The sequence below is a fragment of the Eulemur rufifrons genome, chromosome 7, assembly GCF_041146395.1.
Source record: "Eulemur rufifrons isolate Redbay chromosome 7, OSU_ERuf_1, whole genome shotgun sequence".
In the NCBI taxonomy this organism is placed as follows: Eukaryota; Metazoa; Chordata; class Mammalia; order Primates; family Lemuridae; genus Eulemur; species Eulemur rufifrons.
The window spans coordinates 943,560-1,229,377 of record NC_090989.1 but is presented as its reverse complement, the minus strand read 5'-3'; the positions used below and the strand labels follow the sequence as shown (position 1 = coordinate 1,229,377).

Sequence of the window (285,818 nt, the reverse complement as noted above, 5' to 3'; positions counted from 1 at the left end):
ACAGCTTTATTTTTCTTCATTTCTTTTATATTCTGTTACCCTTGAGCGACATGTAGGCCTGGGCCGGGACACGCAGTTCCAGAGATGGGTTCTCAGGTGCCAGTCTCGGGGCAGGCGTCGGGGGTGCTTGTCCTAGGGCCCGGCTACCAGATTCCCTGCCCGGCCCTCTCAGGGGCCGCTGGAACCGCCAGCCCTGCGCTGGGAGGGAGAACTTCCCCGACATCTGCGTTTCTAGGGGGCTGTGCCTGACAGGAAGCAGTTGTGCAAACACGTGGACGGTGAATTTACACAGCCGGGGACGTCAGCAGCCCATGCTCCTGGCAGGTGGGGGCCACGGCTCCCCTCCCCCCTCCGGGTGACCGAGATCGCAACGGACCCGGCGCGGGTGACCACAGCACACTGTGCTGGAGCCAAGTGCAGGAAGCCCGTGATCCAGCTGAGGGTGCTGCAAAAATATACCAAGTTACTTGTTAAACTTGTGGGTTAATGTCATAAAAATGAAATATGGTTAAATTACAATACTAACGAGTTTGAATTTATCGGGAAGTTTCCTCAGAAGATATCGCCACTTACGTCACCGCTCAATTCTATTTGTTCTGGTAATGCATCTTTTATTCCCCTGCTGGGTAGATTTTATGCCGCACGCACTCATTCGTGTCTCTCCCCTGCACGCCTGTCTCAGGCTAAGCATGGGCAAATTTTCTACTTTGCCCCCTCTGACTGTGAGGCGGAGAAACAGACCCACCTCTTGATGAGCGTGTAGCAAGGTCACAGGAAGAACATGGGCTGGGAAAGTTTGCTGTGGCCACTTCAGAAAAATTCCATAATGCCACAGTCTCTCTGCCTGCAAGTATTCTCGTCCCTCGGAACAGACCCATCCCCTCCACCGAGCCCCATCTCAGCCATCCCGGCATCAGCGCGAAGTCCAGGCCGTCATCATCCCAGTCGGCCCATAAAGTGCCCCTGGTGCGTTCTGGAGGATGTTTCGTGGAGTGCGGCTCCCCCCAAACTGGGGGGTCAAGTTCTCCGTCCCACACACCCAGAGTGCAATGGGGTGGAGCGTAACCTGGATCGACCTTTCTGACAAAAAGGCGGGGAAGTAGAGGCGCATGGCTGTCACGGCCCACATGGCCGAGCCCCTCTGCCTCGTTGCCACCCCGCTCTGGAGGCAGGAAAGGGACCTCAGGGGACTGAGGGACGGTCCTGTCTTCTCGCCTCTCCCTCTGGGCTCGTGGTTCCGTCCTCCGAGTCACCCTCCCTTTTCCAGGAGAAATGGTCCATATTTTCACCTGGGTGGTTCTCTTAGTCTGCTTCCCGGACACGGAACACTGTCGTCCCTGAGACTCTTCATTTTGCTCTGTCCCCTCCATCCCAAGCTGACGAGGCTCCCACCACCGCAGTGCTGTTGACAGCGTGTGTGTTTCCTGGGCTCTCACGGGGCTCACTCCATTAGGCAAAAGACGTCCTTACAAATCCCTTAGTCTCGTTGAAAAAGCCCATGAGACACACTTGAAATCCTTCTGAAGTCTCAATAAAAGCCACGAAAGCCACACTCTGAACTTTACCCCAAGGCTGTGGCTCCTTGACACACCCTGAACTTGACCTTTGCCACTGGACATTTTCTTACCTTGAGAACATTTTGTTGTTGTCTGAAGGACTCTGATGAGAAACGGCTTTGAAACCAGCCAAGTCCTGACTCTTTTTTATTTTCTTTAAGTTTTGCTTGAGATCTGAAAATTCCTTCCCTATTCTATCGACACGACACACAGCTAAAAGAAGCCAGTGGACAATCGTGACCTTCTGCCTGGAAGTCTCTTTGGTCAAATCCCCCAGCCCCGTAGTGCGTTTCCTGCCTTCCGGATTTCCCCAGGGGACGTCCTAATTAACTTTTCCGCGGCCACTCGGCAGGCTCCACTGTTTCCTCCATCCTCCAATGCCCGCCTCGCCGACCTTCAAGGCTTTGCCAGCAAGTCTCCTTAGTGCCCTGCCTGACCCCAAAGGTGACTTTGTAGGTTTAGGCTTGTGTTTCAGCAACATGTCCTCTCAAAGGTGGCGTCCCCTTGCCAAGTAGGGCTCCTGGGGCACCAGGCAGTACAGAGGAGGTCCCCATCCCCGTTGGTGAACTTCTCCACAGCTTTCACCTGTCCAGTGCCCACCGTTCAAAACCACCCAGGGTCCTCTTCCTCCAGGAAGCCAACCTTGACTGCTCCTTGCCCCTAAACTCCTTCCTGTTTCCTCTCACCCTTCTGTTCTTGCAGACTTTGTGCGGAGCTTCTGGTTTATGTACCTCATTATTCTCATCTTGGCAAATTCCGGGTTGCACAGCGTGGGGTTTTACTCAGAATTCTCAGCACCCATTTGATCAGTGGGTAAGTGAGTCAGTGCATGAGATTATACCCCCTCTTGCTCCAAACTTCATCCCTGAAATGAAAAATAAAGTACCGACTACATCCTAAAGGAAACAAATAAATCCCAGGAGCGATATGACAGATGCTATTGCCACAGTTACAGTTCACCAGAATTTCGGGCAGCACCAATCTGAGGACGCGCCACCAGGGAGGACAGGAGCGCGTCGCCGCTCGGCGCGAAGGGGGAGACCCGCTGGGTGCTCGTGCGCCTTCCTGCGCCTGCGCAAGCTGGTTCAGGCCGTTTCGGTTCGTTCACGCCAGTTCCGTTTCCTGTGTCTTCTCTGGGCTTGTTCCTGTCAACTGAACTTTGGGCCTGGTCGCGACGTCCTTTCCTGCTCTGTGCGTGGCGGTTCTGGACGCCGTGCCGGGCCCCGCGGGATGCACGTTGCCGGCGCCGGGCGGCTGGTGTGACCGTGAGTGTCGGCTCTGCTGGACCTTCCGGGCCGGTCCCCGCCCCTCCCCAGCGGGCCCGGGGCCTGGGGCTGCCTTGGCCCCAGCACCGAGGCAGCGTCTTTCCGGAGAGTCCGCCGGTCCTTACGCGCTGGGTCTTTCCCCCCTGGCTCCCGGGACACACGCGTCCCCGCCCGGCGACGGTTCCGCGCGCTCCTTCCCGCGGCTCCTTCGCAGGCGCGTAGGTTGGGGCTCGCTGCGGGCTGTGGCGCCGCCTGGCTCTGCGCCCCTCTGTGTCTCTCAGTCTCTGCGTCTCCCTCTCTCAGTCTGTGTCTCTGTGTGTGTCTCTCTCTCCTCCTCTCGGATTATCCCTGCGCATTCCGGCGGCCCCGGCCTCCCCAAACTTCTGACTCTGTCCCCACCGCAGCGAGACCCCGTCCTGTCCTGTCCGGGTCCCCTCCTTGTGCTTCGGCCTGGAGATCCTGCCCAGGCGGGAGGCGGGGACCCCAGGGCCACCTGGTCCGCGTCCCTCCTCCCAGCTCATGCCGGTCCCGCCTGGCGCCCAGTTCTAAACGCGTCTTTCTGTGTTTGTCCCCCTTTCTGGTTCTTCCGGGCGGCAGCGTGAACCCGGGCCGGGACCCCGCGGCAGCTGGAAGTGCGCGTCCCAGTTTCTGTTCAACGGCACATGTTTCGTGTCACCCTCGCTCTTGAGAGACGGTTTCACGGATGGACAACTCCTGGTTGAAAGACGTTTTCCCCCCAGGCCTGCGCAGCACGGCTGCCCTGTGGCCCGCGGGCGTCCGCGTGGTACTGGCTGATGGAGCCACTTACCGGCTTTTCCCTCCAGCTGCTTCCACGTCCCTGCCTTGAAGGTTTCTGGTCACAGCCGGAGGCGTCTGGGTGTGGGACCACGCTCACCCGCTTAGGTCCCCAAGAGCTTTAGGCTCGTTCCATTCGCACCTCCTCACCCTCACCTCCTGCTCTGTCCACTTGCTTCCCGGCTGCGGGGCTGTGCGGGGGCTTCCCTCCCCCACAGCGCCGGCCACGGAGAGAAGCCACTTCTCCCCCCCCACCCCCGTCTCTGCCTCGTGTCCTGGGCGACCTCCTCAAGTGCATCTTCCAGTCTGCTGATTCCAGGTGCGTTTGCGTCTAATTTGTGGCTTAATCCAGCCATTGCTTTCAAATTTGTTCATCCTTTTTTATTCTTAACTTTTTTCATATCTGCCTCCTCAGTTCCGATAGAGTCCTCCCCACCTGTGTTCAACATCCTTTTTCTTTAAGCACATTCGTTAGTCCCAACACTACCAGCCCAGTTTCTTCCCAGCCTTCCCGGTGGAGGCCTCCCACTGGGAGCGCACAGAGCAGGCGTCTCCTCTCTTTCCTTTTCTTCCTTTTCCTTTTCAGTTTCCTGTTCCACCCGGATCCTTCCGAGGCTCAGGGCTCTTCCCTTGAGGGCGTGGGCCTCTCTAACCTGGGCCAGCCCTCACCGTGGCCTGGAGAAATCGGGGCTCTGGCCACAAACGCTCTCGCCCCAGCGAGCTCCGTCTCCCTAGTTGCTGCCAGATCCCGCTGTTTCCCTCGCTCCTGGGGGAACAGACACAGGTGTGTTTGTCAAGATGTTGCAGGTGTCTCTAGGGGAAGGCTGTGTCTTCAGATCCAACCTGCCCCGTGGGAAGGGCAGAAACTGCTTTTCTTGAAAGTGTCCTTGTTCCTCAAGGACAAGGACGCAGCAAGAGCAGAAGGCTGGGCCCGGGTGCCCCTCCTACGTAAGTGCTCTCAGCCCGTTTTACATGCGGGAAACTGAGGCTCCTGCAGTCTGAGGGCAAGCGTGGGTTGGCCCACACCCTGCAGGAGGGCTCCACGTCTGCTCTTCTGCTCTTGAGAGGACAGCCACCAGCTGAGCGGGCAGGGCAGGGGTGGGGACGGGGCGGGTCCTGGGGTGGGGAGACGGTGGAGCGTGGACAGGCTTCAAAGACGAGAGGTTGGATGCTGAGAGGCCGGGTGCAGGGAGGAGAGGGGCGCGGCCGGGGCAGGTGGAGAGGGCGCAGCGTGCAGGAAGGAGGGCGGCCAGGCCACGTGGAGACGCAGGTGGCCAGTGAGGCTTTTTCATCTCTGCCCCTGCAGTGGCCAGACCAGAGGCCACCGCAGCGTCCTGCCCTTCCATTTGTGGGCTCTAGTGTGGCAGGGTGGGCGCCCGCAGGGCAGGTCCCACAGGCTCTGACCACCACACTGATGGGGAGACCCCAGAGCAGACACAATTTCACACACAAACACACACACACACACACACACACACTCGAGGATGTCCATTATCTCAGTGCTTGAAATAGAAACAAAAAGATGCGTCTATATTTCCATCCATGTTTCAGTCAACCTTGGTACATGGTTGATGGGCCCGTCAGGCCTGGATGAAGCCACACACTCTATCATACATGGGGCACAGCTGTCAGCCGACAAGTCGGAGAGCAGGCACTCCCAGTTAGAGGAATCGCGGTGAGATTCGTTCTGTGCCAAGTCTGAGAACTCGCGCCGGGACAGACTCACAGCCCGCGTGTGCTCGGAAGGGGCTCCGCGAGGCCTGGCAGCAAGACGCGGGCGGCACAGAGGCGGGGAAGGGCAGGGAATCGAAGGCCACGTCCTTGCCTCTGGCTGAGCTCAGCAAGGCCACACACTGGTGAGGGGGAGGGGAGAGCAGGTGACTTAGGTCTGGGGGGGCTGCTCCCCCGCCCCCCGCCGTCCTGCGTCGTCTGCACCTGAGGCAGGTGTACAGGCAGCACCTGCTGGCGGCGTATCTAACAGCTCCAGGGACACAGGCGAGAGGCCGGCGGCAGGTCACAGGCCCGGTTGCTGCCCATGTGCCCAACGGCAGGTCACAGGCCCGGTTGCTGCCCATGTGCCCAACGGCAGCCATCGTGGGCCACTGTTAAAATCTTCTTTTGAATTTTCCTTTTTATGACACATTCAATAGCAAAAGAAAATCATCAGCCAATTTTACTTGTGAACAAGGGTGCAAAAATCTAAACTTAAAAATAATCACTACATGAATCTGACACCGATTTTAAAAATAACACCCTGTGCTCACATAGGGTCGTCCCAGGAGTACAGGGACAGCCAACGCCAGGAGATCTCGTGTGACCCGCGAGTCCATGGCCGGCGGCAGCGCCCCATCTTTGGGTGCCAGCTGGCGGCTGCGCCAGGGGTGCGGATGTCGGTGGCAGAGATTACATGTCCATGAGGTCATCGAGGGACCCAAAGCCCGTCTGCCTTGCTGATGTTTCATTTGCACACACTGTCAGTTACGAAGAGGCACCTTAAATTTTTGTACGTGATGTGGATTTGTCTGTTTCTCCCTCAGACTCTGCAGCTTTTGCGTTCTGTATTGGAGACGAAGGCATCGGAGCACCGGCTCGCACTGGCACCTCCCTGCGGATGGCGCAGTGTCACCAGGACACCCCTCGCTCCCGCGGAGCCCCTCGCCGCGGTTTCTCTGGGCAGCGTGGGCATGGGTCGCCAAGTCTCCTCTGCACTGGCCCCGAGCCTGCTGTGATCGGGTCTGACGGTCTCCACCTTGTCCCTGAAACACTCGGTTCTCCTGTACTCGATCAGTTACCTGGCTGAGCCTGCCACGTTGCGGAGTTCCCTTTCCCACCTTGTTCGCTGCTGCTCCTCTCGGCTCCCGGCCCCCTCAGGTCGGTTGTTTCCTACCCGGGCGCTCAGTAGATGCCCTCCGCAGTGCCACGCACTTTCTCCTCGTTGGGGTCTGGCGCGAGCTCTCCCTGTCATCCCGTCCAGGCTGCTGAGGGCTGGAGCTCTGCAATTCTGCCCACCCCGCCCCCTGTCTCTGGCCCTCGCGTGTTTCATCCTGCGCACGCTGCAACCCGGGAAGGCGCCCCTGCTGCCTCGTTCCCAGCCCCGCGTCCTTCCTTCATGCCTGCGGCCACCGTCTCCAAGGCGGGTCTCCCTGCACTGCCCTGCCTTGCCTTGTGGGTGGACTTTGGTCCTGCACCCTTGGCTTTTGGGGTTGAGGGACAGACGACCCTCATGACAGGCCTCAGAGGCCGTCACAGGCACTGACAGAGTTGTCCCCACAGAGCAGGGTGGCGTCAACTCCTGGTGGGCACTTAGGGAGGCAGATCCTTGGAACTGGGCTCCCGACTCTGGGAGGGGCGATGGGGCTGATTCCTTGCAGGGCTCCTACCAAGAGCCTCGGGCTTCACAGGCCTTCCTTCCTGTCCCTCGGCCCCAGGAGTGCTGAGAGCTGAGTCCTTCCTGTCCCTCGGCCCTGGGAGTGCTGAGAGCGGAGTCCTTCCTGTCCTTCAGCCCCAGGAGTGCTGAGAGCTGAGTCCTTCCTGTCCCTCAGCCCCGGGAGTGCTGAGAGCTGAGTCCTTCCTGTCCCTCAGCCCCGGGAGTGCTGAGAGCTGAGTCCTTCCTGTCCCTCAGCCCCGGGAGTGCTGAGAGCTGAGTCCCTATCCCTTAGCCCAGCAGTACTGAGAGCTGAGTCCTTCCTGTCCCTCGGCCCCAGGAGTGCTGAGAGCTGAGTCCTTCCTGTCCCTCAGCCCCGGGAGTGCTGAGAGCTGAGTCCCTCCTATCCCTTAGCCCAGCAGTGCTGAGAGCTGAGTCCTTCCTGTCCCTTGGCCCAGCAGTGCTGAGAGCTGAGTTGAGCCCCCCGTGGCTCACCCTCGGGGTTTGGCTTCCCGAGCTAGTTGTCTGTCTGGGACACAAGCTGTCCCAGTCGTCAGCGCACTGTCCCTGGCCCTCCTCTTTTCAGACCTTGGCCCTAAAAAGTCTCACTGCTTTAGGAATTCTCCATTGCTTTCAAACAGACAATTTAAAATAGTTTTTCCAGCTTTTCTGGTTGTTTTCAATGGGAGAGTTGGTCACTGTCTGCTGGAACAGAGCTACGTCTGTGGAACCTTAAATTTGTTTATGGTTTATTGTAAATTTCAGCCATCTCTGTGTGCATGTGTCTGTGTGTACACATGTATGCATTTATATGCATGTGTGTACATGCATGCACATGTATCTGTATATGTGTGCATATACTTGTGTGCATGTGTGCACATGTACATGTGTACATATATGTCTGTGCGTGCATGTGGGTGTACATGTGTGTAGTGTGTGCATGAGCATGTGCATGTGTATGCATGCATATGTATCTGTGTATACATATACATGTACATGTGTGTGCATGTGTATGCCTGTGGGTATATATGCATGCATGTGTGTCTGTGTGCATGTGTGTACATGTATGCATCATGCATGTGTGTGCATGTGGGCACGTGTGTGCCCATGTGTGTGCATGTGTGCCCATGTGTGCAGGTATGCATGCTTGCGTCTGCTGCTTTCTGCTCCATTTGCTTCTGGCCGAGCCCTCAGTGGGTCTTCCCCTCAGCACCCGGATGCTGCTTCAGAGACTTCCGAGCGGAGGCGGGGAGTGCAATGGTGGGCTTGGTCTCGCCTCTCGTGCAGGCCACGGCGGCTGGACTGTCCAGCTGTCTTCTCCCGAGGTGCTGGATCTCCCAGGGCCCAGCAGGTCTCCCCTTTAGCCACAGGGCTTGGGGGCACTCCTGCCACCTGGGCAGATGCTGTCCAGGCCGTGGGGACCAGCAGGCTCCCCCAGGTCCTCCCAGGGCCAGACTCGGCAACGGGGCTGTTGAGCCCCAGTCTGGGAAGACCCTGCTGTTGCTGGCCAAGACCGAGGGACAAGCAAGGGGTCTTTGTGTGGACCTGAGACAGCACCCCTGCTCCGTCCTCGATGTTGTCGCAGAACCCACATGTGAGGGGCCGGGGCAAGACCCTCTGGACCTTCCTTCCTACTACACAGCATTTATTTAATTTTATTTTTTCAGGCGACACTTTAAAAAGTGTCTACCCAAAGCCTACCCACAGCTTCTGCTTGAGAGGACAGGTCATTGCAGCTCGAGTGGAAGCCCCGGCAGCTGGCGAGGACGGCCATGTGCTTCCCCTCCCGAGTGTTCTCTGCGGCCCTGGGGGAGGAGGACCCATGAAATATTCAAAACACAAGTGAATGGAAGATCCGGGTGCTCGACACGGGCCAGGGGGAGCCCTCCATCCTGCACGGCCCACAAGGTGGCGAGAACCTGCTGGAAGAGACGAGAACTGTCCTTGGTTCATTCCTGGATGTCTGTTCGGCTGATCTGCTTTGGCTGCTGCAGGGACGTGCTGACAGGGGACGGTGGCCTGGGCTCTGGGGCACTGCGATGTCCCCACGATGTCCCCTGTGTCCTTGCACTGCTGCTCCACACCACCACCTGCTGTCACACCTGTGCACTGCATCCAGCTCTCAGGAGGCCAGAATGAAAACCAGCGTCAGAAGCGAGGACATGGGGCCTGTCCTGAAGCCCCGGAGTCTTTCTGAGTCTTCCAAGCAGACGCCGAAGACTGGTTTGCTATCAGAGCTGCCTCCATGAATCGTGGTTCTGTATGGAGGAACAAATCCCAACTGGGGAAAGTGAACACATTTTGGAAGACGAAATGGTGTGGTGTTTTGTTTCTCAACGCTGCGGCCGATGGCCTTTTGCCAGCAAGCGCACAGCCACACGGGACGAGCACGGCACGTGTCCCTGCAGTGTGGGTCTTGCTCGCAGTACGTAAGCACAGGCAGTGTTTTGATGCGAGCAAACAGGCATATGCCACGGAGCTGCGTGAGATTTCAGGACAGAGCAAGGACGTCAGGGAGCCGCACGCTCATGCCGACAGGTCCCTGCAGGACGCCCCAGCACAGCGGGCAGATCAGGGCAGCCCTGGGCTTGACCTGCCGCCACTAGGCCTGCCGTGGCTCCAGCCTAAGGACAAGGCGGCTCCGCTAGCGTAGAAGAAGGTCCAAACAGCCAGCATCACCACAGTCCCCCGACTGCCAGGTCTTCCTCCCCAAACGTCCCTGCCTGGCCAGGGCAGCCGTCCTCCAACGGCCGAAGGGTCCTCCTGCCCCAGCCTCCAGCCCAGGGCTCTGGTGACTCCTTTCCTCTGCTGTTTCCAGTAAGGTCCCTTCTCCATATCTGGCGTCCTGGGAGTGAGCGCCCTAAACTTCACCCCACGGACCCCGAATGCAGCCGTGGGGGTGGCAGGAAAGGGCAGGCGTCAGGTTGCTGGTGCCATGCACACAGCACCCAGGGCGGGTTGCTGCTGCCTGGGCCCTCACCGGGTGGTGGCACCTTCGCTGATTAGGATTCGCTGCAGAGGGGTGATGCGCACGTCCCCACGGAAGGCGTGGGGGGTCCGTCTACTGACTGTGGCTGTCCCCCGTTCAACCCCAGGACGTCAGCAAGAGGACATGCGTTGCCTGCGGGGCAGTGCCCGGCAGGGCAGTGATGGTGGCCACGCCAGGAAGCGAATCCCGTCAGGGACCGACACCCAGGGCAGGAGCAGCTGAGAACGCTCTCGGCCTTCCCAGCCCCCAGTGGGGCCTACTTGCGTCTCCTGGTGGAGTCCTCACTCCCTCGGCTGAAACTTCTAGAACCAGCAGGGCCAGGCTCCCAGGGCTGGGGACCCTGGGGACAGACCCGTCCTGAGTGGGTTGTTAGGTGTGCCACTCGCCCAGCCGGGCACGCCCAGGGCTGTCCCCAGGAGGCTCCAGCTGGGTTTGGGTTCTGAATCCCGTCGGCCCAGGCAGGTGGGTCAGAACCTACGTGTGGACGATCCTGTCGCCATGAAACGGCTCTGGGAGCCCGTGGCGGGGTGAGGCAGGCAGAGCAGACCACAGCTGGGGGAGGGCAACTCCAGCCCCTCCGAGATGGCAGGGCCTGGCGCCATCTGCATGGCCCTGAGGTGGCTCAGGAGGTGCTCGAGGGCTTTCTCTGTGGCAGCCAGGCCCGCCTTGCAGGGCAGAGTGTGCCTTGCTGGTGCAGGCGTGGTTCTGTCCCCACCACCACTCATGACGCCTGGAACAAGGCCTGGGCGGGCCGGGGCGGAGGCTGACCGCACCGTGGAGTGGCCACGTACGGCCCGTCCAGGTGCACCACGCGCCTCTTCCGCAAAGAGGGCAGTTTCAGCGTCTGGCTGCCCCAGCCCACCTGCAGACCACTCCCGTCTGATGCGGGGACCAGCAGGTCGCTAGGTGGCAGAGTGCGCGTCCCCCGGACATGCTCCTGGAGACCCTCCCCAGCCTGGCCTCCTCCTGACCACAAGGCTGCCGTGAGGCGCTTGTGACACCTGCTGCGATGGGCCAATGTCTCACTCGCCCGGTGTCCCCGGAACAGCTCCTTGGTCCACCTCAGACTCAGGACCAGTCCAGACTGTCTCCTGGAAGGGAGAAGGAAGGGCTGTTGTTGGGGAGGACGTGGCTCTGCCCTAGATCTGAGCCTTCCGCTCGGATTCCCCATTCTCCCGTGAGCCTGCGGCGGCCCCGAGGGCGTCTTGTCCCCCGCAGACGCCTGGAGCGTGGCTGGGCGCAGACGCCAGGTCAGAGGCAGTGGCTGAGCCTGGTCGGTCCCTCCTCAGACCCCAGAATTGCAAAGACTGGAGTCCCCCACGAATACCCCACAGAGCAGCTTTGCTGCAAGCTTTTGCACAACTAAATATGTGGGTATCTTAAGGAAGGGCCTAAAATCCTCCAGCACTGCCTGCCCCGTGCAGGGCCGGCTGGGTGTCCTGTCACGGACCTGGGAACTCCCCGCACGGCAAAGCCTAGATGGAGCTGCAGGGTCTCCACCGGAGCTTAGCGGGCAGAAACGGGCGGCTGACAGGGAGCCTCCGACTGGGTCGGACTCGAAGGCTGGCACGAACTGGCCTCTCCTGGAAGCGGATGCCCTGGAGCCGGGGTCTCTCGTGGCCCCCAAAGGCAGCCTGACCTTGACACTGCGAGCAAAGCACACACTCAGCTGCTCGGCTGAGTCCGGATTTGCCCAGTTTGCTCAGCGCTGTGCTGCGAAGTTGCACAGGGCGGCAGCTGCCCCCTCCTCCCAGCCCCCTGCTCCTTTAGTCTTCTCTGGCGCAGAGCGGCCTCGCCACCCCCCACCCCGGGACCTGGTGGAGGACGGGCGTGAGTGGCCCCACAGGAGGGTCCTCAGCGCCCCCCTCCTCAGGGAGTGACGTGCACCTGCCTGCCCAGCAAAGTCCCCCCCAGAAATGTCCCCTCCATCCTCTTGTAACCCATCGGGTGTAGCCCGGAAGCCGCTGGTCAGCCAGGGGCGAGGAGGGGCCCCCCATGTCCCACGGGACTGCAGCTGGACACGGCAGCCTTTGCGTGCGGAGGCCCCGAGGTGGCTCTGAACGGGACAGCAATTCAGCTCGCAGGTTCAGCTCTTGCCTCAACTGGAACTTGTCTCCCTATTCTGTTCCCCTCCCAGCTTCCCCATTTTTCCAGGGGTCGGCAATGAGACCAAAGGTCAGTGCAGACGCTCAGCATCACTCGTCATAACAGAAATGTGGACTGAAGGCACAGTGAGGTACCGCGACACTCACACCGCGGCTGCAATTAGAGTCTGACCACATCAAGTGGGGCAGGGACACAGAGAGACTGGGACTGTCACCGTGCGGGCAGGAACGTAGACGGCGCATCCCTCGGAAGAAGCCTCTTGATTGCGGTGCGTGATCTCCTCAACGTGCTGCCAGGATTTTGGCCCCGTGAGGGGTCGCTGCTCTTCCTCGTCCGTGTCGGTGGCCGGCCCCGCTGCCTCTTCCCCCTAGATGACTGGAGGCTGCAGCCATGTTCTCTCGAGGCTGGAAGACGCCTATGTCACCCCAGGGCAAAGAGGAGGCTGGTGTTAGCGAGAAACCTCTCTCTGAGTGACAGGCATGTCCCGTGGTGTTGGGGACAACAGCTGCTGGTGGCCCCAGATGCGCGTCTGTGTCCAGAGCCACCTCAGCAGCGGGCAACGAATGCGCTTCTGGGTAAGGTGGGGGGCGGCCTGCCGACGCCCCACGGTTGCCATTTCAGGTGACCGGGCGGAAACCTGGAGTTGGCGTGGACCAGGAAGACGTTTCAGCTCTTCTCAGATGGTCACTACTGGGGACGCCTCACACGAGGAGCGTCACACTCCGAATAGGCCTGGCAGTGACTGGCCCCGAAACCCCCAGGGCAGAGGCCACAGGTGAGTCGGAAGCCTTCAAAGCGCCACGAAGCTCTGGGTTTGGGGACGTGGTTTGGTGTCCGGGGAGTGGCACTGTGGGACTGTGGCCCTCCCAGACGTGGTCTGAGGAGCAGCAGAGAGAAGGCGTCTCATTCGCCTGACGGACGTCCCTGGGCACCGACGTGGCGCTGGCCTGAGACCACCGTCACGGACGTGGGGCAGGTCCAGGTGCTGCGGAAGCACAGCCTGTGAGCACAGTCGAGCTCCCACATTGACATGTTCAGTCTCCAGCCACGAGAAAGAAACAACCTTCACCAACAGTCGAGAGTGGCCCAGGCCAGAGGGCCCCGCGCCACACGAGGCGCACGGCGCACCTGCCCAGGTGAGCGGACCCCACGGGCAGGGCCCCCTTGGCGCTTCCCTTCCGGCTCAGCCTGTGTGCCCGTGTGGCGCGGGGCCCTCGGACTGCGGCCTGCCTGGGCCTGGCCAGGGCGTTCATGGACGTGCGGTGGAACTGTCACCGAGTGCTGTCCACACAGCGGCGGGCACTGTGGGACGCCATAGTGAAGTGTGGAGAAGCTTCGCGGCGGAGAGGAGAGACGGCACCCGTGACACAGCGGGAGGCGGGATGTGTGTGGTGTGAGCCCGGGAGGGAGGGAACAGAGGAAATATGTAAACAGATAATGGCTGGTAATTTTCCAAAACCGATGAAAGATCTGCAGTCCCAGGTTCAGAAGCTCCACCCCCCCGCCCCCGCCACACACACACCAGGCAGGATAAGTGGACATGAAACCTCGCCTGGGAGTATCAGAGGGAGAGCGTGGACACCAGGGGTAAGGGGAAAAATGAGAGTAAAATAAGGATTTTCACCCCCTTCCCGCAGGCGACACCCGGCACACCCTCACCTGCGCTTCAGTGCCGAGCACACAGGGGTAGGGGCGTCCCCACGGGGTCAGGAGGGAAGGAGACAGTGAAGGGAAGACCGGAGGGCGAACCTAAATGACGGTGACAGCACAATACTGAGAGCTTCCCGTGGGATTCACATACGTGGAACTGGCGGACGGCGATGCCCAGGTGAGGGGATGTGCTCCGAGACCCCGAGAGTCGGCAGAGACCAGCTGCGCCCACCAAGGCCAGGAGAGCCGCCGCCCAACCCCAGGCTGCGAGCGGAACGGCAGCTGCTCAGGTTTGAGCTTGTTTGTTACGTGGCATGGCTGACTGATACGACCGGTACAGAAGCAGCAGCTGGCAGGGGGTGCGGCCGTGACAAAACCCAAGTCCTCTGGCGCAGGGGCTGGGAGGGTGGCGAGGCCTGTGCTGCAGAGACGAGAGGGAAGACGGTCGGCCTGAATGAGCAGCCTGCGGCCTCCGGAAGGTTCTCCCCGGGAGGGTGTCGGAAGTGTCGCGGCCCCCTGTCACTGCCTGGCGTGTCTCACAGGAAGAGACGATGAGCTGGAGAGCTGCTCGGTCTGGGAGTAGAACTTGGAGACCTGCTGGGTTTTACAACTCGCGTCTCCGAGATCTCAACGACGACTGCCTCAGTGTGAGTCCAGTCAAGCCCTGAGGCCCCGAGAGATCGGAGGCCGGGCCCTGCGGACCCCACGGGGTCCGACACTCCCACAGAGGAGGGAGCTGCCAGGGGAGACGTGCCACTCGGGGCAGATGCTGTCCCTTTAGCTCGTCTGTCTTGGAACGAGGAGCCCTCCCCAGGCCTGACGCAGGACACCGGGACTCTGAGCCTGACACCGTAAAGGAGCCGGGGTCCCGGCGGGGCCCTGAGCGTGTTCTACACGTGGCCAGAGGACGAGCTACTGTGGGCTGCAGAACCAGCCACGGACGTCCCTCCCTGTCTCCACACCACGGCCTGGTGCCTTCCGGCGCCTCCCTCGGCCCGACACGCAGGGCCCAGCCTGAGACCTGCCTGAGGCCTGCAGGAGCGTGGCTGCCAGGACACAAGCACATGTGAAGACATCTGTCCCCAGCCTGCTGTCCTGCTGCTCTCGGCCCTGCAGCACCAGCCAGATGTGCGGGGAGGCCCGGGGCCACCCAGCCGACAGCCGGCCCAGCCCAGAACCACCACGCCAAGCACAGTCAGGAGCAAAACAGGTCCCTGGAGAACCGTCCGCCACGGCATTGCTAAGGTTGAACACGCACGGCAGTCCTGACCCTGTGCCCACAGCAGCAACGTGTGTTGCTCAAAGACAGGGACAGAAACGGGTGATGGCCCCTGAGAATGGACAAACAGGGAGGGAACAGCGGGAGAAAAGATGGAGCCACAGCTGCGTGTGGTGCCGTACGCAGCTGTACGCGGCGGCTACGCACTGGGAACCACTGCGGAGCACGCGTGTCCATGCTCCCTGCCACCCCGCACAGGCTCCGGCTGGGGTCCTCCACCGCCAGCAGCCCGGCCACTGACCCCACACTCGCCGGCCGCCGAGCCCCCTCCTGCACCTGCAGCTGGCACTGCTGGGTCTGTCCCGGGCCAGGCCGGAGCGTGGCGGGCACACGCTGCAGCTCGGCCCTGGCCGGCACGGCCCCCTTGCCCCGGTGGGCAGCTCCAGCGGCATGACAGGCTCGCACGGCAGCCCTGCTCGCCGCGCCCTCCGGAGAAGTCGACTCTGCTGAAAGTGCCACCTCGTCACTTTCCTCCACGGGATCCCGGTTTCCTGCCAGCCTCTCTCCCCCCAGCTGCTTGCTCATGGGCCCATGGGCCCAGCTTCAAAACTCTGCAGACGCGTCCTTGGCCTGGAGGTGGCTGCTCCCGCCTGTCCCGTCTCCCCTGTCCTCTCTTCCATCCCCCTGCACCCCTCTATGCCCCCCTCTTCTCTGAAGTTATTTCTCGAGTTGCCGCAGGACACCAGGCACCGCGGTGTGGCCGCGTTGCAGAGACCGAGTCAGGAAGACACGTCTGAATTCCGTGGAGGAAGCTTGCAGACCAGGGAGGTGCCCAGGGCTGGCGTCCCACGGTACCCCTGGCAGCTCTGGGGGGCAGCGCCCTGCCCGGCTTAGCGCCTCTGACACCTCGAGATGCCGTTCGGTTCCCACAGTGACCCCGGGGTCAAGTCAGGACATAGATGTCTCCCACGCAGGGAGGGAAACTGAGGCTCAGGGGGCTGAGTGCCTGAGTCAGGCAGCCAGAGGTGGTGACGCAAGGGTCTGTTCACCCCGTGGACCTGAACGCTGTCTCCGGAGAGTGCGGGCAGGAGGGCGGGGCCTGGGCCTGGCCTCCACGTGACAATCACTGGACTTGGCGATATCACCTGACTCAGGGTGTTGATCTATAACCCTAAACAGAAACGGCGCCCTTGTCTGGGGAAGGTGACAGCCTCCACAGCGTGGGCCACACGGAGACTCGGCATCAGCCCGGGTGGAGTCGGGGCCGCGCCGGGGCTTCCGCTGCCTCCGCCCCGCCGGGCGCTCGGTTCTCCGCCTTACCCCTAAGCAGGTCACCCGCAGGGAGCAGAGTCTCCACAGCTCGGGAAGGAGCTGTCTCTGCTTCGTGAAGCCACTCTCGGGGCAGAGTGTATGCGGGCAGCTTAGGGAGAGGAAATAGGCTTAAGCCAGATGCTTGGCTTCCAAGCGACAGCGGCAGGAAGCACGTCGCAGTCTCCAGGACGGAGGGTGTTTAATCCGCAGCCCTCCCCGCGCTGAGACAGAAACTCCAGGAGGATCAGTCACTTCATCCCGTCAGCATCATCCTTGGATTTCTCTCCCTTGAACATTTAAGCCGAGTCTCATCCCAAATGAGTGTCGTTTGTTATCACAGAGACGCACGGCGTGGCGGGAGCCGGGGGGTTCACGGGCTCTGACGACTGAGACCTTCGCGGCCTGGGAGGGTGTCGCGGACGGCGCAGAGCTCGAGCCCGCGCAGCTGTGACACTGAGCCGTTAATCCCGGGACTTGCGGGGGCCGTCCTCGCTGTGCACTGACCAGAATTCCGCTTTCAAGTGCGCTGACAGCAGGGCCCCGTGGTGACGGTGCCGGGTGTTGCTGCTGCTTCTCTTTGGCTTTTGTGGTAAGTAAAATGCAGTGCGGTGCTGCCCACCTCGTGGCCGTGCCCGGGACGATGCCCTCGGCGAGGTGGCAGGTGATCGGGAGGTGAGCAGAGGTCCGTGCAAGGGGCAGGGGTGTGGGTGGGAGCCTGCAGCCTCCTCTCGGCAGAAACCAGTGTCACCAACCTCACAGATGTGACCGTCCGACTCCTGCAGCGCTCAGAGGACCGTTGACCCCGGCGGCTGGCCGCGTAGCAGGTGCTGCAGGGTGTGTGCTGCGTCTGTGTGAGGCAGCACCCTCGCTCACCTCCCCGCCTACCTGCGGGAACCAGGGCTGAGACCGGGACACGCTGGGCCCACTGAGTCACCAGCAGCCGTGCTCTTGCCAGGCAGGCGGCAGGTGTGGTGGCCGAGTCGTTAAGTCCCGACTGCACCATCTCCAAGCACCGAGACTTAGCACAGCCATGAGTTCCAGTTTCCTGAGGGCCGGGTAGCCACCCCCCGACGGCACTTGTCTGTGTTCTGGGCTGGCGGCTCTCGTGGGCTGGGGAGCCACCTGCGGGCTCGCTGGTGTCTGGCACCGGCCGGGCTGGGCGGGCTCAGCCGCAGGGGCGGAACAGCGGGTTCCGGGAGCTCCCTCCGCCTCCCCTCTGGCCTCTGCAGCACACGGGCTCCAGGCTGGCGGGCACTTTACGCTCGGGGCTCCAGAGGGATGGGCCCAGAGAGACCGAGTTGGGCAGAAGCTGAGCCGTGCCCTCCAGCCTGGCCTGGGCATTCACGGGGCATCACCCACACCGTCGTCTGAATTGAGGCGTCCACGGAAGGTCACCTGGGGTCAAGGGTCTTGCCTCTTTGTGGGCAAATAACAAGCTCTGAAAGAACATATGGACAGGAAATATGGTGCCACTTTTAGGAAATACAGGCTGCCGCGTCACTTCGACATCCCCACACTGCGTTTCCCTCCTCCCTGCCGTCGGGAGAGAGACGGGCAGTGATCTGCTGTCGGCGCAGCTGGACCTGGACCTCGCGCAAGCAGCCACCCCTGCGGAGCCGTCGCTGTGCTGGGCTCCAACTCCACTCGCCCCCTGCCCGGGAGGGGCAACCATCCTCGTTTTACAGCCAAGGGGCTGGTCCACGTCACACCTGTGTCAAAATTGTGGCCAACCGCACTTTTTTCTACACTGCTTCCAATTTTCCCTTGGTATTTTGTGTATTTTTAACTCTTCAAAAAAAATTTGAAAACTCTTTAGCTTAATGAGCAGTCTTTAGATGTTTGGACCACCCAGCCCATCAGTAAAAAGCATCTGAGCAAATTTCCCCAAATACATATAATTTATTTAATTAAAAATATTAAATAAGTCAGGCACGGTGGCTTAAGCCTGTCGTCCCAGCTACTGGGGAGGCTGAGGCAGGAGGATCGCTGGAGTCCAGGGATGGAGGCTGCAGTGAGCTGTGATGACGCCGCTGTTCTCCAGCCTGGGTGACAGAGTGAGACTCCATCTCTAAAAATAAATAAATTAATTAATATATACATTATAAAACATACACAAAAAGAAAAAATGAGATAAAATGAAATAAACAATATTTCAAAATGTTTAATTTATAAAAAAACATTGTGCACTCAACATTATTGCTAATTTAAAATTAATAATTGTAATACCATTTAGAGAGATTAGTGAAGAAACATGCCTCATTATTTAAACACCTTGGTTTAGCACGTTGTAAAACAGATTTCAAGGGACTAGTCTGAGGTGCTTATTTCAATAGTTGGCTGTCATAGCTAAAAAGAACACTTCAAAAATATGCAAATTCAAGTTTCAAAGGTGCATCGTCGGCTGCACTCACGAAATCATAATGTGCCCTTTTTCAGTCCATCCGCCCATTACGCAGAGGCTTTGGGAAGTTCGGCCGTGGGTTTCCCTCTCCCTGACGCGGCGGCTGTTCCGCAAACGTCGCAGAGAGGCGCGTTAGCGATAGCCTATTCTTAACAGATGGGCTCCAAACTCACTGAAGCCTTCTATTTAGAAGACTTTTTAAAAGAAGATTAGAAAAACATTCATATTTCAAAGATGTCTAAAAATACTCTATGTTTTAAAGATGAGCACACGTGAGGGCTGCTGCCTGCAAGTGACAGGTGCAGGGGGTTTTGGCGGCGAGGTCACGGGACGGTGAGGCCGGTCCCCGCGAGTGTCCCGAGCACCCTCCCACGGCGCCCGCCTCCTGGAAGGGCAGGTATTTTCTCTCTGATTGCTAAGGGCTGCACTGTTACCTAGACGGGAGGGATGCTGTGAGCTCTTTCGCTTTTTGTTAAAAGTGCGGGTAGCGTTCCCCTCTCAGGCTGAAGGGAGGGTCGGGGACATGGTGCGGTTCCCTGGTGGGGCTCTGGGCAGCTGGAGCACAGAGGACCAGCCACGGCTGCCCCTGCTGGACCCAGGGCTCTCGGCAGCCGTGGCCGGCGCTGGACCCCTCGCTCTGCCCACCCCTGCAGCACCCATGCCGGGACCAGCACAGAGATGGGGGAAGGGCAGGGCCGTGCCGGCTAGGTTTGCGGTGAGCACAGTTGCTGCTCACCACTCTCCTCGGCAGTGACACATCCCCCGTCTGTGAGCGATGGGGGGTCCTGTCGTCATCTGGAAATCAAGTGGGGAGGAAGGGAAGCTGCCTCTGTAACCCGCCTGCTGGCACCACCTGCCCTGGGGGTGGTCTAGCGCATCTAGGCAGGTGCACCTGAGACCTTCTGACAGTCGGCCTCGTTGTCTGCCTTGTTCCTGGGTTTGCAAACTCACAAGCTCCCTGTTGGCCCAGCAGGTACCCTAAACACCCGGACTGGCCTGGTCCCGGATGGGGGCAGGGGAGAGAGGGAGCCACTGGATTCAGCTCCTGGGCTCCCTGTCTCTGACCCCTGCTAGAGCGGAGCATCCCATGAATTTACGTTTTGATGGCATAGTTCTCACCATTAGCCTTGTTGAATTTTCGCCCTACAACGCTTACCAGAGGTCTTGGCTGCAAGGAGACTAAGTGCACGTGCATTTGCTTTACAGTTCAGCGACGCAGGAGCGCAGGGACTGGCTAACCCATGGCACAGGTGCAACACTAAGAACACCGGGGTCCCGAGTCAATAGCAGCTTGGAGGGCTGGGCCAGGCCTGTCCCACCTTCTTTCTGTCCTGTGAATATTCTATTCAACAGCCCTGCATGTTTAAATCCTTCTCTACAAATACTGTTGATGATTATTTATGTCAATAGAGAGGTTTCAGGTGACCCTAATTTTTAAAAAGCAGCAACTGAGTATAAAAGCCAGTCTGTTGTTGTTTTTAGAGACGGGGGTCTCGCTCTGCTGCTCGGGCTGCAGTGCAGTGGCGCAAACACAGCTCTCTGCAGCCTGGGACTCCTGGCCTCAAGCCATCCTCCCACCTCCGCCCCTCGGAGTGCTGGGGTCCCAGGCAAGCACCGCTGCGCCTGGCTGAAAGTTGGAGTTGGTTTTAAAATATGAGGTGTCCTAGGGGAGCGAGGGCCCCTGCAGCGCACCCCCATCCCGTCCCACAGATCAGTGCTGGGGCTTTCCTCTCGGGGTTTGGAAGCTTCCAGGCCCCCTGGTCTCCACCTGATAACCCAGCAGAGGTTTGGAGGGAGGGTGGGAGAGACGAGCCTCACCACGAAAGCAGCCCTTCCAACTGTGGAGCCTGAATGGAGCCCAGCGGGGCACATGGAGAACGGGTGGATTTTGGCTGCGGCTGAAAGTCTTCCTGAACTAACAGGACAGTCCAGATGACCCACGATGTTTCTGCTGCACACGTGAGGTCCGAGCAGATGTGTTTTTCTTTTCTCTTGTTCATGCAACATATTAGAAATCTTTCATATAAAAAAGATAAAAGGCAAGCTCTGCCTGCAGTGGGGGAAGGACCCAGAGGCAGAGGGAGAACTGGAGGGTGTGGGGCGGTCTCCTCCCCGACCCTGCCTCTGTCTCCTGTCTCTGTCTCTTTCTGTGCCTCTTGCTCTCCCTCCCTCTCTGTCTGTCGCTATCTCTGTCTGTCTGCCTCTATGTCTCTCTGTCTCTCCCTCTGCCTCTGTCTCTCCCTCTTCCTCTGCCTCTGTGTCTGTCTCTCCCTCTGCCTCTGTCTCTGGCTCTCTTTTCCCTGTCTGTCTCCGTCTCTTCCTTTCCCTCTGTCTCTGCATCTGTCTCTCCCTCTGTTTTCTCTGTCTCTGTCTCTCCTTGTCTCTGTCTCCCTGTCCCTCTCTCTCTGCCGGCAGTGACTCATCCACTCTGGCGCCCGAGGTGTCTGGGTTGCGGATGCCAGTTCAGGGCAGGCCAATGACTCACGGGCTCTTGCGTGTGAAGGGCTGCGAGGACACAGGCAGCCCACCCCTAGTCTACGGGGATGATGAGGCACCTGGGGGAGTTCCGGGCCTTTCTCCACACCAGCTGTGGGAGACCCGTGCTCACGTTCTGCTGAGGCCCGGCGCCCACCAGAGGAGCTGACGGCTGCCTGTGCGGGGCTCCTGCTCTCCCCCCGGGAGCCTCATCCCTGGGGTCCAGCGCCGCCTGCCTCGTGCGCAGTGTGAATCCCAGTCACCAGCACTGGGCTAACTCCCAGCGTCTGTGGTGCGGACAAACACCTCTGCCGGCCCTCCCAACCTTGCAGCACCGCAGACTGGCAGACTGCGAGGCGGGCTCCCCATGTCTGCACTCACTCTGCACTCAAGCCGTGGGGGCAGGGGAGTGCCGGATGCCTGGAGACAAGGTTGCCCGGGGCTCCTGGGGCTGCAGAACCCTGGCCCTGGGAGAGGCTGAGGATGCCGGGTGGCCGCCAGGTGCAGGTCGCCTGGCCGGCCCCAGAGAGCAGTGTCGGAGTGCCTCTGGGTGCTGCCCCACCCGCACGGGCACTGCTCTCTCTCTGCCTTTGCCGTGTCTCCTCTGGACACGCCATCCGTGCTCACCGCCCTCCCGGGGCACTTTTCTGGGGCTGCTCTGACTGCTGCAGCTGTCACCATCACCTGCGCTGGGGCACTTCAGATGCCTGGTTGGCCACAGCTTTGCTGTCTCCAGGCAGGTGTGCCCTGGTCACAGGGCCAGGGGCTAGTCAGGTGCCGCAGTGTGTGGCTGCTGCTTGGTGAGGAGCTGCCACTTCAGCAGGGGGCTGGGGAGAGGGCACGGAGAGAGCCCCCTTCATTGCCCTGCCCAGTGAAAGTACAAACACAACTGCAACCAGGTAAGTTAGGTCAGGTGCGTTTATTACAATTCTGATGTCAAAAAGGAGCAACTGGGGTCTGAGCATTTTTTGTTTTTCTGTATTTCCCTCACCAGGGCAGCTAGCACAGGGGCTGGCTGCTTTCTGATTTCCACGCCATTGCTCTGGCTGTCGGGGAACCTTCTCTGAGCTCAGCAGACCCAGCCCTGCCCCGCAGGCCGCTTTTCACAAGCAGGGACCACTGTGCAGGGGGGGTGTGGTCCTTGGAACAGGGACTTCTGCTGTGTCCTGTGAAGAGGACATTAGTGGCAATGTGCCCTTTCCCCAAGCTGCTAGTTTACCCCCAAATAAAACGTGTTCCGTGGTGGGCTGAGATAAGGGTGGCACAAAGGCTGGGCGTGGGGGTGGAGTCCAGCAGAAGGTCACTGCACCCCAGACGCACGTCCAGCGCACTGGGTCTCCCTCCCTGCAGCGGGGGTGCTGGTGCCGTGTGCAGGGCTGAGCTTCGCAAGGGCGCCTGCGGAGGCATGAACGTCTGAGAGGACTTTGACATTAATTACCACTGAGACTGCTTTCTGCGTGTAACTATTTTCCAAGCACTCTCAGCCATCTAATATGGAGCTGAAGGAGGCTCCCCGCCCCCACCCCTCCAGATGTCCCAGCCTGCGATAACGCAGCTGCCTCCAACTCTCTGGTGGCAGGGATGTGTGTGACAATCAGAAGGCCGGGCACTGGGAGACTTCCTAGGGCTCCATCTGACATCATTCCAGGGGGTTAATCACCAGGCTCCTTCCTCCCCACTCTGCATGCCCCCAACAAGACACCCTGGAGTTATTTATAACTGTGAGCCCAGGGTACACTTTGCCAGGAAGGACACACTGAGAGGGCAGTGGCAGGGCACTGGGTGCCCGTGTGCCGCAGGGAGCTCTGCACTTGGGAGTCCTGTGCAGGGAGAGGGAGGGCCCTGCTGCGGGGCCTGGGCGGGGCTGCCCTGCAGCAGCCTGGCTGTCCCTAGCAGGCCTGGCTCCTCTGTGTGTCCGGGGCGGGGCGGTGAGAGGAGCTGCTTTATTCCTTCCCAGAGTTGGCAGGAACTGGTGATAATTGAGAGTTGTTAGGGTCCAACGCACTGCCCTGAAAACACTATCATTACTTTCCTAATGACTAAGTGTGTCTTTCAAGCTGCGATGAAGGCGGCGGAGGCCGCAGGCTCCCGGAGAGGACCAGGATGTGGGCGGCTGGCAGCCTGTCATCCCGGGGGGCACCGAGAGGGCTCTGCCCAGACCCTGCCGCAGCTCTGCTCTCCAGAGCAGAGCCCCCAGGTCCCTCGTCCCCTCTGCCTGCAAAGTCAAGGTGAGGCTGGCAGCAGGGCCATGCAGTCCAGGTGCTGCGAACCTCACAACCTTGGTCTCTGGGCCTCCCTCCCTGGTCCAAGTCTTGTGGGGTGGCCTGCCACATCCCTTCCTGTGCGATCCCAGTAAGGTCCCTGCCATGGTGTTGTCTCCCAGCATTCCGACCGGGATGACCGGTGAACCAGGCGCCGTGCCCCGCCTCCCTCTCCTGCTTCACTCCCCGCCTCCTGCCAGAGTGGCCCTTCCACACACAGCCAGAGTCAGCTGTGCATCCCTGCTCCAACGCGCCACCTGTCACCCACATTCCTGAGGCAGGTCCCGTGGCCCCTGCCACGGGACCTCCCTTTGGAAGGACTCTGGGCCCAGCTGTTGCTGGGATTCCCAGCCTCCGCAGAAGGGCTCCTGACATCCCCTTCCCACCCCGGCCCAGGTCTATTCTTTTTTTAAGGTGTCTGAATTACACAAGTGGCATGTGAAGACAAAAGAGGACACATGTCTTCCCTACCCACCAGCCCAGCTGGCCGTGGCCCTGCCTCTGGTGTGGACAGCCCAGAACACTGAGTGGAAGCCATGGTGCCTGTTCCTTGCCGCTGCACGTCCCTCTGGGGGCCCTGCCCTAATGCGGGCGCGGGAGGCTCTGGAACCAGGGAGGACTCCAGACCTCCACAGAGAGGTCATGACTGTGACCCCAGGGTGTGCCAGAGCGGGGAGAGGGTCTTCAGGTGGCCCTCCTGCCCCTCAGGGAGGCAGGGAGCTGGGTGTGGACCCCACTCTCTCTAAGGTACATTTTTATCGTGGCTGGGTCACGGGGCACAGTGAACCACTGGTGGGTGGGCGGTTCTTGAGGTCTCCCGGCAGGGTGGGGAGAGTTAGCTCCCACCTGCAGCCTTCTCTGCACACCGCGCACCGCCCACAGAGGAGGGCGGCCTGCCCTGGGCAGGGACGCCTGGGTGGCAGGCGGGCTGCGCTGCTGTGCGCGCGGCCGAGAGCTGGCGAGGAGGGCGCGGTCCGCCCCGGCGTCCAGGGCCACGTCCCGGCTCCTTCTGTGGGTGCCGAGCGCGTGCAGCCCTCCCGGCCACGGTCCTCGCGCGGGACGCGGAGGAGCTCCGCTCCACGAAAATGACCGAATAGAAACAAAACAAAGCAAAACTCAGCCTGGGAAGTACGGAGAGAACGGAGCACAAACAACCCCGGGGTTCCCGTCTCGGTCGCCGTGCCTGCGTCACCTGCGGGCAGGTGTGCGGAGAGGTGTGCGGACAGGTGTGCGGACACAGACACTTGCGCAGGCTCACCGCAGGGGGTCGGCTGGGCGGGAACGACACGGGTGGGGCCGGGGCCTGGCCGGGGGTCTTGGGACCAGGCCTCGCAGGGCGCGGGGAGCACGCGTTTAACTGAGCTCCCCAGTGCGCTCTGGCCGCGGACTCCGGGCCAGTTGAGCGCCCGGGACTGGCCAGAACGTGCGCCGGCGACAGAGCGGAGTGGGCTGGCCTGCGGGTCCCGGCTTCTGGCCCGGGTTCGGGCCCGCCTGGCCCGCCCGAGCCCCGCCCCTGCCCCTCCCTACCATACCCCGCCCCTACCTGCCCCTCCCGGCCGGAGTCCCGCCCCCTGCCCCGCCAGAGCCCCGCCCCTGCCCCGCCCTTCCCGGTCAGAGTCCCGCCCCCTGCTCCGCCCCGCCCGGCTATAGTCCCGCCCCGCCATAGCCCCGCCCCCGCCCCGCCCGACCAGGACCTGAGCCCCGCCCCGGTCAGGGCCCCGCCCCCAGCCGTGAGACCCGCTGCATCAGGGCCGCTACCCAACTCCCGCCCTGGGACCCCCGCCTCTTCACGTGACTGACCCCGCCTCCCGTCCCGCGCTTGCCCACGGCCCGCCCACCGTCGATGCCTCCCTTCCGCGGCCACGCCTCCTCCTCGCCCTAATGTGTGGCCCCGCCCCCGCCCATCAGGGGCCCGATTTCCCCCGTCCCGCCCCCGCCCCTTCGGGGCTAATTGGCTTCCCCCAGTCCCCCGACCCCGGAAGCTTCCCGCGCTCGGATTGGCCACGCCGGTTGCCGTATCACCGTGCGATTGGCCCCCGGCGCCCGCTTTCTCGGGCCCTGCCCTCGGGCAGGGGCGGGGCCAGGGAGGCGCGCGGCGCGGGATTGGCCGGCGACGCAAAGGGGGCGGGCCCGCGCCGCGCGCAGCGCTTGAGCAGGAGCGCCCGGAGCCGCCGCGGCCGCCTCAGCCGCCTCAGCCGCCTCAGGAGCGGTGGCCGCCGCCTCGCGCCCGCCCGCACGGCTCCTTCCGCGGCGCGGGCTCGCCGTCCGCGCGGTACAGGTGAGTGAGCGGCGGGGCCGGCGCCGCACCCGGTGTCTGGGCGGACGGAGCCGGGGAGGCGGAACGGGGCGCCTCGCGGGCCCCGCGAACTTCGTCCGAGCGGCGGGCGCGGTCCCGCCGTCCGCCCCGGCCCCGGCCCCCAGGCGCCGTCGGGCGTCCGCGCCACCGCGGGTGGGGAGTTGTCCGCGGCCGCCGCAGCCCCCCCGCGCTGCGGGTTGGGAGCGGACTTCACGACGCTTCGCTTTCGGGAGAAAGGCACAAATTTCCCCTCACGATTGAGAAGAGCTTCTGGGGGAACAAACCGAAACAGCCGCGGCGGCGGGAGCAGCGGGGTGCGGGACGCGGGGCGGGTGCGGGACGCGGGGCGGCGGGGCGGCGAGGAGCCCAGGGTGCGGGTGCGGGACGCGGGGCGGGTGCAGGTGAGGGCCACGGCCTGGGCTGCGGGCAGCGTGCTCGGGCGGCCTCCTGGACCCGGCCCGCCGCCCGGGGAGCGCGAAGGCCTCGCGGTGACCCTGGCCCGAGCGAGCGCGGCCGGACGGCGGGCGCAGCTCCCTCTTCTCGGGCCACCGTGTCTTCCTTCATGATGCTGGCGTGGGGGGCTGGACCGTGTTTTGCCGTCCCACAAGTGTTCGTTGGTAAGTACTGTTGAGTGACGGCGATCGTTTCCTTTCTGCCGGGTGGCGTTTTCCAGTGTTTTCCCACTCTGAGCGTGTTGCCTGCACGAGGCATTGCAAAGTTAGCTCACAGTCAGGTCCCAAATTGAGGCTCGGGGCCGGCCGTCTTCCTGCTGCCGCCTTCCGGGCCACGTGCGCCGCGGGTCTCGCTGGGCGGTGGGCGGTGAGGTTTGTGGCGTGCGACGGGCCGAGGGGAGCGGGCGGCAGCGGGGCCTGGCAGAGCGACGACACAGACGCGACTGGGGACACAGACGCGACTGGGCGGCGCGCAGGCCCTCGCCCCCGCCTCCGGATCTCCTTCAGGGCCGATGCTGCCCCTTTCTGTGCTTCGGGCCACTCAGGTGGGGGTCCCAAGGACGTGCACGGGACGCGGACCCCCAGTCGCCCCATATTCAGCAGTTCCTCGTCCTCAGCTGTCTCGGGGACACCCGTCTTGCTCGCAGGGAGTATTTGCAGAGCAGGGACACTCGGGGGTCGCCGGCAGGATCTGAAGACGCCACCGACCCTCGCGCGAGAGGAGCTGGAGCAGTCCCGGGCGGCGTTTTCAGACTTGGGGGTCCGCCAGCAAGCCGGGGTCTTCGCGTGCAAGGGCGGCCGCTGACCCACCGGTGACGTTCGCTTTTGAGCAGTGCTGTTTTTCACTTTATTGAGATGATGGTGTTTACACCGGGCAAGTTCGTTACAGATGTTTTAGAAATTATATGACTTCATGCATTTTTTTAGCTGATACCCGATATTAAAAGGATTTTAAAAAGTTTTGGTGGTAAATGGGGTCTCTGTAACTGAAAAGTTTGAACAACTTGTCAACCTGAATTCAAGGCTTTATGGCTGGTGGTGCTGATTGGTGGTGATGTTGGACCTTAACCAGTTTTCCAGATATCTCTATTAATACTCAGAGTCGGGGAAAATCCACACAGCATTATGGTTACATTTTTAGCTATTTGTGAGAAAAAAATTCAACACATAGGTACATTTTGTTAGCTGTTTTAGAGAAGCTGTCTTTTTCCCTCTTGTTCAGGAGAGGCTGAGAGCAGGCTGCATTTATAAATTTGAAAAGTCCCACGAGGTCCGTAAAACAATCTAGCCATTCAAATTTGGATTTTGTGTATCAGTTTCAATGACTTCAGGTCCTGGATCTTTAGCCACCTGTCAATGGCAGTCATTCCCCTTTTCACAGAAATCTTCAGGCTGTGTTGTAAAGGCGATCACTGAAGCAGATTTTGGTAGATGGAAATTGTGTATCCCCTTGGTGAAGAAAGCTGGTGCTTTGGGCCATAACCAAGAAAAATACTTGCTCATATATTGGAATTGCCCCAACTTAAACATTAGAATGAATACTGCAGATTTTCGGGCAGCTCTGGTGTTTCTCAGCTCTCAGCCCTGGTAGCAAGGACTCCTGCAGGCGAGTGGAGGGCCCACTGTCCATGGTGCTGAACCAGTGGCCTCTGTTGTCATTTTTTGTTTTTGCCTCAAACTTCCTTTCCAGTGTGAGAGTACTTTTTTGGAGTATGTTGTAAAATTAAGTTTAGAATTCACATTATTAAAGAAGATTTGAACAAGGAGTTCTCTTGAACCCGAATGGGAGCATACCTTTAAAACAGTCAAGCCATGTTGTTGTCTCTTTTTAAAAAGTGAGTAATTGTGCTGACAGCTCTGCCTTTCCTATGCATAGTCTTTTAGAAAATTTTTTTTTAAATTTTATTTTTAGTTATTATGGGTACATAATAGTCATATATCTCTATATGGTACATGTGATGTTTTGATACAGGCATACAATGTGAATTAATCAAATCAGGGTATCCATCATCTCAGGCATTTATCATTTCTTTGTGTTAACATTCCAATTCCACTTTTTTATTTATTTTAAAGTATATGCTAACTTAGTGCTGATTATAGTCACTTTGTTGTGCTAGCAAATATTGTTCATTGCAGCCCTTTGCATAGTCTGTCTTCTCTCCAGGTGAGAGTTTTGTTGCTGGAGTGTGGACATCAAGTAATCACTGAAATTAAATTAGACTCTGTTTTCTTAACAAACACCCTTTTAAAAAAGTACCCCTTTCTCTTAGTCCATTTTCTGTTGCTTATAACAGAATACCTAAATCTGGGTAATTTATAAAGAAAAGGAATTTATTTCTTACATTTATAGAGGCTGAGAAGTTCGAGGTCCAGGAGTACATCTGGTGAGGGCCTTCCTGCTGGTGGGACTCTGCAGAGCCCCAAGGCAGTTCAGGGCATCAGATGGCAAGGGGGCTGAATGTCCTAGCTCAGATCAGTCTTCTTATAAAGCCACCAGGGTGGGCACAGTGGCTCATGCTGGTAGTCCTAGCACTTCGGGAGGACAAGGCTGGAGGATCACTTGAGGCCAGGAGTTCAAGAACAGCCTGGGCAACATAGAGAGACTTCATTTCTACGAACAAACAAACAAACAAAAAAAAACAAAAAACAGCCACCAGTTCCCATCCCGTAATAATACATTAATCCATTAACCCATGATCTGATCACTTCTTAAAGGCCTCACCTCTCAATAACTGACACATTGGAGATTAAATTTCAACATGAGTTTTGGAGGTGACATTCAAACCATAGCACCTTTATTACAATATATTAGGTTATTAAGTATGGAATGTCTAATTTCCTTAAGTACTAAGTTTGACAGTTTATATCTCTGACATTTCACTTTGACAGTTTTTTTTTTATTGTGAAGGTACATCCTTATTTTTTCAAATTGCGTATTTTGGCTTGTGATTATCTTTGAAAAATTTTTTTAGAACAATTTTTGTGAAACCATGGATAAGTCAAAAATTTGTGTTATTTTTGAATATGAGTTCTGTCATGGAACCAATGCAGTGCAGACAGCTTGAAATATCAATGAAGTGTTTGGGAAGGATGTGGCTAATGAATGCACAGTACGTCAATGGTTTGAGAAGTTTCATTCTGTTGATTTTAATCTTGAAAATGAGCCACATGGGTGACCTGAGACCAAGGTGGATTATGATGGACTGAAAGCTATAGTGGAAGCGAATCCATCTCAACCTGCGCGTAAATTAGCAGCAAGGTTTGACGTTACTATTCCAACACTATTGGACCATTTGGAACAAATGGGCAAGGTAAAGAAGCTGGATAGATGTGTACCGCATGAATTAAATGAGCATCAGAAGAGAAATCACCTCGAAGAGCTTGCAAGCCTTTGCTGTCACAACATAAAGGTGAACCATTTCTACACCGTATTGTTACATATGATGAAAAATGGATTCTTTTTGATAATTGCAAGCATTCGGCACAATGGTTGGATAAAGATCAAGTGCCAAAACACAGTCCAAAACCAAATATTCATCAAAAAAGCTAATGGTGTCTGTTTGGTGGTTCAGTGCTGTTATTATCCACTACAGCTTCATGGAACCCAGTCAGTCGATTACAGCAGATGTCTACTGCAACCAATTGGATGAAATGATGAGGATGCTGGCGATTAAGTGGCCGAGACTGGTCAACAGAGACAGGCCAATTCTCTTACAAGACAACGTTCAACCACATGTCACACAAACAACGCTGCTGAAACTACAGAGGCTGGACTTGGAAACTCTATCATCCACCATGTTCATTAGACCTTGCGCCAACTGACTACCACTTCCTCCAGGCTTTGGACCACTTCTTGCAAGGAAAAATATTCCCTTCTCGACAAGCTGTGGAAAACACCTTTCACAATTTCATCACCACTCGCTCTCTAGGCTTCTTTGCTGCTGGCATAAACAAGCTACCCTTAAGATGGCAAAACTGTGTCAATAGTTTAGGCACATACTTTGATTAATCGTACTGCTTTTTATTTGAGATATAAGAAACTACACGTTTTATTCAAAATCAGACATTTCATATTTAATGGCCTATGGTCATATATCTATTTAGGGGCAACTTGTCCCTAAACAGAGTTGATTATAGCACCCTTCATATCCTCCCACATGGTGTTTCCCAGCCTTTCCTGGAGAGGGGTCTGAGTATGTGGAGCTATTGAGTGGTTGCCAGGCATTCCTGTTGTGTTGGAGTAACATCTCTCTTTTCTACAATTTTGAGGACATGTTTGTAAATCATTTTGGATTAATCCTTTGTTTTTCTTGAAGTTAATTTTGTCAGTTACTTTGTAATTGCCCCACAGGTTAGCAATAAGAAACAATGATAGGTATCACTTGTGGCACAGAGGTTCTTCCAGGTGATAGTAAATTGTACGTCAGGCTAAGCTATTGATTGTTATGATCATCTGCACATGTTCTTTGGCCCCATTTGCTTAACCCAGGTTCCTCTTTGACAACTCTTTTGTTGAGAGAGACTCAGGGATGCTTCCTCCTGCCTCATCCAAGTTTCAGAAATACTCTCTGAGTGCCTACTCTGTGCCAGTTCCCATGCTATGATCTGGGAACCCACAGGGGGATGAGGGTTCTTGCTGAAGGGCTTGCCAGTTTGGACTGAGGAAAGGACATGCAAACAGGGAGTTATAGGGGCCCATGTTCAGTGCTGCAGTTGGAATATATAGAAAGCTGGGTCAATGTGTTGAGGAGGGGTAATTCATTGGGCTGGGAATCAGAGAAAGCTTCAGAAAGGAGGTAGTCTTTGGATTGAGCCCTAGGGTATGAGTTGTGATTGTTTGGACACGTATGAGCATAAATTGATTAGGAAAAGGCTAGGAGGTTTGTATAACTGGAGAACAGAGTGTGTGGTGGTGCAGAGGCTGGAGGTATGGGGAAGCACAGGGAAGGAGCCGGGGCCCCACTGGAAATGTGGGTGGGGACATTGTGAAATGGCTGGAGTCTGCTGTAGATGTCGGGGAGAGTGCAGGAGGGTTGTCTGGTAGGTAGAAAAAGCTGTCCAAGTCCTAATCCCCAGAACCTGTGAATATGTTGTGTGGCAGGGAGAGTTAAGGTAGCAGATGGAATGAAGGTTGCTAATCAGCTGATTTTAAAATAGGGAGATTATCCTGGATTATCTAGGTAGGCTCAGAATAATCACAAGGGCCTTAAATCTGGAAGAGGGAGGCAGAAGACTCGGTGTCAGAGTGACATGGGGTGAGAAGGACTCTAGTCAGCATTGCTGGCTTTGAGTATGGAAGAAGGTCACGAGCCAGGGAATGCAGGCAGCTTCTGGGAAAGGCAAGAACAGGGATTCTCCCCTAGAGCTTCTAGAAAAGAACACAGTTCTCTATTCTAGCCCAGTGAGACCCATGAATGGCTTCTGACCTCCAGAACTGTGATAATAAACGTTTGTTGTGTTAAGCCCCTAAGTTTTGTGGATATTTGTTAAAGCAGCAATAGGAAACTGATACAAGTTGGGGAACTCCGCTCTCGTCAGTCTTAGGTGGCAAAGTCAAGGAGGAAGTAACATAAATTGGCTTTAGAAGATAAAATGACTCCAGGTAAACTTGGTTCTAACCCCAGTTTCACCTCCTGGGTGGGACTGGCACCTGAGGCTGTCTTACCTGGCCTGAATCCCACTCTGCTCTTCTTCCCAGCAGCCTGCTCAGCCTCTACCCCCGCTGACTGCCTTGTCCCACTGGCTCATCCTTGTTCCGTGCTGGGCACTCAGGGAAGAGTGGACCAGGTATACACCTACATCTGGGATTTGGGGGTCACCTCTAGGCCTGATTCCAGCCTCTTAGCTGTGGTCAAATTCCCAAAGGTTTGCTTCTTTACGTCCTCACTAATCCTTTGGATTTTCAGCGGTTTTATTTGTTCAGTCAGGTAGGTATGAAATATTTCACTGTTTTAATTTGCATTTCCTTGAGTAGTGAGACTGAGGATTTTTCATCCATTTTTTGGCCTCTTGGTTTCTTCTCCTATGAAATGTATTCTTATATTGTTTGTCCATTTATTGTTTGGGTTGTCCTTTTTATAGCTTTTGAGAAGTTCTTTATATATTCTGAATGCTATTTGTGTCCTGTTCTTTATCCTTTTAAAAATACTGTTTTGAGGAACAGATGTTTAATTTTAATATGGTCAAATTTATCAGTCTTTTCCTATGGTTTGTGGTTATTGAGTCTTATTTAAGAAATCTTATGCTACTCCAAGGTCATAAGATATATTCCTCTTTAAAAAAATTATTTGCTTTTTATAGTCTACTTGGAAATTATTTTTGTGTGGGGTGTGAGGTAGAGATCCAATTTTAGAGTTTTTCCAAGTGCATGACCAGTTGTACCAGCACTGTTTATTGAGTACTGTCATTTCCCCAGTTATCTGCAAGGCCACCTTTGGAACATAGCAAATTTAAAAAATGTATGCATCAATTTCTGGTTTTTCCATGTGCATAATGATAATTTCTTTCTTTATTTCTGGTCCTTAAATCTTTTACTTATTTTTTTGTCTTATCTCCCTTTCTTGGAATACTAGACAAAGTTGCATAGAAATTGTGATAAGATTATCCTTATATTATTTTTCAGTTTAAAAGGAATGCTGTTAAAGCCTTAACTGTGAACTTTGCTATTGTTTTTTGGTAGATTGCTTTTATTAGGTTAAGGATAAGCTCATCTGCTAGTAGTTAGAGATAGGGTCTCAGGCTGGAGTGCAGTGGCATGATCATGGCTCACTGCAGCCTTGAACTCCAGGGCTCAAGCCATCCTCCTTTTCAGCCTCCTGAATAGCTGGGACTGTAGGCATGCGCCATCATGTCTGGCTAATTTTTGTAGAGACAGGGTCTCGTTGTGGTGCTCAGGCTGGTCTCGAACTCCTGGCCTCAAGTGATCCTCCCATCTTAGCCTCCCAAAGTGTTGGGATTATAGGCATGAGCCATTGCACCCGGCAGATAACAGCTTTTAAAAAAAAATCATAAACAGAGTTTGAATTTTATCAAATGGTTTTCTATACAGTATATTTATTTATTTAGATAATTTTATGTTTTTTCATTTTTAATTTGTGACTGAGATGAAATAGTTTAAACCATCATTGATTGCCCAGGAGAAACTGTACGTTGTCATGATGTACTACATTAAAAATATCAGTGGATCCAATATTCTAATATTTCATTTAGGATTTTGAAATACGTGTTCATAAGAGGTATTGACCAATGATAATCTTTTCTTGTATTATCCTTATTCAGATTTGGCATCAAGGTGATACTTCATTATCTCTGTAATAGTTTCTGAAAGGGAGGGGTTTTTGTTCCCCAGAAATTTGGCACAGTTGCTTCTTAGATGGTCTGCATCTGGACTGTTTAGAATGTGGGGACTCTTACACTAGCAGTTAATTGCTTTGGAAGGGTTGCGGGTCATTCTGTTAACATTTCGTTGGTTAGTAGGAGTTATTCTGGCCATACCTAATTTCAGATGGAGCAGGGAGGTGGAATCTTCCATTTCCTGGAAGTATAGGAAAACGGAATACTGGTAAATATTAGTGGTATTTTCCACACTGGGGAGGCTGATTGATGTCAGTGCTGCAGAATTAGCCAAAACCTGTACCGTGTTCCCCTCTAGATCTTGTTCATAGGTTTGCAAGTGTGTTGGTCATCAAGGGGCCAATCAGAATGTGAAGCTAGATGTCATCTGTGGTTTGTATTGTGAACAAACTGTCCTACCTACTCTCTCCAGAACCTGCCTTGGGAATTCCTGCCTGACTACTTCTCCGTATGTCAGAGGAAAAGTCTCCCTTTCTCATTCCTCCCCATTGATCTAAATCTTAAGCATCCTTCAGGGCTGGTGCAGGTCCCATCTTGATGCTGAAATTCTCTGTGTTAACTCCGACCCGTGGTGAATTGTCTCTTCTCTGCTTCCTGCAGGACCATCCTGCCTCAGTGGTACAGAGAACAGGGTTCAGTTTTATTTATAGGTGGTTAGTGGATCAGCAGTCTTCAGATTCAAGTACAGGCTTTCCTCCTTGGCCCAGGCTCTGTGCTGGGAGGCTCGATACAGTGGACAGACTATGCAGGCAGCCGTGTTTTGATCCCCACCTCCTAGCGTTCATGCCCACGTATAATCCCCTCCCACTGAGTGCGGGTGCAACCTGTGTCTTGCTTCTAAACAATAGAATGTAGCAAATGTGATAGGTTGTTGCTTCCATGATTATGTTACATTATGTAAAATTCTGTCTTGCTAGAAGGCTTGATTTAGAGATGCTGTCTGTTAGCTTGATGAAGTAAGTGGCTATGCTGGGGAAGCCTACATGGCAAGGAGCTGTGGGTGGCTTGTAGGAGTGGAGGGTGGCTGCAAGAGGCAGCAAATAGGAAGCAGGGGGCCCTCAGTGCTAGAAGGAAACAAATTCTTTCAATAACCTGAATTAGCTTGGAAGCAGATTCTTCCCCAGTCAAGCCCTCAGGTGAGAACTGAGCCTGGTTAACACCTCGATTGCAGCTTTGTGAGACCCTAAGCAGAGGACCCAGTTAAGCCTGCTCAGACTCCTGACTCACAGAAACTGTGAGATAATAAATGTATATTGTTGTAAGATGTTAAGTTTGTGATAGTTTGTTATGCAGCAGTAACAACTGATGTACTAGATCTCTACTGACTTTCCAGTTACCCTCAGTAGAAGTGGATTTGGGTTGATGAAGGGTGTTTGAATCTTTTTGAGGTAATCAGCTTATTATTTATTTCCTTTTTTAAAACTTTTTTCTATTTATCAAAGTAGTACAAAGTTTTGTGTAGAAAAATTGCAGTAAACAGAAATGTATAAAGTATAAGATAAATATTATCCATATCTTACCACATAAGGATATTCAGTGTTTTTTCCTGTTTACATAGATGTATGATATATACATGTCCTGAATCAGTGATTCATTCCATAATATGTTGTATGAACAAAATTTTTGCTTCTAATGGCTCACGAGCATTTCCTTAATTAAGAATATTAATTTTTAATTCAAAAATATTTTTGTGTCATGATATGTTCTGTGTCATGTATTCTTCTAAAATATGATTTTTAATGTCTGCATACTATTCCAAAGGGTATCTCAATTTATTGAACCATTTCCCTATAGCTGGACATTTATATTGCTTTAAAATATTATCATCATCAATAGTGCTCTGATAAGTATCCTATACAAAAATCATTGTGTGTATGGCTGATTACTTCTGAAGGATAAATATCTAAAGGTGGAACTATTATGTCAAAGCTTGTAAATGTTTTTAAACCTTTTGATACTTAACCTTCTAGCCTCCAACATTTCTAGAAAATAATATAAAACTTAGACATCTGTTTCTGTAACTCACCAGGTTGGGATAGGACAGAACTATTGATTTTTGAGCATTTAGGTTCCTGTTTTTTTAACCCTGTTTGCAAAGTGCTTTTAAATTATTCATTAAAGTGCAATATGGATTCTATTTATAGACACATTTGTGTATAAGATTGCTCCCTTAATGTTTGGGGAAAAGCCTACAAATTACTGTTATCACATCCCTATCTTTGTAAATCCTTTTCTACTCCTATCCACCCTTCTTTGTTCTCAGTCAACCAAATAGAGACACCGAGACATATAAGGTCTCGTATCCTTATTTTACTCAGACAAAATGTCTGTTCTGAGCCAGCCCTTTTCTTCTTGCCATTTATTTACTAGTTGACCTCATAAAGATGAGAGATCAGCAGAATATCAATTATTAATTCAAAAATATTTTTCCTGATTCCTAAAGTAATGGTTGTTTGTTTAGAAAATTTCTAAAATAAAAATTAGCATCAAAAGCAGAATAAAAATCTTGATGATTCTACCACCCACAGATGACCACTATATAAATATAACTTGGTCATGCTAGCTTATTATAATACATAGATGGATTCTGGCGACTAATTTTTTTCAGGATTTTTGCATCCATGTCTATAATTTTCCTTTCTTGTGGCTGTTTTCTTTCTAATCTGAGATGAATATTTAATTTATTATTATAATTTACAGCTTTTCTATTTTTCTAATATGTGCATATAAGGTGATATATTTTCTTATACATAATATTTCAATGGTATCATATAAAGTGTGATTTAAGGTATTTTAATTATTGCTTAATATGTTTTCTAATTTCTACTATGTTTTTTTCTTTGATTTATAGGTAACTTAGAAGAATATTTTAAAATTTCCAAACATATGCATACTTTCTTATCACTTTATTGTTCTCCATCAGAATTATATTGCCCAAAGATTTTGCTTTCTATGATGTAAATCCTTTGAAATTTGCTGATAAGCCTTATAGCCCATAATGTGGTATATAAGTTTTCTCAGAAAGTCCTATGTACTTGAAAAGGATTGGGGTCAATGTACTGTACTATATATGCTATTTAGCTGAGTAGATAGTGTGTTATATCTGTTTTCTCACTGGATTTTAGTCTGGTTGTTATATCCATTACTAAGATAATTACACAGTTTCATTATGATTATGGATTTGTCTTATTTTCCTTGTAGTTCTGTCAATTTCTATTTATATATTTTGAGAGTGTATTATTAGGAGCATGCAAATTTAAAATTACTATGTCTTCCTGATGAATTGAGTCTTTCTTATTAGTGGTCCTGTTTATCTCTAGTAATGAATCTTTGCATTTATGGTATGATGTGTCTGAGGTTAATATAGCCATGCCAGAATTTTCAGGCTCATATTTGCATGATATCTTTGTGTTTTATCATTTTATTTTCGGCGTTACTATAGTCTTATACTTAAGTATGTCTCTTATAAAGGGTATGCTTAGATTTTTTTCATCCGCTATGACAATCCTTGTCTTTTAATTGGAACGTTCAGTTCCAATTAAATTTAATGTACATTAAGTGCAATTACTGATCTATTTGAGTTTAAATCCACAATCCTATTATGTATTTCTCTTGTCCCACATTTGCTTGTGCTTATTTTTCTCTCTTTTCTTATGTTATTTTAAACTGATAATATGACTTAAAAAAGCAATTCCATTTTTCCACCCTCTCCGTAGATTGGAGGTTATATCCTATTTTTCTTTTTTAGTGGTTATGTGAATTAGGTAATGTGTTACTAACTTATCCAGATAACACAGTTATACTTTTGTCTTCTTCCCAGACAATGCAGAAATCATAGTTTCTTGAAACTTGAACTTCATCACCCCTTCCAGATACCTATGCGCTTGTTATTGTGTATTTTAATTCCATATGTTCTTTTTAAACTCAGTGAAATAATATTAACAGTATTATTATATTAACAATATTAACAGCATTATATTAACAGTAATATTAATAGTCAATGTTCATTTAGATTTTTCACATATTTATCCTTTCTTTGCTCTGCATTGCTCTTTGATGTTTCTTTTTTTTCCCAGTGTCCCATTTATTTATTTTTATTTTTTTAATATAAAATTATTTATTCTTTTTTTTATTTTAGCATATTATGGGGGTACAAAAGTTTAGGTTATGTATACTGCCCTTGGCGCCCCACCCCCCAACTCAGAGCCTCAAGTGTGTCCATTCCCCAGACAGTGCGCATCGCACTCATTATGTAGGTATACACCCATCCCATCCCCCCCGCATCTGCCTGACATCTGATTAGTGTTATTCCCAAATGTGCTCTTAGGTGATGATCAGTGAAACCAATTTGATGGTGAGTACATGTGGAGCTTATTTTTCCATTCTTGGGATACTTCACTTAGTAGAATGGGTTCCAACTCTATCCAGGAGAACATAAGAGATTCTATATCACCATTATTTCTTATAGCTGAGTAATACTCCATGGTATACATGTACCGCATTTTATTAATCCACTCATGTATTGGTGGGCACTTGGGTTGTTTCCACATCTTTGCAGTTGTGAGTAGTGCTGCTATAAACATTTGGGTGCAGGTGTCTTTTTTATAGAATGACTTTTGTTCTTTTGGGTAGATGCCCAATAATGGGATTGCTGGATCGAATGGTAGGTCTACTTGAATCTGTTTGAGGTATCTTCATATTGCTTTCCACAGAGGTTGAACTAATTTGCAGGTCCCATTTTAGTCCAGTGTTCATTTATTTTCTGCTTTGATGATCTTCCAGCTCTGATAGTGGGGTGTTGAAGTCCCCAGAAATCATGATGCTATTATTCATTTCCTTGCTTAGCTCTAGTAGAATTTGTTTTATGTATCTGGGAGCTCCTGGGTTAGATGCGTATGTATTAGAATTGTTATGTCTTCTGACGTTCATTCTGGGGTTGTTTCACTTCTGCCCAAAGAGCCTTCTTTAGAAATTCCTTTATTGCAGGTCAGCTGGTAGTAAATACTCCATATTTTTTTTGCAAATATTTTTATTTCACCTTTTTTTTTTTTTTTTGAGACAGAGTCTCACTCTGTTGCCCAGGCTAGAGTGAGTGCCGTGGCATCAGCCTAGCTCACAGCAACCTCAAACTCCTGAGCTCAAGGGATCCTCCTGTCTCAGCCTCCCGAGTAGCTGGGACTACAGGCATGCACCACCATGCCCGGCTAATATTTTTTATATATATTTTTAGCTGTCCATATAATTTCTTTCTATTTTTTAGTAGAGATGGGGTCTCGCTCTTGCTCAGGCTGGTCTCGAACTCCTGAGCTCAAACGATCCGCCCACCTCGGCCTCCCAGAGTGCTAGGATTACAGGCGTGAGCCACCGCGCCCGGCCTATTTCACCTTTTAAAAATTATTTCAATTCATTAAAAAATTTTGGAGGATATAATTTACATACCATAAAATTCACCCTTTAAAGTTTACTATTCAGTGTTTTCTTGTGTATTTTCAAGGTTGTGCAACCATTATCACTATGTAATTCTAGAACATTTCTTCACCTTACAAGGAAACCTCATACACATTAACAGTAACTTCCTGTTCTTTCGTCTCCCCAGTTCTTGGCAACTGTTAATCTAGTTTCTGTTTCTAAGGATTTGCTCATTGTGGACATTTTTTATGACTGAACCCATATAATATGTGGCTTTCTGTATCTGGCTTCTTTCAGTTAGCATAATATTTTCAAGCTTCATCCATTGTCAGTACTTCATTCCTTTTTTATGGCTGAATACTCTGTTGTATAGATATATGACATTTTGTTTATCAGTGGGTAGACATTTGGGTTGTTTCCACTTTTTTGGCTGTTATAAACAATGTGCTATGAACGGTCATGTACACATTTTTGTATGACTATATGTTTTCAGTTCTCTTGGGTTTATACCCAAGGTAGAATTGCTGGGTTATACAGTAACTCTATGTTTAACTTTTCGAGTAACTGCCAAACTGTTTTCGAAAGATGCTGAACCATTTCACATTCCCACCAGCACTGGATGAGGGTTCCAATTTCTACACATCCTCTCTACCACTTGTTATTTTCCAGTTTTTTGATTATAGTCACAGTAGGTGGAAAGTGGTATCTCACTGTGGTATTGATTAGTATTTCTCTAATGATTGGTGATATTGAGTACCTTTTTATGCCCTTATTGGCCATTTGTATTTCTTCTGTGGAGAAATGGCTATTCAAATACTTTTACCATTTAAAAATTGGATTGTTTATCTTTTTATTGTTGAGTTTTAGGAGTTCTTTGTATATTCTATATACTAGTTCCTTATCAAATGTATTATTTGCAAATATTTCCCCTCCAAATGTAAGTAGTCTTTTTACTTTCTTGATAGTATCGTTTGATGCTCAAAAGTTGTGATAATGTACAGTTTATCTACTTTTTCTTTTGTTGCTTGTGTTTTGTGTCATATTAAAAGCATTGCTTAATCCCAGGTCACAAAGATTTATAGCTCTTTTATATTCTAAGAGTTTTATAGTTTTAGCTCTTAAATTTAGGTCTTTGATGCATTTTGAGTTTATTTTTATGTATGGTATGAGGGAGTTTAACTTCATTCTTCTGCATGTGGCTATTGGTTGTCGTAGTGCCATTTGTTGAAAAGACTATTTCTCCATTGAATGGTCTTAGCACCTTTGTCAAAAATCAGTTGACCATAAAATCTGGGTTTAATTCTGGACTCTCAATTCTATTCCATTGACCTTATGTCTGTGTTTATGCCAGCACCACACAGTCTTAGTTACTGAAGCTTTGTATTCATGGTAAGTTTTAAAATTGGGAAGTGTGAATCCTCCAGCTTTGTTCTATTTATTTAAGTTTCTTTTGGCTATTCCTGGTCTGTTGCATTTCCGTATGATTTAACAGATTAGTTTGTCAATTTCTGTAAAAAAAGGCAGCTGGAATTTTTATAGGAATTCATGGAGTATGTAGATGAGTTTGGGGAGTATTGCCAACTTAACAATATTAAGTTTTCCATGAGCATGGGACTTATTAGCTGTAATAGTTTTTTAGTGAATTCCTAAGGATTTTCTATATATAAGATTATATCATCTACAGATATAGATACTTTTAATTCTTCCTTTCTCATGAGGATGCCTTTTTCTTCCTTTTTCTTGTGTACTTGCCCTGGTTATAACCTTCAGCACAATGTCAAATCGTGCCTGATCCGGCAGTGGGGGGGAGGGGGGGGGCGGGGGATGCCTTCAGCTTTGCAGCATTCAGCATGTAGTTAGCTGTGGGTTTTGGTTAGGTTGAGGAAATTCCCTTCTGTTCTATTTTGTTGTGTGTTTTTGTCAGGAAAAGGTGTTGGATGTTGTCAGAAGCTTTTTCTGCATCTATTGCCATACTATATGGTTGTTGTGTTTTATTCTATGAATGTCACATATCACGTTGATTGATTTTTTGTGTGTTGAACTGACCTTGTATTCCTTGGGTAAATCTCACTTGGTCATGGCATATAATCCTCTTTATGTATGAATGGATTTAGTTTGGTAGTATTTTGTTGAGGATCTTTTTTCCTTCTTCACCTTGCCACATCTCCTATTGAAGCAAAACAACATGCTGCCACTTCACCCAAAAGTGACTTTCTTGATGGCTCAATGGGCCATTAGCAAAAGGCCCCTTGAGTGCTTTTAAAAGGGGGATTTGAGGATTTTTATGTATGCATTCTTAAAGCATGTTAATCTGTAGTGTTCTTTTCTCATGATATCTTTGTCTGCTTTTGGTATTAGGGCAGTACTGGCCTTATAGATTGAGTTGGGAAGTGTCTTTTTCTCTTTGTGAAGGATAGGCATTAATTCTTCTTTAAACATTTGGTAGAATTTGATACTGAAGCCATCTGTTCCTAGACTTTTCCTTATGGGAAGACTGTCAAATACTAACTCAATGTTTTTTACTTGTTTTAGGTTTATTCAGATTTACTATTTTTTCTTGAGTTAGTTTCAGTACTTTGTGTCTTTCTAGGAATTTGTCTGTTTCACCTAGGCTATTGAATTTGTTGGCAAACAATTGCTTATAGTATTTTTTTATAATCCTTTTATTTCTGTAAGGTTGGTAGTTTCATTTCTGAATTTAGTAAATTGTGTGTCTTCTGTTTTTTTCTTAGTCACCCTTGATACAGGTTTGTCAATTTTGTTGGTTTTTTCAAAAACCAGTTTTTGTTTCATTTTTTTTCTGTTTTCTATTTTATTTATTTTTTTCCAACCTTTGTTCTTTCCTTCTTCTGCTTGCTTTGGGTTTAGTTGGCTCATTTCCAATTTCTTAAGTAGAAGGTTATGTTATTAATTTGAGTTATTTCTTTTTCTAACATAGATATTTATAGCTATAACTTTCTAAAAACTGCCTTCAGTACCTTCTCTAAGTTTTGGTATGTTGTATTTTCATGATCAATGATCTCAAAGTATTTTATAATTTCTTTATGATTTCTTCTTTGACTCTTTGGTTATTTAGAAGTGTGTTGTTTAATTTCCACAAACTTGGAATTTCTTAAATTTCTGTTACTGATTTATAATGTCTTTCCTTTGTGGTTGGACAACATATTTTGTATGATTTCAATCTTTTAAATTTTGAAGCTTGTTTTCTGGCCTAACATCTGGTCCATCTTGGAGAATGTTCCAGGTGTACTTGAGGATAATATAGTTTATGTTTTTCAATGGATCATTCTATGTAAAATGTTTAAATCTTCTATTTCTTTGCTGATCTTCTCACTTGTGTTGCATCCAAAATTGAAAATGGAGTATTGAGGTCTCCAACTATTACTGCTGAAATGTGTAATTTTCCTTTCATTTCTGTTAACTTTTTGTTTCTTGTATTCTGTGGGTATTTTTAGACACATATGTACATAATTGTTATATCTTCTTGATGAATTGACCTTTTTATTGTGAAATATTCTTTGTCTCTAATAACAATTTTTGACTTAAAGATCATTTTGTCTGATGTTAGCATAGCCATTCAAGCTCTTCTTTGGTTATTGTTCATATTATGTATATTTTCTATGCTTTCAACCTATTTATGTCTTTGAATTTGAGGTGTGTCTCATTCTTCACCCCCTGAAAAATATACATAAAATGTGTCTCTTTTATACTACATATAATTGGATACTTTTTAAAAAGGCCATTTAGATAATTTCTGCCTTTAAATTGGAATGTTTAATCCATATACATGTATGCAATTCTCATAAGGTGGGATTTATGCCAGCTATTTTGCTACTTGTTTTCTCTATTCAATGTCTTTTTTGTTTTCTATCACTCCATTACTGACTTTATGTTAAATACATATTTTCTAATGTGCTATTTCAATTCCCTTGTAACTACTTTTTTTTTTTTTGAGACAGAGTCTCCTCGCTCTGTTCCCCGGGCTAGAGTGAGTGCCGTGGCGTCAACCTAGCTCACAGCAACCTCAAACTCCTGGGCTTAAGCGATCCTACTGCCTCAGCCTCCCAGGGACTACAGGCATGCGCCACCATGCCCGGCTAATTTATATATATATATATATATATATATATTTTAGTTGGCCAGATAATTTCTTTCTATTTTTAGGAGAGACGGGGGTCTCGCTTTTGCTCAGGCTGGTCTCGAACTGCTGACCTCAAGTGATCCACCCGCCTCGGCCTCCCAGAGTGCTAGTATTACAGGCATGAGCCACCGCGCCAGGCCCCTTGTAACTTCTTTTACTGTTTTTTGTTGGTTATTTTCTTAGGGGCCGCCTGGGCCTTACTGTTGACAACTTATAACAGTTGTCAGTTAGTTTGGGTTAGTACCAGTTAATTTCAGTAGTATACAAACACTTTGTTTCTATATATATGCATTTCCTCCCTTCTCCTTTGTGCTGTTATTGTACTTCCTTATACATTCTGCGTACTTCAATTACTGAATTTTGTAATTACCTTTTAAATGAGATGAGAGAAAAAGGTTGCAAACAAAAATTACATTTATACCATCTTTTATATTTGCATTTATGGTTACCTTTGCTGTTGCTCTTTATTTCTTCACCTGGATTTGAGGTACTGTGTAGTATCCTTTTATTTCAGCCTGAAGGACTCCTTTTAGTATTTCTTGTAGGGCAGGTTTTCCAGTGACATATTCTCTCAGTTTTTGTTATCTAAGAATGTCTTAATTTCTCCTTTGTTTTTGAAGTATAATTTTGCTGGACATAGAATTCTTGTTTGACAGCTTTTGTGATTTTCAATATGTCATCTTATAGCCTGCTATTAAATAGTCTCCATGGTTTCTGATGAGAAATTAGCTATTACCCTTATTGAGAATCCCTTTTACATTATGAGTTGCTTTCTTGCCACTTTCAAGATTCCCTCTTTGTCTTTGGATAGTTTGATTATATGTTTAGGTGTGGATATCTTTGAGTTTAATCTTGGAGTTTCAAGGTTCTTGGATATGTAGTGTTTTTCATCAAATCTGGGAGGTTTTAGCTGTTATGCATTATGTCTTCAAATATTCTTTGTCCCTCTTTCTCTCTGTTCTCTCCTTCTGAGAATTTCATTATGCATATGTTGGTATTCTTGATGGTTTCCCACAAGTCTCTGAGGCTCTGTTCATTTTTCTTTTCATTACTTCTTTTTACTTTCTGTTCCTTGGGCCGGATAATCTTCAAGCTCACTGATTCTTCTGCCTGCTCAAATACACTATTGAGCCCCTCTAATGACTCTGCCATTTCAATTATTGTGCTTTTTAACTCTAAACTTTTTATTTGGTTCCTTTTTATAATTTCTATTTCTTTATTGATGTCTGTTTGGTGAGACACCGTTGTCATCCTTTTCTGTAATCCTTGAGACATGGTTTCCTTTAATTTTTCAAACATATTTAAAATAGGCCACTTAAAGTCTTCATCTAGTAAGTCCAACATTGGGGCTTCCTCAGCGACAAGTTCTATTGATTGCCTTTTGTCCCGTATGTATAGGCCATACTCTCCTGTTTCTTTGTATGTGTCATAATGATTTTTTTGAAAACTGTACATTTTAAATAATGCAATGTGGGAATTCTGGGAATCTGATTCTCCTCTCTTCCCTGGATTTTTTTTGTTGGTGGTGGTGGTGGCGATACTTGTTTTAGTGGTTTCTGTTTATTTAGTGACTTTCCCGATCTAACTCTGTAAGGTCTATTCTTTGTCATGTATCTACACTGAAGTTTCTGCTTGGCTAGTTTAGTAGTTAGCTAACAATCTGGCAGAGATTTCTTTAAATGCCTGGAATGAGTAAATCTTTCCCAAAGGGCTCTGTGTATGTGCTGGGACATGTGTCAACCATTAACTTGTCAGTTTACAGCTCTGCCTTAGTCTTCACTTCCTGATTGCACAAAGTGTCAAAGTCAGCCCAGTGTGAGGGCTGAGGACTGTCTCAGGGCATTCTGACTTCTTGCCTGGACATTCATACAGCCTTGAGTAGGTGCACAGCTCTATCTCTGTATGTGGCCTTCTAGATTTCCAGGAATGTCTTAGAATTTTCAAATACCCTATGGGCATCTGATTCCCCAGCTTTTCCTTTTTTTTTTTTTTTTTTTTTTTTTTTTATTTCAGCTTCTTATGGGGGTACAAAAATTCAGGTTATATATATTGCCCATGTACCACCCATCCCCCAAGTCAGAGCTTCAAGCGTGTCCATTCCCCAGACAGGGCGTATTGGACTCATCATGTAATTATACCCCCATCCCCTCTCCCACCCCCCATCCCCCTGAGTCAGAACATTCAAGCGTGACCATTGCCCAGACGGTGCGCAATGCACTCATCATGTAGGTATACACCCTAACCCAACTCTACAGTAGTCTTGAAAATGAACAGACTGCAATTATGGTGTATATTGAATTTAATATTGGTATCATTTTCTTGCAGCACATTGGAGATATATTTCCACAGCATCTGGCTTTTCTTATTCCTGTTCAGAAGTCGGTAGTCAATGTAACTGCTACCTCTGGAGGTAATCTGTGAGTCTGCTATTGTTTTTAAAGGATTTTCTCATCACTCTTAGGTTTCTTTAGTTTCGTTAAGTTCTACACATCTCTGCCTGAGGTGTGTTGGCTTCTTGTGTCTATGGCATAATGTCTTTCACAGATCTGGAAAGTTCACTGCCATTATCCTCAGACATTGCTTCTGTATCGTCTTCTTTCTTCTTTCCTTTTGGGACTTGAATTAAATGTGTATTAGATTTCTCACCGTATATTCTCATGCCTTCTCTTTTGTATTCTAAGATTTTGGCCTCTCATCTTTAATTTGAATATTTATTTCTGACCTAGTTTCCAGTTCACCAATTCTTTCTTCAGCAGCTCTCAATTTGCTTTAAAACCCATCCTTGGCTTTTTTGCTTTTTGGTTTTAGATTTAAAGGAATTAAAACTATGTTACTTTTTATAACTTCTAATTTCTTGTTTATGTTTTTAACCATAGCAAGTATAGTTTTTTAAAAATTGTAGTCCAATATATATAACATGAAATTTACCATTTTAAATGTACATTTTTAAAGGCTGTTCTGTGACATTAAGTACATTCATGTTTTTCTGCAACCATCCATCTCCAGGACTTTTTTCGTCTTGTAAAACTGAAACTCTGTATTGATTGAACAATAAGTTCCTTCCCCAAATTCCTGGCAGCCACCATTCTGCTTTTTGTCTCTATGAATTTGACTACTATAGGTACCTCATATAAGTGGAATCATACAATATTTTTTCTTTTTTGACTAGTTGTCTCACTTAGCATAATGTCTTCAAGGTTTATCCATATTGTAGCATGTGTCAGAATTTCTTTCCTTTTTAAGGCTGAATAATATTCCATTGCATATGTATACTGGGTTATGTTTATCCATTCATTCTTTGATGGACACTGGGTTGCTTCTACCTTTTGGCTATAGTGTATAATTCTACTATGAACATGGGTGTACAATATCTAAGTCTTTGCTTTCACTTTATTTGTGCATATACCCAGAAGTGGAATTGCTAGATTATATGCTAATTATTTAACTTTTTGAGGAACCACCATATCATTTCCCCAGTAGCTCCACCATTTTACATTCTCACCAGCAGTGCATGAGGGTTCCAGTTTTTCTACATCCTTGTGAACACTTGTTATTTTCCTTTTTTTGATAATAATTATCCTAATGGGCGTGAGGTAGTATCTCACTGAGGTTCTGATTTGCATTTCTCTGATGATTAGTAATGTTAAGTTTCTTTTCATGTGCTTATTGCCCATTGCTATACCTTCTCAAGAGAAATGTCTATTTAAGTCTTTTGCCCAATTTTTAATTGGGTTGTTTAGATTTTTGTTACAATTGCAGGATTTTTGATAGTCTATATTGGGTAATTCCAACTTCTTGTGTCTTTGTGCATCTGTTTTTGTGTTCTGTGATTTCTACTGTTTCTTCCTCAGTGTGTCACTAACTTCTTTGTGTATGCTAGACATTTGTATTTGCAGAATTATTTTGAGGAATAATTTGAGACCTGGGATGATAATTATTTTTGGAGAGGTTTTCATCAGGTACTTCTAAGGTATTTTATTCTTAAAGGAGCCACCTTAATCCCAGTGTAGTCCTGAGGCCAGCCAGATGAGCAGAACAAAGCTGCAGCACGGAGGGGGGTGGGGAGGGTGGCGGCTAGCTTGCTTCTCAGGACTTCTCTACCTGTAGGGTTTGGCCCTTTGTGTTCCTGGTGCCAATCGAGGGCTGGTTTCAGCATCTGATTCATGCTTTTACTCTGTATTTATTGCCCCCAGTTTTTGGATTATTTAGGGTAATAATCCAAAACCCTCAAATTTCAGGGCCTTATACAGTAAAATTTACTTCTTATTCATGGCACAAAGTGCCGTGGATGTTCCTGGTCAGTGATCAGCTTTCCTCTGTGTGGTGAGCTGGCCCAGCTCCTAGCAGTGTGGTCCTGCTGTCTGCTGGGTGAGTGGCGTGCTCTAGGCCCAGCTTCCTTTCTGTGCCACTGGCAGATGGGGGCATGTGCACGGAGGAGGCACACATGCTTCTCAGTCATGTTGGTCCGGAAGTGGCATGGACCAGGACCACAAACATTCCGCTGGTGAGATCTAGTCACAGGGCCTTGCCTAGATGCAAGTGTGAAATCTGCAAGGTATTGCTCCTGGTTGGCAGTTGCTCCCCAGCTGTGACACTGTCCTGGGAAAGGGGAGTGTGGCCCTTTGTGGCCTGTGGTCTCTGCCTCAGTCCATCCGCTTGGCACACCTGTCTTCCACAGCCATCATGCACTCGTCTCTCAGGGACACAATCCAGGGTTGCTTCTAGTTACTGCATCTTGCTCAAAGGAAGGATTTCCAGTGTTGTATAGTCTTAATCAAATCCAGATGTGACTCTTGTGGTCTGCTGACTGAACAGGCACACAGGTTATCTGCTGCTCACAGTACATAATAGTGGGGCTGAGCTAGGACAATTGTAATTTAAAAAATGTCCATTTTGGAAGGAGAAGAAAGAAAGATAAACATCAGTCCTTGGTCCAAAGCATGAGTGACACCCCGTGGGCAGGTATTATGAAGGCGTCTATCAATGTCTTCTAAGCAAAGACCACTAGGAACTCGCCTAGCACCTGTGGTGAAACAGTTGGTACCACATACCGTGGGTAACGGGTGTTGTGGTAAGAGGATATTTGAAAGATCCTGTTAACAGGATTTGGGCTTTTGTCAGGTGATTGGGGGGAGGGTCCAGGAAAGTGGGGTGCTGTAAGTAAGTTGGGACAGTTTTATGGTCGGGTGTCTCATTAGATCTTATCTGTAGGGAAGATGGACTAGAGTGAGACTAAAGCTATGACTGGTAAAGAAGCAGTCGTCTTTCACGTTAGTGGGGAGAGGGGTTGTGGTACAGCCTCGTTTTTCTCCTGATCTATCATGATCCCCTACCCTAGGAGTAGGGGCAGGAAGAACTGGTCAGTTGTCCTTTGGGCCTCTTTGTTCCACTCCTGGGAGGGTCATCGTTGTCCTTTGTTCTCCGTGGACACATCTGGCTGGGGCCCTGGGGAGTGCTACGGTTTGATTATTGGTTCCTCTAAAACTCACGTGGAAACTCAATCCCCAGTGTGGCAGTTTTGAAAGGTGGGGCCTTTAAGAGGTGATTGGACCATGAGTACTTTGCCCTCATGCATGGATTAACCCATTCGTGGATTAAAGGGTGAATGGATTAATGGGTTATTGTGGGTGTGGGATTGGTGGCTTTATAATAGGAGGGAGAGAGACCTGAGCTGGCACGTTGCCATGCTTCGCCCTCACCGTAGATGTCTTGTGCCGCCTGTGCCACCGAGGACTCTTCAGAGAGTCCCACCAGCAAGAAGGTCCTCACCAGACACAGCCCCTTGACCTTGGACTTCACAGCTTTCATAACTAGAAATAAATTCTGTTATTAATGTAATAAATTATCCAGTTTTAGGTTTTCTATTATAAGCAACAGAAAATCAACTAGATAGGGAGATTTGGGGCATTGGGGCTGCAAAATCCCACAGCTTGCTTATGGAAGTTTGGAGGCCTGAGGTTGTTTTGACAGTTACTAACTCTATTTTAGGCTCTTGTTATTTGAGGAATGCAATTTCACCCCAATTCTAGTAGCTTCTGAACTATTTGCCTCTGGCAGTTCCATGTGCCAGTCAGTAACTATACCCAAAGTTCTTTCCTAGCCACGACCCTCCAGCCTGCTTCACACCTTTACCTTCTCATGCTGTGTCTTTCCGTGCTCAGGGTATCTTGATGCGTGATGTAGTGCAGTGGGTATGGTGTGGGTGGGAGAACTGTGATCTCATCTGTGCGCACAGCTCCCCGTCTTCTCGAGGAGTCTTCCTGGGCCTTTGCTGCTCAGAACACATTCAGCCCCACATTTTACTCTTGGGGTGAGGCTTGTACTTGTGGACCCCCTCTAGACGCTTTCCTATCTTTCTCAAGTCAAACAGTTTGTGCCTACGCTTGTTTCTTTCTGTGATGCTCGACTAAGCAAAGTAGGTAACAGTCACCTAGATGACTGGCATTCCCTTTTCTCCTCCCTCTAAGCTGGAGGCTGGATGTGCGTATGGCCTGTCTTCAGGTGATGGGGGAAGGTTTCACCAAATACCGCACAGTGCATAAAGTAGGTCTTTCACGTCACCAGCTGCCTGACAGTGGTTTTTATCGTGGCATAACCCTCCTCAAAGAATCCAGTTCTGTATTAATTCATCTCTGTTGAAATATGTATTTAATGATAGAGAATTTAAAAGAGGAAAATTTCTGATTAGAATCTTTCTTTGGCAATTTTTTGACCCATTTCCTGTTTCTGCCTCTTCATTGCTTGGAAATGAAACTGTACATTTGTGGCAGTTTTCTAAGCAGACATTACAGAGATGTGGCAGGGCAGTCTGTCTTTTTTGTTTTTAACTTTATTCACATGGCACAATCAAGCCTTTTCTGATATCTCACAAGAAGAAAAAATGACAGTTCAGTTGTTTTTAATAAGGTGCTGTGTAAATAAGATAAATTTGATGAAGAAAAGAGTTTTGCATTCAAGATGAGGTGCTGTGGATGACTCCCTGAGGGACCCTCCCTGCCTGCAGGGGCCTGGTGCCTGGGCCCTCTGCCTTGAGTCTGTTTCTGCTTTGAGGAAAGGCAGATGCGAGTACCTGGCCTGAGCGTCTCCTGGGGCCATTGTGGAAGCAAAGTGAGATGACTGACCTGCAAACTCATTCAATAGTGAATCTCTCTGGGTGGAGAAGGCATTATTATTTCATCCTGAAGTACTTTTCAGGGGACTAAATAATTTATTTAGTAACTAAGTTCACCTCCAAGGCCAAGTGTTTCTTCTAAAAGGAACCCAAACCAAGTCGGGAAATTTACAGCATTGCAGAGAGAAGAGGTCCAGTGATCACATCTCTCTGTGAGCTTTATGAGTCAGGTGCTTTTCTGTGGAGTCCTGAGTCTATTCCTAATTTTCCTTAAGCAAATAAGACACAGTCCAAAGTGGTGACTCTTCCTAGAGATGCAGCTTATAGTTACCTGTGGTATGACACGGTTAATAATCATCGATTATACTTAGGGCCCTAGTATAATCAAACCTACTTAGGGTGGTTTGATTTTCATGGAATCTTGAACATGCAAGATTTTGTAATAGAACAATGTTTCTTAGTGATGTCTTCTGTAACCTCTTTTGATTAAAGTGTTACTGGATTGTCTTGACTTGATTAATTATCTCATTAATTAAACAGATAATAATGAAGTAGATTATTCTTCTTACTGATAAACTGTTAATCTTGAGGTAACCGTACTTCTCTAGGTCCACTTAGGGAGCTGAAAGTTTTGGTTTAATGGTCTTTTTAAAGGTAACCCATGTGTTATCCATATGATCAGTGTGGAGGCTGATATTGAGAGAGGGTATAATAGCTTGCTTTTATATGAGGGCAGGGGAATGAAATGTGGACTGTTGATTTCCATAGTGGTTTGTGACCCAGGCTTGGCTGGCTCTTGTCCTCACCTTCTGAGCTGGGCTCCCGTCCCAACATGCTGTCAGCCTTCCCCTGGCTCATTTGTATATCCACGGGGCCTCTTGCTCTAGGTGCCACTTCTTCTCTGTGTCCCTGGACACAGCTTCTCCTGGGCAGATAGGGATGCCCTGGGGCCTGTGGGGTTCCTCTGCTGTCTGAGGCTTAGTAGTAAGCTTCCAAGAAACTCTCCCATCTGGAGAACAGAGCATGGTTGAGGTGAGGCCCTGTGGTTTACAGGACTTGCTGAAGAGTGTCTGACTCTCTGGCCTGCCTTCCTTTAGGCCCAGAAGGAAGTGCATGGGGCAGTGGGGGACTAGTTCAGCGAGCACATGCGTGGGGAGGCAGAGCCCTCTACCTCTGGGGCAGCTGAGCTGACGTCCTGGGCTGGGCCTGTCTGCCCAGGTGCTTAATGCAGGGACAGATCTTGTTTAGGTGAGCATGTCCCTACAGACAGGTGGGCACCACCAAGGGAACCCACAGGTGAAGCCCACGCGCTGTTACTTGTGGTGTTCGTTAGGCAAAGAACCAGGTTTGAATACTGAGCTGGAAGGGAGCTTATGAGTTCCTGCTGAACAGAGGATTAAATGCGACCCAGTGAGGACAGTAATATCTATAAGTGGTCGGGTGGCTCTTGCCTGGTGCGTGAGTCATGCTGCAGTGCCAGTGAAGGCAGAGCCGGGCTCAAACCCTCTCCTCACCCGGTGACACCACAGTCAGTCTGTGAGATCTCTTGTGATCTGTGCAGCCTCAGGGCTCCCTGGAAACCTTGCAGGGGCTCGTGAGGTAAAAACAGTGTTTATGATGGTGCCGAGTCATTCTTCCCTTTGTCACTGTGTGGACATCTGCACTGGTGGTGCAAAAGCGGTGGCAAGTGCTTTGGCACAAATCACGACTGTGGCACCAAACTCTCCTGACAGTCATGCTGTTCTTCACTGCCACCCACTTGCATACAAAAGCTATCACCGTTTAGCAATGTCCTTGAGGCAGCAGTAAAAATTATTAAGTTTATCAAATTTTGACCCATGAGTGCATGTCTTTTTAATATTCTGTGAGATGGAGTTGAAAGTTTGTGTGATGTACTTCTGCAGGTGGATGTACAATGATTATTTCGAGGAAGAGCACTTGTGCTTTTTTGGGGGTAGGACCTAAACTAGCTCCTCTTTTCATGGAACACTGTTTTATACGCTAAATAACAACTGACAGAAAAACCATGGTTATTCAGACTTGTGTTTTGGCAGACATTGTCTGAAAATTGAACTAAGTCTGTTACTTCAAAGGAAGTAACTGTCTGTATTTGTTGCAAGTGACAAAATTGAGTTTTCAGTCAAAAATTAGAATTTTGGAAAACTGTATCCACTATGGTGAGCTTGATAGCTTCCCAAGGCAGGGATACCTCGTTTTATCATGGTTGGCAGATATTATGTTTTTTTGCAAATTGAAGGTTTGTGGCAACCCTGCAGTGAGCAGTCTGTCAGCGTCATTTCTCTAACAGCATGTGCTCTCTTCGTGTCTCTGCGTCACACTTGGTAATTCTCGTAATATTTCTAACTTTTTCATTGTTACGATATCTGTTCTGGTGATCTGTGATCAGTGATCTTGGATGTTACCGCTGCCAGTATTTGGGGTGCCTGTATAAGATGGTGAAGTTAACTGGTAAACATTGTGTGTTCTGACGGTGCACTGAGTGGCTGTTCCCCCATCTCTCTCCTCCTCCTGGGCCTCCCTATTCCCTGAGACACAACAATATTGAAATTAGGCCAATTAATAACCTGAAGTGGCCTGAAAGTGTTCAAGTGAAAGAAACAATTGCACGTCTCTCACTTTAAATCAAAAGCTAGAAACTATTAAGCTTAGTGAGGAAGGCATGTCAAAAGCTGAGACAGGCCAAAAGCTCCGCCTCTTATGCCAAACAGCTGAGTTGTGAATGCAAAGGAAAGGTTCTTGAAGGAAATTGAAAGTGCTACTCCAATGAACACATGAATGATAAGAAAGCAAAACAGCCTTATTGCCGACATGGAGAAAGTTTTAGTGGTCTGGACAGAAGATCAAACCAGCCACAACATTCCCTTAAGCCAAAGTCTAATGCAGAGCAAGGCCCTGGATTTCTCTGCAATTCTGTGGAGGCTACGAGAGGTGAGGAAGCTGCAGAAGAAAAGTTTGAAGCCAGCAGATGTTGCTTCATGAGGTTTAAGAAAAAAGTCATCTCCATAACATAAAAGTACAAGGTGAAGCAGCAAGTGCTGATGGAGAAGCTGCAGCAAATTATCCAGAAGATCTAGCTGAGAGAATTGGTGAAGGTGGCTACACTGAGCAACAGGTTTTCAGTGTAGGTGAAGCAGCCTTCCACTGGAAGAAGGTGCCATCTAGGACTTTCATAGCTGGAGGGGAGATGTCAGTGCCTGGCTTCAAATCTTCAAAGGACAGGCTGACTCTCTTGTTAGGGGCTAATGCAGCTGGTGACCTGAGGCTGAAGCCAATGCTCATTTACCATTCTGAAAATCCTAGGGCCCCTGTAAGAGAAGTATAGGAAATCTACTCAGCCTGTGCTCTGTAACTGGAACAACAAAGCCTGGCTGACAGCACATCTATTTACAGAATGGTGTACTGAATGTTTGCAGCTCACCATTGAGACCTACTGCTTAGACAAAAAGATTCCTTTCAAAATGTTACTGCTCACTGACAATGCACCCAGTCACCCAGGAGCTCGGATGGAGATGTATGAGGAGATCAGTGTTATTTTCGTGTCTGTTAACACAACATCCATCCTGCAGTCGACAGGTCACAGAGTAATTTCAACTTTCAAGTCTAATTATCTAAGAAATACTTTGCATGAGGCTGTAGATGCCATAGAGAGTGATTCCTTTGGTCAGTCTGAGCAAAGTAAACTGAAAACCTTCTGAAAGGGATTCACCATCCTAGATGCCATTCAGATCATTTGTGATTCGTAGGCTGAGGTGAGAATATCAACATTACCAGGAGCTTGAGAGAATTTGATTCTAACCCTCCTGGATGACTTTGAGGGGTTCAAAACTTCAGTGGAGGAAGTAACTGCAGATGTGGTGGAAGTAGCAAGACACTAGCCTAGAAGTAGAGCCTGAGATGTGACTGAATTCCTGCAATTTCATGATGAAACTTGAGTGGATGAGGAGTTGCTGCTTATGGGTGAGCAAAGAAAGTGCTTTTTTGAGGTGGAATCTACTCCTGGTGAAGATGCTGTGAATACTGTTGAAATGACAATACAGGATCTAGAATATCACATAAACTTAGTTTGATAAAGCAGCAGCAGGGTTTGAGAGGACTGACTCCAATTTTGAAAGAAGTTCTGTGGATAAAATGCTACCAAACAGCAGCATGTGCCACGGAGACGTCTTTGTGAAAGGAAGAGTCAGGAGATGTGACAGGCTTCATCACTGTCTCATTTTCACAAATTGCCACAGCCACCACGGTCTTCAGCAACTGCTACCCCGGTCACTCAGCCGTCATCAACATTGAGGCAAGACCCTCCACCGGTGAAAAGATTATGACTCCCTGAAAGCTCAGATGGTCATTAGCATTTTTAGCAATAAAGTATTTTTAGTTAAGGTATGTATATACATTTTTTTTTAGACATAATGCTGTTGCACACTTAACAGACTAGAAAATTGTGTAAACATACCTTTTATATGCCCTGGGAAACCCAAAAGTTCATGTGACTGACTTTACTGAGAGATTTGCTTTATTGCAGTGGCCTGGAACAAACCCACAGTATCTCCCAGGTATGCCTATATTCCAGTACCAGCCGTTTCTCAGTGTGTAACTTGCAAATATGTTCCCAGTTTGTAGCTGCTCTTTTCATATTCTTAAGAGTCTTCTGCAGATAAAAAGTTTTTGATTTTGATGCAGTCCAGTTTATCAGTGTTTCACTTACACAAGGTTTGGTGTCAAGTATAATCCTAAGAGCACAAAATTTTTTCCTATTTTTTTCTACATTTTATGGTTTTGCATTTTAGATTTGAGTCTGCAATGCATTTTGAGTTAATTTTTGCATAAGGTACAAGATTCAGGTTGAGTTTCATATTTTTTGCCTATGGATATTTGATTGCTCTAGCACCATTTGTTGGAAAGGCTATCCTGCCTCCATTGAATTGCCTTTGCAATTATCAAAATGATTTGAGAAACTAACTTCTCAAAAATCACTTAACTTTCAGGGACTGAGGTGGTAAGGACCTGCAGAGGTCTCAGTCAGGGCCCTAGGAAGGCCACTCTCAGAATCAAGGACAAACTAGAGATTTCTCGACATTGGTCTTAGAAAGCGAGGAAAAGAACAGCAAAATAAATCCAAAGAAAGTTAAAGGAAAAAAAAATAAGAGAAATCAACAAAATTTAAAACAGGAAAAATTAAGCCAAAAGCCGGTTCTTTGAAAACATCAACAAAATCTGTGAACTAAAATGATCAAGATTTTAAAAAAGAAGGCACAAAACAGAAATATCAAGCATGAATGAGGAGTTGTCTTTACAGATCCTACAGTGAAAGGATAAGAGAATACCTTGAACAACTTTGGCCAGCATATTCGGCAACTCAGAGGAATTGGTCAAATTCCTTGAAAGACAACTGCTAATAAAGTTCATTCAAGAAGAAATAGATAACCTGAATAGGCCCATATCTATTATGTAAACTGAATTCCTACTTAAAACTCTAGGTTTAGAAGGCTACCCTGGTTAATTCTACCAGATATTTTAAAATATCATTGATATTGATTCTACTCAAACTGTTCCAGAAAACAGAAGAGAGGGAAACACCTCTGAACTCAGTTTATAAGGCCAATATTATTATACTGATACCAAAACCAGAAGAAAATATTACAAGAAAACAAACCTATAGACCAATATTCCTCATGTAAATAGACACTAAAATCCTTACAACATTATCAAATCAATTCTAAGACTATTTTAAAAGGGTAAAAGATAGCAACCAAGGTTGGTTTTATAGTCATCATCATTCAGTGTCATTTACCATATTAACAGACTAAGGAGAAAAACCGACGGTTATCTGAATACATGCACAAGAACATTTTACAAAATTCAAAACACCTGCTGATGATAAAAATTCTCAGTAAATTAGGTACATACAGGAATTTTCTCAACCCGATAAAGAACATCTACAGAAAATGTACAGCTAACTTGATACTGAAAAGTAAAATATCAAACACTTGTCTTGTAAGGCTAGCAACAAGGCAAGGATGTCTACTCTCTCCACTTTCATTTAACATCGTACTAATGACATGATGAATCTCACAGTTATTATGTTAAGTGAAAGAAGCCAGACAGAAAAAGAGTACATAGTGCATGACTCCATTAATATGAAATGAAAACTAATCTAAAATGACAGAAAGTGTGTCTGTGTTTTCCTTAGTCCCAGAAGCAGAGGAAGGAATGGTCTATAAAGGAACATGAGGAATCTTTCGGGGGTGATGGAAATGCTTTGTCATATGGCTATACATAACCGTCAAAACTCATCACATTGTACCCCTTAAAGGAAAGTAGTTTTTTTTATGTAACTGATTCCTCAGTAAATTTGATAAGAAAAATATTATTAATATGTTTAAAAACTAGAAAAGAGGAACAAATGGGTAAAAAGATGAATTTCAATAGTCTTGGAATCTATAGAAAAGTAATCAAGTGGACATTCTATATCTGTAAAGATATAATATCTTTAATTAAGAACTTATTAGATGTCTCAAACAATAAAGTAGCTAGAAATGAAGACCTAATTAGAGAAACTCAAACAAGTCCAAGTGAAAATATCCAAACTTAAGTTCAGAGAGAAAAAATGTAAAACACAATGAAAACACCAGTGCAGAGTGTAGAATATGTGAGACACAGTCAGAAAGTTTAATGTGTAATCAGAAAAAGGAGGAGAAGAATGGAGCAAGAGCAACATTTGAATGGGTAGTGGCTGAGAATTCTTCAAACCTGATTAAAGGCTCAGTGTGCCCAGGTAGGATAACTACAACACACATGCACAGTCACAAAGACAGAAAATCTTAGAATTGGGCAAAGAAAAAAAGCATGTTACTGTTACAGGAACAACAATAAAACAAAGGCTGACTCTTCAGGGGGCACTAAAAAAGCCAGAAGATGGAGACCATGTTGAAACATTTAAAATGCTGAAAGAAAACCACTGTCAACCTAGAATTCTATACTCAATGAAAATATTTTTCAACATAAATGTGTTCGCAGACAAAGATGGAGAGAATCTGTCATCAACAGACCTGCATCATAATACTTTTAGGAAGTTCTTTAGGCTTAAAGGAAATATTCTCAAATGGAGGCACAGAACTACAGGAGGAATGAAGAACATAAGAAAGAAGAAAGGATAAATACAATATATGAACAAGTATTTTAAAATATTGACTTCTTAAAACATAAATAATGTCATGTTGAATCTGTAACATACATAGATGTAAAAATGTATGACTATCAGAGTGCAGGAGGAGATAAATGGAGTTAAAATATTCTGATAATCTTAAAACAGTCTGTAATAAGTTACAACGTAAGTGAAATCTCTTAGATAACTATTAAAAAGATACTATAAGAATAAGCTAAGAGATTAAACCAATGAAATACAAAATAATCCACATGAAGGCAGGAAAGAGGGAATAGAGTAACAAATAGCAAGATGGTAGAATTAAACCCAACACTTTAGAAATCAGACAAACTGTAAATATATTACTCCAATTAAAATGTAAAGGTTGTCAGACTGAATAAAAATTACTATATTCTGTTTAAAAGAAGCATATTTTAAAAGAAAAGATGTAGTTAGGTTGAAAGTAGAATAGAAAAAGCTGTATCACTTGAACACTAACCAAAACAAACTGGAGTAGCTTCATTACGTCAAACAAAACTGACCTTAAGGCAAAATATATTACCAGAGAAAAAGAAGGACATTTTATAATTATAAAAGAGTCAGTTCAATGGGAAGACATAAAACTCTGAATTGATATTCATCTAATATTATCTCCTTAAAATATTAAAAGCAAAAACAGAACTGAAAAAAGGAATAGGTAAATCCACAGTCATAGTTAAAGATTGTAATATACAATTACACTGAAACTTGTAAGTAAATTTAGGAAGGTTGCTGGATAGAAGGTTGATAAACAACACTCAGTTATATTTCTATATAGCAGCAACAATAGCATCAAAAGCCTTTCTGGAAATAAACCTAACAAAACCTGTGCAAAACTTCTATACTAAAAACAGCAAACGTCATTGAGAAAAATGAAAGAAGACTTAAGTGGAGAAATAAAACCATGTTCTTTGATTTGAAAGACTCAATATTGTAAAAATGTCAATTCTCCACCAAATTAACTTACGAAATCGAAACACCCTAATCAAAATTCCAGCAGGTTTTTTTTGTATATAAATTGGCATGCTTATTCTAAAATGTATAAAGATATGCAAAAGACAGAATCATGCAGACAATCTTGATGCAGAACACAGGTGGAAGACTTCCACCACCCATTACCAGGATTTACTGCAAAGCTGCAGTGACCAGCACAGTAGCCTTGATACGAGATGGAGAAATTGACAGACAAATAAAAAGAGAAACAGCATCAAGACACAGACCCACCCCACAAGGTGTGCCAGTCGTCTGTTTATTACCTCTTATCCCCAAACCCACCCTTCTCGGCCCTTTTTGTTGCTGCTGGTGCTGGGCCCTGAGGACACTTCTTGACCAGCTGGCACCATGATGGGCTTGTCAGAAGAAGGCACTGGAGAGACCCTGCAAGAGGACGGGTCTTCTCTTCCAGGTTCCAGGGCTTTTTTAAATTTTTCTGTGTCATGGCAGCCAGTGAACAGTAGCTAGTAGGTGACTTCCCAGCACATCTCACAGGTACCTCCTCAGCCTGTGTCCTCTCCAGCGATCCTTGAATCTCAGACTTGCTGGGAAGACCCTCTTCCCAGTTTGTTCCACTTCTGGGCACTCCCCTTTAGCTGCTTTGACATCTGTGATTCCCATATTCTTTACAGTGGCCTTCACCCTTACCTCTCTCCACGGTCAATCCCTTTTACTAGTTAACAAGTCTTTATATTAAATTTTCCCTATTGAAATTATTGTCTCCTCACTAGACCCTGGCACCTAAGGTCACTTGATTTTTAGCAAAGGCACCACCTGCAATTGAGCAGGAAAGAATGGTCTGTTCGATAAATGGGACTAGATTAACTGGATATGCATGTGGAAAATACGAACTTGGGCTCCCTTCTCACACCAGACACAATTGGATTGGACCTAAATGCTAAAGGAATACATAAAGATCCTACAGAAAAACATGGAAGAATATCTTCATGGCCCTGGGGTAAACAAATTTTTCTTAAGCCAGGCGAAATAAGCACTGCTTATGAAAGGAAAGATCGAGAAACTGGACTTTATTAAAAATAAGAATTTCTGTTTATCAAAAGACCATTAGAGGCTGGGCGTGGTGGCTCACGCCTGTAATCCTAGCACTCTGGGAGGCCGAGGCGGGTGGATCGCTCAAGGTCAGGAGTTAAAGACCAGCCTGAGCAAGAGCGAGACCCCATCTCTACCAAAAATAGAAAGAAATTATCTGGCCAACTAAAATATATATAGAAAAAATTAGCTGGGCATGGTGGCGCATGCCTGTAGTCCCAGCTACTCGGGAGGCTGAGGCAGTAGGATTGCTTAAGCCCAGGAGTTTGAGGTTGCTGTGAGCTAGGCTGACGCCATGGCACTCACTCTAGCCAGGGCAACAAAGCGACACTCTGTCTCAAAAAAAAAAAAAAAAAAAAACCATTAGAGAGTAAAAAGTGAAAAGACAGGGCACACACCGGGAAAAGATGTTTGCAGTACATATATCAAACAAAGTATTTGTCTCAAGAATGTATAAAAACCATTGCAAGTCAATTAAAAAAAAGGTGACCAACAAAAAATGAGCAAGAGACTTGAGCAGGCACTTCAGAAGAGAGGACATCCAAATGGATGTCCTCTTATAAAGTAACTTATAAAGAAGTGCTCAATACTGTGAGTGATCAGAAAAGCACAGATTAAGACCACAATGAGATAACACCTCACAACGTCCAGAAAGGCAAGCGTGAAAATGACGGAAAACAGCAAGTGCTAGGGAGGATGTGAAGCAACTGAATCTTTTTTTTTTTTTTTTTTTTTGAGACAGAGTCTCACTCTGTTGCCCAGGCTAGAGTGAGTGCCGTGGCATCAGCCTAGCTCACAGCAACCTCAAACTCCTGAGCTCAAGCGATCCTCCTGTCTCAGCCTCCCGAGTAGCTGGGACTACAGGCATGCACCACCATGCCCGGCTAATTTTTTCTATATATATTTTTAGCTGTCCATATAATTTCTTTCTATTTTTAGTAGAGATGGGGTCTCGCTCTTGCTCAGGCTGGTCTCGAACTCCTGAGCTCAAACGATCCGCCCACCTCGGCCTCCCAGAGTGCTAGGATTACAGGCGTGAGCCACCGCGCCCGGCCGCAACTGAATCTTTATACGTTGCTGGTTGATTGCAAACTGGTTCAACCACTTTGAAAAACTGACAGTTATCTACTCAAATAAACACACACCAACACTGTGACATACCAGTTCTACTTCTGGAGATATATGCAAGAGAAATGTGCATGTATGTTGGCCAAAAGAAATCTACGAGAATGCTCACAGAAAGCTTTATTCTTAAACTGACCTCAAGCGATCCTCCTGCCTTGGCCTCCCAGAGTGCCAGGATTACAGGTGTGAGCCACTGTGCCCGGCCAGAAGCTTTATTCTTAATAGCCAAACAGTGGAAACGTCCGAAATGCCCATGAGAGCAGTGGAACAGGTGAACCAACAGGCAGATTGTGGAACGTCTGCGCATTGGAATACTCAGGCACCATAAAAAATTCCTCTCAGCATCTTTCTAAACTTGTGCTGTGGCACAAACTTGTGGAGAATATGCTTTCTAATGATTTAATTTTTTTTTTTTACTTTTTCCTGTTACCACACTAACTACTTTAAGAAAACCATGAAGGGATTATTTCCCTACTTACAGTATCTTATTAGTGAGACACAGACAGATCATGTGGCCATGGCTCATTTTTGATTCAGACGCGTCCTACTAATTTTCACAAAGTCTAGAAGGCTTCTCCTCTGTTCTGTGAGTTCCAGAAGTGACATCATGTGGCTCAAGCACATTGGCCGTCGTGCACCAGAAGCTGCACCCACCTGGCCTTGGCTGCCTTCCCCATACCCTCCTCCCCAAGCATCTTATCCTGTTGTCTCACCTGGGCCTCACCATTTAATCCCTGGGAGTTGTGAAAGACAACTTTTTTCTATTTTATGTGTTAGAAAAAAGAAATCTGGGCAATGAAGTAACATTAGCTCTCCCTTATTGCACCTTGCTATTCACAGACTCCCCACCATCAAGCTGAAATGCCTGTCCTCGCAGGCCTTCTTCCATCCTCCAAAGTGCCTGCCTCTCCCAAGCTCCATGTCACTCTGTTGCCCTCCTCTGACTACACGTACTTGACAGCACACGGCATTGCAGACATGTGTGTTCATGCATTATCCCCCACTGATTATGCATTCCTGGAGGGTGGGGGCCATCGCCCACCTGAGCAGCCACCAGGATAGAGCTTTTCGATAAGCAATTTGTTGGGCTGGATTCCCGGCATCACATCTCAGCCTCAGCCTGGGAAGGCTTTCTGGGGAGAAGGGGTCCCGGATCATCTGATGAAAGCAAGGACCAGCAAGTGACATGGAGGAAAAGGAAGCGCCATCTTCGTGAGGCCTCTGGTCTGATGCAGTGACAGCACTGATTCCAGCAGAGCTCCTGGCCGGGAATGTGGCGCCAAAAGGCTGATTAGCTCATTGCTGCAGTGCTGGCCAGCACGCCGGCTCCTTGGCCCAGCCCCAAAGAGTGTGATGTGAACACTACACGCCATTAAGCTGACTCAGAGAACAAATGACTAAGTTTCCGATAATCCAGGAGATTTTGGCTTGGCCATTCTTCATTTCGATGCAACCTGAGTTTAACGCATCCTGGCAGATGACTCTGGCCCACCCTAAAGGAGGTGTCTCTGCTGTGGGGTGTGTGTTCTCAGCCAGGCTTGTCTCACGGCAGTTGTGGGGTGGGGGGCATTTTACTGCCTTTCTAATGTTCTGCCCACCATTCGGAATCCTCTGTGAACACTATTCTCCAATATCAGGCTATAAAACGGGTGATTCTGTTTATAGGAGCTGTGCTATTTAAAGACCAGCTAGCTCATTAATGTCACCTGCCACCACCTGGAGGTTTATGTAGCAACTCAAAATGGCCCACAAACAGAGGAAAATCTTCATACCCCAAGGAAATGAAAGATGTTAGCGGGAAATAAAAGGAATAAAACAACACAGACAACCTAATCCACACCCCAGCCACGAGTGACCCATGGCTCTCCCAAGTGGCCAAAAGACAAGCAATTCCACATCCCTTTCTGCACTTTCATTTTTCTTCCATTCTGGAGACCTTTGTGGAGGGCGCAGGCTTCTGTGATGCCTCTTCAACAACAAGAGGTTACAGAGGTTAGAGGATAAACCGAAGCTCTGTCTACCTTCCCTCCACCGCACCCTGGCAGAGATTTCAGCCAACACCCGACTTCCTGTTGGTCTCTAACACCAACCTCACTGCCATCCAGTTGAGAGGAAGAGATTCAGGAGGTGAGAGAGTCCAGAGTCACACGTAGCCACATCTGGGACTCCCATCCTTGTGGAGGTTGTCTGCCTTCATTTCTGCTGTCAGGAAGCTGAGGGGCAGGACTCGTTCAGCCGGTGACAGGGCTCGCTGCAGTGCTGCAAGGCAGAACCACAGCAGAGGAGGCCGCCCAGGCATTTCTGCTCTGAGGTGGGACGTCTAAACCAGATGATTTCTCAGGGCCCTTTCATTAATATTCTATGGTCAGCGATGCCCTAAGGCCCTGAAAAATCATCTGTTTTAGAAAGAGTCAATCATGTTTAACATATTCTAGGGAATAAGTCAGAAACCTAATCTTACGGTTTAAGAAATTTTCTAACGATAGTTTGGAAACTGAAAGGGAAATGCAATTAACCAGAATTCCCTACTCTCTGGATCCTCTTGAGAAGAGGTTTTCCTGTATTTCCACAAGGAACAACGGAGGCAGCCACAGCGGGAGAGGGCTGAGCCTGAGCAAGGACGAGCACCTAGTACCCTTGCACCCTGGACTTGGGGCCATGTCCCGGCACTCTCCACAGGGACAGCTACTTTTGCAAGCGGCTCACCCAGTGACAGCACCATCCCTGGTGCCGAGAGACGGGCTTCTTTACCTTTGTTTTTCCACTGCACAGTACATGGCAGGCACCCAGCGTACGCAAGGGAGCCAGCCCGTGAGCTCCGCCTCAATACCGGGCAGTGAAAGTGAATTTCTGTCCAGGGCTCCAACCTGCCAGGCAGCCCAGGCTTAGACAAAGGCTGGGCACTCCCTCCTCCTCGGCCACAGCTTCCCTAGTGCAGACCCTTCCGCAGAGCAGCTGCTGGGGTCCACACCAGCTTCCCCGTCTCCTCCTCTGTCTTACGCCTTCTTAGGCAGTTTTTCAGTTGAGAGCTTGTCCTACCAACCATCTCTCCCTCCTAAAGAAAACCTGTAAGATCAGAAAAACCATCTACAAAAGTATCCTGATCCCCTTCTCAGCACTTGGCACAGACACCGGTACCCCACAAGTACTAACAAATGTTGTTGAATAACAGAATGATTTGGGTTTTCCCATCACAGCAAAATCACCTGGAGGGCTTTTGTCTTGAAAATCAAGTGCTGACATCAATTTCTAAAATTATTTACAATATTAAAGTTGAAATGAATCCCTCAGACAATTTCTTTCTAATGTCAGGCTTTCAGTTGAGCCTGCTTTCCTATTAGCACTCCCCGGAAAACACAGAAACAAACAACTCAGTGCTCTCTCTGACTCGGTGTGAGGAAGGAGACAGGCAGCGTTTGGTGACAGCTCATCATCTCGGTGGGGCTCTGTGGCCTTCACCAAAACCACCTGTATTTCCTCCCAAGCAACACAGTACCCTATCACACTGGGCCAGTGGGCTCTCAAACTTTTGGACTCAGAACCCCTATTCTCTCAACCTTTAAAAGTGGGTTCTACCTGTAATACTTAAAATTAACCCAGATTTTAAAATTATTTATTCAGAAATTCATTTGCAATGAATAATAAATCCCTTACATAACAAGAATAAACTAGAAGAATTTCTAGAACACTTTAATGTCAAAATTAATACAAGACAACTTGATTCTCATATCTGCTTCTGCATCATCTGTTGGGATACATTGTTTTGACTGAATTATTTGAAGGAAACCCAGCATCACACAAACACGTGGCCAGATGGGAGCAGTATTTCAATAGCCCAAACCCATCATTGCAGATATTCTTGTTTGATACGATAGCAAAACTTGACAAGTGGTAGTTTCTTAAAGGTTAGTTGCAAGATGGAATCTGAAACACTATTAATAAACTTTGAGGACTCTATTAAAACCCGTTATCTATCAGTCTTGCCCTTTGAACGAATATTTTATGTATGCTTGATTTTTGTAACATCATCCATTAATGATTTGGAAAATATGAGTTTACTGAGTTATGCAGATCTTCCAAGTATTAACACATTTCAATATGCAATGTCAGAAAAATCACATTTGTTAATATCGCCACTTAAGGTTATTAATTGGCCTAATTTCAATATTTCCAAGCACAATAAAACGAGATGTGCCTGCATTGGGAAGCTATCAAGCTCACCATAGTAGATACAGTTTTCCAAAATTCTAATTTTTGCCTGAAAACTCAATTTTGCCACTTGCAACAAATATAGGCAGTTACTTCCTTTGGAGTAACAGACTCAGTGCAATTTTCAGACCAAAACACCCTTATTATCTGCAAAGTACAATAAAACAGGGTATGCCTGTATGTGAAGGACTCTGAAACCTCGTCATTAAGAAAATAAACAATTCAAATAGAATCTACAGAAAAGATAAGGGGATATACCAATGGCAGATGAGGACATGAAGAGCTGTTCAGCACTGGTAGCTACTCAAGGGGAAACGCAGGTTGACGCCGTGATGAGATCTCACTGCGCACCTAGCGAGTGGCCGGGACACAGAGCTGTGGCGACAGCATGTGGTGGTGGAGACGCTGAGGAGCTGCGTCCCTCCTGCAGTGCCAGTGGGAGTGTACAGTAGTGCAGGCACCCTGCAGAGCCGTTCAGCAGGTTCTTGTAGGACTAAACTTGCATCTACAATATAAACTCCTCGGTGTGTATTCCAGAGAAACGAAAACTGTATTCACACGAAAATCTATTCACAAATGTTCACAGTAGGTTTATTTGAGATAGCCCCATACTGGAAACAAGCTGGGTGTTCTTGATGGATAACTGGTTAAACAAACCATGGCACGTTGCGGTGTGGAATACCACCCAGTGATAAGAAGGACTGAGCTACCCATGCATACAGCAACCTGGGTGAAGCTCCAGAGAATTATGCTGAGTGGAAAAAGCCACCCCAAAAGGTTGCGTACTGTGAGTCCTTGTGAATGGCACAGTCGACATGAGACAGTGGCAGAAATGGGGAGCAGAGCAGTGGTCGCCAGGGTTAAGGGGGTGGGGGTGGGAGGGCCTTGGCTGTGGCTGATAGGGACAGCGATCCTTGTCATGGCAGAAATGTTCTTTATCTTGACCGTGTCGATGTTGATATTCTGGTTGTGGTATTGTACTACAAGTTTGCGTGACGTCACTATCGGGGGAAACTGGTTAAGGGAACATGGAGTATCTGTTATTTCTACAACTGCACATGAATCTATAGTTATCTCAAAATCAAAAGTTTGATTTAAAAATAGGGGTGATATCATGCCATCCCTCTTTCCAGAACTCTCTGGAGTTTCCCTGTGTCCCTCATGGTGTAAGGCAAAGGCTTCCGAGCTTCCCTGGCCTGGGTTCTCCCTGCCTCCCAGCCTCCCTTCCTGCCATTGGGCCCCGAGCGCTTTGTTTAACCCTGTCAGCAGCCTTGCCATCCCTCAGATACCAGCACACAGTCCCCTCTAACTCACTGTATTTCTTTTTATTTTGGTTTCAAAAACATCAGGTTTGGAGACCAACAATTCTTTAATTTGAATTTATGGAGTGCCTACCAAGTGCCCGCCCCCGTCATGGGTCCTTGGGCAATGCCAGTGAGCAGATCAGAAACCCCTGCCCCCAAGGAGCCTTATGTGCTGTTGGGGGACAGATGCAGTGACCAGGAGATCACTCTGATCAGTGATCAGAGACATCACTTGCACGTGGTAACAGAAGCAGCACAGGGTGAGGGAGGACAGTGTACCTTCTCAAAAGGGGGACAGAGCTGCCCTCAGGGAGAAGGGGACATCTGAGGAGAGATCTGGACCAGGTGAGGGACTTAGACACCGGCATTTCAGGGGAGGGAATGCTGGGAGCAGGTGCCCAGGACAGGGAGGACAGGCTGGTGTTGCTGGAGCAGAGTGCAGGGAGGTAGAGGGTGGCTGGGAGCTAACTGTAGCTGGAGGGGCGTGAGCAGGTCTTTAGGGCCTCATAGGCTGATGGCAGATTTGGCTTTTACTCTGTGGAAAATAGGGAGCCATTACAGGGTTTTGAGCAGAGCAGTGACCTGAACACACCCAGGCTCTAAAGGGGTGACTCTAGCTGCTGTTTCCCATGAAGAGATCACTTCCTTAACCCAGGGAGGCTGATGGTGGTTTTCACCGGGGTAGTAGCCATGGAGGTGTGCGATGGTGGGGTTGTGGGTAGGATTTGGTGGCAGAGCTCCCAGGGCTTGCTCGCAAACCTGGATGTGTGGCATGAAAAGGAGAAGCATCAAGAGTGACTCGGCCTAAAGGCCTGGAAAGCCAGCTTCGCGGTTGTCATACCTGGAAGCCCGCGAGGTTGCAGCTTGGACACTTCCCGTTGGAAATAGGAGCCGGATACTGCGTGTGAGTCGGGTTTGGGAGAAAGGACTGCTGGGACGTGGAGATGAGGTCTGGGTATGGTGTGCGTTGCGAGGGGTGGGTGGGATTACTAAGTGGGGGAACAGAGAGACACAAGGACCCAGGACTGAGGCTGGGCCCTGCGATGTCAGGAGGTCAGAGGGAAGACACGCTTCCATGGGGGGGGCAGGAGGAACAGCTGGTCAGCTGGAGGAAGGCCGAGGGGCACTGTCCAGATGGTGGTGATGGCCACATCCGACACAGAGGATGGCTCTAGGGGACATTGGCAGCAACCCTGGGCAGTGTGGAGTCACTGGTGGCCAGGAGGACAGGTTTGGTTTGGGGTGGAGCAGAGCCCACCAGGAGTGAGGGAGTTGATGTACTTTTCCTGCAGAGAAGAGTAAGGAAGCGTGGTGGGTTGGCAGGGGAAGTGGGACCTCAAGCAGGAATTTCTAAATGCAAGACCCGCAGCTTGTGTGTGCTGTGGTCGGCGAGCTGGCTGCAACGGGAGGTTGCAGGGCCCATCCTCGCCCCACACCCCGACACAGGCGCCCCGAGGGGCTCCCAGGGAGTGCTTTCTGCAGCTGGGGAGGTGCTTGGATGTGGACAGGAGGTAGACATGGAGACATAAAACACTGTCTAAGTGAAGGGCAATTGTATTTGAAGTAATTTGAAGATTGACAGGAAATTCATAAAGGGAATATGGAGTTCCATTTACAACAGCAAGAGATTGCCTTGTCCATAGCTTCCTGACCTCTGGAAGAACAGAAGTTGCTGCTGGCAGAGTTCCAAAACATGAAAATGTAAAATGGAATTGAATAATCTCTCCTAAATCAATTTTGTGAGCCAAATGACCTACAGAGTGATGTGATATAGCGCAGGTATAGGACACAGAGCGCCACTGTCTGCTGAATGCATCGTGGCAATTGATCTCGAAGATAACCAGATACCGGCTTTCTCTTGGCTTCTGGGAGCCTGTTCTCCAGTTAACTTGCACAGAGCCCGTCTTAGGGAAGTGTGCCTCTTTTTCTGGCTTTGGTGTGCTGATTCCAGAGTCCACCTTGAGGATTGCTTCGCTGGGTGTGAGGAGCTCTCTCAGGCCTGGCGGGAAGGCCCCTGCTGGCCCCTTCTCGGGAGCACTTGGTTGCTGCTGTCTGTGCAGCCTGGTGCTGGGGCGTGGCCATGGTCCCAGGCTGCTTCCGCAGAGCATGGCTCCTTCACCTGTCTGATTTCCCCGTGATCAGCCAGGCTGTGGCGAACCATGGAGACTGGCTGCGCCCACTGCAGGGCCAAGCAAGGGGTGCTGCCGTCTGTGTTCATCCTCCGCACACCTTCAGCTCGAGGCTGTACCCTTGTGAGCAGGGGCCTCGGTGTTGGGTCACAGCAGGACCCAGACAGGAGATGCGGGCACAGTGGGTAAGTGACCGCCGGGGCTGGGACACAGGCAGGGCCTCACCTGCTGAGGGGCCTTGCAGAGACTCCCGTTGTCTCCTCGTGTCCACTGGCCACGTGGTCCCTGCACACATGGGGACAGGAGCCCCTGCTGCTTGCTGGGGGCCTTGTCGTTGGTGGCTATGTTTTTTCTTGCGATTGTTTCCGACTGAGAGTGTACTTCCACCTGGCTTCACCCTTTCGAGGCATTTCAGGGCTTTCCTGTCTGTGAAGAGACAGGGGAGGTACTGCCAGTGTGGACTTGTATCTGGGCCCCTGTGGTTGCCCCGAGCCATAGTTTTGCAGATGTTTTCTGTAAAGACCCAGGTAGTAAATATTTTAGGTATGTGGGTCACACATGGTCTCTTAAATTCTTTTTTTCCCCTAAACCTTTTAAAATTGTGAAAAACATTTTTAGTTCAGAGGCTGTACAAAAAGGGTCTGTGAGCCATGACTTACTGCCCCCTCGGGGAACCCAGGAGGCAGAAACAAAATGCTGACATGGCTGTGTGTTCCCTCCCTCGGTCCACGTAGGGTGAGGGAGGTGCAGGGCACGCCCGGTGTTGGGATGCCATTCTTTTGTACCTGCGCTTTTGTGTCACTGCGAAAATCCGTCTTGAAAAGGACCCTCCACCTGTCTTATAGATGTCCCCCGTTCAGGACACGCAGTTGGCAAACAGTTACTTCCACTTTTACATTAGCAGTGTCATATTTTAGAAATGTGAGATATAATGAACTTGAACCCACCCTCTCTCTCCTGGAGCAGGCTCCTCCACCTGACTGTCCTTTGGAGTCTCCTGGAAGCTTGTGTAAAATAGCAGTGCACAGGCCCCTAAACGGGAGAGTCAGAACCTCTGGGGGGCTGTCCTCACCATGCAGCCAGGGATCACCCCCTGCCCCAGGCTCACAGCATCTGGCAACAGGTTCACTTACTGTGTGGGCGTTGCCTGGGCACCTGGTCTGGCTGGATTGCGGTGGTCAGAGCCTCTGATATGTGGGCGTGTGGCAGGAGCTCGCTGGTGCTGCCAGGGCAGGCTGTCTCTCCCCTGCCCCTCCTCCCCATCCCACTCCAGCCCCCTCCTCCCACCTCTCTCTCTATTTCTCTCTCTCTGTCCCCCACCCCATATACTGAAAATGCTCTAGAAGGAGGAAAGGTTTTTGGCTTGATCAGCAAGTGCTGGTTCAATTAGCACAAATCCCAAATGGCAGTTTACATTAAGACGCCCTGGGCAGGCGGAGGGCGGTGCTGAGGCACAGCCGCGGCAGCGCTCCTCTTTGGGGATGAGCTCACTGCCTTCCAGATGCCAGGAGACCCCAGTGAGTCCCTGCTCCCTTCCTGCTTCATGTTGATGCTGTTCTCCTTCCCGGTAGGACTTACATCTAGGACTTGGGTGTCTGTTTATTAAAGAAGTCAATAATTATCTCTGCACCTTTGATCAGAGTTCAAGAAAGTGCTTAGAAGGGGTTGGTAAGAAGACGACACAAAGCCTCCTGGCTGTGAGACCTGTCAGCACCTGCTTTGTGTCTCTGGGCCCTCAAGGCCAGCCCTGCCAACTGAACGTGCCCATGTGCTGCGGATGGCAGGGACGGGGAAGGAGGAAGGCTTTCTGCTTCGGAACATTCCCCGACAGAAACCTTGCAATTGGAATACTTTTCTTACTAGGCCAGTGCTTCCGAAACATCAGTGTGCATGAGTCACCTGTTTTTTGGTTTTTGTTTTTTCTTTTTTTTAAAGAAGTCACCTGGGTTTTTAAAATGCAGATTCTGATCCCGTAGGTGTGAGGCATGGGAATCTGTGTTTGCATTGAGCTCTCCTTCCACATTGGTGAGGGTGTGGGCCATTGCGCATGACCTTCCCCTGAGGCATAATTAGACCGATTCCAGAGGACAGTGGCCAAATACAGGTGGTATTATTAGGAGCATGGCATCCAAGTGATGGAGGTGGTCCTGCTTGCCTGTGTGCTGCCTGCCTGTTCTTAGGCCTTTGGGAGAGGGAGAGAGAACGGGGCTGTTGCCGGCGTGGACAGGTGTGGGAAGTGTCAGGACTGTGCGCTGAACCATCTGCTCGGCTGCAGAGCTGAACACTCACGTGTCAACCTGTGACTGCCCACGCAGCCCTGGGCAGCTGGCCCTCTCACACGCAGGTGAAGACACTGAGATCTGGAAGCATCGAGAAGCTTGCTCAAGGTCATGCCACTGGTGTCAGGATTCAGCCCAGGCTTCTCCAGTGGCAAAGCTCATGTCCTGCTTCATCGGTGAATAAAGCGACAAGGCTGAGGAAGTTTATGCCGAATGAGAGAGCCTAACTCAGTTCACTCTCCTTTTCCCTCTTCCTAGGGGGTTACACACACATGTTGTTTGGAGGGCTGAAATTTGGAAAAAGATTTAGATTGGTTCTATGTGAAAGGAGCATGCTTAGGAACAGTGTCAGGGCAGCAGCCCATGTCCCCTGGGGCAGAGGACACTGTAGGAGGGGGCACCGCAGGAGGCCAGGAGGGAGTCTGTGAACCAGGACAGCTAGGTTAGATGACTTCTAAAAATCCCATTCAATTCTAAGATTAAATTGCTTCTGGGAGATTTTTTTGGGACCCTCCAGACCCCGCTGGTCTCTGCCTTCCTGAACCCTTGAGGGACACTAACACCAGCATGTTTGCTGCTTGAGGTTTAGAATCCACAGAACTTTTGGAAGCTGAAAGGAGATCCTGCTAATATTCAGGAAACAAACTGAAAGGGATCACTTGTAAAACATAGCTTTATATAAGTAAACTTAATGAGATAGAAAAATAAAAACCAATGTCTCATTTAAGTAGAAAAAGAGAAGCCAGCAACTGTAGCTTGGGAGGGGGGTTTAATACAGTAAGGGGTTAATCCCTTCAAAGGTTCAGAATACTTTTAGGGAATTAATGTCCAGGATCTAATGGCATATTGATGACTGTGATTCATGTGGGTTCCGTGAAAGCTTTTAGACCTTGGCTCTGTTTCAAGGGCACAGATTCAAGATGACTCCTGATCTTTCTCCGCGTAGGAAGAATCCTTTGTTCCCTGTGGGAGCATTTGCACTGTTCGCAAAAACGTCCACTTATCCAGAAAGCCCTGCACATGGCTGGGTGAGGCCCCTGCTGGCAGGCCCACGTGTGTGCATGTCCCTGGCTCTGTGCAGAGGCAAAGGGGCCTCTGGCAGGAGCCAGCATGGGGAAAGAGGCTGGCCCCTTGCTTCTGTGCCTGGGAGACAGGATTTCAAGGACTGGCTCCCTTACTTACTTGTCCAAAAAGAACTTTTGGACAAACCATGTAGTTTTTCTGGGCCTCAGTTTCTACATCTGTAAAATGGAAACAATAGTCCCTGTCTTGCTGAGCTGGAGTGAGGAGACCAGCAGTGTGCAGAAAGCAGCCTGCACGCTGTACATTCTCAACAGAAGGGGCTGCCGTTATGGCAGGGGCCGGGATTTATGCCCTGTCTTCTGCAACATTTGGTGTCCTGAGGTGAACATTCAATGTGAGAATTAAGAAATATTTTTGAGGCAAAGCTGACACTTTGTTCTGCTTCAGTTATGACCGAGCACATCATATACCTTAGTCAGAGGGAAGACACTGTGCATCTTAGATGTGTTATGAGTATTAGGATACCCTAAATGATAAAATCTTGAATATCCTCTATAAACTTGGACCTTCTAGGTTCTTCTTCTAAAGACACCTTCATCCCAACTCCTGCAGTATCGATGCCTAAAGATTTGTGACAATTTTAGAATTTGACAAGGTGCTGTTTTCCCACCATGAACAGACTAATGGTGACCTAGGTTTTTTTTTCTTTAATTGTTGTTTTATTAAAATCAATTTTCTATTACAGAACAGTTTTAGATTTACAGAATTATTGTGAACACAGTGCAGAGAGAATCCCCATCTGATGTCTTACATTAGTAAGGTGCGTGTGTCCTAACTAATGGACCCACCTTAAGACAGTGTGATTAGCCACAGACCATACTTCACATTTCCTCAGTTTTCCACAAATCTTTTCTGTCTCAGGATCCCACATGACATTCAGTCGTCATGACTCCAGAAGCTTCTTTTGGCTGTGACAGTTTCTCAGACTTGCCTTGTTTTTGATGACCTTCACAGTTTAGAAGAGTACTGGCCAGGTATTTTGTAGAATGTCCCTCAGCTGGGGTCTGCTGGGGTCTGATGTTTTCTTGTGACCGGACTGGGGTTATGGGTTTTTGGAATGAAGACCACTGAAGTAAACTGCCATTGTTATCACGTACCAAGGAAGCACACTATCAATGTGACTTGCAACTGTTCCTGTTGGCCTTGATCGCCTGGCTGAGGTGGTGGTTGTCAGATTTCTCCACTGTGAAGTGACTCTTTTTTCCCTTCTCTTTCCATACTGTACTGTTGGAAGAAAGTCACTTTGTGCAATACACACTTTAAGGTAGAGGGTTATGCTCTACCTTATTGAGAATGGAGTGTTCATATGCACCATCTGGAATTATCTTTGGAGATTTATCTTTTCTCCTATTCATTTTTTATTTATATCAGTATGAAGTCATGGATATTTATTTTATACTTTGGTTTATTGTCCTATGCTACATTTTTGTTGTTGCTCAAATGGTTCCAGCTTTGGCCATTGGCAGCTCTTTCAGTTGGCTCCTGTGTCCCTTTGACGTACCCCCATCACTGTGTGTGTGTGTGTGTGTTGTTTTTTAAGAACCTCTTTCCTTTCTGGTACTACTGAAAGTGATGATGCTACAGCCTCATTTTGTGTATTTCCTGCCATATCCTAGGATCAGCCATCACTCCAAGGAGTCCTGGTTTGTTTTGTTGGAGAAGAGTATAAGAAACAAGTATCTGGGTGTTGAATGTGCTTGCTGCTACTGGGGTTTTGTTGCTTTCAGACTATCTTAGTTGACAGAGCTAAGGACGTGCTAATTGATGCCATGTGTGTATACTCACCTGTGTATATACACATATCTATAAATATTTCTATATGTAATAATCTGTATCTATATTAAGCTAAACATCAGTTCACACTGACATTTCTAACTCTAATCCATTGTCACATGGATCATTCTGGCCCTCTCCCCTTGCTTGTCTGGGACCTCCCACCATAACCTGAAAAGCCTGGCTCCCACCATCCACCACCATCCATTTACTTATTGTTCATTTTCAGTGTACATTTATAGAAACATCAGAATTATTAACTTGTCCTTCATGGGAAACGACTTTGTCAACTAGAGCGCAGTGCTTATGCACATTCCTTTTGCCGTTTTACAGACGCCACTCAGTTCTAAAACTGCTCGGGTCAGTGCTTCATTCCTCATCTCCTTTGGTGAGATCGTTTCATATTATTAGTTAGATTGTTTTGTCACATTTCACATCTTGTCTTGGGATTGGACCTCCTAAATGACTTTTTAAAAGCTTACATACATTAGGGTTTATTTTTTGTGTTGTAAAGTTCCATGGTTTTTGACAACTACTGAATGTCTTGTAGTTACCATTAGAGTGTCATGCAGAATAGTTTCACTGCCCTAAAAATCCCTTGTGCTCCACCTATTCGTCCCTCGCCTGAACCCCTGGTAGCCACTGATCTCTTTACCATCTCTATAGTTTTACCTTTTCCAGAATGTTGTATAGTTGGACTCCTACAGTATAGAGCTTTTTTTTGACTTATTTATTTCACTTAGCATATACATTTAAGATTCACCTATGTCTTCATAATTTGATAGCTCATTTCTTTTTGTCACTGAATAACATTCCATTGTATGAGTGTGTCACAGTTTGTTCATCCAGTCACCTATTGAAAGATTCCTTGGTTGTTTCCAGTTGTTGGCAGTTAGGAATAAAGTTGCTATAAACATTTATGTGCAGGTTTTCGTGTGGATATAAGTTTTTAATTCATTTGGGCAAGTACTAGAGAGCACAATTGCTGGATTGTATGGTAAAAATATGTTTAGTTTTGTAAGAAACTGCCAGACTATCTTCCAAAGTGGTTGTACTATTTTGCATTCCCACTAGCAATGAGTGAGAATTCTTGCTCCACTTCCTTGCCAGCATTTGGAATTATATTTTCAGTTTTTTGGATTTTTACAATTCTAATAGGTGTGAGGTAGTATCTTATGTTAAGTTTCAGTTCCCTAATTTTTTTTTTTTTTTTTTTTTGAGACAGAGTCTCACTCTGTTGCCCAGGCTAGAGTGAGTGCCGTGGCGTCAGCCTAGCTCACAGCAACCTCAAACTCCTGAGCTCAAGCGATCCTCCTGTCTCAGCCTCCCGAGTAGCTGGGACTACAGGCATGCGCCACCATGCCCGGCTAATTTTTTCTCTATATATTTTTAGCTGTCCATATAATTTCTTTCTATTTTTAGTAGAGGTGGGGTCTCGCTCTTGCTCAGGCTGGTCTTGAACTCCTCAGCTCAAACGATCCGCCTACCTCAGCCTCCCAGAGTGCTAGGATTACAGGCGTGAGCCACCGCGCCCGGGCTGAGTTCCCTAATTTTGCTATGTTTTTTTATTCGGTGAGCCAGTTTGAAAATTGACTCTCTTTTATCTCTTTCAGGTAAATGTTTTCTTTTCCAAATGATTTGTCTCTGAGTCTTCATTGACAATATAAACTATTGGTTTGTGGGCAGCATCTTATTAGCTTGAGCTGTTACACACAGTCTTAGTCCGTTTGTGTTGCTGTAAGGGAATACTCGAGGCTGGGTAACCTGTAAAGAGAGGAGCCTTATTTGGCTCAGGGCTCTGCAGCATGTACAAGAGGCATGGCGCCAGCGTCTGCTTCTGGTGAGGGCTTTGGGCTACTGGCATTCCCGGCAGAAGGCAGAGGGGACTTTGTGTGTGCCGAGATCACATGGTGAGAAAGGGGGCAAAGAGGAGGGGAGAGAGGTGCCAGGCTCTTTTTAACAACCAGCTCTGAGAGAACTCTATCAGGGACTAAAAGAATGAGAACTTACCCCATTCGTGAGGGTTCTGCCCCCATGACCTAGACGCCTCCCACTAGGCCCCACCTCCAACACTGGGAACCAAATTTCAACATGAGCTTTGGAGAGTCAAATATCCAAACTATGGCATATACTAATTATGATTATACATTTTTAGTGAGGATTGCTCCTTCTATATAATTTACCTTAAACTACTACTGCCTTTGCAGTGAACTACCAGGTCATCTCCTAGGACCACATGGGAGTTTTGGGATAAATGTATTATCTAGACTTTAGGGAATGACTTCCAGTAGTAATAAATTCCAACATGCCACCATTGCTCAGAAGTTGTCCTTGGCATCCTGTTGTTTTCCAGGTAAAGTGCAGCCAGCAACCCCCTGAGCTGCCCGTTGACCTACCACTTCTCCCTTTTTGTTGGTTTATGCTCCAGCTTCCCATCTGCCGGGATGTCCCGTCTGCAGACTGCATTTGCAGTCCCGCCCACGCGGCCTGCACAAACACCACCTTGTCCCTTCGTGCAGTTTTCCTTCTCTGCCCAGGAGGAAGCAGTGTCTCCTTTCCAATGTGGTAGCTCACTGATGATTACCTTAGGAAGGCAGAAGGAGATTTCTACCTTACTTGCACCATGGTTGTTCATGTACCCATCTCCTCTCTCTCAAAACAGTGTGGGCTCCCCAGAGTCGTGCCTGTACCTGCTGACGGCCTGCTCTGCTGCCTGCGTGGTGCTGCAGGGAGTGCAGGACAGGCAGGACTCTTCTGAGCACCCACCATTCCAGTGCCTCTGGGTGCTGATGAGAATGACAATGAGGATGTGCTGTGAGCGGTCCGCTTCAGCCAGAGCCTCTCCTGTGTGCACAGGTTACACCACCCTTTCCTCACATGCAGGCCTTTCCTCAGCATCTCCTCCTTCATCTGCTTCAGTGGCTCCCCAAGGAGCCGGCGCTGTTGTCTTGGCTCTGCTTCTGATGTCCGTTTCCTTCATTTGCATGTGGTGTTTTCACTGTGGGCTTCAGGGAGGGGCCTGTACCAGGACAGCAGGCGTGCTTCCTTTGCCTCGGTTTTGGGGATGGGAAAATGTGGACGTTTCATACCTCTGCCCTTTCAGTTTATCTTTTCCTCGTAGGGCTGGCAGTCTCCACGCACCGTCCTGATGTGCTGCCCTCGCCCTTTGTGTCTCCGCTGTCTTTGGCAGGACTGGCTGCACCTCCGCGGCAGCCCTCACTCCTTTGGGGGTCTCATCCGCTCTCGGTGTGGTGCCGGCTGTGCTCTGATTACTCCCACTCTGCGTGCTCCCTTTGGCTCTAGACTTGTTTGTCCCGTGGCCTATTCAACATTTTCATTTGCAAGTCTAATGAGCCTCTCAGTATTGTCCAGAATGAACTCTTGAGCTTTCCATAACAGTTCTGTTTTCCAGTTGCTTAAGCCCAAAGTCTTGGAGCCACGTGGGATGCCACTTCTCTGAAACCCTTCGTCTAGTCCTCTATGAAGTGTTTCAGGGCACTAGGCGAGCTCATGGAGACATGCAGCTCTTAACACTGGATTTGGAGTACATTACAAAATTCACTCAGGTGCTTTTAATGATATTGTCTGGGAAAAAGTTTGATAATATGTATAGAAAAAGTGGATTTTTAGGCAGTTAACACCTACAACAAAATTGATGTAGCTCTGTTAATATCAAATGCATATAGAGACAAAAAGCTTTTTCTTATACAGTTTCTATATGATGATAAAAGAAAATAACTGTGGTAAAGATACTTATGACAAAACCTCAGAATACATAGAAAACTTTGCTGACTTAAAAGGAAAAACTCATAAATCTGCAATCATATGGACTATTTTAATGTTCCTTCGTCAGTAACTGATAGATCAAATATGTACACATAAATGAAAGCATTAAGTTTTTTTCTTTTCTTTTCTTTTTTTTTTTTTGAGACAGAGTCTTGCTGTGTTGCCCTGGCTACAGTGCAGTGGCATTATCATAGCTCACTGCACCCTCAAATTCCTGGGCTCAAGTGATCCTCCTGCCTCAGCCTCCAAGTAGCTGGGACTATAGGCACATGTCACCAAGCCCAGCTAATTTTTTCTGTTTTTAGTAGAGATGGGGTCTTGCTTTTTTGCAGGCTGGTCTCAGACTCCTGAGCTCAAAGGATCTTCCCACCTCAGCCTCCCAGAGTGCTGGGATTACAGGCATGAGCCACCGTGCCTGGCCAGGATTTTAATAACACAAATATCAAGCTCTGTCTCTTGGTCATAAAAAAAAAAAATACTGCAGCCAATTAGAGAATACATATTCTCTTGAAACGTGAAACATTTTCAAAATCTGACCTTGTATTTGGTCACAAAGTAAATCTGACATTTTTTTCAGACCATGTTTTCTGGCCAAAGTGTTAAGTCAAAAATCAGTAATAAAAACACAAAGAAGGAAAGCTTACATATTTGATATTTTAAAAACACTAAAAATCATTCAAATTAAAGAGGAAGTCAAATGGATATATCTAGAATTGAATTATTCTAACAATGTAAATTAAGACTTGTAGAATGTGTACTACTTGGAGGCAAATTTATATCTTTAGAGTTATGAATTTGAAAAGAATAAAGACTGAAAATTGATCGACTGTCCAAGTTAAGAAGGTAGGAGAACAAAAGAAAGTAGAAGAAAGGAAATGGTAAAGGTAAGGACAGAAAGTTGTGACGTGGAAAGCAAAGAAAATTAGAATCAACAGAAAGTTGGTTGTTTTTAAGAAAAACAATTTTCAAATCCTTTGTAAGATTGATCAAGAAATAAAAAGAGAATGTGTAAATGAACAATATTAGCCATATCTTATTAATGATGTGGAGATTCAATATTTAAAGATGACATTTGTCATTTAAGTGCAAAACCAAATCCTAGCAGGGTTTCTCATGGGTTTGGAAAAGCTTATCCCAAAATACATGACATAGCAAGTAAAGAACCAAAGTAAAAAGTAGTTTTAAAAAAAAATAAGAGGAGATTTGCCCTTTCAGATGTCAAAGCTCATAAAGGTGTAAGGATTCGTAGCATTAACCCAAGGATTGACAAATATGCCAGTGAAACAGAGTTAGGGAACACACACACACACACACACACACACGTGTGTTTGTGCAGATTCATGATAGGGTCACATGAACAAGTCCATAGGAAAGGTGGACTTTTCAGTAAATATTACTTGTATCTTCTACTCATATGGTAAAGATAAAATTAGATCCCTACCAAATGCTTCCTATATGAGACTGAATTCTGGGTGTGAAAGGCAAAGCAAAAACTCACAGAAGAAAGGCAAGAGACTGTCATTAACATCTGGGCACAAACAGATTTCTTTAACTGGGCACAAAAAGTACAAACTGTAAGGAAATAGACCAGTTTATTTGACTATGAAACAGAAAAAGTGTGTGATAGAAGGTTTTTACAGAATTAAAAGGCAAATTACATAGAAGAGCATAGATTTGAAAGTCACATAACATGAAAGGGATTAATACTAAAGATCTAGAAAGAATAAGCATACAATGAATAGAGGCTATAAAAAGGCAGTTCAACATGAAGAAATCAGAATGGTTATAAATAAGTGAAAACTGTTCATTTTTGCTGTTAGTCCATGAAATATGAATTAAAACAATGAGATACCATTTCACATTTATCAGATTGGCAAGCAGGACATCAATTAATATGTATTGATGAGGTGTGGGGATTGTACACATTGCTCTTGGGACTACAAATTGATAGTAGAACCACTTTGGAGATTAACTTGGTTACATGAGTAAAGTTTAATATGTGCACATAACATAACCCTCCGATGCCATTTTCAGGCATTTGCTCTGAAAGACCTTGTAGGTGCCTGAGGATATGGTACTACAGTGTTTGTAAGAGCAAAACAATAGAAACAACCTAACTGGCCTCAGTAAGGGGAACCTGACATTTGTTTTATTCACATAGTCAAATATTATTCAGCAGTAAAATGAATGAATTAGATCTATGTGCATCAAGATGGATAAATCTCAGTGACAGTGTTGACAAAGCAGGTTGCAGAAGGAGAGGTAGGGTATGGTACTGTGATTTTTGGACATGGGCATAGCTGGTGCAGACCTGTGCACCTGAAGGTGAGTGCTGATGTCCATCTTTAGATTACGTGGTTACCTTCGTATAGGGAGGGAGGAGTATCGGTGGAATTAGGGCTTTTGTGGCATCTGCAAGCATTTTTAACAGAGATCTGAAGCAAATAAAGCAAAATGTTGACCGTTTTTTAATCTTCATGGTATGTATTAATAGATGTCTATTATGTTTACTTTTTGAATTGAGATATGAATTTACGTACCATAAAATCCACCCCATTAAAGTATACAATTAATTGATCGGTTCTTAGTCTATACATAGAGTTGTGTAACCATTATCACTAATTTCAGAACATTTTTATGCCCCCCAAAGAAACCCCATGAACATTAGCAGTCACCTCCTTTCTTCCCATACCCCTAGAAGGTGGGGAGAAACCGGCAGTGTTTTCCAAAATGGCTACACCATTTTGCATTCCCACCGGCGATACAGAAGGGTTCCAACTTTGCACATCCTCACCAATACCTGTTATTGTCTCTCTTTTTGATTGTTGCTATTCTAGTGGATGTGAGTGGTATGTCAGTGTGGTTTTGATATGCATTTCCCTGATAACTAATGTTGAGAAGCTTTTCATGTGCTTATTGGTGATTTGCATGTATTCTCTGGGTAAATGTGTATTCAAATCATTTGCCCAGGTTTTAATTGAGTTTCTCTTTTTATTGTTGAGTTGTGAGAATTCTTTATATATTCTGGATTCTAGTTCCTTATCACATTTGCAAAAATTTTCTCCTGTTTTATGGGTTTTCTCTTCACTTTCTTGATAGTGACCTTGGAAGCACAAAAGTTTTAAATTGTTTAAGTCTTATTTATTTATTTTTTTCTTTTGTTACTTTTACTTTTGTTGTCCTATCTAAGAAACCATTGCCTTATCCAAGGTCACATTTTCACATTTTTCACTTTTTCTTCTGAGAGCTCTATAGGTTGAGCCCTTACATTTAAATCTTTGATTCATTTGGAATTAATTTTGTGTATGATATGCAGCAGGGTTCCAAATTCTTTCTTTTGACTGTGAGTATCCAGTTGTCCAAGCACTATTTGTTAAAATGAATATTCTTTCTCCATTGAATAGTCTTGACAGTCTTAGTCAAAAACAGTTAATTGTAAATGTAGCACTTTATTTGTTAATTTATATATATAGATATATCATATATCAATATATGATTTATCTAGAGAGAGGGAGATATATAGATAGATATATGAGGGAGAGAGAGAAAATATATGTCTTTATCTACATATTCTGTATTAGTATTCTAGAGCTACTGTAACAAAATATCACACACTGAATGGCTTAAAAAAATGAAATTTATTTTCTCACAGTTCTGAAAGCTAGAAGTCCAAGATCTAGCTGTCAGCAGCTTTGGTTTCTTCTGGGGCCTCTCTCCTTGGTTTGAAGATGGCTGTTTTCTTGCTGTGTCCTCCCATGGCTTGTTGTCTGTGCATACATGTCCCTGGTGTCCTTCCTCCTCCTCTTCTTTTTTTTTCTTTTTCAGTTATATAAAAGATTTTTTAAAATTTTATTTCAAAATATTAAGGGAGTACAAATGGTTTTGTTACATGGATACCTTGTATAATGCTTAAGTCAGGGCCTTTAGTGTGCCTGTCACCAGAGTAGTGTTCATTGCGCCCAATAGGTAAGTTTTTACCCCTCCCTCCCTACCCCCTTCTTGGTATCCAATGGCCTTTACATTTCTTTGTGCCCGTGTGTGCCCATTGTTTAGCTCCCAATTATTAGAGAGTATGTGTGGTGTTTTTCTATTCTGGAGATACTTCACTTAGGATAATGGTCTCTAGTTCTGTCCAAGTTGCTGCAAAAGACAGTATTTCATTCCTTTGTATAGCTGAGCAATACTCCATGGAGTGTGTGTGTGTGTGTATGGATTTCAGTCATAAATTCCTGGCCTCGGCCAGTGTCTAAATGAGTTTTTCCTATGTTTTCTTCTAGAATTTTTATGATTTCATGCCTTACATTTAAGTCTTTTATCCATCTTGAATGAATTTGTATATGGTATGAGAATAGAGGTCCTGTTTCATTCTCCTGCATGTGGTTATCCAATTTTCCCAGCACCATTTATTGAATAGGGCTTCCTTTCCTCAGTGTATGTTATTGCCTGCTTTGTCAAAAATTACTTGGTTATACTTACATGGTTTTATTTCTGGATTCTCTATTCTGTTCTATTGGTTTATGTTTCTACTTTTATACCAATACCATGCTGTTTTGGTTACTATAACCTTGTTGGATAATTTGAAGTCAGGTAATGTGATGCCTCCAGATTTGCTCTTTTTGGTTAAGAGTGCTTTGGCTATTCAAGCTCTTTTTTGGTTCCAAATGAAGGGTAGAATTATTTTTTCTAGATCTGTGAAATATGACATTAGTGGTTTTTTTTTTTTTCTGAGACAGAGTCTCACTTTGTTGCCCGGGCTAGAGTGAGTGCCGTGGCGTCAGCCTAGCTCACAGCAACCTCAAACTCCTGGGCTTAAGCGATCCTACTGCCTCAGCCTCCCGAGTGGCTGGGACTACAGACATGCACCACCATGCCCGGCTAATTTTTTCTCTATATATTTTTAGTTGGCCATATAATTTCTTTCTATTTTTAGTAGAGACGGGGTCTCGCTCTTGCTCAGGCTGGTCTCGAACTCCTGACCTCGAGCGATCCACCTGCCTCGGCCTCCCAGAGTGCTAGGATTACAGGCGTGAGCCACCGCGCCCGGCCGACATTAGTGTTTTTGATGGGGATTGCATTGAATATGTAAATCACTTTGGGCAGTATGGACATTTTACGATGTTGATTCTACCAATCCATGAGCATGGGATGTTTTCTCACTTGTGTCATCTATGATTTCTTTCATCAGAGTTTTGTAGTTCTTATAGAGATCTTTTTACCTCCTTTTACCTCCTAGGAATATACCTAGTATATTTTATTTTCTTTGCAGCTATTGAAAATGGTGTTGAGTCCTTGATTTGACTGTCAGCTTGACTGTTAGCAGGATATAGAATTGGTATTGATTTGGGTACATTAATTTTGTAACCTGAGTTGTTGCTGAATTTGTTTATCAATTCTCAGAATCTTTTGGTGTAGTCTTTAGGGTGTTCTAGATACAAGATCATGTCATCACGGAATGGGGATAGTTTAATCTCCTCTTTCCCTATTTGGATACTTTTTATTTCTTTCTCTTGCCTGATTGCTCTGGCCAGGACTTCCAGTACTATGTTGAATAGACGTGGTGAGAGTGGACACCCTTGTCTTGTTCCAGTTCTTAGGGGGAATGCTTTCAACTTTTCCCTATTTAGTATGATATTGGTTGTGTGTTTGTCGTACATGGCTTTTATTATTTTGAGATATGTTCCTTCTATGCCTAGTTTCTTGAGGGTTTTTATCATGAAAGTGTGCTGGATTTTATTGAATGCTTTTTCTGCATCTCTTGAGGATCATATGTTCTTTGTTTTTGCTTCTATGTATGTGGTGAATCATGTTTATTGATTTGCATCTGTTAAACTATCCTTGCATCCCTGGGATGAAATGCATGTGATCATGGTAAATTATCTTTTTGACATACTATTGGATTTGGTTTGCTAGTATTTTGTTGAGGATTTTTACATCTATGTTTATGAGTGATATTGGTTTGTAGTTCTGTTTTTTTGTTGTGTCCTTTCCTGGCTTTGGTATCAGGATGACATTGGCTTCATAGAATGAGTTAGGGAGGATTCCCTCCTTCTCTACCTTATGCAATAATTTCTGTAGAATAGGTGCTAGCAGTTCTTTTTTGTAGAATTCAATTGTGAATTTTTCTGGTCTGAGGCTTTGTTTTTTGGGAGATTTTTTATTACTGCTTCATAATCACTGCTCAATATTGTTTTGTTCAGGATTTCTATTTCTACCTGATTCATCCTTAGGAGGTTGTGTGTTTCCAGGAATTTATCCATTTCCTCTGTGTTTTCTAGTTTGTGTGCATAGAGGTTTATGTAGTATTCATGTATAATATTTTGTATTTCTTTGGTATCAGTTGTAATGTCTCATTTTTCATTTCTGATTGAGCTTATCTGAGTCCTTTCTCTTCTATTTCTGCTTAATCTGGCTAGTGCTCTATCGATGTTTATCTTTACAAAGAACCAACTTTTTGTTTAGTTGATCCTTCTTTTGGTTGGTTTGTTTCCATTTTGTTTAGTTTTGCTCTGAGCTTTGTTATTTATTTTCTTCTGCTGGCTTTGGGTTTGGTTCTTCTTTTTCTTATTCCTTGAGATGTGACATTAGGTTGTTAATTTGTGATCTTTCTGCCTTTTCGATATTGGCATTTAAGGCTGTGAACTTTCCCGTTAGGGCTACTTTTCCTATATCCCATAGATTTTGAAAGCTTGTGTCTCCTTTTTCATTCAGCTTGAGGAATCTTTTGGTTTCCATCTTTTTTTTTTTTTTTTTTTTTGAGACAGAGTCTTGCTCTGTTGCCCGGGCTAGAGTGAGTGCCGTGGCGTCAGCCTAGCTCACAGCAACCTCAAACTCCTGGGCTCAAGCAATCCTCCTGCCTCAGCCTCCCGAGTAGCTGGGACTACAGGCATGTGCCACCATGCCCGGCTAATTTTTTCTATATATATATTTAGCTGTCTATATAATTTTTTTCTATTTTTAGTAGAGATGGGGTCTCGATCTTGCTCAGGCTGGTCTCGAACTCCTGAGCTCAAACGATCCGCCTACCTCGGCCTCCCAGAGTGCTAGGATTACAGGCGTGAGCCACCGCGCCCGGCCTTGGTTTCCATCTTAATTTCATAATTGACCCAAGGGTTGTTCAGCAGCAGGTTAATTTCCATGCCTTTGTGTAGATTTGAGTGTTTCTCTTAAAATTGATTTCTAGTTTTTTACCACTGTGGTCTTGAGAAGATACATGGTATGATTTTGATTTCTTTCAATTTGCTGAGACTCATTTTGTGGCCTAAGATATGGCCTAAGATATCTTGGAAAATGTCCCATATGCTGATGAAAAGAATGTATATTCAGTAGTTTTTAGGTGGAATGTTCTGTAAATGTCTGTTAGGTCTATTTGTTCTAGAGTTCAGTGTTTCTTTATTGATTTTCTGCTATGATGATCTATCCAGCTCTGTTGGTGGGGTGTTGAAGTTTCCGGCAATTATGATGGTACTGTTTATTTCTTTGCTTTAGATCTAGTAGAATTTACTTCATGAATCTGGGAGATCCTGTGTTAGATGCATATATATTTAGGGTTGTTATGTATGCTTGTTGAATTACTCCCTTTACCCTTATATGATGACCATCTTTGTCTTTTTTTTTTTTTCCACCATTGTTGATTTGAAGTTTACATTATCTGTTAAAAGAATGGCTACACCAGCTCGCTTTTGGTTTCCATTCTCATGAAATATTTTTTTCCCATCCCTTTACCTTGAGTCTTTGTAAGTCTTTGCAAGTTAGATGTGTTTCTTGGAGACAACACATACTTGGGGTGTGTTTTTTCATCCATTCAGCCAGTCTGTCTTTTAAGTGGGGCATTAAGACCGTTCACATTCAGTGTTAGTATTGATGTGCGGGATACTGTTCTCTTCATTATGTTGGATGATACCTTATTGTTTTGTTTCCCCTCTTGTGCTATTGTTTTGTTAGAGCTGTGAGCTTTAACTTTGGGGTGTTTTTACACCGGTGGGTATCTTTTGTGATGTTCCATGTATAATGCAGTTCTGAGTATTTCCTATAGGGCAGGTCGGGTAGTGACAAATTCCCTTAGTGTTTGCTTGTCTGAAAAAAATCTTTATTTCTCCATCATTTATGAAATTTGGTTTTGCAGTATACAAAATTCTAGGCTGCCAGGTGTTTTGTTTAAGAAGACTAAGGAGGGGGCTCTAATCCCTTCTGGCTTGTCAGGTCTCTGCTGAGAAGTCTGCTCTTAGCCTGATGGGTTTTCCTTTTTTGGTTAGTTGTTGCTTTCATCTTGCAGTTTGTAGATTTTCTCCTTCATTCTGACTTTGGCCAGTTTAATGACTATGTGTCTTGGAGATGCCTTATTTGCTATGAATCTTCCTGGTGTTCGATGACCATCTTGTATCTGGATATATGAATCTCTGGGGATACCAGGGAGGTTCTTCTCAATAATTTTCTTGTATAGGTTTTCCATGCTTTTTGATTTTTCTTCCCTCCCTCAGGGATGTCTCTAATTCATATATTGGCTTGTTTCATATAGTCCCATATTCCTCTGAGTGATTGTTCATTCTTCTTTATTCTCTTTCCTACATCTTTGACTAACTGGGTTAGTTCGAGAGCCTTGTCTTCAAGCTCTGAGTTTGTCTCTTCTCCTTGGTGTAGCCTGTTACTGAAACTTTCTGCTGTATTTTGAAATTGCCTCAGTGACTCTTTGATTTAAGTTCTCTTATATCCTTTCTTATTTTGTCTTGCTCTTTAGCAACTTTTTCCCTTTTTTCATTGATGTTCTTAAATATTTTTTGGCTTTTGTGTGTTGGTTTTCAACTTTCTTTTCAATCCCATCCATCTTATTTGCCATCCATATTCTGAATTCCATTTCTGACATTTCGACAATGTCCTTTTGATTGGGGTCCATTGCTGTAGGTCCATTGTGATTCCTTGGGGCTGTGACCTAGCTTGTTTTTTCATGTTGTCAGAGTTCTTTTGCTGGTTTCTTCTCATCTGAAACCTCAGATGAGGGCACATAGGTTTGCAGCACATCTGTTCCCCTTTGCTGGGAACTCTCCTACTTAGAAGAAGGAGAGGTCCCTAGATGATGCTTTTGTGACCTGCTCTGGAAGATTGACCCAGCAGGGGATAGGCAGATGCACTGGGTCTGTAGTGCAGCTGTTCTGGTTGTCCTGGCCCCCTGCAATTGTCACAGTCCAGGCTGGTGCTGGAGGATCTTCATGTAGAGTGGTGGGTTGCTCCCCAGGCTGCTGTTGGAACCTTGGGTTGGGGGCTGGGTGAGACCTCTCCATGGAGGGTGGCATTGCAGGAGATTACTCTTTCCTGGTCTCCCTGCAGCAGTGACAGTGACAGCTGGGCAAGGCTACCTAGGCAGTGCTCATGGATGTCAGAGCTGCAGGTGTTCGCTTCAACTGGGTACAGGTGCAATTGCGGCTGAAGGCCAGTGGGTCCCTGGTGGCTTGTTGGATTGAGGGGGCATTTGCCACCAGGCAGCAGCTGTGGGGGCGGGGCCATGGGGCAGTACAGGGGCCATATGGGTGGGGCTGTGTGGCAGCATGGGGTTGGAGGGCAGAGCTGCAGGGCCAAGTGTTGTGGGTGCGGGGCCTCAGGGCCCAGGGGCAGCGCAGGAGCCTTAGAGCTGGGGCTGCAGGTGGAGCAGCAGTGCAGGAGATGCATGGGTGGGGCCGCAGAGCACAGAGGCAGCATGGGAGTTGCGAGGACAGTGTTGCTAGGCTGGGCCTTGGGTGGCTGGGGCTCTCCCCCTGCCCAGGTCCCACAGAGGCGGTCACTGCAGAGCTTCTCAGGTGGTGTCTGTGGTGCCCTTTCTGCTTAAATCCCCCATGACGGGGAGGGGTGTGCAGCTCCCAGTCACAGGGCACTCGAGAGCATCTGCTCTGCCCAGTGGGCAATGCAGAGGCAGCTTCGGCAAGGCCATCCCTCTTAAGGTGTGGTGCTCTGGACCTGAGAGCTCAGATTGGTGTCGGTTGCAGCAACCTGGGAATGGAAGCCCCCAGTCCCTGCTGTGCCTGCTCTCAGTGCAGTGTCCCTGCACAGACTCCAAGCAGCTCCCTGATCAGTCTGGAGGTCTGCGGTGGTGGGGGGCCCTCTCACAGCTTGGGCTGCAGTGTCTTGGGGGAGCATGGAGCCCCAGGGTTCTCTCCTCCTGTCCTTTCCCGCGTGTGGGTGCCTTCCCAGGTACCTTCTGATCTTGCTGAGTGGTCACCTTTTCCTTCACTCTGAATGTCCTATGTCACTTTTCTGATGATTCACAGTGCTCTCTCCAAGAAGGCCCATCTGTGAGCAGGCCTCTACCCAGAACTTTCCATCTTCTCCTTGAGAGCAGAAGGTGCGGGCTGCTTCTAGCCCGCCCCCGTCCTTCCTCTTCTTATAAGGACACTAGTCCTGTTGGATTATGGCCTCACCCTTAAGACCTTATTTAACCTTAATTACCTCTTTAAAGGCCCTTCCTTTAAGTACAGTGACTTGGTTGTTAGGGCTTCTGTCTGCGAATCTTGTGGAGCTGCAGTTCAGTGCAGAATGTGCCTCTATAACAATGCATTGAGTGCTGTGGCTTTGTAATAAGTTTTCAAGTTGAGAAACGTAAGTCCTCTGACCTGGTTTTTCTTTTTAACAATTGTTTTGACTATTCTGGGTCCCTTGAGTTTCCTTATGAATTTTAGCATCTGCTTGTCAATTTCTGTCAGAAAGTCAGCTGGGATTTTGATTGAGATTGAGTTAAATTTGTAGTTTAGTTTGGGGAGTATTGCTATTTTAACACTATTACGTCTTTTAATCCATGAACACAGGATGTTTTTCCATTTATTTAGGTCTTGTTTAATTTCTTTCAATTATTTTTTATAGTTTTTGGATGTATAAGTCTTGCATTTCTTCTGTTAAAATTTTAAGGTTTTTTTGTTATTATCAGAACTGTTTTTTAAATTTCATTTTTGGATTATTCATTGCTAGTGTATAGAAATATGTCAACTCTGTAAAATTTTTTTCTTTCTTTCTTTTTTTCTTCCCTGATCTGTCTGCCCAGTAAAATAATTTAAAGAGGTTTTTCTGAGCTGAATATATGCAATTGTGGCCTGGGGAGTCGTGCCCAAGAAGCCTTGAGCAAGTGTTCTTGCCATGGTTGGGTTTCAGTTTGGTTCTATACATTTTAGGAACAGAGGAATTACACATTAAGTCACAAAGCAATACATGGAAGATGTACCTTGGTTTGTCCTGAAAAGGAAGAACATCTTGAAGCAGGGGATTACGGGGGTGGTTATAGGTGGGTTTAGAGATTCTTTCAGTAGTAATTGGTTAAAGAAAAGAAGCTCTGTCTAAATGCTTGGTATGTTTTAAGTTGAGATAAGGAAGTCTGGTAATCAGAGACAAGCCACCGGACATACACTGAGACTCAAATGGTCAGTTAAGTAAGCTGATGACCTGTAGGTGTGATTTAACCTTTGTCTTAAATGGCTTTAGGCCTATTAATGGTTTTGTATCTTATTGTTGCAAAGAATAACTCAAAAGGAACAGGGCATAACTGGGCATGTCTGACATCTTTTCTCCTCAAGGCGGCAACTCAGCTTTTTTTGGTAGGGGGGTCCCCTGGGCCCAGAGGGGTCCATTCAGTCGGCTGGGGGGCTTAGGATTTTATTTCAGCTTGCAAATGCAATTAATTTTTGTATATTGATTTTATTTCTTGCTATCTTGCTGAACTTGGTTATTATACTAGTGTTTTAGTGGCTTCCTTATGATTTTCTGTATGTAAAATCATGTCATCTCCAAATAGAGATATTTGTGTTTTTCCTTTTTAATCTAGGTACCTCTTGTTTCTTTTTCTTGCCTAAGCCTGCAGTACAGTGTTGATTGTACTGGTGAGGGCAGGCGTCCTTATCCTGTTCTGATTGTGGGGGAAAGCTTCCAGTCTTTCACTGTTGAGTATCCTGTTAGCTGTGGGTTTTTCATAGATTCCCTTCATTGGGTTGAGAAAGCTTCCTCTTATTCCTAGTTTTTTGACTGTTTTTTTCAGGTGTCATATTGAAATTTGTTAAATGCTTTTTCTGTGTCCTCTGAGATGATCATGTGTTTTTGTTCTTTATTCCATTAATATTGATGTATTGCATTGATTGATTTTTGGTTGTTAAATCAACCTTGCATTTTTGGTATAACTGCCACTTAGCCATGGTGTGTAATCAATATATTGCTGGATTTCGTTTGCTAGTATTTTGTTGTGAAGTTTTGCATCTATATATTTTTTTTTTATTTCATCTTATTGTTATGGGGGATACAGAATTGCAGGTTACATACGTTGCCCATGTACCGCCTTTCCCCCCAAGTCAGAGCTCCAGGCGTGTCTGTTCCCCAGATGGTGCGCATTGCACCCATCATGTAGGTATATATCCCTCCCTTCCCCACTCCCCCTTCCCGAGTCAGCACCTTCAAGCGTTACCATTCCCCAAAGGGTGCGCAATGCACTCATTGGTAGGCATAGACCCATCTGCTCCCCCACCCCCCACCTCAGTCTGATATCCGATTGGTGTCGTTCCCAGATGTGTATTTAGGTGATGATCAGGGAAACCAATTTTCTGGTGAGTACATGTGATGCTTATTTTTCCATTCTTGGGATACTTCACTTAATATAATGGGTTCCAACTCTCTCCAGGAGAACCATAGAGATGTCGTATCTTCATTATTTCTTTCTTTTTTTTTTTTTTTTTTGAGACAGAGTGTCGCTTTGTTGCCCAGGCTAGAGTGAGTGCCGTGGCGTCAGCCTAGCTCACAGCAACCTCAAACGCCTGGGCTTAAGCAATCCTACTGCCTCAGCCTCCCGAGTAGCTGGGACTACAGGCATGCGCCACCATGCCCGGCTAATTTTTTTTTCTATATATATTTTAGTTGGCCAGATAATTTCTTTCTATTTTTAGTAGAGACGAGGTCTCGCTCATTGCTCAGGCTGGTCTTGAACTCCTGACCTCGAGCGATCCACCCGCCTCGGCCTCCCAGAGTGCTAGGATTACAGGCATGAGCCACCATGCCCGGCCCATTATTTCTTATAGCTGAGTAATATTCCATGGTATACATTTACCACAGCTTACTAATCCAATCATGTATTGATGGGCATTTGGGTTTTTGCTATTGTGAATTGTGCTGCTATAAACATTCGGGTACATGTGTCTTTGTTACAGAATGACCTTTTTTCCTTTGGGTATATGCCCAATAATGGGATTGCTGGATCGAATGGCAGGTCTACTTGAATCTGTTTAAGATACCTCCATAATGCTTTCCACAGGGGTTGCACTAGTTTGCAGTCCCACCAGCAGTGTATGAGTGTTCCTGTCTCTCCACATCCACGCCAACATGTGTTGTTTTGGGTTTTTATGATAAAGGCCATTCTCACTGGGGTTAAGTGATATCTCATTGTGGTTTTGATTTGCATTTCTCTGATGATTAGGGATGTTGAGCATTTTTTCATATGTTTGTTAGCCATTCTTATATCTTCTTTCGAGAAGTTTCTATTCATGTCATTTGCCCACTTTTTGATAGGGTTGTTTGATTTTTTTCTTGCTGATTTTCCTGAGTTCTAAATAGATTCTTGTTATCAGTCCTTATCTGATGTGTAGTATGCAAATATTTGATGATATGATGCTACATCTGGAAAACCCCCAGGATTCAACCATGAGACTCCTGGAATTGATTAACGAATATAGCAAAGTCTCTGGCTACAAAATTAATACACACAAATCAGAGGCATTTATATATGCCGATAACAGTCGATCGGAAAACCAAATTAAAGACTCAATACCCTTCAAAATAGCAACAAAGAAAATAAAACATCTAGGTATATACCTAACTAAAGAGGTAAAGGACCTCTATAAGGAAAACTATGAAACACTGAGAAAAGAAATAGCAGAACTTGCAAATAGATGGAAAAATATACCATGCTCGTGGATCGGAAGAATCAACATTGTTAAAATGTCTATACTACCCAAAGTGATCTACAGATTCAATGCAATCCCTATTAAATTACCAACATCATTCTTCACAGATGTAGAGAAAATAATTATACACTTTGTATGGAACCAGAGAAGACCCCGTATAGCAAAAGCAATTTTAAGCAACAAAAACAAAATGAGAGGTATTAATTTGCCAGACCTCAAACTATACTACAAGGCCATGGTTCTTAAAACAGCCTGGTACTGGCACAAGTACAGGGACACAGACCAGTGGAACACAACAGAAAATCCAAATATAGAACCATCCTCATATAGTCACCTAATTTTTGACAAAGCAGGAAAGAATATACTCTGGGGACAAGAATCCCTATTCAATAAATGGTGCTGGGAGAATTGGTTAGCCACTTGTAGAAGACTGAAACAGGACCCACAGCTTTCACCTCTCACAAAAATCAAATCACGGTGGATAACAGACTTAAACCTTAGGCGTGATACAATCAGAATTCTAGAAGAAAATGTAGGAAAGACTCTTACAGACATTGGCCTAGGTAAAGAATTTATGAAGAAGACCCCTAAGGCAATCACAGCAGCAACAAAAATTAATGAATGGGACATGATTAAATTAAAAAGCTTCTGCACAGCCAAAGAAACAGTCACGAGAATAAACAGACCACCTACAGAATGGGAAAAAATATTTGCATCTATATTTTTTAAGAGATGTTGGTCTGTAGTAGTCTTTGTCTGGTTTTGAGTTCAGGATAATACTGGCCTCATAGAATGCGTTGGGAAGTAGCCTTTTCTTGTCTGTTTTTTTAGAAGAGTTTGTAAGGGATTGGTGTTAATTCTTTAAACATTTGGCAGAATTCACTAGTGAAGCCATCTGGTTCTGGACTTTTCCTTGTGGAAATTTTTAGATTACTAACACAATCTCTTTATTTGTTTTAGGTTTATTTAGATTTCTCTTTCTTTCTTGAGTCAGTTTCTATATGTGTTTCTGGGAATTTGTTCATCTAGTTTATTTAATTTGTTGATATAAAATTGTTCTTATACTGCTATTTTATTTCCATAAGGTTGGTAGTAGTGTCCCCTCTTTCATTCCTTATTTTAATTTGAGTCTTCTCTTTTTTCTTTGTCATTCTAGGTGAAGGTTTGTCAATTTTATTGATCTATTCAAGGGGCCAACTTTTGATTTTGTTTTTCTCTTCTATATTTAATTTTTTTGCCCTAATATTTGTTTTCTTCCTTCTGCTTACTTTGTGTTTAGTTTTCTCTTGTTTTATTAGTATCTTCAGGTGGAAGTTTTTAGGTTATTGAGGTGACCTCTTTCTTCTTTTTTAAACATTGGTGCTCATAGCTTTGAAGGACTCCCCTGCTCTCCCCGTGCCTGCCAGGCTGCTGGCTCTCAAGGCAGCTGTGGAGCTGGGCGAGGGGAAGGGAGTAGGGTCTGTCAGAATGCCACAGAGCTCGCTGTTCTTACCAAAAGCCAACTGTTTTTCTTGAATAAATAATCCTTGTATTGCTGCAAGCCTTTCACTAATGTCCAGAGTTCTTAAAAAGTTAATTAGGACAATTTTGCCTGTGTTCGCATTGCTTTTATGGAGAGGTAAGCTGTCAGTGGTCATTACTCTGCTGTTCTCACTGATGTCATCTGCCTACTATGTTTTATCGTGAACATTTTTCACAAAATACATGTGATTGCCACAGGATATTTTATGGAAATTGACCATTTCTAGATGTCAGAAGGAAATAAAAGTATAGGAGTAGTCAGCCAAGTTTGGAAAAGAGCAGCAGTGCAGGGCTGCCTGTCCCCTCTGATATGGAGACACCCTGTGACGTGAAGCAGTGAGAAGAGCACGGCCTTCTGCTCAGCAGGGCGGAGCAGGGCATCTAGAGCCCTGCTTGCGAAGGGGGAGGTCAGTGTGTGAGGAAGTTCCACCTTGAGTCAAACCGGCCAGGCTGAACTCGGGGAACATGCTGCGTCGCGTGCTTGACTCTGGGGCATCTGGCCAGCTGTTTGCACTCCTCACCCTGCAGCAAGGCTGGTTTCTCCTCAGAGGTGGGGCTGTATGGCTGCGCCCCTGGGAAGGGGCTGTTGCAGGGAGGCTCCGTGGTGCACCTGGGTGACTTGGTGACACCTCTGGGGTGTCTGCAGCAAAGGGGAGAAGCAGCAGATGTTCTCAGAGGGCCATGATGGGAGAGCTGAGGAGAGAGACAGAGGAACTGGCTGAGGGGTGAGAACAAGCCATCCACTGGTAGCAGGAAACATGGGCAGGTGTTTTTCAGTCTGACTTCTCTAATCATGACACCACATCTGGAAACTAAAAGATTGCCAGATTTCAGAACCACTAGAGGGCCAAATCACCATCTACCAATTCAAAGGCCAGTGAGAGGAGGTAGGAATGTGTAGTAGCCAAGTGACAGTAGGGATGGCATCTCCAGATTGACACTTAAAAGATAAGCCGCTGGGAAATGGTGAAGGTCTTCAGCATCCGCTGGGCTTTTGTACCTCAAGAAGAACACTTACTGCTATTTTTACTTTATTTAGGGCTCAATATGTTAAATATATAGACTCATCAATTTTTAAAAACAATGTAAGCAGTGTTAGTAAATTATCCTTTTAAATGCATTAGCAGTAAAAGTATGCAGAAATACAATGATTATGAAATTTATTATATCATTTCGACATTTGAGAAACATCTGCACTGTAGTTTTAATTCTCTGTCACCTCCTACCCGTGTAGGGTTGCAGTGTTTTTACGGATGCTTGTTATACCTCTCTTGTGCGGACAACCTCCAGCAGCTCTGAAATCGTACCTCAGCCCAGCGGGGTGTGGGGTTCGCATCTTAGACTAGTTAGTTGGTAGACTGGGCAACTTGGTTGCATGATCTACAATGATTCGGACCTGGAGTTCAGCCTGAGCTCCTGTTCCAAACTTAAACTGAAAGAATAATTACTCTCAGATGCCAATTGCCACAGCTTGGCCGGGGGCACTTTCAGCTGCTGCACTGTGCTACCCCCAGGTGTGTGAAGGCGCCTTGCTTTCTTGTCAGAACGCTGGCTTGCAGGCCCTCTGATTTCTTCCTGCCTCCAGTCATGGAAGCAGCAACTTGGTAAAAAACTTTTATTTGGTGGGAAGTAGTATTAGAGTCTAAATTGGCTCCAGGGCTGTCCATGAGTATTTGTAGAGACTACTTTTAGTGAGAGAAGAACTGGAGACAAACCTAGTGTGGTCCTGTGTTTATGGTGATTTCCACTGTTCCTGCCCCCAGGTTAATTCTATTATTAATTAAGTTCATTTAAAAAATTATGCTAATATTAAAAACACCAGAATATGGCCAGGTACAGTGGCTCACGCCTGTAATTCTAACACTTTGGGAGCCTGAGGCCCGAGGATCACTTGAGGTCAGAAGTTCAAGGCCAGCCTGAGCAAGAGCGAGACCCCCCATCTCTACAAAAAAGTAGAAAACAGCTGGATGTGGTGGCATGCTCCTGTAGTTCCAGCTACTCGGGAGGCTGAGGCAGGAGGATCACTTGAGCCCAGGAGTTTGAGGCTGAAGCAAGCTATGATGACACCATTGCACTTCAGCCTGGGTGACAGCAAGACCCTGTCTCAAAAACAAACAAGCAAAAACAAAAAACAAAAAAACAGGAGAATTTCTTCTGCCCTACAGTGTACTTACTTAAGTCTGTTGAACCTTTGCTTTGCTGTCAAATGTTGAGCAGGTGTTTCCCAAAAGGAGCACGAACGCCAACACGCGCGGAAAGGTGCCGCACCTCGCTCTCACTGAGGTCAATGCATGTGCATCGTTCTCTGACCATCTTACGGGCATGTATTTTGAAAAGGTTTATAATACAGAGTTTTGGCAAGGAATCACAGAGACTGAGGTGGTTATTTCATGTGTGTCAGAGGGTGACTTTAGGAAAACAAGTTTTTGAAAGGCTCTTTGTCCATGTGTATGAGAAGCATTAAAAATATTTAATGCACTTTGGCTGAAAATTCTCTTATGACTTTATCTTCAGGAGATAATCAGATAAGCACTAAGTTTATGTACAGAGAATGTTCATTACAGCATTAATTTAAATAATTAATGATTGAAAGCAGCCCAAATACCCATAATAGAGGATTTAGTAAATCGGTTATTGTACTTCACAGCACAATAGACTATTAGGCAGCAATTAGTGTTTATAGGAATGATTCATGACATGAAAAAATGTGCCCAGTACACTGGCACGTAAGTCAGCAATACATGTAAAATAGTCTGTATGACATAGAATGGGGGGGTATGCATATATGTGTATATTTCAAAGGCCACAAAGAAGTACAACCAGAGGCTTCCAGCATCTGTCTCTGAGAGCTGGGATTATTGCTCATATCTGTTTTCACACATTTCTGAAGTTTCAAAATTTTCCAAAATGAACAATGTCTATCACTTTTATACTTACAGGAGAAACAATATATGTTTTTATTAGTAGAGAAGAATTACGTGAATGTTAATCTGATTTTGAGATACACAAGCATTTTTCTTAGCATAAAGGTAATCTAAATAATCTCAATGTTGATTTTATAGATAAATTTCTTTGAATATAAACATTATTAAAAGGATAAAAACAAGCCTTTATAAACATTTTCTACAAATATTACAGATACAGATACGCTACATTATTCTTAGAGAACGTATAACTGATCTCATTTTGTTTTAAAACCTATATAGGTAGATGTTATAACAAGAAAGTACTAGAAGAACATATACTGCTATCAGTGCTACCTGGGAATTGGAGGTCTTTTTAAGCATATTTTTTTTGCAATTTTCTGTACCTTCCAAGCTTTTCACACAAAGAGCAGACATATTCTCCAACCATAGGACACATGGTCGTGTCTGGGGATCAGGATCTGAGCGCGTGGCCTGCCTGCACGGGGTGCTGGGCAGGGCTGTGCAGAACTGATTTCCCATCGTTGGCGATGATCATTTGGGGAGTTGTCTAGAAAGTCTAGTTGACATATTTTAGGAATATCTTAGTGAAAGGCTAGACGGACTTCCTGTGTACAGGAATGAGTGTAGCAATGAGAATGACCCGCTCAGAAAAATAGGAAATAAAAATAGTGATGTTTACAATTTTAATTTAGTAAGTCCATGTACTAACTGACATTGAAACAAAAATCCTTTTATGAATTATTGCATGTTGATAGTGAATAAAGTCCATCAATAATATGATTTAAAAAGATTGAAACATGGGTGTGTATGTTTATGTTCACATACAGCTGCAGTATGATCTATCTTAAATAGAAAAATGAAGTAAAAAGGACACCCTTCCTGGAAGCAGGAGGTGCTGCAGGCAGGAAACCGAACTTGTAAGTGGAGGCAACTTGCAGCCAGGCCGTGGCGCCGCCGGCACGCCGTGCACTGTGGATGCTGGGAAGGGGTCAGCCTGGGGCCTGCGGGACCTGCATTTTCTGGCCTCCTCAGTCACATCACAGCCTTGTGTTGGCCTTAAGATGCTATTTTTGAGATGGAGGAGTAAAGAAGTTCACTCCTGACTGCTGCCTTCTCCTTTCCGCTGAGACCGTCACCAAGAGTGATAATTATTTAGAAATGATGATTGCACTGTGGATACTGTGATAGGAATTAAGTTGAATCATCCTTGCCTGTCCTCCTCCCATACAAGCACTTTTAAACCCTAGTTACCCCAGCTCCTGACTTCTTGTTGGCTGCAGAAGTCTCAATTCATTCTGCTGGAGGGGTGAGTTAATGAGACACTGTCCCCTTGATTTGGAGGAATTCAGAGTCAGGGCTGTTTTACTCCTGAAGTCAGACCCTTGCTAAGGCCTATTTAGGTATTGGTTAGAAACCTGTAGCATTTGCCCTTCTTTGTTTGTTGAGATCTACCAAACTCTGAGCTCCCGTGGATACATTTAACCCAGGTGAGACCAGTGAACAGATTTCTAGGAGCTGCATTTGCAAGTGTGTCCAGCTGTGAACCCCGGCGTTACCCCAAGTCATCATAACGTGTTCTGTGGAGTGGTGGCCAAAGTGCTGCCCCACTCTCTGCTGGTTTTAGCTCACTGCTTGCTCCTTTCTCAGTGGGGAAGCCCCACAGCCAGCCCTGCGTGTAGGAAGGAGTCCCAGCTGAGCAAGGTGGGGACAGCTGGGGACCTCCTTGCCTTCACAGTGACAGTCCGGGCTGTTCCGTGACAGAAGGTTAATGCTCTGACGTGAGATGTTAGCAGTGTCGCTGTGTGTCAGATGTGGCCGTGTGGGTGGCATTGGGTGGAAGGCAAGGGCAGGCACCCAGTGCTGGGATGTAGAAGACCCTCCCTCCCTTGGTTGGAACGGCGCTCTATCTACTATTTATTGTCAGGCTGCTTTGGTCTGAGTGCGCGGGTGGCAGCCCCTCTGTAAGGGAGAGCACTGCCTCTTGGGAGATGTTCTTGTTAGAATATTGCAGTATTCCATGAAACTCCTCTGTACCTAAAAGTAGAAAAATTGCAGATAATGGCTCAAATAAGATAGCATGGCTGTTATTTATGTTGTGGCTAAATCTGCAGAAGGTATAACATTTCACTTGTTTCTTTTGCCTTATTACAGGTCTGTGTTCTAAAAAATATCTTTCCAATAAAAACATTCTGGTGTGGGTGTGTGGTTTTACGTGCAGTTCTGGGGTGTTTTTGCAAACCAGTGGCAGCACAAGAGCTGGGCCAGGGGTGGGGAAATCACGGCCTTAAGTCCACATGTGGCCTTCTTGGTCCTTAAGTGCAGCCTTTTGACTGAGTCCAAATTTTACAGAACAAGTCCTGCATTTGTGGATTTGTGGCCAGGTGTGGTCAGTGTCAGCGTCCACCCAGGTGCCCAAGCACGGGAAGTACCCTGAAGACTTAGCAGATGACGTCCCATCAGAGAGGTCTGATGGTGTTTTTTTCTTATTAGTTGAATTACAAGTGTCCTGTGTTAGGTACAGTGTCTTCTTTTTTCCCCACTGCCCAATACGTCTTATTTCATTCTGTGATTTTGCCCACAGATGTGGAGGCACGCATGTCCTGGGCCTCCCAGCAAGCTTGTCCTCAGCACTGTCCTTCCGCTTTGGGTCGTGCTCCTCAGGAGAGTACCCTGACCACGTGTGGCCCCACGGGCAGCTGCCTGTCTGTCTTCCCTCTGTCCGAGTGTGTGCCTGCCTGTCAAGTCTATGCTGAGGGCCTGTCCCACAGGTGCCTTCCAGGCCCTGGGGGTGGCACCGGGGGTGGCACAGGAGGTGGCACGGGACACACAGATGGGGTCCTTGCCGCCATGTGAGTGAGGGACCAAAACCAAAGAAAAGGATTTAAAAACATAGCAGGCACCTGCTAGATGGATGAGAACAGGGGAATGACCAAGAGTGGCCAAGAGGCTTCCTGACAGGCGGTCAGGGAGGCCTCTCTGAGGAAAAGGTGGTTGTCTGAGGTGCAGGAGGGAGCAGGCGTGTGCCCAGGCAGGAGGAGTGGCCGGAGTGGAGGCCCGAGGTAGGATGAGTCTGGTGAGAGGAGGGCGAGAGAGGACCAGCTGTAGGGGGTCAGGAGAGCAGGGCTGCTGGGTGGGCTGAGGAGGACAGGGTCACTCTCAGTGCATGGACAGCCGCCGTCCACATGCAGAGGCTCCCCTGCTGTGTCATTCTGCAGGGGCCCAGGTGAAGTGCTTGTCAGGGGGGCGGGGTGAGGACAACTGGGGAGGACTCCGGGGGGCCTGAGCTGCTCCGAGGGAGGATCTGGAGAGGGTCAGGGCTGCGGTGGGTGGCGCTAAGGACTTGGTCTTGGACCTTAGATAACAGACACCCAACTGGTTTGCTCAGGTTGGCAGTTGATACAGGAGCTCAGAGGGGAGACTGGGCAAGGAGGTTAATTTAGGAAGTTGTCAATAGAGAAAGAGTATTTACAGCTGTGGACTGGGCGGGTTCATCTGGGGAAGTGAGTGCGGTTGCTACAGAAGAGCAGGGAGCCCTGGGCACCCTGGCACCTTCCGTCCTGGGAGCTGCTGCCCCAGCCCCTGCACTCAGGAGTGCCGGTGCTTTCACTTTTCACGTCCCCAGCCTGGCCTCCTGCCGTCAGTGGGTCGCACACACGTGATCCAGCCTGCTCTGTCCGTCTCTGGGTGGCAGACAGGGCCCACTGCTCCTGACGTTTATGTCTCCCTCTCCGAGCTTGTCTGTGCGTTAGATTTCCTCCACCACGGCATTGAGGGGTTGAGGAAAGGGTCTCTGTGTGACCTGCATACTTCGCTCTTGTCCTCGATCTGGCTGATCTGGTCCACGTGCTTCCTTCTTTCCCCAACAGACCATCTCATCTGCAGATATTTTGCCTATTTTTTAAAATTAAGTTGTTTATTTTGTTTACTGGAAAAAAATCCCCAAGATTTATAATTTGGAAAAGGAGAGCTTTATTTCTCATAAATGTTGTGGCCTGTGGTGGCACACTGGGAAGCAGAGCCCTGGCCGCAAGCCAGGAACACGTGCTTTGAGGCAGGGACAATGGGAGCAGGAGTTCGTGCTGAGTGGGACGTCCATGGATGTGAGAAGAGGGAACATGCACGTGTGCAGCTGTGCTTTACACCTCCCATCCTGCCGTGGCTGGAAACTCAGTTTTAAGGTTTCTCTGGGGTCCTCTTGGCCAAGAGGGGTCCATTCAGTCAGTGGGAGGCTTAGGATTTTACTTTTAATTCATGATTTTCTTATTGGACTTTGAGAATTCTTTATATATATGTTCTGGATACTGTCCTTTATGGGGTACATGTTTGGCAAATACTTTCTCCCAGTCTGTAGCTTGACTTTTCTTAAGAGTGACTTTTGAAGATCAAAAGTTTTAAATTTTGATAATATCCAGCTTACCAAGTTTTTCCTTTATAATTAATGCCTTTTGTAGCATACTTAGGAATTCTTTATGAAATTAAAGGTCTGTAAGATATTCTCTTGTTTGTTCTTACAGTAGTTTTATAGTTTCGACTATTGCATTTAAGTCTATGATCTATTTTTAATTAATTCTATACACAGATGTGAAGAAAATGTAAGGTTCTTTTTTTATTTTATTTTTTGTATATGATGTGTATTTGTCCCAGCACCTCTCTTTCAAAGTTCTTTTGGCTAGTTTATTTCCTTTGTATATTTCCATACAAATTTTAGAATCACTTAGCCTTCTCTGATTTTTTTTTTAAATTCAGAATATTATGGGGGTAAAAACATTTTGGTTACATGTAATGCACTTGCCTCGCCCAAGCCAGGGCTGTAAGCGTGTCCTTCCCCGATACAGTGTGCTCCGCTTCCATTAGCGGTGGGTTTACCCTCCCGCCCCACCTGACTGGCACGCAGTGAGTATTACTGCCATGTGAACACCTTAGTGTTGGTCAGTTAGTACCAGTTTGATGGCGAGTACATGTGGTGCATGTTTTTCCGTCCTTGTGATACCTCACTTCAAAGGATGGGCTCAATCTCTATCCAGTATAATACAAGAGGTGCTAGATCATTGTTTTTTGTGGCTGAGTAGAACTCCATAGTACACATGTACCACATTTGATTAATCCACTCATGTATTGATGGGCACTTGAGGTGTTTCCATATCTTTGCAGTTGCGAATTGTGCTGCTATAAACATTCGGGTGCAGATGTCTTTATTATAGAATGTCTTTTTTTTCCCTTTGAATAGATGCCTAGTAGTGGGATTGCTGGATCAAATGGTAGTTCTATTTTTAGCTCTTTGAGGTATCTCCAAATTACTTTCTACAGGGGTTGTACTAATTTTCAGTCCCACCAGCAGTGTAAGAGTGTTCCAGTCTCTTCACATCCACGCCAGCATTTGTTGTTTTGGAAGTTTTTGATAAAAGCCATTTTCATTGGGGCTAGGTGATATCTCATTGTGGTTTTGATTTCCATTTCCCTAATGATTAGAGATGTTGAGCACTTTCTTATGTTTGCTGGCCGTTAGTCTGTCTTCTTTTGAAAAGTTTCTGTTCATGTCCTTTGCCCATTTATTGATGGGGTTGTTTGATTTTTTCTTGTTAATTTTCTTAAGTTCTATATAGATTCTTTTATCAGCCCTTTATTGGACATGTAGAAAGCAAATATTTTCTCCCATTCTGTAGGTTGTCTACTCACTGTAATTATAGTTTTCTTGGCTGTGCAGAAGCTTTTTAATTTGATCAGGTCCCGTTTATTTTTGTTGCTGGTGTGATTGTTTTGGGGGTCTTCTTCATAAATTATTTGCCTAGGCCGACGTCTAAAAGAGTCTTCCCAACATTTTCTTACAAAATTCTTAATGTTTCATGCCCAGGTTTAAGTCTGTTTTTCATCGTGCGTTGATTTTTGTGAGAAGTGAGAGGTGGGGATTCAGTTTCAGTCTTCTGCGTGTGGATATCCAGTTTTCCCAGCACCACTTGTTGAATAGAGATCCTTTTCCCCAGTGCATATTTTTGTCTGCTTTGTTGAAGATTAAACGACAGTATGAGGATGGTTTTATATCTGGGATCTCTGTTGTATTCCAAAGGTCTATCTCTGTTCTTGTGCTGGTACCATGCTATTTTGGTTACTATAACCTTGTAGTAAAGTTTGAAGTCTAGCAGACTGATGCCTCCCAATTTGTTCTTTTTGCTTAAGATTGCTTTCGCTATACAAGGTCTTCTCTGGTTCCAGACAAAGTGTAGAATTATTTTTTCTAAATCTGTAAAGAATGATGGTGGTATTTTGATACAGGGATTGCATTAATTCTGTAGATCACTTTAGGTAGCATGGACATTTTAACAATATTGATTCTACCAATCTACGAGCGTGGTAGGGATTTCCATCTGTTTACATCTTCTACAGTTTCTTTTCTCAGTGTTTTGTAGTTCTCCCTATATGTGTCTCTCACCTCCTTCATTAAATATATTCTTAAATATTTAATTTTCTTTGATGCGCTTATGAAAGGTGTTGTATCTTTGATTTGATTTTTGGCTTGACTGTTATTGGCATGTATGAATGCCACTGATTTGTGTGCATTGATTTTGTATCCTGAGACTCTACCGAATTCATTTATCAATTCCAGGAATCTCTTGGTTGAATCCTTGGGATTTTCTAGATACAATAGTGTATCATCAGCAAAGAGTGAGAGTTTGACCTCTTCTGCCCCCATTCGAGCACGCTTAATTCCTCTCTCTTGTCTGATTGCTCTGGCAAGGACTTCCAGCAGTATGTTGAATAGAAGTGGAGATAGTGAGCAACCTTGTCTGGTTCCTATTCTAAGTGGGAATGCTTTCAGTTTTTCCCCATTCAATATGATTTTGGCTGTGGATTTATCATGTATGGCCTTAAGAATTTTAAGGAATGTCCCATCTATGCCTATTTTGTTAAGAGTTTTTATCATAAAAGTGTGCTGGATTTTGTCAAATGCTTTTCCTGTGTCTATTGAGAGGATCATATGGTCTTTGTTCTTGCTTTTATTTATGTGGTAAATTGCATTTATAGATTTGCATATGTTGAACCAGCCTTGCATCTCTGGGATAAAGCCCACCTGGTCATGATGAATTATTTGTTTGATGTGCTGTTGGATTCAATTTGCTAAGATTTTGTTGAGGATTTTTGCACCTATATTCATGAGGGATATTGTTCCTCCACAACACTGGGAAGAATGGTATCCTCCCCAACTCATTCTATGAAGCCAATATCACCTTGATACCAAAGCCAGGAAAGGACACAACAAAAAAAGCCTTCCCTGATTTTGATTGAGATTCCATGTAGTTGATAGATCAGTTTGTGGAGGTTGACATCTTGTTAAATAGAAGTGCTAAGAGGGACATCCTTACTTTGTTCCTGAATTTAGGAGTAAACATTGAGTCTTTCACCTTTATGTATGATGGGTTTTAATTAGAGGTACTTTATCAGGTTCAGAAAGTACCTTTGTATTCCTAGTTTGTTGAGAATTTTTATCATGAGTAACATTTGTTCATATGTTTTTTCTATTTTGATCTGTTTATATGGTAAATTACATTGATTGATTTTTTTTTTAATAAAAAACTTAAGCCAGTTGCACTTCTGGGTTGAAACCCACTTTGTCATAATGTATTTTTATAGTGTTGGATTTTTTTTTCTTTTAGCATATTATGGGGGTACAAATGTTTAGGTTGCGTATATTGATCTTGCCTCACCACCCCAAGTCAGAGCTTCAAGTGTGTCCATCTCCCAGATGGTGCACATTGCACTCATTATGTATGCAGATACCCATTCCCTCCTCCACCCTCCCGTCTACCCGACCCCCGATGAATGTTATTCCTATATGTGCACTTAGGTTTTGATCAGTTAAAACCAATTTGATGGTGAGTACACGTGGTGCTTATTTTTCCATTTTTGGGTTACTTAGTAGAATGGGTTCCAGGTCTATCCAGGATAATACAAGAGGTGCTATATCACCATTGTTTCTTGTGGCTGAATAGTACTCCATGGTATACATATACCACATTTTATTAATCCACTCATGTATTGATGGGCACTTGGGTTGTTTCCACATCTTTGCAATTGTGAATTGTGCTTCTATAAACATTCGAGTGCAGATGTCTTTTTTATAGAATGTCTTTTTTTTCTTTTGGGTAGATACCCAGTAATGGGATTGCTGGATCAGATGGTAGTTCTACTTGTATCTCTTTGAGGTATCTCCATATTGCTTTCCACAGAGGTTGTACTAGTTTGCATTCCCACCAGCAGTGTAGGAGTGTTCCTCTCTCTCTGCATCTACACCAACATGTATTGTTTTGGGACTTTTTGATAAAGGCCGTTCTCACTGGGGATAAGTGGTATCTCACTGTGGTTTTGATTTGCATTTCCCTGATGATTAGAGATGTGGATTTTTATGTGCTAAAATTTAAGAATTTTGTTATTTATATTTTTGAGGAATATTGATGTATTTTCTTATAGTATCTTTTTCTGGTTTTGGTATCCGGTTAATGTTTGTCTTATAGAGTGAATTTGAAAGTATTCCCTCATCTTCAATTTTCTGGATGAGTTAGTAAGGAATTGGTATTATTTCTTCCTCTTTTCCTTGTGGGAAGATTTTAACTTCAACTAAATGTCTTCTATATATGTAGATTATTTAATTCTTCTTGAGTGAGTTTTTATGGTTTGCTGCTTCTAAAAATTTGTTCCATTTAAGTTGGCAAATTTACTGACATGTGGTAGTTCATAACATTCCCTTATTATTCTTTATTAATTATTTTATTGAGATGAAATTCACTTAACATGCAATGAGTCACTTTAAAGTGTATAATTCAGTGACATTTGGTGCATTCACAATGTTGTGCAGCCACCACCCAGTTTCAAACTTTTTCAAAGCTTTTCCATCACCCCAGAGAAACACCACAGACCTCTTAAGTAATCATTCCTCATTTCCCTCTTTCCCTATCTGCTAGAAACCACTAATCTGCTTTTTGTCACCATGGATTTGCCTGTTGCGGATATTTCATGTAAATGAAATCACACAGTATATGACCTTTGTGCCTGGCTTCTTTGACTTAGCATGATATTTTCAAGGTTCATCCATATTATAGTGTGTATCAGTACTCCGTTCCTTTTTATGGCTGCAGAATATTCCATTGTATGGCACCATAATTTGCTTATCCATCCATCTGTTGGTGGACATTTGGGTTGTTTCCATACTTTGACTATTGTGAATAGTGCTGTTATGAACAAGTTTCTAAGTCCCTACTTTTAATTTTTTAGGGTATATACCCAGGAGTGGAATTGTTGAGTCATGGTGATTCTAGGTTTAACTTTTTGAAGAACTGCCAAATTGTTTTCCACAGCAACTGCACCATTTTACATTTTCACCAGCAGTTACGGGGTGTCTATTCCTCCAGGTCCTCACCAATACTTATTTTATGCTTTTTTGATTATAGCCATCCTAGTAGCTGTGAAGTGATATCACATTCACATTGTGGTTTTGACTTAATTATCATTTTAATGTCTTTTGTATCTGTAGTTATGTTCTGTTAACCATTCTTTTTTTTTTTTTTTTTTTTTTTTTGAGACAGAGTCTCACTCTGTTGCCCGGGCTAGAGTGAGTGCCGTGGCGTCAGCCTAGCTCACAGCAGCCTCAAACTCCTGAGCTCAAGGGATCCTCCTGTCTCAGCCTCCCGAGTAGCTGGGACTACAGGCATGCGCCACCATGCCCAGCTAATTTTTTCTATATATATTTTTAGCTGTCCATATAATTTCTTTCTATTTTTAGTAGAGGTGGGGTCTCGCTCTTGCTCAGGCTGGTCTCGAACTCCTGAGTTCAAACGATCCGCCCACCTCGGCCTCCCAGAGTGCTAGGATTACAGGCGTGAGCCACCGCGCCCGGCCCCATTCTTGATGTTAGTAATTTGAGTCTTCTCCTTTTTTTCCCCTTTTCTGTGTGGCTAGATCTGTATCAATAATATTTATTTTACCAAAGAACCAACTTTTGGTTTCATTAATTTTCTGTATTTTTAAAATTTCTTTCCAACTCATAGATTTCTATTCATCTCTTTATTTTCTTTCTTCTGCATACTTTGCTCTTTTTGTTGTAGTAAGCTTAAGTAATTTATTTGAGACCTTTCTTTTTTTCCCTAATACAGTTATTTAGTGCTATAATTTTTCCTCTTGGTACTGCTTTTGCTGCCTATACATTTTGATATGTTGTGTTTTCATTTTTATTCAGGTCAGAATGCTTCCCAATGTCCATTGTGATTTTCTTCTTTGTCCCGTGTTATTTAGACATGTGCTGTTTATTCTCCAAGTTTTTGGAGGGTTTCCCAGATTCTTTTTTTTTTTTTTTTTGGTCATTAATTTCTGATTTAATTCCATTGTGGTCAGGAAACATTTTTCTTATTTAATTCCTTTAAAGATTTATTGAAAGTTTTTAATTACTCAGAGTATGATCTTTGAAAATATTCCATGATTACTTGAAAAAATGTGTATTCTATTATAATTGTATGGAGTGTTCTGCAAATGTCAACTAAATCCTGTTGGATGATAATGTTGTTTGCATGTCCTATATCCTTTACTGCTGTTTGAATTTGTCTGTTTCTTTTGGTTCTTTACATCTTTGCTTTGTGTATTTTTAAGCTCCCTATTAGATGCATAAACCCTTAGGATTATTTTCTCTTGATGAATTGACCCCTTTATTATTATATAATGCCCTTTTTTACTTCTAGCAATATTTTCTCTGAAACCTACTTTTTATGATGATAATATAGTCAGTCCAGCTTTCTTTCGATTATAGTTAGCATGGTACATTTTCCCCATCCTTTCTCTTTTAACGTATGTATATGTGTATATTTAAAGTAGGTTTCCTATAAATAAAATATAGTGTGGTCTGCTTTTGTATCCAATCTTAAAAGTCTCTGCATTTTAATTGGGATGTTTAGACCATTTATATTTAATGTTATTATTGATATGTTTGGGCTAAATCTGTCATTTTGCTTTTGGTTTTCTATTTTTCACATTTGTTATTAGAGTCCTCTTTTTTCTGCCTTATTTTAAATTGAGTATTTTTTATTTTCAATTTTATCACCTTTACTAGCTTATTAGTTTTAGCTCTTTGTTTTTAGAGATTTCTTTGGGGTTTATTGTATATATCCTTAATGTATCGCAGTCTATCTTCAAATAATATTATACCAACCCACATATAGCATAAGAACCTTACAATAGTGTACATCTCCCATCTCCTGGGCTTTATATCATGGTTGTGATGTCATTTTCTAATATATTGTTATAAGCCCCATAATACATTGCTACTATTTTTGCTTTAAATAGTCTATTTTCTTTGAAAACAATCTTAAAAATTAAGAAAAAAGGCTTTTAAATTTATGTATGTATTTACTGTTTCCATGTTTTTCATTTCTTTTTGTAGATCCAGATTTCTTTCTGATATTATTTTCCTTTTGTATTTTAGACTTCCTTTAATATTATTTGTAGTTCAGATATGTTGGGTTATGCATTATTTTAGCTTTTGTTGGTAAAAGTCTTCATTTTACTTTTGTACTTGAAAGTTATTTTCACTATAATATTCCATGTTGACAGCTTCTTCTTTCTTAACTTTATGGATGTCGTTCCATTGGCTTCAGGTCTGCACTGTTTCTGAGAGGTTCTCTGTCCACCATGTCGGTGTTTGTCCCTCTGTACATAATGTTTCTTTATTTAGAAAATGAATTTTATTGTGTGTATTTAAGGAATACAAAATGATGTTATGGAATACATACAAATAGTAAAAAGGTTCCTGCAGTGAATAACATATCCATCATCTCACATAGGTGCCCATTTTTGTTTTGTTTGTTTTTGTGCCAAGAGCAGCTAATGAGTAGATTTTTAGCTGCTCTTGCCATAATATATATATATATTTTTTCTGGATCCTTTTAAGATTTTCTTTTCAGGTGATTTGGTTATGATGTGCCTTGGTTTAATTTCCTTCATGTTTTATTTAGGTTGGGAATTGTTGACCTTCTTGGACCTATGTATGGGTGCATAATTTTCATCCATCCATTTTCGAAATTTTTTTGTCATCATTATCCTGTACCCCTCTTTTGGGTTTCCAGTTGCACATATATTTCTATCTTTTGGGAGGAGGGAATCTCTCTCTTTCTGTTTCATTTTAGATAGTTTTTGTCTGCACAGATTGTTCTGTCTGCACATTGACTATCTTTTCTTTCATAGTGTCTAAAGTGGTGTTAATCCCAATCAGTGTATTTTTTGATCTCTTTTTCATCTGTAGATGTTTGATTTGGGTTTTTCTTAAAGTGCTTTTCTTGTCTCTCCTTAGCATTTTATGCTTTCCTCTATCTTTTTGAATATATGCAATATATTTCTAATAGCCATTTTAATGTCTTTGCATACTAATTATCTCCTTTTACAGTATTTAGGTCTGCTTCTTATTGACCAACAATTCTCATTATGAAATATATTTACATGCTGGTAATTTTTGGATGGTTGAAAGATATTGTGAATTTTATTATTTGGTTCTATATTTTTTAAAAATATTTGGAACTTTGTTTTGGAGTGTAATTAAATTACTTGGAAAGCTTAAATCCTTTGGTGGCTTGTTAAACTTTGTTGAGCAGTGCCTAGTTTAGTAACCAGTTGAATCAGGTGCTAGCGGGGCTCTACTGCTGAGGCAGTGCCCTTCTGAGCCATCAGCCCAGTGTCCCCTATGTTAAGAGGTTTCTGTGGCCTAGTTGTTTGACTGTGAACATTCCCAGATCTGTGTGAGCCATTGTTTGTCCTTTTCCTTTCTCTGGCTCCTCCCCGGCCTCTGATCGTTACTTGCTCAGTGTGCACGTCAAGACTCCAGGGAATCCACCACTGATCTCTGGAGCATTTCTCTGGGCAGCTCCTTTCTTTCTGGCCCTCTGCCGTTTAATTCTAGCTGCCCTCCCCTCTCTGAGTTCTCAGCTCTCTCTTCAGCTCAGGACTCCTCTGGCTGTGCCTGGATCCCCTTCCTGCGCTGCGGCCTGGAACCCTGCCCACACTGTAGGCTGGGCTAGTCGTAGGACGCGTTGCATTTGTTTCCCTTCTCTCGGGATTGTCCTGTGCTGTGTGCTGTCTCATGTCTGAAAACCCTGTTTGATGTCTTTTTTCTGATTTTTAGTGGTTTGAGGTGGGAGAGTCAATCCAGCCACTCTTCCTCTGTCACTGCTGGACGGGCATGCTCTGTTCAGCGTCTCTTCCATTCCTTCAGTCTTCAGTCCCCTCTGGACGGAGGCCTTTTCAGCTGTCTGCAGGAGTCTCTGTAGCGTTGTTTACCTGCTCGGTCGGTCTGCTCAGGGAGGGCTCCTCGGTCTGTGGTCCAGGTGGGGCTCTTCCGAGTGGAGCTGAGGCCTGTGGGCATCCTGGACCGGCCCGGCGACACTTCGCTGCGTTCTTCTCCTTACTACTCTCCGTAGGTTCAGAGGGGTTTGAGGGTCAGCTCTGCCCCAGCTCCAGTTGCACTTACGACTGTGGGATGCATCTAGGGGAGTCTGGGGCTTGAAGCCTTTATTATTATCTTTTCAGTTCCAGTTTAAAATGTAATCACCCTTTAAGGAACTCTTTCTCTGGGAAATTGCCTTTGACTTTCCCAACAACTGATTTATGGATATGTTCTTTTAATAGATTACTTTGGTTTGAAAAATTTGTTATCTAAGGTGATAGATGATTTTGACTTCTGTCTCTCTTTGGATTCTTTTCTACATATGGTTTCCAATTTTAATTATTTTTCCTTAAACTATTTACAGGACTGTCTATGAAAGAGAAGCTCCTCCTGTGGTTCCATGTAAGTAGCACTTTTTACGATGCTGTCACAAAGGTTATGTCTTTCACCTGAGTGACCCCTTCTGTGCCCGCTGATTTGTACAGTCCTGCTCACACCTGAAGCCACATGTCTTGCTGACCCCCCTGTGCCCTGTGGTTTTACGTCCTGAGACGGGCCTGTCACGGCTCCGTGCAGCAGTATTGTGAGTGACGTGCATTCCCTGCTGGCTTCTGTAGAACCAACGTTTAAAGAGAGGCAGTTTCCGCCTTTCCTGCTAACCTTTCTTCTCCAAAGTTAAGTTGACCGAATAGTCTAGCACAGGCCCCAAGGCCCGTTGTTAGCGCACTTTGAGCTGACGTGCCTTTGTGCCTGTGCTCCGGCGGTGCTGCCGGCCTGGCAGTGGCGAGTGTGTGCTGTGGCCATGGTGGCGCGGTGGTGCCTGCAGCTGCACTGTGGGTGGGTGGCGTCTGTGGAAAGGACCTGGGCTGTCCAGCACACAGTGGCACATACCTGTCTGCGACACTGCACTGTGGCCCTGACTCTAGTTTTATAAAACTACCTTGAGATGATTCCTTTTAAAATTGTCCTTAAGTGGTCTTTTTCTAAAGCTTATAGCTGTTACTTTAAAAATTTTTTAGCAGGAAACTTGTTTTTACAGTCTTGTTTGGAAAACTAAAGCAATTGTAATAGTTGCTGGTGCCTGTGAAGCTCCTGTGTAGTGCCTGCCGTCCTGATCTGCACGTGTCACGTAGAGCTGCTCACGTGGTCCTCACATTCCCCCTCGAGAGGGTGGTGTTACTCTACCCACTGCCTGAGGCTTGGTGAGGTGAAGGAACTTGCGCACGTCGCTCTGGGTGCAAGTATCGAGGCTGGGATTCGAGCCGAGCCTCTGGTTTCACAGTAGCAGACTAAGGGGGTTGCCTTGGCGATGTGGTGTTGAGTCTTGCCTTCCTGGTGGGCTTGACTGCAGCCCTGTGGCCTCTGTGGGGTCCTGGGCTCAGCAGATCCTGACAAGAGAGCTCCTGCACGGCCCACCAACCTTCCAGAGCTGCCCCCACAGCAGGGCAGCCACTTAATCGCAGCCCCTTGGAGAGATGGTGGTGCGGAGCAGGAGGCCTGTGTGCCTGGGCACTTGGGCTGTGGGTGCCTGGAGCCTGGCTGACATCTGAAGAGCAGCGTTCTTATTAACAAATTGCTTGAACAAAGACTTTGTTCTTTCATTCATTTAGCAGATGTTTATGGTGTGCTCGTGATGTGCCAGGCACTCATCCAGAATCCTGACATCCTTGTGGGGGGACACGAAACATGAGCGTGATGAGTGAATACATCCCGTAGGGGTGACGATGGCTGTGGAGGAGACAGAAGGGAAGGGAAGGGTGTGGGAGTGCAGCTGCGTGTGAACAGGCCGTCAGCCCCCCACCCCCGGTGAGCCAGCCTTGCCAGGGGTGCAAGACAGAGCCCCACAGTGGGGATGCAGGATTGAGCCCATGGTGCCGGCGGTACAGGGGTGAGCCATAAGGTGCTGGGGGCGCAGGCTTCAGGGCCAAGGGGACATTGAGGAGAGGCTCAGGTCAGACGTACCTGGATGTCCATGGAGCATCGAGGAGGTTGGGAGTAGCTGGAGCAGGGTGCGCAGGCAGCGGGGGCAGGACATGAGGTCAAAGTGCAGCAGGGGCCACGAATTCTGAGGCCAGCTCTTGGTCCGCGTGGAATGGGGGGCTGAGAATAGACCACAGCGGCTGAGTGTGGGAGCAGGGAGCAGCTAGTGTTCCTCTTTCTGTGCTCGATTATTGTTGTTTTTTAAACTAAAGCTGTTATAATACCTGCTTCTTAGAGGAATCCAAATCCCTTTGCCTTGGGGCCAACCCTGTAATTGTACAAATCCGGATCTAATTTTCACAGAAATCTCGAGGGAAAAGCCTCTGGACTCAGACATACAAACAGCACCCTTTCTGCGCTGTGCCTCTTTTCCCTTCGACTTTGGTGTTGTCCATATTCCTCCCCCTGGCAGACGAGAAACTTGAGTTCAGACCCAGCCTATGGTTCTGGGGTGGGGTGAGCTGGCCAGCGTTACCCCACCTGTCTCCAAGCTAGCACAGGCCCAGGGCAGCCAGGATGAGAGGCGGTCCGTGCCAGCACGGCTGCAGCACACAGATTCCGGAATCCGCGAGGCCGTGGTTTAGCAAAGGCAGGGAGACTTTTATAGGGCACCGGTGGGGTGGGGAGGGCCCGTGAGGCTCACTGGGCTGGCAGGGACAGAATGCTGGTGGTGTGTCGCCAGAATGAGCCAGAACCCTCGGCAGCTCCTGCTAACAGGGGAGGCCGTGGTGTGGTGAGCGCATGGTTTTCCATTCCCATGTCACCGGGAACTTTCCTCCCTTCCTCAGAGTGAGAGGAACACATCTGTGGAGAGGCACAGCGGCCTTTCCTGGTTTGCGTGCAGACTCCTGAAATCCCACCAAGTCTGCAGGCAAAGGCTCATCCCCCACAGCTAGCTACTGGCAGAGCCCGCTGCCAGCCCATCTCAGAGCTGTTCTTCAACTACACCAAGATCAGGAAATTAAGAAATAATGACAAACACTTTGTTGAAGATTTTTATTTACTTTAAGGGCTTTTATTCTTTGTACTACTGAATTGGTTATTTGCTTTTTACAGTTTTTTTTTTCATATTTTCTTAAGATAACTTTCACTATAGAATTTAAAAATTTGGAAAATATGAAAAAGAATTTAAAAACTCACCTGTACTTAGACAGGAAGGGGGAGTGAGGAAGGGCCTCCAGTGGTGGTCCCAGCTCCTGCTCAGTGGTCTCCCACCCTCACCAGCCCCCAGCTTATGGTGCCATTCTGGGGGCAACTTCACATACACTTGAGCCCCCAGCTTACAGTGCTACTCTGGGGACACCTTCCCCCACACTTGGTGGCTTTGCCTCTGTCTGTCCCCGAATCTACATGGTGGAACAACAGTGCAGTGTTGCTGGAGGCCACGCAGCACACAGACCACTCTCCCGTAGTGTCACTACCAAAGGGCTCGGGTCTGCCCTTGCCACACTCTGGGCCCAGAAATGGCCCCTTGTAGGTTTGCTTTCCTTGGAGGCCATTCTGTGAGGCTCCTACTTCTTCCTCAGGTCTAATCAGACATCAGTCTCAGCTGACAACTGCACCTCATAGTTCGAGGAGAAAGGAGATGCTTCTCCGTCCCTTCTCAGTCCCAAGGGGCCAGGTTACTCCTTCCTGGCCATGCCTGCTCCCGGAGTGCACAGAGCCACCCGCTCTTACCTGCGCTTATCTCAGGGTGAGCTTGCACTCTCGTTTCCCCAGGGACTTGCTCCCGCAGCCCTCTGGGCCACGTGTGCCCTGTGCCCTCCTCACTGGAATATCCTTCTGTCAGCATCTGAGCTCCCATCTTAAGGAAAAAATAAATAAATAAAATTCTTCCCTTGACTCTTGATTTCCAGCCAGAATGGCAAATTGAATTCATAGTGACCTCTACTTTCTCTTAAACACTACTGAAACGACAAATGAGATTTAGTTAAAAGGTAGATGCCACCAAGAAATGGAAAGAGTACACCACAGAACTTTAGAAGTTGGAAAGCAGACGGACAAACAGAAAAATGAAAAGCAGAGAGGTGCACGTGTGTGGTGCATGCATGTGGGTGCGTGTACGTGTGGGTAGGGTGGATGTGTGCATGTGTTCTGTATATATACATATGTTTGCATATAAACGTGTGCATGCATATTGTGTGCATGTGTATGCTGGTGTATGATGTACGTGTGTGCATGTATATGTGTGTTGTGTGTGTGCACAGGTGTGTATGTGCAGATGTACATTTGAGTGTGTGGTGTGTGTATCCCTGTTGTATGTGTGTGTTGAGGGCTCTGGGAAGTGAGTATCCTCTGAAATCTTGGGAATGGCCTTACCATGTACCTCTGAGGACAGGACCGGGACAGAAGAAGGGTGCAAAGCCTGTTTGAGCAGCAGTCAGCCTCCTAGCCCCTTCCCACCCTGGCTGAAGACTGCAAGTGCCTCCCCTGGAGGGTGACCTGGGAGCCCACCCCCCCAGCAGGGGGCTGTCCTGAACTGAAAGTAGGATACAGGATGGCTTGGCCCAGCCCCTCCCCATTTGGCCCCCAGAACACTGGAAACCTGGGAGTGGCCATGGGCTGGTGTGGTGAGGCAGCTGGAGGATGGTGGCCCCGGGGAGCGGCTCCGAGGGGAGGTCAGGGGATGTTTCTGGTGTGAGTGAGTCAGCAGGTGAGAGTTTGGAGAGAAATTAAACATAAGTATATAGAGCACAGAGTGGGGCCTAGTCCCTGCAGAAAATACAAACATTGCAGCATCAGGTGGGAATGACAGTCATGTGGCCACCCTAAGTGGGCGGGGGGCTTAGGAGAGCTAATTTTCACCTTTTATAGTAGGAAGTTAACAGATGATACACAAAATTGTAAAAACAAAAGTAGCAATACAAACTTGGCAGTTAGAAATTGGAGATAAATAGCAAAAGTGGATAAAAGTGCTGAGGGAAAGATTTGTCTGGCATGGAGGCAAGGGGAGGGGACAGGGGGCAGGGGGCCACTGTTTTTCATTATAGGCTTTGTAGAATTATTTGATTTCTAAAACTGTACATTTATAATTGCATTAAAAGTAAAAATTGACAGGTTATATAGAAAATATTGTTTTATTAAAAAATCCTGAAGCTCGAGCCCTCAGGCTCCCTCCCTCCATCACAGTTGCTGCCTGGTCCTCACCAGCGGGCTCTGTGCTCTCCACCCGCACCAGGGCGCCTGGCCGCTGACTGCCAACTGCGAGGATCGTCTTCCTCCCCCAGGGGCTGGACCCCTGGGCTCCCCGTTCTTGCCCAGTGCCAGGGACTGTGGGGACTTCATCCCAGACTGTCTGTCTCAGGGACCGAAGTGGACACACTTTCCTGCCTTGCATGGTATTCTGCAAAATGTTCCGCCTTGCCTAGTTGGAAAACACTTTTTAGAAGGTTGCATAGTTTCCATTTCATGGGTGTAAATATCGTTTATTGGAGTATGCCCTTTTTGCTTACTTGCCCCTAGATTTGGCACTAGTATTTATAGCAGTGAGGTGAGCACCCTGGTGCATAAACCCCCTGCAGCCGCCGCCTCCGCTGGGCGGTGTTCACCACACGGAATCTCTGGGTCAGAGGAGGTGGACGTAAAAGAGGCAAAGATGTCATCGCCAGACGGATCTCAGGATTGGTAGTTTATGCCCGAGGGCCTGTGCCGTTGCAGCCTGAACACAGCCTGAAATGTGGAAAGAACTTAACGTGCACCCAGATTTAGCCTCTCAACGATAGTGTGACCCCCTTCCTTCCCTGTAAACACTCTTGCTTTGTTGAAGATACCACGCTTTTATATCCGGGGCAGGTATTTTCTCCAGTGGAGTCGTAGCCTTTTCATCTGATCTGTAGCATTTGGGGCAGTTACGTCAGTATTTTCCTTTGTGATGTCATCTTCTATTGTGTCTGTGTTTAGAAAGGCCTTTCCCATCCTGAAATGTGGGTAGTCACTTGTATTTTCCTTTGTATTTTATTTTTTGCATTTGCTTGTATAATTCACTAGGGATTTAATTAGATGTATGTCATTAGGGGTGAAGATATAAGTTATTTTTTCTTATAAGTATTAAAAATACTATTTATTACAAACTTCATTTTCCTAATGATTTGTGCTGTGACTTTTGCTTATATGTGTATCAGATGTGAAAACATTGTATATTTTACTGTCTGCTTCCAAATTTTCTAATGTGTTCCTGTGCTGATACAACTGTTTTAATTATTTTAGTTTCATGCTATATTTACATATCTGATAAAGAACCCCATTATTTAAAAAAAATATTCTGGCTATTCTTGGCTACTCACTTTCTAGATGAACTTTAGAACGATTTTTAAGTTAAAAAGTTAATCATACTGAGATTTTGTTCCAAATGGATCAAATCTATAATTTAAATTGAAAACAGCTAATTTTTTTTTTTTTTTTTTTTTGGTGTAAGGCATGACAGATATTTATTGAAAACTTCCTAGTACAAGCAGTAAGGAGGAGTTACAAATAAAACAAAGATTAAATAGAAATGAAAGATAGCAGTAAGGAGAGGATAGCGTATTCCTGAATGCCCAATATTCAAAGGGATTTTTTAAAATGTTTTCCTCTGTAATTGGTAAGAGTAGAGGATATACACTTTTCCTTTTGTTGTTATTGGTATTTGTAAATAAGAAAATATTTAATATTCCTTACAAAAATTAACAAGGATTTTAGTTGTGAGATTAAAGATTGTAACAATTTTATAAATTAGACTTGCCATGTTAAAAATATTAACTAGTGTTATCCATAAACCTTAGAAATATTTAGGTACACTTCATTACATACTCACATTCAAAATGTGCGTCAAAAAGTTGTACACTATTCTCAAATATTTATAAATTGTACACACTTTCACGCCCACACACTCACATAATACACTTTTAGTATAAAAATATTAAAATGGTTGGAAAAGACAAAAGGATAGTGATTAAAACTAAACAGTGAAATTGATTCATTACATTTCAATAAATTTTTATAAAATATAAAAATATTTTTATTTATTATATCTGTATCTACCTACAAACTGTTTTTCAATTTTTTTTTTGCTTTAATATTGGTGTACTTGTCTTTCTGGAACTTCTACATACATAGTTATATGTGTTTTCCAAGTTGATGTTAAGTAAAGTTTTCTTTAAAAAATAAGAATTGTTAATCAGTAGAGGCAGCATAAAACAATCATCAGCCATGCTTTATTTTTATACAACTATAAAAATATGATAAGAATTCTGCCTACTTGCTTCAAAGAATTAACTATTTCCTTACTAGTTTGACCTACTCCCTTAAGGAAATTTTTTAATTGTGTCACAGAATAAAGTAAGTCTGTGACATTGCATTGAGACTCTAACCACAAAGTATTTACTGGTGAGTAATGTATGTTCTTTTTTTTTTTAATTTTTTGTTTGTTTTTCAGCTCATTATGGGGGTACAAAAGATCAGGCTATATACATTGCCCATGCCTCCCCATCCCCCCGAGTCTGAGCTTCAATTGTGTCCATTCCCTAGACAGTGCACATTGCACTCATCATGTAGGTGTGCACCCCTCCCCTCCCCCCACCCCATCCCCCCTAGTCAGAACTTCAAGTGTGTCCATTCCCCAGGCAGTGCGCATCGCACTCATCAAGTAGGTAGGTATACACCCATCCCTTCCACCCAGCCCCCACCTCTGTCCGATACCCAATTGGTGTTATTCCCAAATGTGCACTCAGGAAAACCAGTTTGCTGGTGAGTACATGTGGTGCTTATTTTTCCATTCTTGGGATACTTCACTTAATAGAATGGGTTCCAACTCTCTCCAGAGAGGAGAACCAAAGAGATGCCATATCGCCATTATTTCTAATAGCTGAGTAATATTCCATGGTATACATATACCACATTTTGCTAATCCATTCATGAATCGATGGGCATTTGGGTTGTTTCCACATCTTTGCAATTGTGAATTGTGCTGCTATAAACATTCAGGTGCAAGTGTCTTTTTTATAGAATGACTTTTGTTCTTCTGGGTAGATGCCCAATAATGGGATTGCTGGATCGAATGGTAGGTCTACTTGAATCTGGAAAACAGCTAATATTTTAACAGCATTTAGTTTCTGATATAGAAAGATAATGTTTTTCCATGTATTCTCTTATTAGCCTTCAGTTACATTTATAGCTTTCTTGCTGTAGGGTTTCTCTTTTGAACTCTTTTCTAACTAATTAGTGTTATTTGATTATTGTAATTGGATTTTTTTCTATTGCATTTATCAAATACTTAACCGAATATAGAAAAACTATCAATTTCTAATATTTGGAGAGGGGCATATGTTAAAATGCTTTTATTTCCAAGAGGGGTTTCAGTTTGAAATTTGGCATGTTCCTTCTTTGACCCAAAAGCATTCACCGTGAAGTATGCTTGGTATAGCTGTCAGGTAAATATTCTTCGTTAATCTACAGAAGCTTTCTTATGCTGCTGTTAATTAAGTTGTTTGTTTTTTAAAATTGAAAGTGAAAGTTGCCTTTTGTTAAATGTGTTCATGGCTGCTATTAAGATGGTCACATGATTTTCTCCTTTCATCTCTTAATGTTTGAATTCTATGATGAAATTCCAAGTGTTGATTCTTAGAATAAATCCTGTTAGGTCTTACTGATACTTTTTAATGCTCTTGCAGTTGTAATATGCTCCCCGTACTTTACTGGCATTAGAATAAGGGTTAACAATACAGATAGGGCTGGAGTTGAGGTTCGCGTTAGGGTTGGGGTTACTGTAAGTGTCAGAGTTCCTGTGAAGGTTGGGGTTAGTGTTAGAGTTAGCTTCCCCTGGCTTTGATATGTACTGACTTCTTGTCAGTCAGGTCTTTATTCCTTAATTCAAAAGATTAAACATTTTTAGGTGTTTTTTTTCTGCATCTGGGAGGACTATCTTTTGTTGTTACATTTCTACCTTTAAAGCATCAGGTTTGGCCTGCACAGATCAGAGAGAGGCTGGGAGTCCTTTGGGGTTGCGGTTGTCTTAGAGGGAGCTGTGGCAAGAGTGTGGCTGGGGCAGGTGGCCGTGGGGCATGGGCACTGGAGAGGAGTGAGTCCCAGACCATCATGGGACCACGGGGTATGGGCTGACCAGAGGGAAGGTGGCCAGAGGGAGTCTATGTGCTGCATGGCCCCAGGGAGGTGGAGCCATCACAGGTAAGGAAGATAGTCTGGAGTTTTCGGGGAGCAGATGAACTTCTGTGTTAGACCCGAGGGAGAAGCACCCCTGGGGCTTTTGGACTCCCAGCTTGGCACTGAGGGTGGTTTGCAGAGAGCAACAATCGAGTCCATGGGCCGCGGCAGGGGCCGGTTAAGCTGCTGAAACAGAGCTCCTGACCCACCGGCTCTGATAAAGTCAAGTTTGTTTCTCTTGGAGTCACAGTGCTGGGGTGGGAAGGCTGAGCTTTGGGTGGCCTGCCAGTCTCAGTATGTGGCTTCTGTCTGTTGATTGCTGTAAGGAACGCAGGTGTCTCTCATGTGTTCTCCAGCCTGTGGGAAGAGAAGGAGAGTGCAACAGAGGGCAGCTTCGGTTTAAGAATTTGAAGCCCCAGTTTTATCAGCTTGTATCATGGGCTGCAGGACCGGCTGTATACAACTGAGGGCCATGGTGACACTCTGTGCAGAGGAGGCTGGGCAGTGCATTCTTGGCAGGGCAGCCCCTGCTCAGCCAGAGCCCTGTGGTTGTGGAGGAGGGAGAAGGGATTCGGGGAAGAGCTGTCTGTCTGCCGTAGGCGAGGGTGAGGGCCTAGGAGGCACTGAAGAGTGATTAGGAGAGAACCGAGGGGGGACCTAGGGTCTCCCACACATCAGAGTGAGAGGAACTCACAGGAGCATTGGCGTTGTTTGAAAGACAGATGTGGTGCTGGCATGGTGTTGTGTCAGGACATTGAAACCCAGCAGGCATTTGCTCTAGGAGGCAGCTTCAGGCCGCGGGATCAAGTCCTGGGCCAGCCGAGCCTCCTGGAATCTCTGCAGCATCCGGCCAGTGTCTGTGGGTGCTGCTGTGGTGACACAGGTAGGCGCTGCCCCTTCCTAGCCAAGAGCGAGGGCCTGCAGGGACGGGTGGGCTTCCTTCCCGTGGGAGCGCAGCCCCAGAGGCAGGAGGGCCCATGTGGGTGGAGGGCTCAGCTTGCTGGGGGAAGGGCATCTTCACACGCTCTCAAAGAGCAGTGGCAAAGCACGGTGGCCACTGAGGCTGCCATCTGCCTGGTGCCGGCCCAGCTCTGCAGCCTCCCCAGATCTCAGGATCTCGTTTTGAAACGGGCACAGCACACCTCTCAAGGGAGGACCAGCAACTGCCCGTGGGGCCCAAGGAAGGCCTCAGGTGCCGGATCTTTACCCCCTTCCTCCTCTTGGTTTTCTCTGTCTTGGTGGGCAGTGCCCTTTCTGGGCCTTTTTTCCCCTGTGCCAGAGATTTGGAGAGAGCTGTCCTCCCGGAGGTGTAGATCAGATTGCAGCCTGGCGTGAGGGGATGATCATTTTTCATGATGACTCATCCCTCCGCTGCTGCTGTGTTGCCAGGCTGTCTGGCAGCCTGCGTGCGGAGACTGTGATGGATCTGGACAGTCATCGGTGCTGGCCTGCGCTGGCCGGGGATGGCGGCGGGGTGGAGAACAGTTTCCTCTGTGCGCACATGCTTTATTCACAAGTGCGCCATCCATTCATCACGGACACAGCCTGCGTGCTGTTGCTGCCTGCACCCCGGGCTGGGTGTGACTGCAGGCGTTGGGCTGTGCCCCCCAGCTGTCTCTGACCTGGCAAGCATCACTTCAGCCCATCTTCTGCTCGCCTCAGGCCTCCCGTTTTTCCCTCCAAAGCCCCAGTGACTCTTAGTGGTTTACTTCATTCTGTTTAGCGCTCAGCTCTTTGCCTCCATAGCTTGTGTGCAAATTGTGCCATGGAGTCTTCCCTGTCCTCGGATGTGACACACCCCAGAGACCTGAGCCAGACCGACACTTTCAGCGTGGATGCACGTTGGCGCTTTGTCCCAAGTGCTCTGGCTTGTTTCACGCCTGTGGGTACGTGGGACTGTGACCTTACAGCCTGTTCAGCCTGTCACTGAGGGAATGCGTTTCATCCCACCCACCAGCCTCCCATCTTCCTGCTTCACAACAAGCTGGCGACGAGACCCTGGGAACACTGCTGCCCAGAACCTTCTCTGCAGAGCCTGGGTCTGCGGCTGGAGGGCGGCTGTTACAGGAGCAGAGCAGTGTGCTGTCCTCCTCATCCCCTTGGGTTGCCTTGGCAGCATATGAATGGAAGTCATGGGAAGAGAACTTTCTGATAGGAGCCTGGCTGGGCTGGTAGAGTCAGGCACTAGCCTGGGAAACCCGGTCTGGAGACTGCATTCTGTTCCCGGCTCCTCTCCCGGGTCACCACCCAGCCAAGGTCATCCCCTCCCCGGTGCTGCTTCTCCACCAGTGAGGCTGGATCTCCTGCCTGGGCCCAGGGGAGGGGTGGGGGTGGGAGGTGCAGGCTGTCCAGGTGTCTGCAGGGGGGGCAGGGCCCCCAGTGTCTTCCCAGGAATAGGCGTGTGGCCACAGGAGGGCTGGTTTCTGTGTTCCAGGCAAAAGTGCCTCACTCAGTCCCCACACTTCTCCAGGGTCTTTGATTATCCACTTTTATCAATGAAGAAACTAAACCAAAGACAAGTCAACACTGGAGCAGAGATTCAAGCCCATAGCTCCCCTGTTCCAGAACCTTCTCTCAAGCCCCTCACTTCATTCCTATTAAATTGTAAGAAGTTCAGGTTCCAGGTGCTCATGGCCAAGTCACCTTCCATAAAGATGAGCCATGTTGCACTGTCCCAGTAGGTCATGAGGGCGCAGGGCTAGTGCACCGTTGTGAAGCGGAGAACAGGACAGTATACGAGGAGGACCAAGAGATATCCACTGGCTTTGGCACCGGGAGGGGTGGGAGGTAGTTAGCGACTTAGAGAAGGTCCAGATGGAGCCATGGGAATTGAGCTGGGGGACGGGGGACGGGGGGCGGGGGCAGTGAGGGAGTGGAGATGGCTGTTTACAATGTTTGACTCTGAAAACTGGATCTAGAAGAGAGGGGTTTTTTTGTTGTTGGATTTTTTAAGTTGTTGTTGGAGCTACTTGAATATGTTTAAAACCTGAAAAGGAGTTAATAGACAAAAACTTTGAAAATTGAAGAGACCTGGAGAGAGAGCATGGATGCTGGACGGGTCTAGGCAAAAATCATCGATGGGCACGAAACCCAGGGGAAATGTGAGGAGCAGGGTGTGGCGCCATCTTGGGGCTCTCCCCACGGACAGCTTATCAGCTGCAAGGGGAAAAGTGGAACCAGAGCCGGGAGGAGGGAGACGGCCGACTGAGCAAACAACGCCAGGCCCAGAGCAGCGGTGAGGCCCTGACCGGGCGCCACCCCATGCGGCAGGCGCCCAGAGTGCACAGCTGGAACCTCATCAGGAGGAGCCACCAGACAACCCAAAGGGGGACACTTCTGTTTTTTAAGAGAGACTGTATTCTTCAAAATGCCAGTGTCCTGGAAGTGACAGAAAGGCTGTGGGAACGTTCCAGACTGAGGGAGACCACAGACACATGATAGCTGAGCACAACTCCTGGCCCTGGACTGGACCTGGTGTTGGAGGAACAAAATGCTGTACAAGGCATCGTTGGGGATGTGGCTGGGGGCCGAGTCTTGTGAGCAGACAGTGGTGCTGCGCGCACATCCACAGTGCTCGGGAGCAGCAGCCTCTCCCGGCCCCAAATCCACCCTCCTGACTCCTCAGAGACCAGCATCCGTGCTCTCTCTCCAGGACCCTTCAACTTTCAAAGTTTTTCTCTAGTAACTCTTTTTCATAGGAAGAGAAATGCAAATTAAAAACGTGCTGAGCTACAGTGCTCAGCCATCACTTTGGCAAAATGCTGAAGAACAGACCCTGGGGGGCAGCTGTGGGGAGAGGGGCACCCCAACATCCCTTGGGTGGGTGTGGACCAGGGCAGCCCCCGGGACAGGATTGGGAAGTAGCCAGTGGAACTACGCAGGCACCGCCGTTGAACCCGGCTGCTCCACGTCTAAGACTTTCTGGAAGCACCGCAATTGCAAAATGTTGTAAACTGCTTCAGATCCCACCGTCATGAAATCCAAGCAGTGACACAGCGCCAGGTAGCGGAGAGAGCAAAGGAGTGAGCACAATCACCAGGCCCTGGTGTGGAGCGACGGCAGGGGGCACTGCTGAGTGAAAAGCGCGATGCACGCGAGAGGCATGTGGACGGCTGCGTGACATGGCGCGTATGTTCAATGCCACTGAATTGTATACTTAAAATCAGTTAAATAGCAAGTTTTGTGTCATATATATTTTATAATCAAAATAGTAAAAAAAGAACATATATAGCAATATTAAATATTTTATGTAAGAAAAAATGGAAACTTAGAAAACATAAATATATCTGCTTATATTTACAAAAGGTAATATAGGAAGTATAAATGACCATCAAAAAACATGTCCATGGTTACGGGTGGTGCTTGTGCAACTCCAAGGCTCTGTCCACGAGCCCGCTGGCCGTGGTGAGCTGCTGTGAGCAGGCCTCCCCTCCTCCCTGTGTATCTGTTTATCATCGGTTCCAGTTCATGGATGCCTGTTTCGATTCGTCAGTCCTGGGGTATCATTCCCCACTGTCCTCGATGATCCAGTGCTCACATGTGGGCCTAGATTTGGTCCATGGGAGCCCTCCTGGCTGGCTCTGGGCCTCTGTGGACACCTGCCTTCCTTTCCCGGCTACCCTCTCCCCCCGTTTTAAAAAAATATCTCCTTACTTTTTTGTATAATATTTCAGGCTTGTCTCTGGTGCCTCACGTACCCAGCCCTGGAATCATCCATTTCTTTGAAGGGCCCTGGTTCTTGTAGTGTGGAAATGATATTAACAACCAAGATCTGGGTACTGGGTGTGCTGTTGGTGTGTCTTTGCTTCTAACTCCATCAGTGATCAGAGCTGGGAAATAACATGTATAAACATGCATGCATGCACATGTATAAATGTGCACACATACATATATGTGTTTGAGTAATAAATCAATCCCACAACATCCCGTCTCTTCCCGTGGTCCCCACGCCTTGCATGTGACAGTGATGTTCTAAGGTTGTCTCTCACAGCTCCTGAAACCACTTCTGCACATCTCTTCCCAGCTCTGTGTTCAGTGAGGTCATGTTGGTAGTTTGAAATTGCCTGTGGTGGGAGGGTTTGTGCGTGGAAGGAAACTGGCGAAACTACAGACCAGATCTTCCCTCTCACCCCCAAGAGCCATTTGTCAAACATTTGCACATTTACCCCACAACACTGTGGGCAGACGTATTCCCCCAATCCCTGTCTGGGGGCTGCCTGGTCCAGCCCACCCGAGGGGTGTTGGGGTGCCACTCTCCCCACGGCTGCCCCCAGGGTCTGTTCTTCAGCCTTTTGCCAAAGTGATGGCTGAGCAGTGTAGCTCAGTGTGGTTTTAATTTGCATTTCTCTTTCTATGAATGAAGCAGAACATCTTTTTATATGTTTAAGGACATTTTTATATCTCATTTCATGTCTTTTGCATATTTTTCTTTAGGGTTTTTGATCTCTCCCCCACATTTAAAAAAGATTCATTTATCTATTTATTGATATTATTTCTTAGTACATTAGATTTATTATTTCTTTTTCCTGTGATGTATGTTGCAAATATTTTCTTCCATTTAGTATTTGTCTTTTATGTTTTCTCCTGGCATTTTTTGCTATGCCAAAGATTTTTAATTCTTACAAAGTCAAGTTTATCTATCTGTTCTTTTCTTTTAGTAGATTTGTAATTTATAGTTACGAAGCCTTTTCCTACACCCGGATTAAAGACAAAATCACTCATGTTTTATTCCAGTGCTTGTAGAGTTTAATTTTTTATTAGTTTACTTATTTTAATATGTTGATTTTTTTTCTATGGGATGTTTATTTCTCTATTTCATTAATTTCTCTTCTTATTTTCTTCCTTTTGCTTTTTGGGTTCATGTTTCTGTTCTTTTTCAAATTTCTATTGGATAATTTGTTCATTGATATTCAGCTTCTTTAATATAAATAAGCATTTAAAGTTATACATTTCTAAGTGCAGCTTGTTGCAGTGCACAGATTTACATATATATTGCTTTTATTGTCCTTAACTTATAAATGTTATCTTGTTTCTACTATGATTTCTTTTTTGGGTTATGAGTTATTTAGAAGTATTTCTCAATTCCAAATACACAGAGCTTAAAAATATATTATGCAAAAAATAAAAATTTATATTTGAATATAAAATATTTTAAAATATTTTAGTTTCTAAGTTCACTGCCTTGTGGACAAGGTGATCTCTGTGTTAGTGGTCTTTGGACTACAAACTTTTTGTTCAGGATAATGCATGTGTGGTCAAGTATCATAAATGTTCTGTGTATTTGTGAGTATAATATATTCTGCAGTTTGGAGTGTAAGTATTCTATCTGTGGCCATTTAGTGAAGCTTGATAATCTTGTTAAAGTTTTTTCTGTCCTCATAGATGCTTTTCTTTAACTGACATATCAATCACTGTGACAGCTGTGTTCAAGTCTGCCAGTGTGATTGTTGGTTTGTCTATTTTCTTATATTTCTGTTTATTTCTGCTTTATATAAAATGTTGAAACTTTGTTTTTAGGTATGCAAGTTTAAAATTGTTGCAGTGTCTTACTAATAAATTGAATCTTTTTATCTTTATGCAGTATAGTCTATCTAATCCTTTTTGCCTTAAAGCAAATTTTGTCTGATGTATTTGCCCAGTATATATTTTTCTTCCCACTCCTTTCAATATTTCTGGGTCTGAATGTTTTAGATGAATCTTTTAAAATAATATCTAATGGATTTTTGTGTCCCCCCCCCCCCCCCACCGCCCCGACGATCTTTGCCTTTAAAAGACCGGAATATTTAGTTTACTTTCATTTATTTTAATTACTTATAATTTGGACTCCTTTCTACAATCTTGTTTTAGGTTTTCTATTTATTTATTTAGGATTTTGTTTTTTTTTAGAGTTTTAGTTTTAGGTTTACAACAAAATTGAGAGAAAGGTGCAGAGAATTACTATATGTCCTCCTCCGCCCCCGGGCACGGGTGGTTCCCCATTGTCAGTGTCCCTCACCAGGGTGTTTCATTTGCCACGGGCGATGAGCCTGCACTGACAACGTGGTTATCACCCAAAGTCCATGGTTTACATTAGGGTTCACTCTTTTTTTTTCTAAGTGTTTATTTGTACCCATTAATCAACCTCTCTTCATCCTGGACTTTCTATTTAGTTCAACTTTGTTATTTTTTCTCTTTTCTTCCCATTTTTTTGATAGACAAATGCGATTTTTTTACTCATTTAGTTTTCTCTTTCACTATATAATTTTGGTTTCTCTTATTTTTGTGTTTGTGTATACTTAATTTACCAATGTTCAAAGTTAACCAGCATCTCTATACACATTCCAAGGAATACAAGAATCTTACAGTATTTCATCTCTGATTATTCTTTCCTGACTCAAATGCCATTTTCATTCTCTATTGTTGTATTTTTTAATGCCGTGCAGCCTTATTTATCATTTTACGCACTTGGCACCTGTTTAGATTTGCTCACATCTCAGCGTGTTTGTTGCTCTTCTACCACTTGTACTGCAGATGCTGCTGCTTCTAAAATGCATCATGGTGAGAGTGTTGGTAAAAAAACTATTTTTAACTGAAACCTTCTTCATTTTCATTTTATTCTGTATTTTATTTTTAATGTTCAAAAAGTATTTTACTTATTAAGTTATTCTGAAATTGTTTTACCTAAGATATTACTTTCCAAAATTAAACTTTAATGAAAAAATATTGACATGTGACATGCTTTCTTTAGAAAAAGCTTTGTTTACAAGTTCAGGATTAGTGGTGTGTCCTTTAAAGGTATATACAATATTATCATAATGCAAGTATGTCACTAGAATAGTTCAAGTACACAGTAAAAGATTAATGCTGAAAACCCAAGAAAACTTTTAAATTGTAATCTGGAAATCTAATGTGTTGACTCACTATGTTATGTCTTTGCCACTGCAATCCTTGATTTTGGTGATAAATTTCTCAGTGACTCATTTTTTTCTCTGTGGTTGTTTAAGTTTGGTCTGCCAGTCTACCAAAATCTGCCAGTATTTCTATTTATGACCAGAAATTATCTCAGGTTTTCAGCAGCATTTAAAAAGTATTTACTTTTAATACAGCTTGAAAATGTGCATAGGTTTTAAATTTCGCATGACATCTTGTATCTTCTCCCAGCAACATAAACACCTAACTAGTAATTGCCAACATATCCTACTGTGGAGTTTAGTAGAGAGGTGAAAACTTGTAACAGAGAAACTAACAATAGCTACTACTCCTCTAGATTAAAGTTCTGGGTGAGAGATTGTTTTTTATTCTATTGTCTTTGGCTTCAGCTTTCAGTGTAAATAACACTCATTTCAAGGATTTTTTTTTTTTTAACTCCAGTTACTTTTAAGATCTTCTCTATATCTTTGATGTTTTATAATTTTACCATGATGTATCCAGGTATAGATTTCTTAATGTTTATCCTGCTTGGTATTATTCTTAGTATTTTTTTTTTTTTTTTTTAAGACAAAGTCTCGCTCTATTGCCCGGGCTAGAGTGCCATGGCGTCAGCCTAGCTCACAGCAACCTCAAACTGCTGGGTTTAAGCGATCCTACTGCCTCAACCTCCCAAGTAGCTGGGACTACAGGCATGCGCCACCATGCCTGGCTAATTTTTTCTATGTATATTTTTAGTTGGCCAGATAATTTCTTTCTATTTTTAGTAGGGACAGGGTCTTGCTCTTGCTCACACTGGTCTCGAACTCCTGACCTTGAGTGATCCTCCTGCCTCGGCCTCCCAGAGTGCTAGGATTAGAGGTGTGAGCCACCGTGCCCAGCCCTTAGTATTTTCTTTAACATCAAGCTTATTGAAGTATAATTTACATAGTATAAAATTCACCCTTTTTAAGGATACAGTTTTGTGAGTTTTGATAAACAGATGCAGATATTAGCTATCAGCACAATCATGATATAGAATATTTTCAGCACCCCAAAATTCACTCACAACCCTTCTTCTCCTTGGACCTCTGGCAATCACTATTTATTGTAACTGCAGTTTTGCCTTTCTCAGAATATTATATAAATGGAATCATGTAGTATGTAGCTTTTTGAGTCTGTTGTCTTCACTTATAATGCTTTTGAGATGCATATTGTTGTTGAGTAATACTTAATGAATATATTTAATACCAAATTTGTTTATACATTTGCCAATTGATGGAAATTTGGAGATTTACAGTTTTAGAGATTATGAATAAACCTGCTATAAGCTTTCTTGCACAGATCTTTATGTTGGTATGTGTTTTCATTTTTCATAGGTAAATACCTAGGACTGGGCTTTTCTAGATCATATGGTAAGTGTATGTTTAATTTTGTAAGAAACTACCAATGTTCCAAAGTTACACCAGCAGTTTGCATTCCCACAAGTAATGCATGAGAAAGTGACTGTTGCTTGAGAAATGGTCAGCACTTAATGTTGTCAATTTAAAAATTTTTATCTTTTCTAGTGGATGTGTAGTGATATCTCATTGTAGTTTAATTTGCATTTTCCTGATGAGAAATGATGCTGAACATTTTTTCCCATGCGTATTTGCCATCTGTGTGTCTTCTTTGGTGAAGTGTCTTCAGATATTTTGCCCACTAAAAAATTTTTGTTTTTTTATTACTGTTTGTTTTTTTATTACTGAGTTTTGAGGGCTTGTTATATTCTTTGGATACAAGTCATTTATTAGATATGTGTTTTCTAAGTATTTTCTCCCAGACTGTTGCTTTAATTTTTATTTTTTTAATGTCTTTAAAAAAAAAACAAAACCAGAAGTGCTTAATCTTGATGAAGTAAAGTCTGTTACTTTTTTTTCTTTGATGGTTTGTGTAGCCTGTGTCCTACCCAAGAATTCTGAACTATCTTCAATGTTTTCTCACAGGAGTTGTATAGTTTTAGGTTTTACATGTCATTGTCCCTCCGATCCGTTCTGAGCCAATTAAAAAAAATATATGGTGCAAGGTATGGGTTGGGGCTCATTTTTACCATGTGGACATACATTTCTTTGAGCAGTAAGAGATCTGCATTGACCATCTTTGCTCTTTCCTCAGTCGACCATTTGTGCTTGTATCTATTTCTGAACTCTGTTCTCTTTCATTGCTCTATTTGTATACATCCTATCCTTTCAGCAATACCACGGTGTTTGTTCACTGTGGTTTTAGGGTAAATCTTGAAATCAGGTAAGATGAGTCTGTCTCAAAACTATTTTTTCTGGAAATGCCTTTGTTTTTCCACATAAAGTTTGGAGCTAGTTGTCAATTTCTACAAAAAAAGACTGCTGAGATTTGAGTGGGATAGTGTTGGGTCTGTGGATCAATTTGGGAAGAACTGGCATCTTTAAAAAATTTTCATTTCCATTTTATCTGTATTGAGATATACCATAAAATTCACCACTTAAAAATGTAAAGTTCAGTGGTTTTTAGTATATTCACTAGCTTGGGCAACTCTCACTGCTGCCCAATTCCAGGACATTTTCGTCACCCTCAGAAAGAGGCCCATACTCTTTGCAGTCATTCTCCATTTCCTCTCCCCTTGCCTCTGGCAATAGCCAGTCTACTCTCTGTTCTGTGGATTTGCCAACTCTGATGTTTCATGTTAATGCAATCATATAATACGTGGCTTTTTGTGTCTGGCTTCTTTCATTCAGCATAATATTTTCAAAGTTCATTCATGTTGTAGCATATATCAGTACTTCATTCCTTATTAGATAATACCTCATTGACAGGTCACATTTTGTTTATCTATTATAATTGATGGACATTTGAGTTCCACTTTTTGGCTATTATGAATAATGCCCCTATGAACATTCCTGTACAAGTTTTTTTATATGAACATATATTGTAATTTATCTTGGTTTTATACCTAGGAATAGAACTGCAGTGTCATATTTTAACTGTATGTTTTTTTTTTTTTTTTTTTTTTTTTTGAGACAGAGTCTCATTTTGTTGCCCAGGCTGGAGTGAGTGCCGTGGCATCAGCCTAGCTCACAGCAACCTCAAACTCCTGGGCTCAAGCGATCCTCCTGCCTCAGCCTCCCGAGTAGCTGGGACTACAGGCATGCGCCACTATGCCCAGCTAATTTTTCTATATATATATTTTTAGTTGTCCATATAATTTCTTTCTATTTTTAGTAGAGACGAGGTCTCGCTCTTGCTCAGACTGGTCTCGAACTCCTGACCTTGAGCGATCCACCCGCCTCGGCCTCCCAGAGTGCTAGGATTACAGGCGTGAGCCACCGTGCCCGGCCTATGTTTAACTTTTTGAGGCAGTGCCAAAGTATTTTCCAAAGATGTTGCACCATTTGACATTCCCACTAGCAATGTGTAAGTGTTCCAGTTTTTCCATATCCTTGCCAACGCTTGTTTTCTTTTTTTTACTATTATTAATATATTGTAGCTATCCTAGTGGGTAGGCAGTGGTATCTGATTGTGTTATTGGTTAGCATTTCCCTATTGACTAGTGGTGTTGAACATCTTTTCATGTGCTTATTGGCTATTTGTGTATTTTCTTTGGAGAAATGTCTGTTCAAATTCCTTGCCCATTTTTTAATTTTTTTTTTTTTTTTTGAGACAGAGTCTCACTCTGTTGCCCGGGCTAGAGTGAGTGCCGTGGCGTCAGCCTAGCTCACAGCAACCTCAAACTCCTGGGCTTAAGTGATCCTACTGCCTCAGCCTCCCGAGTGGCTGGGACTACAAACATGTGCCACCATGCCCGGCTAATTTTTTGTATATATATATATTTTAGTTGTCCATATAATTTCTTTCTATTTTTAGTAGAGACGGGGTCTCGCTCTTGCTCAGGCTGGTCTCAAACTCCTGACCTCGAGCGATCCACCCGCCTCGGCCTCCCAGAGTGCTAGGATTACAGGCGTGAGCCACCGCGCCCGGCCCCATTTTTTAATTGAGCTGTTTGTTCTTTCTGTTGTTGGGTTGTAAGAGTTCATTTTGTATTCTGGACACTATACCCTTATCAGAGATAAGACTGGTATAAATTTTTCCCCATTTGGTGGGTTGTCTTTTCACTTTCTTGGCAGTACACACCTTTGTTTGACATACAAAAGTTTTTAATTTTGGTCAATTCCAATTTATCTATTTTTTCTTTTATTGCTTATGCTGAAGGTCAGAAACAGGTGCCTAATCCCAGGTGATGAAGATTTACACATTTTCTTCTAAAACTTTATAGTTTTAAGTCTTACATTTAGGCCTTTGACTCTTTTTTAGTTAATTTTTGTCTATGGTGTGAAGCAGGGGTCCAAATTAATCTTTTGCATGGAGCTATCCATTTGTTACACCATCATTTCCTGAAAAGACTGTTCTTTCCCTGTTGAATAGTCTTAGCATCCTAGTCAAAAACCATTTAACATTGATGTATGGATTCATTTCTGGACTCTCAATTCTAATCCATTGATCTTTATGTTATATTCTTATGCCAGTACCAGAGTCTTGAATCCTAGAGACTTGTACTAGGTTTTGAAATTAGCAAGGATGAGTCCTCCAGCTTTTTTTCTCTCTCTTTTTTTATTTCAGCATATTATGGGTGTACAAAAGTTTAGGTTACGTATATTTCCCTTGCCCCCCTGCCCCCGCCAAGACAGAGCTTCAAGCATGTCCATCCCCTAGACAGTGCGCATTGCACTCATTATGAATGTATACACCCATCCCCTCCCCCTCCATCTGCCTGACACCCAATTAATGTTATTCTTGTATGTGCTCTTAGGTGTTGATCAGTGAAACCAATATGATGGTGAGTACATGTGGTGTTTGTTTTTCCATTCTTGGGATACTTCACTTAGTAGAATGGATTCCAGGTCTATCCAGGATAATGCAAGAGGTGCTAGATCACCATTGTTTCTTGTGGCTGAATAGTACTCCATGGTATCCATATCCCACATTTTATTAATCCACTCATGTATTGATGGGCACTTGGGTTGTTTCCACATCTTTGCAATTGTGAATTGTGCTGCTATGAACATTCGAGTGCAGGTATCTTTTTTTTTTTTTTTTTTAAGAATGTCTTTTTTTCTTTTGTGTAGATGCCCAGTAATGGGATTGCTGGGTCAAATGGTAGGTCTACTTGTATCTCTTAAGGTACCTCCATATTGCTTTCCACAGAGGTTGCACTAGTTTGCATTCCCACCAGCAGTGTATGAGTGTTCCTATCTCTCCGCATCCATGCCAACATGTATTGTTTTGGGACTTTTTGATAAAGGCCATTCTCACTGGAGATAAGTGATATCTCGTTGTGATTTTGATTTGCATTTCCCTGGTGATTAGAGATGTTGAGCATTTTTTCATATGTTTGTTGGCCATTGTTCTGTCTTCTTTTGAAATGTTTCTGTTCATGTCCTTTGCCCACTTTTTGATAGGGTTGTTTGATTTTTCCTTTCCTGAGTTCTAAATAGATTCTAGTTATCAGCCCTTTATCGGATGTGTAGCACATGACAATTTTTTCCCATTCTGTAGATTGTCTATTTGCTCTCATGACAGTTTCTTTGGCTGTGCAGAAGCTTTTTAATTTGATCAGGTCTCACTTATTTATTTTTATTGTTGCTGTGATTGTCTTTGAGGTCTTCTTCATAAATTCTTTGCCTAGGGCAATATCTATAAGAGTTTTTCCCACATTTTCTTCTAGAATTCTAATAGTTTCACACCTTAGGTTTAAGTCTGTTACTCACTGGAATTTGATTTTTATGAGAGGTGAAAGGTGTGGGTCCTGTTTCAGTCTTCTACATGTGGCTATCCAGTTTCCCCAGCACCATTTATTGAATAAGGATTCTTTTCCCCAGTGTATGTTTTTGTCTGCTTTGTCAAAGATTAGATGGCTATATGAGGATGGTTTTATATCAGGGTTCTCAGTTCTGTCCCACTGGTTGATGTCCCTGTTTTTGTGCCAATACCAAGCTGATTTAATGACTATAGCCTTGTAGTATAGTTTGAAGTCTGGTAAATTAATACCTCTCATTTTGTTCTTATTGTCTGAAATTGCTGTTGCAAAACGGGGTTTTCTCTGATTCCATACGAAGCGTAAAATTATTTTTCTATATCTGTGAAAAATGATGTTGGTAATTTAATAGGGATTGCATTGAATCTGTATATCACTTTAGGTAATATAGACATTTTGACAATGTTGATTCTACTAACCCACGAGCATAGTATGGTTTTCCACCTGTTTACATACTCTGCTATTTCCTTCCTCAGTGTTTCTTAGTTCTCCCTGTAGAGGTCTTTTACCTCCTTAGTTAAATATATTCCTAGGTACTTTATTTTCTTTGTTGCTATTCTGAAGAGTATTGAGTCTTTGATTTGGTTCTCAGTTTGACTGTTGGCGTATATGAATGCCTCTGATTTGTGTATATTGATTTTGTATCCTGAGACTTTACTGAATTCATTTATCAATTCCAGGAGTCTCTTGGATGAATTCTTGGGGTTTTCTAGATATAATATCATATCATCAGCAAAGAGTGAGAGTTTGATTTCTTCTGCCCCCATTTGGATGCCCTTAGTTCTGCTCTCTTGCCTGATTGTTCTTGCAAGGACTTCCAGCACTATGTTGAATAGGAGTGGAGATAGTGGGCAACCTTGTCTGGTTCCAGTTCTAAGTGGGAATGCTTTCAATTTTTCCCCATTCAGTATTATGTTGGCTGTGGGTTTGTCATATATGGCTTGTATCATTTTTAGGTAGGCCCTGTCTATGCCTACTTTGTTAAGCGTTCTTATCATAAAAGGGTGTTGAATTTTGTCTAATGCTTTTTCTGTATCTATTGAGAGGATCATATGGTCTTTGTTTTTGCTTCTATTTATGTGGTAAGTTACATTTATAGATTTGTGTATTGTGAACCATCCCTGCATCTCTGGGATGAAGCCCACTTGGTGGTGATGGATTATTTTCTTGATGAGCACCTGGATTTGATTTGCTAGGATTTTATTGAGAATTTTTGCATCTATATTCATAAGGGATATTGGTCTGTAGTTTTCTTTTTTTGTTGAGTCCTTTCCTGGTTTTGGTATCAGGGTTATATGTTGGCTTCATAAAATGTGTTGGGGAGGATTCCATCCTTCTCGATGTTGTGGAATAAGTTTGTAGGATAGGCACCAGTTCTTCTTTGTAGGTATGGTAAAATTCGGGTGTGCAACCATCCGGTCCGGGGCTTTTCTTTTTGGGAAGGTTTTTTAATTGATGTTTCGAAATCAGTTCTTTTTTTTTTTTTTTTTTTTTTTTTTGAGACAGAGTCTCACTTTGTTGCCCAGGCTAGAGTGAGTGCCGTGGCATCAGCTTAGCTCACAGCAACCTCAGACTCCTCGGCTTAAGCGATCCTACTGCCTCAGCCTCCCGAGTAGCTGGGACTACAGGCATGCGCCACTATGCCCGGCTAATTTTTCTACATATATTTTTAGTTGTCCGAATAATTTCTTTCTATTTTTAGTAGAGACGGGGTCTCGCTCTTGCTCAGGCTGGTCTCGAACTCCTGACCTTGGGCGATCCACCCGCCTCGGCCTCCCAGAGTGCTAGGATTACAGGCGTGAGCCACCGCGCCCGGCCGAAATCAGTTCTTGATATTGGTCTGTTCAGGAATTCTGTTTCTTCCTGGTTGAGCCTAGGGAGGCTGTGTGTTTCTAAAAATTTGTCCATTTCCTCCACATTTTGCAGCTTGTATGCATAAAGGTTTTTGTAGTATTCATAGATGATGTCTTGTATCTCTGTGGCATCAGTTGTAATTTCTCCTTTCATGTTCCTCATGGAGCTTATTAGAGATTTTTCTTTTCTGCTCTTAGTGTAGCCAAAGGAGACCTCCAACTTTGTTCTTCTTTTTTAAGATTGTTTTTGGCGATTTTGGTTTTCTTGTAATTCCATATGAATTTTAGGATTGGCCTGCCCATTTTTAGAAATAAAGGCAGATCTGACAATGATGACCTTGAATCTGTAAGTAAATTTGAGAAGGATTGCTATGTTAGGAATGGGATAGTCCAGGAAATGGGATAGCTTTACATTGACTTAAATTTCTTTCAAAAATGTTTTGTAGTTTTCACAGTGCAAGTCTTGTATTTTTGTTAAACTTATTTCTAAGTATTTTGTCATTTTCCATGCTATTATAAATGTAATTATTTTCTTAATTTTTTTTCTTTTCTTTTTTTTTTTTTGTGTGGGGAGAGAGGGTCTTGGTCTATCACGCAGGCTGGAGTGCAGTGACGTGGCGTGATCATAGCTCACTGCAGCCTTGAACTCCTGCGTTCAAGTGATCCTCCTGCCTCAGCCTCCTGAGTAGCTGGGACTACAGGTGCATGCCACCACACACAGCTATTTTTTTTTCTTTTCTGTAGAGACAAGTTCTTGCTATGTTGTCTAGGCTAGCCTGAAACTCCTGGCCCCAGGCAATCCTCCTGCCTTGGACTTCCACAGTTCTGGGATTACAGGCATGAGCCACCGCGCCTGGCCCTTAATTTTATTTTCTTGGCTAGTGTATATAAATATAACTGATTTTTATATATTGATCTTGTATCTTGCAACCTTACTAAACTTGTTTATTAGCTCTAATTATTATTATTATTTTACAGATCCAGTCCATATGTTCCTTATTTCTTTCACTTCCTTTATAATGCTCACTAAGATTTCTAGTGTGAGGTCAAAGATGCTGAGGGTTGACATCCTTGCCTTGTTTCTGCTCTTAGGGGAAAGGCGTTCAATTTTTTACTGTAAGTATTATGATAGCCTTTTATGGTGCTAAGGAATTCACTGAGAATTTGTATCACGAATGCCAGTTGAATTTTGTCTAATGCTTTATCTATATCTGTTGCAGTAATGTGTGTTTTCTTGTTTTTAATCTATAAGATGGCAAATTACATTGATTTTTTTTATTGTTGACCTAAAATTACTGAGTTAAATCCTACTTAGTTATGGTGTGTTACATAAAAGGGATTTTGTTAAGAATTTTTGCATCTATATTCATGAGGGATTTTGATCTGTAGTTTTCTTTCCTCCAAATGGGCTTTATGTAGTTTTGCTGTTAAGATAATGTTGACCACATAAAACTAGTTGGTAGGATCGCTTGAGCCCAGGAATTCAGTGCTGCAGTGAGCAATGATCCTGCCACTGCACTGCAGCCTGGGTGACAGAGTGAGACTCTGTGTCTAAAAACAAATCAACAAACAAACAAAATTTTCTAAATGATCTATTTTAGGAGGAAATAAAGTTGTCTTATATGGAAAGTCTGAGATTTAAAGTGGAATTATAAACAAGTTGTATGCATGTGTGTAAATCCAAACATGCATTAAATGTTTAGAGCCGCAAGGCTGGCCAGGACCAGTGGTTCACACCTGTAGTCCTAGTACTTTGGGAGGCTGAGGTGGGAGGATCATTTGACCTCAAGAGTTCTAGGTTGCAGTGAGCTACGATGACACCACTGCACTCCAGCCTGCGTGTCTGAGTGAGACTCTGTCTCAAAATAAATAAATGAAGATACAGCCATAGGGCAAATGCTCCTTGGGTAAACAGCAAATGGTAGAACTAAAATAAATGACTGTAGGGTCATGTCAGTGGAAAGAGAGTAGAATTACAGAGTTTTAAGATCCTGGGATTGTGTGGGTGGTGTGTGAGGACGTTATACCTAGATAAGTTAGGGAGTTATGTAATTAATTCTAGGGTAAAAAGTAAAAAGAAACAACGTAGAACGGAGTGGGGAGAAAAATCCAAAAGAAGGCAAGAAAGGAGACTTCAAGGAAACACGGGAAGATAAGAAAGTAGAAAACACAGCATAAAGTAGTGAATAAATCCAGATATATCAGAGATTTCTGTAAATGTTAATGGTGCAGGTGATTTAAAAAGTTCTATCGAAAGAATCGTCCATCAGAACTCCATTGTCTTTTAGCATTTGATGTTGCCGTGTTGCGTTCTTAGGGTTCTCTCTCCGAACTTGGACTTTCTAAATTTAATCAGGACATCGTTCACTGGGTTCTTTCACTCCAAAGACTTATTTCTTCAGCTCAAGGGATTTTATTCTATCACTTCTTGGAATTTTCTTTTCTTTCTTTCTGCGCTTTGTGTTCCTTCTGTTCATCGGGGCCTCGTTCTCCTTCTCCTTTCACCTGTTCTCTGGAGAGTCCCTTGGCTTCGTCTTCTGACTTTCTACTTTGCTCTCAGGCTGTCTGTTCTACCCGTAGGTTCACATACCAGGTTTTTGTCTTGACAGCACTTTTCATTCTCAAGGTGTCGACTTGCTCTTCTCTCGTGGATGGAATGCGTGGCGCTTACCATGACGTGTAAATTAATGCTTATTGTTTGCATGTTCTCAGACGACCATTCTTACTTTGAGTTTGGCGTCTCTCTTTCATCCCCTTGGTTTTCCTCAAATACTGTTGCTTTGTTAGTTGATGAGGTTTATTTTCCACAGTGCCTCTTGGTCTTCCTGTGGGTGTTGGTCACTTCACTGTGGCCTGTCTGGTGACTGTGGCAGATGAGTTTGCTGTGATGGTTCATCCTGTGGAGCGTGTGCTGTGCCTGCCTCAGTGGATGCTGCAACTGCCTAGAGAGCCACCTGCCGCCGCCTCTCTGCCAGCTGTGACCTGGAGCAGAGAGCACCACCGCCCGCCCACCGCCTCCACATGCAGCTCCCCGAGTTTTTCCTGACAGCATCTCCCTCCCTGCTCCTGCTTATGGCTTTATCTGGTTTGTCTGTATTTGATTTCTGTACGGAATGCACTGTCATCCCTGACATAGGCTTGTATTTTGTATTCTGGTTTCTTTATGATTGTTTCTCCGTAGATTTCACCCCATCTGCTTCCTTTCTATATTTGTTTTCTATTGCTGTGTAACAAATTAACCTAAAACTGAGTGGCATAAAACAATAAATATGTATTATCCCACAGATTTTATGGGTTAGGAATTCAGCAGCAGCTTAGTGGGTGGTTCTGGCTGGAGGGTCTCCCTTGAGGTTGCACAGCGGAAGGCTTGACTGGGCCCAGAGGGTCGCTCCAGGTGGCAGTCTCGCAGGAGGCCTCAGTTCCTCCCCTGGCGGGACTCTCCACAGGGCAGGGTGAATGTCCTTATGGCTCGGCAGCTCACTTCCCCCGAGGGAGTGACCCAAGAGAGCACGGAGGAGTCACAGCGCCCTGTGTCCTAGTCTGTCATGCCCTGTCCCTTCTGCACGCTGTGTTCTTTCCACATGGATCACTAAGTTAGGCCACCCTAGGGGAGGGAAATTATTCTCTGCCTTTTTAAGGGAAAAGTATCAAAGAATCTGTGGACATACTTGAAAACTATCTCACTCTCATCAAGGCATTGCGTGGATTTTCTCCTGCTCTGATAGGAGGAAGGGCTTGTGGGTCTAGTCCCTATATCTGCCTCTCAACGCGGCTGGCTGGAGACCTTCCGGGGGGGCTTGCCTTGGCTTTTCTGTCTTAGAACTTTTGTGTTTATTTTCATTGTCTTTTCTTTTGGATAGGTTTTTTTTTTTTCCTACGTAATTTAAAAAGACAGGATGTGTCTAACTTCTTCAGTACTTGCTTGCTTATTACTGAGTTTGACGCGCAGCTGTAAGTTCCCTTAGGTCACTCTTGGGCAGCCAGCCCTACAGCAGGCGCCCAGGACGCCGCCTTGTGCCAGCCCACGTGGATAGCAGTGGTGTCTCTCGCTTAGGGCAGCTTTGCAGTGCTGAGGTTTTTGCGGTTTTCAGCCTTGAGTGCTGTGACATTTCTCTGTTTCTGGCTTGGATGGTGCGTAAAATGATTATTTACTCAACATTCCCTCAGCTCCCACTGTGCTCTGAGCACACGCCAGGCACTGTGTGAGGTGCTGGGGCGAAGTCTTGTGACGTGCTCCTCACCACGGGAGCCCAGGCCCTGGGGAGAAAGCAGCACGTCAGTCACCTCCATGTGTGGGGAAGAGCCACGCCACAGGGACTGTCTGTAGATGGATTTTGTTGCTTTATGCTTTTGCTTTCCTTGCCTTTCTTCCCCTTCCCCTCAACTCTCTCTGTGAAATGGGTGGCAGGGGCAACATTAAGCACAGGGAGTTTGCTTTGCTGCCTGCCCGTGAGTGAGAGAAGAGGACTAGCGGAGGCGTCCGGTGAGCACCCAGCAGGGCGCCCTCCCCGCCTGCCCGTGGCTGCCGTGCTGCGCTGAGGCAGTTGGCATTTCATCAGCGACCTGGCGAGTGTCACTTGCTGTGTGTGGACAGCCAGCGCTGCACACATGGCGCAAATTGCCACTCGGCCGCCTTTGCCCCTCTCTTTGCCGGACCACTCTGGACTCTTTCCTCGCGGGGCTGTTGTGGCCGCTGGGAGCTTTGGTCTGATCGCTGGTTCGTTGTGGTCTGCTTCTGTCTCGCTCAGAATTTGCTCACTAATAGTTAGGCATGATTTTGTCGGCACTGAATTAGTTTATCTTCTAATAATATAATGCCTTTAATGTGATACATGGCTTTTCTTATTGAAATAACTGCAGAAAAAATAGCTTTATTATTGAGACTGTGAAAGTCTCTAGCTCCTAAGCCGCCTCCTCTTTTTTTTTCTTATTGAGATAATTGCTTTTGTAATACAAAATTTGCTACCACAAAACAAGCTGCTGTCCAGCAGAGACCTGCTGTGTGCAGGGTGCTGGCTGTTCTGAGCCTGTTCCCGATGCTGTCTGTGCGCCTGGCTGCCCTCATGGAGCCTCCTCAGAGCGCGGCGGGAAGGCGGCAGCTGGCAGAGCAGCTTGGGCTGCAGTGTTCTGGTGAGGGGGGCAGATGCGGTCAGGGTTCACGTGGGGCATGCAGAGTCGGCAACTCAAGGGTGTTTTCATGCTGTTAATTTAAACAAAATCATGGAATGTAAAAAATAGCTTTAAAATGTTAGTTTTCAGTTTGCCACATTCTGGCAAGGAAAAGAGTGGTGTCATCGTTGTGTGTGTTTGCTAAGTGATAATTACAGTGTGGAGACAGATGTGAGCTTCCGGGGAACCGGGTGGGGGTTGTGCCCAAGACGCTTTGCTCCAGGCAGGGAGGCGGTGTGGGGTGTTGGGCCCGGAGCCTTGGCGCTGGACAGGAAGGGTCGGTGGTGGAGGCCCGTGGCTGGCTGTGGACATGCTGCTCTCCACATGCACAGCCCGCAGGTGGACAGGCGCTGGTCCATGTGCGGAGGGGACAGGCAAGCCTGACACCGTGGCCCAGGTCAGAGTTCAGAGTGCACCTGTGGAGTTGGAGACGATGCCCTTTAGGGGAAGGTGAGGGTGGACAGAGAGCTGAGAGCAGTGTGGGCAGGCTAAGTGGACGCCAGGGGACCCCCGTGGTTGCTGGGATGTCCGTGGTGAGGGGAGAAGGGGCAGCAGGCAGGGGCCCAGGAACCCTTCCAGGAGCCCTGTCTGTGTCCTCAGGTTGGGGCAAGCCTTTGGCCAGTTGAAGTAAGGTAATCAGATTTCTTTAATAACAATTATGGTTCTGAAGGGAAGTTGGTAGAAACGACAGGTTAAGATGGGAGGGAGCATCAATCAACAGAGAAAAGTACTCAGCTCACACCGAGTCCGCAGCTGCACTGGAGGTGTGCGTGTGCCTTCCTGGGGGCCGGGCCTTCAGACCCCAGGGTGCGGTGCTGCCCCTCCGTCCCTGCAGGGCCCTGGGACAGGTGGGGTGCTCAGGACTCTGTAGTGCTGAGCTGGGGTCTTGCCTTCGTGGCTCTTCCACTGCCAGCTGTCCCAGAATGGTCAGGGGCTCGTCCCCCGGTTTCTACCTTCTGGGCTGGTCCCTGGGGGACGCGCACCATTCCCGAGGCACAGGCTTCAGCTTTGGGCAGTGGGACTTCCATGGGGACGACTGCCCTTCACCGAGGGACAGGATGATTCTTAATAAGAAAATAAACAAATCATCCATCCTGGACAAGGTCTGGTGATTCCCCTCTTCCGTGTTGCTTCGGGGGAGGCTCAGGCCGTGCTCGGCCCGATGGTCGTGCTGAAGAGAGGTGCTCAGTGGGCGCTTTCAGGAATAAATGTGACAGTGTGAATGGTAGATAATGGTGGATGTAGGTTATTATGCCTTTAAAAGTTGGGAATGTCACGGCTCCTTTACGGTGTCCTCACAGCATTGTCACCCGTGGCTTCACGGTCCCAGGCTAAGGGCATGGGATCCACATGGTGCTGTCACCTGTGGCTTTGCAGTCCCAGGCTGAGGACATGGGTGGCAGCAGCAGCTCCTGCTGTCCTTGGTGCTGTGGACTGAGTTGTGTCCCCCAAGATGCATGTATTGAAGCCCTAACCCCTGGCGTGACTATATTTGGAAATAAGGCCTTTGGGAGATAATTAAGGTTTGATGAAGTCCTAAGGGTGGGCCCTAATTTGGCAGGGCTGTGGCCTCTTAAGAAGAGGAAGAGACACCAGGGTTCTCTCTCCCTGCCACGTGAGGACACAGCGAGGTGGCCGTCTGCAAGCCAGGAAGAAGCCCGACCTGAACCTGACCCTGCCGGCACCTGATCTCTTGGACCTCAGCCGGCCCAGCGGGGAGAGATCACGCCTGCTGCTTAGGCCGCCTGGGCTGCGCTGCTCCGTCACAGCAGCTGAGAGACCAAGATACGACGTTTCAAGAATACCGGTCGTGCCTTTGGGAGAGCAGAGTGAAGCTGGCCTGTGTGGGTGCAGGCGCCAGCAGGCACACAGATATGTCACTGTCACTTGTTGGTCACTGAAAAGGCTGGAAAGAGGAGGCTGTTTCCTTTTGTGGTCACTAGGGCTCTGCCTAACCTGAGAAAGTCTCCTTGCCACCTTCAGGCCTCATAGTTGATTAACTGGATTATTTAGAGCTGGTTTTTCTCTTTTAAACCAAATGGGAAAGCCAACACGTAATTAACAGCACGAATGTCATTGCTGTGTGTGAGGCACTGAGTAGAACATGTGTGTCCGCACGCGCGCACACACACACACACACACACACACACAGCACTCACTTTTGTTTCTAACGGCAACCTCATGAGGAGGCCACCTCCCCCTGCTTTGGTATTGAGGTGTAACTCATGTAACGTGACCTCCACCGTGTTGAACTGCTCAGGTCAGTGGCACCGAGCACCTTCATGATGCTATGTAGCCACAACATCTCTCTCGTTCTGGAACATTCTCATTGCCCCAAAGTAAAGCCCTATGCCTGCTAAGCAGTCCTTCCCCACCTCCCCACCCAGCCCCTGGCAACCACCAACCTAATTTTGGTCTCTAAGGATTTGCCAGTTCTGAACATTTCATTTAATAGAATCATCCAATCCGTGGCCTTTTATGCCTGGCTTCTTTCACTTGGCATCATGTTTTTGAGGTTCGTCCACACCGTAGCGTGTACCAGAACTTCATTCCTTTTTATGGCTGAGTAATATTCCATCATATAGATATACCACATCTTTAATCCATTTATCTGTTGATGGACATTTGGGATTTTCCTGCCTTTCAGCTATTGTGAATAGTGCTGTCATGAACGTTCCCGTACACATTTTTGTTTGGATGCCTCTTTTCAGTTCCAGAGGGAGACCACTGGATCCAGTGGTGATCCTATGTCCAACACATCGAGGAACCGCCAAGCTGTCTTGCACGGCAGCTGCACCACTTAGTGTCCCACTCGAGGAGTGGGGAGTGGGGACTTACCCAGGCAGCTCTGTGTCGGGAGTCACCGCAGGGCCTTGCTCCCGCCCTGGCGTGTGTCAGCCCCTGGGCGCCCTACAGGCAGGTGCCACGGGCCACTCTGACAGGAGGCTCCGAGAGGGGGGAGGGCTGTGTGAGTGAGCAGGCAGCGTGAGTGAGCAGGCAGCGTGAGTGAGGGTGCGGGTTCTCGTGGAGTTTAAATGAGCTTTGGCGGTTTTGGTTTTGCTTGATTGTTGAGAAGGATGCCTGTAATTTTAGCGCCAGAGCTGCTCCCGGGGTTGGCTGAAGGCCAACCATGATGTTGCCTGCCATGATGTGCCAGCTTTTATCTTGCAGGTGGCTTGCACCCTCCCAGCTACACTCAGACACTCGCTGTGGTGGCATTGCCTTCTCTCCTTTGGTAAAGGGGAGCCCTGACCGTGGGGCTCCCTCTGTGTGTGTGTCCTGCTGTGGTGCCCGGCAGGGGCCAAGCCTTCCACAGGCGCTGCGTGACCAGGCTTTGCTGGTGCTCCCTGTGTCGGTGCTCCCTGTGTTGGTGGCGGTGCACTGCCCTCACCTTCCGCAGCAGAGCCACTTGGGAGCGGGTTTCTGGCACTGCAAGACTCTCCGTTCTGTTGTGTGTTTTACTTGACTTTGCTTTTACTTACAGTAATCTCCTGAAGGCATTTCAATTACACGGTGAAAATCATTAGCAGAATTCTTGTTACTTAGCATCAGACTGTGGGATATAATCATGGTTTCTTATGGTGGCAAAGCAGATACATTTGAGGGGAGATTTATTCAAATTTTCCAGTATATCATTATCACATTTTTGTGTGATAGTTTCCTGGTAATTCAACTTGATTTAGCATAATATAGCAGCGTGACTTTTCCCTCACATGTTGTGGAGATTTAAATTTGTTTAGCAAAGGAAGCATTGAAGACTGCTCAGAATACTCCGTTTAATGTGCACGTTGCCTGAGAGGCTCACGGTTCTTTCGTCCCTCTGCACGGACCTGCCCCAGGTGTGGCTCTCCCTGTGATGTGAGCTGTTGTGAGCAGATCCACTTGCTTGTGCCGGGTTCCAGGAAGAGGAGGCCTCTGCTTCTCTGTTGAGGTGTTTTTGGAAGTGTCACAGGGGCGGGGGCAGGTGAGGCTTTGTGTGGCATCACTGTGGCCAGGTGCTGCCTGGCCTGGCCTCCGCCCTCAATGCCCCCTTGCGATTTTGCACTTATGCAGCTTCGCTGGGGCCCCACAGGAGCTGTGGGTTTGCTCTTCCACGGTGCTATCCTGTACTTACTGCAGTTCACGTTGAGTGGGAGTTTCTTCAGTTGAGAGAAGGTTGCAAGACCTCATCCCTAGGTGAAAGCTGGCCCTCCCAGACCTGTACCTGGAGTTCAGCCCGTTAGGAGACGCGGGCGTTCAGGAGGGGCTGTGGGTACATCGCCCCACGTGGCTGAAGCCCCAGCGTTGTGGAGTGAAGGGCGGATCGTGTAACTGGGGCCCTGCTCAGTTTGGGTCTCAGAACTACCCACCTAGGGAGGTGTTGCATTTCCCTTAACAAAGGAGGGGATTGAGGTTGGGACATTTAGGTGCCTTCTCCAAAACTCTAGCTTGGATGCAGGGCGGCTGCCTCTGCTCCACCCTGGTTGTAAGATGTCTCTCGGTCCTCTAGTCCTGCCTCTCTGCCTTGCCATCCATCACCCTGGCCAGCGGTCTCTCTCGCAGGGCTTCTTTAGTGTGACATCCAGGCAGGGAAAGGACCACTCATCCCACAGGTGATAGTAATGTGACCACATATTTCAGGGAAAGCTTATTGCAGCTCGGTGGCTCCGTAAGTCACCCAGTAGAATCTGCATATCTCCCATTGGGCACAATAAACTCTATTTTTAAGTCTGTGGGAAGCTCAGGATGGAAAAAGAACTTTTCCATGACATTGTGCAGCCTGCAGGGGTCTTGTATTAGCCTCACCGAGGGGCACGCTGAGCCCTGGGGGTATGGTGGCTCTCACCACTGCGGGCGTGGGGAACGCAGAGTGGGCAGCAGGCAGGTGGCAGCCTACACTGGACGCTATACATGATCAAAGGCAAAGGGTGGCCTGGCAGCCTCCTCCTGGGTGACACGTCAGATGCTAAGGCCCCACGGAAGGGGCTCCACTCTCCAGCTGACAGATCAAACATGCAACAAAGATTAAGAATACGGACAGTAAATGAGCACAGTGAATTACTGATTTAGTAATTTTGGTAATTGTTCCATCTCATGATTAGCACTCCAGACGTTTATCTAAAGCTATTTGAAATTCTATTTATAATTTTGTTTCTTATTTGTTTTTGTCTTTCTTTTTAGATTTCCATCTTACAGTTTTTTAGTCTCTTGTTTCGTTGAGGTTTTGTTTTCTTTCTTGACTCTGAAAGCACATAGCAGGCTGTTGACTAAATTGTTTCTTTTTGTACATATGAACATATGGTCTTCTACCTCCTGTTGTATTTTTGTGTGTTTCTTTCCATGGCAGGATTGTTCCGTGGCAGGATTATTCCATGGCTTCTGTGTTTCTTTCTGTTGACTGTTGCTCCCCAAAGGAGAAGTCAGCCTGGTCTTGTCTCCGCCCTGGTGTGCGTGGACGTTTTCTGCTGGGCTCTCTCTCTGTCTACCTGGATCCCCTTTGAGGCCCTCTGACTTAAGCTGCACGGCGGTTCAGCAGGCGACGTCTCGCCCAGGCCCGGGACACCCCGGAGGGGTCTGAAGAGGAGGCTCTGTGGTCTCTGGTCCCACATGACAACCATTTGGCTGGGGCCGTCCTATGCCAGCACGTGACCCCAGAGTCTCCCTCACCTGCCACCACACGAGTGGAGGCCCCACCGCCGAGGTCTTCAGTGGTTCGTCTTCCTGGTTTCTTCACTCAGTTCAGTGGAAGTTGGGAAAGGTGAGAGTCACATGCATGTGCTTGGGCCGGCAGTCCCCCTGGGCCAGCTCTCCATCCTGGCCAGAAGTGCCCATTCCACCCGCTCGTTCAGCCAAGGGGCTGTGTCTCTATCCCTCGTCGCTGCTTTACGACACAGCTGCTCTTGTTGCCTTGAACCAGGATTCGAATTTTGGAACATTAAGCTTTTCCAATGTTTATATCCAGTAGATTATGTATTTTGAGACCAGGACCTGGGCTAATATTCCCCACAGGGTGTCATAGGTGGCATGTTCATGAATTCATTAAAATTGTATTTGAAGCACATGGTGGGTATTCAATACTTAGAGATTTTGGTTGAGTATTAGCAGTGTTAACTAGCATTGTAGTGTGGCAGGTGACTAAAAAGTAAACGTAAGCTTTGAGCATTTCAGCACATCACATTGTCCTGAACAAGGGGCCAGTGCCGCTGGGGGAGTGTGGTCTCGACCGCTGTTGCTAGTGGGGTGTCTTCCTGTGGTGGCCGGGCTCCGAGGAGCGGTGGGTAGGAAGGGCCTGCACAGCAGGTCCCAGCAGGTGTTGCAGCCCTGCTCCCACGTTGGCGCGTGCATTAGCGTGTGGCCGGAGCACTGGTGTGGAGGGTGGCTGGGAGGGGAGGGAGGACTGATGATGGGGAGAGCGCAGGGCTGCGTCTGGGCTACACACAGCACAGCTGGGACCCACGGCAGGAGCTCAGGGTTCAGTGTAGGCTCAGGAGGAGAAAACACAAAAAGGGTCCCAGTGGCCAATCTTGAAAAGTGCAAGGTGCTAGCTCTTTGTCACTGAGGTGTTTGGGGGACGTGTGGGTGGCCCATTGTTAGAAATAATGGGGACGTCAAGATGGGGTTGACCTCTTCGGTCACATGATCCTATGAAGTATTTTCAGATAGCAAATTCAGTTTTAATCAGTATATTTATTTTCTTTGGTGAAATATGTTTGAATTTAGTTTCATATTTGTGGAAAAACTAGGACAATAGTTTAGTGCAGGAGAGAGAGTTTAGTGTGTTTAATATATCAAGTAGGTGTTCTTGCTAAACAACAGAAGACTAGAATTAATTGCCTCAGGATTTCATTTTCTTCCCTTATTTTTTTAAGGCTTCATAGCAGGCTCAAACTATTCAGGCTAAGGAATAGGTTTTCCTTTTAAGGTTAGCATTAGTTTCCAAGTATTAGCTAAATCAAAACAGGTGCAAATTTTAGACATTGGAGCAACAAAGTCTTCCTCACAGGCTAAAATAACCCAATTTTCATATTTTCTCTGAAAGTCTAACTTTTATGGAAGAGATCATATACCTGCATTGTATTTTTCCTTATATCCTTTTGGGACACACAGTTTTCTCAGTGAATTTCTACTTCTATCCATCTGCTCCATCTGTGCCCTTAAAATGTTGATGAAAGTTCATCGTCATCTCTCTTTTACCAGGATTGCAACTTAAGAGGAAGGAGGGGAAACAGTGGAGTTAGTCCTTTGAAGGGGCCGCTTTCATCTGCTGTCATTGCTGTCTCACAGGTGTGCCTAATGGGAGTTAGAAATACTTCTCCCTCCAACCTTGTTATCCAGGATGGGAGCATGAAGTGGGCGAGGTCTGAGAAGGGGTCTCTTCATGAGCAGGTTCATGTTTTAGATGCACATGGAACGTTTACTGTGATAGAACCTATCTAGGCCATAGAGCAGATTTAAAGAATTTCAGATCACACCAAGTATGCTCTCTGATCATAATGGAATTAAATTAGGAATCAGTGCCAGAAAAGTATCTGAAAAATCCCAAATACTTGCAAACTAAATTATACATTTCTCAATAACCCATGTATCAAAAAGAAACAAAATTGGAGACTATTTTGAAATGAATGAAAACGGAAACACAACATGTCAGAATATTTGGGTTGTAACCAAAGCAACACCTAAAGGAAAATTTATAGCACTAAGTACCTATATTAGTAAAGGAGAAATGTTCCACATTAATGCCCGCAGCTCCCATCATAAGGAACCAGAAGAAGAGAATCAAATTAAAGTAAGCAGAGTCAGGGAGATAGCCACAATCAAAACAGAAATCAATGACGTATAAACTAGAAAAGATAACAGGGAAAAATCAGTGAAAGCAAAAGGTGCTTCTTAAGGTTAATAAAACTGGTAAACCTCTAGTCAGACAAAGGAGCAAAGGAGAGAAGACAGATTACGAATATCAGGAATGATAAAGGTGATGCCACTGGAGTCTGCAGGTACGAAAAGGATGTACTGTGGTCAGCCTTGTGCCAACACACTGAATAGCTTAAGTGCAGCTACATGTTTTTTGAAAGAAAATACCAAAGTTCACCCAGGTAAAGATAGATTATCCTAATAGCCCTATATGGGTTAAGTTATATTTGTGTTGAAAACCTTCTCCCCCTGCCCAGAGGAAGGTCTCCAGGCAGGTGGCTTCACTAGTGAATTTTACCCAAAAGTTAAGGAAGAAACATTTAAGGAAGAAATAATGCCAATTCTATATAAACATTTCCATAAAATAATAATAAAAAAATAGTCTCAGCATATGCAGTAAGAGTATTTGACAAAATCCAGCACTCATTCCAGATAAAAACCTTCAGAAAACTAGTAATAGAAGGAAACTTCCTCAGACGAATGGCATCTATGAAATATCTAGAGCTAAGGTCGTATTTAATGGTGAAAAACTAAATGCTTTCTCCTAAGATAAGGAATACGGCAGGGAAACCTGCTCTCACCTCTTCTATTCAGTATTTTACTGGAGGTGCTAGCAAGTTCAGTAAGGCAGGAAAGAAATAAGAGGCATCAAAACTGGAATGGAAGAACTGTATTCTCAGTCAGCATGTTTGTCTCTGCAGAGCATCCTATGGAATCAAAACAAAGCTGTAGAACTAGTAAGTGAGTTTAGCAAGGGTGCAGGATACGGGATTCACATGCAGAAATCAGCTACAGGCCAGCGACTTGGGAGGCTGAGGAAGGCGGACCACTTGAGCCCAGGAGCTGGAGACCTGGACAACATAGTGAGACCCTGTCTCTACAAAAACCAAAAAAAAAAAAATTAGCTGGGTGTGGTGGCAGGAGCCTGTAGTCCTAGCTACTCAGGAGGCTGAGGCAGGAGGATTGCCCAAGTTTACAGTGAGCTATGATCATGTTCCTGCACCCTATCCTGGGCAGCAGAGTAAGACCCTCTCTCTGAAAAAAAAATTCTATATCTTGATGCTAATAAAAAAGAATTAAACATTGAAAACATATTATTTTCAATAGCATTAGAAATTGAAATAATTAGGGCTACATTGGACAAAAGGTGCACAACACTTGAACACTGAAAACTAGAAAATATTGCTAAGAGAAATTATTGATGACATGAATAAGAGATACGCTGTGTTCATGATTCAGAAGACTCAATATTGTTAAGATGTTAATTCTCCCTAAATTGCTCTATGGAGTCAGTAGACTCTCATTCAAAATCTCAGAGGCTTTTTGTAGAAATTTGATAGGTAATGCTACTCAATTTTATGACTTATTATAAGATACAATAATCAAAACAGTGTGGTATTGGTGTTAAGGCAGACAGGTAAATCCGTGGATCATAATAGAAAGTCCAGAAATAGACCTCCACATATATGGTCAATTAATTTTCAGCAGTGGTGCCCAGGCAGTTTAGTGGGAAAAGGTTTAGATTTTTCCAACCAGTGGTGCTGGAACAATCGTAAATCCAGATTAAAAAAAAAAAATTTTCATGTACACCTCCCATCATATATAAAAATTAACTTACAGTAGATCAGAAATCTCAAACTCAAAAATATACCTTCTAGAAGAAAACATGAGACATTCTTTGTGATCTTACGATTTGCATCAGGCAAAGTTTTCTTGCCTATGTCCTTAAAAGCATTATCCATAAAATATACAAATTGGACTTTATCAAATTCAGAAATTTCTGCTCTTCAAAATACATTGTTGTGACTTTTCCTCTGATTTGGTTTTGAGGTCCCTCTGGAGAGTGGTTATAAATTCTAGTCCTGCTCTGGGGATCTTTACAGCTTTGATGGGATTCTTCTTTATCCTGGTGGACAGCTAATGCCTACTTAGGCACCTGGTCTGACCCCAGACCAGGCATCTGTCTCACAAGAAGCTTGTTGGTATGGCAGATGCCCTGTGGCTCTTGTTTGGCCTGTGTCCAGTTTTTTCCTATCAAGATAGCCACTGTCTAGGAGAGCCCTGGCCAGAGGAGAGCTGCGCCCAGGTGTGTGGTCAGACGAGACAGAGGAGGCAGCTCCACAGAGCACACGAAACAACAGGAGCATTTTATTACCACTGGTCCCAGAGAGAAGAGGGCAGCCTTGCAGGGCCAGTGGGAAGTGGGGAGCCGTCTGGGACAGGCACACTCAGCCAGCGGGTGGGGAGCAAGGGAGAGAGCCACGGGTCTGTGGGCCACAGCCTTTATTGGGGTTTAAGACACTACCCAAGCAGGTTTCCCCAGGGAGTTCTAACGAGTAGGTTTAGAGCCAGCAGGCATGAGTTCTGTGGGCGCACATTGTGACTGAGAGAGTCACTGGGCACAGCTAAGCAATCCACGCTGGATGTGGGGGCCACTAGGCAAGTCCAGTTGTCCGCAGCTGTCCCATAGGAAGGCAGTGTCCACGAGGCAGTGGTATAAGGCAGATATCTGAGGAACCACCTTGAAAAACCAGGAGGCGGCAGAGAACTGGGAACTGTGTCGAGGGTGACCAAGCCCTGCTTCTGGTATGAGAAAGTCTAGCTTATATTCAAAACAGATCCTGTGGCAACATAAAATTATGAGAAAATGGAAAGACAGGACACAGACTGGGAGAAAACATTTGCCAATCACATCTCTAATGTACCCAAAATGTGTAAAGAACTCTTCAGGTACAGTACTATGGAAACAAATAATATAATTAAAAATGGCTAAAAGATTGGAACATCCATCTCACAGAAGAAGGTACGTGGCTGGCACACAAGTACGTGAGTGGATGCTCAGCGTCTGTTCCTTAGGGAAACACAAAGCGAAAGCACATTGAGATCCTGCATGGACAACTGGCAGTACAGAGTGTCGACGAGGACAAGGAACACCTCTCACACTGCTTGTGGGAATGTAAAATGGTAAAATGGCACAATTTGGCAGCATTTTGGCAATCAAACCAGAATCTTATTAAATGTATACCTACCAGCACTCCACTATTAGGAATTTACCCAAGAGTGATAAAAGCACAAACCCACCCACACCGAACTGGAATATCTGTAGCAGTTTGTTTATGTTGCCGGCATCTGTCCGCATAGGAATGGTACACAAATTGGGGCCTGTCCATACAATGGAACGCAAGTGAGCACTTGATACACAAAATGGCATTGAGGAATCACAAAAGAATTATGCCGAGTAAGAGTAGCTGGACCAAAAATCGTAAGTATATATACTGTAGGATTCCATTTATGTCAGCTTTTAAAGGGAGCAAATTCTGTAGTGTCCGAAGACAAATTAGTGTTGTCAGAATCAGGAGGTTGGTGCAGAGAGGAGAGAGAGGAAGGAGTTACGAGTGGCCGCGGCGTGGACGCATTCATCAGCTTGATTGTTGTGATGATGCGTGGGTGTACGTAGGTAAAACATTTCAGTTTGTACACATACAATATGTACATTTTATTATATGTCAGTTATATCGCAATGCTGATTTTTTTTTTGCCCCAAAAGATAGCAGCACCTCTTTTTGGAGAAGATGACATTGCCTAGAACCTAAATTATTTTTCAACCACAATGATCAGTGTACACTAAAAAAGTTTGAGTTGTGCTGACTACAGGAGCAATGAGTGAAAGACAGATAAAACAGATGGGACGGGCACCCAGAGACGATTTATGTAACTGCATTACCAGACACGAACTTTAGAATACCTATGATTGTTTTAAAAAAGAAGAATAGTTGGAAAATATATGAGAAGATGAAGAATTACAAGTGAAATCATAATCTATAAAAAGAACAAAATGGACATTCTAGAACTGAAAAAATACAGGATCTGAAATTAATAATTTACTGGATGTGTTTCACAGAAGAATGGACACAGCGGAAAACAGACAGTTCGTTGGGGGCAGTTCAGTGCAGTCGATCTGTGTGGCAATGGAAGAGAAAAAAGAACTGGCTGATACCAGCTGGGATGCAGGAGACCAGGGGCAGAGTCCAAGCTCAGATGACACACAGTGAGCGTCCAAGGAAGAGAGGAAGATAACGGGCATGACCTTGCCAAAGCGTCTGAAGATGTCCATACTCAGATTCATGAAACAGCCTGCTCTGAAATGAATAAATAACAAAGCAGCAAACAAGCAAAACAGACTTCTCACATCCAGACATCTCGTTGTTTGCTGAAAACTAAAAGAAAAACTCTTAAAAGCAGCCAGACTCTGAAATGGCCCACTGCCCTCGCAGGACGAGGTGCGTCTGGCGCAGGCCCCGTGGTCCACGCACGCACACGCATCTCTCGGTGCACATAGCTGCGTGGAATTGCTACGTCATGGGTCACGGATGGCTTCAACTTTGCTGGCTGATGCCATTCTATTTTTTCTTTCTTTTCTTTTTTTTTCTTTTTTCTAGAGAAAGAATCTCGCTCTGTCACCCGGGCTAGAGTGCAGTGGTATCATCATAGCTCACTGCAGCCTCAAACTCCTGGGTTTAAGTGATCCTCCTGCCTCAGCCTCCCGAGTAGCTGGGACTATAGGCTTGCGCCACCATGCCCGGCTAATTTTTTCTATTTTTAGTAGAAATGGGGGGGTCTCACTCTTTCTCAGGCTGGTCTCAAACTCCTGAGCTCAAGTGATCCTCACACCGTGGCCTGCCAGAGTGCTGGGATTACAGGCATGAGCCACCGTGTCTGGCCCTATTTTTTCATATAGTTTGAGCTCCCACCAGCAAAGTACAGACTTTCCTTATGTAATTACTGTTCAGGCAACCCCTTTTCTCTATACTTGCTCCTTAGAAGATACATACCAACTTTTGGATAGCAACATCCTCCTCCACCCCCCTTATAATAACTTTCTTACCCCAAGACACATTAAATATATGGCATAATATTGCAGCAATATGGTTTCAAAAAAAGGGACACTCACCAATTTATGTAACTTTCCACCAGAAAATATGGACTAAGCATCCATTGTGTGCAGCAATTGGATGAACACCATACAGTTTTTATTGGCTTTGCACGTGTGCATCTTGTGAAAGAGGCTGAAAGGTAGCATCTCCTGTGACACTTGGCTCTGTTGTGAATTTATCTCCATGTGTTTTGTCCTAATAGTACTTTGCTGTGCTGTGACTCTGTTTATAAACACACTTAGGTGCAGAATCACTGTGACCTTCAAAAAGGTTCATAAATCGGTGATGAAAATAGTGCAGGAATAAGAACGTGTCTTCCCTAGAGTCCCTCCCTCCCACGTTCTCCCCCAGCCAGCTCCCTGGAGAGCCTCTTCCTCCTCCTCTAGCGTACCCGTCAGTCTTCCTTGTGTCACATTTTGTGTGCAAACTGTGCTTTTTGTTTAAAGTATTTATCAATTTTATCAGCTTGTTTCCATTTTTCAATTGACATATTTTTCTCCCTGTGAAAACCATTTATCTTTGGTTGGGATTGAATGCATCATAATTTTTCCATTAAAATTAGCAGATACATTTTTTCCTCTCACAGAAGGATTCTCAGAACAAACAGCCTCAGTGGCAGGAGATGACAGGGGATGTCAGGAGTTCTTCTGACCCTCATCCTTGCCAGGACTGGGCAAGGCATTGCCAGACTGTTACATTTTAGGCAGTCTGGTGGGTGTGTACTCTTTGTCTGGTTTTAATTTGCAACTCTTTGATCACGAATGCAGCTGAGCACCTTCTCATGTGCGTGTTAGCCATTTGGATCTCTTCCCCAAGTGTTCTTGTCAGTTTCCATCCGTTTTTCTATTGGCATCTCTGTCATTTATAAGGGACAGCAACCTGGGTAGCCCCAGATGTTTCCACCTAGCAATATATACAAAATCTTTAGAGAAAGAATTTCCTCAATGATACATTTCCAAACGCATGAGAGCAGAGGGAAAGTGATTCTCACAAGCCTTGTTGAAAGAGCTCACGAAGATGGGACTGAGGGACAGAGAAAGGTCCAAGTGCACAGGGCACAGTGGACTGAGGCGCCAGGACTTCAGCCTTGTGAAGCCGCACAAGGCAGCAGAGGAGCCCAGGAGGGCGGTGCGGGGTGAGCTGCAGAGGGGCAGGGAAGACGGCCCCTGCTCCTTCAGGCTGAGTGGCCAATACATAGGGATTTAGGAACGTCCCGGGATTACCAGTAGAAGAACCAACAACAGCTGGATAACCAACCCGCTCAGCCCGAGTGGGGAGGATGTGGAGGTGGTGACCCCACATCATCCTGGGGCAGCGTCAGCTGTTCCGAGTCTTAGGCTCAGGAATCCTGGAGAAGAGCTCAGACTCACTGAAACGTTTACAGTGTTACAGTTTAAAAAAATTAAAATGATGAGGGAACATTTTCTGCCCCCCAGTTTGTCAACGATGAAAACATTTGGGCGTGAGCAGCATAAGCAGTGGTGTGAGAGGCAGCGCTCAGCAACTTTGGGGACGTGACTTGCAGAGTCCTGAAAGGAGACGATTCCAGTTAACATCTCTGAAATTAAAAGTGCGCAATATTTCCCTTCTGTGCCCAGGCAGCTCTGAAAGTGCTGATTCAAAAAAATTGTGAGATGTATTGATTGTGAAGAATGACACGCAGGTGTAGGACAAGGCATGGCTGGCTCAGTGGCACGAGCAGACAGCATTTCTGGGTGGGCCCACCAGGGTGTTAACAGTGACTGCGAGCTCCGTGATAGTAGGTGAGAGTCTTGTTTTTCATTGTTTGTTCACATTTTTCCTCTTTATACTTGAATATCTGTCAGTTTGAAGAGTTACAAAAACCACCTAAGACCAAGGAGAGTTTTAAGAGTTATTACTGTTAATAAATTTTATATATTGCTGCGTTCATTACAACTCATGGTATGTTCTGTAATTTAATAATTGAGAAACCCAAAGTGAAGTGATGCGCCCACACCTAGGAAAACATGCAGGGCAGGCATGTTCTGGCACCGTGGCTGCTCCCACAGGAGGAACGCAGAGTGATAGTCATTAAAATGCTGTAAATAGCAAGGCGCCCCACATCACCTGCACCCTCCGGAGCAGTATGAGAGCCTGTCTCCTGCCTCCCTCCATGAGCGCCCCGGGTCCCAGGGAGGCACGCGCCTGCGGGGACAGGAAGGGCTCGGGCTGCGGCTCTGCAGAGGGACCAGGAGCTGCACTACCCTTAGCGGCGCCCTGCTCTGAGCCTGAGGCTCTTCTCCAGCAGTCGTGGTGATGGTGCCTGCTGCTTAATCTGGTAAATATCGGTGTAGTATAATCGACCCAAAGTAATATCTTGGAAATAATACAGTGCTTAAAAATTGTTAGTTTCTCCTCCTTTTTAAGATTTAGTATGTTTTCATAATCCAGTGCCTATTTCTGGAACATAAGACATTAGGATAGAGACTAGATCTTGAAGATTCATCTGAGTTTTTTGGAAGTGTTTCTTCCAAAAATTCTATCAAGGAGCCTCCAGAGCACAAGGCCACTGCCCTACGTGAGCTTGGGGGCGCTGCGTTCCTGCCCACGCAGCAGTAGGGGACGCCTGGGCGAGCTCATGGCTGTCCATGGGGCAGGGCCTTCCTCCGTGGTCGCTTTGCTCCCTAAAGTAGGCGGTGAGGTTTGGCCAGGGTCCACAGCACGCCCAGGTGCCTTTGACCCTTCACCGACGTGTTGCCAGATTTTTGAAAATGTATTTCTGCTATAACTGAGGATGCAAACTATGTCAATAGCAAAAGTCAAAAGCCTCGCAAACAGACAGGCTTTGAGGTGTAGCTCAGGTGATACTCGCTGTGAGTAAAGGGTAGAGGTCTTCGAACAGACCAGCACAGAAGCCAGGGGAGGGTGGGGTCCCACCAGGAGGGAGCCACCAGCGTCAGGAGAATAGGAGGGCACAGCCAGGGACATTGGGCGCTCTGTGACCTGCAGAGCAGTATCTGACAATTGCTGGTGGGCATGACACTGGACTTCAGGTCACAGGGTGTTCTGTGAGCTCCCCGTTGGGAATGGAAAGGGGCTGAAAGGGGCAGCGGGATGCAGTCTGTGCGCCTAGCGCTGGCCTTGCCAGGTCCGTCGGGTGATGTGATGTTTCTCCCTTGCTTTTGGTAGATGGACAGTGTCTCACCCTCGGGGAGCAGGTGGGCTGGCAGGACAGGCGTCCCAGGCCGGGAGAAGGAGACGCCCCCAGGTACAGTCGTCTATGCCTGCTGGTGACCTGCCTTCCTGGCCCCATCCTGGTCCAGATGATGGCTCACCTGTGCCCCTGCCTGCCTGCCCCGCTTTGCCCACCTGTGCCTGCCTGTCCCTGACCTCAGCCAGACTGGGCCCTCCCTGTTCCTGCCCGAGGATCTTACCCCTGGGCTGCACCCCGACTCCCATTAACCTCCTCTCTCCGTGGGCTGGCGGAGGCAGTGTTAACGCCTCGCAGCTGCTCACCTGCTTCTTGTCTATTTCCTTTAGCAGCGTAATTTGTAGTGAACGAGAAAAAATGTTTTATTCCTTAAATAACATGCTCTGGAGTATATGGTGACTGTTAGTTTTCATCTGCACAGACTGTTAGTAACTCTTTCACTGGTTACGTGGTGAGTCTGTCAGGTTAGAAACTTAGTAGAGGTAATGAGACATTTCAGACTTGGAGTGGATTTTAGGAGTGACTCTAAATGAGGCCAGAAAAACTGAATTGCCATCCAGATTGAACAGTTTTGTTCAGTAACAAAACAAGTGCGCTGTGCCTGGCTCCAGTCTGGGCTTGGGACAGATTCATCCGTTCACACTGATGGGCCTGTCCTCAGAGACAGCTGTCCAGAGAGGACTTCATACCTGAGAACACGAGAAGGTGATAAGCTCAGCAGATGAAGGAAAACGCACCAAGTAGGGGTCGGGGTGAATGTGTGTGAGTGTGCACGTGTGGGTGTGTGTTTATGTGCAAGTGTGTGTACATGCATGAGTGCAAGTATGGCATGTGGTGTGAGTTGTACATGTGTGCACACATGATTGGACATGTGTGCATGTGTGTGCACTCATGTGTGAGTGTATCTGTGTGTTTATGCTTGTGTCTGCTCATGTGTCCACATGTGTGTGTGCATGAGTGTATGCACACGTTTGTGCTTGTGTCTGCTCATGTGTGTGCATGTGAATGTGTGTGTCTTGTATGTGTGCATGTGCACGCATGCACTTGGGGGCTGTTAGTGTTCCATGGGGCCGTCGGGGTTGGCCTCACTGAGCAGGTGAGGTGTGAGGGAAGGCGTGGCAGTGAGCTGGGGGTGGGATGCCATCCAGGCAGGGGGCATGGCCAGCGTGAAGGCCCCAAGCTGAGGACAGCTAGGGGCCAGTGTGGCTGGAACAGAGTGAGTGGGGGAGCATAGGGCCGAGCTCCCAGAAGCGAGGGGCAGGCTGCTCCTTGCCCTGTGGTGTCCTGAGACCTGTGGCTCTGTGTGGGAGCCATGGCTTAGCGTTTTGAGCCAGAGGGTCTGGAGCTGAGTCAGGTTCTTACAGCATCACTTTAGACTCGTGGGGGTCGAGGAGTGGATGGACAGTACCTGGGCCCAGGTGAGAAGTGGCGCGGGTCAGACCCGGGATGTGTTCTGACCGCGGGGCCTTCAAAGCAGAAGTGGCGTGCAGGACAGAGGGGGCGCAGGTGACTGCAACCCTGGACCTGACTGAAAGATGATGGCACCACGGTGAGGGGCTGTGGCGCTCGGGCAGAGCTGCCGAGCACATGGTTGGATAGCACACACGGGGTCTGGGGGAGAGGACTCGTCCTGATTGGCAGATCCATGGCAATTTCTGCCAGGAAAGGGCATGGACCATCAAGGGAGTGTCATTGGAGGGAAGAGAATCGGGGAGCAAGGTCGGGCACCCCAGCCATGGCAGCTGGGGTGAAGTGGAGGAACGGCAGGTGGAGCTGGAGTGACCAGTGAGGGTCCAGGAGGACCCCAGGGACATGGAAGCAGAGTGGACAGCCTTGTTGGGGCATAGGGATTGCTTCTGTCCCTGTGGCTGGTCGAGGGAGGGGAGAGCTGGGAATGAGCCACAGGAGTGCATGCAGGTCGTCAGTGGTCTGGAGCAGTTTCAGATGTGGCCAGGGGCAAAACTGAAAGTGGGGTGCAGTTAGGGGGAAGGGCAGCAGGGGTGGGGCGGCTAGGACTGACAAGGCAAAGCGAGCAGCAGACGAGGGAGAAGCCAGGGTTTCTGGGAAAGTGAGAGAAGCAGTCGTCTGTTCCTGTGCAGGCTGGAGTGCCAGTGGAGCCGTGGCAGGGGCAAGAGGATGGCTGGCTCGGCCTCGAAATGTCCAGGCGCTCAGTGGAGGCACAGGCTGGCCCTCAAGGCCAGCATCCAGGCAGCAGTGGCGATGCACAGATGGTGGGGTCCGCCCCAGGAAGCCCCTCTCCAACTTGGTCCTCAGCCCTGCGTGGCAATGGGGAGATCTGAAGACAGAGGCATCGGCATTTTTGAGTACAGTGAAAGGTGGTTTCATGTGGTTCAACTTAAGGTTTGTGCAGGAGGGTTTGGGAGATGCAGGGGCATGACCAGAGCAGGAAGTGGGCTTGCGCACTGGTGCGTGTGTGGCCTGCATGTGGTCTGCGGTGTGCATCGAGTGTGTTGTGTTCTCCACCGTCACACACAGCCACGTGAGTCTAGGTGTGGCATGGCAGAGGGTGACATTTTAATAGGGTTGCGGCTTTCGCCAAGCAAGGATGAGGAAGCAACGGGGCCAAGAGAGCCAGGCACGAAGGCAGAGAGCAAGTGACGGTGACTCACGGTGTGATCTGGGCAGAGTGACAACAGAGACTATCCGAAGGGGCACTGGGACCACAAAAAGAGCAGATGGCTGTATGGGACTTTCCTTTCCAATTGATGGCAGTCGTAAGTTAATCTCTGTCAAAGTGGAAGACAACCAAGAAATTTTTTAAAAATACAACTACCTTTTTAAATTAGAGAACAGTACTTGGTTTCCATGGTAACTGCCAACACCTTAACTGCACTGCAAATGTTGGGTCATGGCACAGGGTAATTCCACACAACAGGGAAATTGCAGGGTGGATGTTAAATGAACACACAGCGACTGGTTAGGTCCTGCTTTTGCAAGCAGTTCATTTCTGGGCTAAGCTGCACACAGGAGCTGGCTGATGCCCGATCACCAGCCCCAGAGCAGCGCCTGTGCCCAGGCTGACAGCCTTGCTTGCTCCGGCCACTCGGGGACATGTCCTGCTGTTCCTCCCCTCCCTGTGGCAGAACCTCAGGTAAGCTGTCCCCAAAGCCACCTGGTCGTGCCTCTGCGGGGCCTAGGCTGTCGCTGCTGAGATTCATCTCATCAACTAGAACTTTGAAAAGGGTGCTTCTGACCTGTGGGTAGCTTATCAAGTGTCTGTGAAAAGAAAAAAGAGTACAAATCAGTCTTCTGGGGGCTGTAACAGGGTGGACACCTGAGAACACTCATCTGCGGACACCCCGAACCAGAATCCCCAGGAAACAAACTGTAAAACTGCGGTGGCAGCAGGAGCGCATGACGTGCCAGGAGGCAGGTAACTGTGGTCCGAGGACCAGAGGTTGTGATTAAGAGATAGAAACAGATAATGCTTGTGGAATCAACACATCACAGAAGACATGCAGAGAGGCCTAGTGCAGATAGGAGTGAGGATTAGGGCACTCGGCTCAGGACCAGCGAGCTCCAGGAGCTGGGGATGGCCGCTGGGCAGTGTCCAGTCAGAGGGGCAGGGGCAGGGGCAGGCAGCTCCCCTCGCCCCGAAGCGTTAGGCAGCGAGCTCCAGCGCTGTGTGCGCCCGGCTCACACTGAGGACAAGAGCGTGGGCTTTGGGCCCAGGCAGTCAGGAAGTGTGTCCAGGACAGCTTCCAACTCCAGAGAGCGAGAGGGCACACGTCAAGAAGACAAAATATTGGCACATGCCGCCTCTCCTCCTGCAACAGCAGAGGCAGGCCAGAGTAAACAGAAATCGGACCCAGGATGGCACATCAGGCCTCTCAGAAGCAAAACTGTGAACATGGCTGAGAACCAGCACACCTGTGAGGGAAGCAACAGTGGAGGAGGAAGCACTAGCGCGGCAGGGAGAGCGCTGGGGGAGGGTGAGGGCACGCCGGAAGAAAGACCTAGGTGGAAGAAAACGTTGCTCCTTGAAAAGAAACAACCAAAGATTTTGGAAAGTAAAGGTTTGCAAAATGGAACAACCAGGATGGCTTGAATCACAGAATGGGCAGAATGAGGGAGTCCGTGATTTTGTAGGGTACAGACCTATAGAACCGAGAGCTAGCGCAGAATTTAGTCCTGGAGGACCCAGGGCCGTCCCACACACAGACCCACAGGACTGATAGGTGGAAGAGTGAGGGAAAAGGCTGACACTGAAAGTGATCTTGAGAAACTCCATATTCCGTTGGGCAGGAGTCTGAAAAGGAGAGAAGAGGGAAGATTGAGGGGAGCACAGTGAAAAGGTACTGGAAGAACATCCCCAGAGCTCAGAACACATGGCAAGGCTGACCAGGGTTGAGCAGGGTATGCGGAAGACACAGCAGCCAGGACACACTAGGGCAGAATTTCAGATACTAACGGCCGAGAGAAAACTCCAAAGTGTTCAGCAGGAGGAGACGGGAAGTGGGAATCAGCTTCTACAAAGGCCTGGCTCTCGATTGGCGTCAGACTGCTCAATGACAAGTTATAGTCTAGATTTAATTGGAATAATATATTCAAAGTACCTGGGGAAAAATGATTTTAAACCTGGAATTTTAGACACAGCCAGACTAGAATTCAAATTAAAAGGCAAAGGAAAGGTATCTTCAAATAGTGAAGGACACAGAGGTCACTAATCTCATCCCTAATGCTGTGACAAAATGAAAAAAACTATATAAAAGAGGATAATTTTTGATACAAATAATGATTAAAAAAGCATGTACTAGTCTAAATATTAGTATGCAAATTAAAATAATATCTGAAATAAAAATCTCACATATAGTGATGGGAAGGAGGAAAACGAAAGTTTACTAAATTTCAGGGGTTTTTGGGGGTATCTATAGATTCTACTTGAACCTATATTATAGAAATGTGCATTTAAATGCATTAACAATTTACAAGGAACCACCAGAGGAATAGGCACAGGTTGCGTAACTTCAGATCTTCTACAGGAAAAACCTGGAACATATAAAACCTGATCAATTCACCAAAAGGTAGAATGGAAGGGAAAAAATGTAAAATCATAGGAAATATATAAGGCAAGACATTATTTATGCATTAGTTTCAATATATGGGTTAAATTTTTTTTATTAAAAGGCAGAACTCAGATTGTTTTAAAAATAACCCAGAAACAGAAAATTTGTTAATGGAAAGGACACTAAGCAAATGCTAATCCCGAGAAAGCAGGCCTAGCAATGTTATTTTCAAGAAAAAGGCAAAAGGCATTAAATGGGACAAAGATACTTCATTTTGATAAGTTGTAATCCTTTGAGAAGAAATGATCGTCATGAACTTTCATGGGCATAATTACGTAGTTGTGAGATGTATGTAGGAAGCAAATCTAAGAACAGGAGATGGACAAATCCAGCACCATGATGGGAAACGTCAGCTGACAAATCACGATGGCACACGTTCACATGGTCGCGAAGGGTCTGAACGGCATTCTTCTCAAACTCTGTTCTCAACACACAGGACACTTTCCTTTCTTTCCTTCTCTTTCACAAGCACGCCAGGACCATTCCCAGATATATGTGCCATGTATTTGACTTTGAAGAAAATCTTAATTTTCAAAAGCAGAAATCATAAAGTGCAGTAAAAACAGCAAATAACCACAGAATGATAGCCAACAGTAACCCGGACTCCATTATGTGCTTGGAAATTTTGGAATGCTTTTAAATAAAACACAAACTGTTTAAAAAGTAATGAAAATGAGAGAACACTGCATGTCAAAACATGAGGAATACTGCCAAAGCAATTCTCGGAGGAAAATGTTGGAAAACTAGAAACATTTAAAATAAATTAGCTAGCCATATGACTCTAAAGGTTAGAGGAAGAATTACAAAATATTTCAAGACAAAGTAGGAGAAATGAATCAAGGTAAAAGTGGAGATGAATATAGTAGAACATGGAAGCTTGTTTCTTGGTATAATAAATTCTGAAAAAGGACCAACAAAATACTTAAACTGTTAGCCACTTTGGTCAAGGGGAGAAGGAAAAATTTTAAAACTTGGGAAACCAGAAAGTACGTGTGACTGCCGAAAGGAAGTTATTAAAACTTTAAGAGACCACCACTTACAACTTCTACACAAGGAAATTTGAAACTATAGATGAAATGAATAATTTTCTAGAAAAATGTAAATCAACAGAACTGCTTCAGTGTGATGTAGAAAGTCTGAGTAGACCCGTAACTGTGGAAGTGACTGAAACTGCTGCTCCGAGTCTGCACTCGGGCCACCCGGTGACCCCTCTGCAGGCGTGTTCCCACGCGGGCTGAAGCAAAGGTCATTTGTAGAGTGCAGAAACAAGCCAAAAGTTTCCCGAATCACTTTATGAGCTCAGCAATATTGTGATATAAAAATTGTGCAAGTAATCCTTAAAAAAATCTGCAGGTAACTGTATCCTTTGAAAACAGCTGTGCAGTCGTCACTCTGTTAGTGCATTGAATTCAACATGCGTTGGTTCTCACTGTGTTTGAATTTAAGACGGGCACTATTGGGTTCCGGTTTGGCGTGTGCTCCCAGGCGTTTGTTCTTACTTGTCTTCTGTGTCTGTCAGAATTTTCTTGAATTATTCTCATTGCTTTTGTTTTTATTTTTGAAAGCTTTCTATTTTTTGTCTGTTGTGTTTATTTGATATTTTGTGTCTTCTCCTAATTTTTTAATCTTCATTTAAAAAATAGTTTTCTTTTACTTCCAATTCTTTCCCTAGTTCTATGACCTCATTTTTTCTAATTCTGATTTCTTTTTTTTCATCTTTTATATCATTGTCTTAATTTCTTTTTACCAATTAAAATGCTAGATTATAATTTTTATATTTTTGTTAGCATGTCTTTATGGTAGGTGTTTATTGCCATTAGATTAGAGATGTTATTTTTTCTTATTTTCTTTTGTCTTTTAAAAAAACTTTGTATGGAATTCGACTTTGTGTGAAATTCATTTTCCCATACTTCTTGAAATAGAGTGTGGTTTATATAGCATTTCCAATTTCATAGCTCTAGAATGCCCTCTTCTGTTTTTTTGTTTTTGTTTTTTTAATGAAAGGTTAAGATATTAGGGCTTAATGAGTTTAGAACGTACCTGGTGGTGGGACGTGGGGAGCGGGCAGTCGGGGGTAGGTAACTGCTATCTCAGGGCTCATGTTCTGATTTGGTCACTGTACTCGGTTGTCTGGATTCATTCTTGGGAAACGCACTGTGGCGTTTGGGATAGAGGAGCATGACGGCTGCCAGTCACTCTCAGCTGGTGAGAGTTTAGGGAGGACAAATGCGTGAATGAACAGGTGCATGGCACTCCATGGGCCGGAGTGTGAGCAACTGGAGAAACTCGGTAACAGATACACAGGTGTTCTTTGTGCTGCTCATACGTTGTTCCAAGTTATCAGCTAAGAATGTACAGTGGTCCCCTGTTACCTGCAGTGTCACTTTCCATGGTTTCAGTTACCCATGGGACAGTATGATAAGATACTTAGAGAGACCATAGTCACCTGTTTATTAGTTGTTAATCCCTCTGCACCTAATTTATAAATTGAACTTTATCATAGGTATGTAGATATAGGAAAAAACTTAATATCTATCGGGTTTAGTACTCTCTGCGTGTCAGACATCCATGGGCTAGGAACATACCCCCAAGCATAGGGGTCCTGCTGCAGAATTAGTTCTTCAGTGGGAAATGTCATGGCCCTTTCCTCAGGGTGGGTCTCCTGTGGGACTTTGGGAGGAGCTGGTGCTCTGGCTACACCTGGGCGGCCGATCCAAGGCAAGCCGAGGCCCGAGGGCCAGGTACATGGTCCACTGCAGGGGCCACCGGGAGCCCGCAGTGTCAGGAGCCATGCTTCCTTTGTTTTAGCTTCTCAATACTGTTCTCAAACTAGAATTTTAATTACAACCAAGTAAATGCCTCAGAATATGATTAAAACATATGTAACAAGCAGAGCACAAGCAGTCTCTTGGGTGACGTCCCTGTTTCTGAGCCCAGGAGGCCCCAAGACCTGGGCAGAGGTTGTGCACGTTTCTGCCAGGTTGACGCCAAGCTCCCCACTGACCAGTGGTGGGAGTGTAGGTGGCGTCTGGTGGAGGGTCCCGGTGGGGCGCAGAGCATCTTCACCTGGCAGCGCCTCATGCCCTGTCACCGCAGTTTGTTTTCTCTGCTGTTGAGGGTGACCCCACAGTGGTTCTCACCAGGTTCTCTGTGGAACCACAGTTCATGGTTGAAGTGGCAGCTATGTGGCGGGACAGCAGAGGAGGGACACAGAGCTGCAGCAGGCAGAGCCCTCCCCGAGGCTCAGGCTGAAGTGCCGGGCGCTGCTGCTACTTGAGAGCTCTCTTTGGCTCTCCAGGCCAAGACAGAGGTTCCTGGCAGGTCCACACACAGACACCAGTTCGGGGCGGCCCGGCATGACTCGGCGTGGGACGCAGGAGCCAGCCTGCATGCTCTGAGCATGAGGGCGGCCTCCTGGCACTGCGGAGTGACACTGACCTCGCCTTTGCAGGCGTAGGGTGGAACTCGCGACTCTTCACCAGAGCTGAGCTCAGTGCCTGGCGCATCGTCGGTGCCTCGGGCATGGCTGCCACTGACATGGGCATGTCTGGAGGTGCGTGCTTGGCCATGGCCTTGAGGCCCTCCCTGCAATGCCCTGCCCCACCCAACACAGCCAGCACGGCTGCCTCCCGCCTACGGGGCTCTGTGGCCTGCTCTGCTCACCCTCTGGCCCTTTGTGCTCTGCTCTTGGGCCAAGCACCGTCCACTGTCCTGTGCACACCTGTGTCCTCACTGAGCCCCAGTGAGATGGCTCTCCCACTGGGCCATGCGCCTCGCTGGGCCCAGCCACAGCCGAGGAAGGTGACTGTCTTTATCCTACCTCGTTTATTTGGGCCCTGCTGCCTGAGGACTGACTTTCCCTCCACTCCAGCCTGTGTCATCTGGGGCCTCAAGCATGGAGCTCCTGCCCCTAACTCCAGGACCCGCTGTCTACCCTGCTGTGGCCACCCATTCCTGCTGGCACAGCCACTCGCTCTGACTCTGGAACGTTGTCTGCTGTGGCCACTCTCCAACTCTGGTGACAGCACTGACCATCACCAAGTGACCTTTGACTTCCCCACTCACTTGTCTTGTCAAGCCCACTTGCAGCACCCTCAGCCTGCATCTGGCTGCTGTGCTGCTGGAGGAAGTCACATCCCTGTGTGGAGTGACACAGTGTCGCTGCATTGTGGTGGCCAGCCTCAAGGGGACCCCGGTGCTGCACCCAGGCTGCTGGGCTTGCTTTAGCTCCCCTGTCCTGGCACACAGCGGCCAGTCTGAGTCTGGCCCTGGCCTGCCCACCACCCACAGGAGCGCTGGTGTCCTGGGCCGGCCTCTCCCTGCTGGCTGCGGGGCCCTGGATGTGCGCAGAGCTGCAGAAGAGCAAGTGGGAGGCCGGCAGAGGCGGCCACAGGCAAACACGCAGAGCCCACGTCCCATGTCCTCAGTGTGTTTGCTCCTCTCAGGGACACAGGTGTCACAGGGAGGGGCTCTCATGCCATGCCCACAGCACCTGGCAATGTGCTGGTCCCGTGTCCAACTGTAAAGCCACGGCTCTCATGCAGCCCGTGGCTGCATCTCCTAACGCATCACAGTAGCACATGTTTGGCTTATGCCTGCAAAACAGGTTGAATAATCCAGTGTGAAAACAGAAACTGTGAAGATCCAGACCTGTCCAGTTGTTCTCTGTGATCTACTGAAGTGCAAACATGCAGAGCAGCCACGATGCTGAGGTGCGTGTCCCTGCAGGACCTTGGCGTCCTTCACGGAGCTGATCAGGCTGCCCCTCTGTGGGTCTCTGGGTCTCCGCCTCCTCGCCGTGATTCAGCAGTGACCTGTCGGCTCCTTCCTCCACTCTTGGGTCCCTCAGCTGCTTCCCTGGTGGAGGCTTGGTGCAGCGCTGAGCTCTTCTGCCCACTTCCTCCTCTGTCCTTTCCAGTCACGCAGGGGGTGACTGGCGGGAGGCAGAGGCTGCAGCAGCTCACACAGCTGGAGCGCAGCGGCTGGAGAGAGCCGAGGCCGAGACTTCCGTGGTCAGGGCAGTGTTTCAGATCACAGCTCTGATGGCTCACCCTCCCTGTTCTTTCCCGCTCTTGGTTTACTGTTCATTAAAAACAATTGTATTTATTGAGCGCCTACCTTGTCTGCTGGAGGTACCTGGACACCTAGGTGTGAGTGGCAGGGCAGGACGGCCCAGGGGGCTTTGCAGAGGGCCGTCTGCACAGCTGGAGAACAGGGTAGGAACCTCAGGAAGAAGAGGGCTGTGGGCAGGTTGAGGAGGGAGGTGAAGACTGGGCTGGGTGGGTGCTTGCACTTTCCCTTGGGCAGTGGGAGGCTGTTGGGTGTTGTAAGCAGGGCAGGGTTGAAATCCCAGCTTTGCTGTGCCGGAGCCCGGTGCCCCTGTGAGACGGGTCTGCGGTGCCTGTGCCTGCCTCGGGAGGAGGGTGTCAGGAGACACAGGTAAAGGCTCCTCACTGCCTGGACTCCGTGGCTGCCTGGTCCTGTGGCTATGGTGCTGTCATGCCCTGGGGTCTGTGAAGGCCTCTGCAGCCCTGGACATCTTTATCCTGAACTGCAGCTGCTGTAGCTGGGGCTCCACAGGTGGGCACTGGCCACAGCTGCTTCAGTGGGCCATGTAGGGTCTGAGGACACCCCCTATAGGCTTGCCTCCTACAGGAAGAGGCACTTTTGTGTGACTCTCTGGTTATTTGCTTGGGGGAGTTGGGAACATCTCAGGTGGCATCAGGGGAGGAAAGTAATTTGAAAATATGGATGGATGAGAGTGGTAACGAGCAGGGGCTTGGTGTCCTCCCTGCCACCCACCCTGTGAGCTGGACAGTGGGGAGATAGCCAAGGCAGCTCCCCAGCCAGCAGCACAGGGCCATCTGGGTTGGTGCCAGGAGAGGCGCAGGGCCTCCTGGGGCAGAATGGCACACACAGGTGGCCAAAGTCAAACTGGATACCTTGAAGATGGTGCTGCCCACCTCCCTTCTTGTCCCAGCTGGAGCAGGCACTAGCACGGCTGCAGTGGAGGTTGCTGCTGGCAGCCTGTCCCTGCACCTGAGCTCCTGCCTGTCCTCGGCAGCGAAGGTGGGCATTGCCCCCCTAGCACTGGTGGAGCTGTCCTGGGGGAAGGGAGTAGAACTACGGGCCGGCACCGAGGGGAGGGTCCAGACCTCTCCGTCTTGGAGCCTGTGGTGTTCCCTTTGCATGAGAAGACAGCAAGAAAATCTCAGTGTTCTTGTGTCTTCAGAATGGAAGAAGAGGGCATCCACAGTAAAGTTATGCTGTTGGAGGTGTTTTTTCTTCAACTCCCCCCTCCACCCATTCTGCTTGAGACAGAAGTTAACCCCGGTCAGACAGCAAGTGTGACGTGTCTGGGGACCAGCAGCAGCTCCGCACACAGCGTGGAAGGTCTCAGCAAGGGTGCCTTGTTGCAGGATCAGCTGTCAGTGACAGATTTGGGGCAGACGAGTGACTGTTCATGTGCCAGTGTGTACGGAAGGGCTGCTGCTCAGCTCCTTTAGCCAAGTGCATTTCTACACGTGAGCAGGGAGGGGGCATAGGCTGCTGCAGGCTGCCCCCATTTACAGAAAAGGAAAGAAGGTAAGGTCAGGAGACTCTTCTACCCAGAGTACATAGCACATGTCTCCTTTCTTCTCAGCTTCAGCAAATAATCAAATCCTGGCATTGTGTAGACCTGGATGCCGTCAGAAATTACGTGGTAAATGCATCCTCGTATTTTTCTCTGTCCCTTTCTCTTATCTCCTATTTTTACTTTACAATTATACTGGGGAAATAAGGCTTAAAATTCTCTCTTTTGTATAGCACTTTGGAAATTATAGAGTACTTTTCACAATCTTGAAAGGTGGGTATTTTATCGTCCCTATTTAGAATGAGGAGATGAGGCTGAAAAGGGTTGAGTCATGGGGATCGGCCAGGGCTGTGTGGCAGAGCAGGCCCAGGGGCGGTGTGGCAGAGCAGGCCCAGGGGCGGTGTGGCAGAGCAGGCCCAGGGGCGGTGTGGCAGAGAGTGCAGAGCAGGTTCCCAGGGTGGGACCCCAGGCTGCAGAGGCTTAGTGCATCAAGGAGCATCCCTTTGGGGTCAGAGAGCAGCCTGCATCAGGAACCAGCTCCTAGAACATGAAGTATAGGCCTGTGCTCTTTGATGGCACCTGACTCACCACTGTGCTCTTGCTCCTCCTCATCAGGTACCCCAAGCTCTTTGTCACCAGCTCCTCTAACTAACACCCTTCTCTGTGGATTCTGCATACTCCAGGATTTTTTTTTCCTTCTTTTTTTTTTTATATCAGCATAATAAAGGAGTACAAATGTTTAGGTTACATATATTTCCTTTGCCCCACCCGAGTCAGAGCTTCAAGCGTGTCCATCCCCCAGACGGTGCACACTGCACCCGTTAGGTGTGTATATACCCATCCCCTTCCTCCCCCCCCATCTGCCCAACACCCGATGAATGTTATTACTATATGTGCACTTAAGTGTTGATCAGTTAATACCAATTTGATGGTGAGTACATGTGGTGCTTGTTTTTCCATTCTTGGGATACTTCACTTAGTAGAATGGGCTCCAGCTCTATCCAGGATAATACAAGAGGTGCTAGATCACCATTGTTTTTTTGTGGCTGAGTAGAATTCCATGGTATCCCTATCCCGCATTATATTAATCCACTCATGTATTGATGGGCACTTGGGTTTCCACATCTTTGCAATTGTGAATTGTGCTGCTGTAAACATTCTAGTGCAGATGTCTTTTTTTTTTTAATAGAACGTCTTTTGTTCTTTTGGGTAGATGCCCAGTAATGGGATTGCTGGATTAAATGGTAGTTCCACTTGTAGCTCTTTGAGGTATCTCCATACTAATTTCCATAGAGGTTGTACTAGTTTGCAGTCCCACCAGCAGTATATGAGTATTCCTATCTCTCTGCATCCATGCCAACATGTATTGTTTTGGGACTTTGTGATAAAAACCATTCTCACTGGAATTAAGTAATATCTCATTGTGATTTGTATTTGCATTTCCCTGATGATTAGAGATGTTGAGCATTTTTCATATGTTTTTTGGTCATTTGTCTTCTTCTGAAAAGTTTCTGTTCATATCCTTTGCCCACTTTTTAATGGGGTGGTTTGATTTTTTTCCTGCTGATTTTCCTGAGTTCTATATAGATTCTAGTTATCAGCCCTTTATCAGATGTGTAGCATGCGAATATTTTCTCCCATTCTGTAGGTTGTCTGTTTGCTCTCATGATAGTTTCCTTGGCTATGCAGAAGCTTTTTAATTTGATCAGGTCCCATTTATTTATTTTTGTTTTTGCTGTGATTGCCTTTGGGGTCTTCTTCATAAATTCTTTCCCTAGGCCAATGTCTATAAGAGTTTTTCCAACACTTTCTTCTAGAATTCTTGTAGTTTCATGCCTTAGGTTTAAGTCTGTTATCCATTGTGAGTTGATTTTTGTAAGAAATAAGGTGTGGATCCTGTTTCAGTCTTCCGCATGTGGCTATCCAATTTTCCCAGCACCATTTATGGAATAACTTGAAAACATGGAGGAAATGGACAAATTCTTAGAAACACACAGCCTCCCTCGGCTCAATCAGGAAGAAAGAGAATTCCTGAACAGACCAATATCAAGTACCAAAATTGAAGCGGCAGTAGAAAACCTTCCTAAGAAGAAAAGTCCTGGACCAGATGGTTTCACACCCGAATTTTACCAGACCTGCAAAGAACTGGTGCCTGTCTACAGAAATTATTCCACAACATCGAGAAGGAAGGAATCCTCCCCAACATGTTTTATAAAGCCAACATCACCCTGATACCAAAACCAGGAAAGGATGCAACAACAACAACAAAAAAACTACAGACCACTATCCTTTATGAATATAGATGCAAAAATTCTCAACAAAATCCTAGCAAACCAACTTCAGGTGCTTATCAAAAAAAAAATAATAATCGATCACTACCAAGAGGGCTTCATCCCAGAGATGCAGGGATGGTTCAACATACCCAAATCTATAAATGTAATTCAACACATAAGTAGATGTAAAAATAAAGACCATATGATCCTCTTAATAGACACAGAAAAAACATTCTACAAAATTCAGCACCCTTTTATGATAAGAACACTTTACAAAATAGGCATAGACAAGACTTACCAAAAAATGATAAAAGTCACATATGACAAACCCACAGCCAACATCATACTAAACAGAGAAAATTGAAAGTATTCACGCTTAGAACTGGAACCAGACAAGGTTACTGTCTGTCACCACTTCTATTCAACATAGTGCTGGAAGTCCTAGCCAGAGCAATGAGACAAGAGAAAGAAATCAAGGACATCCAAATGGGGACAGAAGAGGCCAAATTATTGTTCTTTGCTGACGATATGATCTTTTATCTAGAAAACCCCAAAGATTCTTCCTTGAGACTACTGGGATTGATAAATAAATTTAGCAAAATCTCCAGTTACAGAATCAATGCACAGAAATCAGTAGCATTCCTATATGCCAACGACAAACTGAGAACCAAATCAAAGACTCAATACCCTTCACAATAGCAACAAAGAAAGTAAAAGAACTAGGAATATATTTAAGTAAGGAGGCGAAAGCCCTCTACAGGAAGACTTATGAAACACTGAGGAAGGAAATAGCAGAGGACGTAAACAGGTAGAAAACCATACCATGCTCGTGGGTCGGCAGAATCAACATTGTTAAAATGTCTATACTAACCAAAGTTATATAGATTCAATGCAATCTCTATTAAAATACAAGCATCATTTTTTGCAGGTCTAGAAAAAATAATTCTACGCTTCGTATAGAACCAGGGAAGACCCCATATAGCAAAAGCAATCTTAAGCAAAAAGAACAAATTGGGAGGCATCAATTTATCAGACTTCAAGCTATACTACAAGGCTATAGTAACTAAAACAGCATGGTACTGGCACAAGAACATAGACGTAGACCAATGGAGCAGAACTGAGAACCCAGATATAAAACCATCCTCATATAGCCATCTAATCTTTGACAAAGCAGATAAAAACATACACTGGGGAAAAGAATCCAGGAGTTTAAAAAAGTCCCTACTGGTGTTTTTCAGTGAATTTTATATTCATGTTGCATTGCCCATTTTCCTTTTGGGAAAATCAACTTTTTTAAAAACTGATTTCTAAGACTGATTTTCATTTATGACTTTCTGCTTTTTATTTCATGCACATATATTATAGAAATTGTCTTTTCTTTTTACATTTTCATCTCTATCTAGAATTTATCTTGATGACTCTATATGTTAGGGATCAGTTAGGAAAACTGCTCCCACTTCAGGCATTTCAAACCGAGTGTGTTGAGTACAGGGAATTGGTGAGAAAGGGGCTAAGGGGTGAGGAGTGGGGGCAGTACAGGGGCTGGGGGGCATGAGGGAGGAGGGGTGTGATGGGTCAGACTTGGCAGCTCTGGGCTGGAGCCCGCAGGCCTGTGCCCACAGCGGCACTGGTGGCTCTAGCTCCTTAGGGAAGGGGCTGGTTCATGTCGGCCTTGACTCCCCAGAAGGAGCTGCTTCTGCCCTGACACCCTTCCTGCCACTGCCACTATGGCAGCCACCAAGCGTCAGTAGCTGCCACACTATGCAAGCCAGGAGGAGGACAGCCTGTGTGTCCTCTTGCCCTCGAGCCTCACTCAGTCCCTTCTGTTGGAAAACCTAACAAAGTCAGTGGACAAGGGGTAGTGGGCAGACCTCAAGGATGGCCCAAGATCTCTGTCCTCTGGTGTACAAGCCTTACATGATTCCATCCTCCTGAGAGTAGCTGGGGCACCATTCCTGGAATGATTGTGCTATGTGGCAAAGGGGTCTTGGAGATGTTGTTAAGGATTCTAATCAGCTGACTTTCAGTTCATCAAGAGGGATATTTTCTGAGTGGGCCTGACCTGATCACATGAGTTCCTTAAATCTGGGTCTAGAAGTCGGAGATGGAGGAGGTCAGAGATCACTGCATTGGGTGTTAGGGAGGGTCTCCATTGTGGGCTCAGAGGTGGAGGGGTGGTGTGACCAGGGTGTAGGCAGCCTTGGGAGCTGAAAGTGGCCCCCGCTGACAGGCAGCAGAGACGTCCGTCTAGTGCAGGGACCTGGATGCAGCCACAGCTGCCAGGTGGGAACCCAGCCACATCGGCTCCAAATTCCTGACATCACACCTCCGAGCTAGTATATGGGAGCTGTTTTCAGCCAGTGGGTCTGTTCGTTACGCAGCAACAGAAACAGTGTAGACGAGCCCTGCAGTGTGGTTTACAGACAGCCCCAGCAGCAGAGCAGGGCAAGTGTGTGGCTGAGACCAGGCCGAGCGACATGCTGGCATTTCTGAAGGACAGGAAGATGCCCTGGTGCTGAGTCATAGTCAGTCAAAACCTTCTCTCCTGACGGGGAAGGCCAAGCTCCCTGCTGTGCCTGATACACATCCCCTAGAGCATCCTCATACTTTCCGACTCGTTGACGTTTGTCTGTTTCCACAACAAGTATGTTAAGACACATATTCCATTTTTTCTCCAAACTCTAGTTTATTTCACACCTCTGTACTTCCAGATGAGCACTGGAGTCCTTCCATCACTTTTCAAAAACTATTTTTAACGTAACAGTTGGATTTTGATTGGCCTTCCATTAAACTTATATGTTAATGCTGGGAGGGAAGGTCTTCCAGTTCAGGGAACTGACTGAGACATGGATTTCCCTGTGGCTCTGGGCGAGGGGTCCCCGGGGGCTCGCTACAGGCCTGCTCAGCCCAGGCCGGACTGGCTCCTCTCCTGCCTGGCACTGGGGTGCGGGGCCCCCGAGCTGTGCCGCAGGCTGATCATCAGGTGGACCCTCTTCCCTGAGGGTTGGGGTTCTCCAGAATTGTCCCTGGGAAGGGCAGGAGGTATCAGGCACTGCTGTACTGCTAGAGGCACAGGTGGTGGTGGCCCTTCCTGGGGCAAGGTTGGCAGTTAGGCTTGGCAGGGGAGCCGGACTTCGCCTGTCCACTTTTGGAGCCTTTCTTGCTTTCATCTAAGGGATGGGCTTGATGATCAGAGCCTTTCCTCCCCATCTGCCCTGCGAGTGCAGCTCTGAAGGGGCCCTGTTCCCAGGCATGCCCATGTGTTGTGTGGACGCCATCATCCACAGATGCGTGGTGTTTCCCAGGAGTGAGTTGGGTGGAAGCCACAGACTTCATTTTCACTTAGCAATTGTAATATACAAAATCAGAGCCTAGTAAGAAAAGCTGCCACCTCCCCTCAGGATTGGGCTCGGGAAGAAATCCCAGACGGACTTGCTGTCCAGGACTGGGAATGGCTGCGCTGGCAGCTAACTTTGGAGCACCAGCACTTCCTTGTCTGCTCTGCTTCCTCCCCACCTGCCTCCTGCCCCTTGCTGCCACGTGGACAGGGGACCTCAGGGCTCTGGTCTGTTCGTCCCTGACCTCAGACACGAGCAGGCTGGGCTCTAGCTGTCTGAAGGGACAATGACGTCAGACACAGCAGTGAGCCTGAAAGATCGTTCTCAGCCACTAGGTGCAGGTAGGGGTGACGGTGGTGGTTTTCACACGTGGTGGTTCTGCCATTGAGTGCACTTTTCGAGCTCTGCAGACCAGGGCCTTTGGTGGTAGCATTGCTCTGCCCAGTGGGGCCCCTGGCAGCACTGCTTGAGCCATCAGTGGTCACCTGCTTGACCTTTCAGTTGGGCATCTAAAGGTGGGGAAGGTGCTGCCTCCCTCCCACCGCCCAGCATTGTGGCGAGGAGTCAATGTCCAGGAAGACCCGCCCTGTGCCTCATGCTGAGGACGTGCCAGGTGCCTGCCTCTGCCACCCACTGCAGTTGGGTAGAGGAAGCACATGGCATCACTGCCCCATTCACCCGTGGTTTACGTTTACTCCACGCCTCTCCTGCTCCTCAGCCTCTTTCCTCCCCCGTCTGCCTGTCTGTTTCCCCTCCTTTCTTTTCTCCCAGTGTCCCTGCCCCTCCTTCATCCCCTCTCTCTCTCTCTTTTTTGGGACAGGGGCCTCGGCCTCCCCTGGATGGCCTGTCAGGGCTGTCTTGCACCTTCAGTTTGCTTCCCACGCTCAACCGTGCCCCCCATGACCGTTGTCTGTCCTGACTGCACAGCAGGGCAAGCCCGGCTGACGTGCGCGCAGTGTGGGCGTGCAGGGGGTTCTGGCCCAGCCGGCCCAGTGCTTCCCAGGCTGCATGTCACCTCCCTGGTGTCTCTCCTACCTCCCTGCTCTGCTGTTGACTGTATGTCTGCGGTCCCCAGCCCCCTGGCCATAGACTGCTCCTGGTCCGTGGCCTGTTAGGAACCCAGCTGCACAGCAGGTGAGTGGCAGGCAAGCGAGCAAAGCTTCATCTGTATTTATAGACGCTCCACACTGCTGGCATCACCGCCTGAGTCCCACCTCCTGTCAGATCAGCGGTGGCATTAGATCCTCACAGGAGCTCGAACCCTACCATAAACTGCGCGTGCGAGGGATATGGTTTTGTGCTCCTTGTCAGAATCTAATGCCTGATGGTCTGAGGTGGAGCTGAGGTGGTGACGCCAGTGCTGGGGAGCAGCCGCAAATGCGGATTATCGTTAGCATGTTTGACTGCACAATGAATGTAATGCACTTGAATCATCCTGAAACCTTCACTCCACCCCCATCTGTGGAAAAATCCTCTTCCATGGAAATGACCCCTGGTGCCCAAAAGGTTGGGAACCGCTGCTGTGTGTGGTTGCATGTTTTTTGGTAACGTGGCCTCCATGTACTCAGAGTGCCAGCACGAAAGGGGCATGGCAGGGACAGCTTCCTGCCCACCTACGGCTGGGTGTCCAGGGACACTCAGAGCTCAGGAACCTCAGCCTAACCATCCTCCTCCTGAGATGGAATCTTCTGGGTGATTCACACTGGAATGATTAGTGGTTGTCAGTAGGGTCAAACAGGGGGCACTCACAGAACTTACTCTGCATCTTCCCACAAAAAAGTCTTCAAGAACAGTGGTGGCCCCTGTGCCACTGAACACTGAGCTCAAGACCAGCCCACGATCAGGAGCCATGACCCTGAGAACCCCACAGGGGCTGACTGCGGGCCCTCTGCTCTCCGGGCAGTGCTCCCTTGAGGTGGAGCAGAGTGGCTGGCAGGGGAGCCACAGACGTGTGCCTCTCCTGCAGTCTGCCTTGGCCCTCCTCATGGCCCGCAGGGGACACTGCCATGCCCAGCAAGCACAGGCCGGGGAGCCCATGTGAAGCCCTGGGCTGTAAGGAGCTGCGGGTGCGCTGTGTGAGCAGGACTCACAGGGAAGTCCGGGAACAGTGCTGGGCCCTCGTCCCAAGGGACCAACGTCCTAGCATGAGATTGGGGCCATCCTGGTGTCTTTCTGGCCCCTCAGATAAACAAGTCATGTGGTCACTTGTATTCACTACAAAAATAGTCACTGCAGTAATTAAAGTGTCCAGATTCACAAGCTTCAGTTCAGGCAGTGCTAGCTCGTATGGCAAACACAAACGTGAACAGTGGCACAAACAGGACACAGTTTTCTTTTTATATGATTATTGATGAATGGGGACAAACAGACCCCTTTCACTTTTAGATCCTGTTAGAATTAAGGGTTAGAAGGAAAGAGCATGAGTATCTCCCAAGTTACTGAGGAAGATAACAAACAAAATATCTAGGACCTAGCTCACTTCTTTTGTACCCAAATGTGAAATGAAAGTACTCTATTTCACATGGGCCAAAAACATTAAATAAGGAAACAGCAAAAAATCATAAGGAAGAGTTGACATGTAGGACTGTGTAGCCGCTGATACTAAATGGAAATTACTAAACTCTCCCGTTTCACAATAAGCAATCATTAAACTGTCCTTTTCAGAACAGAGGTTTTCAGCTTGATTTGGAAACTGAAACACTATATGACATTTAAGGAAGACGAGATATTAATAAAATAAAACAGTGGTTCGATGGTGTGGGGAGACTGGCGCTCCCGTGCACTGCTGGTGTGTGGACAGCGGCCAGTCCTGGGCGGAGCAGTGCCCCTCAGATCCATGTATTGAAGTCCCAACCCCAGGACCTCAGCGTGGGCCTGTATTTGGAGATGGGGTCTTTAAAGAGGTGATTAAGTTGAAATGAGGTCATTGTGTGGCCCTAGTCCAGTGTAACTGGTGTCCTTGTAAGAAGAGGAGATGAGGACACAGACACAAAGGGATGACCCTGTGAGGACTCAGGGAAGGGACGCTGTCTGCAAGGCAGGGAGAGTCCTCAGGAGAAATCAGCCCTGGCGACACCTGATCTCAGATTTCCAGTCTCCAGAATGTGAGAGAGAAACTTCTGTTGTTTACGTCACCCAGTCTGCGGCACTTTTTGGTGGCAGCCTGAGCAGACTAACATAGTACTTATGGAGAGGAACTTGTCAATGTCCAGAAAAATTGTATTTGCAGATCACTGGCAAAAATATGAAATGAGGCGTGTGCAAGCGTATTTATTATAGCATCATATTAATAACAAAAGGTGGGAAATGACCCATATGTTCTTCTAAAGATTGAGTAAAGTGTGGTTTATTCATACAGCAGAGTACTATGCAGCTATGAGAAAGGAATGAGGAATATTTCTGTATTTCTATTTAGAGTGATCTCCAGTGTACATTTAAAAAAGCATGGTGCAGAACTATCTGTAACATTCTACCCTTAAAAGGTAGATACATACATACATAAATGCAAATGTATGCAATATATTCATTTATATTTTCAAAAGAATGGGTATACCAAAAACTAGGTTTTTTTTTTTTTTTTTTTTAACTTATGAAAGGAAGGGACCAAGGGGAAGCAGAAATGGGAAGGTTTCCGTGAATGAATATCTTTCTATATAATTTTTACTAAGGAATAACATGAAGGTTTTTGAATAATTATTAAAATCAAGAAAAAAAGAGAGCAATTCCTAAATGTTGAAAATATGTACAAATTAATTAGTTTAAATGTACATCAGCCAAACAGAGACATAAATGACTCTGCTCCCTTAGAGGCGGGTTTGCTGGGCAGGGACTGCCGGGGTTGGCGGCCTGGCTTCCAGGGCTGGGGCACAGGCCTGTTTCCAGTGCCTTTGTGTGACGCCAGCTGCACGTGGGGCTGCTCTCGGGCCTCCCCACCCAGCTTTCTCGGCACCCGCGGCTTCCCAGGGCTGCCCCAGAGCCTCGCCTCACGCAGGCACAGTTCAGGATTCACCGAAAATCCGAGGATTTTATGTGGATTTTTAGGGTTCCTTCTCGAGCGATGACTTAGCCCCTAGCTGCAGTCTCTGCACCCGCCATGGCAGACACCCTCAGGGAGAAAGCAGGGTGGAAGTGGGGCTCACTTGGTGTTCACCTTCCCAGGATCCTCGTCCCGCCCTCACCTGTGAGGGAGTCCAACACCAGTGCTGCGTCGCGCCCACATCCTGAATACCACGAGGTATATTCCGAAGGATCAGGCTGGCCCGTGGTCAGGTTGATGTCACTAGAAAGGAGTTTTAGCTTAATAGAAAAAGATGTTTGCTGAGGTTTTTATCATGCATGGTCTTGGATTTTGTCAAATGATTTTTCCTGTGTCTCTTGAAATGAAATGATCATGTACTGCTTTGTCCTGTTAATGTGGTGAATTTCATGGTCAGATTTTGCAGATGTTAAAGCAATTTTTCATTCCTGGTATAAATCCTACTTGTTAATGATTCTTGGATTATTTTTCTTGATGATATAATATTTTGTTAAGGATTTTTATGGTCATGAGAGACATTGGTCTGTAATTTTCATTTTTCTCATATCTTTGCCAGATTTAAAAGCCAAGAGTTATGATTTCTTTATACATTGACTTTGGGATTATTCCCTCTTCTGCTATTTTCTAAGTTTGTGTGAAATCAGTGTTATTACTTCTTTACATGCTGACAGAATTTCTGAGTGCCTGGAGTCTAGGTGGAAAGATATTTGACAACAAATTCAATTTTTCAATATCTGTAAGGATACTCGAATTTCCTTTTTCACTTTGTGGCAGTTTTGGATGTACTGTGTAGTAGTTTTAAGTTTTTCCAGTTCATCTAAACTGATAAATATGTTGGCCTAAAGTTGGTCATCATACTAATCCTGCATTATCATTTTAATATCTGTGGGATCAATGGTGACCACTTGTTTTTCATATATGTTTTCTGTAATTTTTGTTTTTCTCTCTTTTTCTCTTAATCTAGGGGTTTTTGTATGTTGTATATTAACTTTGTTTTCCTTTACTGATTATCAGTTATGTGCTCATTAATTTCTATCTATATTTGTTACTTCCTGATGTATTTGTTTCCTATGGCTGTCTGAGAATATTGCCACAAACTTAGTGGCTTAAAACACAAATTTATTATCGTATAGCTCTGCAGATCAGAGTTCTGACACAGCAGGTCCCATGGGGCTGTAGTCAGGTGTCTGCAGGGCTGCGTCCCTCCTGGAGGCTCTGGGGAGGACCCTCCCTGCCTGTTCCCCGTTGCAGAGGTGCTCACGCCCAGGTCAGCAGTGCCACGGACCCACTTTAGAAAGAGTCATGTGACTGGACTGGGCACACCTGGGCAATCCAGCGGGATCTGCCCATTTCAAGGTCTGTAACCGTAATCACATCTGCTATGTAAGCAGCATACGCACTTCGGATTGCTATGTCTTCTTGATAAATTGACCCTTTTCTACTGTGAAACATCTCCCTTCGTATCTGCTAATACTCATTTGTCTTTACGCAGCTTTGTCTGGTATTGGCCATTCTAGCTTTCTAGCGTCAGCGTTTCCAGGCTACGTGTGTTCCTGTGGTTTTACTGTTTACCTGTGTCTTTGTATTTCAAGTGTTTCTCTAACAAGTAGCTTGTACTTGGGTCTTGCCTTCATTATCTAGTCTGACAGTGCATTCTTAGTTGGAGTGTTAAATATGTTTACACCTGTTGTAATTATTGATTTGGTTGAGTTTAATTTTTCCATCTTATTGTATGTTTCCTATAGTCCTGTCTGACCGTTTATATTTTTTCCTTCTCCCTCCTTAATTTTCATTAATTAGGTATTCCTTAGAATTCTATTTTATTTCTTCTAATACGACTTTTAGCTATTTGTTGTGTTTTTGTTATTGCTGTAAAGATTACAATATACAACCCTATCACAGACCACTTGAATTTATATTGTACCTTTTCACATTTACCATGAGGACCTTATAATCACATACTTCACGTAACTGCTTCTTTTTGTGATCCTGTTGCCATATAATTTACTTCTGAGTATGTTATAAACCATGCAGTATATTGTTATCACTCTGCTTCATACAGTCTGCTTCCTCTAAAGGAATTAAGAATAAGAAAATGTTCTTCTTTGTTTACTGTTTCTATTTATTGGTACTCGCCGTTGTTCCTCAGAGGTCTGAGTTTCCATCTGGCATCATTTTCTTTAATCTAGAAATGTTTTGTTAATGTTTCTTGTAGTGTGGTTCTGCTGTTTATGTATTCACTTAAGTTTTATCAATTTGATTATTTTGGTAATGTCTTTATTTTTACTTCATTTTTGACTTCTAGAATTTTAGCTGAGAGGTTTTGCTTGCTTGTTTGTTTCTTTTCCTACTTGTAGTACGTCATTTTATTGCCTTCTGGCTTCCATTATTTTTAGCTAGACATCATTCTTTACTGTTTTTATTTCTCTGTGTGCAATGTGCCCTTTTTCCCCTGTTGCTTTGAAAATTTTTTCTCTTTCTCTGATTTTCAGCAAGTTGCCTAGGATGTGGTTATATGTGGTTTTCCTCTTTCTTCTATTTGTTTTAATTGGCATTTGTTCAGCATCTTTATATGTGTGATCCATACAAGTCATCAAATTTAGAAAAGGTTCAGCCATTATATTCAAATTTTTAAAAATACCAATCTTCTCTTCTTCTAGGACATACTGTAGACTACTTGGTATTGTCACATAGGTCTTCTAGGTTCTGTTACTTCTTTTCTTTTCTTTTCTTTTGAGACAGTGTCTTGCTCTGTCACCCAGGCTGGAGTGCAGTGGCATCATCATAGCTCACTGTAACCTCAAACTCCTGGGCTCAAGTGATCCTCCTGCCTCAACGTCCTGAGTAGGTGGGACTATAGGCACATACCACTACGCCTGGCTAATTTTTCTATTTTTTTTGTAGAGACCAGGTCTCATTCTTGCTCAGTCTGGTCTCGAACTCCTAACCTCAAGTGATCCTCCCATTTCGGCCTCCCAGAGTGCTAGATTTACAGGTGTGAGCCATGGTGCCTGGCCTGTTATTTCATTTTTAGGTCCTGTTTTTATTTTTTTATCTGCTAAGTTTGGATAGCTTCTATTGATCTATAATTCTAGTTACTGGTTGTTTTGTCTATAGCATATGTTTTTCTGGTAAGCCGCCAGTGACTTGTCTTTTCAGATATTTTTATTTTCCAGTTCTAGATTTCCAGTTGGTTCATTTTTATAGTTTCCATTTTCTTCTTTCAATTCTCTGAGTTCATTCATTATGTCTAGTTTTCCTTAACCTTTGAAATATTTGTAATAGTTCCTTTAAAAGTCGCTGCCTGGTAACCCTAACTTCTCTGCCATTGACTGTGTTTTTTCTTCTGGAAATGGGCCATGTTTTCCTGCTTCTGTGTATGTCTAGTAATTTTTGTTTGTATGATGTTCATTGTACAGTCATGTGCCACTAATGATGGGGATATGTTCTCAGAAGTGAGTTTTTAGGCTGTTCTGTCACTATGTGAACATCACAGAGTGTCCTGCCCGAGCCCGGATGGTGGAGCCTCCTGTACCCTGTGCTTCATGTGACAGCCTGTTGCTCTGAGGCCACAAACTTGTACAGCAGGTTACTGTGCTGAATAGTGGAGGCAGTTGTGACACAGTGGTAAGTACTTGTGTGTTTAAACATACCCAAACATAGAAAGGGTACAGTAAAAATACAGTATAAAAAAATAAAAATATGATACATTTGTGTAGGATACTTACCATGAATGGAGCTTGCAGGATTGGAAGTTGCTCTGAGTGAGTCCATGAGTGGTGAGTGCGTGTGAAGGCCTCAGACATTGCTGTACATTGCTGTAGACTTTATAAACACTGTACACTTAGGTGACATTAAATTTCTTTGTTAAATAATAAATTAACTGTAGGTTACTGTTACTTGTACTTTATAAACTTTTTAATATCTTTTAAACTTTTCCACTCTTTTGTAATAACACTTAGCTTTAAACACAAACACATTGTACAGCCAAACAAAAATATTTTCTTCTTATTCTATAAGCTTTTTTTCTATTAAAAAATTTTAACTTTTTAAATTTTTAGTAAAAACTAAGACATAAACACACACGTCAGCCTAGGCCTGCACCGGGTCAGGACCGTCGGTGTCACTGTCTTCCACCTCCACGTCTCGTCCCACTGGAAGGTCTTCAGGGGCAGCAACACGCACGGGCCTGTCATCTCCTGTGATGCTGCCTTCTGGATACCTCCTCAAGGGCCTGCCTGAGGCTGCTTCACAGTTACCTGTTTTTTACAAGCAGGAGGAGTGCATTCTAAAATAATGATTAATAGTACAGTAAATACAAAAACCAGTAACATAGCTGTTCATTATCATTGTCAAGTGTCAAGTGCTGTGCGTAACTGTATGTGCTAGATTTTTATATGCCTGGTAGTGCAGCAGGTTCGTCTACACCAGCATCACCGCAAACACGTGAGGGATGCCTTGTGCTACGTTACTATGGCTGCAATGTCACTAGGTGATAGGAATCTCACAGCTCCATTAAGATTTCACGGGACCACCATCATACGTGATGTCTGTCCATCACTGACCATGGATGTGACTGTGGCACGTGACTGTATGTGTTCTGTCGGTAAGAATTTGGATTGTGTTGTTTTTGCCGTTTTGATTTTTATTCCTGCAGGCATCTGATTTTCTGAAAGTTCGTGTCATGGCTTGGCTTAGGAACTTTATGTAGGCAGGTCTTTAGCGCTCTCACTCTAGGACTTCTGTTGCCCTACTCCTGGGTGCGACCTCTCTTCGACCTCAGGTGAACACCCTGGGTGTCCGGGGAACGCTGTCCACCATGGTCTGTCAGAACCCACCGTCGCCCAGTGCCGGGCGACCTTTAGAACGTCTGTCCATCTGACAGTCCCCGCTGGGGTCTGTGCAGACAGCGCTGTATTTGGCCAGAGTCTTAGTGCAGTTCAGGGGCTCCTTCTCTGCTGAGAGCCCGCCTCCCCTGCACCCTCACTTATTCCAGCCCCTGCACAGCCCCTGTCCTGGTGCTCATCTCTGCCCGTGGGGCAGCCACTTTCTGTACCTGCCACGCGCAGTGACGAGAAACTGCGCAGACCTAGAGAACAGCGTCAGTGAGGAGCTCAGTGAGTTCCCCTCCTTCAGGGTCACAGTCCTGACGCTGCTGTCCACTCCGCCAAACACATTTGCTGCTTTCTCTTGTCCAGTTTTTAAGATTGTTTATTGTGGGTTCATGAGTCCTTACTCCTCCTTGGTTGGAATCAGAAGTCCAAAACCTTGTAATTTCCCATTTGAGTTGATGATATCGTTATAAACTCAGGATTTACTTTACTTTTTTTTTTAAAAAGTAATGGATTTTTACTTTTTAGAGTTTTATTCTACAACGCAGAAAAATGGTTGTAAAGTATAGAGTTGGACCTCCCCCCCCCACACACATTACCTCCTACTGTTGATGAACCAGTATTGATACATTACTGTCAACTGAGGTTTGCCTTAGGGTCGCTCTGTGTTGAACATGGGCTTTGACAAGGACCCGGTGGCATGTGTCCATCATTACTGCATCACATAGACAGTGTCACTGCTCCCCAAGTCCCTAGCTCCACACACTCATTCCTCACCCACTCGAGCCCCTGGCAGCCACTGATCTTCTACTGTCTCTTTAGTTTTGCCATTTGCAGAATTTTTCGTGAGAAACTGCCAAATTATCTTCCCAAGTGGCTGTACCATTTTGAAAACTCAGCACTCTTAACCATAAGATCCAGCAGTCATGCGCCATGGTATTTACCCGAAGGATTTGAAAACTTACGCCCATATGACAGTCTGCACACGGGTGTTTGTAGCGGCTTTGTTCATAATTGCCCAAACCTGGAAGCAGCCAAGATGTGCTTCAGCAGGTGAGTTGCTAGTGGACACGGTGCACCCAGACAGCACAGTGGATTCAGCGTCAGTGTGACTCCAACTGCAGGGCACTCTGGGAAAGGCAACACTGGAGACAGTGACGGATCAGTGGGTGCCGGGGGGTGGAGGGGGAGGGAGAGATGTTTAGGGCACTGACACTGTTCTGTGGGACACTGGCACGCTGGACCCGTCATTACACATTTGTCCAAAGCCAGAGAATGTCCAACACCAAGAGGGACCCTGATGGGAACGTGGGTTTTGGGTGATGGTGACATGTCAGTGCAGGCCGTGGACTGTAGCAGACCCGCCCTGGGGATATTGCTAGTAGGGGAGACATGGGGGGAGGAGGTGTGGGGGAGGGGAGGCTGCAGGGGAGGAGTGGTGTGGGGGAGGGGAGGTGGAGGATGGGAGGTGTGGGGGAGAGGGGGCATGGGAACGCTCTCTGGTTTGTGCTCAATTTTGCTGTGAACCTAAAGCCACTCTAAAAAATAATGTATAAAAAATCCATCAAGTCCCTGAAAGCCGTGTAGTGACAGAGCAGAAAGTTTCTGACCGGCACCCAGCTTGCCAGGGACTGGGAAGAGGTGTTGTCCGGTAACTCTGGCACAGGCGCAGAGTGGAGCTGACACCTGGCATGGAGCTGCCCTCAGGGTTCATGGGGAAAATGCCCAGGGGCGGTCATGGCTCAGACTGCCCTGCAGCCTCGAAGTCCTGGAGGGCAGCTGTGATTCTGCCCTATTTCCCCGGTGCTGTCCTGGCCGAGGCAGGCAGTTGACAGGGATCGCACTGACCTTTTCTACCGCAGTGTCTTACTCCAAGACCAGGGACCCAGCGTGGCTGTCTCGCAGCTGCTGCGTGTCTCCCTCCCCGTGACGCACCTGGAGTCTGTGCAGCACACGGGGCCACCACGAGGTGGACTTGGGCCAGGGCTCCATCTGCGGTTCTAACCGGAGGTCCGTGGTGGGGCTAGGTCCCTGGGAGTGGGCGCAAGCTCAGGCCCCATAGCCAGCCGCCATCTCAAGACCTGAGCACTCACCCGCCCACCACACGGCCACTGGGCAGTCACTGGGGCCCCTGGGGGGTTGGGCGAATCTTGCTGCAGGGCTGTTGAGGGAGGACCGGCTGCCCCTCGGTGGTGGGCTCTGCCTGTGGACTTGGCGGACCTGGAGTGTAGGTGAGGGTCCTGGTCCTTCTTCGGGGGGGTGGCGTGGGCCTTCTTCCCAGTGCCCAGGCTTTCACAGCGTGTCCACACGAGTGTGTCTCAGTCTTGGGACCCTGCCCTGCTGCGCCCACCTCGCCTCCATGTTGCCACGTGGCCCTGCTTTCCCGGTCCCGTCACTCCCATGGCTGTTCAGGAGCCCTGCCCTCTTGCAGCCTGCAGCAGATGCCATGCAGTGTCTGAGCCCCCTGCCCCAGGCCCCGTGAGGGACTGTGATGACCCCATGTCGCAGACGGCAGGTAGTGAGGAGGGTGGCAGGCAGCAGGCCCCACCGTGAGGTCACACAGACTCTGGCCCCTGTGGCGGTGGATTGCAGCTCGTCCAGCACCCTCCTGCAGCAGCCAGAGGAGCGTTTGGGCTTTGTGGGCCGTGCGGTCTGCAGCGTCTGTGCACCTGTGCACTGGTGACTGGGAAGGGCCAAGGACAGCAAGTGCGTGAGCAGCCATGGCTGTGTCCCAGAGACACCGGAACCCCAGGAGCAGGTGCTGGCTGGGTCTGCAGACCCCTGGGTCAGAGACGAGGCCCAGAGCAGGTTTTGTCTTTGAGAAACATTCAGAGTATCTTCCCTTAGAGAACTGTGACTAAGACAGTGGAGCCCTTTTGCCACCTAGTGGTGGGGATTTCGCAATGAAGTCTCATTTTGTGCTCAGTTTTGGTGTTCTCTGTGAAGGGACAATACCAGACAGGAAGTGCCCCCGCCCGTCCTGGGAGGGCCCGCCACGCACGGGATGCTGGCCCCCAGCGCCTGCCTGTGCAGCATCCCTGTGCAGTGCGTTCGAAGCGGGAAGACAGCCCCTGCTTGTGCGTGGTCCAGCAGCTTGCTTTCCGACGGAGAATCCTGTGTCCCGGCGCTGACGTGCCTTCAGTTGCCGGCTGGGTTAACATGCTCCCGCACCTTTCCAGAAGCAGCACCCTTTCTGCAGACACGCTTCGCTGCCAACTTGCCTGCCCTCCTCCTCGCTCCATCTCCTCCCGGGCTTGCTGGGCGGCATGCCCTGCGTGTCGCTGCCGCCTCCTCTCCTCCCCAGTAGCGGGGCTGGAGCGGGGCCTTGGCACTCTGTCTCCCCTGGACGCCCACGACTCCTGCATCCCGTGTCCAGCCCAGCACATGCTGAGTCGCAGCCTGTGTGTCCAGCCCCCCAACCTGATGTGTCCTGGACTGGCCTCCCCTGCTCCTCACCCAGGCCGCCCACCACAACCTCCCCGTGTCCTGGGCGGGGGCCCCTCCCCTCATGTCCAGGCCAGAGTGTCCAGGCCCACGCCAAGCTGTCAGGAAACTGCTTTCAGTGCGTGTTTGCAGCCTGCCCCCTCCCGGCCAGCCCCCATGCTCTCCTGAGGACAGGCCCAGCACCCACCAGCCCCGTACCCTGGTCAGCGCCCTATAGCCCACATGCTGCCCGCTGAGGGGGAGAGAGGGGGCGCGGGGAGTGGCCACAGCATAGGAAGGAAGGAAGTGCCGGGCAGCTGTTTGGAGGAAAAGCTGAAGTTTTTAAAGGGTAGAAATGATTTCTTTTCCTCCCCTTGAGCAGACTGGTAACAAGGCTGTGCAGCTGTTGCAGGTGCTCTTTATTTTTTCCCTTTTCTCTGTGAGACCAGCTTATCTGAGTCCTTGAAATGTGCCTCTGGCATCAACTGAGACAGAGCTGGAGGGGGTGTTCGCACCCTACTGTCCACTTAGGGGTCTTCAAGGCTGAGAAAACAAAACTCTTAAAAGATAACGAGTTAGACCACAGGTGTTTAATTAAACAAAACAAAAGTCGCAGTTGTGTTGTGAGTTTTCTCTTTAAAGGGGCAATTATGTGCTCTGAGTTTATTTCTCTTAGTTTCTGGTAGATAGTTTATTTTCCTCTGTTAGATCATTAGTAAGGCCACCTTTCAATTATAGAATCAATACGGTTTTCATTTTACTAATATGTAGCATTTTTCTTTAATGTTCTTAAAAGTTTTGAAATTTTCTTGTGAAATACTTAATATCATAGAATTTAAAGCTGAAATAAATCATGTGGTCCCCATATTCCACCCCTCTCCTGGAAGTTACCATAATCCTGCATTTTTTCTTATTTCTTCCCTTTCAATAATTTTATTTCTTGAGTCATTTTTAGTGAGGCCAAATGGCTTTAGAGCAGAGGCACACCTGCCAGCTCGGGCCAGAGGCAGATGGACACTGGGTCCCGGGTCTGGTGCTTGACCGGCCTGGTGTCCTGGAGCAGGAGGTCTGGGCCAAGACATCCTGGGAAGAAGAGAGGGCAGCCCTAGGAGGACAGGCCCCCACCATGGAGGGTTCTGTGTCTCAGTCCCACAGAGGGAGGCTTGGCCACGGGCACAACAGCCTCACCACACATAGTGCTGCCCAACCTTCCAGAATCTGAGCAAGAAGTTTAGGAACCCTGATCCCAAGAGGAGCACAGTACAGCCAGGGAGGACAGCACTTCCAGTCCGCTTCTGCAGCCTTCTCCTTTGCCTTGCAGAGGTGCGGCTGGGCCTGCTCTCGGCTGTGTCACTAGCCCACTGTGGCCCTGCTGCTCCGGGAGCCACCGTCAGAAGTTCTGTATGGGAGACACAAACTGACGGGGCCTGAGCTTGTTCTGATACCTCCTTGCTCCTTGATCCAACACGAGCCCTCCGAGCTCTGCCTCCAGAGTCTCCCTGACTCTCCCCTGACACTGACTGCCCCAGTCACGGGGACCAGTCACACCCAGGCAGTGGCCAGGGTGACCTTCCAGGGGCATAGCGGTGGCCATCCCTGTCCGTGGGATGGAGCCGCACTGCTTACACCCGCAGCCAGGCCTGCTGTCCCGGGCCTTCCCCTGCAGGCATCCTGGCTGCTCACGGCCCTTCGTAAGTGCCAGGCTCTGCCTGATCCTGACAGTGCGTGCTGGCTGCTCTGCTTGAGCACTTGGCTGCACTTTCCATATCTTTCAATTACAAAGTTTTGTGACACGTGAGCGTTAACACACAACAGGAATGCACTGTGAGCTATGGAGCATAACGTCGTCCCAGCGGCCGCCGGGGCCGAGCAGGAGGACCCACGCCGGCACAGGTGCATTGCCCTGCCCCATACTCTGCCCCTCTCCTGGAGGTTACCTGGATTCCCAAGGGTTTTTTTCTTGTTTCTTCCCTTTAAAATAATTTTATTACATGTGATTGCTTGTTTCTGAACTCTTAGTAGTATCTGTCCCTACACAGACTCACAAACCTTGTTCTTGTTTTAGTCAGATATTGGCTCTCTCAGAGGGGCAGCTGTGGTTTGTTTTCGCTGCTGCCTGGATTCCGCTGTGTGAATGCACGTAATCCACGTGTCCATCCCGCTGGCAGCGGACGTGGCGTATCTGCTATCGCAAGCAGCACATGTGTGGAGATTCTTGTGTGCTGCTTTTGGTGCCCATGTGAGCTTTTTTTGGTGTTAACAAAAAGTAGAATTGCTGCATCGTGAAGTATGTGAAAAGTTAACTTTTAGGACAGCGTCACATTATTTTCCCGAGTGTGGGTGCCAGTTTCCCTACTCCCTGGCCGGATGTAACGGTTACTGGTGACCAGTGATCTGCAGTCTCCCCAAAGCTGACGCTATTGATGGTCTGGATTGTGCCGACTTAGTGAGTGCAAATAATGTTTCATGGGGTCTGTATTTTCCAAGGAAGCCCACAGCAGTTTCTCCCAGCCCACACGCTGTCCTCATATTGTGACTTGGATACTCCTCCGCTGGGTGGGGTCGTGCTCCCTCCCCTTATTCAGGGTGGGCTTGTGTCACCAGCAGAAGTGACACTAAGTGACTTCTGTAGCAAGAGCAACACGTTGCTGCCTGGCTCCCGGGGTACTGGCTCTTGGCATCTTGTGCTGTGAGGAAGCCCAGGCCACGGTTCCTTGACATCGTGTTATATGACATGAGTGTGTCCGTGTGAACACTCCCCTACGGTCCTTTCAGTGTTGATGTGTTCAGTCAGATTCGGAGCAAGGCGCACACATTGTATTTGGTTGCTGTGCCCCCTCCGCGTGTAGTTTTGTAGACCGTGCCTGTTCTCGTGGCATTGCTCAGAGTGTTCCTCTGTCCCTCATGTTTTCCATAACCTGGATCTTTTAGGCGAGCAGCCCTGGTGGGCAGCGCTGCGTGTGCTGTGCGGCAGTGCGTCGTGCCGCGCACTGCCCGATGGTCCCGTGTGTCGGCGGGGTCCTCCACTGCTGGGCGCACCGCCAGCCTTTCGTCTGGCGTTGTCATTATTCACTGATGGCCGTTGCCTAGATCCGGTCTTCCACTAGGGCTTGCAGAAAGATGGTTTGTCTAACTCGTAATTCTTTCTCTACTTGTTAGTTGGGATTCTCCTGTGTAGAGTAACTGTGCCTCGTCCATTCAGGCTATTTGATTACCTAGACTACGGTTCCTACGAGAAAGGCAGGAAGAATGCTTGATTCTTTGCATTTAATTATTTTTTAATTGTAATAAGGTGGTATTCTGGGCGCCAACGACATTGTCCAATGAGTTTCCCTGCTTTTCTATCCTTATAAAGCATCATCATTATCTTAACGGATTTTACACGTGCGTAAAGTATAGCAGTTGCGGCTGTGACTCTCTCTCCTCAGATTGCTCTGTGTGCTGGGCTCTGTGTCTTCTCCACACAGCTGCGTCAGTCTCTGAGGGCTTCCTTGTGTTCAGTCACACACGTTTCAACCTCCTCTTTGTGCTGCCTCTCCCAGACCTCGCGGAACCAGCCGTCTCTCAGGAACCCTGTCTTCCTACCAACTGGGGATCGTTTAGAGACCACGGTCTGAACAGCAGGGTGCTTATCACAATCAGGGGGTCATTACTTTGTCATAACGTTAGTGAACAGACATAATAAATATTTGTATTTTTAAAGGAAGGGAAATCATGAATTAACAGAAATATTTCTAAATCACATTTAAGATTATGTGATTTTTACTTTAAAATTTTTGATTGATGCTAGTTTCTCTTTTCTCTCATTCTAAGCGTTCTTACTTATCTGTTTTTATCCTAAATACACATATAACACGTTTAGATAATAATACCAGCATTATTCGTATCAGTAAATGATTAAATTGAGATTAATATATTTCCTTGCACTTCTATTTTATAATATATTCCCTTGAGGACTTGCAGTCAAATCTTTGTGTTTTAAGATCAGTTTCCACAGTCCTTGTTTCTGTGTGGTTATAGCATAAACTTGGAATATACCTAGATTATTTTTTAGCTTTTAAGGGTTTTAAAAAATTCTTATTTTGATTATATAAACATTTATACGATTCTAAAGTCAAAATGTATGGCCAGGTCTATTCAGAAATGTCTCACTTCCATCCCATTCCCTCCCTTCCCTTGTACGTAGCTTTTAATTTTTTATCTTTCCATTATTTCTTTTTTAAAATATAAATAAATATGTATATAAATGAGTTCCTTAAATTAGTAAACTTTTCTCTTTTTGTTCATATTTCTTTTCATTTTTAGGAAGGTTTGTACTTTTTTCCCTGGCTTTGTGTTATTACCTGTCTATATAATTCACATCACCCCCTCTTTTTTTTACAGTTTCTATCGAGTTGGTATTATGAGCAATAATAAAGTTAGCTAGAAATCTCTTCTCTTCCCTCCCCTGTTCTCTCCCAGTGTCTGTCCCCACAGCTGTGGGGCTGGCAGGGAGCTGCTCTGTCACTCACCCTCCTGCCTCTTCTCCCAGCTCTTCGTAGTGTTAATTTTGTAGTTTAAACATATTTACCATTTGCGCAATATCTGTCCCCTTAACTCCATCCTTTAGTCCTGGTTCTGTGGTTAAATATGTCTGACCCTGCCACCACACCTCATGCCGAAGCTTCTGCAGTCGTCTGCGATCGTATTAGGGTCTTGCAGGCCGGCTCGGGAGGAAAATGTCCCCTGTGTTCCTGCAGGTTTGTGTCTTACCCTCTGCGGCCTTCACAGCAGAAGGGTAATAGGTTCCCCCAACCCTCGTTTCACACTTTTCTCTTTAGCATCCTCAGAACACTGCTGTGCCCGTGTTGCTCTGAGCACTCCGACAAGACCCTGGTTTCCTTTTCCCTGTGAGTGACTGAGACCTACGCTTGGATGCCAGGGAGTCTTCATCTTTACAGCCTAATCCCTTTTCCAAGAGGTGTCTTGGTGCTGACCGCTCAGGCTTGAATTTTTCAGGAATGCAGTATGCCCATTCAATATATAGATACAAGCTTTCTTGTATTTTAGGAAATGTTTTGGAATGAGTATGTTTTGGAACACACACACAGTCGCACCCCGTCACGACATTTCAGTCAACGGCAGACTGTGTATACAGCAGTGCTCACACGAGACTACGGTGGAGCTGAAAACTCCTATCGCCTGGTGCTGTCGTAGCTGTTGTAACGTAGTGGTGCCAACAAACCTGCCGCGCTGCCAGTCGCGTGAGGGTGCGGCACGTACAGTTACGCCCACTTCCCAGCACTTGATGGGTGAGGAACGACTGTGTTACTGGTTTATGTATTTACTATATTTTTTAGTTATTTTAGAGTGTATTCCTTCTACTTATTATTTTTAAAAAGTTAACTGTAAACTAGCCTCAGGCAGGCCCTTCAGGAGGTATCCAGAAGTCCTTGTGATGTGGGAGGTGACAGCTCCAGGCCTGTTGCTGCCCATGAAGACCTGCCAGTGGGACAAGACGTGGAGGTGAAGCCAGTGACACAGATGGCCCTGACCCTGTGCAGGCCTAGGCCAGTGTAAGTGTGTCTTGGTTTTTACAAAACATTTTAAAAAGTAAAAAATAAAAATAAAAAATTTTAAAAATAGAAAAAAGCATATAGAATAAAGATAAAAAGAAAGAAAATATTGTGTATAACCGGACAGTGTATTTGTGTTTTAAGCTTTAATTACAAGAGTCAAAAAATTTTTGTAAATGCATGAAGTGAAAAAGTTACAGTAAGCTAAGGTTAATTTATGATTGAAGAAAGAACATAGTCTTTTTATAAATTCATGTAGCGTAGCCTAAGAGTGCCGTGTTTATCGTGTCTACGGCGGCGCACAGGGACGCCCTTCCATGCACTCGGCACGCACTGACTCGCCCAGCGCAGCTTCCAGTCCTGCAGCTCCATTCACGGCGAGTGCCCTAGACAAGTGTACAGCTTTTATCTTTTATACCATATTTTCATATTTTCGTTGTACCTTTCCCATGTTTAGATGGACCGATACTCAGCATGGTGATGCCGTTGCCTGCAGTGTTCAGCACAGTCACGTGCTGCGCAGGCATGTGGCCTCAGAACCCAGGCCTGCCACATGGCCCAGGTGTGCCGTCGGCTAGACCACCTAGCAAGCAGGCGCTCTGGGATGTTTGCACAGTGACGAAATCACCTCGCGGTGCATTTCTTAGAACGTATTCCTGTCGCAAGCAACGCAAGACTGTACATGCTTCCCCCCTCTTGGACGATGCCATGGGAATGCGGTTGTGTGTGTTGGATTTCTTTTGCCTGTCTTCTCTGTCTGTCATGTTCTCCTGAATCTTTTTTACCTCCATTTCTGTTTATTTTCGCTCTCTCCTCTCTCTGCTGTATTTCATTCCTGCGCCTCTGTGGCGTCCCCTTGCTCTTACATTTCCTCTACGTTTCATTTCTGGAGAAAAATTCTAGTTTGTTCCTGAGTTCATCAGCTACCTTTTTTTTTTCTTTTTTTTACAAGAGAAGTTTTATTTTTTTCTTTTTTTAAAATTTTTATTCTATATTTATTTTATTTTTTTAAATATCTTTTTTTCCCTAAAGAGACGGGGGTCTCGCTCTTGCTCAGGCTGGTCTCGAACTCCTGACCTCCAGCATTCCTCCTGCCTTCACCTCCCAGAGTGCTAGGATTACAGGCGTGAGCCACCACTCCCGGCCCTGTCTTTTCATATCTTCCTGTTTTCTTGCCATTCTACTTTTGAGATATTCTCATCCTATTTTAAACTGATTCAGGAAGGCTTCTCTCCCCGTCTGCTGTCTACAGATATGCGGGACTCGCCCCTGAATCCCTGCACGCTGCTCACACAGGGCGTTCTGGGCATCCTGGCCTCTGGGTTTCTCTTTCTCTGGCACTTTCTACATACAAAAATGCCACTGTTACAATCTAGGTATTTTGTGGTGGGCAGGTTTCTTCAGGCTGAGTCTCTGTCTGAAAGTGAATATTTGTTGAATATTTCTGAGATCCTTGCGGTCTTGGGCCCTTCAGCACTGCTTAGAGTTTTCATGAACTCCTTAGCAGTTCCTGTTTCTTCTCCTTCTGTTTTGTGTTGTTTTCCTGGAACTCAGAGTCCATAAGGACATTTTAGAGTTTCTCCATTTGCTCCCAGGACATTCACCTAGATTCCAATTCCTATGAGTCCCCTTCCTTTGGGGGATGGATGTTAATGTTTGTGGGGGGGTTCTGAGTTCTGTGCTTCAGAAGGTCATTTCCTCTTTACTTGCCATTTGCCATAACGCGGCGTCCCACCGATCCATCCCGGATCTGGCTGCCGTGCTTTGCTGTCACGCCTGCCCACGTCCTGAGGATGCCACGGTTCCTTAACATCTGAGGGTTCTGTTGAAGTCCACGGTGAGTTTGTTTTCTTTGTTAGTCTTGTCACTCTGGGAATTATTGATATTAAGAATTTTGAGAATTAAAAGAAAGAAAAAACCATGCAGTTGCATGACCAAGACAGAGAATTTTTATGCATATTTAAGTCTCAGAAGACAGAGCTGTTATCATTCTATACAATTGGTATCCGCTTACTCATATCCATAACTTTACCATCTTTGTTGCTCTTTATTCCTTCCTGCATATCACCCAGGATTCCACCCGGACTATTTCCTTCCTCCTGAACCACATCCTCTAAAATTTACTTTAAGGTGGGCCCACTGGAGAAAAATTGTCCCTGTTTTCTGACTGTCTGGAAATGTCTTTTTTTTTCTTTTTTTTGAGACAGAGTCTCACTCTGTTGCCCAGGCTAGAGTGAGTGCCGTGGCGTCAGCCTAGCTCACAGCAACCTCAAACTCCTGAGCTCAAGGGATCCTCCTGTCTCAGCCTCCCGAGTAGCTGGGACTACAGGCATGCACCACCATGCCCGGCTAATTTTTTCTATATATATTTTGAGCTGTCCATATAATTTCTTTCTATTTTTAGTAGAGATGGGGTCTCGCTCTTGCTCAGGCTGGTCTCGAACTCCTGAGCTCAAACGATCCGCCCACCTCGGCCTCCCAGAGTGCTAGGATTACAGGCGTGAGCCACCGCGCCCGGCCTGGAAATGTCTTTATTCACCTTCATTTGTGAAGGATAATTAGTAAAGAATTCTGAGTGGACGGTTATTTTCTTTCAGCACATTAGAGCTCTAATCCAGCTGTGTTCTCCACTGTTATTATTGAAAAGACAGTCTTCAGTCTATTGCTATTTTGAAAATAATCTTTTTATCTCTGCTGTTAAGATTTTTTCTTTTTGAGGTTTTCTTATGATGTGTCTGCTTTGGGTTTCTGTATATAGTTTGCTTGAGATTAGTGAGGGGTCTTGCAGTGGATTTGGTGTCTTTCATCGGGTCTAGAAAATTTTCAGCCAGGATATTTTTAGTAAAACTTCCGTTCCATTCTCTTTCTCTTCTCCTTCAGGGAGTAAATGTATGTTAGATATCCACACAGTATATTGGTATCTCTTATCTTTTGTATTTTCCCTCTATTTTTTTTGTATACATTCTGGATAGTCTTATGATTAAATGTTCCACTCAAATTTTTCAGTTCTCTATAGTTGTTAAAGTTGCTCACTGATTTTGCAATTTTAGTAATTATATATTTTTTGCTGTAGAATTTCTCTGTGGTTTTTCAAGTTTGTTATGACACCTTTTTTTACTTTTTATTTTTAAGTAATTATAGACTCACAGGAAGTTATAAAAATAGTAGAGACTCCTGTGATATTCACACAGCTTCTCCCAGTGGTAATGTCTTCCGTAACTACAGTACAATATCAAAACTGAGAAGATGACATTGGTGCAATACTGTTAATTAGGCTACTAACCTTATTCTGATTTTACCGGCTTTCACCTGCGTTCCGTTGTGTGTGAGTAGCCGGAGTCGTTCTGTGCCATTTATCCCACGCGCAGATCTGTGTAACCTCCAGAGTCCTGAGACACAGAGCTTCTCCTTCCTCACAGAGGAGCTGCCTGTGCCACCGCTCAGCGGTCACCCGCCCTCCCGCCCTGCTCCTGCCTCTGTCCCTGGAGCAGTTCTCAGCATTTATAGTGATGGCACTTCAAAAGTGTCATATAAATGGAGTCGTACAGTTTGGAACCTTTTAAGCGCGGTCTTTTTTTCACTCAGCATAATACTCTTAAGGTCCATGTAGGTTGTTCCGTGTGTTAATAGTTTGTTCCAGTTTTTCCTTGTGTACGTATACAACAGTGTGTTTAACCACTCACCCGCTGAAGCCATTTGGATTGTTGACAGTTTGGGGCTATCATAAATAAAACTGCAATATGAGTTTAAGTACAGGTTTTTGTGCAGATGTATGTTTTTATTTCTGTGAGATAAATGCCCAAGTGTGCAATTGCTAAGTTGTGCAGTAAGTGTATGTTTAGATTTATAACAAGCGATTTTCTAGAGTGTCTGTACAAATTGACGTTGCCATCAGAAATGTGTTGAGAAACCCACTGTCTGTACATCCTTGCCATTGCTTGGTGCCGTCACGATGTTTGAAGCTGTTTTAACAGATGCGTGGTGATACTTCGCTGTGGCGTTGATCTTCCTTTGCCTAGTGATGTTGGATATCTTTGCATGTGTTTATTTGCTATCTGCGTATTTTCTTTGGGAAAATATCTATTCACGTGTTTTGCCCATTTTCTAATTGATTGGTTTTTGAATAAACATTTTTACTGTTGAGTTTTGAGTATCCTGCATTCTGGTCTTTTGTTGGATGGGTGGTTTGCAAATATTGTCTCCCAGTCTATAGTTGTCTTTTCGTTCCCTTAACAGGGTATTTTGCATAGCAAAGTTGCCAGTTTTGATGAAGTCCAACTTATCAAATTTCCTTTTGTGGATCGTGCTTTTCATGTCAAGTCTGAGAACTGTTTGCCTAGCTGCAGAGCCTGAGAATGTTCTACCTTTTACGCTGGTTGTTACTGTTTCTTGTTTTACATTTCAGTCTGTGATCCATTTCCAGTGAATGTTTGTCTAAGGTGTGTGACTGAGGTCGAGGTTCCTTTTCCGCCTACCCAGTTGTCCCGGGCTGTCCTTTCTTCATCAGATGCTTTTCGCCTTGTCAGAAATCACCTGGGCATACGCAGGGGCTTGTTTCTGGGTTCGCTGTCCCGTCGATGTCCTTTCCTCTGCCAATACCACTGTTGCGAGTACTAGAAGCCTCTATATGGATAGACTGATTCTTCCTGCTTTATTCTTCTTTTCCAAGATATTTTTTTTTTTTAGCTTCTAGGGCCTGTGCCTTTCCATATAAATTTTAGAATAAGTTTGGTTATGTCTACAAAAAGCTTTGCTGGCATTTTCATAGGAATTGCACTGAACTTGTGGATTAATTTGGGGAGAATTGACATCTGCTATATCTGGTCCTCAGGTCCATGAGTGTGGTACGAGTCTCTATTTCGGTCTTTGATTTATTTTGTGAGCATTTTTCAATTTTAGCATATAGATCCTGCATATGTTAAGTTTATACTAAGTATTTCATTTTATTTTGAGTGATTTTGAATCATGTTGTATGTTTAATTTTGCTTTGTGTATGTTCATTGTTAGTGTATAGAAGTGTAGTTAATTTATATGTGTTATTCTTACATCCTGCCACCTTTCTGAACTGACTCGCTCATTCTAGGAGTTGTTTTTGTCTTTTTTTCCTTTTATAGGTCCCTCGAAGTTTTCTAGGTAGAAAATCATGTCATCTGCAGACAGAGACGATCTTTCTTCGCTTTCGGTAGATGTGCCTCTGACGTGTGTTTTCTGCCTGCTGTGGCGTGCAGAGCACCCGCAGTACAGCAGGGCGGGGGTGGGGCATTGGCAGCCTGCCCGTCCCCAGTCCTGCTCCGTTAACTGGGATGCTGCTGAGGGTTCCCACAGGTGCCTTCCTGCCCCGCACCACCCTCCCTCCAGCACCCTCCTCCCTCCAGCACCCTCTCCTCCTTTGTGTCTCCCCACCACTGGCCATTTGAAATTTGCATCCAGCTAAGTGTGATCTGCTACTGTTTCTGAACAATTTTGATTTCTTGGCCTCAAACTTTGAAATGATCATTCTGACTTCTAGAGGATAAACCAGGAAGCTGCACATGTAACAAGCGTCTCTGGAGAGACTGAGGCGTGTGGTTCACTCTTCAGTGGGGGGCTGCTCACATCTGCAATGCAGGGTATGAGGAAAGTGCTGCCCAACCCTGGCCTCACGCGGGACCTCTGGGGAGCGCTGAGAAATGCTCTTGTCCGGGCACACGGCAGAACACACAGATTGGGGCCTCTCAGCGCAGGATCGGGGGTGGCTGGTTGCAGGGAAGGCCGGCACAGAGCACGGTTCCCAGTGTTTATGATATTTTAACAAAGGTTTTAGTGATTGGAAAGCAGGTTAGCGTTTGGGAACCACTGATTCACAGCAACAACATATTTGACACCCCCCTAAATAATAGGGGGACACATAACACATTTAAATATTATGAAACAGGCTGTTGCTTTTTCATAATAAACTTTTTAGGTCAGTTTTAGAATTACAAAAATGTTGCAGACATGGTCCGGAGGGTTCCAGTCCCCTGACCCCAATTTTGCGATGCTAACTTATTACATGTGCATGACTCGGTTGGCACAACTCAGGAGCCAGCATTCAGAGAGCATTCTTAACTACGGTGTTTTGATGCAGTTATTCCAATATTTTTGTGGGTTTTTCTTGGTTTTTATCTAATGTCTTTTTCTATTCTAAGACTCAAGTTCCATTCAGTTATCACGTCTTGCTTGCCTTCTCCTGTCCGTGACACTTTCTTAGACTTTGTTTTTTGAGGGCTACTGGTCAGGTAGCTTATAGACTGTCCTTCAGTTTGGTTTTGTCTAAGCTTTTTCTCTTGGTTAGATCGGGGTTGTGGATTCTTGGGGTGAAGTCATAGAGAGAAAGTGCCATTTTCATCACATCGTATCAAGGATATGTGATACAGACATGAGTTGTGACTGTTGATGTTGACTTTGGCTGGCTGGGGTGACTTTCTCAGGTTTCTCTGCTGGGAGTTACTCTGTCTCCTCTTTTCCTACTGCACTCGTTGGGAGGAAGTGAATGGCGTGGTCTGAGTGTGCCCCCTAAAATTCATGTGGAAACCTAACCCCCAGTGTGACAGCTCCAGGAGTGGGGCCTTCGGGAGGGGCTTAGGCCATGAGGGTGGAGCCCTTGTGGGATCAGTGCCCTGAGGGAAGGGACCCAGAGCATTCTCGAGTTCCCTGTCCGCCACTGAGGACAGAGGTTGCACGCTGCCTAGAAGAGGCCCTCACCCGAATCTGACCATGCTGGATCCTGACCTTGAACTTCCAGCCTTCCGCACAATGAGAAATAAATTTCTGTTGTTTATAAGCCGCCCTGTCTATGGTACTTTGTTTTAGCAGCCTGAACTGGCTGAAACAGGTGCCTTTATCAAGTGCAGGTGATTTCCCTCTAGTCTTAAACTGCTTGCAGCTTTTATCATGAGCAGGTGTTGAATTCTGTCAAATGCTTTCGTAAATCGATAGATTATATGATTTTTATACTTTAACCTGTTGATACAGTGGATAGGGATTGATTTTTGAAATCAGCATCAGCCATGCATGCCTGAGTAAATCGTACTTGGCTATGGTGTATAAATATTTTACACGTTACTGGACTCGTTTTGCTATTTTTTTGTTTAGTTTATTTGCATCTATGTTCATAAGAGAGATTGATCTTTAGTTTTCCCTTTTTATACTGTCTTTATCTCTGATTTTGGTAACAGTAGCCTCTAAAAATGAGTTGACAGATGTTCTTCTATTTTTTCTAAAAGATTGCCTGGAGTTTGTGTTCATTCTTCAAATGTTTGGTAAAATTCTCTAGTGAAACCATCTGGACTTGGATTTCTTTTCCTAGAGGTTTTTATTACCAGTTCAACTTCTTTAACTGCTGTAGGAGTATTGAGATTGTCTATTTAATTTTTTATTGATTTTTGGTGGTTTATTGTGTCTCCTGTTTATTTGCTGAGTTTTGTCAGAGTTTGCTTCGAGCACGTCTGTAAATGCTCAGTGAAGCTGCGTTAAAATCCTTGTTAGATAATTCTGGCATCTGTGTTGTCTCAGCATTGGCACCTGTTGATGTTCTTTTCTCTTTCATGTTGAGATATTCCTAGTGTTTGGTATGACAAGCAATTTTTGTTTGCATCCTGGAAGTTTGGGTTCTTATACTATGAGATTCTGAATCTTATATAAATCTCCTGTTTTAGCAGGACTCTGCTACACCATGATTGGAAGGGACTCCTTGTTACCAACGAGCTGGGTGGCAATCCAGGCACACACATGACCTCTGCCGACCCCGCCATGGAGGGAGAAGCCCTGGTACCGCAGGGTGGGAGTGGAAGTGTGGGCCCCAACTCAGCCTCGGCGGTGGCTCTGTGCCCTGCAGGGTGGTGGGAACAAGCTGTCCTGTCGTCTCTGCCTGGACTAGGGCAGGCATCATCACAATTCTTTCTGACTTCCTAGGTCCCCCAATCCCAATCCTTTCCCTGGAGAGTAGGCTTTTCTTGAGACTTTTCTTCAGTGTGGGTCCTTTGGCATTTGTAGGTTGCAGGCTTTTCCAGTGACTTGTCTGGAATATATAGGAGGAAAAAACAAAACAATACAAGCCAGGATTAGTGAACTCATGTCTGTGTTACTCTTCAATCTCGAGGACCCTAGCCACCCCGCCTTCTCTCTGCCTTTCAGGGTTCAGCAGGAAGACTGGGGAGAGATGTGTCTGCCCCACCTGGTCCCGATCCTGTGTCATCCGTTAATGGGTACGATCGTCTGTGTCTTCTCAGTGGTTTTTCTTGATCAGTCTCACTAGAGAGTTGTATATTATTTAGACTTTTTTGTAAGAATCAACTTGTGTATTTGTTGATCTTTTCAGCTGACTTTTTTCCTTTGCTTAACTTGATATTTTCTTTGTCATTACCTTCTTTCTACTTCTGGTTTTTTTCTGGTTCTTGACTCACTAATTTTCTGCATTTCTTTGTCCCTTTTAAAGCTGTCAACTTCCCTGGAAGTCCTGTTGTAGCTGCTAGCTACAAATATTGTCATGCAGTAATTTTACTGTTGTTGAGGTCTGTTTTCTAGTTTTGTTATGATATTTCCATCTATTTCTCATTTAGAAGCATTTTAAAAACATTATGTCCAAGAGAACTGTAAAGTTATCTTTTGCTGATGATGTTTAATTGCCTCGTAGGTAGAAAGCATGTTCTGTTGATTCTTGCGTTAAGAGCTAAAACACTGTCAATTTTTGTTTTGTTCTCTGAGAGCTTTAGGAGAATGTGTTGCCACTGATTGTCAGGTGCAGAGTTTTATGCACACACACTGTCCTGCTTTTGTATTGTTCATATATGCTACATCTGTATCATGTTTGGGGAACATGCTTGTGTGAACTGTAGTTGAGAGAGGTGTGTTGACATCTCCCACCAGATGGACAGTTTGGGGCCCGTGAACTTCCTGCTCCTCCTCGTCGTAGCAGCCTTCCCTGGTGAGCCCTGTCTCCCAGCCTAACCTCCTCCAGGTCTTTCTTCCCAGTGTTTCTACCCAAAATCACAGGCCTCCCCGCCAGGGTCTGGTTGTTGGCACGGCCGTGCTTGTTTTCAGTTGGGCTGATCTGTCTGGCCCAGGGCATGCCCTGTGAGATGGAGGCTCGACCCACTGCATTTAGGACATGCTCTGCCATTGTGAAGCCCACTCAGGGAAATCCTAGGCATTGTTGCATTGAACACTGGTTGGAAGCTATTAACTGGGAGTGTCCTGGTCCCTGAAGGCTTTTTATGAGTGGACGGTTGGGGTGGCGGTGCTGCGCGTGCCTCTGGAGCCCTTCACTTGGCTGCCTGGCTTTAGATGCAGAGACCTGAGGGGACACATTCTCTACCTGTCCCTCCACCCTTGTTGAAGCCCCAGGACACCTGCCAGGATAGATTTCAGCTTGGCTGGAGAATTTCGTGTAGCAAGAATAGAAGGAGATAGTAATTAATCCGGGTTCCTCTGTTCCTTTGGGAGCTCGGTCTCTGTGTCAAGCACGCGTTGCTCCCTTTGAGCGTGGTGCATGCCGCGCCGCGAGGACAGTGTGGTTTCCTCATTTCACGCTTGAGGAAGCTGAGGGGCTTCCGGGTGTTGGACCCAAAAGTGGCAAAGTTAGGGTCCAAACTTCAGCACATATGAAACCAGGGCTTGTATTTCTTCCTCTCCAGACAAATTCATAAGAAGAAGGCTAGGTCTGAGTTGACAGACACACACACACACACACACACACACACACACACGCGTGAGAGCGGTCTTCAAAAAGTTCATGGAAAATGCATATTGTGAAAAAAACTATGCATGGATTTCAGTTTTTTGTAGCCAAATAAACTCATACTAGCTTTTTATAACTTGTCTGAACAGGATCTAGTTTGAGGCACTAAAAGGATAAGACATCAGTATGAAAAGAGATCCTATCAGGGCAACGTGAATTCTGCTAAAATTGAAACAAGCACAAGCATCAAATTTATGGTGAAGCTTGAGTGAAAGAAAGTTTGTGGGGACAAGGCCTCAAAGAAATCATCAGTTTACGCATGGATAACTCGTTTTAAAAAGGGACAAGATGATTTGAAGATGAAGCTCGCGGCAGCAGGCCACCACATCAGTCTGTGAGGAAAAAATTCTCCTTGTTCCTGCCCTAGCCAAAGAGGCTGACACGTGACAGCACAAACAACAGCCAAGGCCACAGACGTCCCAGCCGGTTCAGCTCACGCAGTTCTGGCTGAAACACCAAAGCTGAGCAAACTTCCCACTCACTGGGCGCCAAAACCGTCGCGCCCAGATCGGCTGCAGACGAGTGGGATCAAGGTCCTGACGTGCTTCTTTGAGGAACAGTGACAGGAGGTGAAATGCGGCTTTAGGTATGACGCTGAAGACGGAGCCGTCACAGCAGGGCCACCAAGCGGTGGGCGTGTCCAGTCCCAGCACAGCAGGCCGGGCCAGGGCAGAGCTCACGGCAGCAGTTTCGGGGGGCTCAGAGCCCTGCTGTCTGGAGGGCCAGCGAACAGCGGCATCTGCTATGGGGGAGCGTTCCGGGAGAGTCAGCCAAAGCTCCGCAGAAAACGCCAGGAAAGCCTCGCCAGAGAGTCCCTCCCCCCACGCAGCCTCTCGTCACGCAGGGCAGTGTTGGAGGGTTTCGAGGGAGGTCCCCAGGCATCCGCCTCACAGTCCTGACTTGGCTCCTAATGACTTTTCGTTTCCTAATCTTAGAAAGTCCTCAAAGGGCACCCGTTTTTCTCCAGTTAACGTAAAGAAGACAGCGCTGACACGGTTAGGTCTCAGCACCCCTGTGGTTTGGGGAGGGACTAAATGGCTGCTGTCATCACTTACAAAAGCTTATGTTGAGTAATAAAGTTTATATTTTTAATTTTTATCTTTTAGTTCTATTTTCCATGAACTTTTTGAAGCCCCTCATGTGTATATATGTTTGTATGTATAGTTTTTGCTTTAAAGTTGAACAAAATTTTATATTAAGCAGAGGTTTCTTTTATGAATTCTTAGACTCTTTTTTTACAGGGTGCTGCAGAGATTTAAGGTATCAGGTTGAAGATTTTCCAAACTTTTCTCCCTGGAAGGACCATACCTTTCTTCCCGAGGAGTCCACCTGGGAGGGCGGGTGACAGTTTGGCTTCCTTATGCCTTTTATGTTTCTTAACCAGTCGTGGTTCACAAGGAGCATCTGCCGCCGGACGATCCCTCACTCAGACATGGTTTCCTTAAAGCGGCTGCCCGAAAGGGGGGGACGCGGAGGACGCCCGCGGAGGACACCAGCAGAGAGAGTCGAACGGCACTTTGCCTCCGGCTGCTCTGATGTTCCAACCCCTCTGGCGAAGCCCAAGCCATTTGTTAAGAGCCCGGATAGCAACGTGAGCTGCTTATGTACCCACGTGCCCATGTGCGCGTGCACACGTGTGTGACTGTGAGCGTTTGCCTGTGTGTGTGTGCGTGTGTGGTTTACAGCTGAGTGAGTATCTTTTGTCTGGACTGCGCCCAGGAGAGAATGTGACATCCCCGGGGGCCCTGTCCTTTGAAGCTGATTTGTTGTGGCAGCCTGTTCAGCAAGACGTTAGAAACCATTGCCTCTGTCACTGCTCACTGAGTCGCACAGAGCGGGCAGGACAGCGGGGGAGAGGGAACGTGTACCTCACGCATCTTCTGTGTCCCTCCTTCCCAAGCAGTCGTGCTTTCCCACCGGAAAGGGGGCGGCAGGGCTTCTCCTCGCTTCGATTCCCATCGTCCTCACAGCCACCCCGGCGGGTGCTGGTCTCAGGCTCCCCGAGGCGTGTTGGTGAGGGCGGAAGAAGTGGGTCACCCACGTGTCTGTCTGCCACTGTCTAGTCTCTGGTCTCAGGGCGTTCCTCAGAATTTAGTGCCATCAGGGCTATATGTACACACATACACACATATTTCATGACCCAGTTCCCTGTGTATGTTTCTAAAATATGTAAATGACCAGGGGAATGTCCTTTGGTTAAAATTCATTAATTTCTGGTCTTGTGTTTTTGTCCAGACTGCCGTCTGCTGTCTGTACCATTCTATTTCATGTAACTTTTTGAGATTTTCTTTGTGCCCTAAGAGAAGCTAGGCTTTGCTGTGCGTGTCCCAAGTGTGTTTAAGAAGAAACCTGTTCTCTGTCGCTGGAGCCTAGAGCCTGGCGTGTGTCCCTGGTGTCTGCCTGTCACCAGCCCTCCATCGCGTCTGCCTGCTAGTTTACCCTCAGCCTGCTTTGGGCTGACTGTGCTGTGTCAACGTTTGCTATTGTCAATGTGTTTCTATGTCTTTTTCCAACACCTATAGTTTCTGCTTTATTAAGCCAGCTTCTGTGTTTTGGGGTTATTTTTAATAAGACTCGTTATTTTTGTGTATGCCAAATTTCCTAGTTATCTCTCCGTTTGAGGGTGATTGTCCTGGGGAAGGATCTCACGAAGGGCTTGTAAACATTATATTCATTGAGTTCTGGGATATTTGAAACTATTTTTCTGTAGCTTTAATTCCGAAGGACAGTTTGGCTGACATAAGATCCTTTAGTCACACTTTATTTTTCCATCAGTTTATGAAAATATTACTCCTCTCTTCACTTATTTTGTACTTTGCTGTCAAAAAATCTGATACCAGTCTGATTTTTTTCCTTTCTTGAGTGAGCTGGGTTTTGCCTAGAGCCCACAGCTGTTACCTGTAAGTCTTAATGAATTATCAGGACGTACCTTAGGGGTGACCATTCGGGTCCATTTGTTCTGGTACATAGTGAACCTCCTCAATTCATAGTTTTGGGTTTTTTTGGTTTTTTTTTACCTAAAAACATTTCTGGGATTGACGTATTAGTTCTCTTCTATAGTTTTGCCTCTCTTTTTTGGAAGCTCCAATGTGTGCTTCCTGGATCCTTTCAGCCTGCGATCTGTATCCATCAGTTTCTCTTTGATCCCTTCCAGCCTCTTGATTTGTTTCATTTTCTCTTGATGTTTTTCAGTCCCTTACACCTCCACTTGAATTTATTCTCTTTGGTGGCTTGTAACAGTCTTTATTTCTAGGTTGATTTTGTCTTTCTTTTTCATTTCTTTCATAGGTTAAGCTAATTCTTATTTCACAGCTTCCTGTTTTGTTTTTATTGTCTATTTGTATTCTTGACATTTTTGGTTTTTCATTTCTGGTTTTTCTCACATCTGCACATGATTTTTAACAGTTTTAATTTGTACTGGCTGCTGTGTTGGCGTTCTCCTCTGCTTTGTGGTTGGCGAGTAATTTCATCAGCTGAAGAGGTTTTAGTTTTCACTTTCTCTTTCCTTCTCACAGAACCAGAATGGACTTAGAGATGGTCTGCTACTTTGAGAAGATCATTTATCAGAGGGATTTTGCATGCCTTTTCTTGTGTTTATTTTTAAAGCTCTAAGATTCTTCCTGAACTAGCAATAGCAGATGTTTCTACTGGAAAGGGCTGTGTCGAGGGAAGTGGGTGGCTTTGTCCATAAGGATCCTTTCTGTTTGTCAGCAAAGTGTAATTAAAAAAAAAAATGAATGAGAGTTTTGGAGATGGGGTAAAATCAAGATCTCCTCTGATACCTCGATTCTCTTATTTCTTCTGTAGGAAACTTAACCTCCACTCTTTCTGTACTTCCTTCCCTTTTCTGCCAACATTCCCAGGGGTGCCTTCTTCCCAGATTCTCTCTCTCTCCTCTGGTGGCATCACTGCCCCGAGATCACCACGTCTGGTCTCCTTCTCTCCTCTGCCTAAATCACTGTCCCGGGGTCACTCTGGTCTCCCGCATTGTTGAGTCCCTCCTTTGACCCCCTAGCCATCAGTGCGCTGACCCACAAAGTCAGAGCTATTCTCATTATCTGCCTTTTTGGATGGAATCTTCTCTTCTTGCGAGTGGTATTGTCAGAGTTGGGCCTCTTAGGACCCCACAGTATTCTCTCCTCTGCACATTCTTTTCCTGTCTCTGCTCTGGCATAGGCTCCAGGACAATCTGCCAATTTTACGTGATTATTTCCCTGTGAAAGGTGTAACATTTATCAGTTTAATTCAATGAAGCATTTCGTGGTGTGAGCGTCATAGACAGTGTTTGCACACACCTAGATGGTGTAGTCTCCTACACGCCTCTGCTCTGTGTGCAGCCTGTCCTCCTGGGCCGTGGCCTGTGGCTGAGCTGAGCACCGTGGGCAGCTGTGTCGCAGTGGTGAGTGTTTGTCTCTAAACATCGAGAAGGTGCAGTAAAAGCACGGCATTGTGATCTCATGGGGCCCCCGTCATATATGCAGCCTGTCACTGACCAACATGTTGTCCTGCAGCACACGGCTGTACACACCTCACTCGTTTCTAGTGCATGTCCATGTACCCACCCAAGGCCTAACTCGGCGGCAGGCGTCTCTCTGGTCCTCCTGTCAGTAACATGCTGCGCGACTGTCTTCCACCTGTGTGCCGGCCAACTAGGGGGCTTTGCTCACATTCCCTCGTGGAACTTGTTTGCATTTGGCGTTTTCTCATTCCTTTCATTTTGAACCTCAGAGTGGTGCAGGGATAAGGGTATATTAGCTTGAAACAACCTCAGTCGGTACTGCTGAGTTTTGCCTAAGTTGGTTACCTGATTGGCTCGTAGAAACATTTCACACCGTTTCCACTTACGTGTGGTGCTGTGGTCTCAGTTCCAAGTGTCGGCTGCTGTCGTGAGCAAGCCTTGAAGACGTCCACAGCAGTGACTCATGGAGGTCATCAATATGCACCTCCAGAGTCGATTTTAAAAACACAGCAAAGAGGGCAATGTTAAGAAAATGGGTACCTGTCACTGGGCTGTTGGCACTAAACATGAATTTACAAAGTGGAAAGTCAAAGACGTAGGCCAAGGAGAAGACGACAAGCTCTGGAGCAGCGCTAGATGGCCGTACGGTGGCTCCACAGGGACAGAGTTGTGTGCTGAGATTGAAGAGATTGAGCGAAATTATTTTACTGACTAAAATTAGAAAACCAGCAATGTATTTAAATTAACACACGATTTAATAAATATTCTTTCAAAATCAGTATACATACAAAAAATGTACTAAATACTATAAGGAGAACACTCACACAATTTGACCACATTGTATTTGGGTTTCTCATCTGCGAAGCGGAAGCCTGCCTGTGTGTGGGGTTGCTCGTTCGGGGTGCTCAGGGCAGTGTGCCCAGGACGGGCGCCTGCTGCCTGCCCTCCCCGCACCCCACGCTGAAGGAACGTTTACTGCTCTGCTGATGCGAGAGGTGGTTCTGCTGAAGCCCGGTTCGAGTGGACAAGACCGTCCACACGTGAGCTCACACAGCCCGTGTGTTTGTGTTCCAGGTCGGTGGCTCCCTGACAAACACCCGTCCTATACATCCCAGTTCTGCGTATGGAGCTCTGAGTTACATAAGCTGAGCCTTTGCTGTCTGTGCGTCTGCTCTGAACCCTACAGCCTGCCTATGGGAGAAGGTGAGTCGCTGAGAACCGTGCTTCATTCGCTTGCTTGCTGACCACGAGTGTGGCTGACAAAGTCGGACTCAGCCTTGAAAGGCGGAATGTTTTTGAAGTGGCACCGTGCCGTGCTGTCCCCTGCACCCGTCCATGGGTGTCCTGGAGGCTGTCCTGTGTGCGACTTTGGGAACCTGGGGATTCCTGGTTTTGGTAGCTGTGAGCTGGCTGTGCTGGAACACCCGGGTCCAGTCCCTGCCCGGTGGGCCCCTCACACGGGCTTCTGGCTGCTCCTTGGAGTCAACCCTGAGGAACCCAGGGCAGAAGGGAAGCCCAGGCCTCACGAGTGAAGGACAGGCAGGCTGTGTGGGGGCTGAGGGTAGTCCTGGGGCATTTGGAAAGAGTGGGCCATGAGAGCCCGGGCTCGGGGGCACCAGGAGGGGGGGTGGTTTCATGGTAACCTGGTGACAGACACCCTGCAGACCCCAGTGCCTGTGGTTTGAGATGTGCTTATAAACTTGGGAGATGTTGGGCGAATAAGCAGTCGTATCTGGTGATTTTAATACACCACTCCAGGAAATAGGCCAGTGAAAAATAAGCCAGAGTATTAGTGTCTTAAATGATGTAATAAATAAGTTCGAGCAATTAGGTATATTTTGAACTCTACATGTTGCTTTTTAAGCATACAGAGAACATTACAAAACTAGAATGTATACAGGCCTCAGTGAAGCCCAGCTACCTGTAATATAGCCTATGGAGAACATGAGGCAATTACACTGGAAATTAATAATAAAGGAATAGTTCATATAAATAACATGTTATAAAAACTCATGTTAGAAATAAAATCATAAGAAGCATGGTAATTGTTAGGGCCGGGTGATTAGGACGCAGCACACGTCTAAGCTGGTGCAACACGGCCCCAGCTGTGCTCAGAAGGGAGTTTGTAACTGTAAACAGACCTGCTAAGGAACGTGAAAAGTTAAAAATACTGAGAGAAGCCAACCCAAGAGGTTGGAAAGAAGAGCAAGGAAATCAGTGAAACAGCGAATGCAGAAAAACAGAAAATTAGCAAAGCTGTTTTGGTTATTTGGGGTGTTTTTGGAGTCCCTGGCTAGATTTCTGGTGAGACTGATGGAGGAGAATGGAGGCCGGTACTGGCGGTGACCCACGGGACAAAGAGTGAGAAGCAGCAGCTGCAGACACAGCTGAGAGGAGAGTCAGTGCTGGGAAGAGCCGCGCGCTCCCACGCTGGAGAACGGTGGAAATCCACAGCTTCCTGGGGAAATACAAAGTGCTAAGTGGACTCAGGAAGAAACAGAACTTGAGAAAATCGATAGATGTTAAAGGCATTTAAGTGAGAACCAGAGACCTCCCTTTCAAAAACGGTTCTCACACAGTTTTATGAGTAAATTACACCTTAATTTAAGGAACATTTGATTTTTAACATATACAGATTGTTCCAGAAAAGAGAGAATAAAAGTTCCTTAGCACTTTATAGACTCTTAATATCATGTAAGTATAATTTTAGAAAGAAAAGAACAGGCCCATTTTATTAATAACTGTACTTAAAAATTGAGTTTACCAATTTCAGAGGTACATTTAAAACCAATCTAATAAAACACTGTGACCTAATAGGATTTATCACATGATTTCAGGGTTGATTCAACATGAGAACCTGTATCAGTGCAAATCACTACTTTAACTTATTACTAGGAAAAAACAACATGGTAACTCACTTAATGCAGAACACTTGCTGAGGGTTAGCACCTGTGGTGGCAAGCGCTCCTACGAAACCAGGAGCAGAAGAGAACTGAACTTAGTGAAGGTCGTGCACAAAACCTCACCACAAACATAGTTAGAACACAAGATGCCTCCACTTCGAGATAAGGAGGCAAGGACGGCCGTTCCCGCAGCTGATGTTTTATGTGACACTAGAAGTCATTGCGGATGTAGAAGGAAATAAAGAAATAAGAGAGTGAGGATTTGAGGAGAAGAAATAAAACAGGATACGATGATCTTTCTAGGAAAGCCAAGAGAATCATAACCTATTAGAACAAATAAAATAATTCAGCAGGTTTTCAGGATACAAGATCAGCATACAAAAATGAATAGCCTTTTTCTGTACTAGCAATAACAAAATATAATTTTAAAAATAGCATACTATTCATAATGGCATCAAAGCTTATGCATTATCCAGAAGGTAACCTAAGTTAGATGCGTAAGAGCTCTGTGGCCAAAACTTAATACTCAGAAGAAAATATGATTAAAAGGGAGAGATTTCCTGCTTTGTTTAGAACAAGTTAATAATACAAATGTGTGAGTTCTCCTCACTGCAGTAAATATGATGTGATTACAAATCACGATTCCAGGTAGATTGTGAAGAACTCAGTAAGACTTTAAAATTCACATGAAAGCCTATAGGTTACTAAAGATTCAAGAAAAGATAGATATGTCAACATTGAAGAAGAATCAGGCTAGAAGCCCTGACTTTTCAGAGAGGAGAACACATGATAAAGTCATAGTTATAAAAATAGTGTGCTGTTTGCATAAAATCAGATAGAGTAGACTCCAGATGTATTAAAAGCCTAAATGTGAAAGGTAAAAGTCATAAAGTTAATACAAAAAAGTAGTAAAATACCTTTATTGCCTGGAGACAGAAAAGAAATTCCTAAATAAAATCTTTAAAAAGCAGGGCTGGACACAGTGGCTCACGCCTGTAATCCCAGCACTTTGGGAGGCCAAGGCAGGAGGACCACTTGAGGCCAGGAGTTTAAGACCAGCCTGGACAACATGGCAGGACCCCATCTCTGCAAAAATAAAAAGATTAGCCAGGCGTGGTGGCATATGCCTGGAGTCCCAGCTACTCTGGAGGCTGAGGCAGGAGGATCACTTGAGCGTAGGAGTTTGGGGCTGCAGTGAGATATGATTGTGCTACCGCATTGCAGCTTGGGCAACAAAGAGAGACCCTGTCTCGAAGAAAAAGCAAAAATTATAAGACAAAAATTTGGTAAATGAGATTATACCAAATTAAAGATTTCAAAGAAGAATTAGGTGGATAAAGTTAATGAAAAATGAGAGAGAGGAAAAGACGTATGTGAAGTCTGAACCCAGCAAGGCTCTAGAACATATATAGAACTCCTTCAAATAAGCCAGAAAATACGCTGTAGGGGGCAGAATGACCGTCTCCAAAGATGTGCATGTCCTGATGCCTGGAACCTGTGGGTATGTCCCCTTACATGGCAAGGGAGATTGGGGTTGCAGATGGCATTAAGGTTACTAATCAGTTTGACCTCTAGATGAGGTATTCTTGGATTACTGGGTGGGGGGCAGGCTGTGTAATTGCAAGAGTCCCACCTGCATCCCAGGTTCGCTGCAGCGCTAGTCACAATAGCCAGGGTGTGGAATCCACCTAAATACCCACCGACAGATGAATGGGTAAAGAAAACGTGATACACACACACAGTGGAATACTGTTTAGCCGTAAAACAGAATGAAGTGCTGTCATTTTCAGCAACATGGATACATCTAGAGGACATTATGTTAAGTGAAATAAGCCAGACACAGAAAGGCAAACACATGAGCTCACTGACATGTGGCACCTACACAGTTAATCCCACAGAAGTGGAGAGTAGCACAGTGGTCACCAGAGGCTGGGAGGGAGTTGGGGGGACAGGCAGCCAAAGCGTAGAAAGTTACGGTCAGACAGGAAGAGTAAGTTCTGGTGTTCTATTAACAGTAGCTAATAACATATGTATAGCTAATAGCAATGTAATTGTGTGTTTTAAGATCGCTGAGAAAGGATTTTGGACGTTATCATCACAAATGACAAATGTGTAAAGTAATAGGTGTGCCAGTTATCCTGATTTGATCATTGTACAAGTTATGCATGTATCGAAACATCACACTGTGTCCCAGAGTGTGTCAGTTATAAATAAAATAAAGCTTAAAGAAAAGGTAAGTGCTGGCTTTGAAGGTAGAGGAGGGGGCCATGGCACAAAGAACTTGGCAGCCTCTAGACCGGGAGAAAGACAGAATGTCTCCCAAAGCCTCCAGAAAGAGCACAGTCCTGTGGACACCTTAATCGTAGTCCAGTGAGACCTGTCGCAGACTTCTGACTTCCAGAACTGTAAGATAATAAATTTGTGGTGTGGTAGGCCACTAAGTTTATAGTAATTTGTAACATCAGCAATAGGGAACTAACACTACATAACTATAAACTAATACTCTGTAACTTTTGTAGAAAATGGGCAAAGGCTTCGAACAGCAGTTTACAGAAGAGGAAATACAAGAGACTGATGAAGAGATGATAAAACTCATTTCTAGCCAGAGAAATGCAAAATGCAACACTTATACCACGTTGTACTAATTAGACTGGCAAAAATGAGAGCCCTGGATTTGTGCTAGGTGCTGGGGGAGTGTGCAGACACGGAGACCTCGCCTGCTGCCGGGCAGGGGAGGCGGGAGGGGCTTCCCAGAGACCACGCCAAGGAGTCAGCGACACATGTGGCCCAGCGTCTGACCAGTATCTCTGGGGATGAAATTCCCACAGGATCGTACAGGCGCACACAGGCTCCCTGTGGTGTTCTGTGGATGCGGGGACGGGAGGGGACCTCAGTGTCCACTCCTGGAGTAAAGCGTGCGGTGTGGGGGAAGTGTGCCCTGGAGCCATGGCCTGGATGTGCACAGGGAAGCTCGGTGGGTGATAAAGGCAGAGTGAAAAGTCTGAGAAATAGTGACATTAAACCGTTCTGTTTATTTGAGTAACGACACGGGCATAAAAGAACAAATGCACGTGTATTTTACAAGGACATGTAATAAGAGTCACACAAGGGATGATCTGAAATGGTCTCCTCTTAGGTGGCCGTGGCGGGTGGTGATGAGAGTCAGCAAGGGAATAAAAAGGAGTGAATCAACCCACGGGAGACCGGCCTTGCAGGAAGCCGGCGAGCAGACGCCCCGTGGGCAAAGTACATGGAGCTCTGCATCTCAGCCCTCTGCGGGTGGTGGGGTTAGGAAGAAAACAGATTTAAAAAGAAAGTAAAAATGGAAAGAAGAAAAAAGCAGAGAAAACCAAACAAAAACCATCCTTTTGAACTTGGGTCTGGGAGAGACGCCCGCGGCTGTGTGGCCTGCTCGGTACAGGAGCTGGACTGTGGGTTTGCAAAGGCAAACAGGGCTCCTCAGGCCCTGCCTGGGTACGTGTGAGCTACCACCATTTATTTTTATTTTTAACTGTGCTGGAAGATACGTAACATAGCATTTACCTCCTTAACCATTTTCAAGCATACAATCCAGTGGCATTCAGTCCATCCACGCCGAGCAAACGTCACCACCGTCCATCTGCAGCACTCGTTTCACGCTGCAAACAGGAAACTGCTGCCATGCAGCACTAACTCCCCAGCCGCCTCCCCCAGGCCCTCGCCCGCCACGCTGCGCTCTGTCTCCGTGAATCTGACACTCTAGGGACCGCGTGCGAATGGAGTCATACAAGATTTTGTCTTCTTGTGACGGGCTTGTTTCATTTAGCGGAATGTGCTCGAGCTTCCTCCACGTTGCAGCGTGCGTCAGTTTCCCAGCGTCTTAAAGCTGAGCACTGTCGCCTTGTGTGTACAGGCCACACTTCGCTCCTCCGTTCACCACGGTGAACACTTGGGGTGCTCCTGCCTCTTGGCTGTTACGAATAATGCTTCTGTGAGCATGGTATGTGAATATGTCTTTGTGACTCTGCTCTCAACTTTTGGGGCATACACCTGGAAGTGGAATTGCCGGATCACACGGTAATCCTATTTGTAGTTTTTTGAGGAATCACTGCACCATTTTATAAGACATTCCCACTAACAGTGCACAAGGATTCCAGTTTCTGCACATCTCACCGTCACTCGCTTTGTTGTTCAGTGTTGAGATTCGTTATGTGATTGGATACGTGATAGGATAACTGCTACCTTAATAGGTGTTAGGGTGGCGGTTATCTCATTGTGGTTTTGATTGCATTTCCATAATGATTTAGGACGTTGGTCATCTTCTGAGGTGCTTTTGGCCATTTGTGTCTTTTTTGTAGAAATGTCTGTTCAAGTATTTTGCCTATTTTTATTTTTGTGTTGTTGAGTTGTGGCAGTTCTTTATGTAGTCTGGATTCACCCCTTAGCAGAGAAATGATTTGCAAATATTTTCTCCCATGCCAGAGGTTGCCTGTTTACTCTGTTGATTGTATCTTTTGGTGCACAAAAGCTTTAAAGTTTGATATAGTCTAATTTGTCTATTTTAAATGTTTTTGCTTGTGCTTTTGGTGTCATATTTAAGAAATTATTACTGAATTCAATGTCATGAAGCTTCCATCCTGAGATTTCTCGAGGAGTTGTGTAGTCTTAGGTCTTTGACACGTTTTGAGTTAAGTTTTATATATGGAGATAGGTAAGGGTCCAGCTTCATTCTTTTGCAAAATCCAGTTTTCATAGCACCGTTTGTTGCAAAGACTGTCCTTTCCCCATGGAATGTTCTTGTTGAAAATCATTTGACCATATACACAAGGGTTATTTCTGAGCTCTCCACTCTGTTCCTTGGTGAGTAATGTCTCTCTGTGCCAGTGCCACACTGTTTTGATTACTGTTGCTTTGTGGTAAATTTTGAAGTCAGGAAGTGTGAGTCCTCCAGTTTTGTTCTTCTTTTTCGAGATCGTTTTGGCTGTTTGAGGTCCCTTGAGATTCCATATTTAAGAATGAATATTTTTAAAATTTTAAGATAGATTTCCTATTTCTGTAAGAAATGTCATTGGGGCCGGGCGCGGTGGCTCACGCCTGTAATCCTAGCACTCTGGGAGGCCGAGGCGGGTGGATCGCTCGAGGTCAGGAGTTCGAGACCAGCCTGAGCAAGAGTGAGACCCCGTCCCTACTAAAAATAGAAAGAAATTATATGGACAACTAAAATATATATATACAAAAAATTAGCCGGGCATGGTGGCACATGCCTGTAGTCCCAGCTACTCGGGAGGCTGAGGCAGTAGGATCGCTTAAGCCCAGGAGTTTGAGGTTGCTGTGAGCTAGACTGACGCCACAGCACTCACTCTAGCCCGGGCAACAGAGTGAGACTCCGTCTCAAAAAAAAAAAAAAAAAAAAAAAAAAATTTTAAGATAGATTTTCTATTTCTGTAAGAAATGTCATTGGGATTTTGATAGGGATTATATTAAATGTGTACATTGCTTTTGGTGGTATTGACATGTGAACAATATTAGGTCCTCCAATGCATGAACACAGAATGTATTTGCATTTACTTGTATCTCTTAATTTCTTTCAGCAACATTTTATAGTTTTCAGTATACACATTTTTCACCTCCTTGGTTAAGTCTGTTCCTAAGTATTTCATTCCTTTTGATGCTGCTATAAATAGAATTGTTTTCTTAATTTCTCTTTTGATGTGTGTTGTCAGTCGTATGTCCTTTTGATGAGATGAATAACAGGAACGAGGCTGGATTTCGGCTCAGGGTGTGTGGAGTGGACACACTGACCCCTTGCCCCACCGAGTGCAGGCTCTGCCCAGTGACGGCAGGAGGGCTGGGAGATGGGCTTGTCGTCACTCTCTTCCTGCCGCCTCCTGCCCTGAGTTCGCTGCAGCCCGAAACTGGCAGCTGACACAAAGCCCGACAGGGCCCCGGAGGAGCCTCCAGGAAGGGCTTGAGGAGCGTGGGGTCCCTGGCACTCAGGGGAGTAGGGAAAACCTGGGTTCCAGTCTCCCCTCTCTCCTCTTACACGGGCCCCCAGGCAGACCCACGGTGGCAACAATGGTGCCAGGAGTGGCCATGGCAGGGCCCAGGTGCCTACCATGGAGGGAGGACCCTCCCTCTTTAGGGCCAGCTGTGCTCCCAGGAGGGGGCTGAAGCCTGGGCCCACCCAGCTTCCCATGGCTGATCCCAGACGGGCCCACGTGGGAGGTCAGTGGCAGAGTAGGACCAAGGAGTGAGAAGAGGAGGCTGGGGTTGGGGTGACGTGACGTCTGCCGCAGACTCCTGCCCTCAGCCCTGAGCCTCACATACATAAAGCTGACCCTGAACAGCCGCTCACCAACCCTGAGCACACACCGTCGGGGAGCTGCCCTGCACAGAGTGGCACGTGTGGGAGGTGTGGGTAGCCCTGCGAAGGCTTTGAAATAGAACCAGCAGTGGAAACCGCTCACGGAGCCCGTGAGGCTTGAAGCCTGCACCCAGCCAGGCCGGTCGCCGCCTCAACCTAAGCCATGAGCACTCTCCGCAGGGCTTGGAGAGACCCCTGTCACCTTGCCCAGCCAGCCTGGATGCCCCGTGAGGCTGTGTGCTGCCTGGGGTCAGGGCCGCATGCCTGTCTGCCCTCTGCCTGGCGCCAAGTACCCGACGGCCCAAGAGCTGAACCCCACGAAGGCCGTGCAGAGTAATGGGAGGGATCCGGGGAGGCAGCAGGGAAGGGCCCCTCCCACTCTGGACCCAGCAGCCCTGGGGGTCAGTGTGGATGGGCGCCCTGTGGGGGCAGCACCCAGGGGACTGGGGGTCAGCGTGGATGGGCGCCCTGTGGGGGCAGCACCCGGGGGACTGGGGGTCAGCGTGGATGGGTGTCCTGTGGGGGCAGCACCCGGGGGACTGGGGGTCAGCGTGGATGGGCGCCCTGTGGGGGCAGCACCCGGGGGACTGGGGGTCAGTGTGGATGGGCACCCTGTGGGGGCAGCACCCGGGGGACTGGGGGTCAGCGTGGATGGGCGCCCTGTGGGGGCAGCACCCGGGGGACTGGGGGTCAGCGTGGATGGGCGCCCTGTGAGGGCAGCACCCGGGGGACTGGGGGTCAGCGTGGATGGGCGCCCTGTGGGGGCAGCACCCAGGGGACTGGGGGTCAGCGTGGATCGGTGCCATGTGGGGGCAACGCCCAGGGGACTGGCTTGAAGGCGGCTGTGGGCGCAGCCCAGTGGGGCAGCCCCAGGCTCCCCAGTGCTCTCTCCTCTCACCCCCTCAGGACACGTCCCTCTGCCCCTCTGCCCCACCTAGCACTAGGGACCCTCTCAGGCCTCTGCCCACCTCATTCTTTTTTCCAGAGTTCCTTTCTCAGTGAGGCTCTCCTCATGGGTGCCATGTAAAACCCAAACCCAGCCCCGTTGTCTTCTGCCGGCTCCAGCTGTTCCTCGGTTCATTTAGTCTGTGTGTGTCGCCGTCCACAGGAAGCAGATTCCCCCAGGGTGAGGAATGCAGATGCGGCGTCTGCCCACGCTCAGCGGAGAGCAGGGGCAGGTGAGGTGGGCAGGCAGCAGGGCTGGCCAGTGCGCTGCACCGTGTGGGGACCCCACGGGTCTCTGTGTGTGCAGGGGGACAGATGTGTCCCACACTCTCCCGTCTCCAAGTCACAGCCCCTGGGGAGGAACTCCCTGGTTGCACCGGAAACTCCTCCCGCCAGCTTTGCCCTGGCTCCCTGCCCTGCCCAGAGGAGCTGGTCCTAACACGCAGCGTCTCACCTGCTGGGGAAACCGCGTGGGGTGGCCATCAGTGTGATGGCTGAGCTCCTGGCACCCAGTGTGTGCCCGCACAGAGCGGGCACCTGGGGATTGTGCACAGGAGCCAGTGCACGGGGCACCTCATTCTGCCCCTGCAGCACTGAGGCCTGGACCCCGGTGACCAGGCGCTTCACCTGCGTGGCCTGCCGTCTATGCCACTGATTCGCAGCAACACGTCAGCTGGGGAGGCCGGAGAGGCAGCTCTTCCTCCCACTCGTGGATGCTGAGAAGGGAGCTGGCCCCGGAGGTCACAGAGGGTGTCTGCAGGCACCAGCCCGCCAGCCGGGCACCGGGACGGCTGCACACGCCGGGAGTCCAGCACAGGGCGCGTCGCCGGCTCCACTCCTGGGTCGGTCTGGCCCCAGCCCACGGCGGCCGTGGCAGAGGCGGAGACGGCTCTGGCACTGAGCTCCGGTGAGACTGGAGCCCACACTGGGGGCTTCCCTCTCTTGTCAGGGGACCCAGGCTTTGACCTCTGACCTTTCTCTTTCGCTGCTTCTGAAAGTCCCAGTGATGTCAGGTGTCCTTGCGTGTCCTGGTGGTTTTAGAGAAAAAAGTAATGAAACAATTGTATTCAGATATCTCTCTAAAATTTGAAATTTGAAATCAATTTCTGATTTTCACAGCAAAACATGCTAAAAGTTGCATATTTGCCAGGTGTGATTTGGCCAACATCAGTTAAAATTGTGCAGTTCGGTTTGGTTGGCATTTTGCCACCAAGTATTGTTTATCTATGTTAAACACACATTTTGGGGTAGCCACTCACGTGGCCTTTTGTCTTGCACCTGCTGAAATGGCTCAGAAGCGACAGGGACCAGGGCTCCGCGGAGAAGCGGCTGGTCCAGGGCTGGGTGGGGCCGACACAGGATGAGGCTGGAGCCCTCACGGGAGGAGGAAGCGCTCACAAAAACAGAAACGACAAAGAAACCCGAAAACCAAAACCTGGAAGTCCGGGGCACGTCAGAGGGACACACAAGATAGATGAGGCAGCATTGGACTGCTGCCTGCGGTGTGACAGACGCTGAGCGACGTGAACGGGGAGGAGGGACAGGCCGTCCCTGCAGTCCAGTGCTCTGCGCCGCCGCTGCTGCTCCTGTGAGCGCAAGGCACGGAACCCGGAAGGAGCAGCACTGGCGCCCACGCCCGACATCACGCACTGAGACGGGCTCCTCGCCTCTCGGGTCCTTCCCAAAGGTGCCTCAGTCCGTCCTCGTGACCCAAAGGTTACTCCCCAAAATCGTGTCCCTCCGTACCCCAGGTGACTTGCCATTCGGCCCCACCCTGTGACGTCTGTGCTGGGCCTGTGCCAGCCTCTGGTCTCTGGACAGTGTCCAGCTTGGTGGTGGCTCCTCCTGCCTGTGATGCTCCTTCTGCGTCCTTCCATGTCCCTCCTCCCTCTGGGCCACTCCTTCGCAGCCTTCCTTGTGAGTCCCCACAGCCTGGCCCACATCATCTGCTTCTTTCCCCCACCCCCACACAGACAGGTGAGAATGTCACCCCCACACCACCCTGGAACCCTCGTCTGTCCCACATCATCCACTTCTTTCCCCCACCCCCACACAGACAGGTGGGAATGTCACCCCTGCACTGTCCCGGACCCCCTGGTCTCCTGTCGATGACCAGGCCCTCGATTGCCTGTGTTGCTGTCACCACTTTCTTACCTTCCACCAAACAGCTTTGTCAAGATCACCACAGACCTGCCCGGGCCAAACCTAAAGATCAATGTCCGGTCCCCTTCTGGCCACCCAGTGGGCACGAACAGCAGCCCTCGACAGCCTGGGTGCCAGCCCCGCCCATCGTCATGGCCGTGGGCAAGTGCAGGGTTGCTCTGTGCCACTGCTCTTGCCATCCACGGGGGGAGTGACAGCAGAGCCTCTCCGAGGGCTGCTGCGAGGGTTAAGTTAGCCAGCAGAGCCACACACGGCGAGGGCTATCTTAGTGGGGACTATTGTCAACCTCCTCTTCTGCCCTGGCCACCGAGTGTGAAAGCAGCGCTTCCAGACTGGGCCGAGACAACTGCCCAGGGTGGACGGAGGGAGGGCGGGGCCCCTGGCGGAGCCGGCTTGGCACCCGGCAGCAGGTGCTTCAAGCCTATGCACCTTTGACCAGACATCATGTTGCCGTACGTATATGCTCCAAGGAAACAAGGGAGGGGCAGAAAGAGGGCCACCCAAAGGTATTGTCTTAGTCTAGCGCCGCTGCTCAAACAGAATACCTTAGACTGGGTAATTTATAAGCAGCATACATTTATTGCTGTCGTGGAGGCTGGAAGTTCAAGACCAAAGTGCCGGTAGGCTCGGCGTCTGGTGAGGGCTGCTCTCTGCTGCTTCCTCTAGAGGAGGCAAACACTGTCTTCGCGTGGTAGAAGGGACAGGAGGGCAGGAAGGGTCTGGCTGGTTTCCTCGAGCCCCTTCCTACGGCGCTAATCCACTGGTGAGAGCAGAACCCTCGCGGCCTCCTCATGTCCTAAAGGGCCCTTCTCTCGATACCGTCGCACTGAGGCTGCAGTCCCGACGTGAGAGCTTTGAAGGGATACAGACATTCAAGCCACAGCAATAATTATTAAAACATTGCTTCATATAACAATTCACAATACCTGCAATGTTCAGTCATTGCAGATTAGTTATATTCTTGTGCATAAAATGGAATACACAAAATCTTATGCACAAAATGGATACTTATGGGGAATTTGATCATTATGTAGAAAAATATATTAACATAGAAAAATCATTAATATATAATGCTAAGTGAGAAAAACAGGAAAGACATGAGTGGTTTGTTACTGTTTTTGTTAAAAAGATGTAGTAGCACACACTAGTAGACAAGAGTCTGAATAGGTGGCTCTCACAAAACCACGTATCAGCGTGGTCTCCCCGGGTAGTGGGTCATTACAGGTCATTTTTCGCATGTATACATACCGTGCTTTTTTCTGTGATGAACAATCAGGCTGGCTTTGATTGGTCAGTAAGACCTGAGGGACACACTTTGTCTCTCCCTGCACCTTCGTTGGTGCCAGGAAGCTGCAGGCGCCAGCTCGGTGCCGCCCGGTGGAGCGCACACCTTCCTGGCCGGTGCCCCCTTCCTCCGCAGCACAGGGCTCCCCTTGCATTCACGCTTTGCCTCCCCTGCTCGTGTGTGTTTTGTCACTCTCTCATCTGGTTGTCACGTAGGATGACGGGAGAACGGTAGCAGACTGCTAACAGGTAGAGCTGGAGGGTGACCTTCTCTTAGTTGGTGGCACCAGTGCCCAGTTTGAGGGGTAGACCCATGTGCACCCTACTCCTCTCACAGTCCCCAGTGCCTGCGCTGCAGGGTCCTGGTCAGGCGCTGGCTTCCCACCTGCCATATCTCGGCCAACATCAGGGTCGTTTCAAGGCCACAGTGCCCGTCCATGTCTGCGCTTTCCCTGAGCCTGCTTGCCGCGGCAGACCCCGAAGCTCTAGATTGCAGCAGGGGAAAACTGGGGGGAGGAGGTCATTTCTAGTCTTTGCCGTCCTGGTGAGGGACAGCCTTGCCCTGCAGTTCCATGAGAACCTGCGAGTGTGGCGCCAGCCAAGCCCAGGACAGCCCCACTGTCGGCGGGCAGGGCCTGCTTTGTGCCAGCCCCGTCCACGGGCAGACAGCCGGCAGCCGCAGCCACAGCTCGTGGCCTGGCTGCGTTGGGATTAAGCTGGTCCAGAGGTTCTGCCCCCACCACCCCTCCTATCCAGGGGCTTATCGCTGCGCTGTATCCTGCAGGCTCGCGGGGGTGCTCCGTCGCTCTTGGGGGAGGGGCTGCTGAAATGACAGGACATGAGCGCTGGGTGCACCCCCAAGGACACAAGGGGAGCTGGGAGGAAAGTGGGTCACATGTGCCTGGCCTGTGTCACGAGGCTCCCGCCCGAGGCCATTGGGTGGGCGGCCCCTTGGTGGGGAGCAGACATCACCCTGGCTTTTCTCCTTCAGCATCTCATCTGTACGCGGGAGAGAGGCCATCTGTGCGATACCACGTCAGCCCCGCTCCTTCCCGGCCGCTCAGAGCTGCTTTGTGTGAGGTAAGGGGTTCCGGGGCCGGAGCGCCGAGGCTGCTGCGAGGGGCGGCGGGCCAGGCTGCGGCGGGGCAGGTGGAGCCGGCGCGGGGAGCCATGCACAGCACTTTATGATGAAAACGTGGGAACTGTCATGTTTATAAGTACGTTCCAATGACGATATTCATGTAGGTCCTCCATTTTGATGATATGGTTCCTTTTTAAGGGTAATCTCCTTTGCTGTTGAACTGTTATTATTTACAGAAAAAGTGTATATTTTTACCATGTTTGCCAGTCAGAGATACTGGATGTGGTAGGGAATGAAGCTCTCACCCTTAGAGATGCTGGCCTGGCCGTCCTCCTGTGCGGGGCCGGGACCTTCCAGCCTGGGCAGCCGCCCCTGCCTCTGCCTGTGAGCGTGGGCCTCTGAGCGAGCGATGCCTCCCACTGGCGTCCGGCCCCGCCAAGTCCAGGTATCAGGGTGAGGCCAATCAATGGGGAGCCTGTGCTTTTATGTCGAGAGTCACATAGTTCTCTCACCTCTAGAGGCTGGCGAGTGGGATGCTGCGTGATGAAGCACACACGAAACGTGTAATGGCTTAAAAATGTTCGTGAAACCAATGTGAGTTTTGTGGCTTACAAATAATGAAATTTCGTATTTTTTGCCTGTCCTGTAAAAGAGTTGAAGTGTTTGTTAGTTTAGGTCCTTTTGGTGAACGCTTGAGCCCACCACGAAACGTTCGCCGTGTCCCTGCGGCACTGACCGCGGTGCCGCATTGAGACCGTATGTTCTCCTGTTTGCCAGGGTCAAGGTCATGATAGAGTTTGATTGGAATGTGTTTTATTAGGAAAAGTTTTTTGCCCTTCAGAGAAAAAACATTTTAACTTTGTGTTTTAGCTGGCTTTCCAGCAAACATGCCCGAGGTCACCGGAGTAAATACGAGCACTTCAGATTACAGACTAACCTGCATTTTAGCCGTACAGAATAGCAGTCGTGCCCTGGGCAGCAGAAGCAGCTCTCTCTTCTGGGAAGCAGCCTGCAGAAACCTCCTGCATGCGGGGCGAGGTCCCGCTCCCGCCCTGCGGCCTTGGCGTGAATCTCAGGTGATGTTTCCAAAGGGCTGTTTCTTACCCATTTCCAATCTTGAGGAAAGGGAATTTTTCTATGATTTCACCAATAGGATAGCAAAAGTGACTGTTTTCGCATTTATGATTACAAGTGCTTCTTTTACGCGTGGGGAAAGTCCCGCTTATTTTGATGCAGTTTTCGACATTGCGCCCATTTTCCTCCACCCAGCACGTCCCAGCACTTGGTTTGACATGAGCACTTCGCTCTCTCGGGGGTGGCAAGACGGAGACACACTGCTGCGAGGACCACGTTTGCTCACACTGATAAAGTCATAACCCACCCCCGTTACCGTATTTGGGGGGAAACAAGTCCTGCTGTCTCTAGAAATAAAACCTGCCCTATAGAGCAAGTGTTAGGGGATGTTTATTTTCCCTTAGTTTCATCTGTGAAAGATATTACTGTTTTTCCAAAAATAGCATAAACATAACCTTACAGAAGCAACAAGGTGATGTCCCCTTTGTACTTCTCCAAGGATGATCCTAGCACAGCCGCGGGAGCTCACGGGCTCGTGTCTCTGAGCTCTGCAGACCCAGTGGCCTGTGCTCAGACGCCAGGGCGGCAGTTCTCCTCGCGTGGGCCTCACATCTTTGGGTCTCAACTCACGTGGGAGCTGGAAGGGCCACACAGGTGCAGCCTGATGCTGCTCTTCTGGAAGCCCCCTAGGACCCCACATGCCCTGCTCGGTCCCTGGCGGTGCGTGTGGTTCTCGGGAGGCTGCTGGCTCTGCTTGGGAAGCAGAAACCTGGATAAAGCAGATGCTGTCGGGCGAGGGATCCTCAGGAGATCTGGGGTCACGAGGCGCCCATGGCTACAGTCTTCTGGAGAGATGTTTTCACTGCAGGCGACTGAGGGGGCTTCCCAGGCCCAGGACAGAGAGGACCAGCAGGCCCAGAGGCTGTGACAGGGGGTCCAGGGACCCTGAGGGTGGGCAAGACCCTCTGGGGGCAGAACCCACCGGGCACTCCCGGTCAGCTGGGAGATCAGAGGGTTTCCTTTGCTCTAAGTGCTGCCCTTGTCATTTCAATGAGACGTCGTAAGGCAGTGGTCCTCGAGTGTGACCCCTGCACCACCACCACCACCGAGAGCTCTCTGGAGATGCAGCCTCTCAGCTTCCCTCCCCCGCCAGGCAGACCGAGCCAGGGACCCTGAGCTGGGGCCTGTGGTCTGATTTCACAGACCTTCCAGCTGGTGCTGGCGTGCGCGGTACCTTTGAGAAACGTGGCGTAGACCAGATGGGAGCGACAGTGTGAATGCGCGGGCGCGCGGGGCTCCCGGTGCGACCCAGGGTGGAGAGGAGTGTGTGCTGACAGTCCCACAGGTCGGACACGAGCCCGACCGGCCGGGGGACGTGTGTCAGTCAGGTGCACAGCTCAGGGTCTTGATCGTGCTGAGAGGGCGTGGGGGATGCCTGTGTGTGCCCGGTGCTGTCTGCCCGGTGCTGAGGCAGAGAGGGGCTTGTGGAAGGTCGGAGAAGGTTCTGCGGAGAAGGGTGGTCCCACTGACTCATGTTCAAGGTGAGCAGGAGCCCAAGGGGAGCGGCTGGTGGGAGGGGAGATGTGGCAGAGGCCGTGGGATCCCGATGACTCGGCCCAAAGTTGGGGGGACCAAGGGCCATTGGGGTGGTCGGGGGAATGAAGGGACCATGTCTCCCGGGCAGGAACCAGCACCGACGGCCTCGGGAGGAGAGGGCCAGCCCCAGTACAGACGTGGCCATCCTCTAGTGCACAGTCCCCCAGAGCGGCCCTCAGCGCCCATCTGAAAGCCCCCTGCCTGCACCCTCCCCACAGGGGCTCCAGTGCCCCCCATCCTCCTCCTCCTCCTCCTCTCCACCGCCTCGCATCGCCTCTGCGTGCGCCCCCACACTGAGGTCATGCCTTGTGAACAAAAGGATGCAAGGAAGGAGGGAAGAAGAAACCCACGGAAAACAGATTGTGGGGCAAGAGCAGTGAAAGTGGCCAGACAGGGCTAGAGGTTGGTTTTGTTCCGATTTGCTTTGCTTTGCTTTGCTTTAGTAAAAGTGGTATTTGAAGCAACAGATGTGGACAGACTATCCAATAAAGTTGTTGGGTCAGTGAGGTATGTCAAAAACCGCTAAGTTTGGCATTTTACCTCACACCAACGCACATGTGCTTGAGAGGGAGCGTGTGCCGAAGGTCACAGCGCTGGAGCGTTCACAGACCTGGTGTGTGGACGCGTGAGACGGTCTTCCACGAGGGCGGCACGCAGGCCTCATCCCAGGAGGCACAGGGGGAGGCGTGAGGGTGGCAGACCCGAGGGGAGCGCTGGCGCCGCCATGGCCCCATCCCGCAGGCGGGCGGCCTGCCCGAGGACAGCAGCCATGAAGAAATGAACATGCACTTCATGAACTGACACACGGTCAAGGTGGCCTCGCCCGGAGTCGCGGCCCAGGACGTGGTGGGCGTTGGCGTCTGCAGGAGCAGCTCTCCTGAGCACGTGGCGGGTGCAGCAGGGAGCCTCGTGCCACAGATGCTGCAAGTGCAGGTGCCCTTGGACCCGGCCATGCTCCTGCCAGGCCTCTGCCAGGTGAGGGGTTCTCAGGAGAACCCGGCCCTGTCCCCCGACAGCAGGGATGAATCTCAGAAGCGCCACTGTGAGTCGAGGAGCTGAGCACCAGCAAGCACGGACTGCGTGGGGCTGTCCCTGTCGGGAATCAGTGGTCGCCCGGGGAATCCTGTGTGAAAGTTGAGCTGCTCACATCACATTTGTGCATTTTCCTGCCTACAGATTACAGCCGTGTTTTAAAATCACCTTACAGCACACATGTAGTGTGGTATTGATGCAAAACAAACAGGTGATGTATCTCTGCTTGGAAATCTAAGAAGGGGCCCAGCGATGGGGGCTCCTCCTCATGTGGGGACATCAGGGCTGCCCCGTCCCCACCTCTGCCTGCATGTCTTTCGGAGCCCTTGGGGTCCCCTCTGCCTACTGCAAGGGGGCTGCCCACATCGGCTCTGGCAGAACCTCAGAGCGTTTCTGCTGGCGTTGCGTTGCCTTGTTGTTCTTTTGTTGGTTTTGGAAAGGATCCTGCAGCTGTTACGGTCAAATCTTTTAAAAGCCAGGGGCCTGAGTGACCTAGAAACGTGTGTTTGACTCTGAGGTTTGAGTTGCCAGGGCCCAGTGGCATCTGGGGCACTCGGACAAGCCCATGGCAGGTGGGGCTGATGACACCCTGTGGCTGCCCAGGCCCTGACGCAGATGGGGGCTGCTCAGCGTCTCTGCTGGCCTGTCCCTGGGACGGCCTCCTGGCCGGGCTTCTAGAAACACCGTGCCCATCCCCGGTGTGCAGCCCCCAGTCACCAGAGACCCCAGCCCATCACACTGGGAAGAAACGGGAGGCTGTTTCAGGCCTTGGCACTGGGCCAGGGGCAGGAGCCATGGCGCCGTCCTCACTCCAGCCCGGACCTCAGTTGTACCGATGGGGCCCTGCCGGGCATTGGGGTCAGCCCTGGGCGGCTCGGTGGAAGCCTCTCTTTCAGATCCTGCCACAACAGAGCTCATGCAACCCACTTCCTCCTGGCAGAATTTAGTAGGAACAGATTCAAGAATTTAGACACCCAATCTGGGGTTTGCCTTATTGACCCACCTGTGCGGGATTTAGGAATGTGTTCATGAGACTTTGTGCTCTGAGGCGCAGAGCTTGTCTTTCACACATGTACCATATCTTTTTCCAACGTGGACACTGAAATAAAAAACAAACCACACCCATTAAAATAAATAAACGAGGCAGGCAGCTGTGAGGTTTTCGGGATTAGCAGTCCATCAGCAGATCAAAGTCACAGCACAGCGCTGGGACGCTGCGAGGATTAACTCTAATGCGGAGCCTCGGCTGGGGAGAGTCCCTGCTGCATGAAGGTCGTGGCCTCGCCAGGGCCGGTGCTCCGGGGCCTCCTCCCGTGCCCTGGCTGCACGGGGAGGCGTGATCGTGCCTGTGAAGCCTCAGCACAGCGTGCGGCTTGCGGGGTGACTGCCGCCCCACTCCTCGTGCAGTCCAGGGGCCTGTCCCCGCCTCCCTCCGTCAGGCTGTCCAGGTGCGTGTGGGCAGAAGCCCTGGGCACAGCTGGAGCGGCCTCCAGCAGGCTGTTAGCACGTGCACTGGCGTGTGCCCTCCCAGAGTCCAGAGCGGCTGCACAGCCGGCAGCAGACGTGGGTGTGGAGACCTCCTGGGGGGCTCCTGCCCCCGAGGCGCTGGCCCGGCCTGTGCACCCCGGTCCCCGCCGCCTCCCCTGGCACTGCGCCCCGATCTGTGGGTCTCTGTGCCTCCCTCGCCATGCAGGGCCCTCAGAGTGGCTCAGCAAAGTCACCTTCACATCAGTGCCGCCAGGTTCAGTTGTTGATGGAAGGTAATCGTAGCTTTTTAATCTGATTTTTGGTAGCTTTTAGGCACACTTTAAAGTTCGGGGTTTTTTGCCTTTTTGGTTTCTTATCTAAATTGTCTTGTTTTATTTTTTGGCTGAATTGTTTTCATTCATTTAATTTTTATTTCTCTTTATCTTTTTAACTTTGATGAGTCTGGTCTATTTTTAACCACTTCAATCATCTACTTTTCTTGTGTCACTCTCATCTTTATTCCCTTTCAAGTTCTACTCACGTTTATTCATTTTTTTTTTCTTAATTTTTTTCTTTCATTTGGGAAGATTCTTGATGGTTTCAGTTGCTTTAGTTTATATCTTTTTGAAAAAATTATTTCATTTTATTTTTATCACATGCCATTTGTCAATGTCACAATGAGATATTATTAAAACATTAAGACACTGAAAGAAATGATTTGCTTATCTAATTTTATCTTATTTTTCTGTCATAGTTAAGAGTAATCTATGATTTTGGCTGTGATGATGAATGAGTCTTCTAAAAGCATTAATCCAGGCACCCCGGGGGCCTGCCACCCCACACACGCCCTCCCCGGCAGCAGGGATACTGGGAGCTTGTCCCCTCTTGCCCTGCCAGGCCCTCCACGGAGATGCTGTGACTCAACACCTGCCACCTGTCTGGCCCAGCTGAGAGCAGCCACCGTGCAGGCAGGAAGCTTCAGGGGGAGGCCGGCCGCACGCTCTAGGCCCTTGCGGTTCACGGCAGGGTTGACGGGCGTCTGCACCCCACCCCCGCCGAGTGGCGTGGGCAAGCCGCTCACTGCCTCGGGCCTCCGTCCCGTCTGTGGTGCATTCGGCAGTGTGTGAGCAATGGCATCGTGTTTCTGCTCCCATGTGCTCATCTGACTGAGCGGAAATGAGCGTGAGTCCTTTTAGGACAGAGAAGTCACCCTCTCAGTAGGCAGAACTCCGCCCCTGGGCACTTGGACTCCCCACTGGTCTTTGCATTCCCCCCCAAAAAACCTACCAAGAAAAGGGGGGCCCCGGCAAGGCTGTACAGGCCCAGCCCAGCACCCAGGAGAGCAAGGGCCTGTCACGGCCAGGCTGGAAAGGCCCTGTGAGGTCTGGGGTCCTCCTCCCTGTACCCAGGGCCCTCACCCAAGAAGCTCTCCTCTCAGGGAGCTGGCCGGCCACTCTGCAGAGACCCCTCCCTGGTCAGGGGTGGGTCAGGGATGCAGCCCAGGGGGCGGGGTGCTGCGGAACAGCACAGAGGGGCCCCTTCTGCCAGTCCTCACTGGACCACTGCGATCCCTGAACCTAACTGGCCCAGAAGACACGGAGCCACTGAAAGGAGGCGAGAGCTGCCACCGTCCCCTCACCCTGCAGTGCCAGGACAACAGCGGCCCGGACTAGCCTCCCTCCACACAGCCCTGAGTCAGCAAGGACGAAGGTCTCCATGCGTTTCCCTGGCGACTTTTTCTCAAGCGACTCCCGGCCCACTCAGCCGCAAGGGCAGCAGTTCCTGGGAGGGGGGGCTGCACTTGGAGCAGAGCCTTGAGACACCTGGGAGGGGCTGGGGTTCCTCTGTGTCAGGAAGGGGGCAAGTGCACGCCCCGGGCGAGACTGCGTGTGTAGTGTTGCCTCTGACGCGTCCTCTGTCTTACGGAGCTGGGGACAGACGTGGGCCAGGGCTCTGCTGGAGCGAGGCTGCCTGTCACAGTACAGTGTCCAGGGCAGACCCTGTCCAGCCTCTGTCTTCGTAACTGGCTGGGTTTTATTTTTCATTAAAAATCTAATGTGCTTCTCAACTTATCTTAGCTCCCTTTGCTTTTCGTGCTGACAGGGCAAAGCCCTCTTTGTTGTGTTTATCTAAAGTGCTTCCCTGATCTGCACACTCCCCAGCCTCTCACCGTCTGCAACACTTTGTCGTAATGAGAGCTGGACCGAGAGCTCCATGCCCCACCCCCTCCCAGGAGAAATGGTGACACAGACCTGAAGTCAAGACGTTGCTTTTGTTTTCGGTGAATTTTCTTTGCCTTACTTGAGATGTTTTCTCCTACTCCTTTCGGATCCGATGTGGTTTGATTAGACCAGCGGCGGCTGTGGAACTGCGCTGAGCATCTTCCCAGCGTCTGGGGCGGTCCTGGCGCCCTGCCTGTGTGTGGCTGCCCCGCAGTGAGAGCCATGCTGGGCACACGGTGGGCATCCCGCCACTGTTCGTGTGGTTGCGGTTGCTGGCTTCTCCTTACTTGTTAATTATGTTGACAGAATTCCTGCTGCTACGGTCCCCAGCCATTGCCAGGGTAAACCCCCGGAGACGGCGTGCGTCAGTGCTGTTGCCGATTCTGCGCGTCAGCATTTGTTTAGAATGTTAGTTAGACCATCTCTCTGGTTGGAAGCCGGCAGTGCTGGGTCATCGCATGTGCGCATGTCAGCTTTGTTGGACAGTGCGAAGCAGTTTCCTGCGACGTGCCAGTTTAAACACGCTGAGCCGTCGACAGGCCGCGCTGCTCCGTGTGCTCTCCAGCGCCTCTGTGACGTCTGGTGTAGTGTGGTTGTTTCCGCCTTTCTGGTGGCGTGGGGCTGTGCGCACCATGACTTTAATTTGCAGCTTCCTCTTGGCTGAAGAAGTTGACTGGCCTGGATATGTCCGTTAGCCGTGGGACGTCCCTCTGGGTGTGCCCACTCTCTGCATAGGAGCCCTGGGTGACTGAGCAAGCTTGCAGGCTACTTTTCTCTCTCTTGACAGTGTTGACACAAAAAAATCTTGAATCTGGTGAGATTCATCCTCTCACCTCCTTCACAGTTGAGCTTTCCTGCCCCTGAGAATCCACCTTCTCCCCACTTCGTGCAGGGACCTCCCACGCCATCTTCCAGAAGCTGCTGCGTCTCATCCCGTTTAGATGCGCCTGGAGCTGCCCCGGCGGTGGGAGGTCAGGCGGGTTCCCGCCTCCTTTCTCCACGCTCCCATCCAGGTGACCTGGCCAAGCTACCGAAGGGCCATCCTCGGCGTCCCCGTGTCTGCGAGCACTTGTTTCTGAGCTCCTGTTGGACCCGCGGTCTGCTTGTCCATCCTACGCCACTGTCACACGTGTCTGGGCCGCGGGTGGGGTGAGCTTCTCTCCCCGTCCTTGTTCCTCAGGCTGCGCTCGGGCTGGTGAATTTCTCACACACATTTTCAAATCAGCTTGTCTGTGGAGCTGTATCTATAGAGCCATTTGGGGGCATTAACATCTTAAGTTATTGAGTATTCAAGTCCATGAACAACATGTATTTTCTGTTCTAATTCTTGGGTCTGCTTTAGTTGCTGTTAATGTCTTACAGTGTTCTACACAGAGGTTTCACTCATCTTTTGTTAGATTTATCTCAACTCTGAATTTTTTTGTTCTTATAAATGGTGTCGTCTTAAAAAATTTAATTCTCTAACACTTGCTGTGCAGTCGTCCTGCAGTGTCACCCCTTCTCGTCATGATCTGTGGGGCGTTTGGGTTCTCTGGGTGGCCAGGCCCCCTGGCACACTCCTGAGAGGCCGCGCAAGGAACCTGGAAATTCAGGAAGTACAGACTCAGGAGAGAGTGTGCGGGTCCCCAGCGGGTCGCCCACAGGAGGCAGGTGGGCGACGGGACGGCCCAGGTCCCAGGCAGGGCCCAGCAGGCCCCCGAGGAGCCCTTCGTACAGCCGGTGGCAGCGCCTGCGTTACGGGGCTGCAGCGACCCTGACTCAGCACCTCCCTTCCTAGGCTCCGACCTGGGTCAGGGCCGTCTCACGAGCCCGTCGGGAGCCACGTCTAGCTCCTGCCGGTCCAGCAGCCAGGAGGCTTGGGGCATCTCCACCAGGCTGGCCCACGGCCCACGCGAGCCCATCCAGCTGCATGCTCCGGCGTGTGGTGCTGTCCTGAGTGACCAGCACACTCCAGCATCGGGTATTTAGCGTGAACCGTGGTCAGTGGGTACAGCGCACCGCTTGCCGTTGCCTCTCGCTGCCTCTGTCCGCGGGGATACGCTGGGTCAAGTCGCGCGGCCCCAGGAGACTCAGACTGGCTTACACGCTCCAGCCTGCCAAGGGACGAGGGCTCTGGGGAAGGGGCAGGGTCCCTTGCTCCCACCTGGCTGGGCTTGGGGTGCTTCTGCCATCGCTCTGCGTCTTGTTCTGGCCCCACTGGCCCCACCTGGCTTCCCCAGGGTCTCGGGTGCCCTCCCAGTGCGGTGGGAAGGGCGGGCTCCTTCTCCTGAGGCTGAAAGGGATCCCTTTGACTTCCTTCCAGGAGCGTTGGACGTAAAAGCCTTTTGCTTCTGGATCTCTGACCTGTGTGGAACGTGTGTTTGAGGGCAGGGTGGGACCTAAAGTTGACTCTGAGCCACACGGATTGCCAGCGGCCCCTGCCTGCAGTCTGACGTCTCCACCAAACGGCGAGCCCCTGTGCTCCACGCCCCTGGCACCTGGTAAGAACTGAGTCCAGGTGTGCAGGCGGAGGGTGCCTGGACTGGGCTGCGGTCTGAGGGTCCATGGGGACGCAGCACATGCTCATGGCCTAAGGGGCTACGTGGGCGCTCAGGGCGCGGGTGGAGCCTCGGGGTGGGTTGAGTCCACGCAGGCTTCATCACAGCGGGGGCATCAGAGCCAACTCGACCCAGCCCTCAGGGAGCCCATCCTGGCTCTGCCCCGAAGACATTACTAGTCTTGAAATGTGCGTCTGAAACAAGGGGGACGTTTGTAAGAGGCAAACCCTTCCTCGGTGCTGTGCTGGACCCCGGGGCGCTTTTTCCCAAAGGTGGGACTGCAAGAGATTGTCCTCACAGGGGAAAGCTTGGCACGTCACCAGAGAGAGAGAAGCAGGGTCCAGACCTGAGGCCCGTGTGTCGCAGCCCCCCCACCCCTGAGCTGGGGAGATGAGAGGTTGCTGGTGCCAGCCCTGTGGTCTTTGTCTGTCTTGACGTCTGAGTGACAAGGGAGCAGGCGCTTAGAATGCTCACCGAAGTCAGGGCTGCACGAGCCAGGGGCGCCTGTCCAACCGTGGCTGGCAAGAGCATTGCATGACAGAGCCCTCCCCTGCCCTCCCCTGCCCGGGATGGCCTCAAGGACACAATGTGCACTGCGCGTCTCAAGGAGAGCGAGGCGGCTAATGAGCTCTGTCGGTTTCCGCTGCCCTGGCCCCGTGCAGCGCGATGCGCGCGCTGAGCTGTTAAACACGACAAACCGAGTCTCTGCTGTGCCCCCATGGCCCCTTCCGCAGTCACATCCCGCAGACAGCTGAGGCCCTGAGGACACAGCACAGCTAACGGGGGCATGGCCAGAGCTGCCGGCCGCCACAGCACTCGCCCGGCTGCAGGGTCACGGGTGGGCTTTGCCGGCAGGACTTAGAAGTGACCAGTGAGAAGTCTCGAGTTGGAGAGAATTCGGGCCCTGCCTGCCCACGGCACTCACAGCCGTGTGATGCTGTTACAAAGTCCGTAGGCAGCTGTGAAGCCATTTCCACATTAATACCCAAATCCGTTTACCTTCTGCCCCTGCCAAAAAAAGCCTACAACATGGACATTATGTCACACTCTCAAACATGGGACTCTTTCCTCCAAGTCTGAGGCAAAATTGCCAGCTTTTATTTTGACTGCATGAAGACAGAGCCGAGTGTACCTGTGTGGTGGTCAGGAGTGTGGCCTGGGGTCGGCTCGCTACTGCCCAGTTTCGTGGCACCTCATCCCCTCACGTAAACAGGCAGAACCAGCTCCTGCCGCGTTAGGACAGGGCAGGTTTATCTAAGTGAAGACAGGACTGCGGACGCTGGGCTGCTGCTGTTACAGGCACGCATCAGTTCTGATCATGGCAGTGTTTATTGCTAGCATTAATTGTTGATTTGAATATTCTTTTTAAGAAGGAAGATAGGCTAATTTTTTTATCAGAATTTCACTGCAGGCGTACTGGTTTTAAACAGATTTTTGCAATTTAACAATTACAGAAATTGAATGAGGTTATCATTCTGGTCAAAATGGAAGAAATACACACCACCTTGTCCCTCCCGCTGAACACAGCTGGAACTTCTGGGCAGAATTCATGGAGTCACTACCTGGGGACTCAAAAACATCAATGGGGACAGAGGCTGAGAAAGGACCCTGGGATTCAGGGGCAGCCTCCTACTCTCTCTTCCTCCTATCTCCCAGCCTGGACGCAAACCCAGAAGTGTGGGCTGGGTGCAGATAGGAGGGGCCTGAAGAAGCTCTGTTTGTCTAAGGAGCAGGAAAGCGGGCCCCTGCAGGACAGAGAGGGGTGTTTTGCTTCTTCCAATCCCTGCCGCCCCGGCCCCCAGGCGACCTGCCGGAGGAAAGCCTCCCCTGAGCCCAGGAGCCTCAGTCCCAGCGAACGGTCCTGGCGAACGAGGCGGGTCTGTTTTCTGTTTCTCCCCTCTTGCCGCTTGGCCCTGGCGGAGATGCCGCTGCAGGGAGTGTGCGGCACAGGGACAAACCCCGGCCCTGGCTCTCGCCCGAAGAGCAAGAAGGGGAGCCCCTGGGAGCCAGAGAGCGTCAGGGAGACGGCAGAGAGCGGGGAGCTTGAGAGGGTCCCGCACAGCTGAGTGTGAAGTCCTGGGCACAGCCTCCGTGGGCACATGTGGATCTGACCGTGAACGCACAGCAAAGGCTTTGACAGGACTGCAGGGTTGGTGGCCCCAGGGCCCATCAGGACACTGGGCGGAGCATGGGACAGAGTCGGATATCGCCGCAGACGCTCTCAGAACTGAAGGCTGTGGGACTAACTGGAACTACCGCTGGCAAAACAGAAGTACTGTCATTCCACGTGAGATTGAAGCAGTAATAGCGGGAGTGCTGGAACGGTATTGGGAGTGTCCAGGAGGCAGTCCGACGTCCACACTTGGCCGGAAGAACTAAGAAGGCTCAGCCTCGTGAAAGGGAAGAATAACCGGCAGACGCCGCCGGGGGTGGCCCACTGCCGGACAGACTTCACAGCAGCCTTTGTAACCGAGCGCCCAGAGTGAGCGCGAGTCCTCCGCAGTGAGTGGGAAGAGAGTCTCGGCAGGGAAATAGACGACTTTGAAAAGAACAGAATGGAAGTTTTAGAACTTAAAAATCTAATAACTAAAATTAAAAATTCATAGCGTGGACTCAGTAACAGAGAGGCGGTGACAGGGGTCAGCTTCAGTGAACATGAGGACAGGCCAATGCACACGGTCGGTGCTGAACGACGGGGAGAAGTGAATGGAGCTTGAGAGACCTGTGGGCAGCACCAGGCGGCACAGCACACACGGTCTTTAGGTGCTCGTGGACACTCACCACGGTAGACCGTCTCCTGTGTAAAACATAAAGCCTAATAAATGAAAATAATTGAAATCATACAAAGTGTATTTTCTGGCCAGAGTGGAAGTAAACTGTAAATCAGTAATCAAAGATAACTGGAAAATTTCCAAAAACTTGAAAATCAAAACAGATATCCTTAAATAATGCACTGGTCAAAGAGGAATTATCAAAGGAAATTAAAAAATATTTTGAACTAAGAGAAAATGAAAAAAAAAAGCGTCCAAATTTATAGGCAGATCAGTACCTCTAGACAAATTTATAGCACAAAATGCTTACATTAGAAAAGGGGACGGGTCTCTAAACAATCTAAGCTGCCACTTGATGAAACTTAAAAAAAAAAAAAAGAAAGAAAGGAAACCAAAACAAGTAAAAGGGAATAAATAATAAAATAAGACCCAAACCAGTGAAATTAAAAACAGAACTAAGCCTTTTCAAATTGGACTAGCTCAAATAAAGGAAAGACAACAGTTATATATTTCAAGAACTTAAAAGACTGTGACAGTTCTTTGTTGTCTGTTTCTGTTTTGTATCATGGGATTTGGTTCTGTTTTCATGGCATTTTTCCCTGCATCCTTTTTATTGGCCTTAATAAGACATGTTCCTTTTGCAAGTGTTTCCCCTGCCCTCTTCTGGGAGCTGGTGGATTTGCAAGTCAGACTGAGCCCGAGGGAGAGGGCAGTCACCCAGTCCCCAGCTGCCCCGCCAGGAAAGCTCTGCCTGGCCTAGGAGGAAGCAGCGGGAGCCCGGGTCCTGGGCCACATGCCTCTCTTGCTGGGACCTCCCAGCCCTGCCCGTGCCCCTGCTCCAGGCTTGGCCTCTGCTATGGCCCGGGCACACAACAGAGCCCAGCAGACCCTCAGAGACTAGAGGAAAGCAGAACACAGGAGTGGACTGGGGAGAGTATGAGCTGTGTCTTGGATGTGCGTGAGGATCCAGTTTAGAAGTCACTCAATTCTGATTTCAGGACGTCCTGTGAGCCCGTGGAAACTTAATGGGTTCAGTGCTCGTTGCATGTATTGAACTAATCCTTACATATGTACTGAGCCCCACTTGTGGGCCAGGAATGGTGCTAGGAGCAGGGGGTCAGTGGTGATGGTGGAGACAAGTGTGCCCTCCACCCCTGCAGGTGCCTGAGGCAGGGCTGAGCTGTGGGGAGGACGGCCCAGGGAGGTGGGGTGCAGCAGAGGCCTGGCAACCGTGCCCTCCCAAAGAAGGCCCACGGGCAGTGGGAGCTCAGCCTGCCCCTCCAGTGGGCCGTGGGGACGGCTCTGCTCTGGCGCTGCAGGCCCAGAGCCTGGTTTGAATTGTGTGGACAGTGGGAAGATACCCCAGGGTTTCAGCAAGGGGACGAATGTGGTCTGACATGGAGCTGTAGAAGCTCACTGTGACATCGGGCAGCTCGTGCTCCACCACGCTCTTTGCGCACGAGTGCCCTGGGCTGGCCAGAGGGGCCGCAGGGCTGGCTTTCCTTCCTGGCTGTTCATCAGGCTGAGCAAGTTCCCCCTGTTCCTGTGTTTTCTGGAGTCTTAGTTTTTACCAAGAATAGGTACTGAATTTTGTTTAGTCCTTTTCTGCATGCGTTGATACGATCATGCAAATTTTCTTCTTTAGTCTGTTAATGTGGTGGATTACGTTGATAGATTTTCAGGTACAGAACCAGCCTTGCATCACTGGAAGAAGGGCTACAGTGTGCAATCCCAGTTCTACGCTGCCGAATTCTATTTGTTACAGTTTTGTGCACTGAAATGATTAAATCAAGCTGATTAATGTGTCTATTACCTCACATACTTATCTTCTTTTGTGGTGAGAACATTTAAGATCGCTCTTAGCAATTTTCAAGAATATGATATATTATTAACTATGGTCACTATGCTGTACATAGATCTCCAGCACTTATTCATCCTGCCTAACTGTACCCCTTGACCAACGTCTCCCCGTCCCCCCACAGTGCCCCCCAGCCCCTGAACCACCCTCTACTCTCTGCTTCTGAGAGTTTGACTTTCTTAGATTCCACATGGAAGTGAGGTTGTGCAGTATTTGTCTTTCTGTGCCTGCCTTATTTCGCTTAGCATAGTGTCCTCCAGGTTCATCCAAAATGTCACAGGACATTTCTTTCTTTTTTAAGGCTTAATAAATAGTATTCCATTGTGTGTATGTACCACATTTTCTTTATCTGTTCATCTGTTAATGGACACTTAGGTGGATTCCATATCTTGGCTACTGTGAATAGTGCCACAGCGCACACGGGAGTGCAGATGTCTCCTTGACATACTGCTTTCATTCCTTTGGACGTATACCAGCAGCGGGATTGCTGGATCATATGGTAACTCAACTTTTAACTGTTTGAGGAACCTCCATGATGTTTTCCATTGTGACTATGCTAATTTACATTCCTAACAACAGTGTAAAGTGTTGCTCTTTTTCCACATCTTTGCAAGCATTTGTTATTTTTTGTCTTTTTGATAATAGCCATTTTAACTGGAATGAAGTGATATCTCATTGTGGTTTTGATTTGTATTTCTTCAGTGATTAGTGATATTGAGCATTTTTTCATATATCTGTTGGCCATTTGTATGTCTGCTTTTGAGAAATGTCTATTCTGAACCTGTGCCCCCTTTTTAATTGAGTTATTTGTTTTCTTGCCATGGAGTTGAGTTCCTTATATATTTTGGATATTAACCCCTTATCAGATGTGTGGTTTGCAAATGCATTCTCCCATTCCCTATTACCTCACATACTTATCTTGTGAGGTATGCTTTACTATGTTGATTGTTTCCCTCCCTGTGCAGAAGCTTTTTAGTTTGATACAATCCCATTTGTCCATTTTTGCTTTTGATGCCTGTGCTTTTGGGGTCATATCAAAAAAAAAAAAAAAAATCTTTGCCCAGACCAATGTCATAGAGCTCTTCCTCTGTGTTTTTTTCTAGTAGTTTTACAGTTTCAGGTCTCACATTCAAGTCTTTAACCCATTTTGGTTTTTATATACAGTGTGAGATAAGGATCTTATTTCATTCTTCTGCATGTGGATATCCAATTTTCCCAGCAAAATTTATTGATGAGACTGTCCTTTCCCCATTGTGTGTTCTTGGTGCCTTTGTTGAAGGTCAGTTGACTACATAATGCTTGGATTTCTCTATTCCATTGTTCTGTATTTCTGTGTTTATGTCAGTACCATGTTCTGTTCTTTATTATTTCCTTCCTCCGCTTACTTGGATTTATTTTGCTCTTCTTTTTCTAGATTTTTAAAGTGATAGCTTAGATCACTGAGGCTTTTTTCTCTTTTTGAACATAAGCATTTTGTACCACAGATTTCTCTTCTCAGCACTGCTTGAGTTGTGTCCCTCGATTTTGATATGTTGTGTTTTTATTGCCATTCAGGTCAATGTATTTTTTATGACCCTTGAGATTTTCTCTATGGCCCATGAATTGTTTGGATATGTGTATTTAATTTCCAAGTGCTTTTCCTGTTATCAATTTCTGGTTTGAGCCGATAGTGGTCAGAGAACGCACTATAAGATTTCGATTCCTTTAAATTTGGTAAAGTTTGTTTTACAGCCAAGGATATGGTCTGTCTTGGTATGTGCTCTGTGGGTGCTTGAAAAGAATGTGTACTCTGCTGATGCTGTATGAAGAGTTCTGTAAACATTCCTTAGCCCTATGGGTCGATGATCCTGTTGAGTTCTTGTTTCCCTGCTGGTTTTCTGCCCAGTGATTCTTTCAGTTGTTGAGAGAGGATGTTGAAGTCTTCAACTATAATTATTGATTTTTATATTTTTCCTTTCACTTCTATCAGATTTTGCTTCCCATATTTTACACGTCTGTTGTTTGACTCAGACACATTTAAGATTGCTATTGCTTATTCATGGATTGGCCCTTTTATCATTATATAATGTTCCTCTCTGTTGCTAATAATTTTCATTGCTCTGAAGTCTATTTCATCTGATAGTAGTATAGCCATTCCCGCTTTCTGTTGATTAATGGTTACATGATGCATCTTTTCCCATTGGTTTATTTTCAGTCTGCTTATATCATTCTGTTTGAAGTGACTTTCCTGTAGACACCATATAGTTGGGTCATGTTTTTTGATCTGCTCTGCCAATCTCTGTTTTTAGTTGATGTATTTTAGACCATTTACGTTTAAAGTAATTACAGTATTCAGATGATGGGGCTTAAGTCTGCCATTTCATTTTTTGTTTGTTTTCTCTGTTGTTTCTCTGGTTTTAGGGTTTTTCTTTTTCTCTGCCATCTTGTGGTTTAGAATTCCATTTTGATTTATGAATAGTGTTTTTGAGTTACCTCTGTATGGTGGGTTTTTTTTTTCAGAGGTTGCCCCCAGGTATAGCATCATATATATATATACATATCTCTCTCTCTCTCTCTCTTACGAATTCTACTATTGTCAACATTTTACCAGTTTGAGGGAAGGGTAGAAACCTTACCTCTCTTTTTTTACCCTGCCCCATTTATAATTGTTTTAAATATTTTTAAACATACTGTATACATCAGACAGTGCTATAATTTTTGCTTCAGCCATTAAATATAACTTAGAAAACGCAAAAGGAAAATGAAGGCCTCTTATATATACTCACATTTTTGCTTACTGTGTTCTTTCTTCTTTCTTTTTTTTTTTTTTTTTTTTTTGAGACAGAGTCTCACTCTGTTGCCCAGGCTAGAGTGAGTGCCGTGGCGTCAGCCTAGCTCACAGCAACCTCAAACTCCTGAGCTCAAGCCATCCTACTGCCTCAGCCTCCCGAGTAGCTGGGACTACAGGCATGCGCCACCATGCCCGGCTAATTTTTTTCTATATATATTTTTAGCTGTCCATATAATTTCTTTCTATTTTTAGTAGAGATGGGGTCTCGCTCTTGCTCAGGCTGGTCTCGAACTCCTGAGCTCAAACTATCCGCCCACCTCGGCCTCCCAGAGTGCTAGGATTACAGGCGTGAGCCACCGCGCCCGGCCTCTTCTTTCTTGATATTCCAAAATTTCTTCTTTATCATTTCATTTCTGTTTAGCCCCATTCTCCTAGAGTAGGTGTGCTGGCAATAAATTCTCTTCATTTTCCTTCATCTTGTAATGCCTTTATTTCTCCTTCATTCCTGAAGGATTATTTTCACTGGAAATGCGATTCTGCATTGACAGTTATTTCCTTTTCAGTACTTGAAAAATACCGTGCCACTTCTTTCTGGCTTACATGGTTTCTGATGAGAAATCCACTGTCACCAACTTTTTTTCTCCTGTAGGTAAGGTGTCATTTCTCTCTTGCTGCTTTCAAGAATTTCTCTTTGTCTTTAGTTTTAGATGTTTGACTGTGATATATGTTTTTGTGGCTTTCTTTGGGTTTATTCTGTTTGGGGTTTACTCAGCTTCTTGAATATATAGGTTTATACCTTTTGGCAAATTTGGGAACTTTAGCCATTATTTTTCAAGTACTTTTTCAACCCTATCCTCTCTGTCCTCTTTTTCTGGGACCCTAATCACATGATTGTTAGATCTTTTGTCATGGTCACATAAGTCTCTGAGGCTCTGTTCTTTTTTCTTTTTTGTCTATTTTCTCTTTATTATTCAGATTGGGCAATATCTGTTGTTCTGTCTTACAGTTCACTAATTCTTTACTCTGACTGCTTCATTCTGTTACTGGATTTTCTAGTTCTATAATTTCCATTTAATTATCTGTGTCTTCCATTAGCTAGGGGAGAATTTCTCTGCTGAGGCATTATATTTTTTCATTTGTTTAAAAATGAAGCTCCTAAATGTAGTCCCAATTATTTACTGAAGCATTTTTATAGTGGCTACTTTAAACTCTTTGTCAGATAATTCTAACATCTCCATCTTCTTGGTGTTAGTGTCTCTTGATTGTCTTTCATTCAGTTTGAGATCTTTTGGGTCCTTGGTGATTTTCTGTTTGAAACCTGGACATTTTGGATATTGTATTATGAAACTCTGGATCTCATTTAACCCTTCTGTTTTAACTGACTTCTTTTGATACTGCTCCAGCAGGGGAAAAGAGGTGAACATCCAGGTTCTCCACCGGACCTCTGTTGATACCCAGGAGGTGGGGGATGCCTCATTGCTGCTGGGCAAGGGTGGGAGTTATGGCTCCCCACTAGGCCCCGCTGAAACCCCTTGGATCAGAGGAGTAGGACCGTCCATTACTGCTTCCACATGGCCCCCACTGACACCATGGGGCAAGAGAGTTATTACCACTTGGAAGGGTAAGAGGCCCCCACTCAGCCCTCTCTGATTTGGGGTGCCTCTTTACAGCCTGGTAGGGGGCCACGGTTTCTTCCATGGTGTTTGGCTACAATGGAAGAGTTATCATCTGAACATTTTCAGTCTTGCAGTGCTATTCCTTTTCTGATTTTTTGCTAGAGAGAGCAAATTTTTGTAGGTTGTAGGGGATTTTTTTTTTTTTTTTTTTTTGTCTGTATCTGTTGGTGTTTCCAGATTGCCTGCTTTTCCACCTCCAAGTCTGAGATATACAAGGCAGGAATCAAGCCCAGGGAAGTTGCCGCTCTGTCGTTCCTTGGGTCTCCTGGGCCCTAGCTGGTCTGCTTCTCTAAACATGTCAGTCTTCTTCTGTTTGTTGTATATACAATATCTAGGCTTGTCAGTTGTTTCAGCAGGAAGAATTGGGAAAAGTGTATATGCTCCATTTCTCAGAATCAGAAGTCTTGCCACTCCTTTTTTTAAGTGTGACCTTTAAGAGCACAGGTGCTGGAACTAGCTGTCTGCGTCCTAATGCCAGCTTTGTACTGTTTAGACACATGCCCTTGAGCAAATCCTTTAGGCTCTCCAAGCATCAGTCTCTCCATCTGTAAAATGGGGTGATGGTGGCATCCACACCTCAAGGAGTTAAAGGAAGGAATAAGGGCATCAGCAGACACAAGCCAGCAAGGACAGGCCCACCCAGCAGATGGCAGGAGCTCCAGGGCATGGGAGAGGCTGTCACTGATGGACTTGGTCCCCAGCTGTGCACATACCAGTGTTGGTTTCCAGCAGGTGCCCATGCAAACAGCATCAACATTCCATGTACGTACTCATCGGAATTTCTATGCATTTTTTTTTTTTTTTTTTTGAGAGAGAAAGACATTTCTGCAAACACAATTTCTGGTTAAAGGTTATAGACATTTTAGGGTATTGGTAAATTTTGCCAGATTGCCCTTCACAGAGGCTGCAACTGCTATGGATTTTCCAGCCATCCACAAGAGCCCTGGCGTGGATGTACCTCATCTATTTCGAATGCCATTATTATCAATAGATGTCTAGAATCAGCCCAAGGTGAACAGAAATGAGGTACAGTCTGTGGAGCTTGATTTGCCTTCCACAGACCCCAGGCCCAGGGCGCCGCTTCTCCCCATCACCCCAGACCCCAGCAGCCCGTAGCGGTTTCCTCATCAGCCCGACTCTCCCGCAGGGGAGGATCTGTGCTGAGCTGAGCCATCTCTGCTCCCTCACCAGGCCTCTGCCTTTACTCCAGGAAGCCACCGACCAGTGAGGTCCTTCTGCGCTGGGTGATGCCGCCACGCAGGATTTCCCTTTCTTAAATTTTGCTGCCTGTTCTGTGGGGATCCGGAGGAAGTCATGACTGAATTCATGTACCCTACCGAGTCTCATCCACACCAAACTACACGCAGGCTTGATTGAGGAACTCACCAATGGCACCAGGAGCACTTGCCAGTCAGGCAATGGCTCTTTCCACCATCATGCCAAGTAGCTAACACTCTCCCCAAACCCCTCACCTCCCACGTTCTCCCCCAGCCCTCAACCTCACACACTCTACCCCACCCCTCCCCTCACCCCACCCCTCCCCTCACACACTCTACCCCACCCCTCACCTATGCACTGTCACCCCCTTTCCTCTGGAAATGCTCAGCAGGGCACAGGGGCTGCCTGTGCTGGTGTGGGCCACATGACCTGCCCTAGCCAGCCAGAGCCCTTCCTCGGGGCGCTGGACTGAGTTTGTCCCTACCCGGGCTGGGGTGCAGCCATGCACCAGGCCCTTCTGCCACAGGAGAAGATGGAGTAGACAAGCCCAAAGGCCAGCATGGGAAGTGGGGGCAAACTTGCTGACGCTCCAGGTCACGTCGTTCCTGCAGCCAGCTGCACCCTAAAACTAGTTGTCACCATGCAGCGGTTAGGGTGGCTAAAGTGAGAGAGACTGGCCTTGCCAAGTGTGGGCAAGGCTGTGGGGGAACCAGAACTCTTGTGCACTGCTGACAAGAGTGTGAAATAATACAGCCACTTTGCAAGAGCATTTGGCAATTTCCTAAAAAGTTCAACATATACCTACCACATGGGCCAACTGTTCTACTCCTAGGTGTTTACCTACAGGAAATGAAAGCACATGTTCACGCAAAGAATTACGCACAAATGTTCATAGCAGCTTTATTCATCATGGCCCCAAACTGGAAACAATCCAGATGTTCTTCGGTGGGTGAATGGAAAAACAAACAGTGGTTTATTCATAGGATGGAATTCTGCTTCATGATGAGAAGAAATGACCTCTTGATACGCTCAGCAACATGGACACATCTTCAGGAAATACTGCTTAAAAGCAGCCAGATAAAAAAGAATAAATACCACGTGATCCCATTTATATAAACTTGCAGAAAGTCTCAGATGTGGTGGGTGGAGCGGGAGGGAAGATGGCAGGGGACAGGGCTGTGCGGGCGGCAGTGTGTGCACTTCCAAGAGCTGCTGTCCTGGTTCCCAGTGTATGTGTGTGGCAAGGCCCATTGTGTTGCAGACTTCAGTGTGTACAGTTTATTAATTGACTACAGCTTTAAAAGGCATGAAACACATCACATACATAAGGATAAAATGCAGATCGGTCCGTGTGGCTGCTGGGTGCCCGTCCCCTCCCCAGGGCAGTCTGAGCTCTTCCATGTGCCGCGGGCTTCGGCCTCAGCCCGCAGGTGCCCGGGAGCAGCCCCGAGGCAGAGCCTACCTGCTGGGGAGAGCCGGGAGAGGAAGGAGGCCACTGAGCGTCCCGCAAGGGCTGACCCCACGCCGGACCCTTCCTCGAAGGTGTCTGCACCTCAGGGCCTTTGCCCTAGCTGCCATGCCAGGTGCCCTGCGCTGGGTGGTTCCCTCAGAGGCCCCCCAGGCCTGCCCCGCATCCGCCCTCTGTCCTGTCTCATGTGCATCTTCTTCATGGCACTTTGACTCCGTCCGTTCACCTTGATCTCATTTGTTGAGTGGCCGTCCCCACTGTGGGTGCAGGGACTGCCCCCTGCCTGGGAGCTCAGCTCCAGGACCATGTAGCTGGAAATGGGGGGTGGTTGTTAACGGGCACACCCCCTGGAGAAGGTGCCGTGATGCACTGCGGCTGTGAGGAGGGTGTCGGCTGGGGGTCTCAGGCAGATGGGGTGGGCTCTCACCCTAGCGCGTGTGGCAGTTGGGGCAGGGGTGTAGACTGGGGCTTAACTCACAGGACAGGAAGCCGGGGAGAGGCTTTCCAGAGGGTGGGAGTCTGTGTTCTGGTTGGAGGGTCACTGGCCCCCCGAGATGTGGGATGGGCAGGACCCTGGGACCTGGTGGGCCGGAGGGGCAGGAAGGGCTCAGATTCCAGATCCCAGGCGAGCGACTGGGATTTATAGGGATGGGACAGGGTGGGCTGGAGTTGCATTAGTCGTACTTCTCACGTGTGGGTGTCTGTTAGAACCTGCTGCCCTAGGAGTCCAGGGTGCAGGCGCGTTCTGGGCTGGGGCACATCTGCATGGTGTCCTCACACAGTGGCATTTAAACCTCCGTCTGGACAGGCTCCCTGGGGAAGGGGTGGGGCCCCAGGCACCACGGGGTGGCCAGGCCTGTCTCTCCTCTCCGCCCATTAAAGGAATTAAAAATGTATTAAATCCGCAGCCCTGAGAAGAACAGGGAGGGGCCTCGACACAGATCTGCCGGTTTCCACAGCAGCAGGTGCTGCAGGGTGAGCTCTTCATGCTGCGGAGCTGCAGGTCCGCTTTGGCCTTGGATGCCTGTGGCCACAGAACGGGCCTCTCGAACCCGGTCCCCGCAGCCCCCGAGCTGCCCCGTGGGCAGACAGTGGCCGGTCATGGTCAGCTGGGGGGAGCAGGCTGAGCAGGGAAGGTTCCCAGGCCCAGGGTCCCGAGTCACGGTGACCTCCACCCCTCCTCAGGGCTGCCCTTGCTCCAGCCACTCTGCTGTGCGCCCGCTGGCCCGTGTGACTGATGGCTGCTGACAGCCTGGAGCCCACAGCACCCCTGGCAGGAGCTGACCCACTTTCCCCTGCCTGGGTTGGAAGCATTTATGTAACAGACGGCCGCAGGGCCCTGCTGTCCCTGACAGAGAGGAGGTGTTTTAATTAGAAAGGAAGCGCAGAGTGCTGGGCTGGCCACAGCGTGATCCAACGTGCTGGCACTGGAGAATCAGCCCGGCAGACAGAAGGGCTCTGCCGGCTCATTGCAGTGTCTGTTCAGGCACCGTGGTGGTCACTTGTCGCCACGCCAGGCATCTGAGCTAGAAGTCCTCTCCTTTCTGAGTTCTTAGAGCCAAACGTACGGAAACAGCTGTGTAAGCCGTGCTGCCCACCAGAACTTTCTGCGGGGACAGAAACAGTCTCTGTGCTTTTCCAGATGGCAGTGGCCACCCATGCGAGGCTATTTGTTTAGCTCGAAAAACGTGGCTGGTGACGTTTGAAATTTAAATGTAAATAGCCACACGTAGCTGGTGGCCACCGAGCTGGGCAGTGGAGAGAGAGACATTAGTATGTGAGGATTGTTTTTGGAACTTCACTTGCTATGTAAGATCCTCATTAAATACAATGTTAAAATTGTTATTCACAAAGTGTCATTTCATTACAAATAGTAATGCAGACTAGTAATTTGAGTTTGTTGATGAAGTTACCCGTAAACACAGTTGTAAAAATGCGGGTGTATGATAGATAGCATGTTGTTTTATGAATGCAGAAACCCATCGGTAGCTGTCATTTTTGTGCGTTAGTCGCCAGTGGGTGCTTTTAGCAGATTTTTCCTCACGCACGTCATATGGGTGATTGGAATATACTTTGTTTCTGTGCTTTGTGTTTTTCTTTTAGCATATTTTGTAGCTAAAATATTTTGATGAGGAAAAGCTTTTTTTGGCCCCAACTTTTAACCCATAGTCTCTTCTGTGTGTGGCTCGAGCCCCTCATCAGTGCAGGCGAGATCCAAGGGAGCATCCAGCAGCCCAATCACAGGGAGGGGTCCCCGGGAGGGGTCACGGGAGGAGCACGGGCGAGTTCCACGGGCTTCTGCTCCTGCAGGGCTGGTCGGCCAGGCCTGGGACCACGTTTGCATTCAGTGATGGACTAAGCGTGGACGTGTGTGTGGAGCTCTCCCGGCTCCTCTCCCACCCCCATGGCTCCACCCACCTCTTAGGTGCACACCTGGGCAGGTGGACAGAGCACCTGAGGCCTGTCCAGACTCTGCCCTGAGCCTCCTGATGCCGGGTCCTGGGCCACGTGGAACGCGGCCCACTGCTGCCCACCAAGTGGCCACCCCTCCATGACCCACACGTCTCCAGGTGCTGTGGGCCTGCTCACGCCCCTGCCACGTCCTGTGCCCTGCCCTCCTTTCCCCCCCTCTCTGCTGCCAGACACAGAGCCACCTGGGGACTCCCGCGTATAGCCAGGGGCGAGGGAGCTTCTGTCTCCTGGGCAGCATGCCCCACACCCGCACCTCTGCCCCCTCGGTGCTGAGAGCCCTGCTGACCCCACCCCGCCTGCACTGTCAGTCTCCCCCACCTTCGCCTCCTTCCTCTCATCCTCTGGGCATGAGCACAGCTCCTACAAGGGTGCCCGCTCTTCCCTGCGCTCCGCCTTGTGGGGGTGACCTGTGCTCTGCATCCGGCCCCCTGGAGAAGGCCCAGGAGAAGGGGGCTACAGGAGGGCCTGTGTGTCCAGATGCCTCGAGTGAGGTCTGCAGAGCCCAGCGCACAGACCGGGCCACCCAGGCAGCTGCCACCAAGTTGCCGGTTCACTTTCCCACGGGCGCTTCAGCTTCACTGCTATAATCATTCTTTGCTTGTAGATCATAAAATGAAGCCTTGATTTTGCCCAGTGGTCTGAGTCAACTCACCGCATGAGTGTCCACAGAAGCGATATAACCAGTGTTACGTGTATGGAAGGCGTTTTCTGACAGCTTTACACAGAGCACACTCAGCTGTCTGGCAGTTAGGTGACAGACGGAATCCGAGTCACAGAGTGAGGTTACTGGGCACTGCTGGCCCTGGGTGTCGAGGGACACTGGCACCTGTGCCTCCCCGGCTTCCTCAGGCTGAAGCGAGGCTCACCCAGGGGCTTCTGCTCCGGGGGCTGCTCAGTGCCGTGCCGGGAGGTGGGAGGACGGAGTCAGCACAGTGCAGGCTCTGTGAGCACCTGCAGCAGTCCTGTGGGATAACCCCGTCACGCTCCAGCCCCCTGAGAGGTGCTCCTGTGGCCCCCTTGGCAGGCGAGACACTCAGGCAGGCTGGAGGGTCCTGCCCAGGGTCCCGTGGCCAGTCAGCCCTGGGGGCTTTCCCCAGCCTGGCCAGCACGTGGCGGTGATGGCGGTCCCACCCTCCCCTGCCAGAGGAGCCCAAGGGCCAGGCAGCCCAGCTCACCCCTGGATGCCGGGACTCTGGAGACTGTCCCTGGGTCACAGCAGCTGCACCTTCTCTCTCCAGGTGACACCTTCTGGACCCCGTCTGTCCTTCCTCACAGCGCCCTCAGCGCCTTAAGCCATCACCCCCAGCCGCATTTTGGGAGAAAGATGGAGTCCAAGGTCTCAGAGGGCGGCCTGAACGTGACGCTGACCATCCGCCTGCTGATGCATGGAAAGGTACGGGCGGGCGGGGCCGCCGCCTGCGCTGCTGGAGAGGGGGGGCAGCGGGGCTCCTGCGCCGGGGTCTGCGCTTGTGTCGGTTTCATTCGCTCTCAGATTACAAAGCAGTTGCAAGTCATCCCCAGTTACGTGTTCCCCAGACCCACTGGAGACTGAGTCGCCAGCCTGACACCCCGTCGTCACGGATGCCTTGTGTGCATGTCCTGCAAACGGGGCTTCTCCTGCGTGACCTCACACAGCCACCAGTGGCAGGTCACCGTGGCTGCGTCCCCACAGCTGCCCCCAGGACCCCGCTAGGGTCTCCCCAGCCATGCAGATGCTGCCGTCGATCACAAGGTGCCCCAGGGCGGAGCCACAGGCGGCATCCCCAGTCCCTCAGTCTGGGGGACTCCCCTGGGGTTTGACCGTCCTGAGTCCCTGCCACTGCTTTTACGGCACGTCCTTCGCTCTGGCCCTGTCTGAAGTCTCCTTGCGTGACAGGCACATCGCCACAGCCTCCATCCTGGGGCGCTCGGGGGCTCCACCTGGAGCTGCCCTTCCTCCACTGCGCTTAGAGCGCTGGGCCGGGGGGTGCTTTGCAGCTGTGTCCGTGTCCTACTTGTCATCAGACTTTCAAGGCATTCATTTATTCATTCGTTCATGCTGGGGCTGCCGTGACCTCTCCTGACCCCCACACTGTCCCGGCTGGCAGGCTCCCGAGTGCTTCCTCACAGCACCCTCTCCCCTTTGCACCCCACGCCCCTCGGGCTATCCTGTCCCCCCTGCCCCAGTCCTGGCATCAGCCACTTCTCCAAGGAGCCCGACTCCTTCAGGCAGAGGACAGCACCTTGGAAGCCAAGACAAGAGCACGAGGCGTGCTCTGAGCTCCTGGCTGCACGGTCCCAGGCAGCTCTGGAAGGCAGGTTCATGCCGTGCGCACTGTGTGACATTTCCACACTCCTCTGTCTGTTTTGGGCACCGTGAGGTCACACCTCTAGTTCCCGCCCAGCAGCACAGGGTCGGCCCGGTTCCTGCTGGCTGGACTCTGTCCCGTGAGGACTCCGACCCCCGTGTCTGTGTGGCCTCCCGCCAGGGGAGGCTGCCAGAGGTCCTGGGCTCCAGTGCCCGCAGCACAGGGACATCCTACACTTACAGAGGACACGGGCTCCTCCCAGAGCTCCCGTGTCTGGATGGAGAGAGGATGACCTGTCCCCTCCCCTGTGGGTGCTGGAAGCCGGTGGGCTCCATGGGCAGGGTTCTCTGTGTCGTCAGGCACAGGGTCCCAGCAGCCAGGCCGCCGCCAGGCACTCCCTGAGGGAGGGTGCCCTGCTGACGGGGGCCGTTTGCTCGCACTGTCCCCCACACATGCCCTTCCAGGCGGCCTTGGCAGAGACCAAGGCCTTCACAAGGACCATGGTAGTAATAGTTGCTCAGAACTTTGCTGTAATAAGGAAATGAGTCAGATTTTGAAAGATGCCCTTCCCTGTGACTAGAGCCAGGCTGGCCCAGCCTCGAGTGACTGCCACAGTAGGACCCTGGCTGGTCCCGTCCCACTGCCAGGCAGGGAGACACTTGACCCCCTGGGGTATATCCCCAAACTGTTTCAGGCTCAACTTTAGAACTAGAGTTGTGGCAGCGTGTTCCAGTGTTTCTTTCAATATCCCACCTTTTAAAAATAAGTCACACAGCAGCAGCAGTGCTAAATTTTCTTTAAGTCACAAACTTGGGAGAAATTTTATTTTTCATCTATTTCTTGCAGGGTTTCCTGGAGGCCTCAAGTGCTTGAGTGATGCCTCCGGAACTCTCTGGAAAGCAGCCATTCTCCTGGGCAGCTTGTCAGCAGAGTCAGCGCCTTGGTCAGGCGGGCACAGAGGCAGCCTCGGGCGCAGGCGTCTTTGCAGACAGCCTGGCTTGTAGGCTTCCCCGGCAGGTCCTAAACTCTCCCCTCGCGCACGCTGGGAGGTAGACGGGTTTCACAGGGTCTGTGCTGGATTCTCTTCCTCCTTCTGCTCTGACACCATGTTTTTGTGATGATTTTCCTACAGGAAGTCGGGAGCATCATTGGGAAGGTAATTACTGAACAACTCTGCCTCTCTCGGGGTCTCTGTAAGGGGAGAGTGAGGACAGCAGCTGCTGAGTGCAGGGTGGCGCCCCGTGCGTGCGTGGGACTGCGTGCATAAAGTCAGGGCCCGGGTGCTGCCACGCGGCCCTGTCGGGGCCCCTCATGCAAGCTGGTCCCTGGCTCTGCGGGAGCCGAGGGGTAGGGTTCTCCCTGGGCCCTGCCCTAGCAAGACCCCCGCCCGCTGCCTTGGTGGCCATCCCTCCTTCCTGGGCTCCAGACCCCAGTAAGGAACATGTCAGCTGCGTGCTCCACTGGCCCTGTGACTGAGCAGCCCCCTGAGGGACAGTGGAGGGCTTCGCGTTTCCCTCGGGTTTCCCTAGTGGGGTGAGGGCTGGTTTGGATGCCTGCACCCGTGGGGAGGAGAGGCTGAGGGGGACACGCTGCCTCCCTATCCTGTTGCACTGTGCCCATCCCTGGGGGTCCCTGTGCCTTCCACCCCTGCACTGCAGGGGAGGGGATCCCGTGGTCCTGCCCTGGCCCTTTCTCACAAGAGCTTCAGAAGGCGCATCTCGGGGTCAGGCGCCTGAGGGCACGCAGACGGTGATCTGTCAGGGCAGAGCCCACCCTGCCTGCCGTGTGCCCTGGTGAGCACTCGGGTCCTGTGCCTCTGGGTCCTTACCCGAAATGCCCTCCAGGTTGTGGGGGTGTGGAGTCGGCTGCTTAGTGGGGAGGTGGAGGCCATGTGGGCATGTGGTGGCAGCTCCTGGCACCACGTGGGCCATGCCAAGCCCCTGCGTGCCGTCAGTGCAGCCACGAGTGACCTTTTCCTTGTCCACATCTTTATTCCAGAAAGGAGAGACAGTGAAGAAGATGCGCGAGGAGGTGAGTGTGGCCTGCCTGACCGACACCACGTGTGTGGGCTGTGGCGGCTCTGCCTGCTGCCCTGCGGCCCCTGCACAGGCGTGGCGGGTCTCAGCACAGGATTGGCGCGAGCCTCCTCGCTGTCGCCCTGCACACCCGGCGGTTCAGGTGTCCTGTGCCTCCCTGTGCAGGGAGGGGATCACTTGGATTTTTTTTTTTTTTTTTTTTTTTTTTTTTTGCCAATTAAAATTTCACTCTAAGGGAGGTTATTGGAAAGAATCTGGTGAGGTTTGCCAGTCGAGGGCGAGATGCATGTGGCTATGTCAGCCATAGTCGACAGACAGAGAACCCAGGCCCGCGGGCCGCGGCTCTGACCTGGTGCTGGTTTCCCTGCTCTGGCTGCAGAGTGCCGCGAGGATCAACATCTCGGAGGGAAACTGCCCAGAGAGAATCGTGACCATCACAGGCCCCACAGATGCCATCTTCAAGGCCTTTGCCATGATCGCCTACAAGTTTGAGGAGGTGAGGCACCCACTGGGTCCCTCCGCCCTGCGTCAGCCCTGCTCACCTCCTCTGCCCCCCAGGGACTCTACCTGTCTGGTCCAGCTGGGCAGGGCTGCATCCCTCTCTGTCTATGGCCAGCCACTCCCCGCGGGTGTGCTGGAGAAGCCACCTTACTCCCCTCCACAGACCCTGCCCAGGGCACCCAGTTCAGCCCCAGGACACCCCATGGCTCCCACCAGGGCACACAGGGACCCTCGGGCAACACCCACACCTCCCACATACGGCCAGCCCTGCCACGCCACTGCCCACACAGCCCTGGCTGGCACAGGCCTGGTCCTCAGCTATACACCACCACAGCCACTCCGTCCCCAGAACAGCGCGTGTGGCTTGGCTGATGGATGCCCGTGCGTGTGTGTATGCGGCACTTTTGTGTAGCTCTGTCGGTTAGTGAAATCTTAATGTTTTTGTGTGTTTCTACTTTTTCGAAATTGCCAGAAGTTATTTAGAGATGCATTTCGTGTCCTAGAGGGGTGAGCATCAAGTGATGGGGTGGACTGTGGGTAAGCAAAGCCCTCCAGGTGGCAGCACGCGGAGGCCGGGGGCAGAGCTGCTGGGGGCGCGGCTCCCCTGTGTCTGGCAGAGACTCCGGGTAGGCGGCGGGGGGGCTTCAGGGTGGGCAAAAGGGAAGGTCCGTTGTGCCCTGGAGTCCATGGGCGTGGAGGCTGCAGGCCGCCAGCTGCAAGGGGTGTCCCCGTGACTGGCTGGGGGAGCGTGTCCGGCTTTCTCTGCTTGGGCCTGACTGGCAGCGGGAGCAGACGTTAGGGAAGCTGTGGCCCGTGGCCAGGCCCTGGCTGTTCTCGGCCAAGTGCCCCAGTGAGGCTGGGGTGTGGCTTTCCAGCCGGTGGTTGCAGAGGTTGGGGCCATTGTCCTCTTGTCACAGGTGACCTGGCCTCTGTCTGTTGGTGTGCTCAGTTTCTCAGTTTCCCCTTCTAGTCATTCTCTCACTTACAAGAGGTTGGCCAACTCAGGAAAGGACAGAGACCCAGATCTTCACCACTCAGAGATTGTTCACTTGTCTTCGTGGTCAGCTGTACCGTGAGATCTTGTCAGAGATTGTGCAGCTGTCTTCATGGTGAACTGTGCTGTGAGATTGCTCGGTTGTTTTCATGGCTTCAGGGTCAACTGTACTGTGAGATCTTCTTGCCCTTTTTGTTGCTGTATCAACATGGTGATCATCTGATGAGCAAATGGTGTAAGGACACATTTAAGACTAGTCAGCATCGTGAATAGTCCCTGTAAGGTGCTTTGAAACCAAAGCTCCCCCTACTCAGGCCAAGAGAACAAATCGTGTGGGCCAGGAGGGTCAGCCTCAGAGACCCGAATAGCCTTCTCCTGAAGGTGGGGGAGGGTCTGTCCCCTCAGTCCTGGTACAGTGGGAAACAGGCGCAGTGGCACCGACGCAACCACGACTGGCCGGTAAGACATGGCAGCAGTGCAGGCATCTGTCCACTGGCGCCAGTGCGTGGGGGCTGGTCTGTCTTCCGTCTAGGGCAGAGGAGGTGCCAGTGTCGGTGACAGGCTCCTCACAGTGTTTCCTGTGGGTGTGACTCCCGGCTGTGGGCGCGCTGCCCGGCTGTTCTCGTGGACAGTGCCTGAGCGATCCCTCAGGAGAGACCTGAACAAGCAAGGATGGCCCCGTTTGGGAACTTGAGTCTGAGTCAGACTTTCCAGCCGTGGAGGTTTGTAGAATTAGGGTCTCTGCATACAGAGAAGTCTCTGAATACTATTCCTAGAGTGCGTGCGGTATTAGTCTGGGAGAAGCAGGACCAGGCGACCTGGCCCCAAAGGAGGTGGTGTCTGGCAAAGGCACACGGAGACCTCATGACATGAAGTTGGCACCAAGGCCTTACGTCAGCTGGGTTACAGTTTGGATCGGTAGTCGTCTCTTCCAGGAAGTGAGTATGTGGCCCATGGTTCTGTGAAGGCTGTTGAATTTCAATTTAGAATCACCTGGGGTCTGATATGTAGACCTCACTAACAGCTTATTTTCCTGGGAGGAAGGGGCGCTGCAGGCTCAGGTTGGTCTGTTTGGGGCCAGCTGTCCACGTAGATGAGGTGGCAACACCGCGGGCTGTGATCCCCCAGGGCCTCATGTGGTGAGACCAGGACTGTCCAGAGCTTTCTGTCCTGGGGCTCGGGGTGGGTGGTGTGTCCTAGAGTTGGTGGGAGTGAGAGCAGCGGCCACAGGGACAATCTAAGAATGGCATTAGAATGAGCATGTTGTGGCCTAGCAGTGATCATACATGAAAAGAGACGAGGTTCTTGTGAGCGGATGACAGCCAGAGGCCTGTGAAGAACGAGGGAGAAGGGTGACGCACCAGCAGATGGAAAACAAAGCAGGAGTTGGACGGGTCTCGGTGTGACGTCGTAGGCACAAAGCCGTCCATCGCCCAAGGTCGTCAGCTCGCCATGAAGGTCTCGGCTCAGCTGTTTCTGAAGAATGGCTGCTTCTAGAGGGTCTCTGAGACCCTCAGTTTAAGGGCCCCTATTGCAGTGGCTTTCTCATCGTGGGGAATTCGGAACTGCTGCTCTAGCTGTGAAACGTGAACCCGGGGTCCACGTCCCTGCGGTTTTGCTGTAGGTGCTAACAGCACCTGGCCAAGTCCCTGCCAGTGCGAGTCAAGAGCTGCTGTGCCCCGGCGTCCCCTCCCATGGAGCGACTCTCCCGGGTGAAGATCACCAGGGGGTGTTTGGAAGACGCTGCCGGCGATAGGTGGGGCACAGGGGGTCCCTTGCAGTCATGCACCGCCTCTGCCCGTGGCCTCAGGGTGCGCCCTCCCGTCACCAACCCATCGGGTGATGACCAAGGTATCCTGAGGGCAGGGACCGTGTGTCCGTAGGGCTATGGGAGCATCTTTGGCTAAGGGAGCTCAAGGGATTCTGACAGTCTTGGTGTTTTAAGTTAAGGATGTTGTTGGTCCTTTCAGTTTTTCCAGAAGATTGTGGATGGTGAGGACAGTGTAGGTTTTGAGTAAGAGACACCACTTAAACAGAGTTCTTTTATGATGGTTCTCAAAGTGTGTGCCTCCGTCATTTGGTGTAAAAGTCGGTGTGCTTCAGCTTGGAAACAAAATCAAGGGCTGTGGCTTTTAAGCAAGGATATGCTTTAACCCTTCCTGAAAATTGACACACAATAACTAAAACAGATTCAAGAGCCAGGGTTAAAACCCATCTCAGGGTGTTTGGAGGACCCGTGAGGCTTTGCTCCTGGGCTGAGTCTCACCCTGACGGTGTTCCAGGGTTATGTTGTTGACAGGTGACACGTGGCCTGGAAGTGACCTCCGCTGTCTGCGCACAGCGTCCCACCAATGTCGATGGGAGGCACTGCCCAGTCTGTCTGTTCCGTGGTGAGCAGTTTCAGGGCTGGGCGTCGCTCACATCTGTGAAATCATCTGGCGCCGCCAGCCGGCTATCTCGAGAGCCCCAGAGATCATCCGAGCCAAGGGGACTGCCCGGTTTTCTCCATTCTCTCTTTTTAAAATCAGGAACTAAGGGATATTTTATAATGGCCTCTTTGATTGCCTCCAGAGATTTCGCCTTGCGGGTTTGGATGGAATCGTAGCCTTGGCTACGCGGTTTGTTTGGCGCAGTGATCTGCTGGGCATGTCCTTTCACTTCCCTGTCGCCTCTCTCCACGTCAGCCTCTGCCTTTGTAGTCGCCACCTCGTCGAGATGGGGTTCCAACCGAGGTGAGAACCTCCTTTGTTCCAAAGTGTCCCAGAGCCGTGGCCACCCCAAAGCCCCGCCCCCTGCACAGACATGTGCCATCTGGCCTTTGGCTAGTGGGCGGGCGTCCGTGAGTGTAACAGGCTCCGCCGTCCAGCTGGCTGCACCGCACATGGAGGGCTCTGTCCTGACGGAGAGCTCAGTTAGCTACAGCACAGGCCAAGGCTGCTAGGACTGTCCTGACAAAATGCCACACTGGGCGGCACCAACCACAGACGTCCATTCTCTCCCAGTGCTGCAGGCGGGAAGTCTGAGGTCAGGGAGCAGCAGGACTTGTTCCTTGGAGGCCCCTCTCCTTGGTGTGTAGACGGCGTCTCCTCCCTGTGTCCTGGCAGGGTCGTCTCTCTGTGTGTCTGTGCCCTCAGCTCCTCTTCCTGTGAAGACACCAGTCAGACCACCCCAATGGCCTCGTGACCTTGATCACCTCTGTGAAGGGCCCATCTCTAAATACAGTCACGTTGGGGGTTGGGGCTTCACCATGCGGATTCTGGGGGCAGATCAGCCCATAACATGCGCCCTGCTGGCAAACCTCCTGTTCAGGTTGGAGGTGTAACATTCGCTCCATGGCAGTCTGCTAAGGCTGAGAGCAAGGGAGGGGTTCTTCGTACAGGCCTCCTCGTTCTCTGGACAAGTAGGAAATGTCAGAACCAAATCACCAGCGGAGTTTAGGTCCTTTAAGTCTTGATTGAGCACCTGGGAACTGCGGGAGGGGGCCTCAGTGGCCAGGCCCCGGCGTGACTGTCATGGCGTAACGCTATCCCATCCAAGTGGAGGCAGAGCAGCCTCCCTGCTGGTCCAGAGGAGGTCAAAGGTCCACTCCTGGGAAGAGGTGGCTTCGGGAAGGATTGGGACCAGGACTGTGCCTCGTTAGGTGTTCCCAGGAAGTGCAGGTGGCCGCCACAGGCCCGAACCATCCTTGGTGAGGCTCCCCCGTTGAGAAGGACAGGCGTGAGGACTGGGGCTGTCTTGAGCGCATGCCTGGAAGGGGAGGGGCTTGGACTTAGGCCACTGAGAGCCTGGGCAGCGTGGCGCCTGAGTCTCCGCCTGCAGCCCAGCGGGAGGCTGCCCCTCCCCACCTGCCAGCAGACGGAGGACCAGAGAGGGCGCTCTCTACATGGCAGTCAAGCTCCTGGCACAAAGAGTGGAGACAAAGGAGTGCTCCATCTGGGTTACCTGGTCACAGCCACGCTGGTCCAAATGGACGCTGGCCGGTGAGCCCAGGCAGAGGCTCACGTCTGCCTGGAATTCGCCTCCAGGGCAAGCGGCAGCCCACAGACAGTAGAGCACGAGAGCAGCGCAAGACAGCAGAGGGGACGGAGGAACAGCCTGATTCCTCCAGCAACGCCGAGCAGATGGGACACCCTGACACAGCCAGGCACCAAACTGAGCACGAGCAGCCGCACAGCCCGGCTCAGAGAGCGGGGTCTGGACCGCGACAGCCTGTCCTCGTGGTCTCCAGGAGCCACCACAGCAAGGCGTGGGGCCTGGGCCGGCGGCAGGCAATGCAGACGCTCTGGGTGGGCTCCACGACAGATGGACCAGGCCGCAGGCCGCTGCCGAGAGCAGGCTGTGTGCGCAGAGCCGGCCGGCAAGGGGGCCGGCGCTTCTCAAGGCCTCGGCTCCAGAGCCCGGGTGGAGGCTGCTGGCCAAGGGAATTGGTGGGGGGCGAGGGCAAGTTCGCTAGAAGCAGGGCGTCCTGTGGGATCAGTTTGAGGGGCACGTTTGGCTTTCGCTGGGTGGGCCCGAGTTGGAAGAGGAGACGAACACTAGGGAAGCCGCCATCACTGGCCACGCCCAGGCCGTCCTGGGCCGAGCGCTGCAGAGGCTGGGCTGGAGCTCTCCTGTCGTGTGTGGCCCGGCCGCCAGACAAGTGCAAGTCCCCACGGCTGCTGCCTTGGGCAGTGTGACACAGGCCCTCTCGCCACTCTGAGGGTGCTCCTCGGTGACGCGCATTCCCTGGCGCTGCGAGTCACAGGAGCCCAGCCTCTGTCGGGTGTCTACACAATGCCGCAGCGGGGCCTCATCTCCTGGGACCTCCTTGTCTCTAACCTGCTCTGAAGCCCGTGGGCCCCTGCTGCCCACCCAGCCCCGCTCTGGCCCACAGCCAGTCTGCCCTCCAGGGACACCACCCCAGCCCCCCATCTGTACCTCTGCACGTCACTTGGGGGTGAGCTGACGTGCCACTTTCTGTGAGCTTTCCATAAGGAAGGGCGTGTTGGGGCGGGAGGTAAATGGTGTTACCTAGACGTAACGTGGGAAGGGTGACGTACGCAGCAGTGCAGACTATCTGTGGGGGCACTGACACGCGTCACTGCTCACATGAAGCCCGTGAGTCCCCAGTCTGCCGCGGGCTCTGGGCCACTGCGGCCCCGGCTTCTCACAGCCCAGGTGCCCCCACCTGCATGCCTGAGGTGCCCGAAGGCCAGCTCTGTCTCCTGAGTGACAGAACAAGAGCAGACAAACTGGCTGCCCACGCCAGCCTGCTGCAAGCCCACCCTGACCACCCCTGGTGGCCCCTCGCCTTGCTGAGTGGGTGACACAGCTCCCTGCCCCACGATGGACACCCAGTAGCTGTTTCCTACCTGCCATACACTGCACCCCGAGATCAGGGCCTGTCCCCGACGACCCTGCCTCAACTGGCGCTGGGGCAGACACCCCCAGCTGGCAGCCTGCCTCCTGCTTCCCTTCCCTCGGCCAGCGTTCAAACTTCCTGTGTGTCAGCCCATCTGCCCACACCGCACCTGCCCACCAGGTCTTCAGGACCAAGAACAGAACCACTCGAGTCCCCAGAATGAGGCTGACCACGATGCCCTGAGTCACTCTAGCCAGCACCTCCCGTCCATTTGGAAAACATCTCCTGGTGCCATCTGATCATGACGTGGCCTGTCCACTGTGTCCTTCTCTATGCCTGGAAGGGGCCCTGGCGCTCTCAGATACGGTACAGGCCCTGGGCAGGGGACAGAGAAGTGGGCCCTGGAGCTCTCTGAGGTGAGCCCTGGGCAGGGGACAGAGAAGTGGCTCTGGGGCTCTCTGAGGTGAGGGGGGCCCTGGGCAGGGGACAGAGTCGATATACCTGCTCCCCCCAGTGCGTTCTTATTCTCCGGTCTTTGCTCACTTGGGATCAGAGACGCAATGTCCCTGCCCACACGCATGTCTGTCTGCCTCCCCAGGACATCATCAACTCCATGAGCAACAGCCCTGCCACCAGCAAGCCCCCAGTGACGCTACGGCTGGTGGTGCCTGCGAGCCAGTGCGGGTCCCTGATTGGCAAAGGTGGCTCCAAGATCAAGGAGATCAGGGAGGTAACAGGACGTTCCTCCGGGGCGGGGCCTCTGGGGCTGGGGGCGCTGGGCGGGCCGGGCAGTCTCAGGCCGCATCCTCCATGCTGCCCGCATGGCCAGCACCGTCACTGCAGGTGCCCAGGCCGGGAGCCGAGGTTAGGGGCCGTCCTTCCAGCAAGCAGGACTCACGCTGGGAGACCTGCGCGTCCACAGAGCCCCTGTTGCCTCGTGCTAGGGGAGGGGCCTCGTGGGGTGGCAGCGGGGGTGGGCCCTGTCACACACTTGGGACATGTGAGGCCCCCCACGTGGGCTGCTGTCTGCTCCCAGCAAGGGGCTGCCTCAGCCGTGTCCTCCCCGTCTCCTGGGACGGCCCTGCGCCACAGGCTGTCCTGCCGGGTGGTGTTGGGAGGAGGTGTGGGTTTTATATTTTCACACGTTCCTCTTTATTTCATGGAAAGCCTTAATCCTTCCCTTACCCAGAAGGAGACAGCCCCCCAGTCGTGGTTCCGTCCCCAGGACTAGAACCCACTTTCTCTGTGACCCGAAACACCGCAGGGGAGATGGAATTCGGGGTATTTGCAAAGAGCAGTGTCCCCAGGCAGACACCCTCCTTGGGTTAGAGGCCTCCTGCCCAGCGTTGCTGGGACTAGACGAGCCCTGCCCGAGGCGCCATGCTGGGCTCTGGGCCGGCGTGTCATGGCGGGGACAGGGAGGGCAGGTGCTCAGGCTGGCGCAGTTCTCCACGGCGCCGCGGATGCCCCGGGGACTGGGAAGTGCTGGCTGTCTCACCAGGCTGTGAGCCCCTTCCAACGCCCTGCTTCTCCAGTCCACAGGTGCCCAGGTCCAGGTGGCCGGGGACATGCTGCCCAACTCCACGGAGCGGGCGGTGACCATCTCGGGGACCCCGGACGCCATCATCCAGTGTGTCAAGCAGATCTGTGTGGTCATGCTGGAGGTACAGTCTGCGCGTAGCTGCACACGTCAGCGCAGGCGCGCTCGGCACCGTGTGGCCCTCTCACAGCGTCAGGAAAGGCTTGGTGCCTCGGTTGTCCCGAGGACTCTCGGTCAGGGCCGTGTGGGGGCCGCGTTAGGAGCCTGGCGGTACAGGCAGCCGGAGCGAGGGCCGTGCCAGCGTGGGGAGCTGTGGGGGGGCTGGCTGCTGGCGGCTGCCACCGACGGGAATGTGAGCTCGGTGGGTCCAGTGACCTCGCTGCGGAGCCCGAGGGAAGGGCGTGGGGGGTGAGCCTCTCCCTCGGTTTTGGAAAGGGGCGAGAAGCGATTCAGCCCTGCTGAAAGGCGGTTTCTGGACGGAGTTGGCGCCTCGCACGCGGTGCCGTCTGCAGTGCAGAGAAGCCTGCTGGGGGGAGGGGAGGCACGGGGGCCTCGGGGGCCACGTGCTCCCGGCAGGCTCTCTCGGGGGGCTCCTGCCGCACCGTCTGCAGAAGGCAGCGTCACACCGCCAGGAGGTACCAAGGGCGGAACTAGGAAAAACTCACGAAAATGTCCAGTGTGTAAAAATGGAGATAAATGAGCAAAAGGATTAAAACAGAGATGTGAAGAAGGTGCCGCTGGGCAGGAAAAGCCTCTCTTGAAATGTTGGGGGGAAGAAAAGAACCCTGAAATTTGAATTTCTGGCAATATCCCAAATTCACGAAGCTGTCCATGGTTGCTGGTCTCTCCTGAAGCTAAAATGAAGTAGTCCTGCCTCAGACGGAAGGTTCCAGCAGCTCTGCTGTGCTCCCTGCCTCCTGAGGCCACTGTCCCTCATCCCTCCCTTGCACTTGGCTTGGTGCTCAAACCCCTTTTCAACTCTTTAAATTTTTTTGCTTAGTTTTTGTTTTCCTGAAGCATGATATTTTGGGAAGTCAAAAATACCTTTCAAAATTGTCTTCTGAACTCTTCCCCCCACTGTGGTCAGGGAGACAGGGCGATGCTCCTCTGAGCTCTCTGCCCCCTCTGCCCCGTCTGGGACCCCGGGGCTGCCGTGCTGGGGAGGAGGCCCCACCACGCCAGCGGGGCGGGAAGCACACTCCTTTCTGCTCAGCGGCGGCAGGCGTGCTTTGCTTGGTGGTTAGTAACACAACCAGCTCTGCGAGGGACATGTCCTGCCATGTCCCCAAATGGGGTGAGGCCACCTCCTCAGGGCAAAACCTGTGGCCTCGTCAGTCACGCGTGGGGCTGCTGCCCACAGGGACAGGGGGACCCCGTGGGCTGTGGGACATCTGAGCCCAGGGCTGCTGTGGAACCGCCTGTCTCGCTCCGATGCCGAGGTTGCCGTGAGACGTGCTAGCCGGTCGGCCTGGCTGGTGCTGTGCTGCCCTCAGAGCCCGGGGAGGCCCTGCTCACCAGGGGAGGAAGATCCGTCACACCTGGAAACAACTGGGTCCGTTTTTAAATGAAGAGTAACTGGAAAAATAAAGCAAAACATGCTTTAAAAACTCTCTTCGTTGATCAGAGGACTTTGGGGCTAGGTTTACAGTGTGTGTCTCAGCCTCACCCCATGAAATTATGGAAGAACGGGGTGCCCATGGCGCAGATGGGTCTGGGTGGGGCTCGCGGAGAACACACGTGTCACAGCAGACGGCCGCCCTGCCTGACACAGGAGACCCTCCCAGGGCCAGTGCCCAGCGCAGAGTGGCCCGTGCAGCCCCAGGGAGAGATGGGGCCCATGCCCAGGGGACGTCGGGGGAGAACAGGAGCCAGGACCACAGCCAGAGTCGGCTCACGCTCCGTGCTGGGTCTCCCGGAGCCCAGTGTCTGGGAGGCTGAGCTGGTTGGCAGCTGGTGCGAAGACAACGCCAGCTCGTGGCCACTCAGTTTAGTTACGCTCTTTCCACGACAGGCCCTGAGCCACCGTGAACCCGTTTGCCCAGAGTCGTCTTAACTGCAGAAATCCTGAACACGGGCCCCTGGGAGCCGGCATCGCTCCAGACCCAGCCTGGGTCAGCTCAGACCCGCTCCCCACTCAGGGCGAGGCCACGGCGCGTGACTGCAGAGTCTGAGCCTGCCCCCGGCACTGCACGTGTGCGTGTGGGCAGCACCCCCGGCTCCAGGACCCCTCGGAGGGACAAGCTACCCTGCGGGCGCCACCTCACGGCCCCGCCTCTCTGCAGCTCCAGCTGGGCCCCCCAGGCCAGGACTCCCGACTCCGCGGACCACACAGGGGCCAGGGAAGGGCCGGTCCTGAGAACATTAATCCTGTATTTTGGGCGTAGAATAACCGAGGGAAAGTACAGCAAACCTCCTCACGACTATGGGATGTTTCCTGTGGAGTCTAAGTTTAAACTGTGAAATTGGATGTTTCTAAGTTTCCCGTGACGATCTCTCCGACTCACCACAGGCCAAGCAAAGCCCGTGGGGCATTGGGCGCAAACAGGAGTTGTGTGCAAGGCCCAGCTTTTCCTGAGGGACTCGGGTTTCTCTGTCCCGTGGGTGAAGCGGGAGTGGCCCAGCCTCGCCGGGGCTGTGCGCGCCCCAGGAGGGGCCATGCAGAGAGGAAGGGGCTCACCTGGCGGCAGCCAGAGCTTCCACAGCAGGGTCCCACATGCAGGTGGCCCCCCACGCCGCCTCTCTCCACAGGACTGACCCCAGGACCCCCACGCTGCCTGGAGCCTCTGCGTCCTACAGGGGCCAGCCCCAGGGGCGTGTTTAGGGCGGGTGGTCACTCCCAGGAGGGGTCGCCCAGGGGCTTGGTGAGAAGGAGCTTGTCCGGAGGGGACGCGGGAGTCCACCCTACCCGGTGCTGCTGCCGCCACTGGGGCTACGGAGGTGGGGGCTGGGGAAGGGCCTCCCCACTGTGCTGTGGAGCTGCTCTAACGCTCTCTCTCCCTCTCCTGTCCCTTTTCCTAGTCCCCACCGAAAGGTGCCACCATTCCCTACCGCCCAAAGCCCGCCTCCACCCCTGTCATTTTTGCAGGTGGTCAGGTAAGAGCCGACCCGCTCGCGGCCTCCACTGCCAACCTCAGCCTTTTACTGCAGCCGCCGCTGCCCGTTAGTGCACTCAGGTTTTCTCGCCTTCTCACGCGCACGTCCCCCCCGCGCTGGACACAGAGCTCTCGCGCCACACCTGGCTGCGGGCGGGACCCAGGCCCCTGGACTCGCCTTCTCCCAGGGGCTCCCTGGCCCAGCAGGAGGGACCCTGGGGCCAGGCTCACTCCTGGGTCTGCCCGGGGGCACCTAGTTCTTGGGTGTTTGGGGGAAGCTTGTAGTCAGAGGGCAGGCGCATCCCTGTGGGAGGCAACTGGGACCGGGAGCACTGGGGTCCCGTTTCCCCTGCAGTGCGCGTTCCCGAACCCCAGTGCATTCCCCATGCGACAGGGGAGAGGGAAGAGCCGCCTGGCGGGTGGGCGTCCGCCCTGCTGTGGCCAGGACCTCCCTCCCCTGCGTGCAGGCAGGCCCGGCCGACACAGCCCCCACATCAGGGACCCAGTTCCTGACCTCTGTCCTCCCCTGCCAAGGACGGTGGCGCCAGCCTGGCAGAGCCTCGGGGGGAGGTGGAGGCACGAGACCCTGCCCAGCTCCCTCTCTCGTGTCTCCCGGGTCACTGCGGCACCCACGGCCCACGGACTTTGAAACTGTCAGCGGGGGTGGCCTGGAAGAGTTCTGTGTCCAGTCGGCCGCGATGTGTGTCCTTGCTCAAGGGAGAGTTGAGACTCAGACTTCCCCATGGGTGACCCCAGCCAGGAGAGAATGGCCTGAGGTGTTACTTTGTCATTTAAAAACAAAGAAAAAAGGCAAATACAACTTTTTCTTATGTTTTGTTATGATGTAAAGGAATCTTATCAGATCTGCACTAGGGAGCGTCCAGGGTGTGTCCACTGAGAGGGGCACAGCGCCTCACGCAGCCTGCACGGGTCAGAACAGGCCTGGTGGCCGCTCTGGCCGCTCGTCCCCCCAGCCCGCCCCACGCCCAGGTCCGTCCTGCCCTGAGAAGGAGCCCTCTCCTCAGAGGTGCCCGGGGCAGGGTTTGTCCCCCCTCACAGGTCAGAGAATGGCCCAGAGAGGCAGGGACCTGCGTGTCCCGCCTGAGGGGCCAGCCCTGGGCCTCACTGACCAGGGACTTGGGGCCACAGGTCCCACAGCAGGTCCTGGCTCAGAACTCTGTCTCATTGCCTCCCCCGAAATTCATGGCCGATTATCGGGTTAGTAGCCTCTGTGGGCTCCACCCTAATGTTTAAACAAACTGTGATGATATCTGCGGTAAAATGTGTACTTTTATTCAAAAGGAAGGTGCATGAATACTATCAAATGTGGAGTCTGTAAAACCACACGGTTGGGGTCACAGGTCCAGCTCAAGGGGCAGGGCCGTGACAGGGCGGCTCTGGCCAGTGCCTGGGCCCCAGCTGGGCTCCCCTGTCCACCCTCAGAGCAGACGCTGCACGCACCTCTCTGCTCACCTCAGCTGGAAGTTGGTTGCTACGAGATGGGTGCTGGGCCCAAGGCTGTCCCTAAGATGTCAGCCTTTCTAGAGCCCAGCCCCACTGCCCTGGGACAGTCTCGCCTGGCCAGGGCTCAGCCTGGGCGGTGGACAGGGGACAGCGGCACCTGGGAGTCACTGCTGCACTCAGGTCACCAGGGGCAGGACTTTGCCAGGACAGGACCTCAGCAGCGGGTGTGAGTGAGACCCGAGGAGCCGCCCTCCGGGTCCCTGGGACCCAGCCCCCAGGTGCCAGCTCAGGGGCAGACAAAGCACAGCCACAGGGTGGTGGCTGAGAATGGCCCCACGCCGCTGCTGCCAAACTGGTCAGGATGAGAAGACGCCCGTCGCTGTGGGCGCCGCAGAGCTTCTGGCGTGGCAGGGTCAGCGATAACGGTTCAGTCAGGCAGAGCCTGCTAAGGAGTGAGCAGACGCAAAACATCACCACGTGTCGTAAATAGAACGACAAATCAGAACATTACAGTGGTCTAGGACAAAGAATTCCTTGTGCCCTGGAATTCAGCCAGACATGTGGGGGCTGAGAGGGCAGCAGGAGCGTCACGGCCCCAGGGCCTCACGTTCGGTGACACCTTGAACCTGAGCAGGGCTCTCCACAGCCTCCTTGCAGGCCGCGGGCTCCGAGTTCCCTGAGTCTAGGGCGCTGCTGTATCTGATAAGATGCTTTTACTTCCCGGGCCGGGCCTCCCTCCCCTGGGGTCAGGTCTGCTTGAAGCTGGGCTGAAGCCAGGCCCCTGGGCCTTTAACTGCCAGGTTGAGTTGTTTGTGACAAAAACTCTTGGCGGATTCAGAACATGTGGGAGGGTTTGGGGTCCACAGAGGTGACACGTGGCCTTCCCTGAGGTATCCGTCTGGGATGCGTGGGGACCCACATGGGGACACGGTGGGGGCCTCAGGTCCCACAGGAAGTGGCATGGGGCCAGGCATGGCCAGGGGCTGGAGGCCACATCCCTCCACACCCATGGCACCACCAGGCCCAGCGTGGCAGCTTCCACGGCACCAAGGCCTGACGGCTTGTCTGTGGTCTTTACTCTCCCTTGACTCCGTGTGGTTCATTGGTTGTTGGCCGTGAATTTGAGTCACTGAGGCATCTCAGCGATGGGCCGTCGAGGCAGGCGGGGGCCGCCCCACTCCCCAGGGTGCAGAGCGAGGGTCGGGGAGAAGAGGCTGCCGCTGTTCAAAGGCAAAGGAAACGATGAAACCCCGCCTGAGCCCTCTGGGGTGCCTGGAGCGTGTCCTCAGTCACAGCAGCCGCCCTGCCCTCCCTGCCCCAGGGGCTGCCCACTGGAGGTTTCATGTGAGAGGTGATGAGTCGGGTCAATCCGGAGGTGGATTTAGATCCATTTCCCGCTCAATCTGGCACTTGCAACGTTGGTTTTGGTCATCTTTTAAAGTCTCTGTCTTTGTTTGGGTTTCCTGGGGTAAATATTTCCCAAAAGTATTTGCTCGGATGGTTGATTAAATTTTCAAAAGGTTAATAATTAGTGGACCTCTTACTTGGAGGTCAAACAGATCATTCTTAATTCTTAGACATTTTGCTTTCAAGAAGTGCAGGGGAGTGAGGGTGGGAGGTGCGGAGGCTGCGTCATCCCTGCCCCTGCCTGGGCCCCCGTCCGCGGCTATCCCTGCAGGACTGGCCCTCGGCCCGCCAGTGGGGTGGGTGGAGGTGCGGGGGGAGGGCGGCCGGCGGGGCAGGGCGCTGGGCGGTGGGCTGACGCGTGTCTCTCTCTCTGCAGGCCTACACCATCCAGGGACAGTACGCCATCCCCCACCCGGATGTGAGTGTGCACGGTGTCTCCCTCCACCCACTTTCTCGTCGTCACCCACCTTCCTGCATGCCGCTGTTCATTGCTACAGCATTAATATTACACAATAATATTAATCCGTTCTCAGTGTTCCTGAGCTGTGTCGTATCCACATGACCTGGAATAACCTTTTAACCTCTTAGCACTAACTCTGCTTGTGTTGAGGACTTGGCCTGATGTCAAATTGTTTCGATTGTTTGCTGTGGTCCAGGGCTTGCCTCCCACGCGGGGGCCAGACGGTAATCGCAGAACAGCTCCTGGCCCGTGCAGGAGCCATGTGACAGGGTGGCAAGGGTGCGTGTCCACCCTCCGTGGGCGGGGCTGGCACGGTGCTGATGTGCACCCACAAAGCCGCTGATGGTATCAGAAGGTCTTCAGAGAGACCTTGGGAAGGACATGTAAGTACCTAGTGAAGCCAAAGTGTCCCCTTTCAGGGCCCTTCCATGCACAGAGAGCCCAGCTGTCGAGAGCACATGGGACAGGCCTTCGTGTCCATCCCAGAGCTAGTGAGAGGCCTCGAGGGGCTGGGTGTGCCTCAGACATCCACCTGCTGAAGGTGTCACCGTCTGGATGCAGCCTCAGTGCAGGGGACGGAGACTCCCTGAAATGACTTCGAGGAGCAAAATCCTAGATGCCTCTTGGCCACGTCCAGCCGCTCCATGCGGAGGCCTGTGGCCTCACGGCTCTGAGCCCAGGGCCCGAGGATAAAGGGCTGTTCCCGAGAGGGTCTGGGGTCCTCTGGGTCTCGGGGTCTGTGCTGGTCGGTGCTGGGAAGACAGGCGGGGAGGAAAGGGGGGAGAGACAGGGACTCCACACCTGGAAGCCGCCGAGTGCTGCCGGCAGGGGAGCAAACCTGCCGTTGGTTCTGAGGGCTGCTCTCTTCTCCAGGCCATTCTGAGCATTTGCCCCGCTCAGCAGCTGCGCCTCGTGACGCATTTCCGTGCGATGCTCTCTGTGGCCGTGAGCGGCACCTCTGTACCAGATGGGCAGGCGGCTGCGGCCAGCCTGCGTCCCCGGGGTCTTCTGCAAACACTCTTGCTTTTGGTTGAGCAGCAAAGAGACGTTCATCTGAATAAGATAGGAAGGCAGGTCAGGGGAGGGTTCTAAAAATTTACCAACATTGAGTAAGTATCTGAAATACAGAGATTCAATTCACTATCACTGCAGGAAATTTTCTATTGAGCTGAAAACAAATACTGATGTTTTGTTTTTTTTTAATTCTCATAAAGCAACACATGAATCAAATGATAGGGAAACATTGATAAAGAAAAGTCCTTCCCCACCTGCCCCCAGAGGCCGTGTTTAGCGGTTCCGGGGTTTGGTCCTGTGGCAACTCTGCCGTACTCTAATCAGCAACGTCCCGTCCTCAGGGGATCCACTGTAGACACATCTGCCTGTCCCCTCGCAGGAGGTCCAGGCTGTGGCCCCCTCACCCCCATGTTCCCCCGACCACAGCGCGCTGTTAGGGCTTCGCTCAGGCTGAGCCTCGTTGACGATGCTGGGCGTGTGTGCGCGCTCAGGACACTGTGCGTGGGTGGGTGTGACGCCTGCAGTAGAACATCCTGAGTGAGAGAAAAAGCGGAAGCCGAGTGGAGTCAGGCCCGGTTTCCAGAGTGGCCCAGTCTTCGTTTAGTGCTGGGTGCGGGGCAGTTGTGCACATGGAGAAAGGCGTGTGTGCAAAAGCAGGTTTGAAAGCCTGGTCACTCGGATTTTGTGAAGCTCTAGAACTCAAAGGAAATGCAGTGTCTGGCATCCTTGGCAAAGAGCAGTTGAGCTGACTGGACCAATGTTTATCTTTACCCCACACAACAGTTCTGAAGTCAGATGTTCAGGACTGCAGGGATCCTTTGGTGAACGCCCGCGGGTTTCCTGTGTTCTGTGGCCAAGGAGCCTCAAGCTCCCGCTGAGGCTTTGTTGGGGTGGACCCTGGAGTTGCAGACACAGAGCCTGTGGTCTGAAATCCCTGAGGCTGTGGGGGTGCGCACGAATGTGAGAGAGAGAGAGAGATTTTGATTGGTTTGGTTGATTGATTTTTATGTTGGTTGTTTATCTCTTTCCCATGTAACTTTCTTAGTATCTCTTATAAACGGGTGTTTTACAGATTGTTTCAGATTGTTTCAAACTAATGCATAACTGTCATATAATTGCCTCCTTGCATATGGTAGAGATTTAAAATACTTAGAATATTTGTGTCCCTCCAAAACATACGCGGGAACCTAGTCCCAAGGTGATGGTGTGAGGAGGCGGGGCCTCTGGGGGTGCGCAGGCCGTGAGTGGGCTCAGTGCCCTCAGGAAAGGGGCTTCCAGGGCCACGCGCCCTGCACCCTCCCACCACGTGGGGAGGAAGTAAAGACCCGGCCTTCCCAGGACAAAAGCTCCTGACACTTTGATCTCGGACTTCCAGGCTCCATACCTGTGAGCAATAGATTTATGCTGTTTGCAAACTACCTCATGTGCGGTATTTTCTTACAGTGGCAGGCGTGGCCCAGGCCATGTGGTTGTTTATCGTGAATTAGCTTTCAGTGAAGACGTGCCGTTTTCTCTGTCAGTACCGTGGGGCTTGGTGAGCAGCCGTCAGCAACGGAAGAGTGGAAGCTTCCGTGAGGGCTTTGCTAGCAGGCATGTGAGATTGAAGACTGGCCAATCCCTTGGTGAGCCATTGAAAGCAAAAATAAAACACTGTTCGGTGACACAGGTGATGATGGCCCGGAAGGCAATTCTGTCTGAGCTTAGCATTTAGTAGGAATTTTTAAAGCTTCGATTTCTTAGAGCACAAATATAACAGTTATAAAAAATATTGTTTTACAATGTCATTGAATACGAAGTTCATTTCAGCCCGAGTGGCTAACGTGTATACCGCAGCCTCCTCAGCTTGACCGGACTCGTGGGCCTACGTCGGACACGTAGGGGGTAAGAAAATGTATTCCTTGGAGCTGAGTATTTCTGTGTCTAAATCTGAAGTGTGTGTGTGTTCTGGGCCCACCTTTAAAGAGTGTTTTTAGTTCACTCCTGTTTGAGCACCACTGGCACTGCCAGTCTCCCCCAGTCTCCGCGTCACCGTCCTTGCCCTCCCCAAAGCCTTCCAGAAGCTCACGGTGCTCGGAGAGCCCGGGTGTGTGGAAGAGGCGCCACGCCCCAGCCCGCAGCGGGGGGACTCTGGAGGGATGGACGGACGTGTCGGGTCATCTTCAGTCCAGTCTGGCCAAGCTCTCCAGGCAGCCACTCGCCAGCTGTGGAAACTGTCCCCGTACCTTCACGTGTCCTGTCAGCGTCAGGTCACTGCAGTCTCGGAACCGAGGAGGAGAAACAGCGGCAAACACGGGTCCGGGGGGACGCAGGGGCTGGTGAAGCCGGACGACACACTGAGGATCCGACGGACGGCTCGGTTCTCTCTCCGGTTTCGCTGTCCCTGTGGCAACGGTGGGACGGTGACACCGGTAAGGAATTGCCTTTCGTGGAAGAAATTAGTGAACTTGAAAAATACCCTCCTTCACGTGCATCTTTATTTCTAGTCTGCAGAGTTCGCCTCCGTTAGGCAACATCCTGTCACACAAAGGAGGTGCTGAGAGCAGGGAGGGGGAAAGCACGGTGGCCCTGACGGAGAACCTGCCACCCGGGCCCGCACCGCCCTGCAGAGCAGCCCGGACGGCAGCCCAGCCGTGCAGACGCGGGACAGGAAGCCGGGCGGGAAGCGGGCCGGGGCTGGGTCAGGGGTGGGACGAGGCCACCCTCCTCCGTCGCCAGGCCCTGTCTTAGGCTGTGCTGGGAGTGAACTGGGCAACAGCGTCTGCTGAGAAGTTTGTTCTTTATGAATAAATCGTGGGGAAATTGTACAAGCATGTGTCACAGTGACGGAAATCGTATTGAAAGTGTCCCTTCATCCTAGCTGTGCAACCGCAGGGACCTGTGGGGGTTGCACCCTTCTCTGTGGACACGTGAAGAGCAAACGTCGGCCCCTGTGGTCATCCCGCACGTCTGCAGAGATGTGGGCAGATTGTGGCAGGGCGCCCTCCCCTCCCGCTCTTCAGAGTCTCCCCGCAGAACTCGGTGGGGGGTGAGAGTGCCCCTCTCGGTGGTGGTGGGAGAGGTGGAAAGACTAGCCAGAGCCACAGCCCACAGGCACCAGTGGGTGGGCCCGGCCTCTGCCGCGGAAGCCTTGTGCTTCCCGAGATCCTCTGCTGGGAGTGGTGGCAGCGCGGGCAAGCCTCGCCAGCTCCCGCCTGCCGCAGGGCAGGGCTGCTGCAGCCGCGCCTCCGCCCTCGCCGCGGGCTTGGGGCAAACCTTTCTTTTCTCTGGGTCTCACACACAGAGCAGCTCCCTCCAGCCCTCACGTGCCCGTCCGCCCACCTGCCCTGCTCAGAGTCGCACTCTGCGTTGTCCAGGAGCCCCTGGCGACCTGTGTGCACCTGTGAGCCTGGGAAGCACGGCACAGGACGGAGAGGGAGCAGCACGCGTGCAGTCGGAGCCCCAGGAGGAAAACACAGAGCGCAGAGGGGAATTCCAAGAGGTACACACAGAGGATTTTCCAAAGTTAATGAGAGAAACCAATCCTCACGTTCAGAAATCCCGGCAGCATAAACCGGGAGGAATCTGTCTCAGACATCGCAAAACAGAATTACCTAACCCCAGAGTCCAGAATCGGAGCCCAGACACGCTCAGAGAGAGTGCGGCTGTGACGGAGAGCGACAGCAAGAGACCTGGCTGATGCCTCCCCAGCAGCGAGGAAGCCAGAAGGTGACGCACGGCAAAGAACAGTCGTCAGCATCAAGCCCTGTCCCGAGGGAGGGTGTTCCCAGGGCCTGAATGCGGCCGTGTTCAGACAGACCCCGCGACCAAGTGGCCCACGGCAGACGGCCTTTGGGAGAAGGAAGTGACCCCCCCAGGAGGCTGGAGACGCAGGGAGCAGCGGTGCGCGGCGGCGCTAAGTGGGTAGAAACAGCACACGCAGGCGGTGTGGGGCGGGGAGGCCCGCGCACGAGTTACAGTCGGTCACACGACCTCCGTGACGGCACAGGCGCAGACGGTCAGGGAAAAACTACCAACCAACCAAGCAGAAGGAAAGGAGTGGGGGGAAGAGGAGAAGCCCTCGAAAGGCAGGACAATTAGAAAATGAGACAGTGGAAATTAGTCCAAGCGTAGGGTGATTGTGGTCCACGTAAACGAGTGGAACCTGTTCCGCGTTTGTGGTGTAGACACAGCACGTGTCCCTGTGCACAGTGCGTAATGCCTGATGATGGCGATAAACGCGGTCAGCGATTGTGCTCTTACTGTGCAGTACTGTTTGTTACTATTTTAGAGTACTCCTTCTACTTTAAAAAAAGTTAGCTGTAAACCAGCCTCAGGCAGGCCCTTCAGGAGGTATCCAGAAGTCCTTGTCATCTGGGAGGTGACAGTTCCAGGCCTGTTGCTGCCCCTAAAGACCTTCCAGTGGGACAAGACGTGGAGGGGAAGCCAGTGACACAGATGGTCCTGACCCTGTGCAGGCCTAGGCCGGTGTGAGTGTTTGTGTCTTAGATTTTAACAAAAAAGTTTTTAAAATAAATAATTTTTAAAATAGAAAAACTTACAGAATAAGGATATAGGCGGGGCGCGGTGGCTCACGCCTGTAATCCTAGCACTCTGGGAGGCCGAGGCAGGAGAATCGCTTGAGATCAGGAGTTTGAGACCATCATCAGCAAGAGCAAGACCCTGTCTCTATTAAAAATAGAAAGAAATTAGCCGGGCAACTAAAAATAGAAAAAAAAAAAACTTACATGGGTTTGGTGGTGCACACCTGTAGTCCCAGCTACTCGGGAGGCTGAGACAGGAGGATCGCTTGAGCCCAGGAGTTTGAGGTTGCTGTGAGCTAGGCTGACGCCACGGCACTCTAGCCTGTGCAACAGAGTGAGACTCTGTCTCAAAGAAAAAAATCTAAAGACAGTATTTTTGTACAGCTGTAGAATGTGTTTTAATCTAAGTGCTATTACAAAAGAGTTAAAGTTAAAAAATTTAAAAGTTTATAAGTAAAATTATAATAACCTGAGGTTGATTTATTATTGAAGAAATAAAAAAGTGTTTACATAAACTTAGCGTAGCCTAACAGTACAGTGTTACAAAGTGCACGGCCGTGCACAGGAACGTCCGAGGCCTTCACACGCACTCTCCTCTCACTCACTGACTCGCCCAGGGCAACATCCAGGCCTGCAGGCTCCATTCATGGTAAGTGCCTCAAACAGGGATACCGTTTTTATCTTTCATACCATATTTTTACTGTACCTCTTCTGTTTAGATGTGTTTAGATACACAAATACTTACCCTGTGTTACAGTTGCCTGTGGGATTCAGGACAAGACCAGCTGTGGAGGTTTGCGGCCTTGGAGCTGTAGGCTGTACCTGCAGCCCAGGCGTAGCTACACCGCCTGGGTCAGTGTGCGCTCACTCTGGGACGTTTGCACGACAGCAGAATTGCCTGATGATGCGTTTATCCGAACATATCCCTGTTGCAAGTGACACAGTACTTGAATTGGAAATCAATAGTGAAAAGATGACTTTTTTTTAAGTTGCCTCTATTGAAAGTTAAAGAAGACCAAAAGACCACAATAAATAGAGAGATACTGTATTCATGAGTAGAGATTATAAGTATCCTAAAGACGTCAGTTCTCTCTAAATTGCACAAATGCAATACAATTCCAGTCAAAATTCCAGCAGATTTTTTGAGGAACTTAAAATGCTATTTTAAATTTTTTATGGAAGAGCATAAGCCAAGATCAAGACACCCATCGGTAAGGAGGGTGGTGGGCTGGTCTGTCCCAGTGGATGCGCAGACAGGCTGTGGTTGGAGTGAGGGAGGAGAGACGGGGAGACCTCTGGGTCAGACCGGAGAACCCGGGGTCCCACCCACACGGGAGGGAGCCCCAGCCTGCCCGGCCTCAATGAGAGCCCCGGAGAGAACGCGTGGTCCACACACGGTGCCTAGACGTGGTTGTCCACGCGGGGAAATGGATTGTTACTTAAAGACAAACAAAAACATTTGTTATGTATCAAGAACTTCAACACTAGAGAAAAAGCACTTTTAGAAGACAATCCAGGAGAATGTCCTTCTGTCCTCAGGTCAGGGAAGGATTTCTTAAATGAAACATAAGCACAGGCCATAAAGGGGAATATCGATGAATTTGATTACATTAAAATTCGGAATTCTGTTTCTCTAAAGAAACCTTAAGGGAGAGTGGGGAACAGACCTGTGCGGCGTGCATAACTGAGGCAGGAATAGTGTTTGAAATGCCTGAGGAGTTGTGAAGTCAGCAAAACTCAACGCGTTGAGAAAAATGGGCAAAAGGCAGAAACAGGCATTCCCCGGGAGGAGAAACACGAGCACCCTGGAGCCGCCGGCAGCCTGCCCCTGGCCCGGGTGGCGGCAGCTGGGCGCGTCCCTTCCTGCCTAGGCGGAGCGGCAGACTCGCCCGTGCGTACAGTTTCAGTGTTTGCTCTTTATTCCGGTACGGTGTTCAGTGGAAAAGACAAGTTACAGAGAAACCTCTGTAATGTGAAACCTCCCTTTCCCCTCCCCCCCTTCTCCTCCCCTCCCCCCCCTTTTACCTGCCCTCTCAGTGATTTGGAGACACTATTGAGAACCAAAAGTCTGATATTTTTTTAATGGCAGAATTATCTCAAAAAGCGGACGGCCCCTTAGCACTTAGTCCTGTTCCCTCTTTTAAAAAATGTGGGAATCGAGTCCTGAAGAGGCGAAGTGGCCGGACCAAGCGTGGGTGGAGCCAAGATGGGACCCACGGCCCCTCCCCCGCACTCACAGCGTGGCCTTCCTGGTGCCGTCACCCAGCTGTGTGGTGGGGAGCAGAGGGGGACCGTCTATCTGACGGTGCAGCTGTTCCTTCGTGGAAAGCAGGACGCGTGTTGAGGCAGGAGGGGCTGCAGCTGCAGCCTCTCTGACCGTCTGGACGGGAGTGTCTGGGTGCTGGCGCTGGGCCCGCCAGGCTCCGGGTTTCACCTGCTCCGCCCGGGGGGTTCTGTGACAGGGGGAAGGGACCAGAACACAGGGGATGGGACAGCCCCAGGCGTACGAGGGTCACCAGCCGAGTCGTGTGTGGACAGTGCCACACATGCCGCTCACTGCCATGGGCGCATCTGCAGACTGGGCAGCTGTGGCCCAGCGAGACCAGGTGACTCGTCTCCACATGTGGGTCAGTGTCAGAGCCAGCTCTGGCCAGGTCCCTGGGCTCTGGGACCCAGACATGGCCCAGTCCCATCCCCGTCCTGACCAGGGCAAGGCTGTGCGGTCTTGGGGGATGCAGGGACAGACCAGAGAGGGCCCTGTCCTCGGTCCTCTGTCCTCGTGGGGCGCAAGGCCAGCTCAGCTGGTGGACACGTGAGCATGGCGAGCACCCAGCCCCACTGTGGGAGAGGAGACAGCGCTGTCAGCAGCCACACGGGCACCTCCCGTGGACAATCCCACCTGGGACGCAGTGGGTGGGGTACGTGCTCTTTCCACGGGCGCCTGAGTCCGGGTGCCTGAGACGTTGCTAGGATCCCCGAGCTCACCTGCTGCCACGCAGAGCGGGGTCTCCAGCCGCCTCAGGGCCTGCGTCTCACCCAGAGGTCAAAACTGTCCCTGTGGCTGCAGCTGGCGTCCTGGGGGCAGTGTCTCTGGGTAGGCTCTCCTGGCACCTTGGTGGATACTCCAGTGCGCATCCACTCGGGCGTGCCCGTTACCTCGCCCACGAGGGTTTGGTCCAGGCTGGCGCAGGTGCCGCCCACACCAGAACCAGGCACCGTCCACCTGGGGCAGTAGCCAGTGCTCTGTGGGGCAGGCAGAGCACCATTGGCTCCCCTAGGCCCTGCTGTGGCCTTGATAATTGCCACCTCTTCAGGGGACTCGGAAAGCTGAGTCTGACCCCAAGTCTCTCTGTCCCCTCACTGGGGCACCTCCCTCGCACCTCCCGGCCACGACAGCTGCAGCCAGGTGACCCCCCGAGCAGGCCCAGCCGACGTGCCTCAGATCAGGGCACAGCCAGGAAGGTGGAAGAGGCCCGGGGCGTGTGGGATGTGCCCAGCCCACGTGCTCACCAGGTGCGTCTGGCAGGCAGGTGCTCCAGGGCCCAGGCCAGACACACAATATTTGTCAGCTTGCTGCGGTGACAAATGCCCCGATCTCGCAGCTCACACACACGCACCAAAGGTTCTGTGTCCACGGCATGACAGGAGGCCACAGGCTCGCCACTGGGTCTGTGCGGACCTTCGTGCCAGGATCCGTCCCATGGAAGCGAGAGGCCAGGCTGACCCACCCACACGCCAGAGCCCTGTTCCCACAGGCCTGCCCCCACCCAGCCCGCCCCAGCTGTGAGGCTTTCAGGGAGCCCCAGGCAGGGGAGCAGCCCCTGGATCCTGGTACTGGAACAGGAAGGGGGCACGCTCTCAGGGAAGGTGGCTTGCTCCTGGGAGGCCCACACAGACCCCACAAGGCTCAGCTGTGAGGTGCCACCACCTGGCACAGCCCCCTGGGACCACAGGCCATCATGGAAGGGTCTTATCAGACCCTCGGAAGCCAGCCCCTCTTACTGGGGACAACAGCTCTGCTGCCCAGGTGTCCACAGCCTCAGCCGTGGTGGCTGCGGTGGCCTCTCACAGGCCGTACACCCCTATCCTGTCACCTGCCTGGCTGTGGGGAGGGCAGCAATCTGGGACCAGGTCAGTGCACAAGCAGCTGTGCAGGGCTGCGTTTGGGTTGGGGGGCAGGTACCTCCCAGCACGTGCCTTGGCGCCCTGGCTGCAGGCCCACGACACCCTCTGTGGAGCAGCCCCGAACTCCGGAGCGTGGGCGGGTTCCGGGCGTTCAGCCTGCTCCCTTTGCTCCCAAGATGTGGCTTCGTCTCGCCACATTTACCTTTATCTTCTGCTATTTTTAGTTTTTATTTAAGAAACGAGGCTAAGAAAAGATAACTAAAAAACCTGCATCAAAGCCCCCCTTGGGAAGCGTGTGGCTGTAGGTTGGGAGGCGGGACGGGTGCGGCCTGCGGGTGCCAGGGCCACAGGCACAGGCAGCCTCCAGACCACTGCCCCGCACCCTCAGTGCCTCTGCGGACCCTCCCAGCGCCAACGGTCTGCAGTCCCGGGGAGACGGGACGCTCCCTGGAGGTGCCTGGAGGGCAGGTGTGTGGGTCCTGGGTGCCCCCAGGTCCCCGTGGGTAAAGCCAGGCCCTTGGAGAGGGGGTGTGCCAAGCCTAGCTTGGGGCTGGGGCCAGGGCAAGGTCTACACAGGGCTGCGGACCCTCTGTGGAACCCACAGGTGACAGCACAAGTTTCATGAGTAGTGAGTGACTTGACTTTGAGTCTCCTAGAAGCCCAACTGGCCTTGCTCTGTGGCTCAGAGCCTCCGTGGGCCACTGGCCTTGGCCAGCCTCCGTCCACACCGGCCTGGTGAGGGAGGCCTGGCTGGTCCAGGCGGAGCTGCCTGGGAGCCAAGGAGGGAGCACGGCGGCTCCCGGCACCGCCCATGCGCTGCCCGCAGCCGGCAAGGCGGGCCCCATTGGCTTCTCCCAGGCCAAGTCCTTGAGTCTGCGCGTTCGCCATGTGTCCGCATGGCTCTATCTGTGCAAAGTTCTGTTACTGCCGTTTTGATTTCGTGTGACTTGTACTCGATGACAATAACCTTCTTAGCTCTCGTGTCCCTCCTACCCCAGCAGTTGACCAAGCTCCACCAGTTGGCCATGCAGCAAACCCCCTTTCCTCCCCTCGGACAGACCAACCCCGCTTTCCCTGGTACGTACCCAGCCCTTTTCTGACCTTCTCTTCTCACCTGGGGACTGTCTCTGAACTGTTTGCTCAGTGCAGTGTGTAGAGCAGGTAGAGGTGAAGCCTGAGTGTCGCTGGTGCAGGGCCGACAAGCAGTGGGTTGCTCGGGGCTGGGCGAGGGAGGTCAGTCGGTCTGTCCCCCACTGCGGCTAGCATACCTCACAGGTGGCCTTGCCGCATCCTTGCTTGTGAAGCAATGTCTGCACTCCAAGGTCTGCGCTTGCCGGGCAGCGCTCTGTGCTGCTACGGGGGGGGGGGGGGGGCTTCCTGCGGGAGGCGTCCACTTGCCCCTTCCTGGAGCGCTTCTGTCCAGGAGGAAGTGTGGGGCAAGCAGGTGTGGGTGCTGCTCTGCGGGAAGCCACTGTACGTCCCAGGTGGCACCCACCAGGATGGCCCCTGCCCTGCCCCGCTGCGGGAAGCAGGGACCCCAGCCCGTCCCAGCCCAGGTGCTATGGCGGGGCAGGTGGAGTCACTGGGCACAGCTGAGCCGGCTGCGGCGGGCAGCTGTGTGTCCCTCCCCAGAGAGGCAGGGGCAGAGCCACACCTGTGGCCGTGGCTGAGTGGGCCACCGGACATGGCTTAGCTGTGCCTGCGCCAGTCATATTTTGAGCTTCCCTAGTTGAAGGGACCGTGCTTATCTCCTTGAGGGCAAAACATTAAACCTGTCTCTTCTTTGCTCTCCAGGAGAAAAGCTGCCTTTACACTCCTCCGAAGAAGCTCAAAATCTGATGGGCCAGTCGTCAGGTAAACAGCCACACTGGGGGAGCAGGCATGGGCCCCCGCTCTGCAGTCCTGTGGTCCCCACGTCCGAGTGCGGTCAGCAGCTTCCCGTGGCCAGAGCCGTGGACCAGCCTTGGCCGGGGCCCCACTGTGCTGCAGCTGGGGGGATCTGAGGGGGCTCAGCGCAGCACCTGGTCGCGGTAGGGTCCGGTCAGGGTGCACCCTCGGTCTGTGGGAGCAGGTATCGGAGAATTTACCATGGTCTGCACTGTAAAAATGTGTTTCGTAGGAGACACAAGCAAACCCTTAAGGAGAAAGACTGGTGTGTGCTGCGCTGTCTGCAGCCCTTTGATTTCCATGAAAATGGTTGTTCCTGGATGGCCTGGGGCAGCCTACAGATCCATAGATGCATCTGTCTGGAGCGAGCATTGAGATGGAGCAGCTGGGAACCTGGCGGGTCCCTGGGTCCCTTAAGGAAGACGCCACGCACACTCCAATCCCCGGGCCTCCTGGCTCATGGCCAGGGCCACGGCCCCCCAGCTGCCAGGGCGTTGCCGTGTGACGACCCTCGTCCCCAAGGCCCCAGGGCTGCTGTGCACATACACGCTGGCCACAGCAGGGTGAAATCGGGTGGGGGTGATGAGAGGTGTCTGATTGTGGCAGTCCTGGGGACCGACGCCTGGGGACCACGGCACGCGTGGGTTTAGGCTAGGGTGGCATCGCTTGTCTCCCAGAGCCCGGAGCATCATCCTCCTCATAAGAAAAGTGCTCACCATGCAGCTGTGTTGTCCTGAGATAGACGAACACTTGTCTTAGATATATCTTTCAATTATTAGTTTAATTTTAGTACCCTCATAAAAGGAATTCTGATACTGTCCTCCCCTCAGTCAGAATATCCCAAGTTCAACTGCTGTGACTCTGCTCTGTGTTCACCCTGAGCTCTGCATTGTTCCGGAATTCCTGTCCATGACTCAGGCAGCACTAGGGAATCTCTTAAATGACATTTTAATTGTTACCATTTATGGGATGGGTATAGATAGTTGAATTACCAAATAATCGTTCTATTAGAAACATCCTTACTAAAAGAAGGTAAAGAACAGAAACTCTAGGTTTAGACATGCAGAAGACAAATAATAGACAGTATGGGATGATTGGTTCATTTGGCACCTGCCATCTGCGCCCCCACTGTGTTGGGCTCCCCCAGACCCACACCCGCCCCAGGGTCCCTGCCTGGGAGGGAGGCCAGGAGGGAGCTGGAGTGTGGGCAGCTGCCCACCCAGGGCCGGGGATGCCGGGGCATGGCTGGAACATGGAGTTGAGTGGGGCAGGGGGCATCTGAGGTGCATTTGGGAACATGGGCTGCATGGAGACCAGGCTAAGGGGGCGAGTAGAAGTGGGGCCACAGAGCAGGCATGGGGGGCTCAGGTTCCGGGGCATCCTGAAGGCTCCTCAGCAGGTGTGTGCTGGTGGAGGGTGGAGCCTGGGGCTCTGGTGTCTGGGCTGAGCTGCAGGATCTGGCCGGGAGCCACGTAGGGCCCAAGGGGCAACCAGGGCCTCAACTTTAGCCTGGGTTGGAGCCGCCTCCTGCTGGGGAAATGGAAATGCTGAGTGTGGAGAGAGAAGGAGAGAGTGGGGCAGAGCTGGCCTATTCCTGAAGCCAGAGCAGGTCTTGTGCCTGAGCTCTGAGAAGTCATCTTCTACCCGAGAGTTGTGAAGGGAGCAGCCTGGGCTTGGGGATAAACTGGCCCCATGTCTCCACTGTTCAGTGTGGAAAGGTGGAGTCTGGCTCTGGGTCCAGCAGCTGATTTTTGACTCGGTGAAGCTATTAGGTCTCCATGCTCCAAACTGGGAGACCTGCCCGGTGGGCTTGAGTATCCAGGCCCGGCTGTGCACAGCCTTTGGATGGCATCAGGTCAGGAGCTGAGCAAGAGGCAGCTCTGCGGGCTTGGCCACTGGCAGCACTCAGGTGGGGCACCGGTGAGGCAGACTGGGCCTCGGCACCGGGGGTCTCCGAGAACACAGGGAGGGTGGGCACTCAGGGTCAGTGTGACCAGCGTGCTTGTCCCCTGCGCATGCCGTGGAGGCCCTGAGTCATGCTGGATGACCCTGCCCCTCAGCCTGGGGCTGGCCGGGGTGCCGTGCCAGGTGTTATGAGAGATTACACAAACGTGGCAGCAAAGTGAAATCATGATGTGCCCCCCAAAACAGTGAAATGTCATTCTGCTTGGGTTTCTTTTTCCTTCTTTTGAGGAATGCTGGGACTCAGGAGGTTGGGTTGCAGTTTAGGACTGAAAACTCACAGGGTCCTGGGCCTCAGGGTTATCTGACTCTCATCATCGGGCCAGCACTCCAGCCCTACCTGGCCCAGGCCAGTGGAGTGTCAGCCAAATGCCGGGGTGTGACCATGAGAAGCCTTCCTGCCAGCCTAACCATGTCCCCTTGGTGTGCCCAGGTCTGGACGCCAACCCCCCAGCCAGCACTCACGAGCTCACCATTCCCAATGATGTGAGTATGCCCCTGCACCCTCCTATCCATGTGCGGAAATGCCAGGTGTGGGTGGCTGTTAGCTCTGCCACCCTTGGGCAGAGGGACCCCTGCTCAATGATGGCCTTACCACCCAACCCCACTGTTTCATCTCTTTTCTCCTTCCTTTCCCATTTAAGTGTGTTTAATGCCCACAAAAGGCATGTGGTTTTACACCCCTAAGATATTAAACAAGAGTGGGCCAAAGAGGACTTCATGGTTTAATCAAAAGTCTGTTGGGAATTGGACTGGGAACCCATGTTGCTGAGAACGCACTGCCCCAGTTCAGGGTCAAACCTTGAAGAACAGAGTGGCCAGGAATTCTCTGGAGTGATCAGCCCTGGAACCTCTGGAGGCGTGGGAGGGTCCCTGAGTTGGCTCCGACAGACCTGAAGTTAGCTGGATGTCACAGATCTGGATTCTCATATCTAGTGCCTGTCAGCCTGCTCACACCTGAGGGTGTGGCCTTACGAGCTCCTCTCAACACACCAGTTCTTCCCTAGACTAAGCAGGGGTCTGGTGGAGAGGGAGGACTATTCTCTGTGTCCTTGGACAACCCCAAACTGAGAGACCATGGAGGGTGTCCTTGAAGGGTAGCTGCCAGAGCAGCAGGGAGAGTCCCTGTATGGGCTGTGGTGATGGCTGCACCCCTTCTGGGTCAAATGTCCAGGGGCCTTTTCTGCCCTAGAGCTGTGAACTTCAGGAACCTTCACTGCTCCACCCCTTGCACCTGCCAGGCAGGAAATCCAAGCCCTGCCTCTTCCCTTCATGGAAGCTAACAACCAGGAGCACAGGTTTGGGAGTTCAGGGAGATCACCCGTCCTGCACGTGGAGGATGGACAACGAGGAGGAGAAGAGGCAGAAGAGAGCAGGGGCACCAGAGGACAGGACCACGAGGCTATCTGGCCAGTGCCACTGACCCTCCTGAATAGCTGTCTCGTGACGATGCCTGCTCCAGGCCACCTCTGTAGGGCCGTTCTTCAGGCACAATCTGCACGTCTGTTCAGAGCCACTCGGACACTTAACGCTCAAGCAGCCTTGTCGCCAGCCTTCTGGTTCCCACGAGCATTTCTGAGGTTGGGCCAACTTGAAGAGCAGCAGCACACAACCATCTCCCCAGGCAGGGGTCACCTGCCTGGCACCGCTGCTGCCCCCACACTCTTGGAGGGAGGGATGTGGGTTTCTTGCACCCCCCACTGTGATGGATCCTTGAAAGTGTGGATTCTGTCACCCTCCTGAGTCTTTTCACCCAGGTGACAAAGCTAGTGGACCTTCTGCCCTGTAGGGTTTTTCCTTCTTATCTGGTCACCTGAATCACACTGTCTCGCCAGCACCAGATACGGATGCTCTCAGCCAAGCTTTTATTTTAACCCTGAAATGAACTTAAAACAAGAGGATGAGGCATCTTGCAGAGAGCTGGTACCTCTGTTTCCTGTGGCCTCCTTCGGCCAGACAAATGCTGCTTTCCCCAGTTCTTGGCTGCCCACTTCCCGTCCGCCTGGAAATCTTTCTAGGGAGGGGAGACCTGCCCCTCAGAAGGAGGGTGGCTTCACCTCCCCCTGTGCCTGTGGGGGACACCCTCCTGTGCTGCTCCATGGCAGAGCCGTTGGCAGTACTGACAGGGGCTTTCTCGCCCCTGGGCCTCGGCGTCTGGGCTGCAGGGGCAGGCGCGTTTCCGCCAGAGCTGGTGTGCAGCGTGTGGTGGCTACCTGCCACCTTCCTGGAGAAAAACCGGGAAATAAAATGTGCGTTTGTGCTGATGCTTGCCTGGCACCTCATCCACATCCGTCTCTTGGTCACAGTTGGATCATGCCGATGTCCACAGGTCGTCTCAGCTTGCCTGCAGAAAGACACTTGGTTGCAAGAACGTCAGACTTTGGCTCCATAGCACAGCCGCTGGGGACACAGGCCTTTTGGGTCCATTTCTGACGGTCACCATGGGCCTCCCTCATGGCCCACTTCAGTGCTTGCTCTTGGCCATGTCGTCTCTGGTGTCCACAGTCACCTGCCTGCTGGGGCCTGGCCCCTCCCAGGTCCTGAGCTGCAGAACCCCCAGGGCCTTCTGGGAGAAGGAATCGGAGGTGTCAGACAGTGGGCTCAAGGGGGAGAGGGAGGGCAGGTGTTACTGCCATTCCTGTGTGATTCAGCTCTGATGTCTGGTTAGGGGGAGCCCCGTTATTTCAGAATATTTCTATAGTTTGTCTTTAAATTTGCAATGGAGCCACACAAGGGTGAGAGGAGAGAGTGATCTCTCGGCTCTCGGGGGGCGGGGGCCAGCAGGTTCGAGTGGGGCCGGGTAGGGGCGCCCTTGGGCTGCAGGGCCCGGCCCAGCAGGTCTCCTCTCTCACACCGAGCAAGCCCAGGGCAGGGCGCTGGGAGAAGCCTGTCCTTCTCACGTCCCTTTCTGACCACGGAGGGCACCGCCTCAGAAGTCACAGCAACGTGGTCAGCATGGCATCTGTCGTGGAGAGGGCGTGCCCACTGCTCACCCGCACTCAGACCCCACTGCTGTCTGGAGGGCAGAGAGGCTGGAGGCAGAGGCAACGCCCCCGACAGCCAGGGGAGAGATGCCCTGAGCAGCTCGCCAGGGGGTGGGAGGAGGCGGCGGGAACAGGAGGAAGTTCCAGGGCGCTGCTGGCCAAGAGGGTTTGCAGGTGGAGGCAGATGTTGAGAGAAGAGGGAGACGCTTTGTGCTGGGGGGAGGTGACTCCCCAGTGGGCTTGTCCAGCAGAAATCAGAGTACAGGAGGCTGTCAGTACTGAGGGTTCAGCAAGCACCACTGCGCTCCAGTGCAGAAAGTGCTAGAAAGGAAAGCGGGCTGCCACAGTGGCTGAGGAAGGGGCCACATGGAGCCTGGCAGCCCACGGCTGTGCGTTCCCTCCTGAATGTTGGCATTTTACCAGGACTCATGGTCACACTGCTGGGGGAACAGTGAGGGGACAGTGGTACTGCCCGGTCAGAGATGGGCCCTGGGCAGAGATGGGCCCACAAGGTCTCTGGTCACTGTGGCCACATGCAGGTTGGGGAGCCACCTCCTGTCCTGGGGGCACACTCAGAGCACCAGACACAGGCTTAAGCAAGGAGGGGGTGGGCAGCACCCAGAGGTGGGGGCTGGGGGCAAGCCTGGGAGATGCATGTGGGGCCTGGGGAGGTGGGGCAGGATTGGGGAGGTGCGGGTGGGGCCCAGAGGCACAGGCAGGAGATGGAGGAAGCTCTGGCTTGTCTAGAGCAGAGGTCTCTAAATGTTTATAAAGACTGATGGTTTTATGGTCTAGTGAAAAAGCTGGTTGTAACCTAGGTAACCAGCAGAGATGGCATGAGGCGCTGTGGGTCTCCTTGGGGACAGGAGCTAGCTTGCAGGGCACTGTGCTTCCCGGGCTGAGGGGCGGCTTGCCACGCAGGCTCAGTGTGGTCTACGTTTGGAAGTGGATTTTCCCTTCTCTGCGCCATCTCACGGCCCATCTTGACGCAAGAACAGAAGAACAGAACGTGTTTCCAACACCGGGTTCACCATGGTTCTGACACCCCCGACCAGCAACCCCAAGCGGAGGTGGCAGCAGAAACAGACTCGGGGCTGGTGTCGCCCTCTGCCCCCCGGGCGAGCTCCAGTCTGGCTCTCGAGGCCACGTGTCTGGCCACTCCTTTTTCCTATCCTCGCTCCAGAGCTCTCCCCGTTGGCCTGTGTGAGCACGGAGGGGTTCCATTCCATCTGAAAGTCGAGTGTTGCTGGCTGGCTCCTCTGCAGTCTTCTCTGGGGGCCCGAGATGTCCCCCCCACAGCAGGGGACTTGGAGGGGCCTACACAGGGCGACTGTGGCCATGGAAAAGGCCTTGATCCCAGGGCTGCGCCCGGCGGCCCGGCCCTGCTGCTTCAGGGAGGGCCTTGTTCTTGGCGACCACCTCTGCCAGAGGCTACTACATCCCCGCTTTAAACAGCTCACATGGGAGTGAAAGGGGACGTTTGACATGTCCTCAGAATTTCATCTGAGTTCATCCAAAGATGGCTTTTAGGCAGCAGTGAGTTTTGCTGAGGCTTCAGATACACATGTCTTCAACAAGCTTGGGCCACTTCCACTCTGAGCAGAACCGTTGTCACCCTGAGGATGCAGCCAGAAAGGTGCTGACGTGACCTCAGCCAGCGCTGGCATCGGGGCCCACACAGCGCCCGCCAGCCCAGCTTGGGGTCTCTCCCGACCAGGCCCCCGGTGGAAACCAGTGTGAAGAGCCGAGGCCCAGACTGAGCCCTCGCGGCCTGGGGGGCCTCCCCCAGGAGGGCGCTGAGCAGAGGCAGCTCCAGGCTGGCAGGCAGAGGTGGGGTCTTTAGTCCCATCTCCCCGACACGGGTCCTGGGTCAGGGGATACCCTGCAGCCGCCAGGCCGGCTGTGCCTCTTCCCTCGGGAGCCCTGAGCCCCGGGCTCGGGCTGGAGACCGAGGCTGGCAGCTGATACGCAGCTCCTGGGGGCCGTCTCGGGCTCTCTAAGAAATTCCCTCCCTCCTCTTTTTTGTAGCTAATAGGCTGCATAATCGGACGCCAAGGGACCAAAATCAATGAAATTCGGCAGATGTCTGGAGCTCAGATCAAAATTGCCAATGCCACCGAAGGGTCGTCCGAGCGTCAGATCACCATCACGGGGACCCCGGCCAACATCAGCCTCGCCCAGTATCTCATCAACGCCAGGTGAGCCGCTCTCGGCCTCCACGTGGACGCCCCACAGGGACCCTCTGGCCGCTGCCCACACCTCAGCTGACAGCGACGACGGGGTGGGGGCCCGGGCTGCGCTCTGCCTCCCCTCGGTGCCTCCCCCCGGCTGGGTGCCGGGGAGTCTCCACGTGGACGCTCCACCCTCACCCTGACCCTTCGCTTTCCGCGTCTCTGATGAAGAGCAGGAATCAGTGAGTGTCCCCAGGAGGGCAGGTGGCCCCTGTGGCCCTGGACAAGTGCCTAGACGTTGGGCCCTGTGGGCGGCAAAGCTGGAAAGCCGGCCCTCGTGCGCACAGAGCTGTCCAGAAGGACCGGTGCTCTGGTGTCTGCCCCACTGCCCTCATTCTTCCTCCCCAGAGAAAAGTGCGGGGTCGGGGCAGGAGAGAGCTCCGCAGGGCCCCTTCCTTCCCTGTGTCCTGTGCAAACGTGGTCCGGAGCCTCAGCGGGCCCAGCTTGGCCCCGAGCCAGTGCCCATGCGGCCACACGGGCCGTGACGCCAGCACCACCAGCCCACGCCACTGGTGTGAGGAACACACCGGCCTCACTTCCTCCCACCAGGGCCCCACGCGGGCCTGTGGGAGGGGGCTGGACGGGGCCTCCGAGTGGACACGGCCGTGTGGGTGTGTGACTCCCTGTCCCCGTCCTGGAGTCCCTCCCACGGGGCCCTGCCCGGCTCCCAGCTGCCGAGCAAGTGGGTGACGGGTTGTGTAGCGACGAGGACCCCTCCCCCCCACTTTACCCACCTGACCTCCCGCAGAGTTGGTGCCAGTGTCCTGCGCCGGCCTGGCCCTCTCCGTCCCTGCGGCTGCCCTGCCTGTGGGGTTGGCCAACCTGGAGCCAGTCTGGGGACAGGGCCTGCTCCACGGCTGCCCAGTAGCATCGTGTCAGCCCCCTGGGGCCGTGCTGGGGGTGGGGGCTCTTGCCCACGGCACGTGTATTCCTGTGACAGCCACCGTGGGAGCGGGGCTCGGGAGGCTGGGCGTGCCCGCGGGGCAGACCCCGGGCTCCTGGAGCTCCAGCGCCTGGAGGATCGAGCCCCCGAGCAGGCCCCACTCACAGATCTGACGTGGTGACAGGCCCTGCTCAGCTCCGGCCACTGCACAGTGGGATTGGTCACGCCGTGGCAGTGGGCCGGCCAAGGCTGTGAGGAGCCGCGGAGCCCCCGTCTCGGTCCTGATCCGTCTGTGAAGGTGTGGCGACCCGTGTCCCCCTGTGCCTTATCTTGCAGGCTGACGTCCGAGGTCACCGGGATGGGCGCGCTCTAATCCTGCCCAGCTTCGTCTGCTCCGCGGCAGCCGCGTCACCGTCCGCTCGAGCCCCCGGCCCGGCTGGCACTCTGTACAGACCACCCGCCCTCCCGCAGATACAGGGGCCTCACGAGCAGACAGGGGTGCGCCACGTGCGCACTCGCAGCGAGGCCGACCCGCATCTCCGCGAGCTCCAGGCCCGTCCCAGCCGCCTCTGTAAATCCACGTAGGCTCCGCCCTGTCCAGGCGTCGCATGCTGCAGTAGTTACTTCACACGCGTGGGGTGTTCCCGTGAGACACTTAGGTGTATTGCTGCTTCGTGTCAGTGTCCCTGTCTGTCTAGGGTCGGCGTGGCATTCCGACGGCACGTCTGCACACCGCCCTCCTCGCCCCGAGACCCCTGCTCTCACTTGGCCCTGTCTGCCGACTCGACTTCTCCTGAGCCGCGTCGTCGGGGCTCGTGTTGCCGCCTCAGGGCTTGTGCCGGGATCGGGGGTGCCCTTCCCGCCAGCCGGGGGAGTGCGAGAGAGGGAGCTCGGAGGATGTGGGGCCGTGGCCCGGGGGTGCGGTGGTGGCGGGCGCTGGCCCTGACTTCACTGCGATGTCACGTGCTGGGAAGGCCCTGTGCCCGGGCGTGTCCTGGGGAGGACGGGGAGCAGGGACGCACCAGGAAGCCCCTCGGAGCTCAATAAATGTCGTGGCCCCCACCGGCTCTGGCTGTCGTCTCTGCCCCACCCAGCGCCTCCAGCCCCGCGAGCCCGAGCCCAGCACGGGACCAGGCTGCCGCTCACGGAAGCCACGGCTCTTCCCCACACACAGATCGGGCTCCGTTCCCTCTTTCCCCAGCTCGCATAAGCTTTTTTTATTTTTACTTAAGCAAAGCTACTGAAAATGATAAAAATGAATGTTCCATTCCTGCCCAGACACCAAAGTGCCAGTCCCTGATCTGTGAGACCTGCCTCCCCCGCGGCTGCTGTGGGCACCGTGGCCGGGGCCTTCCCAGCATGGCCCCTGGCCACACCCACCCACCGAGCGGTTTTTCCTCTGGGCCCAGCAAAGTCTGGTCACCCTCACTGCTCCTGACTGTGCCCCCTCTAGGCAGAAGCCCTGGCTGCAGCTCGAGCCCACCTTGGCAGCCCCCACACTCTCCCCAGGTGGTTGGTGACAAAGGACCCAGCCTTGGGGCAGGGGTGTGCTGAGCGCGGGTGCCTGGGAAGGGGGTGCGGCGCTGGGCTGTGTGGGGCCTGCGGAGGCTCCTGCTGCAGCCCTGCGGGCTCGGGGCACCACCTCCCCACCTGGGACCCCGGGAGGCCAGAGGGCCTGGCCGATGCACAGGGACCTGGGCCTGGGGCAACTACACGACCCCTCCCTCTGGAGTTGCCTCTGGGGGTCAGCAGCCCCAGGAGGTCGGCCTGTCCCAGGCTCCGGGCTGGGCGCAGCGTCCACTGACTGGACCCCTTGCTGTCCGCCCAGGCCTGCCACAGACACTCGCCCTGCGCACCCGGCCCAGGGCCCTGACACGGCCGCCTGGACGCTGGGGGTCCCCAGCCCTGTGGGGGGGCGCACGGCAGCAGGAATGGGCCCAGCAGGACGCCGGGCGCACTGTGTGGCAGCCTGGGGACACAGCTCTCTCCCACGGGATTCGGACACAGAACCCGGGAGGCACAGGGACACGGAGGGCACAGGCACCCGTGTCAGCAGGGGAGCAGATGGCCGGTCCCAGTGACAGGTGTCCTGGAAATGAGACACCACGTGAGGAGGGGAGTGGGAAGTGCAGCATGGAGTGGGGTGACCGGGAAGGGCCCCAGACGGTGCAGGCGGACGGGACCTGAGGAGGGGAGGGCTGAGCCTGCCAACCGCGGTGGGGGCTGCAGGGGACTCTGGGGGTGGGTCGGGTGAGGCAGGGCAGAGGCCTGTGGTGACAGCGTGGTGGCCACTGGCTCCACCGAGGTGCTGAGGGCCGGCTGGTACGGTCAGACACAGGCGGGAGCGGTGGGAGGTGGCGCGGGCGGGGGCGTCGGGTCCTGGGGGCATCTGGAAGGAAGGACTGACGGGACTCGCTGAGGAACTGACACGGTGGGAAAGGAAGAGGCGTCCAGGCCACACTGAGGCCCGGTCCAGGGCCGGACGCAGAGACTCGCCCACCCGAGACCCTGAGACCCTGCAGGCGGAGGGGGCGCGGGGCCGGGGCGGGGCGGGTTGGTTCAGCCAGGCCGGCTCTGGGGTGCAGGGCAGGAGGGGGCGGCCACGGGGAGACTGCTGGACCCGGGTCTCAGAGCCTGACGGTGATTGAGCGCCTGCTGTGTGCCTCTCGCGGTGGCATCTGCCCTCTAGTGGCGGTTCTGTATTCTCAATGAGGACGTCAGCACTGGCCTCACATCATTTCGGGTCAGTGATTCTGGTCTGCGCTTCCCTGTGACTCTAGTAACCAGCCCTGTCCCCCGCGGTCCACGAGACACCGACAGCAGCTGCTTTATTTGGTCTCTCGGGCTTTGGTGGGAGAGAAGGGGCGGGCGCCCAGCCGCACTGCGCACGTCTGGGTGTGGCACCGTGCGTGGCCGTCTCTGCAAGCTCGGTAGCATCTCCGACCAGCCCAGGCGCTGGGGCCCGGCCTGGGGCCACGAGCCAAGCTCTGCCACTCCAGAGAGTGACCCTGAGTCCCTCGAGGTCCCTGTGCCTGGTGCTTCCCAGCGCACAGAGGTGGGGTCTGGACCCATTGGCTGGTTCCGATGGCGTTAGATGCTGGCGGAGTGGACACTGACCTGCTGTCCTTACTTACCCAGTGTGCACCAGGCTTTGTCTCTGTGGGGACACCGTGTGCCAGGAGGGCCAGCGTCAGCCTCTGCTCCTGCTGCTGTGGCAGAACTGGGACTGCGCAACTCCCAGACAGAAACGCATCCCTGGCAGTTCCGGGGGCTGGAAGTCCAAGGCCAGGGCTCCCGGTTCGGGTTCTGGTGAGAGCCACTGTCTGCTCCCAGGGCGCCTTGTCACTGTGTCCTCATGTGGCTGAAAAGCAGAAGGGCCAGTGGCCGCGAGCGTGCCCTGCAGCCTCTCACGGGGCCGTCCACCGCGTGCTGGAGCCCTCGAGGCCTGACCACCCCCCTGCAGGCCCACCTCTGGCTGCTGTCACGTTGGGGATTGAGTTTGAACATGAACTTTGGAGGGACACAGCAGGCAGGCCACACAGAGAGTAGCTTGCCACTGTGGTGGACAGGCCACGGGGGCCCCTGGCCCTCATGGTGCTCACGCCTTTGGGGACCCCCCCAGGAGTGTGCACAGGACCTGTGACTTCTAACCTGTGGATGTGGCAGCAATGACAAGCTGTCACTCCCGTGACTAACATTGCGGGAGCCTCTGTCTTGCCAGCCGGCTCGCTCCAGCCCTGCTGCTGGCGGTGACGAGGCAAGCAGCCACGGCGCGAGCTGCCTGTGGGCGGCCGTGTGGGTCTCTGCTGCCGGCAGCCCCGGCTGACGGCAAACTCCCGCGGCCCTCAGCCCCACGGCGCCAGGAGGTGAGTTCTGCCAACAACCCGAGTGAGCTCAGGTGGGTCCCGCCCGGTCTGGCCTCCGCGTGAGAACACAGCCATGGATGCCTTGACCGCAGCCTGGGGAGACCCCGCAGCAGAGACACCCACTCAGCTGTGCCCAACTCCCGACCCAGAAACGGTCAACTAATAAACGTGCGTTGCTGCATGCTGCCACACTCACGGTCACTCGTGACACCGTGTGGAGCCCTGATGCAGTGGCCTCCACCTTCCTGCGTTTGCCTTAAGGAAACTAATGGGCTCCGTCCAGATCAGCGAGGGCCCTTGGGGCC

The 285,818-nt window shown here is 49.2% G+C and overlaps 1 protein-coding gene and 1 non-coding gene across 11 annotated transcripts; one reads left to right on the top strand and one right to left on the bottom strand.

The window, feature by feature from the left end:
• Positions 1–41,055: 41,055 nt before the first annotated feature.
• On the bottom strand, positions 41,056–41,171 carry LOC138388993 (small nucleolar RNA SNORA21). The gene has a single exon (XR_011234439.1). It is a non-coding gene; the product is annotated as a small nucleolar RNA SNORA21 (small nucleolar RNA).
• Positions 41,172–45,364: 4,193 nt separating this feature from the next.
• PCBP3 (poly(rC) binding protein 3) lies at positions 45,365–282,047 on the top strand. Of its 10 annotated transcripts, XM_069472199.1 has the most exons (16): positions 45,365–45,453; positions 109,226–109,263; positions 127,242–127,277; positions 205,113–205,241; positions 244,157–244,311; positions 246,339–246,362; positions 247,205–247,237; positions 247,622–247,738; positions 254,677–254,808; positions 255,614–255,742; positions 258,637–258,711; positions 261,958–261,999; positions 272,699–272,777; positions 273,495–273,554; positions 275,983–276,035; positions 280,569–280,732. In XM_069472199.1, the coding sequence occupies exons 4-16, from the start codon at positions 205,232–205,234 to the stop codon at positions 280,575–280,577; spliced, it is 918 nt and encodes a 305-aa protein (XP_069328300.1). In that variant the 5' UTR covers positions 45,365–45,453; positions 109,226–109,263; positions 127,242–127,277; positions 205,113–205,231; the 3' UTR covers positions 280,578–280,732. The 10 variants fall into 10 exon arrangements, with proteins under 10 accessions (XP_069328300.1, XP_069328306.1, XP_069328305.1 ...); XM_069472205.1 differs by lacking the exons at positions 45,365–45,453; positions 109,226–109,263; positions 127,242–127,277; positions 205,113–205,241 and adding an exon at positions 281,984–282,047 and having other exon boundaries at positions 244,228–244,311; positions 272,702–272,777; positions 280,562–280,731; XM_069472204.1 differs by lacking the exons at positions 45,365–45,453; positions 109,226–109,263; positions 127,242–127,277; positions 205,113–205,241 and adding an exon at positions 281,984–282,047 and having other exon boundaries at positions 244,228–244,311; positions 280,562–280,731.
• Positions 282,048–285,818: the final 3,771 nt, after the last annotated feature.

What these genes read in the sequence shown, in the direction of transcription:
- PCBP3 (XM_069472201.1), top strand. Translation starts at nt 244,243, where the DNA reads ATGGAGTCCAAGGTCTCAGAGGGCGGCCTGAACGTGACGCTGACCATC. An exon ending in TGAAGAAGATGCGCGAGGAG is followed by an intron (nt 247,238 to 247,621) that starts GTGAGTGTGGCC and finishes CTCTGGCTGCAG; the next exon opens with AGTGCCGCGAGGATCAACAT. An exon ending in AGCTCACCATTCCCAATGAT is followed by an intron (nt 276,036 to 280,561) that starts GTGAGTATGCCC and finishes TCTTTTTTGTAG; the next exon opens with CTAATAGGCTGCATAATCGG.